The sequence below is a fragment of the Staurois parvus genome, unplaced genomic scaffold (assembly GCF_062004578.1).
Source record: "Staurois parvus isolate SC_StPar_1 unplaced genomic scaffold, SC_StPar_1.0 ptg001007l, whole genome shotgun sequence".
NCBI lineage: Eukaryota > Metazoa > Chordata > Amphibia > Anura > Ranidae > Staurois > Staurois parvus.
In genome coordinates this window covers 7,501-295,000 of record NW_028318803.1, presented here as the reverse complement: position 1 = coordinate 295,000, position 287,500 = coordinate 7,501, and the positions used below count along the sequence as shown (strand labels likewise).

At 43.5% G+C, this 287,500-nt stretch overlaps 1 protein-coding gene across 1 annotated transcript; it reads left to right on the top strand.

Moving 5' to 3' along the window:
• Positions 1-49,921: 49,921 nt before the first annotated feature.
• LOC149441298 (protein CLEC16A-like) lies at positions 49,922-267,896 on the top strand. The gene is made up of 7 exons (XM_089657505.1): positions 49,922-50,107; positions 105,258-105,386; positions 147,753-147,886; positions 170,553-170,701; positions 194,859-194,964; positions 263,669-263,792; positions 267,333-267,896. The coding sequence occupies exons 1-7, from the start codon at positions 50,031-50,033 to the stop codon at positions 267,340-267,342; spliced, it is 729 nt and encodes a 242-aa protein (XP_089513631.1). The 5' UTR covers positions 49,922-50,030; the 3' UTR covers positions 267,343-267,896.
• The last annotated feature ends 19,604 nt before the right edge of the window (positions 267,897-287,500 follow it).

The following is a 287,500-nucleotide window of genomic DNA, read 5'->3' as shown; positions in this document are numbered from 1 at the left end:
CGATCATAAATGGGATTGATTCATTGTTCTCCAGACTGGGAGAATATGTTGACAAGTTTTTGCAACCCTTGGTATCTTCCTTTCCCGCTTACCTAAGAGATAGTGGGGATTTGATTAGCTCACTCAAAGCTATTAGTGAACGTGAGTATTGTGTCATGGCCAGTGTAGATGTAAATTCGCTATACACTAATATAAAACATCATGATGCCCTAGCAGCTGTTGAAGGAGCAATGGTAACTAAGTCAGGAGTTGATTCTGACCAAATACAATTTATCATGAAATGTCTAGATCTGGCTATGACACATAATTATTTCTGGCATTCTAAAAGATTTTATAAACAGATTATGGGTGTAGAGATGGGTGCTAAGCATGCACCGTCAGTAGCTAATTTATTCATGAGTGGGTGGGAAAGTAAGGCAATCTTTGAAAATAGGAAGAAAGAACTGCTACTTTATAGGAGTATTAAGGGATAAATTGGAAAGAATGTTCCTGATAAACCGAGGAAATTAACCACGTTTTTTTAAATGCGGAAGGTGTTCAGCATGTAGAATTTTAAAAGGGGATAATAATAAAAAATATTTTGATAGCTTCAAATCTAGCTGTAAGGGTTCATCCTATAAAATTGAGAAGTTTATTTCATGTGACACTAACCATGTTACCTATGTGCTTGAATGTTCTTGCAACCTTCAATATATAGGAAGAACTACTAGAAAATTATCTGTGAGATTAGATGAGCATATCAGAAACATCAAAAAAGGATTTAAATATCACAGTTTATCACATCACTTTAGGGTTTGTCACAATAGAGACCCAACTTGTCTAAAATTCTGTGGTATAGATAGAGTGGAAACGCCATGGAGAGGAGGAGATATGTTGATAGGCATCTCACAAAATGAAACTAAGTGGATTTATAATATGGGGACATTGGCCCCCAAAGGTTTAAATGCAGAGATTGACATTAATTGTTTCTTATCCAATTAGTGAGTGGATTGACTGAGACCATTAATAGTGTAGTTGTGGGTGGTTTCAGACACTCTACTTAGTGGAAAGTTAATGGTTGTATCCAAGAGAGTTTTGTGGTGCTATAGCTTCAAAATATTTCAGAGATTTTTAAGGAATTTTGATTAACATATGTGCATTTGTTTTGTTTGTTTTTGTTTTGTTTTTCTGTCATTTTGTTTTTCTTTTTTCTCTTTTCCTTTTTCTTTTGTTTTTGTTTTTCTTTCCCTTTTTTCTTTTCTTTCATATTTAGTTTTATTTTTTTTTTCATTTTTATTTTATTTTATTTTTAGTATTATTGTTATTTATTATATATAATACATTTTATTTTATTTTTATTTATTTTTTATTTATATTCTCTTTATATTTTTTTCATTTTTTTACTTTTCCTTATATTTTTTTCATTTTTTTACTTTTTTTTTTATTTATTTTTATTATCATTTTATTTAGATTTATTTTTATTATTTCTTATACTTTTAAAAAAATGTTTTTTTAATTATATATTATTATTTTTTATTTAATTTATTTTCATTTTTGTTTTCATGTTTTGTTTATTTTTAGTATATATTTTTTATTTTTATTTAATATTATATTTTATTTTATATATTTTTTATTCATAATACATTTTTATTTTTATTTTTTCATTTTTTTCCAGAGAGTATTAAAGATAATTGGAATATATGGTGATTTGTATTTATATTTATGAGGAATTTTGTTTAATTGTTTTAATTGCGGATCATTGTCTTGTATTTAAGTTGTGAAGGGTTCTCACGCTGAGTATTTAGGGGATGAGGTAATGTCAGAGGGTGGGTACTTTGTATGGTAATTATAATGGTTTAATGATCAGGTGTGGTAGTGGGGGGAGTTTCTATTATTTTGCATAGGAGATGGATGAGAGCTCTCCCTAAGGGGTATAAAAGACGGCTGGAGACTGAAGGTGGTGTCTTGAGAACGCCCTGTGGGTGGGGCGAAACGCGTTGACGCACTTCCGGTCTGCCGTCATCTTGGCCTACGTCACTTCCGGTATTTGGAACGCTCGCTATTAGACAAGTGGTAGAACGGTCTCTACTCTTGATTTGGAAGGAGTAACATAGTTAAAATATCTATTTTACCAAAATGTTTGTATTTGTCTCAAGCATTACCCATCTCTCTGCCCTCCACTTATTTAAAAAAAAGTCCACCCCCTTCTCACTAAATTTATTTGGGCAAATAAGAAGCCTCGCCTCAGCCGCTGCCTGCTGACTTTCCTTAAACAATTTGTGGTCTGACGATCCCAGACCTTCATAAATACTTTCAGGCAAATCTCTTTGGCTGCCTCATTAATTGAGGTCGTCATGTGGAAGTTAAACTTTGGCTACGTCTAGAATATGCTCAAAGCCATTCACTGCTCTGCTGCTTGCAGTGGTTCTATAGAGACCTTCTTCCTGCTCATGAGATGCACACATTGATGGGAATCACCGCACGTATCTGTTTTCATGTGTTTATGACAACTGACCCATCCTCTGTGCATTCTCTGTTATTCCCCATCCTGGGTAACCCAGCCTTTGTGCCAGGCCAACAAGAGAGCACTTTCAGATTGTTGTCCTCTACCGGCCGATTCCAGGCCTCTCACTTTTTAGTGACTTGAGAATGGCCTTCTATTTCATGTCTAGCAGATCTCAGGGGATCTTTCCGCTTGGACTTCTGGAGGGCAGGTCAGTTGCGCCACTTTTTATGTTCCTTACCTCCACCATTCATCTTTAAATGCGACATAACTCCTTTTGAAGACATATGCATTGCACAGGGTTCTTTACCTCATACTCTTTCTAAAACGTATGATGTCCTGATAACACCTACTGCAGACTATCACCCAACCTTTCTTGGCAAAGGGTAAGTACACCTCGTACTACCTTTTAGTGAAACTCAGAGGACTAACATAATACGTTTTACCTTGAAATCTTCAGTCTGCACAAAATTTCAGGAAACTAATTTTAAGATTCTCAGTAGATGGTATTACAACTTTGTCCTTTTAAACCTTTGGATTAAACCAGGTTTTTTTCCATTCTTATAACCCCCCCCCTTTTTTTTTTCTTTTTCCATTTTTCTCCACTCCTATATCTCTTCGTCACATCCATCTGACGTGTTTCATCATCATCATTATTATTATTATTTTTATACAGGATTTATATAGCGCCAACAGTTTGCTCAGCGCTTTACAATATAACGGGAGACAATACAGTTCAATACAAGAGGGATAGGAGGGCCCTGCTCCTTCGAGCTTACAATCTAGGATTATGCATGGTTCAAATCACACTGCATCCGTACCAAAAATGTGCAGGACCCTTTTTTGGATCTGCACTAGAATTGGATCGCATGGGTATTCACACCTATGCGATCCAATTCTGCACATTGCACCATGTTTTGCGGACCAATTTCGGGGTGTTGTTAACTTAACACACACCCACCCACAGCGATTTGCATGAACGGGGTGCGATTCTGATGCAGTGAGGAATTCGCACAGAAAACACTGCAAGTTCCAGACCGCATCAGTGTGAACCCAGGCTAAAAAGTTCAGTTGCTTTTAGTCGGTTTCTAACATCTTAGAAACACCTACTGCTTGTTTACATCAGAGGGCTTGTTCAGTCTGCTATGATTCTGTTCTTTATAGAAAACCACAGTGTCTGCATCAAGAATTTTGGAAATTAATTTCTTCACAATGCTACTAGATAGGGGTGAATGAAAACATGTTTTTAAATTGCTTTTACTACTTGTTCATAATATGTAGGATTCTTCACTATCCATATTTTGGGCACAAATTCACTTTAACCACTTGCCTACCAGGCACTAATACCCCCTTCCTTACCAGGCCAATTTTCAGCTTTCAGCACTGTCACACTTTGAATGACAATTGCGTGGTCATGCAAGATTGTACCCATATGAAATTTTTATCATTTTTCTTCTCATAAATAGAGCTTTCCTTTGGTGGTATTACTCGTCACTGGGTGTTTTACTTTTTGCGCTATAAACAAAAAAAGTGCAAAACATTTGAAAAAAAAGTTTGTTTCTATTATTAACATTAATTGTTCTCCTTCACTGATGTGCGTTGATGAGGCAGCAGTGATGGGTACTGATAGGCGGCACTGATAGGCAGCACTAATGAGGCAGCACTGATAGGTGGCACTGATAGGCGGCACTGATGGTGGGTACTGATAGTCAGCACTGAGTGGCGTCACTGCTGGGCATTGACTGGCGCAACTGCTGGACACTGACTGGCAAAAATGCTGGGCACTGACTGGTCGCACTGACTGGTGGCACTGCTGGGCTGCACTGATGGGCACTGGTGGGTGCCACTGGTGGTCACAGGTGGGTAGCACTGCTGGGCACAGGTAGGTGGCACTGCTGGGCAGAGGTGTGTGGCACAGGTGGGTGGCACTGCTGGGTGGCACAGGTGGGTGGCACTAATGAGCACTGGTGGGTGGCACAGGTGGGTAGCACTGCTGGGCACAGGTAGGTGGCACTGCTGGGCACAGGTGTGTGGCAAATTGATTTCCTCATAGGCATACTGCCTACCTCATGGACATACTCATTGACTTCCTTCCTCATTGAGGAAGTCAATTTGACGACGAAACATGTCAGACGTAACCAGAAGTGCCGCTGTGGTCATTTTTTTACAGCTTGTTTGTACTTCTTTTTCATGTAAGTGCAATTTTATCATTAAATTGATCATTTTACACTACTGCTGCACTATGGGCTTGTATGTTTGCTTCTATATGGTTATTGAGAGTTTATGAAGAGCGGGTGAGAAGAAAACGGAGTGAAGATTACACTGAGTATTGAAAAGCACTTATCGATCTATGTACGGTAAGGTGCATGCCTGAAGGGGAAGGGAACGTGCATGCTGCTCTATTTGCACAATGGAGGTGGATGGAGCATGGTCACACTCTTATTTAAGAAGAAAATTATAGTGATGGAGAGTTGTATGCACATTCTCACCCTGTGAGGTTTTTTGCTTTGGAGATTGGAAGCAGTCGAATAGATGGTCAAGAAGAAAGAGAGAGGAGTGCATATGATACACAATCCATTCTGATTGGGGAGATTCTGGTGAGAATATATGAAGACCTGTGAAGGATAGTTGTGCGCTGTTTGTGTATATATGATTGTTAATGTTACCACTTCTTGAACCAGATCGTAGTACTGAACTCTGCCTTGCTATTTGAAATTCTACATATTGTCTGTAACGGATTGCCTTCTGTTAATAAAAGTAAATTTGCAAAAAAAAAACAAAACCATGCAGTAACCGTCTTTCAGGTATAGCATTATATTGAAGTGATTAAGGAACACTAATATAGAGGACTTTTTAGCAGGACTAATTAGGTGTGAAACTTTGAACCAACAAAAAAATCTCTTGGTGCAAGTTACTATGTTAAAGGCAGAACTCTGATTGTTCATGTGCAAGGGTCCAAATACCATGGGTCCACATCAACTAAGCTTAAACCATAGCCTGTTAGATCCTCTTGCTACAGGAGATCAATATTACATGACAAGCTCATAGAGTGAAGCGACTAAAGTGCAAAACTCCCTTGCTATAAAAGAAGCAAAAATATTAGCTCAGATGAAAGCAAAAGAGGCAGAGACAAAAGGTCAAATGAAATAAAATAGTGAAAAATAATGACAAATATTTTCCAAATAAGAGGAATGGAAAAAGCAGCTGCCCTGGCAACATTTAAAGTAATTGAACAAGCAATGGAGGAAAGTAACAAAGGATTTGTTTCATCACAGCAAAACTAGAAGATCCAGCTGTAAGCACAGTGAATATGTACTGAAGCACAATGGGGACGAATCACTAAAGGTTATCGCATGAATTAAGTCCATACTCAAATCATGGGGACAAATCTCATGATATCGACATATCACATGCGATACTGAAGATGTCAATTCACTATTGCTAGCATGCAGTATTTACCGAAAATAGCAAAGAAAACGCTCAGTAAATATTGCATAAAAAGACCTTAAAGTCAATTCACAGAAGGAAATAAATAATTAATTGCACGTGGTAATTAAGTAGTGGTCCAGGCATGCGGTATGTAATGGTAACTGGCATTAACTGACATGGTTGTTAAGCACTGGGTGGCCGCCATGTCTTTAACAACCTATGAGTCATCAGCTGTCAACCCCGCTGAATGTAAAGAAAAGAATTGCTGGCAATTCAAAATTATGCAAAAAAACGGCATGCCCTTTGGGTCTGGTACGGATTTTGAGGGGAACCTCCAAGCCAAAAAGAAACCCGGCATAGGGTTTCTCCCAAAATCCATACCAGACCCTTATCAGAGCATGCAGCCTGGCAGGTCAGGAAAAGGGGGAGGACGAGCAAGTGCCCCCCGAACTATACCAGGCCACATGCCCTCAACATGGGGGGGGGTGCTTTAGGGCAGGGGGCTCCCCCCCAAAACACCTTGTCCCCATGTTGATGTGGAAAATGGGCTCTTTCTCACAATCCTGGCCAGTGATTGTGGGGGTCTGCGGGCGGGGGGCTTATCGGAATCTGAAAGCCCCATTTAACAAGGGGGCCCCCAGACCCCCATGTGAATGAGTATGGGGTACATGGTACCGCTACTCATTCACAAAAACAATAAGTGTAGTGTAAAAACAGACAGTAGGCAGTCTTTGACTAGTCCTTTATTTAAAAAAAAAAAACTAACCAAAAAAAAAAAAGTCCGTCAAGAGCGGAGCATTTTTTCCTTTTTCGGGTTGGCAGTGGTAGCAAGCATCGTAATTGACAATGGATCTACACATTTTTTTGCTTTTTTTAATAAAGGATTTGTCATGTACCCCATACTCATTCACATGGGGGGGTGGGATCTGGGGACCCCCTTGTTAAAGGGGTTTCTAGATTCCAGTATGCCTCCACCTGCAGACCCCCACAACATGGGGACAAGGTGCTTTAGGGGGTAGCCTGTGGCCTGGCATGGTTTGGGGGAGGGGGGATACTCGCTCATCCTCCCCCCTTTCCTGTCCAGATGGGCTGCATGCTAGGATGTGTCTGGTATGGAATTTTGGGGGGACCCCACGCCTTTTCTTTGGCATGGGAGTTCCCCTTAAAATCCATACTGGACCTGAAGGGCTTGGTGTAGATGGGGGGGGGAACGCTACGCTTTTTTTTTCTTTGCTTTATTTTAATTGCCGACTTTTTTTTTTACATTTAGCTGTCAGTGGTGAACCTCCACTGAAATTTTGGAATCTAGGGTTATACCTGGGACCCTGGCATGCCAGGACAGACTTATAGTTGTCATTTAATCTCAACAGAGAAGTCAGGAGAAGGGGCACATGGGGGAGCGAATATTATGAGCTCAGTTTTAGATAGACTGAGATTGAAGGAAGCGGTGTGACATCCATATTGATACAGGATATTTGTTAGTATAAAAGAACATGCAACACCATATACTATCAACACCTGTTCTCATTGCGTAGAGACCTCTAGTAGAAGAGCTAATGGATTTACTAAAACTGGAGAGTGCAAAATCTGGTGCAACTCTGCATAGAAACCAATCAACTTCCAATTTTTATTTTGTCAAAGCCTAAGTGAACAAACTAACACAAAAAAGTCACTATTGCACTGATCCTCTGCAGAACCCTCAGGCTGGTGTTGTAAGGAATGAAGGGAAAGATATTGCAACTCTCCAATGTCTCCACAGGGTGGCAGAGATGGATCTGGATAACAAAACACACTAGGGCAGTTGTGCACTATCTGTCTTTCTGTTTTGCTACCTAAATGAACAAACTGAAGTTAGCAGCTGATTGGCTACCATGCACAGCTACACCAGATTTTGCACTCTTCAGTTTTAGTAAATCAACCCCAAAGTGAGCCAGCAGTGCAGCAGTTCCGACAACATCCCCTATGCAAACTATCTGAGTCAACTAATTTAAAATGTATGTATTAAGAAATGGACATACCACTCAATTCAAACCATGCCCTCATCATTATGAAGTGAAGGAGAAGCCTATGGACATCTTTCAAATATCCAATGTCTTTCCTATCCTCTGTGGTGACAACTTAGTGTCACGGTTACCCCTAACTCAAGTGGTCAGGCACTATAGCTGGCTTCTGTGTTCTTCGCCTATAACAGCCCCCTTTCCCATAGGGCAGGCAGGCCTACTGGTACTCAGCTGCATGGAGCAGGAGTGCTATACATTCCTGACACTTAGGTAGCACAATGTTTTGTTCTATGCACAATGACACTAAAGTCGCTTTGTCAGTTGAGGACCAAGAATAATGGATGATACCAGCATTTAGGATGCACCCTTACCTCATTGTGTTGCAAGACTCGAGCTCCCACGCAATCATGAGCAGGCTTTGTCCAGATTTGTGTCACTGTAGCAGACACTAAAGAACAAACCTGAAATGAAAGACCATTTTGTTGCCTTTGTGAAAAAGTTGATTGACAATGATCATGCTCAGCCAGCTCCAACTTTATAAGAAGAGTGTAGTTATCTCATTTTCTTTTAATTTTATCACGTATGTAAACTAAAGCAAACCATGGTAATGTTTGACTTCAGCACCAAGTATCAAGGTATATCCCTGAATGACATTCTTTTCACCTAGTCCCAATTTAACCAACAACCTTGCAGTATTTATGAGGGTCAGTTGCCGTTACAGCTGACACTGAACAGACGTTTCATTGCTTTTTTGTACAACATGTACAGCATTGAATCACCCTAGTTTGAGGTTATTGTTACATTCACTATATTATGCATCATGCCCATAGTCTTCTACCATATTCAGAAGCATTCCTTACTTCTGTGTGACCCGTAGTCTCTGACCATATTCTGTAGCATGCCAATCCATATTCTGGACAAAGGTGCTGTTGTATATACAGATATGTAGTCTCTGAGAGCTTTCATTCTTTAACTGTTTTCACAGTATTTCTCAATGGCTGCAGGGATGCATCTGCAAAGAGTGAGAAATTATTGCTTTTATAGCCATAGTGGTTGTAAAAGCAATCACAGTGTACAAACCAAAATCCTGATCCCCCTCTCCCCGAGTAGTACAGTGCCCCTTATAGTGATGGTATGTAAAAAAAAAAAAAAAAAAAATAGTAAAATGAAAATACAATTGTAAAATATATATATATATATATATATATATATATATATATATATATATACAGTGGGGATCGAAAGTTTGGGCACCCCAGCTAAAAATTTGTATTAATGTGCATAAAGAAGCCAAGGAAAGATGGAAAAATCTCCAAAAGGCATCAAATTACAGATTAGACATTCTTATAATATGTCAACAAAAGTTAGATTTTATTTCCATCATTTACACTTTCAAAATAACAGAAAACAAAAAAATGGCGTCTGCAAAAGTTTGGGCACCCTGCAGAGTTAATATCTTGTACTGCCCCCTTTGGCAAGTATCACAGCTTGTAAAAGCTTTTTGTAGCAAGCCAAGAGTCTTTCAATTCTTGTTTGAGGTATCTTTGCCCATTCTTCCTTACAAAAGTCTTCCAGTTCTTTGAGATTTCTGGGCTGTCTGTCACGCACTGCTCTTTTAAGGTCTATCCATAGATTTTCAATTATGTTGAGGTCAGGAGATTGTGAAGGCCATGGCAAAACCTTCAGTTTACGCCTCTTGATGTAATCCCCCGTGGATTTCGAGGTGTGTTTAGGATCATTATCCATTTGTAGAAGCCATCCTCTCTTTAACTTTTTCACAGATAGCATCAAGTTACCATCCAACATTTGCTGAAATTTTATTGAATCCATTTTTCCTTCTACTCGTGAGATGTTCCCTGTGCCACTGGCTGCAACACAACCCCAAAGCATGATTGATCCAACCCCATGCTTAACAGTTGGACAGAGGTTCTTTTCATTAAATTCTGTGCCCCTTCTTCTCCAAACGTACCTTTGCTCATTCCGGCCAAAAAGTTCAATTTTAACCTCATCGGTCCACAGAACTTGTTTCCAAAATGCATCAGACATGTCTATATGTTCATTTGCAAAGTTCAAACGATGATTTTTGTGGTGAGGACGTAGAAGAGGTTTTCTTCTGATGACTCTTCCATGAAGACCATATTTGTACAAGTATCTCTTTATAGTGGAATAGTGTACCACAACTCCAGTGTCTGCCAGATCTTTCTGGAGGGATCGTGCAGTCAAACGTGGGTTTTGAATTGTTTTTCTCACAATCCTGCGAGCTGTTCTGTCTGATATTTTTCTTGGTCTTCCAGATCTTGCTTTAACTTCCACTGTTCCTTATGACTGCCATTTCTTAATTACATTCCGAACAGAGGATATTGACATCTGAAAACGCTTTGCTATCTTCTTATAGCCTTCTCTAGCTTTGTGAGCGTCAACTATTTTCAGTTTCAGTTTTCTAGACAACTGCTTAGAAGAACCCATGGTGCTGATTGTTGGGGCAAGGTCAGATGAGTCTGGGCATTTAAAACCTTTGAGATTGACATCACCTGGTCTTCCCAGTTGATGATTGAGAACAATCCATGACACTGGCAGGTCTCAGCTTGGCAAAGGGGGCAGTACAAGATATTAACATTGCAGGGTGCCCAAACTTTTGCAGACACCATTTTTTTGTTTTCTGTTATTTTGAAAGTGTAAATGATGGAAATAAAATCTAACTTTTGTTGACATATTATAAGAATGTCTAATCTGTAATTTGATGCCTTTTGGAGATTTTTCCATCTTTCCTTGGCTTCTTTATGCACATTAATACAAATTTTTAGCTGGGGTGCCCAAACTTTCGATCCCCACTGTATATATGCACACACATCCCTTTTGAAATGTAATATTTTAATCAATATCTCAATGAACATAAGAACAATTTCCCAAATTTTGACAAAACTGAATATATAGAACGTTTGTTCAGCTCATTACATGAAAGTAAGGTTAATTATTTAATTAAGATTACAAAATCTTCAGTTTTACTCAAATTAGTTGATGCAAATATGAATACACCCCACAAAAAAAACAACTACATCTAGTATTTTGTATGATCTCTATGATTTATTAGAACAGCACCAAGCCTTCTAGGCATGGAATGAACAAGTTGGCGACATATTGCAACATATATCTTTTTCCATTCTTCAAGAACAACCTCTTTTAGAGCCTAGATGCTGAATGGAGAGTGATACTCAACTTGTCTCTTCAGAATTCCCCATAGGTGTTCGATTAGGTTCAGATCAGGAGACATGCTTGGCCGCTGAATCACTTCACCCTGCTTGTCTTCAGAAATGCAACAGTGGCCTTAGATGTGTGTTTTGGATCATTGTCATGTTGGAAAAGTGCACAAAGACCATGGGCATGGAGTGATGGTAGCATCTTCTCTTTCAATATAGAGCAGTACATCTGTGAATTCATGATACCATCAATGAAATGCAGCTCTTTGACACCAGCAGCACTCATGCAGTTCCACAGAAGGACACTGCCACCACAATGTTTCACTGCAGGCATCATGCATTTTTCTTTGTGTTACTCACCTTTGCGACGCCATACAGTTTTGAAGCCATCAGTTCTAAAAACATTTATCTTGGTCTCATCACTCCAGAATACAGAGTCCCAGTAGTCTTCTTTTTCAGCATGGGTGTCAAGGTCCTACCTTTTCCCTGAGGTTATGTTACTCCATGTGCTGGCGTCCATCTTGGATTCTGCTGTGCATGGTGGGAATCCTTTTATGCCTTCAGGTCTCTGAGGTCCACCCCCCAGAGGGGCGTGGCTGATGACATATAAGCCTGTGGCCCGCAAATGCTCTTTGCACTTGTGTCTTGTGTCTTTGTGTTGCTATTACTCTGTTCTGACTCTCGTGACTCTCCTGGTATCTGATTCGGCTTGTGACTTGACTATTCTTTGTATTCTCCTTTGATCTGACCCTCTGTTGCTGAACCCGGCTCGTGACCTGTGATTCTTGTCTGCTGTCCTGTACTGTTTTGTCCTGTTGTTGTTGACCCCGGCCTGTCTGACTACTCTTTTGTCTCTTCCACCAGCTACACGCCATTGGCGGCGGCCATTACCGCAGCTGAGGTGTCTCGGGGGCCGCGACCTGGTTCCTGGCTGCGTCAAGTCTTTCCCCACCATCAGGGGCCCTGGTGAAGGGCAGCCTGGGACTTAGACTCCGCGCCCTGAGGGACTTCGGTCTGTGGGTGGTGGTTGTCGTCAGCCAGTGCGTTACATTGTTAGGCCTGCCTGTCCGTTCCTCCGCTCCTGCCCTGACAATGGGCCTGGCACATTCTCGGCTGACTTTTTTGTGAATGGATTTTAGGAGAAGCTTTCTTCGTGGACTACACCCATGCATGCCATTCCTCTGCAGTGCAGGTCGTATTGTGTCACGGGAAAAAATCACCCCAGTTTGGCTTTCTACTTCTTTAGCTAACTGCAGTGAACTTGCAAGGTGATTTTCTTCAACCCTTCTCATCAGAAGACGCTCCTGCGGAGGTGTCAACTTCTGTGGACGGCCTGGATGTCTCTATGAAATGGTTGTAGTTCCATCTTTGTTAAATTTTTGTATCATTTTTGCTACAGTATTCTGACTGATAAGTAAAGCTTTGCTTCCCTTTTCTCACGTAAAGAAATTATTTTTTTTCTCAGGCCTTGTGACAATTCTCTTCCATGTGGTGCCATTGATGAGAGCATGAAATGGGGAGGGGTCTTCTTTTTTAAGTTGCTCCATTTTATAATCAACTGTCTGCTGGACACCTGTTTAATAAATAATTAGACTTACCTGCAGTTGAATACTTGTTAATTAGCATTTTGTTGTCCAAAATGTACATTTTGCTCCTAAGGCTTTCATTGGGGTGTATTTATTTTAGCAAGACCATGTCTTGAATGAATTTGTTAGTAAAAATACTTTTTTGTGTGTGCAAATTAACAAATCTTGTTTGCAATCAATGGCTTGCATTTGAGGGAGTATTTTGTAGTATAGTGTCCAGTAGAAAACACACACAGTATCTATACACACTGGATATAAAAAAACTACACACTCCTGTGTACAAACAGACAAATCATTTCAGAACTTTTTCCACCTGTAATGTGACTTATAAACTGTACAACTCAATTGAAAAACAAACTGAAATCTTTTGGGGGGGGGGGGGAGTAAGCATAAAATAACTGAAATAATGTGGTTGCATACAGTGAAGGAAATAAGTATTTGATCCCCTGCTGATTTTGAATGTTTGCCCACTCACAAAGAAATGATCAGTCTAAAAATCGAATGGTAGGTATATTGTAACACTGAGAGACAGGATAGCAACAAAAAAATTCAAAAGAAATGCATTTCTAACAAATTATGCACTGATTTCCATGTTCATGAGGGAACTAAGTATTTGATCCCCTATCATTCAGCAACATTTCTGGCTGCCAGGTGTCTTTCATACAGGTAACAAGCTGAGATTAGAAGCAGTCTCTCAAACAGAGTGCTTCTAATCTCATTTTGTTACTTGTATAAAAGCTACCTGTCCAATCAAACAATCAGATTCCAAACTCTCCACCATGGCAAAGCCCAAAGAGCTGTCCTAGGATGTCAGGGACAAGATTGTAGACCTACACAAGGCTGGACTAGGTTACAGAGTCAAATTAAAATGTGCACTCTCACCTTGTGGAGACAGCTGGGACCACAGTCACCAAGAAAACAATTGGTAACACACTATGCCGACAAGGATTGAAATCCTGCAGTGCCCGCAAGGTCCCTCTGCTCAAGAAAGCACATGTCCAGGCCCATCTGAAGTTTGCCACTGAACATCTGAATGATGCAGAGGAGGACTGGTTGAAAGTGTTGTGGTCAGATGAGACCAAAATCCAGCTCTTTGGCATCAACTCAACCCTCCATGTTTGGAGGAGGAGGAATGCTGCCTATGACCCCAAGAACACCATCCCAACTGTCAAACATGGTGGTGGAAATATTCTGCTTTGGGGGTGTTTTTCTGCTAAGGGGACAGGACAACTGCACCGCATCAAAGGGACGATGGACGGGGCAATATACCGTCAAATCTTGAGAGAGAACCTACTTCCCTCAGCCAGGGCATTGAAAATGGGTTGTCAGCATGACAATAACCCAAAACCAAGGCAACAAAGGGAGTGGCTCAAGAAGAAGCACATTAAGGTCCTGGAGTGGCCTAGCCAGTCTCTAGACCTTAATCTGATTGAAAATCTGTGGAGGGAGCTGAAAGTTCGAGTTGCCAAACCTTAATGACTTGGAGAGGATCTGCCAAGAGAAGTGGGCCAAAATCCCTCTTGAGATGTGTGCAAACCTGGTGGCCAACTACAGGAAACATCTGACCTATGTGATTGCCAAGAAGGGATTTGCAACCAAGTACTAAGTCATGTTTTGTGAAGGGGATCAAATACTTCTTTCCCTCATGAACATGCAAATCAGTGCATCATTTGTTAGACATGCATTTCTTTTGAATTTTTTGTTGCTATTCTGTCTCTGTGTTACAATACACCTACCATTCGATTTTTAGACTGATAATTTCTTTGTGAGTGGGCAAACATTCAAAATCAGCAGGGGATCAAATACTTATTTCCTTCACTGTGTTATTTCAGTATAAAAATTACTTATCAGCACCATAGGGTATTTAAAATGTCCAACTTCTGGAAATAAACTGCTCCCCTGTGCAGACCAAAAAATAATTTTGCAAAAACCAGCACTCAATATACAGAGTCAAATTAAAATGTGCACTCTCCCTGGTGCACAGCAGTTTACATGCATTTCAATGGGACTTTCGGTTTAGCAGTATGACGTCACAGGCTCCTCTCAACGCGGTACGTCACCAAATCACGTGACTTCAGCAGGGGCGTCATGATCTGGTGACATAACATGTTGGGAGGAGCCTGTGACACCACTCCACTAAACTGAAAGTACATGGTCTGCCATCTTGGAAAAGGTTAAGTCGCATTGAAATACCATACATGTAAACTGCTGTGCATCAGGGAGAATGCACACTTTAAGTTGAATTGTTTGAAATTTGGCTATTTTTAACAAAGAAATACTAGTGATTATATGGAGAGCACTTATTTCCTTTCCTTTTTTGAGCTTTGTTTGAATAACAATCTAAGGATTGCGGAGGATGGAGATGAATTAAACTGGCATCTGGGCAGTGGAAAGAGTGAACAGCAGCCCTAACCTGGAAGACCCTTTAAAGGTAAAACACATGAGACCTGATAAATATTGGGTCAATACATATGGTGCGAGTTTTGGAGTGTTAGGGAAGGGATACACACTCAAGGTGAAAGAATATCATAGATAGACATTTGTAAGATATGCCATTAGTGGAAGTATCACGTCATAAAATTTTGTTATCTAAATTGGATCAAATTATTTAAGGATCATGAGCACAGTGGACTGTTTTTTTCTTTAATTAGGACTAGCACATTATCAGTAGAGATTGGTTTATTTTAATATATAGATTTAGTTTAAAGGTATGATATTGGTTAATCAATACTGCACGGCACTATTCTGATGTGTATTTCTAAGTATGCTTATGATGTGTGCTAGAAATATCTTATATGACAACTTTTTATACAAAAAAATAAATTTTCATTTTCTTTCTAGCATTTACCAAAAGCTTGTGGAAAAAAATTACATTTCAAAAGACTCACTTGGGTTGATTTACAAAAACTGCAGAGTGCAACATCTGTGTACATAGTAGCCAATCAGCTTCTAAATTCAGCTTGTTCAATTAAACTTTGACAAAAACCTAAAAGCTGATTGGTTTCTATGCAGAGCTGCACCAGATTTTGCACTTTCTAGTTTTAGTAAATCAACCCACTATGCCATTCAGAAAATATCTTGGAGTGCTTTCTTTCCAAAATGTGGTAAATTTGTTGGTGTTTCCATTGATCTGGAGTTCCAGGGCCTCCAAAAATATGATAGGTAGTCAGGAAATTGGGTGCATAATTTATGTCTCTGGAATGAATGAAGGTGCACCTTGGATTGTGGGCCCCTTTATGCATCTAGGTTGAGAAAAAGTCTGACACATTTTCAAATATACGGTATATACTATAGTTTGTGGACTCTATAACTTTCACAAAAACGAAATAATATATACTGATTTGGTTTTTTTTTACCCAAAATGGTAGTAGAATACATTTTTTTCATAAAATGTTTGAATAATAATAATAAACAAGAAAAAATCCACACAAAAATATTTAGGCACTTTACAGCATCTCAATATGCCTAAGGCCAAGGAGGATTCAGATAGTATAATGAGGTTGCATGAAGACAAATTGGTATGTCTAAGAATCAGTTATGAGTGCAAAACTGGAAGCATTAGCAAAGTTTTTTCATTAAAGCGATATAAAAACATTAAATATTAAAAAATCCCAATTAGCCTAGTATAATATAGCCAGTCTTTTCCCAATGTATGTTGTTGTAAAAGAAAAAAACCCCATACACTATTTTAACTGCTGGCCCACAGCCCTATAGTAGAAGTACTGCTGCAGAGCTGTAGTGATGTGCAAAATCACGTATATATGCGTGATTTGCATTTCTGGGTAGGCAACGTGCACGCCGCCCTGCCCGCACTGTCATTGGTGGCTACAGATGTCAATCACCGGGTCCCGGCCGGAGAATCTCTGCTGGCACCCAGAGATCATCGGGGAAAGCTGACAGGAGAGAGACCTAAATGTAAACAACACAGGTCTCTCTCCTGCCAGCAAGGACATGCTGCTTTGTATTCCTCTGCACAGCAAAGAAATACAAAGCAGCATGTCTCCCAAGTAAAACACACACATCACATAATGTAAAACAGCAAAAAGTTAACCCTTTGATTGCCCTAGATAATAATCCCTTCCTGCCCAGTGTCATTAGTACAGTATCAGTGCTTTTTATTAGCACTGATCACTGTATTAGTGTCATTAAGATGTCAGTGGCAGTTAGTCATTTCCCACCCAGTGTCAGAATGCCTGCCACAGTCCCGCTATAAGTTGCCGATCACCGCCATTACAAGTATAACAAAAATTTAAATTCCAGTATATACCATATTTTTTGCTCCTGACCATAAGACGCACCTAGGTTTTAGAGGAGGAAAACAAGAAAAAAAATATTCTGAACCAATGGACTGCAGACATAGTACAGGAGATGAACAGAGACTGTGGACATACTATAGGAGATGACCAGAGACAGTGGACACAGTACAGGAGATGACCAGAGACTGCAGGCAAAGTACAAGAGATGACCAGAGACTGCAGACAGTACAGGAGATGACCAGAGGCTTTGGACACAGTACAGGAGATGACCAGAGACTGCAGACAGTACAGGGGATGACCAGAGACTACAGACAGTACAGGGGATGACCAAAGACTGCAGACAGTACAGGGGATGACCAAGAGACTGTGGACCTTTGAGGAGGGAGGGGGAGTGGATACCTGAATTTGACAGGTACCCTCTCCCACTTCCACTGAGTTTTCCTGTCTTTAGTGTGGGCACCCGGCTGTGACAGCCGGGTGGCCACTGTGCATGCGTGAGAAGCACTGCGCTTTGTGAATGGTCCGGTGTCTTCTGGGACCTGTCATGTGTCCCAGAAGATGCCGGGCCATTCACAAAGCGCAGTGCTTCTCGTGCATGCGCAGTGGGCACCTTGCTGTCACAGCTGAAAGACCACACTAAAGATGCCGGCGCCGAAGGGACCGAGGAACAGGTAAGGTTCTGCTGCAGAGAAGAGCCGAGCGGCCGGCCCGGTATTCTGACACGGCGGCGGAAATACCGGACCAGCTGCTCCATATGACGCACTGACATTTTCCCCCCTTTTTTGGGGGAAGTGTGTCTTATGGAGGGAGAAATACTGCCATTTGTAGACGCTATAACTTTCACATAAACTAATTAATATACACTTATTGGGATTTTTTTTTTGCAAATACATGTAGCCGAATACATTTTGGCCTAAATTTATGAAGAAATTAGATTTTTTACATTTTTTACTGGATATGTTTTATAGCAAAAAGTCAAAAATATATATATTTTTTCAAAACTGTCGGTCTCTTTTTGTTTATAGCGCAAAAAATAAAAACCACAGAGGTGATCAAATACCACCAAAAGAAAACTCTATTTGTGGGGAAAAAAGGACATACATTTAATTTTTGTATAGCATTGCATGACTGTGCAGTTAAAGTAACACAGTGCCATATTGCAAAAATGGCTTGGTCAGGAAGCGGGATAAATCCTCTGGAAGGCAAGTGTTTAAATAGTAAGAGAAGATAGCTAGAAACAAAAAAGTAAAAATAAAACTTTTAAGGGGACAGAGGAGAAAAAAAAAAGGGGGATAAAGAGAAACATCTCAGGTCTAACAGTTCCTGGGGAGAAGACAAGTGAGAACACATCCTTGGAATATGTGCTTTAACCAGCATGCAGCATCCAGCTGTCATTTGGAAGGTCTTCGAGTTCTGCTGAGGGTCCTTCAGGAAATTCAAAACCCTGAGCAGAGAAGAAGAAAGAATATTAGCAAATGGTTTAAATTAGTGAGTGGTGAAACCACCAGGTCCCAGGTTTTCCCCAGTCTCAAATTCTTAATAGTGATCAATATATCAATAGCTCCCCCAAGGATATCAGAGCCTCTAATGATTCAGCATCTGTGCTTTACAAAGTAGGCATCCTGCTCTGAGTCAAATATTCACTAATACTTTGCAAGTGATTCCCTGATAAGTCAGGCAGGTTATGCATTGGGTGGATGTTATAAAGATTGATGTAGTATGGATGGAATACTGCCGTAATATTTTCAGTGCAATGCTCCAAGGTACCCTCAGCAGATTTGATAGAATGTATATTAGAGGATAGGGCTGTCTCCTTTAGCGCTTTAGCCAAAAGTTTACCCTCCTTATCGCCATGTTCATAATATATTCCCTTCCTCAGGAAAGGACTCATTTGGCTTTTAGATCCACTAAGTTTTGAAGATCTTGTTGAGCTTCTAAAACGGCTAAAGATGTTTGCTCGTCTAGGGAAGACTTGTGATGCTCTTCTAACTATGCTATTTTATTTGCTAGTATAGAAATCTGTTTTTCGAATTCACACTTTTGTTGAACCCCTAGTTTGATAAATTCTCCTCAAAGGATGCATTTATGTGCCTCCCATATCGTTAGAGGGGAGAGATCATCTGAGGTATTTTGGCTAAAGTATGTATGCAAACCTTTGTTGCCACTTGAAGCAAAACAGGGTTCATTACTAGAGTAGAATTCAATCGCTACATACATGGCTTAGTTCGGGGTTTGTTTTCAAGGTATGTGAAACAGGGGCATGGTTTGAAAAAGTTTTTATGACAATGTGTGCTTCAATGAAAGCAGGCAAGTCTTTTTGTGTGACAAAGACATAGGCGATTCGGTAATGTTTAGCATGAGGTGTACAATAAAATGTAAAATCCCTTCCTGAAGGGTTTATCAAATGCCATGAATCAACAAGTGTTAGTGAACGCTTTGAAACCTTTCAGAATGGGATATGTCAAGCTAGACTTTCCAGTCGATGTGATTTGAGCAGGATTTAAAGGGACATTAAAGTTGCCACCTAGTATTATACAACCGGAAGCAACACCTTTGAGTTCATCTACAATTCTTTACCAAAAGAAATATGAACTGAATTGGGGAAGTATACATTTGCTAAGGTTACGGGTATAGATCCCCAAGTGCCTTTCAGGAAGAGGAATCTCCTGGATCTGGAAATTGCTGAGTAATCCCAAAGCTGGCAGATTTGCTGAAGTATGGATACACCCTTATTTTAGCTAAAGGAATAGTAGCATGGTAGACCATAGGAAAATGCAGGATATGTCGTGAGTGGAAATGAGTTTCTTGTAAGAACACAAAACAGGTCTGACCTTTTTAAGTTCTCACAGAAGTGATGTTTGTTTTTCAGGAATATTCAATCCCAAAAGATTGTGAAAACTTAAGGTGGGACCCTTGCCCAAAGAAGAGTAAACCATATTTTTAACCAAAACTTAGGATCAATATGACCCTAGGAAGGGAGAGAGAGAGGAAGAAAAAAAAAACTTTTATGACAGAAGGGAAGCAAGATTAAGAAGGTAGGATATCTGCCTCTGATACTAAAGTAAAGAGGCTTTGGAGCAAGTGTGGATTCAGTGTCTAAACCACACTGTAGAGTCCTCTTGGGGGGGGGGGGGGGGCTAGGTAGGAGATAGGCAGTGCCAGTACAATATTATCATCTATTAGCTAAAGTTCTCAATAAACATATAATAAGAGCAACTGGAGACCTGCAACCTTATTGAGATGAATGAAAACATGAACATATGAACATTTATCACTCCCTGCAAGGTAAACAAACCTTTTATAAAAGCAAACAGTAAATTCAAAACAATGGTGCGAAGCAGTGACCCTCTATAGTCCCCATTGTAAAGTACACAGATCTAAATGATGGGAGCTGCAACAATCTACCGGTGTACTTCACAAGGGCTAACATAGAATTCACCCTTAGTCCTATTGGACAACATCCAAGCATTAGACTTGAATATTTGTGAGCACATACAGAATATTATGACAAAAAAAGTATGTACGAAAAGCCTTGTTGCTGCTTGAAGCAAAACAGGGTTCCTTGCTAGAGCAGAATTCAATTGCTGCATACATGGCTTAGTTCGAGGTTCGTTTTCAAGGAATGTGGAACAGGAGCTGTTAAGTTAGACAAACTCCTCCTAGAGTTTACTCTAGGAGGTTGGGAGAGAAAACAAATGTGGGTGTAAATAAGGAAATATAGCAAAGGTTGCTGGACACCTGCTGCTACAAAGTAAGAGCTGTGTAACTTCTCTAGGGAACATTCCAGAAAACGGGTAAACAGTACGATATGAAGGCCAAAAATCAAAACCTAAAAAAAAGGGGGATGAATCACTGAAGGACCCATTATCCTTGTCAGAGTGTATATCACAGATTATGAACCTGGGCACAGGAGTAAAGGCTTCCTCATACAATAGGAATACTCAGATGATAAAGCTAAGCAAACAAATACCCATACAAGTACATTAACCATACTAAAGCAGTTTGGGAAGGCTATTAAGAGAACAATGAGAGATATGCCCTCTTGCATGTGTCCCAATCAAGTCTAAAAGGAAGTTTACACATGATTAGTGATGGGGACTCTGGTACTGACCTGAGGCACATTTTCAAAAAGTACCATTTTTAAAAGGAGCAGTAATTTTTCATTGCATAAGGAATAAAAAAGAAAAGAAAAAAAAAAGAAAAATTCATTTAAATATAATGCTTGAGGGGGTCCCCTAAACTACCTGCAAAGTTGAGCATCTGTAGAATATATAGAACATGCTGCAGCAGGACTGACATTTTTATTTATTTTTAAAATGACATATATATATATAAATATATATATAAAACAACGTGGGGTCCCCCCCCAATCCATACCAGACCCTTTGGCCCTGATTTACTATTGTGCCTGGGCGCATTTACGTGGGCGAACATCTAATTTTTATGAGTGGCCGTCTACTTTTACCCCGCAACGAGATTTACTGTTGAGCAGTGTCCATAAGTAGACGCCCAATCTAATTTACTAACGAGACACACGCCCGGAATCAGACTCACAAAGCAGACTTGCTAATAGACATGTCTAATGCAGGCCATAGATGGGTCGAAAATCGGCCGATTTTTCGGCCGAAAATAAAATCGGCCGATTTTCGGATCGTTAGTGGGCGATTTGGTCGGCCGTTTTTCGGTATTTTGGCCGTTTTTTTTTTTCGGTAAAGTTGGAAAAAAATCGGCCGATTTTGCAGATCGGCCGATTTTCGCGGCAATCAGTGGGCAAATCGGCCGATTTTTTACCGATAAAAAATCTGCGCATGAGCAGTGACCTGCAAGAGGAAGACAAAAAGAAGAAAAAGAAGAAGAGGAAGACGATGAAGAAGAGGATGAAGAAGAAGAAGAAGAGGAAGAAGAAGAAGAGGATGAAGAAGAAGAGGATGAGGATGAAGAAGAAGAAGAGGATGAGGATAAAGAAGAAGAAGAGGATGAGGATGATGATGAAGAAGAGGATGAGGATGATGAAGAAGAGGATGAGGATGAGGAAGAAGAAGAGGATGAAGAAGAAGAAGATGAAGAAGAGGATGAGGATGAAGAAGAAGAGGATGAGGATGATGAAGAAGAAGAAGAAGAGGATGAGGATGAAGAAGAGGATGAGGATGATGAAGAAGAAGAGGATGAGGAAGAAGAAGAAGAAGAAGAAGAGGATGAGGATGATGATGAAGAAGAGGATGAGGAAGAAGAAGAGGATGAGGAAGAAGAAGAGGATGAGGATGAAGAAGAAGAAGATGAAGAAGAGGATGAAGAAGAAGAAGAAGAGGATGAGGATGATGATGATGAAGAAGAAGAGGATGAGGATGAAGATGAGGATGATGATGATGAAGAAGAGGATGAGGATGAAGAAGAAGAAGAAGAGGCGGATGAGGATGATGATGATGAAGAAGAGGATGAGGATGATGATGAAGAAGAAAAAGAAGAAGTAGGATGAAAATAAGAAGAATTCCAGTCCAGCATAAAGTGTCTCTGCAGAGAGCTCTGCTATTTCTGACAGTTCTCTGACAGTTCCTTGACATTTACAGCGGTTGAAACATTGTATCTATTTGTTTCCAAATAAAAACATCTGTATCCTAAATGGAAACAAATAGATACATTGTTGCAACTTCTATAAATGTCAAGGAACTGTCAGAGAACTGTCAAAGAAATAGCAGAGCTCTCTGCAGGGACACTTTTTGCAGGCTCTAGACGGGTAGAAAATCAGCTGATTTTTTTTACCATTGATGGTAACGTCGGCCACTTGAACAACCGATTTTTCGTTTTTTAAAAGAAAAATCTGCAGTTTTTCTCCCCATCTATGGCCTGCATTACACCATGAAAAATCACTGCAGAGACATGTTCACTTTGAAATTTGCTTTGCCAAATATCAGGACTTCACTTTAAACAATATCTGCCATTTCAAAAAAAATTAAGAATGTGTTAAAAATAGTTTTTTTAAAGCAAATCAACACAGTAAAAAACTAGACGCCCGTGCAGTGTCTTTGGCCGATATAAATGCGCATGTGCAGAACTCATTTTTGATGTCCTCTGTGGGTGCTTGCTTTTTAGCCACTGCTCAATAGTAAATCTCAGTGTGGATTCCTCTGACAGCCGACACTCGGTCGCGTCTACTGTGTTTAACAAACAGCACTAGGCATATCTTTATGTATTCTAATTTGATTTCCTTAGTTCTAGTGATTCTATTTTTGTTTCTTATCCTTTATAATTATTTCTGTAATGATTTTACTTATTTCGAAGGTCTAGATAATATTTATTTTGACAGCTGAATGTAAAAATAAAGGTCCGCAATAAAAAAAAAAAAAAAAAAAAAAAACAGCGTGGGTCCCCTTTCTCATCCATACCAAGCCCTTCAGGTCTGGTATGGATATGAAGGGGGAACTCCACGCTGAAATTTAAAAAAAAACACAGCGTGGGTCCCCCTCAATATCCATATCAGACCCTTATCCGAGTATGCAGCCCGGCAGGTCAGGAAAGGGGGGGGGGACGAGCGAGCGCCCCCCCTCCTGAACCATACCAGGCCACATGCCCTCAACATGGGGGGGTGCTTTGGGGCAGGGGGGCTCCCCCCCCAAAGCACCTTGTCCCCATGTCGATGGGGACAAGGGCCTCTTCCCCACAACCCTGGCCGGTGGTTGTGGGGGTCTGCGGGTGGGGGGCTTATCAGAATCTGGAAGCCCCCTTTAACAAGGGGGCCCCCAGATCTCTGCCCCCCCCCCTACGTGAATGAGTCTGCGGTACATGGTCCCGCGACACATTCACAAAAAAAACAAAGTGTGGTGTAAAAAATACACAGTACAGGGTCTTTGACAAGTCCTTTATTAAAACAATGTCCCCCGAAGTAGATCCAACGTCAATCACGGCGGTGGTGGCGGCAACCCGAAAAAAGAAAAAAAAAAGTTCCGCTCCCGTCGGAGGCTTCCAGCCTTGTGAAAAAAAGGCTAGCTGACAGTTCTTAAATAGGTTAGGGGCAGGGCCAGCCGGGGGACATCATCCCCGCCCCTTACCTATTTAAGAACTGTCACCCTGTCTCTCCACTGAGGCTAACTAGCTGAATGCAGGAGACAGTCTGACAGTATATATATATAGGTATGGGGCGGGGCCAGCCGGGGACATCATCCGAGTGACCTCGCCCCATGTCACATGCTTGCTGTTCCTGGCTGCCCCGCCCCTTACCTATATAAGAACTGTCAGACTGTCTCCTGCATTCAGCTAGTTAGCCTCAGTGGAGAGACAGGGAGACAGTTCTTAAATAGGTAAGGGGCGGGGACATCATCCGAGCAACCCCGCCCCATGTGACATCAATGATGTTACATGGGGCGGGGTTTCTCTAATGATGTCCCTGGCTGGCCCCGCCCCTAAGCTATTTAAGAACTGTCAGCTAGCCTTTTTTTCACAAGGCTGGAAGCCTCCAATGGGAGCGGAACTTTTCTTTATTTTTTATTTTTTCGGGTCGCCGCCGCTGCCGCCATGATTGACGTTGGATCTACTTCGGGGGACATAGTCAGAGACCCTCTACTGTGTTTTTTTTACACCACACTTTGTTTTTTTGTGAATGAGTCGCGGGTCCATGTACCGCAGACTCATTCACGTGGGGGGGGCCAGGATCTGGGGACCCCCTTGTTAAAGGGGGCTTCCAGATTCTGATAAGCCCCCCGCCCGCAGACCCCCACAACCACCGGCAGGGTTGTGGGGAAGAGGCCCTTGTCCCCATCGACATGGGGACAAGGTGCTTTGGGGGGGAGCCCCCCCTGCCCCAAGGCACCCCCCCATGTTGAGGGCATGTGGCCTGGTATGGTTCGGGGGGGGCGCTTGCTCACCCCCCCCTTTCCTGACTTGCCGGGCTGCATGCTCGGATAAGGGCTTGGTATGGATGGGAGGGGGGACCCCACGCAGTTTTTTTTATTATTTATTTAATTCACGGAAATAATTTAAAATTCAGAGAAACCCTGATGACAGCTGAAACATTCCTTCTGTCCCTGCAGAGAGCTCTGCTATTATATTTGACATTAAAAAGTATAGACTGCAACATTGTATCTATTTGTATCCATTTCGGATATAGATGTTTTTATTCGGATACATATAGATACAATGTTGCAACCTTTATACTTTTTTTAATGTCAAATATATTAGCGCAGCTCACTGCAGGGACAGAAGTAAATACTTTGCTATTATATTTGCCGGCCGTAGACAGGGCGAAAATCGGACAATTTTTTTTTACCGTTAGTGGTAACGTCGGCCCATTGAACAACCGATTTTTCCTTTTATTTTTTTTAAAAAACGGTCAGTTTTCTTTTTCTTCTTTTTCTTTTTCTTTTTTTATTCTTCTTTTTCTTGCAGGTCATGGCTCATGCGCACATTTTTTTATCTGTATAAAGATCAGCCAATTTGCCGATTATTGCCGCTAAAATCATCCGATCTGCAAAATTGGCCAATTTTTATCCAAATTTACCCATTAAAAAAAGTGGCAAAATCCCAAAAAATGGCAGACCAATTAACCCACTAACAGCCCGAAAATCAGCCGATTTTTTTTCCCGGCCGATTTTAGACCCATCTAAAGCAGGCCATAGATGGGTCTAAAATTGACCGATTTTTCTGCCGAAAAAAAAAAATCAAACGAGCCCCCCCTGCCCCAAAGCACCCCCCATGTTGAGGGCATGTGGCCTGGTATGGTTCAGGAGGGGGGGCGCTCGCTCGTCCCCCCCCTTTCCTGACCTGCCGGGCTGCATGCTCGGATAAGGGTCTGGTATGGGTTTTGGAGGGATCCCCAAGCTGTTTTTTATTTAATTTCAGCGTGGAGTTACCCTTTAATATCCATACCAGACCCGAAGGGCTTGGTGTGGATGGGAGGGGACCCCCCATGCCGTTTTTTTATTTATTATGGTGCTGGTTTTTAAATGTAATTTTCCCTTTTTTTCTTCACTATAGCTCAGAAATTCAACTGTCACTTCCCCCAGCTAAAAGAGAAAGTTTTCTTGGAATTTATATCCCTAAAGGAAACAATGTTTACTTTGAGTTTATTAAAAGATACAAAGTTTTCTGTAACTTTGGGGAAAGTGACTTCTAAGCTTGTGAACTGTAGTGAAGAAAAAAAAAAGTCTGGCATTTGCATTTGAAAATCAGCGCCGACATACACTTTGTATTGCGAAAAAAATTATTAACAATTGTGTAAACCGAGGCATTATTTCCAATGGATTTTCATTTGTAAACCGAAAATTACGTTAACCGAGGCGTTGGTAAACCGAGGTACGCCTGTATTAGTATTGCAATCCTTTGTATTGGGATACATAGAACCAAGATACATCTGAATTGGCAACAAAGCACAACATTTGTGTCACATTTGAGATATCTGGCTAGTTACACTGACCTTGCCCAGGGATTTAGGATTGATTCACACCACAGAAATACAGGCAGAATTAGTGTTCAACAGCTCCGTGGGTTAGTGGTTAGCACTACTGTCTCACAACGCTAGGGTTTTTGGTTTGAATCCCAACCACAGCAATGAATTTGCATGATCTCTGTGTGACTACCCTAACATACATGTGCTGGTGGCAGCATCTTTGCTTTCTTTTTAAATGATCCCTAGAATGTGAATTAGAATGAGGCCTTTTCTGTTCAAACACCTTTAAAGTAGCACTTTATGTGAATGTCAAATAATGGGATGAGATAAGGGCCTGGACTAATGATTGATTGGATAATGCTGGTTTGCACTCCACCTCCTTTTGGGAAAGTATGTCAAACCATGAGAAGAGTGAGCGAAAGAAATGGATAAAAAAAAAATGTAAATAATGGCATGGAGTCCCCCCCCCCCCCCAATCCATAACAGACCCTTATCTGAGCATGCAGATACCGCATGCCTTCAAAGATTTATTTCCTTTGTTGAATTGCCTGCTTGGTTCACACTAGATGTCATTTAAGATTGTGCTTTTTGTTGGCAATTTCACCGTGTTTTCTGTAGATTTACCAATGAGTTATTGCGTTTTCAATTGTGTTTTGCATTGCGATTTCTATTGTAGTCTATATGTGAAATCACTACAAAATGCTGAAAAAGTTAGACAAGAACTACTTTTGAAATTGTGCTGCAGCAAATCACTTGCGTTTAGACACTCACATCCACATTCATTAGATCGGATATTAGGTACAATTTCAATTCCCAAATTGCACCTGAAATCGTGCACCCTGGATGCGACTTGGCATGCGATTTATTAGAGCAGTCACATGGGTGCGTTTCTGACACTGATTTCTAAAGTAGTATATGTACTACTTTTGTGACGATTTGCATAGATATCTGTGTCAGATGTCTTGCAAATCGTAAGGAAATCAGCATCTTCACTGTACGTCGCACAATTTCTAAATCGGCTTTGATGTGACCGGGGTGTAAGGCCTTTTTATGTTTGATTTCCTGAGTGTTTTTCCGATTTATGGGAAATGCCGCATACTAGCAAAAGTGAATTGACATTTTCAGTATTGCATGCGAGATGTGGTCATGTGACTGCCTTAACTCATGCAATAATCTGGAGTGAATTGTGCCCATAGGGCCAAGAAATATTGCCAATAGGGTTCCCTTTCACATCCCTGTTCAATGTTCTGTTGTATGCTGCACAGGTACACGTCACTGTGGCTTTCTTTCTGACTCTGATTTGTGGGGCCTGTATACCAAGGGTTAACGCAGGTGGGAAGAGGATTCATCAGGTGCAAACACTTTCTCTGACCAAATGAATGACAGTGGTGGGTGTGGCCTACCTTATATAAGGAGATGCAGTTGTGGCTGATTTTTGCCTTATACAGGCACATTATTTCTGCATGTCCTTGTCTGTGGTGGTTTGGGGAGGAAGAGATATTGCGGTGAATTGCCCCAGGCCACACTCACGCTGTGTTTTGATGTGGGATGTAAATGTTTTGCATGTTCTTCCTTCTAAGATGTGTTTGTGTGTAATTGTACAATGATTGTGTTTATTATCTTTGCATTGTAATTCTAACACATGTCCATTGCTCTGCTCTTCCAAATTTGCTTTATTTAGAATGAAATGCAGTTTTCAGACAAACATGGTGAGAAATGTCTGTGTGGGGGATTTGGGGAGATGGGAGGTGTTATTTTGGCACGTATGTATTTATATATTGATATTACGATCTGCAGCTTGTTTTGTGAATAAGCCCAAGTGATATTAACCGTTTGTTTCCTGCTGTAACCTGTGAAACCTTGAGGGTTAGGGACTGATGTGAATTTACCACATCTATATGTAAAGCGCTGCATAAATTGACAGCATTATATAAGTATCTGAAATGTACTAGCACCCCTAACACTTATTTTTGCTAGCTATATAATATGCCCAAATCTTCCTTGTTAGAGCGCACATGTGCAAGTATGTCCAAAATAACAAACCAAAAGCCCCCTATTGCACGACAAGACCATGTTCTGTACCAATGAATAGGTCGTGTTCAATGTGCAGCTAGCTATTCTTTTTCTACAATCCTCTTACCAGTAATAAATTGGGCCCCCAATTTATGTTGACTTTGGGCCTTTACTGGCAAATATATATTCGCCAATCTCATATACACAGTATAGCTGCAAGCATACATTCACCAATGCCAAATCTACAATAGAACTGCAAACATATATTTGCGAATGTCATATACACAATGGAGCCACATGTAAAATTGCTATGGTGCACAAATAAATGCCAAGACGGCTGTTGGAGGAGGCGCTAGAGCAGCTGTCATACCGGAAATACGTCATGACGTTTGTGGAAGGACATTTGCACACACCCGGAAGTGGAAGTGGGGAGTGTGAGTGGATGGGAGTGTAGTTAGGAGAGTTTAGTGGTAATTTGCAAGTCTATTTTTTAGTTTTGTGAATTGTTCTCTTGTGGAATTCCAGACCACATCTGGACATGGCGAGATCGCTGTTCTCCACTGAGGAGCTGATCCTCATTTGCTGGGGAAACATTACTAATAATTGTATTTTCAGTTGAAAACATGTCCAATTCCTAGATCCATTGAGGTACATAGCAGAGGTTCAAGGTTCTTCCTAACTATACAGGTGGCACAGACACAAGCATACACCCAGGGCCACTGTTAGATATCATGGGGCCCCGTACAGCATACCTGACAGCCCCCCACCGCCAGAGAAAATTTCCAAATTATATTTATGGTAAAAATACACAAAAAACATTACTAATGGACATAATCCCAACCATATTCCTGTGAAATCTAAATGATAAAACCGTACTGAGTTCATAAATAAAGCTGTGTGTGTAATTGAGGTTTTGGGGCTCATGGGTGCTGTGGCCTGTAGAGTGGGAATCAGTGGTTTGTTTTTGTGGCTATCGCCGTTTGCAGGCAACCTATGTTACACTATGGAATTGCTGCAGGTCATAATTTGACAAGCATATGGGTGCAGGTGTACAGCCCTGAACACAGACAGTGAGCATTCAGGGCCACTTCCCCACGCCTTCACACCTGTCAGATTAAAACCTGTGTTCATTCAGCTGCTGTGTCCCCATAGTGTAAAAGGTGGCTCGAGCCACATAAACAACTCACTCATTCATGCTGTACAGGCCAGAGGACCTGTGTGAATGGGGCATTTTTCACTTTTTTTTTTTCCCAGCTCGTTAATTTCAATGGCCTGCCTAATGTGTGGGAACATGCAAAAATACTGCAGGCATATTATTTTAAAAGTGTGTTGCACCTAACCGTGCACATCTGCAAAGGACATTGCATTTCTTTGCTGTGCTGGAAAATGTGTGTTCTTGCATGCATTTCTGCACCACCAATGGTGTGAACAAGTCCTAAGGGCCAGTTCACACTATAGAAACAGTCTAGATGTGTTCCTGATGCGTTTTTGCATGCCCTTTTGGCATGCATGTTTAGTGTGTTTCAGTACATTTTGGATGCGTTTTGGACACATTGCATTGCATTTTTGTATCCCTTCCAGTTAGTTTTTTCTACTTTCTTTTTATACAATTTATTTAGGGACATGTGCATTTTAGTACATTCAAGGACATTTCAATGTGTTCCAGTACAGTTCTGTGCAGAAACAATGCAGCGTGGTCAACTTTGTTTACAGCACCTGCAATGCACTGAAAATGCAAGCGTGAACTATGACATTGACAACCATATAACCTTCTTTCTGTGCGATGTCGAAAAAGCAACTGAAACACATGTAGTGTGAACTGGTCCTAAAGATTATTAGAGGTAAGGGAACGGGACTGACCAGGGATTGTGAATTCAATCAGACTAGTGGTGATATACAATCAGCAATCGTATAATAATGTGAGATCTGAGCTGTAGCTGATAGAAAATGAGACACATTCACTTGATCAGTAAATAGTTAAAAAGAGTGGGGCGGTGATCCATAGATTTGCATATGGGACAGGTGATGATGGGGTGGGGGAGGGGGTCAAGTTGTATAAGGAGACAGATTTAAAAGCAGAGAAAAAAGTTACAATGAAATATACAAAGCATGAAACTTGCACATTTCCTAATTGGCAGAAGAACAGGACGCAGGTAACATTCATCCACTTTCTAGTCATTAGGCAAAATCATAATTGATTGATCAATATTCCTGGCACTGACACAACCCAGAAAATTGATCTCCATTTTTTTAACGTTCATAAATGTCAAGGAGTTTATAATCTAAGGGCAGAAACTCAGCCATGTAACTAGGTCCAATGAACCTAACAGCATGTCTTTTGCGTGTTGGCAGAAACACATCCATACAGGGAAAGCATGCAAACTGGGATGTAGCCATGACTGGGATTAGAACCCATGACCCAAGCGCTGTAAGTTCTGAGCTCTAACCACTAAACCACTGTGGGAGACACAGTTTGAGATACAATGTAGAATAGTTACATTGTTTAAAAATGATAAAGCTAGCGCTTATCAAATTATATAGACTACTAAAATGGTATTACACAAGATAAATATAACCACGAACAGTAGTGCATGAACTCGTGAAAGGTCATCCACCCTTGTGACAGTGTACTACACTATTAAGCACCTTTCTGGCTCCTGTGGCTGAGCTAATTCCTCCCCAGGACCGTTTGGGCACCCACCGTGATGGATGGATGGCTGGAGCTGGATGACTAACCCATAGCTGCCAGCATACCGCTGCACCCCCAGATGTGTGATGTGTATAACCCATGCGCATTAATACTTTTGTTCTGGTGAGTGTAGACCAGTCCCAAGGGTGGTTTATCTTTCACGAGTTCACGCACTACTGTCCGTCATGGAGAAACCACACGTGCCATTCATAGGCACTCTCTGAGTTGGTACTCTCACACGAAGGACATTCCATTATTCAGGAATGATTATATGAACTTATTTTAGCACCATTTACCATTTTACATCATTTTTGCAATTATTTGCACTTTTTGGATTTACATGCGTTCATTATTGATCACATGCATTTATAGCGCTGCATTTGACTTTAACATAGAATAGTTACATGATTAAAGAGAATGAAGATATATCATTATATTGGGAAACTAAAACTATCCAAATTATTTGAGATTTCATCACCATCAACACACGACACACGGCAAGACGGACGTGTGTCGGCGAGCTCCCGCTCCCGCTGGCCCCAATCCGCGACCATCCGCTACCATCTGGGCGGCAGCGGACCCTGACGGGGGCCCCACGTCTCTCCGGTCCCTGCCCGTCAGCCAGGGAAGGCCACTGACCTTTCTCCTGGAGCTCCGGGACTTGCAGCCTACCCGGCACCCGAAGCCACGGCCTCGTTTTTTTGGCGCGGCCGACCAGGATCGCCGGGCATTAGCCCGGGCTGCTGCCGCTCCGTTCCCCGGTCCCCGACGACCAGCCAGCCTCCCCAGGGTCCCCCTCACCGACCCTGGGTCCATCCCCGACCACCGGGTGCCAGCTCGCCTGGAGCAGCCACCTGATTGCCAGCTCCGGCGCCCCTGCGCCCCATCCGCTGCCATCCGGGCCCCTGAGCCTGCTGCCGAGGTCCCCACCAACACCCACAGACACTCCGTCCCTCCAGTGGTCCGAAGCCGCTTGAGGCCTACCACGGCACCCAAAGCCGCAGTGTTTCCTGCCGGCCGTGGCTGGAATCGCGGCGGGAATTGCGGCCGCGGCGGGACACCTCCGCTCCTCCGGGGAAGCTACCACCACCACCAATGGTCCTTCTAACCTAGGAGGGATCCACCTCCACCCCGACGCTCCAGGACCCAGGACACCAGGTACTCCACCAGGGGCACCCACTACCCATCAGGGAGCCCAACCACCATCCCACCGCCAGCCACCAGGGACACACTCAGGGATCCCACCATCCACCGGAAACCCCTTACCACCAGGGACCCTAAACCACTATCCCTCTAGGGATCGCTACTACCCCACCAGGGATAGCACGGCCACCATCCCACCAGGGATCCCCTGCCCACCACCCCACCTGGGACTACCAGCCAGCCACCCCACCCAGGAACGCTAGCCCACCACCCTGCCTTCCGGCACGCTTTTCCCTCTGGCGAAGCCCCGGCGACTCGTGGCCCACCACGACCCCTGAAGCCACGGTCTCTCCTACCGGCCGCAACAGATCACAGATGAGCACAAACCACATAGGGCCGACGATCGCTACCGCAACACCCCGCTCGACCCTGACAACAACCCTTCAACACCTCCTGACGCTGCGCCCTTCTACACCTTCAGCGCCTCCCGACGCCGAGCCCTCAGCACCCGACGCCGGGCCTCAACAACTCCAGTCGCCGTGCCTACCAACTCCCCCAGTCATCGCACCCTACGACCCCTCCGCTTGCCGAACCACAGGACCCACTGAAGACGTGCCACAGCACCCACGGACGCCAGCTTACTGCACCCACAGACTGTAGCCAACCAGCTGCCGCCCTCCACCCTCACTCTCACTCTCCCCTACAGAAGGACTCTCCCACGGTGATACAGATTCCCCACATCACCTTGCCCTGACCTGTATCCCTGATACCTGACGACGTGCCGCCGCACCCACGGGCACCAACCTACTACGCCCGCAGACTACTACCAACCTGCTGCTGACCCTGCTGCCCTCCACTCTCCCTCTCCCCTCACAGAAGAACGTAATAGACTCCTCCACAGCGCTACAGGCGCTCTGCTTCACCATCCCTGACCTGCACCCCCTCACAGCGTTTCGGACACTCTGCTTCACCATCCCTGACCAGCACCCCCTCACCCACCCCGACCTTTCCAGCACCCCGCTCAGCACCCCGCCCCAGACTGTCGCCTTCGCCCACGCTCCTCCTCCTCGTCCTCCTCTCCTCCATCCCTAAAACCGCCTCCCTCTACCCACCAACCCCCGCTAAGCAGCTCTATATCGCCCCCTCAGTTCTCCCCTCTCCTCACTACGGCACCCACCACCTCCTCCTGCTACTCCACTTCCCCGCTGACCCACTTGCCACCACTTTCAGACCCACGCGCTCCTACACCTCCCGTTCCCACGCCACCTTCCTCACCCTCCTCCTTCTCATATTAGCTGGAGACATCTCCCCGAACCCTGGCCCCTCACCACCTCACCCCCCCCCCCTAGTGACCCCCCTGCTCACACCAGCCGACGCAATCCCCTCAACCTCATACATGTACCCCTCCTCCCCATATCTATCCCCCCTCTCTTGGTTGCACTCCTGAATGCCCGTTCGGTTTGCAATAAGCTTACCGCCATTCATGACCTCTTCATCTCCCGCTCCCTCAACCTCCTAGCAGTCACCGAAACCTGGGTACAGGCCACTGACTCCACTTCCCCTGCGGCACTCACCCATGGAGGTCTCATCTGGACCCATTCACCAAGACTGAGCGATCGCAGAGGTGGTGGTGTCAGCTTGCTCCTTTCACCGCTGAGCACCTTCCAGGTCCTCCCTAACCCACCCTCTCTTTCCTTCCCCTCCTTTGAGGCGCACTGCATCCAACTCTTCTCACCCACCCCCCTAAGGATCGCAGTGATCTACACACCTCCTGGGTCCATACCCCACTTCCTGGACAACTTCGCCGCCTGGCTCCCCTTCTTCCTCTCCTCTGAGCTACCGACCATCATCCTCGGGGACTTCAATATCCCCATCAACGACAACAACCTGGCTACTTCCCAATTCCTCCACCTAACCTCCTCCTTCGTGCTCACACAGCACACTCAATCCTCCACCCACTTCGGAGGGAACACCCTGGACCTCGTCTTCTTCCACCTCTGTACCCTTAACCAGTTCTCTAACACCCCCTTCCCTCTCTCCGACCACCACCTCATCACGTTCTCCATCTCCCCTTCCCCCAACTCCCCCCCCAAAAATGCCAAACCATCACCAGCCGCAACCTCCGCAACCTGTACCCGGCCCCCCTCCACTCGGCCGCCGACTGCCTACACGACAGCATCCTCTCACCGTCATGTCCTGATATAGCCACCACCTTGTACAATGACTCACTGTCAGCTGCCCTAGACTCTCTGGCACCCCTTACCACACGCATCATCAAACCCAGACCGCTTCAACCCTGGCAGACCGACAGCACTAAATGCCTCAAACGTCGCAGTCGCGCACTGGAGAGAAAACCAGGTCCCCTCATACATTCTCCCTCTACAAATCTGCATTTCTCACCTACACCTCCTCCCTCCACGCCGCCAAGCAGGCCTACTTTGTTAACCTGATAAACACCCTCTCCTCCTGCCCCCGCCGACTCTTCTCCACCTTCAACTCCCTGCTCTCTCCCCCCCCTCCTCCACTCAGTACCTCTCTCTCCGCCCACGAGATTGCCACCAATTTCCACAAGAAGATTGACGCTATCCGTAAGGACATCATCAACTTGCAATCTACCTCCCCACCTAGCCTCCCCACCCCCGTCACCCCTTCATCTCCCCCCCTCCTCTGCCCTCACAACCGCACTGGCCCCGACCTCTCCCAAGGCCCCGCCCACCATAACCCCCCCTGCACTGCACTCCCTCAGCCCTGTCACTACTGAAGAAGTCGCCAAAGTCCTCTCAGAAGCCTGCCTCACTACCTGCCCCCTGGACCCTATCCCCTCTCAACTCCTCCGGTCACCCCCCGCCTCCCTCATCCGCTCCCACACCCACATCTTCAATCTCTCCCTCTCTACTGGCACATTCCCCTCCCCCCTAAAGCATGCGCATATCACCCCCATCCTCAAAAAGCCCTCCCTGGATCCCGCGGACCCCAACAACCTCAGACCCATCTCCCTGCTGCCACTCACCTCCAAGCTCCTCGAGCGCATAGTCTACGATCGCCTAAGCTCCCACCTTACAGACAATAACCTCCTTGACCCACTACAGTCCGGCTTCCGTCCCCTACACTCCACTGAAACTGCCCTCCTCAAAATCACTAACGACCTACTAAACACCAAAGCCAAGGGCGACTACTCTGTCCTCCTTCTCCTGGACCTCTCTGCGGCCTTCGACACAGTTGACCACCCCCTCCTCTTTAATATAATAAACTACTCTCCCTTGGCATCAGAGATACCGCTTTCTCTTGGTTCTCATCCTACCTATCCCGACGCTCCTTCAGTGTCACCTACAATGGTGCCACCTCCCCCTCCCTCCCCCTCTCTGTTGGGGTCCCCCAAGGCTCTGTCCTTGGACCCCTTCTCTTCTCCATCTACACCTCCTCCCTGGGCAAACTCATACACTCCCACGGCTTCAACTATCACCTCTACGCTGACGACACCCAAATCTATCTCTCCACCCCTCTCCTCACCCCCACTATCTCCGCCCGCATCACTCACCTCCTAAATGACATCTCAGACTGGATGTCGCTACATTTCCTCAAGCTCAACCTCTCCAAAACCCGAGCTCCTCGTCTTTCCCCCTGCCCACACCCCCCCATCCTATCCATCATCAACAACAACTCCACTATCACTCCCGCCCCGCAAGCCAAAGTCCTTGGCGTCATTCTTGACTCGAACCTCTCCTTCCAACCGCATGTCAAATCACTCACAAACACATGCAGGCTCCATCTCCGCAACATTGCCAAGATACGTACCTTCCTCACCCTTGACACCACCAAACTTCTAGTACACTCCCTCATCATCTCACGCCTTGACTACTGTAATTCTCTTCTCACCGGCCTACCCAAGTGCAGGCTCTCCCCGCTCCAGACCATCCTGAACTCAGCGGCTAGACTCATCCACCTCACCACCCGCTCCACCTCTGCCACCCCCCTCTGCCTCTCCCTCCACTGGCTCCCGATTGCCCAACGCATCAAATTTAAACTTCTAACCCTGACCTACAAAGCCGTTCACAACACTGCCCCTGACTACCTCACCAACCTGATCCCCAAGTACCGCCCTACCCGTACCCTTCGCTCCTCACTGGACCTCCTTCTATCCTGCTCCCTGGTCTCCTCCTCCCATGCACGACTGCAGGACTTCTCCAGGTCCTCCCCCATCCTCTGGAACTCACTGCCCCAATCTATCAGACTGTCGCCTTCCCTCTTCACATTCAGGCGCTCCCTCAAAACCCATCTCTTCAGGGAAGCCTACCCCACCCTTACCTAACGGCCATTCTCCCTCTTTCCTCCCACCCCTCATTCCCCTCTGCCACTTCCTACTGTACCTTTACCCCCTCCCTCCTAGATTGTAAATTCGAAAGAGTAGGGCCCTCTTACCCCTCGTACGCTGTTTGTTATTGTAGTACTGTGCCATGTATTGTCCCCCCCTCTATTGTACAGCGCTGAGCAAACCCTTTGGCGCTATATAAACTCGATGTAATAATAATAATAATATAAGTGTGAAAATGTTTAACATTTGAAAATAGAATGTATGACATTCATTAGTTGTCTGATCATTTTGGAGAAACTGCAAAAAAAAAAAAAAAAATAACAATATAGGTGTACTAATTATGTTACATTCTAAATATTCTCTGCTAAGAGAAAAACGCCAATGCTACAATGCCCGCGCTTGTTTGCCATCTAGCGAAAATATCCGGTATTGCACCTAAAAATGTGCCAGAAGCGATTCCACATTTACTAATAGCAAAGTAGATGTTCGTCAATGAGATTGCTAGACGCCTCTCAGAAGACTGACAGGTCTTGATTGATTTAACTGAGTCTGCCTGAACGTTCAGAGTCTGCTAGTAGACTCACGTCTTAGTAAATCAGGGCCTTTAGGTCTGGTAGGAAGTTTAGGAAGGAGCCCACAGTAAAAAAAAAAAAAGCGCGTGGGGTTCCCCCTAAAAGCCCTACCAGGCCCTTTAGGCTTGGTAGGACTTTTAAGGGGAACCCCACCTCTCAAAACTGGATGGGAACTCTACTGCACGCTGGGTGGACTGCAAGCAAACACCCAGGGAAACATCTCCTACAAGTCTGATTGCCACTCCATGTACCTTTTAATATCCCCCTCTACTCCTCCTTTTCATATTACTATCCTGCGTTCCCAAAATCTCATTGCTTTACCCCTCTGCTCCACCCCAAAGCTTATATATCTCACCCTCACTGCTACCATCTCCCTACTACTGCTTTCATCAGCTCCTGCTGATACTTTACTCACCTGCTAACCCAAACACGAAGACAGGAAGGCATGTGCACTCACATACATCCCGCTCCCACCTTACTTTCCTCACCCTCCTTCTCCTAACCTCTGGGGATAGTCCTCCACTATCTCACCCCCACACAAGGCACCCTCTTTCCTCTGGGAATAGCCGCAATCCGCTCAATTTAATATCAATCCCCATGCTCCTAAAAACCGCCCTCCCTTTTTCATGTCCACTCTGTCTGTAATAAGCTCACCTCTGTCCATGACCTTTTTGTCTCCTGCTCCCTTAACCTACTAGCAATTACAGAAACCTGGCTTCAAGCAGCAGACTCTGCTTCTCCTGCAGCACTTTCTTATGGAGGCCTTCTTTGAACTCACTCACCCAGACCCAGTGGTCAGAAAGGTGGTGGAGTTAGTTTGCTTCTATCCCCACTGAGCATCTTTCAAGTCCTCCACAACCCCCCCCCCCCTATCCTTCTCTTATTTCGAGACTCACTGCATTCGGCTGTTTTCTCCCGTTTCTCTGAAGATTGTAGTGCTCTATCAGCCTCCTGGACCGGTGTCTTGCTTTCTTGATGACTTCCCTGCCTGGCTACCCTACTTTCTCCCCTGTGAAATACCCACTATCATTCTTGGAGATTTTAACATCCCCATTAATGTGAACAACTTAGCTACATCCCAACTCTTCAACCTAACCTCATCTTTTGCCTTAACACAATGGACACAGTCCTCCCCTCACTCTGATGGGAATACATTAGACCTTGCTTTCTTCCATCGTTGCACTCCCTACAACCTCACAAGCGCCCCCTTTCCTCTCTGATTACAATCTCATCACCTTCACAGTGTCCTCGTCTTCAAACACCTATCCCTCCAAGCAGCAAACAATTACCCATAGAAGCCTTTACAGCTTTAACCCTTCTCTTTTCTGCTCTGCAACTGACCACCTCTATGACAGAATTTCTCCTCTGTCCTGCCCTGACCTGGCCACTGCTGTCTACAACAGTTCACTTTCATCCACATTAGACTCACTTGCTCCTCTAACTACCCGAAGCATCAGGCCCCGACTATTACAACCTTGGTAGACTGACGACACCAGAAATCTTAAGTGACATAGTCGTGCGCTGGAGTGATTGTGGCATAAAACCAAATCTCAGCAAGCTTTCACCCTATATAATAAAAGAAGAGAGATATCGGTGCAGCGCTAGGATAAAAGGTTCCGTAAACTAAGTGTTCAATATAAATGCTCTAAGGGTATAGGCCGGGTGTCGGCAACCCGCGGCTCTTTTTCACCTTTCCTGCGGCTCCGGAGCACACTGCCCACCAGATGGCAGGCAATAGGGTCGGCAAGCCGCGGCTCTTTTAATGCAGCTCTTCTGTGTGCCGGGCGCCCGCTGGCAAACATTGGCTGTCAGGATGTAGGCGGGGCAGCGTGACGAACTCCTCTCCTCTCACAGCCCGCCCTGAAGACCAGAACGGCGCGGGAACACTGCAAGAGGAACGCGCGGAGCAAAGGTAAGTGAATTGACACAATATGGGGAATGAATTACTATAGGGGGGATGAATTACTATAGGGGGGATGAATTACTATGGGGGATGAATTACTATATGGGGGATGAATTACTATGGGGAATGAATTACTATGGGGGATGAATTACTATGGGGGATGAATTACTATATGGGGGATGAATTACTATGGGGGATGAATTACTATATGGGGGATGAATTACTATATGGGGGATGAATTACTATGGGGAATGAATTACTATGGGGGATGAATTACTATGGGGGATGAATTACTATATGGGGGATGAATTACTATGGGGGATGAATTACTATATGGGGGATGAATTACTATAGGGGGGATGAATTACTATAGGGGGGATGAAATACTATATGGGGGATAAATTACTATAGGGGGGATGAATTACTATGGGGGATGAATTACTATATGGGGGATGAATTACTATGGGGGATGAATTGCTATATGGGGGATGAATTGCTATATGGGGGATGAATTGCTATATGGGGGATGAATTACTATATGGGGGATGAATTACTATATGGGGGATGAATTACTATGGGGAATGAATTACTATAGGGGGGATGAATTACTATGTGGGGGATGAAATACTATATGGGGGATTAATTACTATATGGGGGATTAATTACTATATGGGGGATGAATTACTATATGGGGGATGAATTACTATGGGGGATGAATTACTATATGGGGGATGAATTACTATGGGGGATTTATTACTATATGGGGGATGTATTTTCAGTTTTAAAAATGTTTCTCTCAAAATAAATTTCAATCGTGGTTTTGGCGAGATTTGGCTCAGTTGAAAAAAAAAGGTTGCCCACCACTGACCTAAGGCTATGATTGTAATTATGACGATACACTGTGGCCCTGATTAACCCTTTGCTTACTGGGCCCTTAAACCCCCTTCATGACCAGAGCGCTTTTTGCAATATATGCAGTGTCGGATTTGTTTTAAATGTTGCAATGGTTTTGCGGCTCCCAGTCTTTTTTTCCCTCTCGGAAACGGGTCCAAGTGGCTCTTTATGTCTTAAAGGTTGCAGACCCCTGGTATAGGCAAATGCAAAAGGAAACAGAAAATGCAAAGTAGAATACAGTCCACTATTCAGTGCACAAAAGTCCAAATTCCCATATCAATTGCTGTGAGGGATATGTTGCAATTCAGAGGTAGGGGTCCTTAAAACAGATAGATTGCGCACTCACCAGAAGTGCGTATAAAATACGCATGTAGAGAGATATATGTTCTTCAAAACATCTCGGTCAATAGGGTTCTGGTCAGATCGCACTCTATATTCTCCTCCGTCTCACCGTGTTCAATAAATCCCAGGGTTCGGTACAGGCGTCAAAAATCCCCTTAGTTCATCCTAACACTGTGGAAGATAGTGCTCTCAAAGAGAGCCCAATAAGGGACGCCACATAGTGTAGTATAGTATGAACAGGTTTATTTCCCAAATCAGATAAAAAAGGATGCTACTGACCATGAATGTAGTTGGCCACAGATGGTGGCTAGATGTCCATGTGCTGTAGCCCCTCTGACGCGTTTCGTGCGATGCACGTTCTCAAAGGGTGTAGGGCTTACAGCAGGACATCTACCCACAGCTACAGTTGTGGCCAAAATTATTCAACCCCCAATGCTGTAAAGGGGTTTAGGGACTATAGTGTACATTTGGAATTGTATTCAGAATCAAATCCTACAAGGACGTTGTAACTACCCAAATGCAACTAAAATGACATCAATTGTTTATGTAATACAGTAGTAAATGGTTCTTATGTGGTTTCTTCATTGCCACAATTATTCAACCCCTTAAAGACTACCACTCTGAAGAACAGAGGTTCATACAGGTGCTTTCCATCAGGTATTGAAAACACCTGTGGATGTCACCGAGCAGCAATCAAGCATAATAAGCACCAATTAGGCAGCTTTAAAATGACTGTGATACTCAGCTCCTTCTAGACATTTACTGGTGTGGTTACAAACATGGTGAAGGCAAGAGAATGGTCCAGGAAGACAAGAGAAGAGGTGATTTCTCTTCACAGGAAGGGCAATGGCTATAAGAAGATTGCAAAGATGTTAAACATACCAAGAGACACCTTAGGAAGCATCATTCGCAAATTCAAGGCAAAGGGCACTGTTGAAACGCTACCTGGTCGTGGCAGAAAGAAGATGCTGACTTCGACTGCTGTGCGCTACCTGAAGCGTAGAGTGGAGAGAAGTCCCCGTGTGACTGCTGAGGAACTGAGAAAAGATTTGTCAGATGTGGGTACAGAAGTTTCAGCCCAGACAATAAGACGCACACTGCGTAATGAAGGCCTCCGTGCCAGAACTCCCAGGCGTACCCCCTTGCTGTCTCCAAAGAATAAGAAGAGTCGACTGCAGTATGCCAAAAGCCATGTGGACAAACCACAAAAGTTGTGGGATAGTGTTCTGTGGACTGATGAAACAAAATTAGAACTGTTTGGGCCCATGGATCAACGCTATGTTTGGAGGAGGAAGAACAAGGCCTATGATGAAAAGAACACCTTGCCTACTGTGAAGCATGGTGGAGGGTCAATCATGCTTTGGGGCTGTTTTGCTTCTGCAGGTACAGGGAAGCTTCAGCGTGTGCAAGGTACCATGAATTCTCTTCAGTACCAGGAGATATTGGATGGAAACGTGATGCAGTCCGTCACACACCTGAGGCTTGGGAGACGTTGGACCTTTCAACAGGACAATGATCCCAAGCATACCTCCAAGTCCACTAGAGCATGGTTGCAGAGGAAAGGCTGGAACATTTTGGAGTGGCCATCGCAGTCACCAGACTTAAATCCGATTGAGAACCTCTGGTGGGACTTAAAGAAAGCAGTTGCAGTGCGCAAGCCTAAGAATGTGACTGAACTGGAGGCCTTTGCCCATGAAGAATGGGCGAAGATACCCGTAGATCGCTGCAAGACACTTGTGTCAAGCTATGCTTCACGTTTAAAAGCTGTTATAACTGTAAAAGGATGCTGTACTAAGTACTAAGATTGAATGTCACTTGGGGGTTGAATAAAACTGATAATGCTGTGAGCACAGAAAAGACATTTGTGGTTATTTCATTATAACTGTTATGTTATATTTGTCTGACCTACAAGTGCCTCTTTAATGTAAATGTAAGCAAGATGACTGAATGATCAAAAGCAATGTCAAACTGGCCAAAACACTCAATTTCAGTGGGGGTTGAATAATTTTGGCCACAACTGTATTTATGCAGAGAAATGGCAATCGCGCTAGTCGCGGCCGCCATTTTGCCGCCGTCGTGCGCATGCGCAGTGTATTGGCGCCATTTTGCCGAGGATCGCTGGAGCTAATGTGTATGTTTCCTCCAGTGTCCATAAAGTGCATATGAAGCGACGCCATGTTATGGGCAGGAGACAAATCTCTATTGCCATGATCCTGATATGCAATCCACAGGATCATGGCTATACTAATTTGCAGGAGATTACTAAAAATGCTTATTTAAGCACTCGTTCTTGCATGTTGGTATAATGACTACAATGAAAGGTCTCTAAGTTATAGAAAATGCAAATTATGATACTGTGTTAATTGAATATATATGCATATATAAATGCATGTAAAGAGACGTACATTATGCCCATAATTAGAAGCTAACAATCTATATACCAACTATAGTTGCCAATGTTAATTTAGGTATTAGTTGACAATATACAGGGCAAACTACCAGACGCTTGAGGGATCGCTTAAAAGAACACGTGAACAATATTAAAAAGGGTTACAAGGATCACTCCATTACAAAACACATCATAATCAAGACCCGTCATTATTAATATTTATGGGCATAGGAATTATAAACGCACATTGGAGAGGACAAAATAAAAAAAGAGCGACTTCACAATTGGAATCCAAGTGGATATATGAACTTGGATCTTTATACCCTAAAGGCCACAATATTGAATTTGACTTAAATTGTTTCATTGATGATAGTTAATGTGCGTTTATATCATCAGCGATTCTACATTTTATATCTCTCTTTTTTAATTGCCGGGTGTTCTATTTATCCATTTACATCTTTCAGATGAGTGATTATGTACAGACATACTTTTTTGCCGTTGAAAGAGACACTTTTTTGAATGGTATGGATTATATGTGGGTTGACATTGTCCCCATATTGCATACTATCATAATTTGTCATTGCGATTCTATTTCAATTTAATTTATTGTATTTTATTTGTACATGATTTTTAGGTTATTTATCATGTGCTATTTTATCTTATTTTATTGTATTCATTTGCATTCATGTATTAGATTTATTTATACATAAGCATTTTTAACTATTGATGATGCATATATGTTTTTGGGTGCTTTCTGACCATATGACACTGTTTGCTTTTGGATATGTTCTACTGACCTATTTTTAATTTATTTTTAATAAATATATCACATTTTAAATTTATATTATATAATTCCATCCTATTGCAGTAGAAATGGCCATCGCATATTGATATAGTATATGTGCTAATCACCATTTATAGCCTATACCAAATATATGTATATATATATATATATATATATATATATATATATCGTTAGTATTGCTATTGTCAACTAATACCTAAATTAACGCTGGCAACTATAGTTGGTATATAGATTGTTAGCTTCTAATTATGGGCATAATGTACGTCTCTTTACATGCATTTTTATATGCATATATATTCAATTACCACAGTATCATAATTTGCATTTTCTATAACTTAGAGACCTTTCATTGTAGTCATTATACCAACATGCAAGAACGAGTGCTTAAATAAGCATTTTTAGTAATCTCCTGCAAATTAGTATAGCCATGATCCTGTGGATTGCATATCAGGATCATGGCAATAGAGATTTGTCTCCTGCCCATAACATGGCGTCGCTTCATATGCACTTTATGGACACTGGAGGAAACATACACATTAGCTCCAGCGATCCTCGGCAAAATGGCGCCGATACACTGCGCATGTGCACGACGCCGGCAAAATGGCGGCCGCGACTAGCGCGATTGCCATTTCTCTGCATAAATAGCTGTGGGTAGATGTCCTGCTGTAAGCCCTACACCCTTTGAGAACGTGCATCACACGAAACACGTCAGAGGGGCTACAGCACATGGACATCTAGCCACCATCTGTGGCCAACTACATTCATGGTCAGTAGCATCCTTTTTTATCTGATTTGGGAAATAAACCTGTTCAAACTACACTACACTATGTGGTGTCCCTTATTGGGCTCTCTTTGAGAGCACCATCTTCCACAGTGCCTGGATGAACTAAGGGGATTTTTGACGCCTGTACCGAACCCTGGGATTTATTGAACACGGTGAGACGGAGGAGAATATAGAGTGCGATCTGACCAGAACCCTATTGACCGAGATGTTTTGAAGAACATATATTTCTCTACATGCGTATTTTATACGCACTTCTGGTGAGTGCGCAATCTATTTGTTTTAAGGACCCCTACCTCTGAATTGCAACATATCCCTCACAGCAATTGATATGGGAATTTGGACTTTTCTGCACTGAATAGTGGACTGTATTCTACTTTGCATTTTCTGTTTCCTTTTGCATTTGCCTATACCCTTAGGGCATTTATATTGAACACTTAGTTTACGGTACCTTTTATCCTAGCACTGCACCGATCTCTCTCTTCTTTTATTATTCATTGAAAGGTTTGTTGGTTACCTTTTTTTGGTGTTCTAGCGGCTCATATAGACATATTTGGGGTAGCGCTCGCTTTACATTTTTTACTTTTCACCCTATATAAATCTGCTTTAACATACAATTCCTCCCTCCATGCTGCCAAACAAGCCTACTTTGTCACTCTCATCAATAGCTTGTCATCCAGTCCTCGTCTCTTCTCTACTTTTAACTCTCTACTTTCTCCACCTCCACCCAGTACCTCACTCACGGCTTACGAGATTGCAAATCATTTCAAAAACAAGACTGATGCAATACGTAGGGGCATCTCCACTGCACAGACATCCATCCCACTTAGCATACCCTTTACTAAACCTCTCTCAACACTTTCCTCTTTTTTTGTTTTTTAATTGAAATATTTATTAATTTTTCATGTTATTACAAATATCCATAAAAGGAGACACAACACATATAAACATTCATAACATTTCTACATTTCCCCTTCTAAAAACTCTTTTCTTTCCCGACCCATTTCCACCCCCCTCCCTCCCCTCTGCAAGCTCTACCCCACTCTTTTCTCTCGAGGCCCAATGACTTTAGGTAATGTCCTAGTTTATAATTTTCTGTATTTCTCTTTCAATCCTGATTTTTCCCATCTCATATAATATACTCCCATCCTATCTTCCTGCATATGGTAAAATTTTTCCATTCTACCAATCTGGTTTACTCTATTGATCCAGTCTTCCTCCTTCGGCACCTCTGTTTTCTGCCAAAACTTGGGTATCAAAGCTTTTGCAGCGTTTAAGTAGTACCATACTCCTGATTCTTTGTATTTGTTTACTGATGTCTCAACATTGTGTAGGAGGCACATCGTTGGGTCTAACCCTATGTCATTTCCAGTTATTATTTCAATCAGTTTAACTATTGTCTTCCAAAAAGCTTGAATTTTCGGACATTCCCACCATATGTGAAACACCGTGCCCATCTCTCCACATCCTCTCCAACACATTTTTGATTTTTCCCCACTCATCTTATACTCAATACTCGGTGTAATATGCCAACGTGTCAAACACTTATAATTAATCTCCACCTCTCTCATACTAACGTTCTCGTGTATCAATCTAAATATCTTTTTCTGTTTATCCTCATCTAACACCACTTCCATATCTCTTTCCCATTTTGTTATAAAAGTTAACTTTGTGCTTGTGTCTAATTCTGTGAGTATTCTATAGATTTTAGCAATACCGTGCTTCCCATCCCTTCGTGTTTCTAACAGCCTTTCAAACATATTCCACTCCTTTTTTAATCTCAGTGGTTTCGGGAGATTTCCAATGAAACATTTTAATTGATGATATTTCCACTCATCTATTCTAGTAAAAATATCTCCCTTCTTCTCTTTTAATTCTTTAAATGGTCTCAATTCCCCCTCTACCAGAACATCTCTCAATTGGATATCTTCCTTTTTAAACCATCTCCCTGATATCTCATCCTTTCCTGGAGGGAAGTACTTAGTGTTTGCAAGAGGCACTAATATAGAGTTGAATTCCCATTTCATGTTTTTGTGTAAATTATCCCATACCCTTAAAAGATTTAAAGTGTAGATACTTGTGCTTTCTTTAATTCCTCTATACTGTGCTGGAACCCATATCATCTTACTCAAACTAATTCCACTAAGTTCATTTTCGATTTTTACCCTACTTTTCCCCTTATGGTTAAATGTCCAATCATAAATTCTTGCTAAAACTACTGCTTTATAGTATCTTTTGACATCTGGCAGTCCCATTCCCCCTTTCTCTTTAGTCCTACTTAATGTTTCATATGATATTCTTGGTTTTTTAGTCCTCCATATATATCTTGTTAACTTTTTTTTATTATCTTAAAGAAAGCCTCTGGGAGTTTGATTGGAACCATTTGAAATCTATACAGTATTTTAGGTATAATTACCATTTTAACTAGGTTTATACTTCCTATCCATGATGGATTTCCTCCTTCTAGTGTTTTTAATTCTTCCCTGATCTCAATTATCAAAGAAATATAGTTTAATCTATATAAATGTTTATATGAGACAGTAAGTTTTATTCCTAGGTATTTTATATCTTTTTCTCTCTTCTAGATTGTAAGCTCGAAAGAGCAGGGCCCTCGACCCCCTCATGTTTTGCATTGTATTGGTATTGTTCTGTCACATGTTCTGTCCCCCTTTGTAATGTACAGCCCTGAGTGAACTATCGGCGCTTTATAAATACTGTATAATAATAATAATAATATAAAGGGGAATTATTTTTGTAGCTTTTCTTTTTCGCACTTTAGTATATTAATGTTCAGAATCTCTGTTTTTGTTGGATTAAATTTTAGGTTTGATAGTTCACCATACTCCTTCAAGATCTTCATTATATTTGGGAGTGTGATTCGGGGGTTCCCCACATAGAACAATAGGTCGTCCGCAAAGGCCGCTACTTTATGTTCTATAGTTTCTGTCTGAATTTCCTTTACCGCTCCACTATTCCTTATTATTGACAACAGGGTTTCCAATGACAAAACATACAACAAAGGGGACAATGGGCAGCCCTGTCTTGTTCCATTAGACATCCCAATGGGTTCCGACCTCTCCCCATTTACCGTAATGATTGCGGTGGGCTCCCTATATAATTTACCTATCCACTCACGCATTCTCTCTCCAATCCCCAGAGCTTCTAAGTTGTCCATCATAAAGCCCCAGTCCACTCTATCAAATGCCTTCTCGGCATCAATTGACAAGAGCACCACCGGGGCTTTCCCTTTTCTACTTTTCTGAATAAGCATCAGAGTTCTCAACCCGTTATCTCTACCTCTCTCCCTGGGACAAAGCCCACCTGATCTCCATGAATCCATTCAGGCATTAGGTCTTTCAACCTATTTGCTAGAACCTTTGCGTACAACTTGGTATCAGTGTTCAGTAATGAAATTGGTCTATAGCTGGAGCACTGAGAAGGATCTTTTCCCTCCTTGTGAATAAGTACTACATGGGCCTGTAGAGATTCTCTCCTCACCTCCATCCCACCTCCCAGAGCGTTCATATAATTCTTCAGCTTAGGTAACAATAGTTCACTATATTTTTTATAGTACTTAACTGTGTAACTATCCGGTCCTGGGCTTTTTCCACCCCATGTACTTCTTAATGCTGCTTTTATTTCTTCCTGGAAAATTTCCACTTCCAAGGAGTTCAATTGTGCTTCACTTAACACTTTCCTCTCTTGACCTTGCTACTACTGAAGAGGTCACTAAGGTTTTCTCAGAAGCCCTTCTCGCTACCTGCCCCCTGGATCCTGTCCCCTCACAACTACTATGGTCACCCTCTTCATCTATCCTATGCTCCCTCACTCATATCGTCAATCTCTCCCTCTATAACGGGGACTTCCCCTCCCCTCTAAAGCATGCACACATCACTCCCAAACTTAAAAAGCCCTCCCTGGACCCCACCAACCTGAACAACTTAAGACCCATCTCCCTGCTCCCGTTAACCTCCAAACTCTTAGAACGCTTAGTCTACAATCCCCTGAGCTCCTACCTCACTGACAACCTTCTTGACCCTTCACAGTCTGGCTTTCGCTCACTCCACTCCACTGAAACTGCCCTACTAAAACTCACTAATGATCTACTAACTGCTGAAACTAATGGCCACTACTCCATACTCTTACTACTTGACCTCTCTGCGGCTTTTGATACAGTTGACCATCCCCTCCTCCTCACAAAACTCCACTCTCTTGGCCTCTGCTCTCTCCTGGTTCTCCTCCTACCTATCACAGTGCTCCTTCAGTGTTATCTATAACTCTGGCTCCTCCTCTCCACTCCCTCTTTCTGTAAGGGTCCCTCAAGGTTCTGTCCTTGGACCCCTTCTCCATCTACACCTCCTCCCTTGGTCACTTGATAAACTCCCATGGCTTTAAGTACCATCTCTATGCTATTGACACACAAATCTGTCTTTCTACTCCTCACCTCACCCCTTCAGTCTCCTCTCGCATTACTAACCTATCAGCATGGATGTCACTCCACTTCCTCAAACTCAATCTTTCCAAAACTGAGCTCTTAGTATTCCCTCCAGCCCGTGCCCCCTCCCCTGAGTTCTCCATCAAGACCAATAATACAACCATCAGTCCCTCCCCTCATGAAAGGGTACTAGGTGTAATCTTAGACTCCCATCTGTCCTTTCACCCCCAAATCCAATCGCTGTCCAAATCATGTAGACTTCACCTCTGCAACATCTCCAAGATACTCCTATTTTTAACCTCGGAAACCACTACGTAACTTATTCACTCCCTTATTATCTCTCGCCTTGACTATTGTAACTCCCTCCTCATTGGCCTATCTCATTGCAGGCTATCCCCTCTTCAGTCTATCATGAATGCTGCTGCCAGACTCATCCACCTTACTAACCGTTCCGTATCTGCCACCCCTCTCTGCCAATCCCTCCACTGGCTTCCCATTGCCCAACGAATAAAATTCAAAACATTAACAATACCATATAAAGCCATTTATAACTCTGCCCCAAGTTACATCAACAAACTTGTCTCCAAATATCACCCAAACTGTACTCTCCGTTCCTCACACGACCTCCTGCTCTCTAGCTCATATCCTCCTCCCATACTCATCTCCAGAGCTTCCCCCATCCTCTGGAACTCTCTACCCCAATTTATCAGACTATTGCCTACTCTGCTCACTTTTAGGCGATCTCTGAAAACCTATCTCTTGAGGGAAGACTAGCCTGCCCTCAGCTAATAATGGAATCATCTACTCCTCCTACCAGTCTAACCCCCACAGTTACTACCTTTTGTACCACTAGCTGCTCCCTCTTAGATTGTAAGTTCCAAGGATCAGGCCCTCCTAACCCTCTTGAACTGTATTGTCTCCCGTTACATTATAAAACACTGAGAAACTGTTGGTGCTATATAAATCCTAAATAATAATAACTGATTTCATAGAACATAAACACACACAAAATGTATAACATCCCTTTGCATAAATCCTGTAAAAAGTAACCAGCCGCCATCTATCATCATATTATGTCTATGGCCACCAATGTCGATTCCTGAATATATGACATCCTCCTGACCAGACTCTATAGCAGACCTACACTAATTGTCGAGCTCAGAAGGAAGTTCTCACTGTCTGACCTTTGGCTATCGCAATGGTACTGCATACGTCATATTTCAGGTCTATATGCATGCCGGGATACGTAGTTCCAGTCAGTGCGGTTCACAGCAATGTGAGTCGGCGCTCAACTACACTTCCCAGCTGTCCCGGAGTCATTGCGCTTCTTAAGTGTTCATAGTGCTTCCCCGGCAGATGGTAGCTGTGGGCGCGTTCAGTGTCTTCGCTCGCAGTTTAGGAGGATGAATTGAGTCGGCCAGCAATGTTCGGGAGGTCCAGAAGCTGGGTGAGCGGCTCTGGCCGCTCCGGATCTAGTGTCCATTCCCTAGACAGACTCAAGTAAGTGTGTGATAGCGGTACAGCTGTGGCACCAGGTCCCTTCTCTGCTCTTCTGAGCCTTCCTGATCCCTTCTGTGACTTAGGACCATTTCATACTGTCCAGTTTTTCAGTTAAAAAGTGGAAGTAAAAAAAAACAAAACATTCCTTTAAATCCTAAGAGTCTTCACAGCGGTCTGTTGCATTTTTAAAGCGATAGTAAAGTCCTTATACTAATGTACAAAAATGGGCTCTCGCAGGTTTAAGTCATAATTTGCTAATATACACTCCCTACTAGTACATTATTACAGACTTGCCTTCAGGCGGAGCCCTCCAGCGATTCCTTGTCGACTTCCAGCTTTACCTGCTCATCCTTCCGGGTTTCATGTCTTTGGCTGTTTGTGTAGGCCGAGGGAGTCGCATCACCATGGCACACAAGAGCTGCCCGTAAATGTGGTCTGCGCTGTGCATGCGCAGCTCAGAGTACAATACCCACAGACAGGCAAGGGGGGCATTTATGACATAAGAGACCTCTAAGTTCTCTTCTGTTTTAAGAACCCTGCCTGTTTGCGTTTTGTTTTCACTTACTGACTTTACTACTACTTTAACTGCTTCCGCGCAACCCTGTAGCAGTATTTCTATAGCAGAAATACTGCTACAGGGCGGGACGGGTGCTTAAAAATCATGCACATGTGCTACCCGCACCATTACTCGCAATTTTGGCTGTCAATCAACAGGTCCAGCTGGTAATTCCACATTGGCACCCGGCAATCTCTGAGTATCACTGACGGGACAGACCTGTGTATAAACAAGACAGATTTCTCCCCTGTCAGCTCCTGCACACTGCTTTGTATAGCTCTGTATAGCAGAGCCATACAAAGCTGTGTGCTTACAGTGTAAAGCACACACACCGCACACAGTTAACCCTTTGATCACCTCACATGTTAACCCCTTCCTGCCCAGTGCCATTAGTACAGTGTCAGTGCTTTTTATTAGCAGTGATCACTGTACTGGTGTCACTGGGGATGTCGGTGACACCAACTCAGTTCCCCCCAGTGTCAGAATGCCCGCCGCAGTCCCGCTATAAGTCGCTGATCGCGGCCATTACTAGTAAAAGAAAAAAAATTAATTCCAGTATATATACTGCCGTTTGTAAACGCTATAACTTTCAAGTAAACCAATTAATTTACACGCATTGGGTTTTTTTCAGCAAAGACATGTAGCAGAATACATTTTGGCCTAAATTTATGACAAAATTAGATTTTTTTTATTTTTTACTGGACATGCAAAAAGTAAAAAAATATAGTTTTTTTTTTCAAACTTGTCGGTATTTTTGTTTATAGCGCATAAAATAACGCACAGGCGATCAAATACCACTGAAAGAAAGCTCCATTTGTGGGGAAGAAAAAGACGTAAATTTAATTTGGGTGCAGCGTTGTGTGACCACGCAATTGTCAGTTAAAATAATGGAGCACCATATTGCAAAAACTGGCCTGGTCCGGAAGGGGGTAAATCCTCTGGAGGGCAGATGGTTAAAAGTCCTGCATTTTTCGGTGCATGTTAAAAAAAAAAAAATCGCACCAAAAACCCTCCTTCCCATTGAAATGAATACAAAATGCATTAAACATTGCGTTTTTGGTGTGTTTTTTGAGTCGCATGTCCATATTTCACAGGTGCATGCTGATATCAAACAAACCAGAAAATTCAAGGGAAATGTGCCAAAAACACATGCATTTTTACAAAGAGCAGTGGAACAGCAGCTTTATCCTACAGACCAGGGAAATATCCATGTTACAGCAAAGCAGAGGTGCCTTTGTCCAGGCTGCTAGAAACTCTGTCTGAAGCTCTCAGGTGAGCTTGTCAAGGTGGCTCTTCTTTTAGTTAAAGCCTTAGTAAACTTCTGTGTGGTGTTGTGTATTTTTTTTTCTTTTTATCTGGTTCCCTGCAGCTTTGTTTGCTAGTGTGCACTGCATACTAGCACATTATGACAGACTTAGCTGTCAAAGGAAGCCCTTCTGCACTGTGCTGTCAGTGTGGGAGTGCTTGCATTTCTCCCGCTCTTTCCTCCGGGTTCACTCCATACAGCCACTTTGATATCACTCCTGTGCATTCTGAAGGCACAGAGCAGGTACCGTAATGTACAGCTCAGTGTACATTACTGCTGACACGCCGGAGGGTCTCTTCTGCCATAAAAATCCTGCTTTTTCCAGCCATCATCAGATCAAATCTCCAGAAAGTCCAGGTATGAGCTTTATTGCCTGTTTATATTGGTCCAGCTTGGTACAATGTAAGTATGCATATCTCATACCTGATGGGCCACTGGGGAAACTAGTAGTAGTTGGTACCACTACCGTGAGCGCCTCAAACTCCTTTGCTGAGCAGCTTCCCCTTTTCCCACTTACCACGAGGGGTTGCTCGTTTGGCACTGCTTGCATTCATATACACTTTTTTTTTTTTTTTTGCTAGCAGTGAATACAGCCATTCTCTGATTGGATGAGGTGGAAAGTTTGACATTGTCGCTGCCCCTCCTCTTTATTTTGTCCAAGCAGAGAACAGCTTATGGTCATTGAAAAAATATACAAGGCACCTTTTTGTTTTTTTTTTGTTTTTTTTTTTTTTGTTTCCCCCTGTGTGGATTGAACTGGATTCACTTGTCTTTTTTTCAACCAGGTTAAATAAGTAACTATGCTCTGTGAATGGCGGCAGTGCTGGGCAAGCAACCCCCTGTGGTCGGGTGTTCAGTGGAGAAGTTGCTTGCTACAGGACCTGGAAGATCGCGGTTAGCGCTGTATTAGCACTGACTACTACAGTGATTCTCTGCTTCCATAGTAGTCCTACAGGTATATGATATGCATACTTACATTGGTCTAAGTATGCAATAAAGATCATACCTGGAGCTTAGCTTTAACCAGTTGCTGACTGTATTATAGTTGAAAGATGGCTACAGCGCTGCTCTCCGGTTTTGAGAGGATGTCCATTGACATCCTCTCATGTGCATGCCTCCTCTGGGGTGCACATCAAGCACTATCTGTGTCCTTTGAACACATCTGATCACAGATTGTAGTAAAGGGCCAATCAGAGTGGTCCTTTATCATGTGATCAGCTGTGTCCAATCACAGCTGATCATAGACTTGCAAGTTATCTGCATTTTCTTTCCTCACATACTGAGCTGATAACCGACCAGTCTGACAGTGCATTGTTTACACTGATAATTTGGGCACTGACCATTAGTGCCCTAATTATCAGTGCATCCCCATCAGTGTCAATCAGTGCAGCCTCATCACTGCCTCCTCATCAGTGCAGCTTATCAATGCTGCCTCATCTGAGCCCATCAATGCAGTTCCATCAGCGCACAATAGTCAATGAGGAGGGAGTGTCCCCGGAGAGCACATCACTAGACCACGATGGGGCTCAGGTAAGTATTGGGGGGGGGGGGTTGCTGCACTTAGAATGCATGAGGTAAAAACCTTGAGCCTTTACAACCACTTTAAATACCACTAAAATAAAGCTCTATTTGTGAAAAATGATACAAATTTCTAATGGGTACCGTGTTGCATGACTGCGCAATTGTCATTCAAAGTGTGACAGTGCTCAATGCTGAAAATTGGGCTGGGCTGAGAAAGTGCCTATTATTAAAGTGGTTAAAGGCTAACTTAACCTTTTTTTTAGGCCTTTGTTTTACAGCACTGGATGAATGCAGATCACCACTAGAACACACAGAAAACAATTGTTTTCTATGTATCTTATTCACACTGCAACTGGTGCAATGAGCTGCAACAAAATGCAGACAGGCTGCATTTTATTGAGCGCACAGGACAGGTTTGCATTTCACTGTACAGTGGTACAATGCCACGCTGCAGTACAGTGTCATAAATTAAATGTTAGCTTTGTTCACTTCAGATAAAGTTGGTACAAAAAAAATTAAACTGTGTGATGTGCTGAAATGTGCATCATACCACCCTCTACTACTGGCTCAGTACACCTGGAATGAACTGCTGCTACACACTAAATTGCTGCGGATTAGTGTGCAGCAGCTGTCCAGGGCAGCATGAAGGGGCTTTTGGTTCAGGGGGTTGTTTTTGCCGGCAACTGTCACTTTGAAATCAGATGGTTGCAGCTTGCCAACCCAGAAGGAAGACCAGATAAAGATGGAAGCCTTGGGGAGGCGTGACATCGCTCTGCTGGAGGGCTTCATTTTCAGGTAAGTCTTTCACAATGTGCTAATGTGTGATGCTAGCTCATTATGCTTTTAACCTGCAGGGAAAAGATTTTTTTTTTTTAGATTTTTTTTTTTTTTTTTTTTTTTTGAGCAGTTTACTACTGCTTTAACATACCTTGTCTAAGAGCACAGTCAACACTTTCTTCTTTTGAACTGGTAACTACTGAAGAGGTTACCGAACTTTTCTTAGATGCCCACCTAACCAACTGTCTTCTGGATCCTGTTGCCTGGCAACTACTACATTCACCCTCTTCTTCTATCCTATGCTCTCTCACTCACATTGTCAATCTCTCCCTATCTACTGGCACCTTTCCCTCCCCCCTAAAGCATGCACAGTTCAATCCCATACCTAAAAAGCCCTCACTGGACTCGACCAACCTCTACAACCGTCTTAGCTCCTACCTCTCGGTAAACAACCTGCTTGACCCCTTACAGTCGAGCTTTTGCTTGCAGCACTCCACAGAAACTGTCTTACTGAAACTCCCCAATGATTTATTAACTGCTAAAACCAATGTCCACTACTCCATACTCTTACTACTAGACCTCTCTGCAGCCTTTGATACTGTTGACCACCCACTCCTCCATAAATTCTACTGCCTTGATTTCCAAGATTCTGCTCTATTCTGTTTCTCCTCCTATCACAGTGCTCCTTCAGTGTTACCTATAACTCTGTCTCCTCCTCTCCACTTCCTCTTTCTTTAGGGCTCCTCCAAGGCTCTGTTCTTGGACCCCTTTTCTTCTCTATCTACACCTCCTCTCTTGGTCACCTGATAACCTCACAATTTCCACTACCATCTCTATACTGATGACACCCAAATCTATTTCTCTACTCCTCACCTAACTCCTTCAGTCTCCTCTTGCATTACCAGCTTACTAAATGTCATATCGGCATGGATGTTGCACCACTTCCTTTAACTAAATCTCTCTAAAACCAAGCTGATAACTCCCCGGTTATGCCCTCCTCCATGACTTCCATGAAGATCAGTAATACAACTATCAGTCCCTCCTCTCAAACCAGGGGACTAGGTGTATTCCTGGACACTGACCTATTCTTTTGGCCCCAAATCCAATTGCTGTCAAAACCTACTAGATTTCACCTTTGTAAAATCTAAAAAATTTGCCCCTGTTTAACTAATGAACCCACCAAGCTACTTATTCACTCCTTTGTTATCTCTCACCTTCACTATTGCAAGTCCCTTCTCATAGTCCTTACATCTCCGTAGGCTATCCCTTCTTCAGTCTATCATAAATGCTGCTGCCAGAATCATCTACCTTGCCACCTGCGTATTATCCGCCACCAGGGGCGGACTGACCATTTGGAAACTTGGGCACTGCCTGAGGGCCCGTGGTCAGTGGGGGCCCCATGAGATGCCCCTGGTACCTTTTTCATAGGCTTCTTTGAGTTTGGGCAAGAACACGGGCCCCATGATCCCCTATTGCCCGGGGGCCCCATGAGTTGTCAGTCCGCCCCTGTCTGCCACCTGTCTCTACCAATCCCTCTGCTGGCTTCCGATTACCCACTGAGTTAAATTTAAAATACTAAACAACATACGAAGCTACTCACAACTTTGCCCCAAGCTACATCACCTATCTTGTCTCCAAATATCACCCAAACCGACCTCTCTGCTCCTCTCATGAACTTTTTCAAGGCATTGTAAACTAATACAAAAAATTGTACAAAAAACAGTAAAAATAAAAGGCTCAAACAAAGCATGGTAGCTCCTGTCACAGTTACAGTAAGTACATAAAGTAGAATAGACCGATAACAATAACTAAGATACAGTACACAGCAACACAATGTGCATATTACACAAATCCCTGAGACCTTGCACATGAGAGGATAGCAATAACAAGATTAACATAAATACCTTTGCAGGAAATTGTATAACACAGGTAGCAAAACTATGTGTACAACCTATCTCAGCTCTTATAATTGTTTGGGCAGCCTCTGTTAACCACTTGCCCTCCTGGGGATTTGCCCTCCAGGGGATTTACCCTCCTTCCTGACCAAGCCATTTTTTGCGATACGGCGCTGAGTTACTTTGGCTGACAATTGCGTGGTCATGCACTGCTGCACCCAAATGATTTTATGTCCTTTTTTTCCCCACAACTATTATACCTTTCTTTCAGTGGTATTTGATCACCTCTGCAATTTTTTATTTTTTGCGCTATAAACAAAAAAAACACTGATAATTTTGAAAAAAAACTCCTGTATTTTTAACTTTTTGCTATAAAACATATCCAGTAAAAAATTAAAAAAAAAATCTAGTTTCTTCATAAATTTAGACCAAAATGTATTCTGCTACAGGTCTTTGCTAAAAAAAAAATAATTCCAATACATGTAAATTAATTGGTTTACGTTTAACTTCTACCGTCTACCTATGGCGGTATATGGATTTGATATATTTTTTTTTCTATACTAGTAATGGCGATCAGCAACTTATAGCTGGACTGCGGCGGACATTCTTACACTGGTGGGGAAATAACTGCCACTGACATCCCAATGACACCAGTACAGTGATCAGTGCTAATAAAAAGCACTGATACTGTACTAATGACACTGGGCAGGAAAGGGCTAACATTTGGGGTGATCAAAAGGTTAACCATTTCAATACCGTGCAATTTTACACCTTCCTGCCCAGGCCATTTTTCACATTTAAGCGCTCTCACACTTTGAATGACAATTGCGCGGTCATACAACATTGTACCCAAACTAAAATTTTATCATTTTATTCACACAACTAGAGCTTTCTTTTGGTGGTATTTAATCACCGCTGGGGTTTTTATTTTTTGCTAAATTAACAAAAAAAGGTCCAAAAATTTTGAAAAAAAGGATGTATTATTTAGTTTGTAGGAAAGTTATAGGGTTCACAAACTATGGTATATATCTGAATATTGATCAGTCCTGAAGTACTGACAGCCAATCTAATTTCTTGAGGTCCAAGAATGTCAGAATAGTACAGATATCCCCAAATGACCCCTTTTTGCAGAGTAGACAGTCCGACGTACTACATAAGAGGCATGGCGAGTTTTTTGAAGTTTTTTTTTTTTTTTGTCATTTTTCGGAAAATGAAAAAATGTAAAAAAAATTTTCACTTTTTTTTTTACATACTGTCACCAGTGCAGTACAGCGTCATCATATAACTGGCATGGCAGTGATCAGGGACACTGACTGGTGACAGTATGAAAAAAAAAAAAATATATATATATATATTTATTTTTTAAGATTTTTTTTTTCATATTTTACTATGACCAAAGTAGTACAATAGATAGTAACATTGTACTACTTTGGGGAAGTGATCAGTATTTTTTTTTTTTTTACACAATTTGCTTATAGCAAATTATTACTTTGCTATAAGCAAGCATTTACCTGAATGAAATCGATTCATTCAGGTGTTTGTTTTTTTTTTTTTTTTTTTGTGCTTAGCTGTGATTTGGTCACAGCTAATCACATGACATGTGCATGTGATTAGCTGTGACCATTCACAGCTAGGCACTAGTATACAATGGATGGCATGAATGAAGCCATCCATTGTATACAACTGTCATGTGACGTCACATGGTACCAGCAAAGGGGGCCGGTACTCAGATCTGTCATCGGCCGTGTCCGAGGTACACGGCCTGTGACAGATCGCGCCGCTGCGCGGCTCTGTATTAGCGCAAACTGCGCATGTGCGGGAGCATGCCAAATGGCGTGCACCCGGAATGCCGAAGCAATTTTGAAGCCGCCAAATGGCCATTGGCTGGGCGGCTAATGGTTAACTGATGTGCTGTGTTTTTTTTTTTTTAACTTTTTTAATAAATGCGCCGTGTGTTCTTTACTAGGGAAACATACTGCTGGGTATTTCTCTGCTGTGCATTTCTCTGCTGAGAGACCTGTGTTGTTTACACACTGGTCTCTCCCATCAGTGATACTCTGCGATCGCCTGGTAATCTCCAGTCTGGACCCAGTGATCGACATCTGTAGCCGCCAGTGGCAACGCGGGTGGGGTGGTGTGCACCGGCAATGCAAAATCGCGTGTGTGTGTATATATACGTGAGTTTGGCAGCCCTGCTGCCCTGTGGAAGTAGTTCTGCTATAGGGCGGTTGGGAAGCGGTTAATATAGATAACTTTCTTATAGGGTAAAGTACTATTAATTTAAGACATTCAAGCTTGTATAGTGGGAGGCACAGCCTGCAATCAACCTCTAGCTATCAACTTCCTGGCTGCAAACAAAGCTTCATGTAGAAATGTTATAGAATGTTTGTTCATATCAGATTCTGGAAAAAAAAGCCCAAAAGGCATTGCCTGGGGGTCTAGTTGCATGTGGTCATGAAGAAATTGAACAACTTTGTTTCCAAAAGCCCTGAATCCGAGGACATTACTAGATGAAGTGACTAAATGTGCTTGGAGCAGTAAGACATTTAGGGCACTATGAGACGGCCAGAATTTGGCTAAGCGTATCAGAGTGAGGTGTGTCCTGTGAATAATGTAAATTGCGTAAGGCGGTCCAATACCTTTGGGGGATACCTGTTTACAGGCCTCCAGTATTTTGCCCCAGCCCTCATCCTCGATAACAACAGTATCTTCTTCCCAATGTGACTTAAGTGGTTATACTAATTGACATGCAGCTGGGGAAAGCAATATATCATAATAGGTAGAGATCTGTTTATGAGGTTCATTGCCATAAATCATTTCTAGTGTCTCCAGCAGGGACAAGGCCAGGAGATTGAGTTTGAAGGGCATGCCAAAGTTGGAGATATTGAAACATGTAATTTTGGTAAATTAAATTCAGCTTTAAATTGATCAAATATTTTAAGTGATCCACCCCTAAATACATGAGATAACATATAATGCCTTTGGAGATCCACACCTGCGGATCAGGGATCTACAATAATTTGTGTAGTCTTTTGTTATACCATAAGGGAGTATCACTCTGATAAACCAAGGATTGAGTTTTGAACATTACGAGGTCCCAAATCCATTTGTGATAAAAAGGAATGCTTTGGTGAGCAACAGCAACATGAGAATCTTATCTCAAGATATCACAAAATGGGTGTGGAAAGCCTGAACATGAAGGGCCACAAACCAAAGAGATACCTTTTGCCTATCTGATTTATCGAAATGATATACAGTTAGGTAGGGATGCACCAAAATGTTGGCCGCTGAAACATATGCACAACAAAAAATAGAAAAAAGCGCCAATCTATATGTGACAAAGAAAAATATGATAAATATAAAAAAACTTGTGTATAAAGCAGCAACACCCCACCAAACATATAAATAATAAATTTTGGCAAATTTAAACAATATATCATATAGGCATGCGCTAAAAATATTCAACACCAAATAATTAAGTGTCCATATTAAACTGTGAAAGTCCAAAAAAATCAATTTAAAATTCCATTGTGCACTGTGAGTAATCCACCACCAAATTAATTAAATAAACTCACCAGAGCTAAATGCTGATCAGATTATAGACCAGCACCAGCGCTTGTGCTCTGGGAGCGATGAAGGCAATGATTTCCAAATATTAGATGAAGTAAATAATCAAATCCTGATGATCAATAATGGCAGTCGGCATAAGGAACAACATATCTCTATCAGAAGCAATACTCTGCAGCCAAAGGTCTTATATTATATCTCTCCTTTCAACTCCATCTTTCCATGATATATAGGGTGCACTCAGGGACAAAAAGAAATATAATGGTGCAATACGTTTTCATAAAAAGTATATATTTAATAGAATCTCCAATACACTCACAAGGAAGGTGTCCAGACAGACACCAGCTTAAACAGCGATACACAGCAACTGAGGAACGAGGATCTCCGCTCACCGCGGATCACCTCCGACACACAATAGGAACAAAACGTCCTGACATCAGCATCGAGTAGGCCACGCCCAATGCGTTTCGTCACCATGACGTCATCAAGGGGCGGTACCTGAAACATATCGGCTGAAATTAGCCCTATCAGCATTTTGCTGATAGGATATATTTAGCTGATATAGGGGACTGTGTGTACTGCGGATGTGAGGGGGGTCAGTGGAGAGGTGGCGGAGAAAGGCATGAGAGGAGCAGTGTATACAGTGACTGGCTGCCTGTATGTCAGTGCCGGTTTTTAAATGTACTTACCGGCTTTTTTTTTTTTCCGGCACTATAGCTCAGAGAATGAGCTGTCTCCTTTCCCAGGAGCTAAAGAAAACTAATGGGGCGGGATCATCCAGTGACTTTACCCAGTGACCCCGCCTCTTAGTTTCCTTTAGGTCTGTGGAAAGTGACAGCTCATTCTCAGCTATAGTGAAGAAAAAAAAAAGCTGGTAATTACATTTAAAAACCGGCAATGATATAGGCCCTGATTTACTAAGAATTGAGTCTACCAGCAGATGCTGAACATTCAGGCAGGCTCAATTCAATCAATTAAGACCTGTCAGTCTTCTGAAAGGTGTCTAGCAAACTCATTGAAAAGCGTCTACTTGTAGACTCTTTCCTGTTAGTAAATGTGGAATCGTGTCTGGCACATTTTTAGGTGCAAATATGTTCGTTAGGTGGCGCACAACCACAGGCTTTGTTGGTGTTTTTCTGTTTGCATATGAGAATACCTATAATTTAAAGTAAAAGTACACCTATATATTTTTTTTTTTGGTTGCTGTTTCTCCAAAATGATCAGACAACTAATGCATTTCCTAATGAATGTCATACATTCTATTTTCAAATGTCAAACATTTTCACACTTATATCTCAAATAATTGGGAATGTCTAGTTCTATTTTCCCAATATAATGATATATCTTCCTTCTCTTTAATCATGTAACTATTCTATGTAAAAGTAATGGTGCAGGGCTATAAATGCATGTTATCAATCATAAACACATATAAAATCAAAAACGTGCAAATAAGTACCACACGTGCCATTCATAGGCACTCTCTGAGTTGGTACTCTGACACAAAGGACATTCCATTATTCAGGAATGATTATATGAACTTTTTTAGCACCATTTACCAGTTTACATAATTATTGCACTTATTTGCACTTTTTTTTATTTTACATGCGTTTATGATTGATAACATGCATTTATAGCGCTACACTATTACTGTAACATATTTCTATTCTGGGACTGTTGCCATTACCCTGAGTGCTAGCTGCTACCTTTGTATCTATACCTAGATTTATATTTATCTTGTGTAATACCATTTTAGTAGTATATATAATTTTACCAGCGCACGCTTTATCATTATTTTTTAAACAATGTAACTATTCTACATTGCAGCTCAAACTCTGTCTCCCTCAGTGGCTTAGTGGTTAGAACTCAGAACTTGCAGCACTTGGGTCATGGGTTCTAATCCCAATCATGACTGCACCTGTCTGCATCCCAGTTTGCATGCTTTCTCTGCGCGGGTGTGTTTCTGCCAACACTCCAAAGACATGCTGTTAGGTTAATTGGGCCTAGTATATGTCTGAGCTTCTGGTCTTAGATGGGTCAAACGAACAAAAAAATCAATCGTTCAATAAAAAAATTGGCCGATTTTCGTCCCTTCTATGGCCAGCACTTTTACTTCTGTTCCTTGCAGAGAGCTCCGCTATTATATTTTACATGAAAAGTCTTGTGGTTGCAACAATGTATCCATTTGTATCCATTTCGGATACAGATGGTTTTTTTCGGATTCAAATAGATACATTGTTGCAACCGCAAGACTTTTCATGTAAAATATAATAGCGGACTGGAATTCTTCTTTTTCTTCTTCTTGCAGGACACGGCTCATGCGCATTTTTTTATCGGTAAAATGATCGGCCGATTTGCCCATGATTGCCGGGAAAATCAGACGATAGTCAAAATCGTCCACGTCCTGTTCTTCTGACAAGTTTGAAACTTTCAGTTTTCCTTCTGTTTATATTTCATTACAACTTTTATCTTCTCTAAGGCTACGTTCACACTAGCTTTGCAGCAGGCGTCAGACAGGCTTTGGGAAGTGTTTTTTACGCTTCTCAAATGCCTATGAAAATTCTGCACATGGCAGCACACAGCGCTGTTCACACTGAAGCGTTGGCAATGAGTCATGGCAAAAATGGCACCTTGTGTGGAGTCAGGAGGAGTTGAAGCTTCCCATTCAAGTCTATGGTGCCACTCCTCAAATGCCTGGCAGACATTTGCGGGTGTGGTTGCAAGGCATTTTCGGAGCGTTAATACCATTTAACTTCATTACAGGCATTTGTGGTGCAGTTTTAACGCTTGGTAAATGCTTATCACATGCCTCAAAACTGCACATAGGGCATTTCGGGAGCATTTGAGGAGCATTAAAAACGCTTCCCAAACACCTGTCAAACACTATAGGGGCATTTGGCAAGAGTTAGAAATAAAATCAAGTGTGAACGAGCGCTTAAACCTCTCTCCTTATACAACTTGACCCCCTCCCCCACCATCACCTGTTCCATCTGCCAATCTATGTATCCCCACCCCACTCTTTTTATTTAACTATTTACTGATCAAGTTAATGTGTCTCATTTCCTATCGCCTCCAGCTCAGATATCGCATTATTATACGATTCCTGATTGTATCTCACCACTAATCTGATTGAATTCACAATTCCTGGTCAGTCCCGTTTCCTGACCTATAATAACCTTTAGGGCCAGTTCACACTACATGTGTTTTCAGTTGCTTTTTTTTGCATCCAAACGCACAGAAAGAACAGTAGTATGGTTGTCAATGTCATAGTTCACATCAGCGCTTGCATTTCCAGTGCGTTGCAGGTGCTGCCAAAAAAGTCAAACAGGCTGCATTGTTTATGCATAGAACTGTACTGGAACGCACATGTCCCTAATTAAATTTAAGAAAAAGAGAGGGGAAAAAAATTAACTGGAATGCATAAAAATGCAGTGGAACACGCTAAACATGCATCAAAAAAGTGCATGCAAAAACATCTGGAACACATCTAGACTGTGTTTCTATAGTGTGAACTGGCCCTTAGGACTTGTTCACATCATTTGTGGTGCAGAAACGCATGTTTTTTTCCAGCACATTAAAGAAATGCAATGCCCTTTGCAGATGTGAGCAGGTACCATGGTGAAAACTTAATTGCACCTCAACATGTCTAGTAAACACAGAGGCATTCACAGCCACCAAAACGCATGGCACCACACTACTGTGCAGTTAGGTGTAACACACTTTTAAAATAATATGCCTGCAGTATTTTTGCATGTTCCCAGACGTTGGGTAGCCCATTGAAATTAATGAGCTGAGGAAAAAAAAAAGTAAAAAATTCCCCATTCACATAAGTCCTCTGGCCTGTACAGCATGAATGAGGGGTTGTTCATGTGGCTGGAGACACCTGTTACACTATGGGGACACAGCAGCTGTATGAACACAGGTTTTAATATGTGACACAATAGAAATGCTGCAGGTCATAATTTGACAAGCATATGGGTGCAGGTGTAGGCGTGGGGAAGTGGCCCTGAATGCTCACTGTCTGTGTTCAGAGCTGTACACCTGCACCCATATGCTTGTCAAATTATGACCTGCAGCACTTCTATTGTGTAACATAGGTTACCTGCAAACATCGATAGCCACAAAAACAAACCACTGTTTCCCACTCTACAGGCCACAGCACCCATGTGAATGAGCCCCAAGACCTCAATTACACCTCAATTACACACACAGCTTTATTTATGAACTCAGTACAGTTTTAGTATTTAGATTTCACAGGAATTTGGTTGGGATTATGTCCATTTAATAATGTTTTTAGTGTATTTTTACCATAAATATAATTTGGATATTTTCTCTGGCGGTGGGGGGCTGTCAGGTATGCTGTACGGGGCCCCATGATATCGAACAGTGGCCCTGGGTGTATGCTTGTGTCTGTGCCACCTGTATAGTTAGGAAGAACCTTGAACCTCTGCTATGTACCTCAATGGATTTAGGAATTGGACATGTTTTCAACTGAAAATACAATTATTAGCAATGTTTCCCCAGCAAATGAGGATCAGCTCCCCGGTGGAGAACGGCGATCTCGCCATGTCCAGATGTGGTCTGGAATTCCACAAAAGAACAATTCACAAAACTAAAAAATAGACTTGCAAATTACCACTAAACTCTCCTAACTACACTTCCATCCACTCACACTCCCCACTTCCGGGTGTGTGCAAATGTCCTTCCGCAAACGTCATAACGTATTTCCGGTATGACAGCTGCTCTAGCGCTTCCTCCAACAGCCATGGTGGCATTTATTTGTGCACCATAGCAATTTTACATGCGGCTCCATTGTGTATATGACATTCGCAAATATATGTTTGCAGTTCTATTGTTGATTTGGCATTGGTGACTGTATGCTTGCAGCTTTACTGTGTATATGTCATTGGCGAATATATATTTGCTGGTAAAGGCCCAAAGTCAACATAAATTGGGGGCCCGATTTATTACTGTTAAGAGGATTGTAGAGAAATAGCTAGATGGACATTGAACACAACCTATTCATTGGTACATAACATGGCCCTATGGTTCCATAGGGGGCTTTTGGTTTGTTAGTTATGTACTTGTATATGTGCGCTCTAACACGGAAGGTTTGGGCATATTATATAGCTAGCAAAAATAAGTGGTAAGGGGTGCTAGTACATTTATTTATGGTACTTATATAGCGCTGTCAATTTACGCAGCGCTTTACATACATATGTTGTAAATTCACATCAGTCCCTAACCCTTAAGGGACGTACAATCTAAAGGTCCCTAACTTACATTCATATATATACTAGGGCCAATTTTGACAGGATCCAATTAATCTACCAGCATGTCTTTAGAGTGTGGGAGGAAACCGGAGTACCCGGAGGAAAACCACACAGGCACAGGAAGAACATGCAAACTCCAGGCAGGAGGTGCTGTGGCTGGGATTTGAACCAACAACCCTAGTACTGCCAGGCGGAAGTACTAACCATTTAGCCACTGTGCTACATTCAACTAGAACATGAAAATTCCCCCCCCCCCAAAAAAAAAATGTCCAAATGTTTATTGATCAAATACACATTCCACATTTATTTGGACAGCAACAAGTAGGTACATTCAATTTCTTGGGGGGGGGAAAAAAAAAGCAGGATTGATGTTGCCAAAATAGAATGGTCCTGCTCATAAGAGCTTACAATCTAAAAGATTATACTTCTAATGAACTGTACTTTCACAGGTTATAGCAGGAAACAAACAGTTAATATAAATCACATATTAGGCTTATCTATCCACAAAGCAAGCTGCAGATCGAAATATCAATATAAAAATATATACATGCCAAAATAAAAACACCTCCCACCTCCCCAAATCCCCCACACATACATTTCTCACCATGTTTGTCTGAAAACTGCATTTCAGTCTAAATAAAGCAAACTTGGAAGAGCAGAGCAATGGACATGTGTTAGGATTACAATGCAAAGGTAATAAACGCAATCATTTGTACAATAACACACAAACACCTTAGAAGCAAGAACATGCAAAACATTTACAGCCCACATCAAAACACAGCGTGAGTGTGGCCTGGGGCAATTCACCGCAATATCTCTTCCTCCCCAAACCACCACAGACAAGGACTTGCAGAAATAATGTGCCTATACCAGGCAAAAATCAGTCACAACTGCATCTCTATATATAAGGTAGGCCACACCCACCACTGTCATTCATTTGGTCAGAGAAAGTGTTTGCACCTGATGAATCCTCTTCCCACCTGTGTTAACCCTTGGTATACAGGCTCCACAAATCAGAGTCAGAAAGAAAGCCACAGTGACGTGTACCTGTGCAGCATACAATAGAACATTGAACAGGAATGTGAAAGGGAACCCTATTGGCCCTATGGGCACAATTCATTCCAGATTATCGCATGAGTTAAGGCAGTCACATGACAACATCTCGCATGCAATACTGAAAATGTCAATTCACTTTTGCTAGTATGCGGCATTTCCCATAAATTGGAAAAACACTCAGGAAATCAAACATAAAAAGGCCTTACACCCCGGCCACATCAAAGCCGATTTAGAAGTTGTGCGACGTACAGTGAAGATGCTGATTTCCTTGTGATTTGCAAGACATCTGACACAGATATCTATGCAAATCACCACAAAAGTAGTACATGTACTACTATAGAAATCAGTGTCGAAAACGCACCCATGTGACTGCTCTAATAGCAGACAATAGGGTGCGACTTGGCATACGATTTGAAAGTCGCATGTCATGCAAATCACATGCCAAGGCGCACTCAATGGGACTTCTATTAGAGCGTTCATATTGGTGTGGTTCAAACTTGGTTAGCGCCGCAACAATTTCTAAAGTAATGAATACACTACTTTTCATGCGTTTTGCAGAGAGATCTGTGTCAGATGTCTTGCAAATCGCGCTTTAAATCAGCATGTCCCCTGACTTTGAAATCATGTGACTTCACTGTAAGTCACATGATGTGACTGTAGTGTAAATAACACCACTTAGAAATCTGCTTTAATGTGACCGGGGTAGCCCCCAGTAACATTGTTTGCGATTTGGTATGCAATCGGCATGACAGGCGACTTGCAAATCGTAGACCAAGTTGCACCCTATTGTCCACTGTAGGCTCTGTTCACATCCAATTGGATTGTGAACTCGTGCAACTTCACTGTAAGTTGGGCAATTGCCGCATCGGATTAGATGTGACAGTGGTGTTAGCCCCCAGTAACATTGTGTGCAATTTGCCATGCAAATGGAAAGTTACTGGCCATGCCAATCGCATGACAAGTCATATCCAGGGTGTGCAATTTCAGGTGTGATTTGTGAATTGGCATCGTACTTGATATCGGATATAATGAATGTGAGTGTATTAACATACGCAATTTGTTTGTTGAACTTACGATTTCAAAGGTAGTTTTTGTCGAACTTTTGGGCCATTTAGTAGCAATTTCACATATAGACTCCAATAGAAATTACAATGCTAAACACAATTGAAATCACAACTAGTTTGAAAATCTCTAGAAAACACGGTGAAATTGGCAACTTAAAGCGCAATTTTCAATTGCATATAGTGTGAACGAAGCAGGTAAATCAACAAAGGAAATAAATCTTTGAAGGCATGGGGTACGTGCCTGCTCGGATAAGGGTCTGCTATGCATTTGGGGGAAAGATCCACGCCAGTATTTGTAACAATTTTGATGTGTGGATGCCCCACCCAAGCCTTTTCTCTCACTCTTCAGTATATATCTCTTGCTCACTCTTCTCTCTCTCAGCTCTTTGCTTGACAAATCCTTCACAACAGGGTGTGGAGTGTAAACCAGCATTATCAAATCTATTAGTAGTCTAGGCCCTTATCTCATCCCATTGTATGACATTCACATTAGGTGCAGCTTTGAAGGTGTTTCAACAGACAAGGCCTCATTCTAGGGATCTATTTGAAGACAGCCACACACGGAGATCATGCTACTTTCTTGCCGTGGTTGGGATTCAAACCGACAACCCTAGAGCTGTGAGGCAGCAGTGCTAACCACTAATCCACAGAGCTGCAATGCAATCTGCCTGTATTTCTGTGCTGTGAATCAACCCTAAGTCCCTGGGCAAGGTCAGTGTAACTAGCCAGATATCTCCAATGTGACACAAATGTGCTATGTTGCCAATTCCGATGTATGTTTGTTCTATGTATCCCAATACAAAGGATTGCAATACTAATACATGGGTACCTTGGTTTACCAGCGCTTCGGGGAACGTCCTATTTGGTGTACAAATGCCGAACCATTAAAATTATTTGGTCGGTTTACAAATGTTCGAATAATTTGGTTCACAATACGAAGTGTATGTCGGTGCTGGTTTTTCAATGCTAATGGAGTGCCTTTTTTTGTCCTTCACTATAGTTCACAAGCTTAGCTGTCACTTTCCCCGAAGTTACAGAACAATTTCTTCATTTTAATTAACTAAAAGTCAACCTTGTTACCTTTAACCGCATGCCGCCCAGCCACTGTACATATAGGGCGGCACTCGCAGGCAAAACCACGTTTTAAGATGTGTGTTTTGTAAACAAATAGGGGGCGCGCCAGGTGCGCGCGCCGCCGCCGCCCTATTTGTCCCGCGGATCGCCGCCGCAGAAGTCAGTCACCGGGTCACAGCCACTCGTTAGCGGCTATGTTCCGGCGATCGGCGGCAAACAGTGACAGACAGCACAGCTGCAGTAGCTGTGCTGTCTGCCTCTTCCCTGTCAGCTAGAGGATGAACTGATCGAGAAAGAAGAGTTTCTCTTTCTCGATCAGCCTTGTCCTGCCCAGTACACACCCCCGCCCTCTAGTAAAACACTCCCCTCACTCCTGTAACCCTTTCCTGCAAAATAAAGTTAACCCCTTCCTCCCCATTGCCATTAGTACAGTCAGTTTTATTTTTTTTGCACTGATCACTGTATTAATGTTTTTGGGGATGTCAGTGACCCCAAGTCAGTACCCTTCCAATGTCAGAATGTCCGCCGCAGTCCCGCCATAAGTCGCTGGTCGCTGCCATAAGTCGCTGATCGCCGCCATTATTAGTATAAAAAAACCCTAAAAATCCCAGTATCTTTCCCGCCATTTGTAAACGCTATAACTTTCACGTAAACCAATTAATTTACATGTATTTTTTTTTTTTAGCAAAGACATGTCGCAGAATGCATTTTGGCAGAAATTTATGACTAAATTTGATTTTTGCATTTTTTTTTTTTACTGGACATGTTTTATAGCAAAAAGTCCAAAATATTGTTTTTTTTTTTTCCTCAAAATTGTCAGCCTTTTTTTTTTTTCTATAGCGCAAAAAATAAAACCTGCACAGGCGATCAAATACCACCAAAAGAAAGCTCAATTTGTGCGGAAAAAAAGGATGTAAATTTCATTTATGTACCGTATTGCATGACCGCGCAATTGTCCGTTAAACTAGTGCAGCGCTGTATAGCAGAAAAATGGCGTAAGTTGCAGTATTTCTACCATAGTTTGTAGACGCTATAACTTCCACACAAAGCAATCAATATACGCTCATTGGAATTTTTTTTACCAAAAACATGTAGCAGAATACATTTTGGCCTAAATTTATAACCAACTTTGAGTTTCCTATATATTTTTTATAGCTGAAAGTAAAAAATATTGTTTTTCTTCAAAATTTTTGCCTTTTTATGTTTATAGCGTGAAAAATAAAAAGCGCACAGATGATCAAATACCACCGAAAGAAAGCTCTATTTGTGTGAAAAAAAGGACGTCAATTTTGTTTGGGTGCAGCATTGCATGACTGCGCAATTATCAGTTGAATTAGTGCAGCGCCGAGTAGCATAAAGAGGCCTGGTCATTAAGGGGGGTAAATCCTCTAGAGCTCAAGTGGTTAAGGAAATAAACTCAAACAAAACTTACTCTTTGAGCCGGGGGAAGTGACAGCTGAATTTCTGAGCCATAGTGAAGACCAAAAAAGCCAGAGTTACATTTAAAAACCAGCACCATAATAAAAAAAAATATTAAAAAAAAAAGCGTGGGGTCCTCCCTCCCATCCATACCAAGCCATTCGGGTCTGGTATGGATATTAAGGGGTAACTCCACGCCGAAATAAAAAAAAAAACAGCATGGGTTTCCCCCCAAATTTCATACCAGACCCTTATCCGAGCATGCAGCCCGGCAGGTCAGGAAAGGGGGGGACGAGCGAGCACCCCCCCAATCCATTCCAGGCCACATGCCCTGAACATGGGGGGGTGCTTTGGGGCATGGGGGGCTTCCCCCCCAAAGCACCTTGTCCCCATGTTGATGGGGACAAGGGCCTCTTTCCCACAACCCTGGCCGGTGGTTGTGGGGGGTCTGCGGGCGGGGGGCTTATCAGAATCTGGATGCCCCCTTTAACAAGGGGGCCTCCAGACCCCCCCCCCCCACATCACCCTGGCTCACTGCATAAGGCTGGTGAGCCTCCGTCAGGAGTGTAACGTTTTTTTTTTTTCTTTTTTCGGTTAACTGGCGCCTGACACTGTGATTAACGTTGGATCTACTTCAGGGACTTTGTTTTATTAAAGGACTTGTCAAAGACCGTGTCCTGTGGTTTTTTTACACTACACTTTGTTTTTTTGTGAATTAGTAGCGGGACCATGTACCGCATACTCATTCAGGTGGGGGGGGGGGCTGGGATCTGGGGTCCCCCCTGCCCCAAAGCACCCCCCCATGTTGGCATGTGGCCTGGTATGGTTCAGGAGGGGAGGGGGGCGCTCGCTCGTCTACCCCCCCCCCCGTTTCCTGACCTGCCGGGCTGCATGCTCGGATAAGGGTCTGGTTTGGATTTTTGGGGGAACCCCACACTGGTTTTTTTTTTTTTTAATTTCGGCGTGGAGTTACCCCTTAATATACATACCAGACCCGAAGGGTTTGGTATGGATGGGAGGAGTGACCCCACACAGGTTTTTTTTTTTTTTGTTTTTGTTTTTTTTTATTGCAGACCTTTTATTTTTAGATTCAGCTGTCAAAATAAATATTATCTAGACCTTCAAAATAAGTAAAATCATTACAGAAATAATTATAAAGGATAAGAAAATAGAATCAATAGAACTAAGGAAATCAAATTAAAATACATAAAGATATCCCTAGTGCTGTTTGTTAAACACAGTAGACTCGATTGAGTGTCATCTGTCAGTGGATTCCACACAGATTTACTATTGAACAGGGTCTAAAAAGAAAGCACCCACAGAAGACGTCTAAAATGTGTTCTGCACATGCTCAGTTATATCCGGCCATAGACACTGCAAAAGAGTCTAGTTCTTCACTGTGACAACTTGTTCTAAAATGTATAAAAAATTGTTTTTTTAAAGCATTTTTTGAAATGTCAGATATTGTTTAAAGTGAAGTCCTGATATTTGGCAAAGCAAATTTCAATGTGAACATGTCTCTGCAGTGATTTTTCATGATGTTAGACATGCTTCTTAGCAAGTCTGCTTTTTGAGTCTGATTTCTGGGCTTTGTCTCGTTAGTAAATTCAATTTGGAGTCTACTTGTTGACGCTTCTCTTTAGTAAATGTCTTTGCAGTGTAAAAGTAGACTGTCGCTATTAAAAAGTATACGTTAACCCACAGAAATGTGTCTAGGCACAATAGTAAATTCGGGCCATAGTGACAGCCAGCGAGGCAGCCTCTCTGTATACACTGCTCGCTCACTGTATACACTGCTCCTCTCCTGCCCCCTCCTTGCACAGACTGCCCCCATTTCCCCCCCCCCTACAAAGATGACCTGTCACTTATATGCTGTCACATAGGGGACTATTTGTCCCCTATGTGATAGCAATAAAATCATAAGTTAAAAACAAATAAAAATATACATTACAGTAGAAAAAAAATGCAAAAATTTGGAGCCTCCCCACCCACACATGCGCAGACATTTTGGTTTGGTTTTTGGCCACATGCATTCTAAATTTTCTGTATCGGTTTCTGCACCAGAATTTTAATTTAGGTGCACCACTACAGTTAGGTCCATATTTTTTTTGGACACAGGCTCAATTTTCATACTTTTGGCTCTGTATGCCACCAGAATAAATTAAAACAAAACTATCCAAATGAATTTGAAGTGCAGACTTTTAGCTTTAATTCAAGGGTTGAACAAATTTTAGGAACTGCAACCATTTTTGTACACAGCCACTCCATTTTCAGGGGCTCAAATGTACCGTATTTTCCGGCGTATAAGACGATTTTTTGACCCTTGAAAATCTTCTCAAAAGTCGGGGGGTCGCCTTGTACGCCGATACACGTCAGGGGGCACTTTTTAGGGGGCGGTGCGGTGCTGCCGCCATCCCCCCCTTCCGACGGAAGGGACACCAAGTACAGGGGTGGGCAGAGGGCTGCAGTCTCTTACCTGGCTCCCACGACGATCCATCCAGGAAGCGCTGCTCCTTCAGTCACTCCGGCCACTCCCTCACTCCTGCCACTCGGCTCCGCCTCCTCACCGGTGATTGGCTGCCAGAACTGTAGCTCAGGAAAGGCACACAGACGGCCAATCACGGGCGAGGAGGCAGAGCCGAGCGGACCCGCGAAAATCGAGTGAGGATAAGTGTGCAGTGCAGAGGTGCTGCTGCAACCACATATGCTGGCTGCAGCAGTACCATACTAGAACAGGAGTCAGCAAGTATCATTTGGTGTCAGTGGGAGGAATAGTGCCCCATCATTGGTGTCACTGATACCAACGATGGGGCGCGATTCCTCCCCCCGCTGGCACCAACGATGGGGCGCGATTCCTCCCCCCGCTGGCACCAACGATGGGGCGCGATTCCTCCCCCCGCTGGCACCAACGATGGGGCGCGATTCCTCCCCCCGCTGGCACCAACGATGGGGCGCGATTCCTCCCCCCGCTGGCACCAACGATGGGGCGCGATTCCTCCCCCCGCTGGCACCAACGATGGGGCGCGATTCCTCCCCCCGCTGGCACCAACGATGGGGCGCGATTCCTCCCCCCGCTGGCACCAACGATGGGGCGCGATTCCTCCCCCCGCTGGCACCAACGATGGGGCGCGATTCCTCCCCCCGCTGGCACCAACGATGGGGCGCGATTCCTCCCCCCGCTGGCACCAACGATGGGGCGCGATTCCTCCCCCCGCTGGCACCAACGATGGGGCGCGATTCCTCCCCCCGCTGGCACCAACGATGGGGCGCCATCATTGGTGTCAGTGGGAGGAAGCGTGCCCCATCATTGGAATACCATATTGAAATCAAATCTGATGTTTTTTAATTTTTGGTGTGCGTTGGAAGAGGGGTAGTCTTATACGGTGAGTATAGCCCAAACCCTATATTTTAACAGGAAAAGTAGGGGGTCGTCTTATACGCCCAGTTGTCTTATACGCCGGCAAATACGGTAATTGGACAAATGAATTTAATCATAAATAAAATGTACATTTTTAATATTTGGTTGAAAATCTTTTTCTGGCAATGACTGCCTAAAGTCTGGAACCCATGGACATTACCGAAAACTGGGTTTCCTCCTTTCTGATGCTTTGCCAGGCTCTAACTGTAGCTCTCTTCAGTTGTTTTTTGTTTGTGGGTCTTTCTGCCTTTAACAGGTTCTCGCCCGGCCTATAGCCAGATGGCGGCCTGCAGCGACGCGATGTGTCACCGGCCTTGTACCTCGCCCTCATGTTAACCCCTTCCTGCTCAGTGCCATCAGTACAGTGTCAGTGCTTTTTTTTTTTTTTTAGTACTGATCACTGTATTGGTGTCACTGGGGATACAGTGACACCAAGTCAGTTCCCCCCCAGTGTCAGAATGTCGGCCGCAGTCCCGCTATAAGTCTCTGATTGCCACCATTATTACGATTTAAAAAAAAGATAAAAGATAAATTCCAGTATCTATAGTGCCATTTGTAAATGCTATAACTTTCATGTAAACCAATTAATTTACACGTATTGAGATTTTTTTTTTTTTCTACCAAAGACGTAGCAGAATAAATTTTGGGCTAAATTTATGACTAAATTTGATTTTTTAAAAATTGTTTTTTTACTGGACATGTTTAACCACTTTCGCGCCGCCCTATAGTAAGAAGTACTGCTTCAGGGCGGCACGGGTGCGCAAAATCACGTGTGTGTGTGTATGTATATATATATATATATATATATATACGTGATTCACGCTCTCGCAGTTTTTGTGCCCCTCCCAGATAGTGTCAGATTGCCCGTCAGTACACCAGTAATCACATTTAACCCCTTGATTGCCAGGAACACGCTCACATACACAATAAACCCCCATTGCTACTATAGTGTCTGAACGGATCAATATCTGTGATCAGATCAGCACTATACCAGCGTTCACATTAGTATAGTGTCGCCGAAAACGCAGTATGAGCGGGATCAGCCCCGACACCTTCCAGCACCTGCGTTTAGCCCCTACACTTACCCCCCATTTCTTCCCCAGCAAGTGCAGTGTCAGTAGATCACTGTCACTTGATACGTTGTACATATGCAGCAGAGTGCCAGTAATAGTGTCACTCTACCTATTGGTGAACTGGCGAACATCAGCGGCCTACTACATCCTGGTGTTACACATACCAGCACTGCAGTATCACTTGGTGGTGTGGCGAGTCCCTTAAGTGCAGTACAAGCTAGTAGTGTCCCGCAGCCGCCAAGAATTTGCATACAGTCCCATAGAGCCCCTAGTATCCTTCCGGATATACTTGCAAATCCCGATTGGTAGCCCACAAATTCTGAGCACCCGTACTTCCCCCATTCCCTGCCCAACCCGGAATTCAAGTGGAAAACGCAATTTTAACTACTCCTTGATTTTTTTGGAGCGGTTTTTCACAGAAGATCTGTATGCATTGTTTGTGGATCAAAGCAATTTATATGCACAACAATTTATTGCCGCCATCCCAAATTCAAACCTTGCCAGACCATTCACATGGAAACCCATTATGGTTTCCAAATGTAAAGTTTTTTGGGGCCTAACCCTCAACATGGGCATTACTTAAAAAAAATGAATTGCGGTTGTATTGGTCCACAGACCCGATTCATCATATGCCCATTTTCTCTGCTGTCATGGCCAGGCATAGCTATGAGAGTATAATGTGTTTTATGCATTTCAATGACAACAAACTCATGAGGTCGTCCTCAGGGTGACCCTGAATTTGACTGACTGCACAAAATTCGGCCCCTCGTAAATCACCTTAACCAAAAATTTGCAGATGTCTATACTCCCCAGCAAAACATCTGCGTTGATGAGTCCCTCATTCATTTTTCTGGACGCCTTGCATTCAAACAATTTCTCCCCAGCAAGCGTGCCAGATATGGGGTCAAAATGTATAAGACCTGTGAGATGGCAACAGGCTATACATATAAGTTTTGGATTTATGAGGGAAAAGATAGTCACGTGGAGCCCCCCGGATGCCCAAACTACATGGGGAGCAGTGGCAAGATAGTTTGGGACTTGGTGTCATCCTTTTTCAATATGGGATGCCACTTATACTTGGACAATTTTTATTCAAGCGTGCCACTATTTAGAAATTGTACAATCTTGGAATTGGCGTATGTGACACCGTGCGACCTAATCACGGGGGCTTCCACCAACGGCTTGTAAATACCTGTCTTAAAAAGGGGGAAAAAGCCTGCTTGAGGATGTCATTCAGCTGCAGCACTTACTTGTTTATTCAGACAACAACAGGGTCTTGCTTTCAGAATATACATAAGTCGGTGTGTGCAGTGCTGTTGGATAAGATTTTTCATCCGCAGTTAAAAAAAAAAAAAAAGAGCATATATGCCGAAGCATGGGTACCTGGCCAGTCGGTGGATAGCCCCTATGATTTGGCATATATATTTTATAGTATTTTTTGGCACATTTCTTGTGTTCCCACCATTAGAAGTGGGTGGATGCAGGGCAGTATATTCTAATGGTGGGCATACCACACACTTTTTTCTGGCAGAGATTTATTCTCTTTTTGTTCATTCAGCCCACAGGTTGCATAGAAAAAAAAAATAGCATATACACCCAACAAGGACCAGTGACGTACTGGTACATCACTGGACTTTGAGCTGCAGGCATCATCCTGGTATTGTTTTTTTCAGCCGGAACAAGCAATATTAGTGGCTAATTATCTGCAGGATTGCTTTTACAAGCTGTGGGAGAAGATGGGCCCCCCCCCCCCCGCTGCCTTCCACGGCCTTCTCAGGCAGTCCCGTGCGATCTGGGGAACCTGAGAATGCAGCCGGTGTTTCTGCCAGCTGACCATAGAGCAGATTGGTGACCGAAATGGTGCAAATCATCTCTATAGTCTAAGAAGTTGGAAGCTACGAGTATTTCATCGCTTCAGTTTCACAGGGTTTAAAGGGCGCCATTTATAAATTCGAAAGCATCTGATCACACTGATCTTACTGTATATGACAATGCCCATTGAAGTTATAGGGGATATTTGCATTCCCTGTGATAGCATTAAAAGTGATAAAAGAAAAAAAAATGAAAGGAACAGTGTAAAAAAATAAAGCACCTTCGCCCACCCCTTGCACACACCTGCGTGCGCGAGCGTTGACCCTGTGCCAGTGTGTAAACAGCGGTTGCACCATGCATGTGAGGTATCGCCATGAACGTCAGATCAAGGGCGATAATTCTAGCACTAGACCTCCTCTGTGAATGGTAGCTTGTAAAGGCTTTTAAAGTGTTGCCTATGGATATTAAAAATGTATGCAGTTTATCACCATTGCACGGGGCATGCACAGTTTTAAGTTTGTCAGGTTTGGTATCTATTACTCGGCATACCATCATCTTTTATACTGTACCAAATAATTGGCCAATATATTGTGTTTTTTTGCATTAAAAGTAAAAAAAGTGTAATTTAAAAAAAAAAAACAAAAAAACAATCCAATAAGCACCATCAGGCTTTTAAAGGGCTTTATTTCCTCATTACACTTCCTGACTACCTATCAGTTTCGGAGGCCCTGAAATGCCAAGATAGCCCCAAACCCCCTTAAATGACCTCTTTTTGGAAAGTAGACACACCAAGGAATTTGATAAGAAGTATGGTGAGTATTTTTGTAGATCTCATTTGTTCCCGCAAGTTTTTGGAAATGGAAGAAAAAAAACAAAAACATTTTTTTCCTTTTCTTTTTTTATGTTTAATAACCTTGTGAGAAAAAAATTAGATCTCTCACATGCCTCTTTTTAAACTCCTTGCGGTATCTGCTTTCCAAAAAGGGGTCATTTGGGGGGGGGGGGGGTTGGTGCTGTCCTGGCATTTCAGGGCCTCCAAAACTGTGATAGGTAGTGAGGAAGTGAAACGAGGAAGATGCGTACCTTCAGGCTTTCAAAGCGGTCATTGCATTATGGGCTCCTATATGTGGCTAGGCTCCCAAAAAGTCTCACATGTGGTATCCCCATACTTGCTAGAAATAGCAGAATGTATGTTTTGGTGTAATTCTACATATAACCATGGCTTGTGTGAACAAGAAATCATTTAAGTGACAACTTTGTTTAAAAAAAAAAAAAAAAAAAAAGTTTCCAAAAACTTGCAGAAAAAAGCTTAGGGTGTCTACTTTCCAAAAGGGGGTCATTTGGGGGTGTTTGTACTGTCCTGGTATTTTAGCACCTCAAGAAATGTGATAGGCAGTCAGAAAGTAAAAGCTGAGAATTCCATTATCTATACCAGTGATGGCGAACCCGTGGCACGCGTGCCACAGCCGGCACGCCGAGCCTTATCTGTGGGCACGCCAGGAGAATACCGTATTTTTCGCTCCATAAGACGCACTTTTTTTCCCCCAAAAAAGGGGGGAAAATGTCAGTGCGTCTTATGGATCGAATATAGAGCGGACGGTCCGGTATTTCCACCGCGGCCGTGTCAGAATACCAGGCCGGCCGCTCAGCTCTGCAGTGGGACCTTACCTGTCCCTCTATCCAGCGGCGCGCTGTCTTCCCGGCTTCTGTAGTGTGCGTGACAGCCGGGTCCCAAGTGCGCATGCGCAAGAAGCAGTGCTCTTTGTGAATGGTAAGGCGGTACCTGGGACACATGACAGATCCCAGAAGCCGCCGGACCAATCACAAAGCGCAGCGCTTCTCGCGCCTGCGCACTGGGCATCCGGCTGTCCGACGAGCGCCAGCACTACAGAAGCCGGGAAGACAACGCGCGGCTGGATAAAGGAACAGGTAAGATAAAAAAAAAACTCTGTGGAAGTAAGAGCGGGTACCTGTCAAATTCAGGTACCCGCTCCCCCTCCCTCCCCAAAGGTCAGCAGTCATCTGTACTGTCCGCAGTCTCTGGTCATCCCTGTACTGTCCGCAGTCTCTGGTCATCCCTGTACTGTCCGCAGTCTCTGGTCATCCCTGTACTGTGTCCGCAGTCTCTGGTCATCCCTGTGCTTTCCGCAGTCTCTGGTCACCTCCTGTACTGTGTCCGCAGTCTCTGGTCATCCCTGTACTGTCCACAGTCTCTGGTCATACCCTGTACTGTGTCTGCAGTCTCTGGTCATACCCTGTACTGTGTCTGCAGTCTCTGGTCATACCCTGTACTGTGTCTGCAGTCTCTGGTCATACCCTGTACTGTGTCTGCAGTCTCTGGTCATCCCTGTACTGTGTCCGCAGTCTCTGGTCATCTCCTGTACTGTGTCCGCAGTCTCCGGTCATCCCTGTACTGTCCGCAGTCTCCGGTCATACCCTGTACTGTGTCCGCAGTCTCTGGTCATCCCTGTACTGTCCGCAGTCTCTGGTCATCCCTGTACTGTCCGTAGTCTCTGGTCATCCCTGTACTGTGTCCGTAGTCTCTGGTCATCCCTGTACTGTGTCCGCAGTCTCTGGTCATCTCCTGTACTGTGTCCGCAGTCTCTGGTCATCCCTGTACTGTGTCCGCAGTCTCTGGTCATCCCTGTACTGTGTCCGCAGTCTCTGGTCATCCCTGTACTGTGTCTGCAGTCTCTGGTCATCCCTGTACTATGTCCGCAGTCTCTGGTCATCTCCTGTACCGTGTCCGCAGTCTCTGGTCATCTCCTGTACTATGTCCGCAGTCTCTGGTCATCTCCTGTACTGTGTCCGCAGCCTCTGGTCATCCCTGTACTGTGTCCGCAGTCTCTGGTCATCCCTGTACTGTGTCTGCAGTCTCTGGTCATCCCTGTACTGTGTCTGCAGTCTCTGGTCATCCCTGTACTGTGTCTGCAGTCTCTGGTCATCCCTGTACTGTGTCTGCAGTCTCTGGTCATCCCTGTACTGTGTCTGCAGTCTCTGGTCATCCCTGTACTGTGTCTGCAGTCTCTGGTCATCCCTGTACTGTGTCTGCAGTCTCTGGTCATCCCTGTACTGTGTCTGCAGTCTCTGGTCATCCCTGTACTGTGTCTGCAGTCTCTGGTCATCCCTGTACTGTGTCTGCAGTCTCTGGTCATCCCTGTACTGTGTCTGCAGTCTCTGGTCATCCCTGTACTGTGTCTGCAGTCTCTGGTCATCCCTGTACTGTGTCTGCAGTCTCTGGTCATCCCTGTACTGTGTCTGCAGTCTCTGGTCATCCCTGTACTGTGTCTGCAGTCTCTGGTCATCCCTGTACTGTGTCTGCAGTCTCTGGTCATCCCTGTACTGTGTCTGCAGTCTCTGGTCATCCCTGTACTGTGTCTGCAGTCTCTGGTCATCCCTGTACTGTGTCTGCAGTCTCTGGTCATCCCTGTACTGTGTCTGCAGTCTCTGGTCATCCCTGTACTGTGTCTGCAGTCTCTGGTCATCCCTGTACTGTGTCTGCAGTCTCTGGTCATCCCTGTACTGTGTCCGCAGTCTCTGGTCATCCCTGTACTGTGTCCGCAGTCTCTGGTCATCTCTGTACTGTCCGCAGTCTCTGGTCATCCCTGTACTGTTAATTAGTTTGCACTACTGTACGAGTTGTTTTTTCTAAACCAAAAGCTCGATATTCAGGTTTCATTGCAGTGTTGGCACTTTGAAAGAAATAAGTTGGTTTTGGGTTGCAGTTTGGGCACTTGGGCTCAAAAAGGTTCGCCATCACTGATCTATACCATAGTTTTTAGATGCTATAACTTTCACACAAAGCAATCAATATACACTTATTGGGATTTTTTACCAAAAACACGTAGCAGAATACATTTTGGCCTAAATTTGTGACTAACTTTAAGTTTTACTATATATTTTTTTATAGCTGAAAGTAAAAAATATTTTTTTCTTCAAAATTTTCGGGTTTTTTCTGTTTATAGCGCAAAAAATAAGCGCACAGGTGATCAAATACCACTGACAGCTCTATTTTTGTGAAAAGGGCATAAATTTTGTTTGGGTACAGCATTGCATGACTGCACAATTACCAGTTGAAATTGTAGAGCGCCGAATAGCAAAAAGAGGCCTGGTCATTAAGGGGGGTAAATCCTCAGGAAGGCAAGTGGTTAAAGTGGCTGTAAACGCAAATATATAAAAAAATTACTTGTCATAAATGAATACATTTTAATGTATACATACAGCTGTGAGTGTACCTCAGAAAAATGCTCTTATCTTGTCTCAGCCCTCCAAAAACTACTGATCTGTGGATGTTGCTTACGACCAGAGAATAGTAGGTGGAGATTTGATGTCACACAATCCCTCAGTTATATACACCCTCCAGCCTTGGCTCAAGAACGTGCACAGCTATCTGACATCTATATGCCTGTGAGCATGTCTCCTGAGTGCATTTTGGGGAATGCACAGGTGCCAGTGACTGTCAGCTCTGCTTACAGCACAGGATTTGTGCTAATCAGAAGAAAGCTGGTAGGAAGGGCTTAATGTTAAAAATCCTAGGAATCCTGCAGCCTAAAGTAGCAATGTGGATCAGGAAACATTCTCATGTATAACTCTGTAAACAGCAATTCACAAGCTAGGTGCTGTGAATAGAGTAGGACAATAATCCGTTGTCAGCAGATTTACCTAGATAACTATAGCAGTACTGAAGTGATGCCGATCTATGTCTTAAATCACTTGTGCTGAGTTCTCGATCCTTTGAAGGCAGAGACCAGCAGGGAGAGGACACCTGCTCCCTCACCCATTTGCAGTGTATTACATGGAGGCTCATGCTTGTCTCATCTTCAGCACAGCCTGTCACTCGCAGGCTATTTTTCTGCTTGTGTCAAATTTGTTCTGTTCAGAAGAGCAGGGAGGATTTTCTGGAGAAGGGGATTGCTTTAAGATACCAAACTAAGCTCATATGCTTAGTAAAGATAAAATCTATTCAACTGTAGGATTAGATTGATCTGTGTTTTTTATATTTACAACCACTTTAAGGCATATAGCCAAAACCATGGCCAATTTTTTTTATATCTGTGGCAAAGAGGCCTTGATTCTGGCTTACCCGGGTCTTTCCCTGGCTTTGGTATAAGAACTACAAGGGCCTCACGCAAAGAATTGGGGAGGGTCTTTGCCTCAAAAATTGCGTGATATAAAGCAAGTAACTTGGGTACGAAGGTGTCAGAAAAATTAGTGTAAATTTCAAGGAGTAGGCCATCCGAGCCTGGAGCCTTAGCAGGAGCAAATTGGGACATGGAGATCTCAATGTCCTCAGCTGAAAAGTTAGCCTCCAACGTTTCCACCTGCGATTCGGACAAAGGTAACTGTTCCAAGGTAATTGGATAGAACTTGAAGTGAGTAGTTTTACACGGGAAGAATAAACATCCTTAAATCAGCAAAGATAGAATCGACTTCGGGTCAGTGATAAGACCATCAGAGGGAGTGTGCATTGTTATAACCACTGGTGGGCGAGAGTCCAAATGGGCTAAGTAGCCTAAAAGCTTACCAGTGCGCTCCCCTTGCTCAAAGATACGTTGTTTACCGAAGAATACTTTTGTGTTTAGCCCTTTTATAAATCAGGTGATCCACCACCCAGGTGTTAAGTTTTAGCAGGGAAATTTTAGAGGGAGAAGGATCATCTGCACATAGCTGCTCAAGGGAGGACAATTGAGGAGTAGCCTGGATAAATGAAGATTTAGACATATCTTTAAACCTGGAAATATATTTGGTTAACAGTAAGCAGGCATGTTTCTAAAAGGGTTCCCAAACTAATAAGGAGGAAGCTGTTCCTTCATTAGACGTAAACAAGAAGGCTAGTCTATCAGTCAAGATGGATAACCAAATTAGGATACAGGTTTGGGGGAAGAGGTGAAGGGTATCGGGGTAATCCAATAAGGAGAATCATCTGAAAGCAGGCGTGGGCAAAATCCAGCAGCCTGTAGTTTAGGTGTCAAGGACAGGGATAATAAAGTCTATACGTGAAAACATAGAATGGGTAGTGAAAAAACAAGAAAAAGTATGTTGTTGAGGATATAGATACCTCCAAGTAGCTATGAGTGTGAAATCTACTAACAGGCGACTGAAGCGGGTTTTGTGGTTTGGCTATGAAGAGGAGAGCCACACCGCCGGGACATTAGGATAACAAGACATATCAAAACCCTCACCCAACACCGTAGAGTTTATATGGTGGACGTACATACCAGACTAGGATCAAAATGGGATTTCCAGAGTTGCAAGCATTTAAAAAGACATACAGCCCCTGCGAATCTGTCACTACTGAATGTAGTGTAATATAGAAAGGAGACTGCATTATATCAGTTTTTATAAAAAATATATTATTGTGAAGTATGGTACAGATTTATAAATGTATCTCTGTGTACACACACGTGTATGTACACCCCCAATTCTATACAAGGTAAGTGGTGAACAAAAGAGAAGAATAGGAATTGGTGATTTGAATTTCCAATTCTTTTAATCCCTTAGGGGTCAGAGTATCCAACGTAAATATCCAAAAGGTTTCCCTATTACATAACCTTTGGAACCCTTTCTGTGAATGTTTGTGTTTGGAATGGATTCAATAACCCAAACTTTTAGACCCCTACTGGACTTACTATGTTTCAGTGTGAAGTGTCTGGGGACATCTTGTTCCGCATCTCCTGATTCAGTAAGTCTCCTATGGGTATCAAATCTTGTTCTAATGATGTGATCTACATGTGAAAGGCCGCAGGGACATGTTAGGCAATATATATTGAACTTTGTAGAGCAACTAAAAATATTTTGGAGTTCATATTTTTTCTGATTTGTAATCTCACAAGGTAGTTTGTGGGTAACAAAAGGAAACGGTTATTCTCAGATGTTAATTCTTTGTATACGTCCATTCATCATTATATAGGTTTGAATGCAATAGAACACTTCCTAATTTTGGATAGTGGAATCGGTCACACACAAGCGCTATTTATTTTGGATGCCATTTGCTTTTGTTTAGAAAACAACTATTTCACTTTTGATGGAATATATTACCTCCAAACCTGTGGCACAGCTCTGGGTGCTAGATTTGCGCCATGTTATGCCAGTTTGACATGGTCTACCGAGAAATCACTTTCCCTTTGAAATTAGGTCTACGGAGACACCACCTCCTCACTGATTCTGAGTGAACTGATCTTAGCAAGTACACTACAAGTGGCTTGTGTTTCTTGTCCTGGCGTGAGCTGTGCTGTGCCCTGTGATTGTAACCTCTACCATGTCTCAAGAGGCTACTTTGGAAGGGGAGAGTGAAACCTCTGTTCCATTCACGTAGGCAGCCACAGCGGAAGTGGGAGAGGGTATCTGTAAAAATCAGGCACCCCTCCAAACATGGGAGAGGAGGGTGGGAGGAGGAAAAAATAAATTACAATAGAAATTTCCCCAGGAGCTGGAATAAGCATCTGAAGTTATTGCCTATTCCTAGAACTACTAATTAAAAATGTTATGTTTATTTAGTGTCCAGCTGTGAGCTCCAAGGCCTTCCCCCTCTGGTCCAACCATGAGTATGTTATACATAGCTACATAGTTAGTCTGGCAGAAAAGAGACAAAAGTCCATTCAGTTGAACCATAAAAAAAAGAAAAAATCCCTTCCTGATCAAGAGACAATCTGATATTCCCTGGATCAACTTCACCTATAAATGTTTGTATCCGGTTATATTATGTGTACCTTGGAAAGATTCCAGGCCTTTTTTAAAGCCATTTACTGAGCTGGCCAGAACCAACTCTTGAGGGAGTCTATTCACAGCAAAAATTTCCATTTGAAGCTCCACATTCCATTGTGCACAGTAAGCAGGTAGAGGTTCAGTCATATGATTCTGGATTGATAAATACATTTGAGATAGGGCACCTTTAGTGGAAGCCGCCCTTAGAAAGTGATTCAAAACCAGAAAAGGTGTGGGGGGAATCCTGTTTACGAATCAAAGGTGCAACAAAATGACGTAAATGCAAGGGGAGGGAGGAATAGCATGACTCTTGAAGCTGTGCAAACGTACGCATACCTCGACCCGTGATTAACAAGTGAACCGTCGTAAAAGCATAAGTTATCCACCAACGAAAGGCCATACTATCAGAGTCCCCTGGGAGTAAAAGCGGACAGTCGAATAATTGCAAAAGAGGTAAATGCAGGGAAAGTAGACCTGCCGAATACTTACGAGTCCCAAATTTTCAAAGAATGAGCCAGGACAGGATTCAACAGTTTAGGCTGCGAGGACAGGAAAGGCAAGGCTGAAGGCAAAAGAGGATATGTCCAAAGTATCTATCAATGCCCACAAGGGAAAGTCTGTGAGAAAAAAGCTGAATAAGGGGAGTAACTTGGCCCGCAATGTAGTAGTGATGAACGTTTGGGAGACCATGGCCACTCCGAATACGTGGGCAACTGTTTAGACAAACAAGGACGTCCCAGAGTATATGGGGTGGAATCTGAACAGGGAGAACCCGAAAGGATAAAGTAGCTTGGGCAGGTAAGTCATTTTGATCGCTTGAGCCCTACCAAACCAGGATAAGGACATGGATTGCCAAGAAGAGAGCAACTGGGAAAGCAGAGGAGGAATGCCTGATACAACAAATCATAAGAAGGTGTAAGTTTAATTCCCAAATAAGGAAATGAGGAGGTCCATTGAAACGGAAATCGGGATTGAAGGTGTGTCACAAGCGGTTGGGGAAGGGAAATGTTCATAGCCACTGATTTAGGATTTACATGTAATCCTGAGAGATGAGCAAAATCAGTCAGAAGCAATAGAGATTGGGCAGAGAAACAAGTGGAGACGAGAGATGCATTAGAATATTGTCTGCAAAAAGGGCAATCTTATGATGCAATCCCAAAACTCAAGACCAGTAATGTCTGGATGAAGTCGAATGCGAACAGCGAGGGGTTCTAGGGCCATGATGAAAAGGAGAGGAGACGGGACAACCCTGACGCGTACCACCCTTAATTGGAAACAGAGGATTCAACCTCATAATGGACCGTAGCGGATGGAATACTATAAAGTCTATAAATCCACTGAAGAAAATCATCTCCCACACCCCATCTCTGCAAGGCCCTCTGTAATTAAGTCCAGGAAAGAGTATCAAAGGCTTTAGTCATATCCAAAGATCACTGGACCGCATTCGAGCGAAATGACTAATTAAAATAGAGCGTCGAATATTACTGGCTGCCTGGCGCCGAGGCATGAAACCCACTTGATCCTTCTCAGTTAAGGTAGGGATTAACACATTCACTCTATTGGCCAGCGTTTTAGTTAGAATTTTCACTTCCACATTTAACAAAGAAATAGGACGGTAATTCGACCACGATTGCTGATCTTTTCCCATCACAATCTGAGCCGTCATCATTTCTAAGGTCAGCTGACTATCCCGCTTAAGCTGATTCAATATCTGGGCCAAAACAGGAACTACAACATTGCTAAATTTTTTTTATAAAAGAGAGCCGTAAAATCATCTGGGCCAGCACGCTTATGCTTTTTCAAAGATTGAATTGTCTGCTGAAGTTTGTCCTGTGTATTATCAGCGCCCAGCATGCCCCTTTGATTGTCTGTTATATGAGGTAAAGGAGTCTCCCGAAGGAATGTATCCATGACATCTGCTGGGGCATCCACTATATGCCTGGGATTAGAGGTTCTCAGACACTTCCAAGTTTTCAGAGTATGATGTCGTCGAAGGGCAAACAATCGTAGCTATCATAGTCCCTATTTTGTTGCCATTCGCATAAAACTTATGACGACACCATCGCAAATAGCGCTCAGCCTTGTGAGTCAGACAAAGATTGATATCTATGCGAAGACTATCGATCCTCCGTCGGAGCTCAGCCATTGGAGACTGCTTAAACAGCACCATAACCCTTTCAAGCTCATGTTCCAAAGCCTGCCGATGATGGTCCTGTTCCTACTGCCGCTTGGAAGCCAATTATATGATATGGCCTCTAATAACCTCTTTGTACGCTTCCCAAAGACTGACAGAGACCTTGCTCAAATTATTCCTAAAGTAATCCAAGTTATGGATCTGAACATCCTCAACTACAGATGAAAAAGAGAGAAGGGAATCATAAGATACCAGGAGGGAGCTCGTGGAGACTGGGAGGGAACTGAACTCTGCGTGATAATGGGTCATGGTCAGACCAAGGAACCGTATGAATCCTTATCGAGTGTAAATGCGGGAGAAAAGAAGAGGCTACATAAATGTCATCAATAGGAGAATGGCTAGAATGAGGGTTGGAGAAAAAGGTATAATTCTTAGAAGTGGGATGTAATTCCTGATAGGTATCGACCAGATTATGGGATCCTGGAATATGCCTGAACTCTACAGAGAACGGAGAGGAAGCCACTGAGCCTTCAGGAGATTTATCTAGTTTAGGATTAAGGACTATATTAGAATCGCCTGACAGCATAAAATGGCCTTTCTGATGAGCTTGAAGAACCGTTTAAAAGTTGTGCAAAAAAAACAGGTTTGTCTCTAGTTAGGTGCATAATACGTACAGATTGTAACCTCCACATCCTGTAGAATCCCTACAACTATCAAGTAACGGCCCTGGGGGTCTGCAACTACTTTGTGCTCTTGGAAAGGCAAGGAATTGCGAAACGCCAAAAGAACCCCCCCCGCTTCTTAACCGGGGCAGAGGCGAAAAAGACCTGGGCATAATGACAATCAAAAAAATGTGGGGTATAAGAGGAGGTCAGGTGAGTCTCCTTCAGGCAAGCTATCTCGACTTTGGAGGAACAAAGCTACTTAAAAATACTTTAGTCCATTTCTGTGGTGAGTTCAAACCTTGAACATTACGTGACAACCAAGTGAGAGTCATTACAACAGACAAAAATCACTCGACCATGGGAGCTCCCCAAAAGAGCATTTCCCCTCCCTAGGTGAACAGAAAAAAGAGAAAAAAAAACTAGAAAAAGGGCTACCACCATGACGGTGGGAACCAGCGAAGGAGAGAGAACTTCATACACTAATGGGAGTGCCTCAAAGGAAATGACGTGCATCCAGTGGATCCCATGGGGCACAAAAAACCATACCCCACATCAGGGAATAAGAGGGTGGCATGTAGCAACCTAGACACCCAAACCCCCCCGCACATATCAAACCATATACAGAACCCTCAAAGGAAGAGGAAGACAGCTACATACAGGGAAACCAGGCACATGAGGTTGAAACAAAAACTCACAATAACAATGGCAACATCTTTTCAAGGGGAGACCTAAAGTAAACATGGGGTCATATAATATCACCCAGTCACAAACATACATGGCAAACAGTGTGCAAATGAATGGGCGAAACAAAATCCCATATCTCAGCAATGATTGGGAGGGGTTGCCCACCCCCATGAGTTGGCCTCACGTAACAGAGACAGAGAACCAACTATATTTCTAGGCTGAGACCGCAAGCTCTCTGTACCATCCAGAGAGGGACACAGTCGGGAGGTCAAAAGTCAACTGACGCATACCCAATTAGGCTCAATGCGACCATCAACTTGTAGGCCCCCCAAACAAACAAACTGATAAAACATCACCCTGTTGCTTGGACTGGACCCGATCTGGAGGAGACATGGCCACCGTTCACTCCCCCACATATTCCGAGACCAGCTGGGACTCGATGGGCTGTAGACTTTACATTACACGTTAGCTGTGTGTGGGGAACTGTGTCAAATGCTTTTGCAAAATCCAAGTATACCACATCAACAGCCACCCCTCTGTCCAAGGTTTTGCTCACCTCATAAAAGAAATTAGATTTGTTTGACAACTGCTGTCTTTCATGTATCCCTGCTGTCTGTTACTTTAAAATATTTCTTTCAGGCAAGAACTCATCCATGTGTTCTTTTTATTAAACTTTCCAGAATCTTCCCAACTATAGAAGTTAAACTAATAGGTCTATTATTACTTGGTAAAGATTTTGATCCCGTTTTAGCTTCAGCCTCATCACGTTCTCCATCAACTAGGTCCTCTTTCACACTCGCTCTGAGATCACTTCTCACATAGAGACAGACACCTTTTCCTTTTTAGCCTGTCTCTCTGAAAGACAACATAGCCAGGAATATTAATGTGAAGAATGAAGCCAAGATTCGGTAATACCAATAAAATCATAGTTCTCTTCATGCACCAAAGCTTCCAACTCGCCTATTTTGCTTGGCAGACTTTTGGCATTGGTGGACAAAAAAATTTAATTCATTGACATCTTTTGCACACGTATGCTGCATGTTTTTTATTTTCGTACAAATGGTACCAATTCCAGGGCTTGTTTTTAACATGGGAACCTCCTTATTACCTGCTATAGCCCTCCCCCCATCTTTCTCCATTCCACCTACGAATAACGACTGACCCCTGTCTGATCTGTCTGCCTCATTATAATCTCATTCTCCCTCCCCCCTCGGTCCTTGTTTAAATACTTATCCAGATGTCCCATATTTCTTTTTTTAAATTTAAATTTTTCCAGATATCTTTAGGCTTGCCTCATGCATGTAGCGTCCTTCTTCAGCTCTCCTTGTGATGGGTGATCCACAATGATGCAGAGTGGTGCTGGCATGATGAGGTCAAGAGAACTCTTTGCTTCATTATGCTGTGAGTGTGCAGGGCTCCTTTGGGATGCCCTCTCAGTGGGAAAGTCAATGACAGCCTGCCCTCACGTTGTGTCTTTAGTCTTCTGGGTAAATGGCACCTGTCTCTGCTACACTATTTAAAACACAAAAAAAATCTGTATTTAAATTTTTTTTCTCCTGTATATTCTATCTTCAGGCTTCAGTGGTGGGCCGTTGTTCCAAAAGAGGTTTTGCGAATTTTTCTTCTCATGGGCAACCTGGCAATCAGGCAATATATGAGCCCTGTGCTTTTCAGGACTATTGTACGCCCTGGCAAATTTGATGCGTCCCCAGGCAACAGGTACATTAATTTCCAGAGCTTCCAGAATTGGATTGGATAACACGAAGAGTGTTTTAATGCACTGTGTAAGACAATCAGTACTGCCCACTGATGCAGCATCGTTTGATATGCCAGGAGGCTTCTGGCTTGTCACACCTCCTAGGATCTTACACAATGACTGACAGGCAAGGAGTCTTCTGTTCAGTCACAACTCTCCACAGAGAGTTTTCAAAAGGGAAGGGGCACAGGCAGAGGCTCACAGGTGGCTGAACAGGCTCAGACAGTCCAATAATTACATAAGTGTCTCTGCCCACATTCATGCCCTCAATCACGCCCATTCACTACAATTCCAGCTGCATGAAGGGAACTGTAGTTTCTTGCAGTGTGAGAAAGTAGGATTTGACTTAATGCCTGGATTTGCACTTTCTCCTGAAGCCAGCTTAAACTGTCCTTTTTGTGAACTGGAGAGGTGATGATGTCACAGATATTGCAGTTTATTTTATTTCCTTAATGGTTAGGTTTTTGACTACTTGCCCTCCAGAGGATTTACCCCCCTTAATGACCAGGCCTCTTTTTGCTACTTGGTGCTGCACTAATTGAACTGATAATTGCACGGTCATGCAATGCTGTATCCAAACAAAATTTGTCCTTTACACAAATAGAGCTTTCCTTTGGTGGTATTCGATCACCTGTGCGCTTTTTATTTTTGGCGCTATAAACAAAAAAATTTTGTTTTGCTAAAATACCAGGATAATACAAACCCCCAAATGACCTCTTTTCAGAAAGTAGACACCCTACGTTATCTACTGAGTTGCATTGAGTCCATGGAAGATTTATTTTGTTTCCACGTTTTTGGAAAATGACAAAAACTTTTTTTTTTTTTTTACACAAAGTTGTCATTTTAAATTATATATTTCTCACACAAGTCATGGTAATATGTGGAATTGCACTCCAAAATACATTCTGCTGCTTCTACCGAGTATGGGGATACCACGTGTGAGACTTTTTGGGAGCCTAGCCACATACAGGAGCCTGAAATCCAATGACCACTTTGAAAGCCTGAAGGTGCGTAACTTCCTCATTTCACTTCCTCACTACCTATCACAGTTTTGGAGGCCCTGAAATGCCAGGATAGCACCAAACCCTCCCAAATCACCCCTTTTTGGAAAGTAGACACCCCAAGGAATTTAAAAAGAGGCACGGTGAGTATTTTGCAGATCTAATTTTTTCTCACAAGGTTTTGAAATATGAAAAAAGAAACAAAAACATTTTTTCTTTTTTTTTTCTTCATTTTCCAAAAACTTGTGGCTACACACGAGATCTGCAAAATACTCACCATGCTTATCAAATTCCTTGGGGTGTCTACTTTCCAAAAAGGTTTTTTTTTTTTTGTGGGGTTAGGTGCTATCCTGGTCATATCGAAGTAATTTTCCAAAAACTTGTGGTAAAAAAAATAAATTCTTCTATTGATTCAACATTCCTTGGGGTGTCTACTTTCCAAAAAGGTCATTTTGGGGTGTGGGGGCATTTTATGCCCAGCATTAGAAGTTTATGCCACACATCACTCACTCTTCTAACCACCTGAAGATCAAGCCTTTTCTGACACTTTTTTTGCTAGGAAATTAATTTAAACCCCCAAACATTATATATTTTTTTTAAAGCAAACAACCTAGTGAATATAATGGTGGGTGCTGCAATTTTTTTATGTTGCATAGAACTCGCGCACCAATTTTTCAAACACAATTTAAAAAAAAATACTTTTTTTTACTTTTGATACACAAAAACAATATATTGGCCAATTATTTGGTAAAATATAAAAGATGGTATGCCGAGTAAATAGATACCAAACATGACACGCTTTAAAACTGCTCATGCCCCTTGCAATGCCCTATATCTTCAATGGGCATTGTCATATATTCTTTTTTGAGAATTTGGATTCTATCAGACTCTAGATATTTTCTCTGCCCTTTCATTATCAAACCAAGATTGGTGTGATCAGATGCTTTCCCAATTTACAAATGGTGCTGTTTATCTCCTGCGAAACTGAAGTGAAGAAATGCTCGTAGCTTCCGATATCTTAGACAATAGAGATGATTGGCACCATTCCGGTTTCCAATCAGCTCTACGGTCAGCTGGCAGAAACACCGGCTGCATTCTCAGGTTCCCCCGATGGCACGGGACTGCCCGAGAAGGCTGTGGAAGGTAGCAGGGGAAGGGGGCATCATCTCCTGTTGCTTGTAAAAGCAATCCTGCAGCTAGCTAATTAGCCACTAGGATTGCTTTTACATGAAAGTCTCTGCCAGAAAAAGTGTGTGGTATGTCGACCGTTAGGATATACCGCCCTGCATCCACCCACTTCTAATGGTGGGCACACATTAGGTCGCATGGTGCCACATGCGCCAATTCCAAAATTGTACAAATGTCTAAATAGTGGCACACTTGAATAAAATTGTCCGTATAAGTGGTACCCCATATGGAAAAAGGATGACACCAAGTCTCAAACCTATCTTGCCAATGCTCCCAATGTAGTCTGGGAATCCAGGGTGCTCCACGTGACTATGTTTTCCCTCGTAAATCCGAAACTTATAAGTATAGCCTGTTGCCCTCTCACAGGTCTTCTACATCTTGACCTGTAGAGTCATCTGGCACGCTTGCAGGGGAGAAATTGTTTGAATGCAAGGCGTCCAAAAAAATTAATGAGGGACTCCTCAATGCAGATGTTTTGCTGGGGAGTATAGACATTTGCAAATTTTTGGTTAAGGTGATTTACGAGGGGCCGAATTTTGGTTAAATTCAGGGTCACCCCGAGAACTACAGTGTATTGTCCTTGAAATGTATAAAACACATTAAACTCTCATATCTATGCCTGGCCATGGCAGCAGAGAGCACAGTCATATGATGAATCAGGTCTGTAGAAAAATACAACCACAATTCATTTTTTTTAGTGATGCCCATGTGGAGGTCCAAAAAAATGTAAATTCAGAAACCGTAATGGGTTTCCATGCGAGTGGTCTGGCAAGGTTTGAATTTGGGTTGGCGGCGATAAATTGTTGTGCATATAAATTGCTTTGATTCACAATGCATACAGATACTCTGTGAAAAACCGCTGCAAAAAAATCAAAGGGAGTAGTTAAATTTGCTGTTTCCACCCGAATTCCGGGTTGGGCAGTGGATGGGGGAAGTACGGGTGCTACAGAATTTGTGGGCTACCAATCGAGATTTGCAAGCACATCTGGAAGGACAGTAGGGGCTCTGTGGGCCTGTGTGCGAATTCTTGGTGGTTGCAGGACAATACTTGTGCTCGCCACCACGTCAGGTTTTACTGCACTTAAGGGACTCGCCACGTCACGAAGTGATACTGCAGTGCTGGTATGTGAAAGACCATGATGTAATAGGTTGCTGGTGCTCACCAGTTCACCAAAAGGTAGCGCGGCACTAGTACTGGCACTCTGCTGCATATGAGAGTAATCAAAATTTACCAGCAAGTGCTAACAGTGATCAGGCCTGATTCTGCGAACACTGCCGTTTTGTGTGCAATGTATCAAGTGACAGTGACCTACTGACACTGCACTTGGTGGGGGAGAAGGGGGGGGGTAATTGTAGTGGCTAAACGCAGGTGCCGGGGAAGCTATTCTAATGTGAATGCTGGTATAGTGCTGATCTGATCAAAGCTATTGATCCATTCAGACACTATACTAACAATGAAAGTTTATTGTGTATGAGCGTGTTCCTGGCAATCAAGAGGTTAAATGTGATGACTAGTGTACTGACGGGCAGACTGACGCTATCTGGGAGGGACCTGTAAACCATGGGAGCGCAAATCATGTATATGTACGTGATTTTGCGCACCCGTGCCACCCTGTAGCAGTATTTCTGCTATAAGGCGGTCAGGAAGCGATTTGTGATACGGCGCTGCGTTACTTTAACTGACAATTGCGCGGTCATGCAAGACTGCACCCAAATGAAATTTTTAAGGTTTTTTTTTTTCCCCCTGCACCAGTTGAGCTTTCTTTCGGTGGTATTTGATCGTCTGTGTGTTTTTGCGCTATAAAAAAGGACTGACAATTTTGAGAAAAAAAAACTATATTTTGGAATTTTTGCTATAAAACATGTCCAGTAAAAAAAATTTAAAAATCAAATTTCGTCATAAATTTATATGTATGTATATATGTGTGTGTGTGTGTGTATATATATATATATAATTTTGTGCAGCGGTGCTGACCTGCCGCAGTAAATGTGCTCTGGCTGGTTGGCAAGTGGTTAAACTAGCTACTAAATATGTATTATTTAATATAGGTCAGTGAACAGATTTGCTCTTTTTGTTTTGCATCCTGGAGTTCTGCTTTTAAAAAGCAGAATATCCTCTTCAAAGCAAGCAAATAATGCTTGCTTTCCCTGCTTAGTGCTGTGAATCCCCAGTAGGGTGAAGAGAGCAGATTGCTGAAAGGTCTTCATCAAGTTTGATGGATGCATCGTCCCCTGCTGCTCTCTGTGGTTCTTTCCACCAGCCCACACTTGCTGAAGATCTTTTTACTGTTTTTTCTTTTACAAAGAATTTTTTTATAGAATAGGAAACAGCAGCGAATCAGTCAAGAACATATGCAATGACCAGCAGGAATATAACATGCAAAAGATTCGATGGATAATACAGAATATGTACTGATGAGAAAACATGAAAATAAACTGCGAACATAAGTGCCGTACAGGAAGAAAAGACAAATTACAAAAAATATAGAGACTAATATAAACTTTCAGGAAAAATTGTTGCAGAATCCGCATACAGAATGCAAGATGAATAGAAGGAGCCTCTCTGAGTACAGAGAGGTACTTAACATGCAGGGCTCTCAAAGGAGTCCAGCACATGGGTGCAGTATTGCTGGTACGGGACTCAAAACAGGAATCGCAATCGGGACAAATAACCTGAAGAAGACAGACTAGACAAGAGGAAAGAAGCAAAGAGAAAAGACAAACCGAAAAAAAAAAAAAAGGTGGCGGGGCTCCAGGGGGACCGAGGCAGAAAGTTTTATATCGACAAGAGGGACTGGTCGAATCTTGACTGTTGAGCTATATCAAAGAACGCCATGTTTGTAAAAATTTTGTATGGGTGTCTAACAGTATAGCTGTCAACTTTTTGTTGACCATTATAAAGTTCATCCCGGTTTTTGACAGCCTCGAAGCTGAAGAGGGGAGTCTTCCAAGTTCTCGCAATCGTCAGCTTGGTGGCCATGAACAAGTGCGATGCCAGCTGCCGTTCAGGATGAAGTAGGCCCACTAATGGTTTAACTAACAGCGCTTCGTTCGGGTTGCGTTTAATGTCTGTGTGGAACATAGTGCGGAGAAGGGCATAAACTCTGATCCACAATCTGCACACCTCAGGGCAAGTCCAATATGGACCATGGTACCTGTCTATTGACAACTTCGAAAGCAACTCGGGGAATATGTGGGAATAAAATGAGCCAGACAAGCAGGCGTGTAATACCATTATTAAAGAACCTTGTAGGCGTTTTCTAGAATAACGTTCCTATTACATTTGGATAATTGTTGGGTCATGATCCGCCAATCCTGCTGATCTAGAGTGCCCCCAAGTTCCGACTGCCAACGCTGATAAGAACGGACTGGAGGAGTTCTATGAGAAATAATGGAAGAGTAGACCAGGGAAATTAAGCCCGGAGCATGGGGTCTATGTCTACATTGACTTTCAAAGGGGGTCAACCTGTAGGGTCCCGAACGTGTCTGTATTAAAGTACTGATAAAGTGGTGGAGTTGAAGGTATCCAAAATGTTCCCGCAATGGGATATTGTAAGAAGAGCGCAGAGTTTCAAAGGCGCGTATCCGAGTGGGAGAGAGCCACCAAGCAAACTGTCCAGGATTGTCACGACCTGGGGGAAATAATGGATTGTGTAGCAACCGTAGTAACGGTAGATAGGCAGAAACGAGGCCAGCAGAATATTTAATGGAGTCCCAAAGACTGAACGTTAGCCTCAACGTCGGACTAAGGGATGAGGGTCGATGAGTAGAAGGAAGCCATGGTAAAGAAGAGAGTGGAATCGGGTGGGAGTCCATCAAGTCTACAGTAGCCCACAAGGGAAAATGGTGAGATGCATGGAGGTGGGCTAAAGGGGCAATATTGGCTGCCAGATAGTAGACTGAAAGTTCGGGACAGATAATCCACCCTCGGTCTTACGATCAAATAAGATTTTACTGATTCTGGGTCGAGAGGAGCTTCAGATGAAAGACAGGAGTTTTCGCTGGTGAATACGCAATATATGTGAAGGAACAGGGACTGGTAAAACTTGAAACACGTATAATAATTTGGGAAGGTAAGTCATGCGGACCGCATTGATTCTACCAAACTACGAAAGCAGATGAGACCAGGAGGACAACAACTCTGTCAAGTCATTAAAAACAGTGGGGAAATTAGCCCGGTAAAGTCCTTCGTAAGTCAGAGTAGGCTTGATTCCTAAATACGGCAAGGCAGAAAGCCATTGAAAAGGGAACAAATGTTTCATAGTCTCCAAAGTGATGGTGAGAGGGTAATCGACATAGCTTTGGACTTGGCAGGGTTAACATGGAGGCCTGAGAGAACTGCAAAGGAATCCAAAACCGCAAGTAAGTTTGGAAAAGTAACCCCCGGGTTCGTAACCGATTAACAATATATTGTCTGCGAACATAGATAACTTGTGTTGGGAACCAGCTACATCTATTCCCTTAATATCAGGATATATCCGAATGGCTTTCGCCAACTGTTCCAAAGCCAAGGTAAATAGTATGGGAGAAAGTGGGCAACCTTGTCTAGTTCCCCTGCCAATCGAAAACGTTGAAGACTCAAAACCATAATATTTGAGTTTTGCTTGAGGGGATGTATATTGCGAGGAAATCTAACGCAAGAACGAGAGACCAATGCCAAAATGATGGAGGACCGACATGAGATAAGGCCAGGACAAATTTTCAAAGGCCTTATGGATGTCTAGAGATAGGAGCATCATATCAATTTTGCGAGTATGGGCCAAATGTTGTAACTGTATAATATGTCTGATGGCATCTCCAGCTTGTCTGTGGGGGACAAAACCCACCTGGTCCTTCTTAATTGAGTGAGAAAGGAAAGAATTCAAACGAGTGGCTAAGATCTTAGTGAGGATTTTCATGTCAATGTTAATAAGAGAAATTGGTCTGTAGTTTGCCCAGGAGGAATGATCCCAATCCGGTTTGGGGATCATAACCAGGTTAGCAGTCAGAGAGTCAGGGGAAAAGTTTGCACCTCTTTTCACCGCATTGAACATAGCGTCAAGGTGAGGGGCAAGCATATCAGCCATTTTTTTGTAATATGAAGCCGTGTATCCATCTGGGCCTGGGCGTTTGCCCGTCTTCAGGTCTGCAATGCATTGCAGAACTTCCGATACTTGAATATCACGGTCCATCAGGTCCTTATGGGTCTGGGTCAAAGTAGGTAAGGACAAATGAGATCGAAAGTCAGAGATAGATTGGGGATCAGTCCGTGTAGGATCCGCATAAAGTCTGGCTAATCAATGCCGGACCTCCTCCAAAACCGCTACAGGATTACTAGTGAGAACATTCTGACGAGTGCGTAGAGAAATCGGTTTAGGATGGTGCGCGAAAGAGCGCAATCTACGTGCTAACATGGAATCTGGTTTATTTGCTTTACTATACCATTTCTGGCGTGTCCATCCCAAAGAGCTCTCAGCCTCGTCAGTCAAACAGAGATCTAGTTCCAGGCGAGCCTGATCTAACAACCTACGGTTCGATGGGGTTGGTACCTGCTTAAATTGAGCCGACGCAGAAGCTAACTTTGATTCCAGCTGACTGTTTGTTTTCTATCCCTCTTCTGCCTCGAAGCTATCTGAATAATATGACCCCGTAGAATAGGCTTGTAAGCTTCCCATAACGTCACAGAAGAAGAGACAGAACCCAAGTTTAGCTGAAAATGTTCTTGGGATTTATGCACTAGTTCCGCCTGAATCTCCTTTAGTGAAAGTAGAGAGTCATTCATGATCCAAGAGGAGTACGATGGCTTACAGAGGAGAGATCGACAAACCACCAAAATGGGGTCATGATCGGACCATGGAACCGTGAGGATAGAGACGGAGCGTACTAAGGGAAGATGTTTACGCAACACAAAAGCATGGTCAATTCTTGAATGAGAATGATGAGGGTGAGAATAGTAAGTATAATCTTTTCCCCGGGGGTGGAATTCACGCCATAGATCTACCAGGTCATGGGTACTTAACGTACGGGTGAAAGATTTGGCTGACGTGGAATAATTAGAGGGTATCTAGGGATGAGTTTAATACTAAATTGGAATCTCCTGCTAGCAGAAGAGTACCCCGTTGATGGACAGGCAGGAGGGAGCAGATATGTGATAGAAAGGGTCCAGGGTTAACATTGGGAGCATAATAGGTCAGTATTGTAACATCGATACCCTGAATCATGCCCTGTAATAAAAGATACCTGCCGCTTAGATCAGCAATACGCTTCACACAAACAAATGGGGTTTTGCCATGAAAAGCAACAAGGACTCCCCTTTGTTTAGTAGGTCCAGTAGCCTGAAAAACCTGAGTAGCGTGCATCAAAATATTTAGGGGCAGAGGTATTTGAAAAGTGAGTTTCCTGCAGACAAGCAATGTCAACATTGACATTAAAAATCTTTACCCATTTTCGTGGAGAGTTCATTCCCTGAACATTCAAGGATAACCAGTTTAGCGACATGGCAATCAGAAGGGAACAAGATCATCTCCGCCACGATCCCCGAGAGCCCTGAAATTTTTTTTATAAAAACACACATGACAAAAAACAAAGAAAAAAAGACAGGAAAGAAGGAAGAAAACAAGAAACCATCTGGTATACGAGCAATATTCATATGAAACCGTAAGATTAGCACAAACATATTAATAATCCACTGTGGGTGAAATACCCACAAAAAGGCTGGATAGCGGGCAGGACACCAATCCAGTCCACTAACCAGCTTGAAGGGGGACACCATAGTCCATCGGAACTACTTGACTGTGTTCTCTTTTCAACCCAGTAAACTTGTGCTCCACAGCCAGATGGGCAGGTAAATATGAATTGATCTGCATGAATTTCGTCTTTTAATTATTTAACCACTTGAACTCCTGGAAGTGTTTCCTCCCTTTATGATCAGAGTATTTTTTTTTCCTATTCTGCACTGCGCTGCTCTAACTGGCATTTGCTCAGTCATGCAACACTGTACGCAAATTAATTTTTATATAACTTTTTTTTTCGCACAAATAGAGCTTTCTTTTGGCATTTGATTATGACTGGGTTAAAACAAAACAAAAAACTATATTTTCTAATTTCTGTTATACAACATATCGGGCTGGATTTGATTTAAATCAAACTGATTTAAATCATGATTTAAATCACGATTTAAATCACTAGTCAGTAAGGCTTGATTTAAATCATTAGTTTTCTACATAGACTAATTCTTGCTGGTATAACTTTAATATGCAAGTAGATGAAGATTTTTAGAATAACTTTTCATATTAGTTTTTTTATCCCCAGTTTAATAGGTTAATCATTCATATTTGGACAACTTTTCTGTTGTACTTAGGAAGGAGAAAAATAATCATTACCTTAATAATAACCATTTAAATAGATTTATTCAACTGAAACAATAACATTACAGCATATGGCATTTGCTTAAACAAACATCCATGTTTGTTAACTAATTTGGCTAAACAAAATATATAATATTTTAAGAAACTTAGACTGTCAGCCCCTTCCTCCTCACACTTAGTTTCACTTTTTTCTTGTGCAGATCTATTCCACTCCAGACAATCAGAAAAATATTGTTTCAATTCTATTCACTGAACTTCTTGAAACTTAGCACTGAAGGGGTTGATTCTGTGTTCATAGGTTTGTAGAAGTTAGGATTAAGGTTTTTTCTTAACTCTGTTCATGTTATAACATTTTTGCAGTGAAGAAGAGGCATGTGATCTCCGCTGAGTCAAATTCAGTTTTGAGAACTGCAAAAGTAAACCAAGCATCTGTGATAATATCTTGTAGGCAGAGAAACTGCCCAATAATCTTACAAAAACCTCTGGAAGAGCATGACATTGTGAATGGATTCATGGAATTTATTTACCAAAAAAATTAAACATAAACAGCCTTATTCTACGTAATTAAAAAACTAATCTTTATTTCATGATGGAATAACCTTTGGATGGTAATATATTTTCCTCAAAGCATTTTTTTCAAAATAATCTGATTTTAAATTAAAAAAAATCCGTTTTTTTTTTTTTTTTTTTTAAATCATTGATTTTTATCCACCCTGCAACATATCCAATTCAATCAAATTTCGACATACACTTAGGCCAAAATGTATACTGCTACATGTCTTTGGTTAAGTGTATTTTATTTGGGTTGTGTGAAAGTTATAGCATCTACAAACTAATGGTGTATGTATACTGGAATTTATGCAGCTTTTACTTTTTGGAAAATAGACACTCCAAGCTATTTGCTGAGAAGCATATTGAGTCCACCACACGTCCACTCACTCTAATAAAATTGGAATACATGTAATGTTGTTTTTTTTCGTGCAGATTGTGGGTTGAATGGAAAAAAAAAAAAAACCCAAACAGATTCTTCCATTCACATGGATTGATGTGGATGAAGAAATCTTTCCCAGGGAAAAAAGTGAAAAAGTATATCCCCAAGCATAGGAGCTACTGCCTGCTGACCACCCCATGCTCCTATTGTTGGGCATACATGTATGGGGAAAAAAAAGGAAGAACCTAACAGATTCCTCTATTCACAACGATCGATGTGGATGACTATATCTCTGCCAGAAAAAGTAGTCTTCTGCGAGACATCCACCCTCTTTTCTAATGTGGGGCATACATGTAATATTGTTTTTCTCCATTCATATTGATTGATGTGGTTGAATAAATCTCCGTCAGGAAAAAAAAGTGAAAATATTATATGCCAAAGCCTAGGAGCGATTCACCGACTGACCACCCTAAGCTTCTTATGTTTGGGCATACATGTTCTTCCCTTTTTTTTTTTTTTTTTTTTTTTTTTTTTAACTTTAATTGTGGATGAGACATCTCCTCATGTGTTGCTAGTACCTACAAATCTTTCTAGCCCTCTGAGAAGTATGTTCCTTCTTGTAAAATAGAGTTAATGCCTGTGGGAAGGCCACAGTCTTCTCTGATTTGTCATGCCAATCTGGTCGGGATCCAGTCCCCTTCCCTCTCTGAGGAGTCTGGAGAGTTCACACAACACACAGCTGCTCTCCCCCTCCCTCCCCTATAGGCAAAAGGTCCTTAACACACAGACCAGCCTTCAGTAATCGCAGCAGCAATTCAGTTACTGTAAGAAGTCACTGAAAGTGCTGTTTTATTATATTTATTCCTGTTCTAATGATAATGCATAAATACTTTTTTAAAAGTAAAATACAACACTAGTTTTTATCAACATACAAACATTGCCCACATGTTACAGTAAAACAAAATACAACTAGAAAATCTACAATTTCTGGGGAAATTGTGTGAAGTGTTCTTTCCTCCACCAGTAGGCTACAACTGGAGTGGGCGGAGTAGCTTTTGTCACTCTGCAGCCTGCTCACACACCTGGGTTCCTATGGCAACTCACTCTACAGCAAGGGCAGAGAAGAGCGGTTAAAAACAAACTGCTCCAACTTGCTCACTTCACTGGCGTTGCCATCTTCAAACAGTTGTAGTTTTAAAATTATAAATCCTAAACCGAAGAGCTTTATATTGATGCATAGTATGTCTCTGAAATATAAAAAATGAAGGCACAGTCGCAGTTTAGAAACTGCCCTTCAAATTTCAGGTGGCTAGAGTGGAGTTTCAGTGAATGTCAATGGGCGGCATGAGTTGCAAACAAATGGTCATATTGTGAAAACTATCAGGACTATGGCTTAGTTGTGGACATTTTTAGTGGCAGTGGGGATGGCTGAACGTTTTGATAAAAGATTTGTATAGGTGGGCTTGAAAATGAGGAAGTGATGGCAGTTTAGAAATAATGTCCTGGTTTTTCATCGCACACTCTAGCTTTTGTCAGCTCCCACTTTAGTTTTGAACATTGCGCCATTCATTCCTAAGGGACTAATTTCACCACACAAACGGCGATATTTCGTGAAGCATTTGGCGAAACGTTCCACAAAGTAATAGCACACCAATCCAGAACAATCTGCACGTTTTGGTATATTACTGTCTATGTAGTGTAAAAACTGTGGGAGGAGTTAGGGTGGTAAATTTGGCTATAATAATATATACAGTAGGGCAAAAAAAGTATTTAGTCAGCCACCAATTGTGCAAGTTCTCCCACTTAAAAAGATGAGAGAGGCCTGTAATTGGCATCATAGGTAGACTTCAACTATGAGAGACAAAATGAGAAAAAAAAATCCAGACAATCACATTGGCTGATTTGGAAAGAATTTATTTGCAAATTATGGTGGAAAATAAGTATTTGGTCACCTACAAACAAGCAAGATTTCTGGCTCTCACAGACCTGTACCTTCTTCCTTAAGAGGCTCCTCTGTCCTGCACTCATTACCTGTATCAATGGCACCTGTTTGAACTTGTTATCAGTATAAAAGACACCTGTCCACAACCTCAAATAGTCACACTCCAAACTCCACTATGGTGAAGACCAAATAGCTGTCGAAGGACACCAGAAACAAAATTGTAGACCTGCACCAGGCTGGGAAGACTGAATTTGCAAACAGGCAAGCAGCTTGGTGTGAACAAATCAACTGTGGGAGCAATAATTAGAAAATGGAAGACATACAAGACCACCGATAATCTCCCTCGATCTGGGGCTCCACGCAAGTTGTCACCCCGTGGGGCAAAATAATCACAAGAACGGTGAGCAAAAATCCCAGGACCACACGGGGGAACCTAGTGAATGACCTGCAGAGAGCCGGGACAAACGTAACAAAGGCTACCATCAGTAACACACTACGCCGCCAGGAACTCAGATCCTGCAGTGCCAGACGTGTCCCCCTGCTTAAGCCAGTACATGTCCAGGCCCATCTGAAGTTTGCTAGAGAGCATTTGGATGATCCAGAAGAGGATTGGGAGATTTTCATATGGTCAGATGAAACCAAAATAGAACTGTTTGGTAGAAACACAACTCGTTGTGTTTGGAGGAGAGAGAATGCTGAGTTGCATCCAAAGAACACCATAACTACTGTGAAGCATGGGGATGGCAACATCATGCTTTGGGGCTGTTTCCCTGCAAAGGGACCAGGACGACTGACCCATGTACAGGACAGAATGAATGGGGCCATGTACCGTGAGATTTTGAGTGCAAACCTCCTTCCATCAGCAAGGGCATTGAAGATGAAACGTGGCTGGGTCTTCCAACATGACAATGATCCCAAACATACTGCCCGGGCAACGAAGGAATGGCTTCGTAAGAAGCATTTCAAGGTCCTGGAGTGGCCTAGCCAGTCTCCAGATCTCAACCCCATAGAAAACCTTTGGAGGGAGTTGAAAGTCCGTGTTGCCCAGCGACAGCCCCAAAACATCACTGCTCTAGAGGAGATCTGCATGGAGGAATGGGCCAACATACCAGCAACAGTGTGTGCCAACCTTGTGAAGACTTACAGGAAACGTTTGACGTCTGTCATTTCCAACAAAGGATATATAAAAAAGTATTGAGATAAACTTTTGATATTGACCAAATACTTATTTTCCACCATAATTTGCAAATACATTCTTTCCAAATGTGATTGTCTGGATTTTTTTTTTCTCATTTTGTCTCTCATAGTTGAGGTCTACCTATGATGCCAATTACAGGCCTCTCTCATCTTTTTAAGTGGGAGAACTTGCATGATTGGTGGCTGACTAAATACTTTTTTGCCCCACTGTATGTGAGATAACAATAAGTGGTCCTACCATGCAAGAACACTTAATAAGAATATATATGTGAGATAACAGTAAGTGGTCTTGCCATGCAAGAACACTTAATAACAACAGAGCTAGTATTGTAAATGGATGATTTAGACTATTCAGATTGTGATCATGGCAATTTAAACCTTCCATTCACATTTTCGCTTTGGCTGGTTTCTCAGTGCTGCGCTGCTGTTTGGCCACAGCGTGGTTGTTTCACAATTTCCCATAGATTTTCTATTAGGTTCTATTAGGTTCTGTGTTTGGCGTATTTTCTGAATGTGCACCAGAGATGCAGCACCTGGACTTTTGGTGCGCTTTTCAGAAATTACCACTGAAAAGCTGTAGCAGAACGGTGGCAGTGGTTAAGCATAGGAACAGTTGATGTGTTATTTAATGTGTGTGACAATGGACATCTTTTAGCTTTGAGCTTGGGAATGTCCTGAAAAGCTCTTGAAAATATGTATTTATTTTTTAATGGTACTTAAAGTGGAGTTCCACTTGCACTGTAAAAAAATTAAAGCAGCTACAAAATCTGTAGCTGCTGACTTTTAAAAAAACAGCCACTCACCTGTCCCATGATCACGCAGTGTTCTCCCTGCAGCCCGTTTCACCGGCCATCTGGTGTTCCAGGCACCGGCATCTTCAGTGTGGGTACCCAGCTGTGACAGCTTGCAGCTTCACAGCCGGGTGCCCACTGCACATGCACGAGTAGCTCAGAGCTTCCTGAATGGCCCTGTAGTCTTCTGGAACCTGTCACGTGTCCCAGAAGACTACGGAGAGAGAGGGTAGGTGGACAATTTCCGCTTCCGATCACCTAAGCGATCGCAGCAGAAGTGGGAGCGGATACCCGCACCCTCCCTGCTCCCCAAAGGTGCCAATGGGGAGCAGGGGACCAGTCTTTAAAGTGGAACTTCCTCTTTTGGGTGGATCTCTGCTTTAATACCTTTTTAGTTTATTTGAATGCTTGTTAAAGTACACTATATTGCCAAATGTATTGGGATGCCTGCTTTACACGCACATGAATTTTAATGGAATTCCAGCCTTAGCCCATAGGGTTCAGTATTGAGATTGGTCCAGCCTTAGCAGCTATAACAGCTTCAGCTCTTTTGGGAAGGCTGTCCACAAGGTTTAGAAGCATGTCTATGGGAATGCTTGGCCATTCTTCCAGAAGCACATTTTTGAGGTCAGGCACTCATGTTGGACGAGAAGTCGTGGCTCTGTCTTTGCTCGAATTCATCTCAAAGGTGTTCTATCAAGTAGAGGTCAGGACTCTGTGCAGGCCAGTCAAGTTCCTCCACCCCAAACTCACTCATGCATGTCTTTATGGACCTTGCTTTGTACATTGGTGCTCAGTCATGTTGGAACAGGAAGGGTCCATCCCCAAACTGTTCCCTCAAAGTTGGCAGTATGAAATTGTCTAAAATGTCTAGGTATACTGAGGCCTTAAGAGTTCCCTTAACTAGAACTAAGGAGCCAAGCCCGACCCCTGAAAAACAACCCCACACCATAATCCCCCTCCACCAAACTTTACACTTGGCACAATGCAGTCAGGCAAGTACCGTTTTCATGGCAACCGCAAAACCCAGACATGTCCACTGGATTTCCAGACATAGAAGTGTGATTCGTCACTCCAGACAACACATCTCCACTGCTCTAGAGTCCAGTGGCTGCATGCTTTACACCACTGCATCCAATGCTTTACATTGCACTTGGTGATGTAAGGCTTGGATGCAGCTACTCTGCCATGGAAACCCATTCCATGAAGCTCTATATGCACTGTTGTACTGATCTGAAGGCCACACAGAGTTTGGAGGTTTTAGCTATTGCTTCTACAGACAGTTGGCAACTTCTGCGCACTGTGCGATTCATCATGTGTTGACCCCTCTGTCATTTTTCGTGGCTGAGTTGCTGCTGTTTCCAGTTGCTTCCATTTTATATTAAAAGCACTAAAAGTTGACCATGGACTATTTAGTAGCAAGGAAATGTGCTGATCTGAAGGCCACATGAAATGTGGAGGTCTTTAGCTATTGACTCTGCAGACAGTTGGCGATTACTGAGCTTCAGTGTGTGCTGATCCCGCTCTGTCATTTTATGTGGCCTACTACTTTGTGGCTGAGTTGCTGTTGTTCCCAGTTTTCTCCACTTTGTTATAATACCACTAACAGTTGACCGTGGAATATTTAGTAGCAAGGAAATTTCATGGATGGACTTATTGCACAGGTGGCAACCTAATAACAGTACCACGCTTGAATTCACTGAGCTCCTGAGAGCGGCCCATTCTTTCACAAATGTTTGTAGAAGCAGTCTGCATGCCTTGGTGCTTGATTTTATACACCTGTGACCATGGAAGTGATCGGAACACCTGAATCTTATGATTTGGAGGGGTGTCCCAATACTGTTGGCAATATAGTGTATATAGGAAAACATTAATTGTCAGTGTTATAGAAGAGATCCCAGTAGCCTGATGAGCACAAAAGCTATGTGTATGAACTATGATTTTATAGTCCTCTGTTTGGTTTGTTTCAGAAATTCTCAACTTGCCTGTTTTTTGCTTTCTAGATACATGTACCATGTTTTAACGAAGAACACCACTGTCACAGATCAAAATCGCAATTTATTAGTGGAGACAATTCGTTCCATCACAGAGATTCTTATCTGGGGGGATCAAAATGACAGCTCTGTTTTTGAGTAAGTGGTATTTAAGACTTACTGGTTTAAAACAAATGCCACTCATGCATTGAATGACATATTCTTTGAGTAAGAGATGTATTGGAATAATACAAATGAAGCTAATGTAATAAATGTTGTTAATTGCATTTCTTTGGGACTTTTATGTTGGCAATTTAAATTTATTTAAATTTAGATAGTGACTAGCAATTGTGTGCTCATTTTGTAATGAAATTTGGGATGAAATTCTGCATTCCTGGAAAAACACTCCCATGATATAAATGTCCTAAAATGTGTACAAGGTGACCTATACAAAGTGCAGCAGTTTGGGGTACGTAGCATTCTGCAGTGTACATCATGTTGTATGGATTGCAGCATTTTTGAGCATGTATTATACGGTGATACACGAAAAATTACAATATCGTGCAAAAGTTAATTTATTTCAGTAATGCAATTTAAAAGGTGAAACTAATATATGAGAGAGACTCATTACATGCAAATCAAGATAGTTCAAGCCGTGAATTGTCATAATTGCGATGATTATGGCTTACAGCTCATGAAAACCCCAAATCCACAATCTCAGAAAATTTAGAATATTACATGCAATCAATAAAAAAAGGATTGTACATAGAACAATATCGGACCTCTGGAAAGTATAAGCATGCATATGTACTCAGTACTTGGTTTGGGCCCTTTTTGCAGCAATTACTGCCTCAATGCGGAGTGGCATGGGAGCTATCAGCCTGTGGCACTGCTGAGGTGTTATGGAAGACCAGGATACTTCAGTAGCGGCCTTCCGCTCTTCTGCATTGTTCGGTCTCATGTCTCTCATCTTTCTCTTGGCAATGCCCAATAGATTCTCTATGGGGTTCAGGTCAGGCGAGTTTGCTGGCCAATCAAGCACAGTAATCCCACGGTCATTGAACCAGGTTTTAATGCTTTTGGCAGTGTGGGCAGGTGCCAAGTCCCGCTGGAAAATGAAGTCAGAATCCCCATAAAGCTTGTCTGCGGAAGGAAGCATGAAGTGCTCCAAAATCTCCTGGTAGACAGCTGCGTTGACCCTGGACTTAATGAAGCACAGTAGACCAACACCAGCAGATGACATGGCTCCCCAAATCAGCACAGACTGTGTAAACTTCACACTGGATTTCAAGCATCTTGCAGTGTGTGCCTCTCCATTCTTCCTCCATACTCTGGGTCCTTGGTTTCCAAATGAGATGCAAAAGTTGCTCTCATCAGAAAAGAGGACTTTGGACCAACAGACCAGGTCTGTTTTTCTTTAGCCCAGGTAAGACGCTGCTGACGTTGTTTGGTGTTCAGGAGCGGCTTGACAAGAGGAATACGACATTTGAAGCCCATGTCCAGGATCCATCTGTGTGTGGTGGCTGTTGATGCACTGACTCCAGCCTCAGTCCACTCCTTGTGAAAGTCCCCAACACTTTTGAATGGCCTTTTCCTGACAATCCTCTCCAGGCTGCGGTGATCCCTGCTGCTTGTGCACCTTTTTCTTCCACAGTTTTCCCTTCCACATAACTTTCTATTAATGTGCTTTGATGCAGCACTTTGGGAATATCCAACTAATTTTGGAATTACCTTTTGAGGCTTTCTCTCCTTATGGAGTGTGTCGATGATTTTCTGCACAACTGTCAGGTCAGCAGTCTTTCCCATGATTGTGATTCCTACTGAACCAGACTGAGAGACCATTTAAAGGCTCAGGAACCCTTTGCAGGTGTTATGGCTTAATTAGCTGATTAGAATGGGACACTTTAAGCCTAGAATATTGCACCTTTTCACAATATTCTAATTTTCTGAGACTGTGGATTTGGGGTTTTCATAAGCTGTAAGCCATAATCATAACAATTATGGCAAATCACGGCTTGAACGATCTTGCTTTGCATGTAGTGAGTCTATCTCATATATTAGTTTCACCTTTTAAGCTGCATTACTGAAATAAATGAACTTTTGCACGATATTCAAATTTTTTTAAGTTTCCCCTGTAATCCAGACCACACTGTGCTGCATATGTAATAATATGAATTTCAGAATGTAGCAAGTTAGGGTATGTATAATGTGGAGCAGTCCTCTAAATAAAAGCCTTTTTACGTTTTTGTTCAGTGTAAATTCCTCAATTATATTAGTAGTCAAAGTAAATACCGTTCCTTATTTTGGCATCCAGTATAAATCCCCCATTTTTGTATTTTTGATTCTTGTTTAATTCCTCTTTATATTGGTGCTGGGTGTGTAAATGGGAAAAATGCTAATAGCAGAACATAAAAAGTACAGATTCAGTTTTATTCAGACACTTTTCACAAATCCAATACCGAGCCAATGAGTTTCGTGAGTTCAAAGGGTCCCTTTGCGTTAGGGCTTTGCACTATTGAACAAAGTGTGTTCTGGAGTGATACAATTGAAGAGATCCTGAAGGGTAATTAGTATGATCTCTCCAGATTCCTTAACTTAACTAGCATCATACTAATTGCTCCTTCAAATCCCTCCAGTTTTAGAAGTCTACCAAGACTCGCTGAAGGGAAGTTATTTTGTTTACGTAAGAGTCTGAATAAAAATGAATCTGGATTGTATATATTTTGCCTTTCTGGTGTTTTCTTCTTTGTACGCCCAGTCCTTTTCTCGAGCAGGACTTTCAGCTGACCTTCAGCAACCATTTCTGGGAGAGCTGCCTAAAGAGAATAATTTCTTTTACACAGCATTGGTGGCCGGTGTGAATGCTCCCCATCCCCCCTACAGTTGCATTGGTGATCAGGGAAAATGTCCTCCTCCCTTTCTTTGATGCTCAATGTAAACCTTGGTCTGTGTAAATGCTGTGGTAATTAACCTCCCTAGCGGTCTGATTATGTCAGTATTTCTGTGCTCAAAGCGGTACATTGTTTTCTATGGAAACATGTTTTTTTTTTTCTTTTTATTGTAGGCCTGTAATTCTTAGGAATAACTCACTGAAATCTGTACGAACAAGAGTCTAGTAAACATCCCGGGTATGATAAAATTTGAAACACGAAATCATAAATTATAATATAATAGTAAAAAAAAATTATTATAATAAATGTAATTCAATAATGTAAGCAAACCAAAAACACTGACATTTGAAATAGAGCGCCAAGTTCGCACATCGCTGATCAAGGTCGCAGAATCGTTTTCAGTGTTTGATTAATTTCTCCACGAATCATTATCACTCAATTCTGCAAGTGGTTCTGATTTTACCATCGCTGTTCTCTAACTGATCTAAAACTTCTTTTGACCTAAAGGGATGCTTTTCGGATACCATGGACATTTCTCAGTTTTCCATGCAGAAAGAACTGTAAAAATGCAGGCAGGGCACAGGACAAAGCACTAGGAACAAATTGTATGTGAAATGGTTTGATACAGTAATGTAATACTATCAGATTTTAGTGTATTGAGCGAATGTCAGATTTAAAACATTTTTAAATTCCTGACGGTTCCGTCCCCCGTACGTCCTGGTGCTCGCAGGGAACGGAACCCGAAAGATGGATGCCGGCATCAGCCAGAGGATGTGGCCGGGAACGCTGCAGGGGGGACATCGTGGGACCGCAGGACAAGGTAAGTGCTCGTAGGATCCCAGAGCAACGCTGCACTGTAATCCTGAGTGTAGCTCGAGGTTACCGCTTTTGATACTGAAAGTTAATCCCGAGCTACACTCGGGAATACCGCCAGGGGGGTTAACCTTAGTGGTGGTTAACTGACTGCTAGGCCTGCAACACTTGCTCTTCCAAATGCTGACTGTGACTGTCATAGTTCAGGTGCAGGCATGCCCTTTTTGATGGACCTGTTGCTCATTGCCATTTTGTTTTTGAGCTCTAGAGACATGTTAACCTCACAGCATTGATCTTTGTTGTCTGAAATGTGGGCCTCTGCATATACTATAGGAAACCTTATTTCTTTACCTGCCAGTGATGCAGCAGTTTAGAAATAGCAGGGATATGACAGCAGGGAGGATGTGCAAGATGTATTGGCAGGGCTATAATAGTGGTCTGGAGAGAAGTGTTGGAGGGGATGACAGGTGCCTTTATACAGTGGGGCAAAAAAGTATTTAGTCAGCCATCAGTTGTGCAAGTTCTCCCACTTTAAAAGAAGAGAGAGGCCTGTAATTGGCATCATAGGTAAACCTCAACTATGAGAGACAAAATGAGAAAAAAAATCCAGACAATCACATTGGCTGATTTGGAAAGAATTTATTTGCAAATTATGGTGGAAAATAAGTATTTGGTCAATATGAAAAGTTCATCTCAATACTTTGTTATATATCCTTTCTTGGCAATGACAGAGGTCAAACGTTTCCTGTAAGTCTTCACAAGGTTGGCACACACTGTTGCTGGTATGTTGGCCCATTCCTCCATGCAGATCTCCTCTAGAGCAGTGATGTTTTGGGGCTGTCGCTGGGCAACATGGACTTTCAACTCCCTCCAAAGGTTTTCTATGGCGTGGAGATCTGGAGACTGGCTAGGCCACTCTAGGACCTTGAAATGCTTCTTACGAGGCCACTCCTCCATTGCCCGGGAGGTATGTTTGGGATCATTGTCATGTTGGAAGACCCAGCCACGTTTCATCTTCAATGCCCTTGCTGATGGAAGGAGGTTTGCACTCAAAATCTCACGATACATGGCCCCATTCATTCTGTCCTGTACATGGATCAGTCGTCCTGGTCCCTTTGCGGAGAAACAGCCCCAAAGCATGATGTAGCCACCCCCATGCTTCACAGTAGGTATGGTGTTCTTTGGATGCAACCCAGCATTCTCTCTCCTCCAAACACGACGAGTTGTGTTTCTACCAAACAGTTCTATTTTGGTTTCATCTGACCATATGACATTCTCCCAATCCTCTTCTGGATCATCCAAATGCTCTCTAGCAAACTTCAGATGGGCCCAGACATGTACTGGGTTAAGCAGGGGGACACGTCTGGCACTGCAGGATCTGAGTCCCTGGCGGCGTAGTGTGTTACTGATGGTAGCCTTTGTTACGTTGGTCCCAGCTCTCTGCAGGTCAGGTCAGGCTCACTAGGTCCCCCCGTGTGGTCCTGGGATTTTTGCTCACGGTTCTTGTGATCATTTTGACCCCACGGGGAGCCCCAGATCGAGGGAGATTATCGGTGGTCTTGTATGTCTTCCATTTTCTAATTATTGCTCCCACAGTTGATTTGTTCACACCAAGCTGCTTGCCTATTGCAGATTCAGTCTTCCCAGCCTGGTGCAGGTCTACAATTTTGTTTCTGGTGTCCTTCGACAGTTCTTTGGTCTTCACCATAGTGGAGTTTGGAGTGTGACTATTTGAGGTTGTGGACAGGTGTCTTTTATACTGATAACAAGTTCAAACAGGTGCCATTGATACAGGTAATGAGTGCAGGACAGAGGAGCCTCTTAAAGAAGAAGGTACAGGTCTGTGAGAGCCAGAAATCTTGCTTGTTTGTAGGTGACCAAATACTTGTTTTCCACCATAATTTGCAAATTCTTTCCAAATCAGCCAATGTGATTGTCTGGATTTTTTTTCTCATTTTATCTCTCATAGTTGAGGTCTACCTATGATGCCAATTACAGGCCTCTCTCATCTTTTTAAGTGGGAGAACTTGCACAATTGGTGGCTGACTAAATACTTTTTTGCCCCACTGTATACAGCGTTCAGCATAAATGAATACACCACAACAGATTTGTCAGAAAACCTTTACTTTCCTTTCAGAATCAAAATTTTGTATGGGACCCTATACTAAAAAATACTCCTACAAATGCAGGCCATTGATTAGAAACAAGAGTTGTTAATTTGCACACACAAGAGTATTTTTCCTAACAAATTTATTCAAGACGGTGTTGCAAAAATGAATACACCTCAATGAAAGTCTTAGGAGTTAGAAGTTAAATTTTAGACAACAAAATCCTAATGAATAAGAATTCAACTACAGGTGAGTTTAATTATTCATTAAACAGGTGTCCAGCAGACAGTTGATTATAAAAGGGCGTTACTTAGCTAAGAAAACCCCTTCCCATCTCATGCTGTCAGCAATGACACCACATGGTGAGAAAGAATAATTTCTTTACACAAGAAAGGTGAAAGCTACAAGAAGATCAGCAGAGCTTTACATATCAGAATACTGTAGCAAAAGTGATATAAAAAAATTAACAAAGATGAAACTGCAACCATGTAACTGAGACATCCAGGCCCGTCCACTGAAGTTAACACCACAACGGGAACGTCTTCTGATGAGGAGGGTTAAAGAAAATTGCCATGCAAGTTCACTGCAGTTAGCTAAAGAAGTAGAAGGCCAAACTGGGGTGACTGTTTCCCGTGACACAACACAACGTACACTGCAGAGGAATGGCATGCATAGGTGTCTTCCACGAAGGAATCTTCTCCTAAAGCCCATGCACAAAAAGGCCACCTAGAACTTGCCAGGGCCCATGCAGAAAAAGACTACTGGCACTCTGTACTGTGTATTGATGAGACCAAGATAAATGTTTTTGGAACGGATAGCTTCAAAACTGTATGGCGTCACAAAGGTGAGCAGTACAAAGAAAATTGCATGGTGACTACAGTGAAACCTGGTGATGGCAGTGTCCTTTTGTGGGACTGCATGACTGCTGTTGGTGTCGTGAAGCTGCATTTCATTGATGGTATAAATTCACAGATGTACTGCTCTATATTGAAAGAGAATATGCAACCATCACTCCGTGCCCTTGGTCGTCGTGTACTTTTCCAACATGACAATGATCCAAAACACACATCTAAGGCCACTGTTGCATTTCTGAAGAAGAACAGGGTGAAAGTGATTCAGTGGCCAAGTATGTCTCCTGATCTGAACCCATTCGAACACCTATGGGGAATTCTGAAGAGACAAGTTGAGCATCGCTCTCCATCCAGCATCCAGGCTCTAAAAGAGGTCGTTCTTGAAGAATGGAAAAAGATAGATGTTGCAATATGTCGCCAATTTGTTCATTCCATGCCTAGAAGACTTGGTGCTCTCCTTACAAATCATGGAGGTCATACAAAATACTAGATGGAATAGTTTTTGTTGTGGGTGTATTCATTTTTGCATCAACTAATTTGAGTAAAACTGAAGCTTTTGTAATCTTAGTTATATTTATTAACCTTACTTTCATGTAATGAGCTAAAAAACTGTTCTATGAAACTCCAGTTTTGTCAAAAGTTTGTAAATTGTTCTTGTGTTCATTGAGATATTGAATAAAATCTTACTTTTAAAAAGGGATGTACTCAGTTGTGCTGAGCACTGTACAAGGAGTGCTGGAGTGTGTGACAGGACTTTGTATGAGCAGGAGGGTATGGCAGTGATGAGTAAGGACGGGAGAGCAGTGTCACAGCTTATATCAGTCACTATGTGCAGGAAAGGTGTGCTGGAGGACATGGCCAAAATCAGTATGTTCAGGAGATATGTTTCAGTGGATTTGACAGGGGCCAGTATGTACAGGAGAGGTGTATGCAGTGTATGACTGTGAGCATCATATGCAGTAAAGGAGCATCTTAAGGTTTAACAGTTGGCAGTGTATGTAGGAGAGCAGTATTGTCAAAGGAGATGACATTTGGCAGAATGAGCAGGGGAGGAATATGGGAGGATGTGATACTTGGCAGTATATGTACAGTGAAGGAAACAAGTATTTGATCCCATTCTGATTTTGAATGTTTGCCCACTCACAAAGAAATGATCAATGTAAAAATTGAATGATAGGTGTATTGTACTGAGAGACAGAATAGCAACAGAAAATTCTAAAGAAATGCATATCTAACAAATTATGCACTGATTTGCATGTTCATGAGTGAAATAAGTATTTGATCCCATTCACAAAGCATGACTTAGTACTTGGTGGCAAATCCCTTGTTGACAATCACAGAGCTCAGACATTTCCTGTAGTTGGCCACCAGGTTTTCACACATCTCAGGAGGTTTGGTGGCTGACATTTGGCAACTCAAACTTTCAGCTGCCTCTGCAGATTTTCAATCGGATTAATGTCTGGAGACTGGCTAGGCCACTCCAGGACCTTAATGTGTTTCTTCTTGAGCCACTTCTTTGTTGCCTTGGCCGTGTGTTTTGGGTCATTGTCATGCTAGAACACCCATCCACGACCCATTTTCGATGCCCAGGCTGAGGGAAGAAGGTTCTCACCCAAGATTTGACGGTACATGGCCCCATCCATCGTCCCTTTTGATGCGGTGCGGTTGTCCGGTCCCCTTAGCAGAAAAACACCCCCAAAGCAGAATGTTTCCACTACCATGTTTGACAGTTGGGATGGTGTTCTTGGGATCCTAGGCAGCATTCCTCCTCCAAACACGGCGAGTTGAGTTGATGCCAAAGAGCTCAGTTTTGGTCTCATCTGACCACAACACTTTTAACCAGTCCTCCTCTGCATCGTTCAGATGTTCAGTGGCAAACTTCAGATGGGCCTGGACATGTGCTTTCTTGAGCAGAGGGACCATGTGGGCAGTGCAGGATTTCAATCCTTGTCGGCATAGTGTCACAAATTGTTTTCTTGGTGACTGTGGTCCCAGGTGCCTGGAGATCATTGACAAGATCCTCATGTGTAGTTCTGGGATGATTCCTCCTGTTCTCATGATCATTGACACGCCACGAGGTCAGATCTTGCATAGTGCACCAGACCTAGGGAGACTGACAGTTGTTTTGTGTTTCTTCCATTTGCGAATGATTGCACCAACTGTTGTCACCTTCTCACCAAGCTGCTTGGCGATAGTTTGGTAGCCCAGTCCAGTCTTGTGTAGGTCTACAATATTGTTCCTGACATCCTTGGACATCTTTGGTCTTTGCCATGGTGAGAGTTTGGAATCTGATTGCTCCTGTGGACAGGTGTCTTTTTATAGAGGTAACAAAATGAAATTAGTAGCACTCCCTTTTAAGACACTGCTTCTAATCTCAGCTTGTTACCTGTATAAAAGACACCTGGTAGCCAGACATCCTGCTGAATGATAAGGGATCAAATACTTATTTCCCACATGAAAATGCAAATCCGTGCATAATTTTAGACTTGCATTTTGTTTGAATTTTTTGTTGCTATTTGGTGTTACAATACACCTACCATTTGATTTTTATACTGATAATTTCTTTGGGAGTGGGCAAACATTCAAAATCAGCAGGGGATCAAATACTTATTTCCTTCACTGTAGGAGAAGGGAGCTGGTGTGTGTGGTGGCTAGTATGTGCAGTGGAGGAGTTGGCGGTGAAATTGTATGGCAGTGGGCAGGATGTGCAGGAAAGGAGTGTGTAGGATATGACCATTTTCAGTATGTGCAGAGGAGAAGACCTTACAATATGGCAATATGCAGGGGAGGAGTACTGGAGGGTAAACTGCAAGCAGTATATGCAGCTGAAAGTGTATGCATGAATGCTGAGATGGAGAGTATGGCAATGGGCAATATTTGCAATAGAGGACTGTGAATGGATGACAGTGGGCAAAAATATACTGTATGTGCTAGAGGTAGTTCAGAAGGTATGGCAGCATTCAGATGACCAATGCCAGACCATGTGAAGCCGGAAGTATACACTGAAGGGGAATGTATGTTGAATGTATATGAATGTATGGTAGGGACACTGTTAAAAGAATGTTCCAGGATGTAGTCACAACTGAGTGAGTTGTGCGTGTGCTTGGGACCTGTCAGCATTACTGAAGGAAAGCACATATACTTTTCTTATGCATTCAATTCTGGTGACTAATTCTCCAGCACTGAAACAGAAAATAACTTTTCCATTTTATAGCAAACAGGAAAGAAATGAAAACCTGTACTTTGATCAACTATCCAGGACTGTGAATCATCTGCTTTGATCAGCTGGTTGGGGCTGATCACATACATTTGGATTTTGTACTATGAATTGAGAACATACAGAAACACTGGCAGAAAAATCTGCTTTTCATAAATAATAGCACAGGATAGGATGAAGAAGTATGACTGACTGCCAGCTTTGAAGCAATACTGTCATTTAAATCTAACAAAAAGTCATAATGTGTGTTGCATTAACTTTTGCGCTGATAACTGAAAAATATCAATATTACATGGACAGTTGTATACACTCACCAACCACTTTATTAGGTACACCTGTTCAACTGATTGGTAACAGGAATTGCTAATCAGCCAATCACATGGCAGCATCTCAATGCATTTAGACATCTAGACGTGAGGAAGATGATTTGCTGAAGTTCAAACTAAACATCGGAATGGAGAAGAGAGGGCATTTAAGTGACTTTAAACGTGGCGTGGTTGTTGGTACCAGATGAACTGGTCTTAGTATTTCAAAAATTGCTGCTCTTCTGGGATTTTCACACACTATCATCTCCAGGGTTTACAGAAAATGGTGTGAAAAAGAGAAAATAACCAGTGAGTGGCAGTTGTGTGGACGAAAATGCCTTGTTGATGTCCAAGGAGAATGGGCAGACTGGTTTAAGATGATAGATGACAGTAGCTCAAATAACCACTCGTTACATCCAAGGTATGCAGAATACCATCTCTAAATGCACAACATGTAGAACCTTGAAGCAAATGGGCTAGAGCAGCAGAAGACCACACCGGGTAGCAAAGTGTCTAATAAAGTGGCCGGTGAGTGTAAATTTCTCTTACATTATCCACTTGCCACCAAGGCCAATTCTAACATTTCACATGTAAAAATCTGCATTTGTTTGCTAAAAAAATGTATCTATAACCCCCCAACATTATATATATTTTTAAGCAGAGGCCCTTTTAAAACAAAATGGCGGGTGTTGCAATTTTTTACGTCAAGTGGTATTTGGGCAGTGGTTTTTCAAATGCAAATTTTGCAAAGGTGATGCTGCGCAGAGTAAATACCAGACAAGTCATGCTTTAAAATTTTGGTTGGGGGGGGGCACGTGTCTGACTGGCTCTGTAGATGGACACTCCTTAACAGAGCCACTCAGCCTCTCCAGCTACTAGAGCGGCATCACTGTGACTTGTGGGACACCGACACCCCAGACAATCGGGTACACTCCCCTGACCACTCTGGTGCAATGCCCCGCCTCCGGAAGTCACTCGGCCAGCCGCAAAAGTGACTTATTTCTATCTGGCCCGGAACTTCAGCAGCCAAGATGGCGCCAGCGGCCTGCAGATCAGTCCTTCCGCTCTCATGGAGGAATGGTCTGCATACACATCGGACCCTAGGCTCTCAGTACCTCTCTGTGATGGAGATCCGGGTGAGTTCTCTCCTCCTTTTTCTCCAACCACATGCAGCCCTGCTAAATCGAGGCCCAGGATAGAGGATGCCACTTACACAGCAATGCATATACCTTCTGTTTCCCACATGCCTGCCTCAGTTACAGTCAGCTATAGAAGCTTTCCCTGCCTCTGATCAGCCAGTATCCTAATTAACTATGAAGAGTATGCTTCTTTTATTAAAACAAACTCTGCACGATTTAACAGTTGTGATCGCTCCGATTTCCAACACTGTACATGAGCATGGCCAATGCCTGCACCATATTGAAACCAAAATGAGCTAAATATTTTCAGCTCATGACATGATAAATGCTCATACATATCATGATAATGAGTTGCAACAATTTTAAAATTCAAAATAGCAGACTTAGAAGACCGCTCTAGAAGACATAACATTACATTTCGTGGCATTCCGGAATCAGTCAACTCTGATACCTTTGTGCAATAGGTACAACAACTAATGAAACATCTCATCCCGTCGATCAATGACATAGAAGCAGCCATTGACAGAGCTCAGTGAATTCCAAAACCATCCTTCTTACCCGTGTCAGTCGCTAGAGATGTACTGGTCTGAATACATTTTTACCATATCAAAGAGAAGCTTATGGCTGCAGGGAGGAACAGCACTCCCTGCATCACACGCGGGTGTTAAATTATATGCTGACCTATCTAAAGCGACATTACTTAACAGAAGGAAGCTGATTTCCATAACTAAAGGCCCTATGTAATAATGGCATTGGATACCAGTGGGGTTTCCCCACTAAACTCAATCAAATGACAGGGCAAGTCTTTCACAATTAGAAATCTAGAAGAGGCCTCGGCTTACTCAAAGAATGGAATATCTTACCTGTGATTGACCATCCTCGCACCCTAAACCATCCTCCTCACATGGAGGGGGATTGGACCTGATCATAGTCTCAACATTCTTCAAGTAATCCTGCTTAATATCTTCCCATTACCTGTAGCTGGAATGCTTCGGCCTAAACAACGTAATTCTGAGACTACAAATTGCGCACCACCATGACAATATGGTTGTTGAACTATCCCCAATTAACAGTAGCTGTTTATGCTACCCATCTATCTGATATTTTTAACAAGAACTTTTTATATTCTTTCTGTTCTCGTGTTTTATGTTGGTACTACCAGTCTCACGTACTCCTATATTTTCTACAAATTTTCTGGCAATCTTTACCACGAAATTCATCCCTGCAAGACCTTATCCTTCCCTCTAAGGCCTTTAACTTTTTATCCCCACCACGAATGCATATCATCGTCAATATTGAAACACCTTCCATGAGCAATGTGGCCGTAACTCCCCATATAAAAGATTGTCACTCTTCAAGTAAGCTCAATCTCTTCAAGCTGATATCATCTTCATCCAGGAAACGCACTTTGCTACGTCAAAGACACTCTATACCTAGCCTCAACTCCAAAAACAGAGTTATGATGGCTATAAAAGATATGGTGAACTTCCATCTAACCTCTGAAGTTGCAGACTCGCAGGGCCTCTTCCGTATCCTGGTATTTGTTATTAACAAAATCTCATACACCTTAGTCAATGTGTATGGACCAAACTCCAACCAAATCCAATTTTGCAGAAAATTATACGCCTTGATTTCATCACACAAGGCCATTTAATTATAGGAGGGGACTTCAATATAGTTGGAAACATCCACTTGGACTCTTAGTCTGGCAAATGACCCTCCAATCACTCTTTGAACCACTTTATACACACCAACAACCTCGACGACATCATCTGGAGATGTCAACATGGGGCAGAATGGGACTATTCATATTACTCCCCCTCCCAAATTTCATACTCCAGGATATATTTTTTTTCCTCACAGATAAATGGACTCTACAGCATATTACAACCTCAAAGATAGGCACAATAATGTGGTCTGACCATGCACCAATAAGCATCACAATAGGTAACCTGAATAAGCCCTCCATTCTTCGCCTCTGAAGACTGAACTCTACTAACGGACTCTAACCATCGAAAAACCATTACGGAAACCCACTCCCTCCTCTTTGAAACAAATAACACATCAGATATTTCCATAAATGTATTATGGGCTACTTACAAAGCATATATGAGAGGGATTCTCATAAAGATGAGCTCTCAGATTACTAGCCAGAGGAGGTGCCAAATTGAAGAGGTCTTAGCTTCTATTAAATTGGAAGAACAAAACAAATGTAGCCCGAATTCTGTCGATTCTGCCTCTTTGCTCGCAGAAGAAAGTAAACTTGGTTCTATACTCCTATTTAAATACAACCTCAACTTAAAAAGATTGAAAGCAAATACTACTCCTTAGGAAACAAAGCCAGTTCCCTTTTAGACAGATCGGTAAAACAACGCCTTAAAACCAAAATAAGTTTGGTCCAGCGTCCACTATCAAATTTTCCTGTAGTAAATCCTCCAGACCAGGAGTCTCAAACTGGTGGCCCTCTAGTTGTTGCGAAACTACAAGTCCCATCATTCTGCTGCCTTTTGGAGTCATGCTTGTAACTGTCAATCTTGCAATGCCTCATGGGTCTTGTAATTTGGCAACAGCTGGAGGACTGCCAGTTTGACACTCTCTATGCTCTAGATCTAGCAAACACCTTTGCTGAGTTTTATCAATCTCTTTACAATCTTAAAGATGACAAGGAGACCGCTCCAGCGTCTCCTACCTCTATAGATCATTTTTTACGATCGGTTAATCTTCCTGCTCTTTCTCCATCCCAAATCCAAGCTATTTCGGAACCATTCTCCTCTACAGAAATCGAATCGACAATCAAAACTCTCCCACTCAACAAATCCCCTGGGGGAGATGGCTATACCAGTAGATACTATAAATATTTTGCTCCTATTCTGTCCCCACATCTAACAAACCTCTTCAACTATGCCGCATCCTCTGGCTCCTTACCTTAAGAGCTGTTGCAATCTATTATAACAACAATTCCTAAACCAAGCAAAGACCCCCAATTTGTACAAAACTACAGACCTATATCCTTTATAAATACAGACGTAAAACTATTCACAAAAATAGCCTGCAGACTGCTTCCATTTCTTACAGCCCTGATTCATCTGGATCAATCGGGCCGCCAGGCCCCAAATGCCGCGAGAAGATTACTCTCTTTAACTATATGCCTGGAATCGCAAAAACCAACTTCTCTGCTCTTTTTTTTAGATGCAGAGAAGGCGTTTGACCGAATACACTGGGGTTTATGCAAGCGGTACTGCAGAAATATGGTATTACAGGTTGGTTACAAACAGCTATTCTGCCTCTATACTCCTCTCCCTCCGCAAGAGTTCTTACTGGTGTACTGTCCAAACCATTTGACATCACAAATGGTACCAGACAAGGCTGCCCTCTTTCCCCTATTGTATTTGCACTACTTATTGAGCCCCTTGCCTCCAGACTTAGGTGTCCGTTTATGACACAGAGAATAGCTGCAATTCAACAGATCTCAGCTATTCTCTGGTCATTCACAGTTTATGACACTCAGGAGATCATGTCAGCCCTTCGCTGGAGATCTGTGTTCTCCCTCTAGATTCTCCAGCCCAGAGCTGGAGAATCAGAGGGACCGAAAACTAAGCAGAGATAATTTACCTCTGTTTAGTAAACTGATCTTTTACTATAATCTCGAGAGATTATAGTAAAATGAGCCGTTTTCCAGAGTTTGTAGACCATTCTCCAGCGTTTGGAGACCGTTCTCCCTTCGTTTGGAGAACTGCTTCATAAACTGCATTCACAGGAGAACTGTGTTCTCCGAGAATGCCGGAGAACTGAGCAGCGATCTATTACCGCTGGTCCATAAACGGACACCTATGAGAAGAATCTTTATTCACTAGCATTGAATATCTTAGTACCGAGCACAAAATTAGTCTATTTGCAAACAATTTCATCTTAATTGTTACCAATCCTCCCCAATCACTTCCCTTAATACGCAAGATCCTTAACTCATATGCAGAAGTTTCCTGCTATAAACTAAAATAAATCTTTGATCCTAAACTTGTACACACCCCCGAAAACCCAACAGCTTCTCACTAAAAATTCCCATTTATATGGGCCAACCACTCATTCCCATATCTAGGGATTAATTTGACTTCCTCAACCACCCGATATTTTGAATCAAACCATAAATTATTCCTTCAATCCCTACCAAAAGAACTTCATTCTCTCTGAACCTTTGGCCTATCTAAATTAGGTCGGATTGCAGCCCTGAAAATGTTTCTTACCCAAATTACTCTATATCTTTTGGACCCTTCCTATACTGATATCCACCAATTTCATCTGCAATGTTCAGAGACAATTGCCTCAATTTCTTTGGGAATCCAAACGTCCAAGATGCGCTACTAATTTTTTAATCCATCCACTTAATAGAGGCAGTGTGGGCCTCCCACACCTGCACTCATGCTATTTAGCCACACTTCTAGACCAAATCTGCTTTTGGTGGCATCCAACTAAGGAAAAAATCTGGTCCACCATGTAATTCCTATTCCACCCGCTTTCACCACAGAATCTACTCATCATACGGTCTATAGATCGTATGCACCCTTCCTTCACTCATCCATGCATCCTTAGAGGCGTGGTCTAATATATGGTCCTAAGCTTTCCCAGAACCCAGATCAATACCGATCTTCATTAATACCTTACATTCTTTGATACCCTATCTTAACCTAACTCCATGGGAAAAATCCAACCAACAAAATAGTCCCCTTCCACTATTCTCTCTATCCTCCTTGGAAGGTTTTTCTCATATGAGGATTGCCCTCTGCATACACTCTAATAACATTCCGTCTAATACTACTCTCCTGACACCCTGTGTTCCAATATTTCAACAACCCTAAATATACAGGCAGAGGGATCTCCCTATTCTACTCCCACTTAATTTAAAATTTATTCTAAGAACAACATCCTTAACCACTTCAATACCGGCACTTTTACCTCATTTTTGCCCAGGCCAATTTTCAGCTTTCAATGTTGTCGCACTTTGAATGACAATTGGGCAGTCATGCAACACTGTACCTATAGGAAATTTTTATCATTTTTTTTTCACACAAATAGAGATTTCTTTTGGTGGTATTTAATCACCACTGAGTTTTTTTATTTTTTGCTAAATAAACAAAAAAACCCTGAAACTTTTGAAAAGAAAACCTCTTTATTCTTCATTTTTGTTTTAAAATTTTGAAAATAACATTTCTTTATAAAAGGAATCAACATAGTGTAAAACCGTAAAGGGTTTAATCAATTTAAACCATAATAAAACCACTCACATATAACTGTCAAAGCCGACACCAGCATCACATTCATAAAAAAAACACTTTGACAGGTGCTGCTCCGATCTAAGCAGATAGCAGCAGCTCACCAATATGTGGTGACGTCACATCCGCAGTTCCGCCCTACACGTTTCGTCATCAGACGTTCTCCAGGAGTGGAAGCTTGTGTCGGCTTTGACACAGTTATGTGAGTGGTTTTAATACGGTTTACATTTAATAAAGCCCTTTACTGTTTTACACTATGTGGATTCCTTTTCTTCTTTCTCCATGTGCAATCCTGGTTATTTGAGGAGCAACTACTATGTGAAGGAGTTACTGATCATATAGAAAGAGCGGGTGGTATCTGAAAAGTGTTTTAAGTCTATAGGAGCCAATTACTCTTTGAAGGATTACTCATCAGCTGATATTTGCTGCTGCAGATTATTGCTCCCAGAGCACAAGCGTATTTAGCCGGTTTATAATCTTACCAGCATGGAGCTCTGGTGAGTGAATTCAATTCATTTGGTGGTGGATATTTTCACATTATATGAGAAAATTTAAGAAGATTTATTGGATCACTCATTAATAATTAAGTGTTCTTGCATAGCAAGGAACACTTATTGTTATCTCACATATATATTCTTATTCTTATTCCGTTTCTTATTATAGCCATATTTGCCACGCTAACTCCCACAGTTTTTACACTACAAAGACAAGTAATATATCAAAACGTGCGGATTGTTCCCGATCGGATTGCTATTACTTTGTGGAACGTTTCGCCGAATCGTTCAAGAAATATCGCGGTTTTTGTGGCGAAATTTTCCCATAGGAATGCATTGAGCAGCAGAGCACAGCTAGAGTGTGCAAAGGAAAAATCAGAACATGATTTGTAAACTGCCATCACTCTGCCATTTTCAAGCCCACCTACACATATCTTATATCAAAACGTTCAGCTAACCCTGCTGTCACTAAAAATGTTCACGGCTAGGACATACTCCTGATAGTTTTCACAATATGACCATTTGTTTGCACATCACCCCTCCCATTGACTTTCATTGAAAATCCACTTTAGACACAAGAAATTTTAAGGGACGTTTTTAAACTGCGACTGTGCCTTCATTTTTTATCTTTCAGAGGCATACTATACATCAAAATTTAGGTCTGTTTCTTGTGATTGTCACAATATAAACCTTTTCACGGTAGCATTTATACTTTTAAAACTACAAGCGTTTGAAGATGGCAATCGCCAGTGAAGATGGCAAGTTTAAAAAGCCTGTTTAGAACAGACATGCTGACATTCCTCTCAGAGTGAGTTGTCATAGCAACCCAGCTGTCTCAGCACAGTGAGCCTACTCCGCCCACTCCAGGTGCAGCAACCAAAGGTCACTCAAGAGGCAGATGAGTCACCAGGCTGGACTGTGAGCTTCAAAATACAAGCTGAAATGCATTTCTCACTATCAGGCTTGCAATGTGCGCTGCTTACATTTCATCAATCATTTGGTAAAGGTTGCGGCAAGAACACTTTACACAATTTCCCCAGAAATTGTAGATTTTCTAGTTCTTATTCCGTTTCTTATTATAGCCATATTTGCCACGCTAACTCCTCCCACAGTTTTTACACTACAAAGACAAGTAATATATCAAAACGTGCGGATTGTTCTCGATCGGATTGCTATTTCTTTGTGGAACGTTTTGCCGAATCGTTCAAGAAATATCGCGGTTTTTGTGGCGAAATTTTCCCATAGGAATGCATTGAGCAGCAGAGCACAGCTAGAGTGTGCAAAGGAAAAATCAGAAAAATCAGAACATGATTTGTAAACTGCCATCACTCTGTCATTTTCAAGCCCACCTACACATATCTTATATCAAAACGTTCAGCTAACCCTGCTGTCACTAAATATGTTCAGGGTAAGGACATAATCCTGATAGTTTTCACAATATGACCATTTGTTTGCACCTCACCCCTCCCATTGACTTTCATTGAAACTCCACTCTAGATACCTGAAATTTTAAGGGACGTTTTTACACTGCGACTGTGCCTTCATTTTTTATCTTTTAGAGACATACTATACATCAAAAGTTAGCCCTGCTTCTTGTGATTATCACAATATAAGGCTCTTTGCTGTAGCATTTATACTTTTAAAACTACAAGTGTTTGAGGATGGCAATCGCCAGTGAATTGGCAAGTTTAAACACTGCTTAGAACAGACATGCTGACATTCCTGAGTGAGTGAGTTGCTACAGCAACCAAACATGACTCACGCAGCTGTGTCATTAAGGCTAACTGTGAACTCCAAAATACAAGCTGAAATCCATTAATCCTTCTGTCAGGCTTGCTATGTGCACTGCTTACATTTCATCAATCATTTGGTAAAGGTTGCGGCAAGAACACTTTACACAATTTCCCCAGAAATTGTAGATTTTCTAGTTTATATATACTTTTTTTTTGTGCACTGTTTAATATGGCACTGATTTATATTTCTTGTTCAAACATTTTTATTGGTTTTGAAACAAAGGGGTAAAGACATTAACAATTGGCATTGGACATTGTATTGACTTGTGAACTATAGGGGAAAATATATACAGTAGAAATGTCTTTGAACAGAGGGGGAGAGAGCGTCAAACAAACAATGCAGCAAAAGCTTATGGTTCTAGGTATACAGAAGATATTTTAGCAAGAGGTAATAATATGCCAAAAAAGATTTGTTCGATGGGGATAGAGACTCTCCAGAGCTATGTGAGGAGTTAGGGAGAGACCGAGGGAGACCAAGAGATAGGGGGTAAGGGAAGGGGGAGGCAGGGATGACTCCATGACTAGTGAGAAGGAATATAAGTAATTTGTGAGACCGGTTAGAAGTGGTATCAGTACTGCGCAAATAATATTTAATTTGTATATGAGGGAAGAAGGAGGGATTCGTCAAAATTTTGTGGAAGGAAACTCTCGACCCAGGGAGTCCAGACATTCAAGAACTTCGGGATTGTATCAAGAATTGTGGCTTCAACCTCTGCGTGTATCATAGCTTGCGTTACTCTAGTTTTAACAGCAGCAATGCTTAAGGAGGGGGTTTTCCAAGATTTTGCTATGACCTGCTTGGCTGCTGTGGTAACTTTCGTGATGAGTTTGAATTGTGACGATGTTACATTGGGAGGGCGCAAATTGAGAAGAGCTGTTGTCGGGGTGGGTTGGAGCGCATTTGCACTAAGTCTGGATATCATAGTGAAAACATCCGTCCAAAAAGTATTGGCTACTGGACAATACCACCAGATGTCATAGTATGTTCCCGGGTCTACACAGCCTTTGAAGCAGTTGGAGTAGTTAGGGGTAAATTGTACGATTCTTGCTGGAACCATGTACCAACGGGTCAGAACTTTATACAGTCAGGTCCATAAATATTGGGACATCGACACAATTCTAACATTTTTGGCTCTATACACCACCACAATGGATTTAAAGATGTGCTTTAACTGCAGACTGTCAGCTTTAATTTGAGGGTATTTACATCCAAATCAGGTGAACGGTGTAGGAATTACAACAGTTTGCATATGTGCCTCCCACTTGTTAAGGGACCAAAAGTAATGGGACAGAATAATAATCATAAATCAAACTTTCACTTTTTAATACTTGGTTGCAAATCCTTTGCAGTCAATTACAGCCTGAAGTCTGGAACGCATAGACATCACCATAATCTGGGTTTCATCCCTGGTGATGCTCTGCCAGGCCTCTACTGCAACTGTGTTCATTTCCTGCTTGTTCTTGGGGCATTTTCCCTTCAGTTTTGTCTTCAGCAAGTGAAATGCATGCTCAATCGGATTCAGGTCAGGTGATTGACTTGGCCATTGCATAACATTCCACTTCTTTCCCTTAAACTCTTTGGTTGCTTTTGCAGTATGCTTCGGGTCATTGCCCATCTGCACTGTGAAGCGGCGTCCAATGAGTTCTGAAGCATTTGGCTGAATATGAGCAGATAATATTGCCGAAAACACTTCAGAATTCCTCCTGCTGCTTTTGTCAGCAGTCACATCATCAATAAATACAAGAGAACCAGTTCCATTGGCAGCCATACATGCCCACGCCATGACACTACCACCACCATGCTTCACTGATGAGGTGGTATGCTTAGGATCATTAGCAGTTCCTTTCCTTCTCCATACTCTTCTCTTCCCATCACTCTGGTACAAGCTGATCTTGGTCTCATCTGTCCATAGGATGTTGTTCAAGAACTGTGAAGGCTTTTTTAGATGTCGTTTGGCAAACTCTAATCTGGCCCTCCTGTTTTTGAGGCTCACCAATGGTTTCCATCTTGTGGTGAACCCTCTGTATTCACTCTGGTGAAGTCTTCTCTTGATTGTTGACTTTGACACACATACACCTACCTCCTGGAGAGTGTTCTTGATCTGGCCAACTGTTGTGAAGGGTGTTTTCTTCACCAGGGAAAGAATTCTTCGGTCATCCACCACAGTTGTTTTCCGTGGTCTTCCGGGTCTTTTTGTGTTGCTGAGCTTACCGGTGCGTTCCTTCTTTTTAAAAATGTTCCAAACAGTTGTTTTGGCCATGCCTAATGTTTTTGCTATCTCTCTGATGGGTTTGTTTTTTTCAGCCTAATGATGGCTTGCTTCACTGATAGTGACAGCTCTTTGGATCTCATCTTGAGAGTTGACAGCAACAGATTCCAAATTCAAATAGCACATTTGAAATGAACTCTGGACCTTTTATCTGCTCATTGTAATTGGGATAATGAGGAAATAACACACACCTGGCCATGGAACAGCTGAGAAGCCAATTGTCCCATTACTTTTGGTCCCTTTAACAAGTGGGAGGCACATATGCAAACTGTTGTAATTCCTACACTGTTCACCTGATTTGGATGTAAATACCCTCAAATTAAAGCTGACAGTCTGCAGTTAAAGCCCATCTTGTTCGTTTCATTCGTTTCAAGTCGGGGGAAAAGCTGGATTCTGGAGATGTGAGAGTAAGGGGTTATGTAATGATTGGAGAAAGTAGCGAGTCTTAAATTTGTCCCATATGATAAAAAGTGAGATGTAATGGGGTTTGTTATCGAACGGCGGTCACTTGGTCTAAGCCAAAGTAAGTTAGTCATGGAAAGGGGGTCACAATCTGTAGATTCAAGAACGCCCCACTGAGGTATTTCATGGGTCGCATGATATTTTCGCAACTGAGCCAAGTGTGCCACCTGATATTTACCGATATTGGGAAGACCAAGACCTTTGTTGAGTTTGGAGTGGAAGAGGGTGGAGCGGGGTACGCGGGGGTGGATAGTGCCCCATACATAAGATGAAATACGACGCTGTAATACGCAAAGATAGTGGGGAGGTACAGGGATTGGGAGAACTCTGAATATATATAACATTTTTGGAAGTATTGATATCTTTGACTGCTGTTTTGCCAAGCCATGCGAGTGGTAAGGAGGACCACTTAGTCATAAGAGCGGTGAGATGTGTTAACATAGGAGTATAGTTAGCTGCATAAAGATCTGATATATTGGGGGTCAGTTTGATTCACAGGAAAGGAATATGATTCCGAGACCAAGGAAATGGAAGTATCTGCTTCAAGTGTGCCAGCTCCATAGGGGGGAGGGAAATGTTCAATGCCGTGGATTTGTGAGGGTTTATTATAAGGCCAGAGTGATCCAAACCTCTCGAGAAGCCGGAGTAGGGGAGGTGAAGTAAAGGGAGAAGTGAGAAAAAGCAGAATGTCATCTGCAAAGAGGCATAATTTATGGTGAGAGTCACCTGTCACGGTCGCCCGATCGCCACCCTCAACATGCGACAATCGCACAACCGCGACCAACAATAATACGTCATGCCCGCGGCGTCCGACCCCAGACCGGCCGATCTAAAACCGTGATGTGATGTGACGTGCGTAACAATGCCACACTCAGCTGCGCCCTGCACAACGATTGTCCAGCTAATGGAACGCAATCAACGCATCGGCAGCCTGAATGCGCTTGTTACTGGGTCGGGTTAATTACGCAACTAACCCTTCACTGCCACCACCCCTTTTTGTACAGAGAAAGGGGAAACTCTCTATATACAATATATACTGTAATGTTTGAAAGGTCGCTTGTCCAATACGGTCACCGTAGGCCGATTGGGCAGAGGATTAAACAAACACAGTAGCGTCTCTTCAAAAGGCAGGAATTTGTGAATTGCAAGTAAGCGCTTAGAAACAGTTTCACTTTCAGAAAGAAAGATTTATTACTAAAAGAGTCAAACAGGTGCAATAAAATATTCACAAAAAAAATGTAACTAGATATATATATTTATATATAAAAACAGCATATCACAGCCAAGAGATAACAGGGAGAAGTTAAAAGGTTAAGTTACTTGCCATAATAAAACAATATAAGTGCAGCGCTACAAACAATATTCAAATGACAAAAAATATAAACGATTGTCAGATATAGGAATGTTGAAGATGATAAACAGTTCAGTGAAGGGGGAATCACAGGGCATATAGGTGTAATCCAATCCCAGGAATAGATAAATTGCCTGCTTACCAGAAGCGCAATTTAAATGCGCATGTACAGATTACATGTAGCCGGAATCCCATGTAGGCGCTGCTTTCTAGTACCCAGATGGTCCGTCGGTGGTGGAACGATGCTGGCCTGGTCGGAACACACTGCACCTTGGATCCACACAGAGAGCCTAAAAATTGCTGGGGCTGAGGTATGGGAACTCAGTACCAGGTGCAAGGAGTAAAAATACTCAGTGTAGTATGTTTTAAAATTATTTATTCAAAACGTAAAGCCATATAAATTTACAAAACGCATGCCTGTAGCCAGTAAATGCAGCTTCAAAAAAAGATGATCCTATACACTGACCAGTAAAAACCATGGATGGGCCGCCGGACCTCCTGACCCGGCGGCGTAACGTCAAGGCGTGCAAAGGCTCCTCCTAGGAGGAGATTTAGGAGGAGCCTTTGCACGCCTTGACGTTACGCCACCGGGTCAGGAGGTCCGGCGGCCCATCCATGGTTTTTACTGGTCAGTGTATAGGATCATCTTTTTTTGAAGCTGCATTTACTGGCTACAGGCTGCAGGCATGCGTTTTGTAAATTTATATGGCTTTACGTTTTGAATAAATAATTTTAAAACATACTACACTATGAGTATTTTTACTCCTTGCACCTGGTACTGAGTTCCCATACCTCAGCCCCAGCAATTTTTAGGCTCTCTGTGTGGATCTAAGGTGCAGTGTGTTCCGACCAGGCCAGCATCGTTCCACCACCGACGGACCATCTGGGTACTAGAAAGCAGCGCCTACATGGGATTCCGGCTACATGTAATCTGTACATGCGCATTTAAATTGCGCTTCTGGTAAGCAGGCAATTTATCTATTCCTGGGATTGGATTACACCTATATGCCCTGTGATTCCCCCTTCACTGAACTGTTTATCATCTTCAACATTCCTATATCTGACAATCGTTTATATTTTTTGTCATTTGAATATTGTTTGTAGCGCTGCACTTATATTGTTTTATTTTGGTTGGAAGGGCTTGTAGTTCCTTTTTTGTGCACTTGTCGCTCACTGGAGTGCGCTCACTTTTTTCCATATTTTATAAAGTTACTTGCCATGTTAAGCCTTGAGGTAGCAGATCCAAGTTGCAGAGCGAAGGGCCTTTGATCTCCTGCTGTTACGATGTTAAAATTAGGACATATCTTTATAATGAGAAAACCCAGGTTAAAAAATGTGGGCTAAAGCTCCAGCAGCTCAGAATGTAGCGTAGATATGGCCATGAAACTGTATCAAATGCCTTCCTGATGTCCAGGGACAGGAAACCGGTAGGGATGTTACGGGATTTAGCAATATGCGCCAGAAGAGTTCCACGTCTGACGTTATCTCCAGCCTGTCGAGTTGGAATGAATCCCACCTGATCATTATGGATTAAGGAACCTATACACATATTAAGGCGCGTAGAAAGGATTTTGGCAAGTAGTTTAATATCAGTATTGAGGAGGGAGATAGCCCTGTAATTGGACCATTGTGTATCATCCGAATTAGGCTTTGGGATCACTGAGATGGTAGCTTGTACTGATTCTGAGTTAAAGGTGTGGCCCGATAGTATGGCATTAAAAGCATTGGTAAGGATGTGCATTAGAAGATGGGCAAATTTTTTGTAATACGTGGCGGAAAAACCATCAGGTCCTGGGCGTTTTTGAAGCTTTAGATTTTTAATTGCATTTAAGGATTTGGTTGGGGCGATGGGTTGTTCTAAAGCTGCTAATTGGTGCTCGGAGAGTGCCGGGAAGGAGATGGTTGCCAGGAGAGCATCGGCCTGGGTGGGGTCGAAGGCTGTGGAGGGAGAGTAGAGTCGTGAAAGGTGCTTGTGGAAGGTTTGTAGGATGCGTTCTGGGTTACTAGTGAGGTTGCCAGAGGAGGTGCGTATTCGAATGGATCTAGTTGTCTGATCAAGCCTACGAAGCGAAAGAGCTAGAAAGGTACTGGGTTTATTTGCTTTTGTATAGTATTTGTGTCGGGATCTACGAAGTGAGAGCTCCGTCTGGTCCGTGAGAAATAGATCAAGAGCTTCACGGTTGGCTGATGTAGGGGTTGCTTGGAAGGCTTGATGGGATTGGTTGTATGTTCTCTCGAGGGAGAGATGTCTTATTCGTTTTGCTTTATTTAAATAGGATGCTTTACTAATACAGAATCCCCGTAAGACCAGTTTATGTGCTTCCCAGAGGAGGAGAGGAGAAATATCGGGTGTTTTGGTTTAGAGATAAATAATCTTTAAGAGCAGCCTCAATTTCTAGGCAGTGTTTTGGATTTGCTAGTAAGTTGTCAATAATGATCCAGGAGGGGTCAGAAGGGGATGGGGCTAGGGAGGCCATGGAGGTGAATACGGCGCTATGGTCTGACCAGGGAATTGGAAGTATTTCAGAAGCCGGGAGGAGGAGCCGGCGGTTATGAAAATGTGATCTATCCTGGAGATGGACTTATGGGGATGTGAATAAAAAGTGTATTGACACTTAGTTGGATTAAGTTCCCTCCAGGTATCTATTATGGAGTGAAGTTGTAACACGGCTTGGAAGGATTGTTTGGGGGTAGGGAGGGGGGAATGTGGGGGAGATTTGTCAAGAAAAAGATATAAAGTGCAGTTAGGGTCTCTGCAGACCAACAAAGTACCTCGTGCATGGTGGTCTATAACCGATAGTAGGTGGGAAAGGAATGGTAAGGGACCTTGATTCGGGGCGTAGTATGTAGCTATGGTAACATCCACGTCTAGGAGTTGTCCTGTTAACAGGAGGTAACGACCCCCAGCATCCTTGACTTCATTACATAATGTAAAGGTGTTGTGCGGTGGAAGGCGATGGGTACTCCTCTGCACTTTGCTGAGGCTGTGTAGACCTGCGGGTAACGGGGGCCAAAAAACGTGGGGGTGGAGTGCATTTCTTGTAGGCAGACTACATGGGCTTTAAGTGACGCAAAATAGTGGAAGGCTTTGTTGCGCTTCTGTGGTGTGTTGAGGCCCTGAATGTTCAGGGTGAGAATATTTAACTGGCCCATAAGGAAGGTGTATGATGCATCAGGTGATAAAGTGTTGCTAGCTATGTGTGAGACTGGTAGCCACTATGTAAGATAGTCTGAATGTATAAGAAACTGGGTGAAGTCATGGAGCCATATGAAGGGAAGAGTAAGGGAATATGAAAAGGGAAAGATACCAGGGAGAGGTGGTGTGGGGCCATGCTAGGCCTAAGAAGCGGTCCCCGGGGCCACCTAAAGTCATGGTGGTTTGGGGAGCTGTGGTAGCCCAAGCGCTATTAGGTAAGAAATAGCGCAGGGACTAAAGGAGAGTGCACAGGTACGCGGACCATGGGGATGACAAAGGTGTGTTTTTTTTTTTTTTTAAATGTATGGTAAGGAGATCCCGGGAAGGAATAAGCAGATCAGTACTCCAACAACTTAAGAGGTCCTGAGCTCAGGCAGCTTCTGGCGTGAAAACTGACCAACAGGAATGAGGAGAAGTAGCATCCTATGCCGCCAGAGCTGAGACCCCCACAAACAATCTAAGACACGACTGAGAAGTAGTGATGTCAACAATAGCATACAATGAGCAACAGGTTCTAAGGGATACATGGGAGATAGAGAGACATATCGACCATCAACATACGAGGAAGGCCCAAATAAGGGTTTTTTTCCAAAAACAAAAGCAAACATCGAGAAGGGAGGAACTAGGGAGCCAAACAAGCCCCGGTGACCAGCATGAGGTTACACAACGCCTCAAAGCGTGAAACGGAAAGTGGGTACCATAGTTAGTAACCTTGCCGCTGATCAAGTGATGGCTAGTTCAAAGTGTGTGGTATGAAAAGAGGTGAAGGATGCGGTTCAGTCCATGGTGTCTTGTGGAGGTGGGCCCGGTGATGAGTTGACCGTCGGCTGAGCGTGGAGGATAGTATTTCCGTGGTGAGCGGGATGTAGATCTGCGTTTAGTACCCTCTGACTGGCTCGAAGGGGAGTGTAGCTGAAGGTTCTGCAGGGTGTCAAGGAGATCTTCGGGGGTTTTGCAAGAGTAGTCCCGGGTCTGATATTGGAAACGTACTGCAAAGGGGAAGCTCCATTTATATGGTATCGCATGATGCTGAAGCACTTGCAAATGGGGTTTCATAGCCCTACGTTTAGCTATGGTTGTTGGGCAAAGATCTTGGAACAATTGGTAGGTGTGGCCTTGGAATTGTAGGGATTCCACGTTGCGGGCTGCCTGCAGGAGTTGTTGTTTAGTGCGAAAAAAGTGGAGCTTGGCTATGATATCACATGGTATGCCATCGGGGTGCCGTGGGGCTAATGCCCTGTGGACCCTGTCCATTTCTAATCGGTCAATTGGAATGGCTGGGGCAAGCTCCTGGAACAGCGCTGTTACAGTAGACTGGACATCGACGATCGACTCTGGAAGGCCACAGATACGCAAGTTTGAGCGCCTTGCCCGATTTTCAAAGTCCTCGAGGCGTGCCAGCAATGTTGCGTTTTCGTCACGCAGGAGATCAAGATCGTCAGCATGTGTCTGAAGTGAGGCGTCAAGATCATCTACTTTTGTTCTAGGTCCGCCGTGCGTTGTCCCAGTTCGCGGATTTCTCTGGACAGCGTAGTAGTGATACGGTCAGAGGTTTGTTTCAGGGCTTTATGCAGCATCTTCTCAAAACGATTGTCACTCGACGGGGAGAGGGAGCTCTAGTTCTCCATGTCCGTCCCGCCGGCCGCGCATGCGCACTGTCGGCACTGATTTATATTTATTGATTGTACAATCAATAAATACAAATCCGTGCCGACAGTGCGCATGCGCGGCCGGCGGGACGGACATGAAGAACTAGAGCTCCGTCTCCCCGTCGGGTGACAATCGTTTTAATCAGGCAAGATGGCGGCGGGAGCGGACGCACATCAGTAAGCTCCTGCGCTCCTAGCCCCAATCCGCTGCCATCTGGGCTGCAACAGACCCTAGCAGGGCACCCTATGACACTCCGGTCCCTGCCTGGCCACCAAGGAAGGCCACCGAACCTTTTCCTGGAGCTCCGGGAATCGCGGCCTACCGCGCACCCGAAGCCGCGGCCTTGATTTTTTTCCGCGGCCGACCCCGGATCGCCAGACATCTGCCCGGACCGCCGCCGCTCCATCCCCTGGCCTGCCTCCCCAGGTCTCTCCCCATCAGCCCTGGGTCCTCGCTGACCACCAGGAACCGACTCAACCCCACGGTGGACTGCTGCTCCACCACCCAGCCCGCCGTCCTGCCCGTCTCCCTGGAACCCTCCCCACTGGCTCTCAGGCCACCAGCATCCAGCCGCTGGCACCCAGCTGCCACCTCGGGAAACCCTGCTACCGACACCCAGCTGCCTGCACTCGGCGGCCCTGCCTGGGGGCTGCTTCGGGCCACCTAGCACCCTGAATCAGCCGGCACCCAGCCCCAGACCAGGGACCTCTCCAGGCCTCTCGAGAATTGATCGATCGCCGCACCTCCGTCACCCGCATCGAGAGGGTAAGCCTCCACTATCAGTTACCTCCCTGCTCCCCTCCGGGTACCCCACGGCCGGGCACCTACCACCGAACAGCCCAAGCCCTGTCAAATCCGGCGGAGTCAAGCCTGCCACGCGACCCTACTGCTCTCACCGACGCTGGGCCCCTAGCACCCTTAGTTGCTGGCCCGCAACATCCACTTGCGCTGCTCACTTCACCCACGGACGCCGAGCCCTACTGCAACTAGCCCACACCACCTCCTGCCGACGGCCCTTCAGCACCTCCCGAGGCCGAGACCTCAGCACCTGGCCCACAACATCCCCCTGCGCTGGCTCACTTCGCCCACGGACGCCGAGCCCTACTACAACTACCAACGCCTAGCCCACTCCACCTCCAGACGTCGATCCACACCACCTACACCTCCTCCCGACGCCGGCCCCTCAGTGCCCCCCGACGCCGGGCCCTCATCGCCTCCCGAAGCCGTGCACTCAACGCCTCCCGACGCCGGGCCTCCAGCACCCATGACGCCGGGCCTACAACACCTCCAATCACCGCGTCCCACGGCTCGTCCAGCCGCTGCACCACTGTGCCCACCGACGCCATGCCACAACACCTGCGGACGCCAGCCCACAGCACCCACAGACTGCAACCAGCCAGCTGCGGCCCCAGCCGCCCACCACTCCCTCTCCCCTCCTACGATTGGACACTGATGAACTCAGACATGGCTTAATGGACTCTCCCCATCCTCACGTCCTGACTGAAACCTCCCTCCTCTCCGACCCGATCAGCATTCTGCCCACCCTAGCATGCCACCTGCACTCCTCCTCCTCGTTCTCCTCTCCTCCATCCCCAAACTTGCCTCCCTCTACCCCCCTACTCCCCCAAAACACCTCTACATCGCACCCTCACTTCTTCCCTCCCCCCTCTACGGCTCTCACCACCTCCTCCTATTACTCCACTCCCCTGCCGACCCACAAGCCACCACCAACCAACCCACGCGCTCCTGCATCTCCCGTTCCCATACCACCTTCCTCACCCTCCTCCTCCTAACTGCCGGTGACATCTCCCTGAACCCTGGCCCTCCATCTACCCACTCCTCCTCCCCCTCCCGGCACCCCCCTACTTACGCCAGCCACCGCAACCCCCTCAATCTCATATCTGTCCCCGTCCTCCCTACATCCACCCCTCCCCTCTTGGTTGCACTCCTGAACGCCCGTTCGGTTTGCAACAAGCTCACCGCCATCCGCGACCTCTTTGTCTCCCACTCCCTCAACCTCCTAGCGGTCACCAAAACCTGGATCCAAGCCACTGACTCCACCTCCCCTGCTGCCCTCTCCAATGGAGGCCTCGTCTGGACCCATTCACCCAGACCGAGCGGACGCAGAGGTGGAGGGGTCGGTATGCTCCTACCACCGCTGAGCACCTTCCAGGTCCTCCCTAACCCCCCCCCTCCCTATCCTTCTCCTCCTTCGAGGCCCACTGCATCCAGCTCTTCTCTCCCACCCCCCTAAGGATTGCGGTAATCTATCGCCTCCTGGTTCCGCATCCCCCTTCCTAGACGACTTTGCCGCCTGGCTTCCCTTCTTCCTCTCCTCCAAGCTACCGACCATCATCCTAGGCAACTTCAATATCCCGATCAACGCCAACAGCCCGGCTACTTCCCAACTCCTCCTTCTAACCTCCTCCTTCATGCTCACCATGCTCACTCAGTCCTCCACCCACTCCAATGGAAACACCCTGGACCTCGTTTTCTCCCACCTCTGCACCCCCCACGACTTCACTAACACCCCCTTCCCCCTCTCTGACCACCACCTCCTCACATTCTCCATCTCCCCCTCCCTCAACTCCCCCCCCCCCCCCCCCCCGAAGGGTCTAACCATCACCCGCAACCTCCGCAATCTGAACCCGACCCATCTCCACCCAGCAGCTGACCGTCTGTATGACAGCATCCTCCCTCTGTCATGCCCTGACTTGGCCACTACTGCATACAACGACTCACTGTCAGCTGTCCTTGACTCCCTGGCACCCCTAACCACACATAGCATTAGACCCCGACCGCTTCAACCCTGGCAAAACGACCACACGAAATGCCTCAAACGACGCAGTCGCACGCTGGAGCGCTTATGGCGCAAAACCAGATCCCCTCCCGCGTTCTCCCTCTATAAAGCCGCCTACCTCGCCTACACCACCTCCCTCCACGCCGCCAAGCAAGCCTATTTCATAACCCTTATCAACACCCTCTCCACCTGTCCTCGTCGGCTCTTCTCCACTTTAAAATCCCTGCTCTCTCCCCCCCCCCCCCACCCAGCACCTCACTCACCGCCCATGAGATTGCCATTCACTTCCAAAACAAGATTGATGCAATCCGTAAGGTAATTGTCAACTCACAAACCACCTCTCCACCCAGCCTCCCGCCCTCCTTCAACCCCTCACCCCTCCTCTGACCTCATAGCCGCACTACCCCCCACTGTACCTAATGCCCCGCGCATCATCACCTCCCCAACACTCCGCTCCTTCAGCCCAACTACCGCCGAGGAGGTCTCTAAGGAATTCACTGAAGCCCGCCTCACCACCTGCCCCCTGGACCCTATCCCCTCACAGCTCCTCCAGTCACCCCCCCCTCTATCATTTGCTCCCTCACCCACATCTTCAATCTCTCCCTCTCCACCGGCACCTTCCCCTCCCCTCTAAAGCACGCACACATCACCCCCATACTCAAAAAACCCTCCCTTGACCCCACTAACCTTAACAACCTTAGACCCATTTCCTTGTTGCCCCTCACTTCCAAGCTCCGTGAGCGTTTGGTCTACAATCGCCTAAGCGCCCACCTCACTGATAACAACCTCCTTGACCCCCTACAGTCTGGCTTCCGTCCCCTGCACTCCACCGAAACCGCCCTACTTAAAATCGCCAACGACCTTCTAACCAAAGCCAATGGCCACCATTCTATCCTCCTGCTTCTCGACCTCTTTGCGGCCTTCGACACTGTTGACCACCCTCTCCTCCTTGCCAAACTGCACTCCCTTGGCATCAAGGACGCTGCTCTCTCCTGGTTCTCCTACTACCTTTCCCAATGCTCCTTCAGCGTCACCTACAACACTGCCACCTCCCCCTCCCTCCCCCTCTCTGTCGGGGTCCCCCAAGGCTCTGTCCTCGGGCCCCTCCTCTTCTCCATCCATACCTCCTCCCTTGGCAAACTTATTCACTCCCATGGCTTCAATTACCACCTCTATGCTGACGACACCCAAATTTACCTCTCCACCCCCCACCTCACCCCCTCACTCTGCCCGCATCGCCCACCTCCTAAACGACATATCAGACTGGATGTCGCTCCATTTCCTCAAACTTAACCTATCCAAAACCGAGCTCCTGGTCTCTTCCCCCCCCCCCCACCCCGTGCCCCCCCCATCCTCTCCATCACTACTAACAACGCCACCATCTCTCCCACCCCACACGCCACAGTCCTGGGTGTCACCCTGGACTCCCACCTCTCCTTCCTACCCCACATCCAACTGCTATCTATATCTTGCAGGCTCCACCTCCGCAACATCTCCATTCCTCACCCCAGACACCACCAAACAACTCGTACACTCCCTCATCATCTCACACCTGGACTATTGCAATTCCTTTCTCACTGGCCTACCCAAACGAACGCTATCCCCACTCCAGTCGATCCTCAGCAGCTAGACTCATCCACCTCACCAAGCGCTCCACATCTGCCAATCCCTTCATTGGCTCCCGATTGCCCAACGCATCAAATTCAAACTGCTAACTCTGACCTACAAAGCCATTCACAATGCCGCCCTGAACTACATAACTGACCTGATACCCAAATACTACCCTACCCGTGCCCTCTGCTCCTCACAGGACCTCTTACTCTCTAGCTCCGTGGTCTCCTCCTCCCACGCCCGATTGCAGGACTTCTCTAGGACTTCCCCATCCTCTGGAATTCTCTTCCCCAATTTATCAGACTGTCACCTACCCTCCTCACCTTCAGGCGCACCCTGAAAACCCTCCTCTTCAGGGAAGCCTACCCCAACCTCACCTAACCTCACCTAACAACTAACCTCCACTCCTTCCACCACTCCATCCCCCACACTCCCACCCCTCCATCCCCCACAGCCATTTCCTCCTGTATCACCTTACATCACCATCTATAGCTATGATGATTAGTGATCTGAACTTGCAATGTGAAATGGAATGGAGATTTGCCCTCAACAACATTTCCTATACCAAATTTACCCATTCCTGGTCTCTATGGTCATGAAATCCAAAATGTACAGTAAAATTCTGATAGCTCACCCAATATGGAGTATACAGTGTTATTTCTATTATTTTATTTCTCCTAGATTGTAAGCTCGAAAGAGCAGGGCCCTCATACCCCTCGTGTATTGTTTTGTTACTGTATTGTCTCATGTACTGTCCCCCACTATAATGTACAGCGCTGAGCAAACCTTTTGGCGCTATATAAATACTGTATAATAATAATAATTTTGGCTGGTATAATGTTTCATTTAGTTAGTCCCTACAGTTTTTCCTGTCCTTTCTATCCCCATTATTTCCCCCCCCCCAATCCTTTCCCCATGTTCTTAGTTGTATTGGAACTTGAAGGCAATGGTTGTCACATAACATAACTAAAATTTTGTAAACTTTACCCCCATATTATGTTGGAATTGTCAAGCAATTTATCAATCATTTGCACAACTGTGAACTTGCTCACTCCTTGTTACTTCACTTGTAACTGTATTTGTTAAAATCTTAATAAAAATGATTTGAATATAAAATTGTGTGCCCATGGATTGGAGAAAAATTACGGTTAAAGTATCCAAAGGCAATGCTTTAAAAGCCTTTACAGGTTACCGATTTAGAGTTACACAGGAGATATGGCACTGGAATGATTTCTCTCACTCTGACATTCTCAGTGATACCTCACGTGTGGTGCGATCACCATTTTACATACAGTTGCAAGAAAACGTATGTGAACCCCTTGGGATTACGTGGAGTTTTGCATGAATTGGGCATAAAATGTGCTCTGAATGTCATCTAAGTCACAACAATAGAAGAACACAGTCTGCTGAACATAATACTACACAAACATTAGATGTTGCCACGGTTTAATTGCACATAACATGTAAACATTCACAGTGCAGGGAGGAAAAAGTATGTGAGACCCTAGCTTAATGACTTCTCCCAGAGCTAATTGGAGCCAGGAGTGAGCCAACCTTGACTCCAATCAGTGTGATGATATTGGATGTGTTGCTGACAGCTGTCCTGCCCTTAAAAAAACACACACCTGTTTTGGGTTTACTGGTTTCAAAAAGCACTGTCTGATGTGAACCATGCCTCGCAGAAAAGAGCTCTCAGAAGACCTGCGATCAAGAATTGTTGACTTGCATGAAGCTGGAAAGGGTTACAAAAGTATCTCCATAAGCCTTGATGTTCATGTGTCCACGGCAAGACAGACTGTCTACAAATGGAGAAAGTTTAGCACTGTTGCTACTCTCCCTAGGCATGGTCGTCCTGTAAAAATGACTGCAAGAGCACAACGCAGAAAGCTGCATCAGGTAAAGAATCCCAGAGTGTCAGCTAAAGACCTACAGAAATCTCTGGCACATGCTAACATTTTTGTTGACACATCTACAATACGGAAAACATTAGACAAGAATGGAGTACATGGGAGGACACCACGGAGGAAGCCATTGCTGTCCAAAAAGAATATTGCAGCACGTTTGAAGTTTGCAAAAGAGCACCTGGATGTTCCACAGCACTACTGGCAAAATATTCTGTTGACAGATGAAACCAAGATTGAGTTGTTTGGGAAGAACACACAACACTATGTGTGGAGAAAAAAAGGCACAGCACACCAACATCAAAACCTCATCCCCACTGTAAAACATGGCGGAGGGAGCATCATGGTTTGGGGCTGCTTTGCTGCCTCAGGACCTGGACGGATTGTTGTCATTGATGGGAAAATGAATTCCAGAGTTTATCAAGACATTTTGCAGGAAAATGTACGACCATCTGTCCGCCAACTGAAGCTCCGCAGAGGATGGGTGATGCAACAGGACAATGACCCAAAGCATACAAGTAATTCAACAAAACAATGGCTGCAACAGCACAGAATACGCCTTCTGGAGTGGCCCTGGAGTGGCCCAGTCAGAGTCCTGACCTCAACCCGATTGAAATGCTGTGGCATGACCTTAAGAGAGCGATTCACACCAGACATCCCAAGAATATTGCTACACTGAAACAGTTTTGTGAAGAGGAGTGGTCCAAAATTTCTCCAGATCGCTTTGCAGGTCTGATCTGCAACTACAGGAAACGTTTGGTTGAGGTTATTGCTGCCAAAGGAGGGTCAACCGGTTATTAAGTCCAAAGGTTCACATACTTTTTCCTCCCTGCACTGTGAATGTTTACATGTTATGTGCAATTAAATCATGGCAACATCTAATGTTTGTGTAGTATTATGTTCAGCAGACTGTGTTCTTCTATTGTTGTGACTTAGATGACGTTCAGAGCACATTTTATGCCCAATTCATGCAAAACTCCACATAATCCTAAGGGGTTCACATACTTTTTCTTGCAACTGTATGCATGCCGGACTTGCATGTGTCTTCGCATTTGCTTGTGGGGACAGAGGCGCTTTAAATATTTTTATTTATTATTTTTAATATTTTTTTATTTACTATAATCTATTTATTTTTTCAACGCTATATCTTTTACATTTTTTTTGTCAACTTTATTGCTATCACAAGGGATACACCATATGTGCTGTGAAAAGCCCCTCTATGGAGAGAGATGATCTAATGCAGGGCTCGACAAATCCCAGGTGCTAGGTTGCCATGGTGACTAGGAATTGCATCTTAGCACCTGAGCTTTTGTCAGCCCCAGGGGTGGACTGACTATCCAGGCAATCGGGCATTGTCTGGGGGCCCCATCAGGGTTGGCAACCGTCCCTGTTGTTACAAGGGTGCAAAACTATTAATTAAAATAGGGAGACTGGTTTCCACATGTAGGCTGTATGGCGGTGGACTGCCTGTTTAGCTCTTTTCCAAGTCCTGATGCTGCTGCCCACCTGTTAGGCCTGCCTGGCATCCTTGCAACCAATAGTCCTATCTACTGTAGGGAGGCCCTGGAATTCAGAGGAGGAGGATTTGACTTCCTCCTTTAGCTGCTCCACCTTCCAGCGTTGCACTCCCTAGGTTTCCTTCCACCTGAGGGTTCCTGCTAGCTGGCTTGGGAGTACGGAACACTTAGTGACTGATGATTATGTGAGTGAGGGTACTGGGGGAGGGAAGTGAGCGGAGGAGTCCATGCTGGGGTCATTCAGTTTAGGCGCAGAGGAGAGGGCACAGGTACTCTGTCAGTGAGGTGTATCTGCACACAGCGATACCTAACCTGTTCTGCTCACAGAAGAGGGAGGGGACAGGGATCACACTGAACAGGCTACTGACTGTGTGTGTACTGATCACCAGAGTCCCCCTCACACCACCACCAGCACATACAAGTTCCTAGCATTCCCCCTTACCTCAGAGTTGTCCTTTACATCAGTATCTGAAGGGTCCCCCCTTACAGTTCAAGGGTGATGTAAAAGGATATTCTTCAGACCATGATGTAAACCTTTTACATCATGGTCCACAGTATTGCTCTTTACATCAGAGTTCCCGTTTACATCATGGTTTCCTTGGACCCTTTCCAAAAACGCAGTAGCTCAAAAAAGCATATATATGGACATGTCTCATAGGAAACCATGTTAAATGGACTGTAGTGCATTTCTGCAAAAAGCCCGTGTGAACCTGGCCTCAATATGGAGGTGTTGTGTTTTTTTTTTTTTTTTTTTTTTTTTTTCCCATTTGCCAAATCTGCACCAAAAATGCAGCAAGGGGGGTTTTTAAAACTGCAAGGGAAGTGCAACGGACCATTGTGAACACATACATTGAATTTAAAGGGATACATTTTTCTTGAGCTTTTTTTTTTTTTTTTGTTTACGTAAAAGCGCTGCAAAAACTGCTGAGTGTGAAAACCTATTGGCCGAAAAGGTGCTGAAACTAAATTCATATTCTTTTACATTCATGATTTTAATTAAAAAGTTGAATATAATCTATATAAAAAATAAAAAAAACTGTGCATTTCGGTTTTCGGACAAATACATTGTGAAGTTTCAGTCCAGGAATTTTCATTTTGGTGCAACAAGTTTCTTCCTTCCGCTTAGCAGTACTAGGGTCATTTGTTCGAATCACAACACCATTCTACCTGCCTAGAGTCTGCATGTTCTCCCTGTGCCTGTGTGGGTTTCCTCCAAATACTCCAGTTTCCTCCCACACTCCAAAGACATGCTGGTAGGTTAATTTAGCTGCTGTCTACATTGATCACGCTTGGTTCGCGTCTCTCTCTCTGATTGGTGGCTACATCTCGATCTCATCAGTTTTTATGGTCTGTCCAGGCACCTGCTTCCAAGAAACAACTTGAAAGAGCCCCCCCCCCCGGATGATACAGTAGCAGAGTCATATGTGGCACCGTTCCAGAGGAGGGAGCTGTTCCATTACTGGCTGACAAGCGTCCACCCATCCATTAAGGAGGCCTCTGGTTGGATTCTATTTGCACCCACCAAGGGAGACATCTCTGTATCTGCATACCACCCAGAGGGAGGAGAGTCCGTTAAACGGCACAACCCATCCATCCCATCCTGAGAGGGGGACCTCTAGTTATATCATTTTACATGCGTATTTAAAGATATGCATCTGATGAGTGTGTATTTTTACTATAATTTATTGGCACACCACTGAAGTTTGAAGTCACCATCAACTCCTGTATCAAACACCTTACCATGAACTGTCACTATTTTACAATTTTATATTGTTATAATTTATTCATTTGAGATAAATTGTTTAAGCGCTGCACTTTTATGAGTTATTAGTCTTATGAGGTTTTTACTTGGTTACCTTTATGTGCTATAGCTGCTAGACCATTAAGCGCTCACTGACTATATATTTTTTGCATTCTGTCTACATTGACCTTAGAATGTGTATGTGTGAAAGTTAAAGACCTTAGATTGTACGCTCCTTGGGGTTAGGAACTGATGTTAATGCACAATATATGTGTAAAGTGCTGCGTAAATTGACAGCGCTATATAAGTATCTGTAATAAATAAGTTATTATTATTATACAGTATTTATAAAGCGCCAATAGTTCACTCAGCGCTGTACATTACAAAGGGGGACAGAACATGTGACAGAACAATACCAATACAATGCAAAATATGAGGGGATCGAGGGCCCTGCTCTTTCGAGCTTACAATCCTAACTTATTAAAGTTTTTTTATGTAGCTCTATTGGGAAAGTGTATCCTAGGCCCCCAGTAAAGTCTTGATCTGAATCCTATAACCATTGTTTCTGGGGAAGTGCTTATGATAAAGTCCTCAAGTTACCATGCAACTGCAGAGATAACTAATTTACAGATATACAGACTTGAATATAATCCATAGTTGACTGAAATCCACCTATAATGTTTCCCGAAGGAGAATTTATTAATAGTACAAAACTGTATATATATTCCATAATGTACAGTTTTATATAGCACTTCCAGCTGCTGCATCCCTTAATGAAGGGAATCGTTTGGTCCAAACAAACTACTTAAACTTCATTAAAAGCTGGGGACTATAAATATGATAGTAAATATGTCATCTTTGTTATGAATTAGTGCAGGGTTTGTCAACCTTTTTGCCAAAGGTTCCTCCAAGGTTCAAAGTTTGAGACGTCGGGGAACCCCTGAAATCATTTTCTGATCTACAGCTCTTGGTACGTTTGTGTGATCAGCGTGCTACAACTCCGCCACAAAGTGGTAGGCCACGTAACATGACAGAGCAGAGAGGGGTCAGCGCATGATGAAGCGCACATTGCGCAGAAGTTGCCTACTGTCTGCAGACTGAATAGCTAAAGACTTCAAAAATTCGTGTGGCCTTCAGATTAGCACAACAAAAATACATAGCTTCATGGAATAGGTTTCTATGGCCGAGCAGCTACATCCAGGCCTTACATCACCAAGTGCAATGTAAAGCGTCAGATGCAGTGGTTTAAAGCTCGCCACCACTGGACTGTAGAGCAGTGGAGACGTGTTCTCTGGAGTGACAAATCATTCTTCTCTGTTTGGCAATCCGATGAACGTTTCTGGGTTTGGTGGTTGCCAGGAGAATGGTACTTGCCTGACTGCTTTGTGCCAAGTGTAAAGTTTGGTGGAGGAGGGATTGGGGTGTGGGGTTGTTTTTCAGGGGTCGGGCTTGGCCCCTTAGTTCCAGTGAAGGGAACTCTTAAAGCGGCAGCATACCAAGACATTTTGGGCAATTTCATGCTCTCAAATTTTTGGGTACAGTTTGAGGATGACCCCTTCCTGTTCCAACATGACTGTGCACCAGTGCACAAAGCAAGTTCCATGAAGACATGTACAGCGAAGGAAATAAGTATTTGCTCGTTTCTTTGTGAGTGGGCAAACATTCAAAATCAGCAGGGGATCAGTCTAAAAATCAAATGGTAGGTGTATTGTAACATTGAGAGACAGAATAGCAACAAAAATTCAAAAGAAATGCACGTCTAACAAATTATGCACAGATTTGCATGTTCATGAGGGAAATAAGTATTTGATCCCCTATCATTCAGCAGGATTTCTTGCTACCAGGTGTCTTTCATACAGGTAACAAGCTGAGATTAGAAGCCGTGTCTTAAAGGGAATGCTAACCTCATGTTACCTTTTATAAAAGACACCTGTCCACAGGTGCAATTAAACAATCAAAATGCAAACTCTCCACCATGGCAAAGACCAAAGAGCTGTCCAATGATGTCAGGGACAAGATTGTAGACCTACACAAGGCTGGACTGGGCTATCAAACTATCGCCAAGCAGCTTGGTGAGAAGGTGACAACTGTTGGTGCAATCATTCCCAAATGGAAGAAACACAAAATAACTGTCCGTCTCCCTAGGTCTAGTGCACGATGCAAGATCTGAGCTCGTGGCGTGTCAATGATCATGAGAACAGTGAGGAATCATCCCAGAACTACACGTGAGGATCTTGTCAATGATCTCCAGGCAGCTGGGACTATAGTCACCAAGAGAACAATTGGTAACACACTACGCCGACAAGGATTGAAATCCTGCAGTGCCCGCAAGGTCCCTCTGCTCAAGAAAGCTCGTCTAGGCCCGTCTGAAGTCTGTCACTGAACATCTGAATGATGCAGAGGAGGACTGGTTGAAAGTGTTGTGGTCAGATGAGACCAAAATTGAGCTCTTTGGCATCAACTCAACTCACCGTGTTTGGAGGAGGAATGCCGCCTATGACCTCAATAACACCATTCTTACTGAAGCTGGAGCTATGGCCTTGTGATGCTGTCAATCACAGTCAGTGAGCCAATGAGGAGAGAGAGGAGGTGGGGCTGAGCCACAACACTCTGACACGCAGAGAAGTGAATCAGGAGCAAGCCTACTTGAGTGCTTGGCAGGAGGGAGGGACCAGGGGCTCCTGCGGGAGACCTGCTCTGACAATACCATAACATGTTTGAGATCAATCTAGATAGATAGATCAATATATACATACATACATACATACATACCTTTTTTTTTTTCTTAAATGGCTTCTAATACTACTTTACGTTTGCATTCACTTTGGCGCACAAACACATACAGAAGATCATGTTTAACCACCCAGGAGGCACATGTGGCCTGTGCAGTCAGCCTATTTAAATCAAATACAGGCTAATGGTTGCATGGATCTTCAAGCACATCCTTGCCTGTATTTCTGCTAAAGACAGTTGCATGGTGCAAAACACAGACAAACACAGGTCCTGCACAGATGTACACTGGAATTTGTGTGAAGATTCCAGCAGCAGTCAGACTGTCATTTGCACAAGCTGGCTGCATGAACCATCTGAGTGTGGCAGGAAAACACGGCCCTCTGAAAAGTGTACCGATTGGTGCGCCCATGTGAATGAGTCCAAAATAGAACAGGACCTAGTACATAGCATTGTGGCACACCACTAATGACTGTTCTCTGTTCTGAATGAAGCACGTTTAAAACCACAGTCTTTCCTCTTAGCCCAGCCTTTTTCAACCAGGGTCCCTTCAGGGTGTCCTTTGGCAAAATTCCTAAAAATTGCTCAAAAATGTATACAAGTCAGCGTGTGGACCAAGCCAGCCTTTTAGTTCCATGAAGCCACAGGTTTTTATTGTGCATCATTAATACCTTCTAGCTGTTCGGATACTAACAACCAGTGATGTCAATGGTTGATGAGGAGGATGTTGGATGCCTGTACATCATCCTTGTTTGTCCCCTCCCCTGCCCCTCTCCATCAACACTGGGTCACATTAGCTGACTGAGTGAAAAAAAACCGAGGGAGAAGAGAAACATTGAAATACTGACCAGTACTAGTGTGGACAAATAAATGTATGTTGGGTGTCCTACGTGTGTGGATGTTGCTGTGTTATGTAAGTTTTTTTAGTTTTTTTACATTTTAGAATGGGGTACCTTGAGATTGTGAAGCATTTTAACTACTTGCCAACCACGCTATAGCCGAATGACGGCTACAGTGCGGTTGTCCAGTTCTGGGAGGGTGTCATATGACATCCTCCCAGAACGCGCCCTACTGCGCGCCCCCAGTGGTGTGCACCCGGCAATCTCCGTGATCGTGTGTCCTACAGACACAGCTGATCATGTGATGTGGTAAAAGGCCAATCACAGCGGCCTTTTACCACGTGATCAGTTGTGTCCAATGACACAGCAGATCACCGGGTAAATGCAGTTGCCAGTTATCGGCTGCAGTTTCCTCACACTGTCCCAGCTTGATTAAAGTACTGCCGATAACCGGCAATTGTCAGAAAACAGATCGGCACTGATCATAAGGGCACTGATGATCAGTGCCCAGCAGTGCCACCCACAAGTGCCAAGGAGTTCCATGCATCAGTGCCTAGCAGTGCCACCCAAATATGCCCAGCAGTGGCACCCAGCAGTGCTGCCAATCAGTGCCCATCAGTGCTGCATAACAGTGCCAGCTCATCAGTGCTGCCTATTCGTGCCACTTCATTAGTGCCGCTAATCAGTGCCCATCATTGCTGCCTGTCAGTGCAGCCTCATCAATGCACATCAGTGAAGGAGAAAAATTACCTGTTTGCAAAATTGTATCATAGAAACAAAGAAAAACTTTTTTTTCAGATTTTTTTTTTTTATAGCACATAAATTAAAAACCCCAGGGGTGATTAAATACCACCAAAAGAAAGCTCTATTTGTGTGAAAAAAAATTACAAAAATGTCATATGGGTACATTGTTGCGTGACCACGCAATTGTCATTCAAATTGTGACAGTGCTGAAAATTGGTCTGGGCAAGAAGGGGGTATAAGTGCTCAGTAGGCAAGTAGTTAATGAGGACCTTGACTGGAAAAATGGTTGAGAAACTGCATAGCCACTGATCCACCCAATGGTTAAGTCCTAGCTTGTACAAAATGTATTTTGAGATTACTATGTGGTATCTTGTTAAATGCTTTGCTGATATCAATCTAGACTGTCATTAGCACCATCCTGGTCCAATACATGTGTGATATAGTCAACAAATTCAGTCACATTAGGCTAGGGAAGTATTCACTCTGTGGTGTGTTTCCTGGCATCTACTCTGCATTGTGTCGTGCTGTGTGGTATCATGCAGTGTCATCCAGTGTGGTGTAGAAATATGCAGACATGCTGCTTTTGTGTACGCATTGCAACACACCACATTTCACACCAGCATTGTGATGTGAATGGGGCATAGAGAAAGTAGTTGTCTTGTGTATGCCCAGCGGTAAACTACATTTATCCCGGGCAGAAAATTGCAGGTTACCGCCCATAATCTGAGTGAGCCCTTTAGTCTGACATTGTGTTCCCTCAGTAAACCATGCTGCTTTGAATATTGGAGAGTAACAGTTTGATCTTTTGAATTTGCTTGTCATCTCTGCTTTACAGCTTCTTTCTGGAAAAGAATATGTTTGTGTTCTTTCTTAACATCTTACGGCAGAAGTCCGGTCGCTATGTTTGTGGGCAGCTTCTTCAGACACTGAATATGCTGTTTGAGAATATAAATCATGAGACATCTCTTTGTAAGTACAAATGAAAGCTGACTTTGATAAAAACCGAAATGGTGAATTATGTGCAATGTAAAAAGTAAAGAATATTTCCTTTTTCCTGTCAGAAGCACTATACGGTTCTTGCATTTAGCTTAACACCCTTGCAAAGCATGTTTCAGATCTATTCCTTTATACGGTTGGCTTTGCAACTCAGGACATCTGTCTGTTCTCCTCAGGCCTTTCAAGAGTAATGCAGGCCATACATGGGTTACATTCCAAAAGAATTTTTTTTCAAGAGTCCATAACAAAGAATTTTCGTTCAAATTTTGCACCATTAGTGGGCTGCAGCATTGGCTGATTTTCTTGCGGCCATCTTTGAGTGATCACGCATGTTGGAAGTTTTCTGAAAAATGAACAAAATTCTAATCAATGATGGAAGAATCATGAGAAATCTAATCAAAAGAGAAATGAGCATGGGCTGTGGCCTGGAAAGAAAAGAAGATTCCCAGTCACAAACATTCTTTTTTGTAGCAATATGAGGTGAACTTGAAGGCTTGGATGGTGGAGTTTCGGGATCAATGGTGGCACCATCATATTGCAAAATGCACAAAATTTCTCATTTTCTAAAGAAAAATCATTCAGAATTTTGACCCATTTATGATCTGCATAATTCCTCATTTGTTGAGAAAAAACATTCCCTTCTGGGTGATCTATGTGCAAGGATCTTAACAAACTTTGTTGCAGATTCCTACTTTTTTTTTTTTTTTTTTCTGAAGAAATGCGTTTTGTTTGTATCCATATGCAGAGTAAATCTGTATGGGATGATTTCATAATTATCAATCAGCTACTGCACTTGCAGGGCTCCTATGAGGAAAGTGGCAAGGCCTGCATCCATTTGACCCAATTTGACCCAATTTCTCTTTGGGAGTATTTCACTTGCAGAGGATGCCCAAAATTTGACTTCTGAGAAAATCAATAAGCCAACCACACAAGCATGAAATTTCTTTTTTTTTTTTTTTGGGCGGGGGGCGCGTTTTGTCCACAGTCTGTGTACAGAACTAAATGTGTAATCTCTGCACAGCCTGTGTAGTCTTTGCTTCAATTACCTTCAAATTATTTTAATGTTGCTGCAAAGCACCAAATGTGTCCCTGCATTAAATAAACCTTAAGAGTACTGCTCTACATTAACAGACCTATCATATCTCAAAATATCAAGCAATGTTGCAAATATCTGATAGTATTGTGACCAAACTGATTCAACATATGTTAATTCACCAATGTAGACAATATAAAAACCATATAAACTCAAGAAGTAAAAAATGTCAATGTTGGGGGTCCACCGCCACTGTGATGTTGCAAATACAGGTATGTTAAATATCTCCAAAATGCAAAGCTTCCAAATTATATTGTATCCCACAAAAAAACAAAATTAAATATGTGCAACCACTGAAGGGTTGCACCACCACTGCGGTATTATCCACTTCAATACTGGGCACTTTTACCCCCTTCCTGCCCAGGCCAATTTTCAGTTTTAAGCACTGTCACACTTTGAATAACAATTGCTCAGTCATGCAAATCTGTACCCATATGTAATTTTTATAATTTTTTTGAGACCAAGCTTTCTTTTGGTGGTATTTAACCACCACCGAGCTGTCACAACGTGAGGAGAGTACTGCCAGTAATCGGCAACTGTCAAAGCTGACATCTGCACTGATAGTCAGTGCCGGCTATCAGTTGCCATCATTGCTGCATATCGGTGCCTACCAGTGCTGCCTCATCAGTGTCGCCTATCCGTGCCCATGAATGCACATCAGTGAAGGAGAAAAACTACCTGTTTGCACAATTTTATAATAGAAACAAAGAAGCCCCTTTTTTTTTTCTTTTTTTTTTTAATGTTTGCTCTTTTTTTTCGCTTTTAGTACAAAAAATAAAACAACCAGTGGTGGTGATACCACCAAAATAAAGCTCTATTTGTGTGAAAAAAATTGATAAAAATTTCATATGGGTATAGTGTTGTGCGGTTGTCATTCAAAGTGTGACAGCTCTGAAAGCTGAAAATTGGCCTGGGTGGGCGGCAGCGAGGGGCTGGGTTTTTTAGGCACCTGTATTGGTGCTTTTTTTCATATCGGCCAACGGGCGAAAGGGGTGTTTTCGGCCACCGAAATTTCGGTGCATCCCTAATCATAATTGAGCAATTAAATAGGCCTATAAGAGGCACATTGAGACCGGTCCTTGCTGGGTTTAGGCAATAGAATGATATGGGCCTGATACATTGAAGGGGACAGTGTCAATTGTGATCTACACTCGAAGAAGCCTAGGTGCCAGTGTAGCAGCATACATCCTATACCATTCCCCTAATATACTGTCTTAACCAGGAGTCTTGATACCTGGTAAAGATCGTATAGCTGACTCAATTTCTTCAACCATAAAGTCTTTGTCAAGCTGTGCAGCCGCCTCCTGCAAACGTCGAGGGAGATCCAGAGCAGACAAATAATCAAAGTTCTGATCCAACCACACTAGAACCGGTACCATACAGACCACCATAATAATTAGTGAATTCCTGTAAGATGCAGTCAGGGTCAGAAGTCATAGTGCCACCTGCACAGGTAATAGTGGAGATAACCGTATGAGCCCTAGAATCTGCCGCCAGATTAGCTAGCAATTTGCCATTCTTGTCCCCAGACTCAAAGACCCTAGCTGCCAGGGACCTGAGATCCAAATGTGTAGCAGAGTTTAGGTGAAGGGAGAAGTTGCTTTTCATCTGAGCAAGTAAATTAAAATTATCTGAGGTCGGAGAGGCAGAAAAATTTGCTGCCGCCAATGATTCACTGTCTTCCAACTTTTGTAACTCCAAGGACAGATCCCGTCTAACCATCTTGATGGCCGAGATCTATTCCCCTCGGAAATGCGCTTTAAACGCATCCCATACCATTGGAGCTGGAGCAGAGTTATCATTCAGTTCCCAATAAAGGGACATTGCAGGGGAGATAACCTCCCCAACTTGTGGGTCCTGTATCCATCGATGTGTTAGATGCCAACAGTCAGAATGGCGGGCAGTTGATAGGGTAACTCTGAGCTTTATAGGGGCATGATCTGACAGACCCGTGGGTAGATAGGAGACTCCTTGCACCGATGACAAGGCTCAAGTATTTCCAAAAATAAGGTCTAAGTGGAAGGCTGATTAATGCGTGGATGAGAAACAAAAGTGGGCTCTAGTAGAGGGGTGTTTCCATCTCCAGATTTCAGTAAACTCAAAAGCCTGAGCCCAATGACGTAAGTCAGGGCTATACGCTCTGAGAGGGTTAGAGGAATCTAAGCGTGCATCAAGAGTCGAGTTGAAATCACCTGCAATATACAATTGGGAAAACTGGAGAGGAGCATGTCTGTCATATATGGTATACAGGACCTGCTGGTTAAAGGGAGGAGGAACCTACTGTATACATTGACTACAGCTAACACAACAGCTCTTATTTCCAGTAACAATATAATGTGCCCAGAGGGTCAGTAATTAGGTGCACTGTCTTATATGCTAAGGATTTATTTAGGAGAATGGCAACTCCCCGAGCATAACGAATAAGTGGAGTGAAAGGAGTGTTGGGTCCAAGATCTGCGTAAAGCTAATATTCCCCATAAGGTGGGTTTCTTGCAGGAGCAAGATATGAGGCTTGTGATGATTCAAATATTTAAACATGAGTGCTCTTTTAAATTTGTCCATTGATACCCCTAACATTCTACAATATTAATTTCAACTCCATATACTAAAGAGAACAGGGAAAATCACAACTGGATAACCCCAAGGTGGAAACCAAAATTCCTCATGTAGCCCTGGAGAATGCCAAAACCCAAATATCATAAAGGAGATAGGCAGTGTTTTGTATAGAGCAGCACAGAACCATAAGAGAAATTTAGTGTACAGTTGAAAAACCGTAATGAACTCCCTACTGACCATAATACCCCAACAGACAATTTAGGTCAGTTTAATTCCCTAAACTGGAAGTGGAACTTCCTCAGTGACGAAGTCCAAACTGGTAGTAGAAGGAGGGTTCACCTACATACAATCACCGAAGATAGTCGGGTGGGGAATAGCTAGATTACTCCGTAAATAAGCAGAAAAGCATCTCAGTGTGGAGTACTCCTGAACAACAGATGTCCATAAGGGAAAGGTAGTGTAAGCTGGTAAAGGTGGAGAATAACCACTATGACGATTTAACATTGTACTCCAGCATGACAGAAAAACAGGTTTCCCCAGGCACAGCAGAAATAAAGAGGTAACATCAACCCCTGCAGGCCCAGATATACGGTCCTCCACCACATCTGCAAGTGAAAATGGCCATGGTCCTCCCATAGAGCGATAAGAGAATGTGATGGATATGGAGGAGTCTGTCCCAAAGACAGCATCCCAGAAGTGGTGGTATGTCATGACAGGTGCAAACCAGAAGGAAACATTTCCTCAAGCTTAACATCTCCAAAACCGAACTCCTCGTCTTTCCCCCTGCCCACACCCCCCCCCCCCCCCAGCCTATCCATCACCACCACCAACACCACTATCATTCCCGCCCCGCAAGCCAAAGTCCTTGGCGTCATTCTTGACTCGAACCTCTTCTTCATCCCTCATGTCAAATCACTTGCAAACACATGCAGGCTCCATCTCCGCACTATTGCCAAGATACGTGCCTTCCTCACCCCAGACACCATCAAACTTCTTGTACACTCCATCTCACGCCTTGACTACTGCAACTCTCTTCTCATTGGCCTACTCAAGTGCATACTCTCCCCGCTCCAGACCATCCTGAATCAGCGGCCAGACTCATCCACCTCACCACCCACTCCACCTCTGCCACTCCCCTCTGCCTCTCCCTCCACTGGCTCCCGATTGCCCAACGCATCAAATTTAAACTTCTAATCCTGACCTACAAAGCCGTTCATAACACTGCCCCTGACTACCTCACCAACCTGATCCCCAAGTACCACCCTACCCGTACCCTTCGCTCCTCACAGGACCTCCTTCTATCCTGCTCCCTGGTCTCCTCCTCCCATGCACGACTGCAGGACTTCTCCAGGTCCTCCCCTATCCTCTGGAACTCACTGCCCCAATCCATCCGACTGTCGCCTTCCCTCCCCACATTCAGGTGCTCCCTCAAAACCCATCTCTTCAGGGAAGCCTACCCCACCCTCACCTAACGGCCATCCTCCCTCATTCCTCCTACCACTTCATCCCCCTCAGCCACTGCATTCCCCTCAGCCACTTCCTATTGTTCCACTACCCCCTCCCTCCTAGATTGTAAGCTTGAAAGAGTAGGGCCCTCTTACCCCTCGTACGCTGTCTGTTTTTGTTGTACTGTGCCATGTATTGTCCCCCCTATTGTACAGCGCTGAGCAAACCCTTTGGCGCTATATAAACTCGATGTAATAAATAATAACATGGATAGGTCTTGCCGCAGCATTTCCAGCCAGGAGTCCACCTCACCTGGGGTATCAAAAAATTTAGTTGTCATGTTGTACTCGTAGACGACTCTGATCAAGCAAGCGATATTTGATGTTACGATTTTGTAAACGATGACGTTCTTCGTTAAAGGTCTTGCGCTTCTTTTGTAGCTCTTTCACAGTCGACACCCTGGCTTCAGATTCAGAAAGGTGGCCTCTGATCTTATCTAGGTCGGATCATAAAGGATTACATTCTTCCCCTAGTTGGTCAATCCCGACCGGTAGCAACGTCTTTCTGCGCTCTATGGCCACCATAGGCGGTGGTGTCTGTCCCTATGTGAGAAAAAGATTATAATGGGGCAGACAGATCAGACAGGGGTCAGTCGTTATTGGTAGGTGGAATGGGGAAAGATGGGGGGAGGGCTATAGCAGGTGATAAGGAGGTTCCCATGTTATAAACAACCACTGGAATTGGTACCATTTGTACGAAAATAAAAAACATGCAGCATACGTGTGCAAAAGGTGTCAATGAATTTAAATTTTTGCTCACCAATGCCAGAAGTCTGCCAAGGAAATTAGGTGAGTTGGAAGCTTTGGTGCATGAAGGGAACTATGATTTTATTGGTATTGCTGAATCTTGGCTTCCTTCGTCACATTAATATTCCTGGCTATGTTCACTTTCTGAGAGACAGGGTAAAAAGGAAAGATGATGGTGTCTGTCTCTGTGAGAAGTGATCTTAAAGCGAGTGTGAGAGGATCTAGCTAACGGAAAGTGTGATGTGGCTGAAACATTATGGGTTAGAACACATATGGGTGTGCATACTACAAAGTTAACTATTGGAGTTTGTTATAGGCCCCCCAGTGGTAATGAAGAGGTGAAGATTCAGCTCCTTGCACAGATAGAAAAGGACTGGAAGGGCTAGCAAAGTGATAATGGATGATTTTAACTAACCTGAAATTGACTGTAGTAATGGCACTGTTGGAACCGTTAAATAGCAAAAATGTATAAACCTACTACAGGACATTTTTATGGTACAGTTCATAGGGGCCCCAACAAGAAATGATCCTCTGCTAGAACTGGTAATCTTTAACCATGCAGAGCTTATGACTAATGTTCATGTAAAAGAACATCTGGAAGCAGTGACCATAACATGTTTTCATTTAATGTTCGCTGTAGACAACAAACAAATATGGAAAATATAAACACTTAACTTTAGAGGAGAAAACTTACTAAAGCTGAGGGCTGCTCTCCAAGACTTAGAATGGAAGGGAATATTGGCATCGATGAACACAGAACCGAAATGGTAATTCTTCAAAACAACTGTATGCAAACACACTGCAATAAGTTTAAAAGGCTAAAAATAAAACCTATGTGGCTCACCGCCAAAGTTAATATCGCTATAAATAATAAGAAAAGAGCTTTTACAAAATATTAAAATGAAGGAACACCATCATTGTTATAAATGTTACAAGGAATATAACAGAATATGTAAAAAGGAAATTAAGGCTGTGAAAACTTAAAACGAACTACAGATTGCAAAAGAGAGTAAGACAAACCCCTAAAAATTCTTCAAATATATTAATAGTAAAAAGGTCAGGTCTCAGCATGTAAGCCCTTTACAAAATGATCTGGAGTGGGTGACTGGGGATGAAGAGAAGGCAAATCTATTAAATACCTTATTCAGCTCTGCATGGCGATGGAGCACATGTCTATAATGAGGATGATATTGACTTAGCCCCAAATGAACCATTGTGGCTCAAATTTCATATGGTCCAGAAATACTTAGACAGAATAAAGGTGCATGGACCAAATGGTGTACATCTGCCAGTCCTAGAAGAATTGAACTGTCATTTCAAAACCATTATTTTTAATTTTTAGAGAATCTTTAATGACTGCATAGTGCCACTGGATTTGTGTAAGGTATTGTGGTGCCTATATTTAAAAAGGGGTCAAAGTTAACCCCTTCATGCCTAAGGGTAAAACGAATCTACAGTTGTGTCCAAAATTATTCAACCCCCACTGAAATTGAGTGTTTTGGCCAGTTTGACATTGCTTTTGATCATTCAGTCATCTTGCTTACATTTACATTAAAGAGGCACTTGTAGGTCAGACAAATATAACATAACAGTTATAATGAAATAACCACAAATGTCTTTTCTGTGCTCACAGCATTATCAGTTTTATTCAACCCCCAAGTGACATTCAATCTTAGTACTTAGTACAGCATCCTTTTACAGTTATAACAGCTTTTAAACGTGAAGCATAGCTTGACACAAGTGTCTTGCAGCGATCTACGGGTATCTTCGCCCATTCTTCATGGGCAAAGGCCTCCAGTTCAGTCACATTCTTAGGCTTGCGCACTGCAACTGCTTTCTTTAAGTCCCACCAGAGGTTCTCAATCGGATTTAAGTCTGGTGACTGCGATGGCCACTCCAAAATGTTCCAGCCTTTCCTCTGCAACCATGCTCTAGTGGACTTGGAGGTATGCTTGGGATCATTGTCCTGTTGAAAGGTCCAACGTCTCCCAAGCCTCAGGTGTGTGACGGACTGCATCACGTTTCCATCCAATATCTCCTGGTACTGAAGAGAATTCATGGTACCTTGCACACGCTGAAGCTTCCCTGTACCTGCAGAAGCAAAACAGCCCCAAAGCATGATTGACCCTCCACCATGCTTCACAGTAGGCAAGGTGTTCTTTTCATCATAGGCCTTGTTCTTCCTCCTCCAAACATAGCGTTGATCCATGGGCCCAAACAGTTCTAATTTTGTTTCATCAGTCCACAGAACACTATCCCACAACTTTTGTGGTTTGTCCACATGGCTTTTGGCATACTGCAGTCGACTCTTCTTATTCTTTGGAGACAGCAAGGGGGTACGCCTGGGAGTTCTGGCACGGAGGCCTTCATTACGCAGTGTGCGTCTTATTGTCTGGGCTGAAACTTCTGTACCCACATCTGACAAATCTTTTCTCAGTTCCTCAGCAGTCACACGGGGACTTCTCTCCACTCTACGCTTCAGGTAGCGCACAGCAGTCGAAGTCAGCATCTTCTTTCTGCCACGACCAGGTAGCGTTTCAACAGTGCCCTTTGCCTTGAATTTGCGAATGATGCTTCCTAAGGTGTCTCTTGGTATGTTTAACATCTTTGCAATCTTCTTATAGCCATTGCCCTTCCTGTGAAGAGAAATCACCTCTTCTCTTGTCTTCCTGGACCATTCTCTTGCCTTCACCATGTTTGTAACCACACCAGTAAATGTCTAGAAGGAGCTGAGTATCACAGTCATTTTAAAGCTGCCTAATTGGTGCTTATTATGCTTGATTGCTGCTCGGTGACATCCACAGGTGTTTTCAATACCTGATGGAAAGCACCTGTATGAACCTCTGTTCTTCAGAGTGGTAGTCTTTAAGGGGTTGAATAATTGTGGCAATGAAGAAACCACATAAGAACCATTTACTACTGTATTACATAAACAATTGATGTCATTTTAGTTGCATTTGGGTAGTTACAACGTCCTTGTAGGATTTGATTCTGAATACAATTCCAAATGTACACTATAGTCCCTAAACCCCTTTACAGCATTGGGGGTTGAATAATTTTGGACACAACTGTAGGTGTGATCTTCTTCAGTCTTATCTTAAAAAGAGAAAAAACATTCTTTTGTCTTCCAAATCACAGGATGGGAGGGGGTCTGTTCCTGTGAGCAAATATTTCTTAAGGATTTCTTAAAGTACCACAAAGCCCAGCAGGCAGAAAATATTCACACAGCATATATATTCATGCTAAACATTTATAAATATATGGAAAGAAATAGTATTAAAGTATAAAAGTAAATATGTAAAAAGATGTATATATATATATTCAATTTGAAATGAAATAGGCATTTTACCAAATCCATCACAGTGGCAGTGTGAAGGGGTTAATTGTGTAATTAACCTGACCCAGTAGCAATAGCGTACAGGCTGCAGGTACATAGATTGTAGTCCATTAGCTGGAAAATCTTTGTGCAGGGTGCAGCTGGGCGTGGTATTGTTACGCATGTCACATAGCGGTTTTAGATCGGCCAGTCCTTCGGTCACGAGTTTGGTGAGAAGGTCTGGGGTCTGACGCCGCGATCGTGACACATGTCTTTGGTGAAAATAACCCAAATTAGGATGTATTATTTAATTTGTAGGAAAGTTATAGAGTTCACAAACTATGGTATATATGGAATATTGATCAATCCTAAAGTACTGACGGCTAATCTAATTTCTTGAGGTCCAAGAATGTCAGAACAGTACAGATATCCCCCAAATGACCCCTTTTTGCAAAGTAGACAGTCCGACGTATTTCCTAAGAGGCATGGCGAGTTTTTTGAAGTTGTAATTTTTTTGTCATTTTTTGGAAAATGAAAAAAAATATTTTCACTTTTTTTTTTTTTTTTACATAGTGTCACCAGTGCAGTACAGCGCCATCATATAACTGGCATGGCGGTAATCAGGGACACTGACTGGTGACAGTATGAAAAAAAAAAATATTTTTTTTAAGTATTTTTTTTGTTTTAATTTTTTATTACATTTTTTTTTCTCTTTTTAAGATTTATTTTCATATTTCAGCTGTCAGTGGAGAACCCCGCGTCATATAGGCAAGGGTTGACTATATGCCATTAAAAGAGTCTTCAAGCAGTGAAATAAGGCCAGGGGACCCTCAGGAGTATGACCGGTATGCTTAAAAGACATCTTGCAAAAGGGATGGGTGGAAGTACGATGAAGAGACGAGATCCAGTGTCGCAATTGCAGATAATGGAAGTGTTCCTGCCATGGGATCTCATGCATCTCCCAGATTGCCTCCCACGACAGAAACGAGTGCATGGTTAAGAAGTGATGCATCCCCATAAAGCCACGAGAGGTCCACCAGGTGAAGGAACGAGGTTGTTCTAACCTCGGCAGAAAGAGTTATTAATAATCGGTAAAAGAAGCATGAAAGGGGACATAAAGTTTCCCGACTATTGAAAAGATATGAAGCGCAAAAGGGCTTCGTGTCAGAACTTAATTTGTGAGAAAGCAACACCTTCAAAGAAGTCGGGTGCAATTGGGTAATTCCAAGAGCACCCACAATGGGATGACAGAGGTGTCCTGTAACATAGATAATTGAGAAATCTGGGCTGCCAGATAATATTTGGCTATCTTAGGGGTTCCCAGGTCTGGGGCATTTGTGCACAGATGAATTGAAGGATTCTGTTCTGCAAACAACGTAAGAGGAGGGGACGTGTATAGGCAAGGTCCAGAAAAAATAGAGGACTTTGGGCAGGATTGTCATTTTGACTTCATCGATCCTGCCTATCCCAAGAGTGGGAGGGGAATTGTCAGGAATGGAGAAAAGAGGTCAGGGAGTGCAGCAAGTGGTAGTAATTAGTCGAGAACAAGGTGGAGCAAGAGGAAGTGAGTTTAGTTTAGTCCCCAAGTAATCTATGGTACCCAGCAATAAGGGAATTGTGTCTGTAGATGCATGACCAGGGCATCAGGTAGAGTGATGTTCAGCGCTGCACGGAGTCCCGAAATAACTGAGAAGTAATCCAATGTCGCCTGTAAATTGGGAAGGGTATGAATAAGAGAATTGGTGAGGAACAGGAGAGTATCATCCGCAAAAAAATGTGCCTTTATAGTGGTTGCCCACATAAGCAAAGCCAGACATGTCGGGGTTGTCTCAGAGAGCTATGGCTAATGGCTCCAAAGTGAAAAAAAAATGCAGGCGATTAAAGGATAACCCTTTCTTGTACCCTAAAAAACTAGGGAAAGGCAAGAGGAAAAAAACCTTAACAGAAGCTGTGGGGACAACTAAAGGGTTTTAATCCAGACTTGTATCTTTTTTCAACCAAATAAACTATGTACAGTGCCTTGAAAAAGTATTCATACTCCTTTTAAATTTTCCACATTTTGTCATGTTACAACCAAAAATGTAAATGTATTTTATTGGGATTTTATGTGATAGACTTACACAAAGTGGTACATAATTGTGAAGTGGAAGGAAAATGATAAATGGTTTTCAACATTGTTTACAAATATCTGAAAAGTGTGGCGTGCATTTGTATTCAGACCCCCCCCAGTCAATACTTTGTAGAACCACCTTTCGCTGCAATTACAGCTGCAAGTCTTTTTGGGTATGTCTCTACCAGCTTTGCACATCTTAAGAGTGAAATTTTTGCCCGTTCTTTTTTGCAAAATAGCTCAAGCTGTCAGATTGGACGCAGAGCGTCTGTGAACAGCAGTTTTCAGGTCTTGTCACAGATTAATTGTATTTAGGTCTGGACTGTGGGCCATTCTAACACATGAATATGCTTTGCTCTAAACCAGTGGTCTCCAAACTGTGGCCTGAGGGCCAGATGCGGCCCTTTGCTTGCTTTTATCTGGCCCTTGGGGCACTACTGGGTATCCACTGATACCAACAATGGGGCATAATTCCCCCACTTGCACCAATGATGGGGCACAATTCCTCCCAATGACACCAACAATGGGGCCCACCGACACAAGGGTGGGGCATAATTCCCCCTACTGACACAAATGTTGGAACGCTATTCCTCCATATGACAACAATTATGGGGCACAATTCCTCCCAATGATGCTAAAAATGGGTCACAACTTCTCACAATGACACCAACTATGGGGCCCAATGACACCGCTGATGAGGCACAATTCCTCTCACTGACACCAAAGATGGGGCATTGTTTTTGCTCCACTGGGACCTTTTCTACTCTCAAATGTTAGTCTGGCTCTCCTAAAGTATGAATTACAGTAAACTGGCCCTTAGTGTAGAAAGTTTTCAGACCCCTGCTCTAAACTATTCCACTGTAGCTCTGGCTGTAGGTTTAGGGTCGTTGTCCTGCTGGAAGGTCTACCTCTGCTCCAGTCTGAAGTCTTTTGCAGAAGGTTTTCTTCTAAGATTGCCCTGCATTCTGCTCCATCCATCTTCCCTTCAACGCAGACCAGCTTCCCTGTCCCTGCTGATAAAAGCATCCCCACAACATAATGCTGCCACCACCATGTTTCACAGTGGGGTTGGTGTGTTCTGGGTGATGTGCAGTGTTAGTTTTTTGCCACACACAGCGTTTTTCTTTTAGGTCCAAAAATTTAAGTTTGGTCTCATCTGACCAGAGCACCTTTTTCAATATTTGCTGTATCCACCACATGACTTCTCACAAACTGCAAAAGCGACTTCTTATGGTTTTCTTTCAACAAGGGCCACTTCCTGCCACTCTTCCATAAAAGCTAGATTTGTGGAGTGCACAGCTAATAGTTGTCCTTTAGTTAGCTTGTCCCACCTGAGCTGTGGATTTCTGCAGCTGCTCCAGCGTTGCCATAGCCTCTAGGTTGCTTCTATGATTAATGCTCTCCTTGCCCGGCCTGCCAGTTTAGGTGTCTTGGTAGGTTTGCAGTTGTGCTATATTCTTTCCATTTTCGGATGATGGATTGAACAGTGCTCTGTAGATTTTCAAAGCTTGGGTTGTTTCTTTACAACCTAACCCTACTTTAAACTTCTCCACAACTTTATCCTTGACTTGTCTGGTGTGTTTCTTGGCCTTCATGATGCTGTTTGTTCACTAATGTTCTCTATCAAAATCTGAGGGCTTCACAGAACAGCTGTGTTTATTCTGAACATACATTACACACAGTTGGACTCTATTTACTAATTAGGTGACTTCTGAAGGCAATTGGTTCCAGTAGATTTTAGGGGCTGCATACAAATGCACGCCACACTTTCCAGATATTTGTTTGTAAAAAATGTTGAGAAACCATTTATCATTTTCCTTCCATTTCACAGTTACAGTCAGGTCCATAAATATTGGGACATCGACACAATTCTAACATTTTTGGCTCTATACACCACCACAATGGATTTGAAATGAAACGAACAAAATGTGCTTTAACTGCAGACTGTCAGCTTTAATTTGAGGGCATTTACATCCAAATCAGGTGAACGGTGTTGGAATTACAACAGTTCGCATATGTGCCTCCCACTTGTTAAGGGACCAAAAGTAATGGGACAGAATAATAATCATAAATCAAACTTTCACTTTTTAATACTTGGTTGCAAATCCTTTTCAGTCAATTACAGCCTGAAGTCTGGAATGCATAGACATCACCAGATGCTGGGTTTCTTCCCTGGTGATGCTCTGCCAGGCCTCTACTGCAACTGTCTTCAGTTCCTGCTGTTCTTGGGGCATTTTCCCTTCAGTTTTTTCTTCAGCAAGTGAAATGAATGCTCAACTGGATTCTGGTCAGGTGATTGACTTGCCCATTGCATAACATTCCACTTCTTTCCCTTAAAGAAACTCTGGTTGCTTTTGCAGTATGCTTTGGGTCATTGAGTTCTGAAGCATTTGGCTGAATATGAGCAGATAATATTCCTGAAACACTTCAGAATTCATCCTGCTGCTTTTGTCAGCAGTCACATCATCAATAAATACAAGAGAAGCAGTTCCATTGGCAGCCATACATGCCCACGCCATGACACTACCACCACCATGCTTCACTGATGAGGTGGTATGCTTAGGATCATGAGCAGTTCCTTTCCTTCTCCATACTCTTCTCTTCCCATCACTCTGGTACAAGTTGATCTTGGTCTCATCTGTCCATAGGATGTTGTTCCAGAACTGTGAAGGCTTTTTTAGATGTCGTTTGGCAAACTCTAATCTGGCCTTCCTGATTTTGATGCTCACCAATGGTTTACATCTTGAGGTGAACCCTCTGTATTCACTCTGGTGAAGTCTTCTCTTGATTGTTGACTTTGACACACATACACCTACCTCCTGGAGAGTGTTCTTGATCTGGCCAACTGTTGTGAAGGGTGTTTTCTTCACCAGGGAAAGAATTCTTCGGTCATCCACCACAGTTGTTTTCCGTGGTCTTCCGGGTCTTTTGGTGCTGCTGAGCTCACCATTGCGTTCCTTCTTTTTAAGAATGTTCCAAACAGTTGTTTTGGCCACGCCTAATGTTTTTGCTATCTCTCTGATGGGTTTGTTTTATTTTTTCAGCCTAATGATGGTTTGCTTGACTGATAGTGACAGCTCTTTGGATCTCATCTTGAGAGTTGACAGGAACAGATTCCAAATGCAAATAGCACACTTGAAATGAACTCTGGACCTTTTATCTGCTCATTGTAATTGGGATAATGAGGGAATAACACACACCTGGCCATGAAATAGCTGAGAAGCCAATCGTCCCATTACTTTTGGTCCTTTAACAAGTGGGAGGCACATATGCAAACGGTTGTAATTCCTACACCATTCACCTGATTTGGATGCAAATACCCTCAAATTAAAGCTGACAGTCTGCAGTTAAAGCACATCTTGTTAGTTTCATTTCAAATCCATTGTGGTGGTGTATAGAGCCAAAAGTGTTAGAATTGTGTCGATGTCCCAATATTTATGGACCTGACTGTATGTGCCACTTTGCATTGGTCTATCACAGTGGTCGGCAAGCCGCGGCTCGCGAGCCACATGCGGCTCTTTACCCAGTCTAATGCGGCTCTTCTGTGTGCCGGGCGCCTGCTCCCCTCCCTCCTCTCGGTCGGCCGCTCCCCTGCCTCCTCTCGGTTGGCAGCCCCAAAAGTCCGCGCGGACCTTTTAATCCGGCTTGCGGATGTGGCTGTCAGGATGTGTGTAGGCGGGGCAGCGTGCCGAACGTGAGGGGAGGGGAGCTAGGCTCCTCTCACAGTCCGCCCTGAAGACCCGAACGGCGCAGGAAGACAGCGAGAGGAACGCAAAAGGTAAGTGAATTGACACGGGGGACTTGGCTTACTAGAAGGGGGGGGGGGGAATAGTACTGTGGGGGATGAAATACTATATGAGGGATGAATTACTTTATGAGGGATGAAATACTATATGGGGGGATGAAATACTATATAGGGGGATGAAATACTATATGAGGGATGAATTACTATATCAGGGATGAATTACTATATGAGGGATGAAATACTATATGGGGGGATGAAATACTATATGGGGGGATGAAATACTATATGGGGGGATGAATTACTATATGAGGGATGAAATACTATATGGGGGATGAATTACTATATGAGGGATGAATTACTGTATGAGGGATGAAATACTATATGGGGGGATGAAATACTATATGAGGGGATGAAATACTATATGGGGGGATGAAATACTATATGGGGGATGAAATACTATATGAGGGATGAAATACTATATGAGGGATGAATTACTATATGGGGGGATGAAATACTATATGGGGGGATGAAATACTATATGGGGGGATGAAATACTATATGAGGGATGAATTACTATATGAGGGATGAAATACTATATGGGGGGATGAAATACTATATGGGGGGATGAAATACTATATGAGGGATGAATTACTATATGGGGGGATGAAATACTATATGAGGGATGAATTACTATATGAGGGATGAAATACTATATGAGGGATGAAATACTATATGGGGGGATGAAATACTATATGAGGGATGAAATACTATATGGGGGGATGAAATACTATATGAGGGATGAAATACTATATGAGGGATGAATTACTATATGGGGGATGAAATACTATATGAGGGATGAAATACTATATGGGGGATGAAATACTATATGGGGGATGAAATACTATACGGGGGATGAAATACTATACGGGGGATGAATTGCTATGGGGGATGAATTACTATATGGGGGATGAATTACTATGGGGGATGAATTACTATATGGAGGATGAATTACTATATGGGGGATGAATTACTATATGGGGGATGAATTACTATGGGGGATGAATTACACTATGGGGGATGAATTACACTATGGGGGATGAATTACACTATGGGGGATGAATTACTATATGGGGGATGAATTACTATGGGGGATGAATTACTATATGGGAGATGTATTTTCAGTTTTAAAAATGTGGCTCTCAAAATAAATTTCAATCATGGTTTTGGCGAGATTTGGCTCAGTTGAAAAAAAAGGTTGCCCACCACTGGTCTATCACATAAAATCCCAATAAAATACATTTACATTTTTGGTTGTAACATGACAAAATGTGGAAAATTTCAAGGGCCATGAATACTTTTTCAAGGCACTGTAAATACAGTATGTAAAGACTTCAGCCCTCTGCCTATTCTGACACTTTTCTCCTACAGGTAAATTACTTAGAACCCTCAAATATTCTATATTTTTTAAGCAAAGGCTCTAGAGACACGGATTTTTCAGGCAGACCCGATCAGCACCTCCATTCTCCTCTATGGAGAGGTGGGTGTAAATGGACATGTGTCCGTTTACACCCGCCAACATCAGATCTGATCTGCCAAAAAGGGATGGATGGGGATCCAATTCCCCTTTCGCCCGTCGGATCAGGTCGGATGAAAACGGACAGGCGGTCCGTTTTTATCCAACCGCCCAGTGAGCAGCTCTGTATCTGCTCTGTGGCAGCAGAGCGTACACAGAACTATCATACGCTTGCTCAGCGGGGACCAGCGGCGAGATCCCCCGCTAAGCAAGCGGATCCGCTAAACGAGTCCGCCACGTGTGATAGGACCCTAAATTGGTAGGTGTTTTGAAGCTTAATGCACAATAGAATACCCAATTCTTTGGTAAGACATGAAATATGATGTTACGCAGAGTAAATGGATGCCTTCCTTGTCACACTTTCATAATTTAACAATCTAAATGCAGCACACCGCACTGTAGTGTGGTATTCCATCCACTGATATGTAAACAGCCTCCAGTAAAGAATTGAAGTGAAAAGTAATTTATTAAAAAGGTGTAATTTAAAAGCAGTGGTGCAATAGAGCATAGCAATGATAATGCACTTGACTGCAAACAAAAAGTCCTTGGTCCCATGTAATCCTCACAGCAACAACCGGTCAAAAAGTGCAGGGCAAAGAGTGGAACACATACCCATCCAAACTGGCATGGTGTTGCAGGGAAAACTACCAACTGACCAGAGGAGGAAAGCCGTCCCAGGTCACCACATCCAAAGAGAATTACACCATCCAACAAGATCGTATGTGAGTATAACCTGTGCAGAGGACTGATCAATTAGACTGGCTGCTGTTAGCAAAATCACAAATGTGTACTGATGAACAATGACTGTGACTGCAAACATAAAAATTGCTGCGCTGCCTCTCCCAAAAACTACTTTAAATAATTTATTAATTACTATTTTACTAATTAAATAATTAATTTAAATAAATTAATGAACTCCATACTACACAAAGGGTCCCCACAAATGTGCATGTGCTATAATGCCCTGTGGGCTGGCAATCATATCCCTCCTCCCCCGTGATTATATCCCAAACAAACCAATAAAGTAAATACAAGGTGCTTAAAGGACAATAGTGCTAAACATAGCACATATACAATGCCATGGAACTCTGTATACAGTGAAATTGTATAAAAACACACACATATATATATATATATATATATATATATATATATATATATATATATATATATATATATATATATACACTGTGTGTGTATGTATGTATATATATGTGTATGTATGTGTGTGTATATATATGTGTATGTATGTGTATATATATAGTTCCAAAAAACCCCAAAGAAATCTGCATCCGGTGTGAATATAAAGTGATACAGCAGTACGCATTCTTATCCATGGCAATTCTCTGTGCGTAGTGTTCCAATTACTGCTCCCCCTCCAGAGCCCCACTCCCCACAGATAATTGACCACTAGGAATGGTAAGTCGAATATCGAATAAGATGTTGCAGGGCTTTCCTGCAGGAAAGTTGGCCGTCTGTGTGGTTTTGACACCTCTATATGCTGATGACAGTCTCTATAGTGGAAACACCTCTAGATCAATCATTTGCGACAAAACTCCTCCAGAACCTCCACAGTACCAGCACCACAAAAACATCAAAGGGACACTTCCATAGCGTAACACTGTATTTATTAGGTAAAAAAACATTTAAAATTGCACTTACATAAAGACTCATTAGGAGCATGTCCAGATGTCAGGCATGCATACAAGCATGTGGGGGGTCATTCAAACTACTGAGTACCGTTTTTGAGTTGCTGCAATGAAATTTCAGCAAAATGGACTAGCCTGCTGCATCGTTTTTTCACTTCGATTTTCGGAGTGTCTTTGAATTCAGTCCTCTATAGGTTGATAATTTTCATTTCCATCAAATAGGGCATCCTTACTTTCCTAACACATTACCCAGTCCATATTGGTATAGATTTACAGCATATTTTTCCCAATTGAGATCTGATGCGTTTTCAAAGTGTTCCTTTAATTTTTCCCTTCCCTGGGATATATAGAGGGTAAGGGGGTGGGGGAGGGAAGAAAAAAGGGGGAGAAAAGAGAAACAAAACCAGCATATTGGTTACCAATTTCACTTATACCACTGTCTATTTCAGTATCCTCATTCAGGCCATGTGGACTGAGAATGTTCAGTTTGTGAATCCAGTAAGAAACATTTTCATTATTAGTAAGGTGGTTAAGCATAAACTTGATAGCAAACACCCCTAATACGGAAAAGTTCTTATGATATTGGGAGAAATGACGTGGGACACTATGCTTGGGGGAACCTTTAGCAATAAATCTACATCTAGTGTGTTTAGTATGCCCCATGTCGAGTAATCCACATGGGCATTGTAGACAGTATATAACATATTCACGCAAAGAAGTGATAAATTGGTTGATGGAAAAACTCTTGTTGTATGGGAACCCAACTGCATGTGGGGTGTCACTCAGTGTCAGTGCTTTATATACATGAATACCACACGAGGTGAGACTTAGGGCCTTACTATATTTCCTGATGAAAGCAAATACTATGCATTATAAACAGCCAGGATTTCTTTTGAATTATACAAGTTTTATTCTTGAGCATAACTGTTTTTCTCATGGATTCCTTCTACCTACAAACCCACGGAACAGCCATGGGTGCCAGTTAGGGATGCATCAGTTATCAGTGTTGGTGCTGATACTGAGTATTTTTAATGAATACAGATGAAAATACTCCAGATACCTTGGCTGATACTTTGCGGTGTGGTTTGTGTTAATGGACGCAAATTGCACCCCAAAGATTCGCATGCGATTTGAACAGGAATGCAATTTTTGTCCAAATTGCATGCGGTTTCCCTACTGCTCCTGTGTGAGGCGTGTCATTGCCCGAGGTCACACAGGAGCAGTGCGGGAAACCTCCCTGCAGGCATCCCATGCTGAGTGTTGGTGGTATGGGAGGAGAGAAAGTGGTGAGGATTTGAAATCCCTGACACTTTGTTCTCTCTCCCTGCAGCGATGACTGTTTGGGCTACACAACATCAGATGGCTTAGCAACTATTTGTGTCTCTCCCCACCCCTCTTTTTTTTTTTTCTTTTTTTTCCTCTTCCCTGCCTGCGTGCCTGAGCTAAGGGCAGATGGATTCCAGGAAGTAAATGCTACATGAATCATTGCGCTTAATCAAGATTGCCACAGCCAGAAATGTTAGGGGAATGTTTTGTAAAGCATGGACACATGGATAGATGGGTGAGTTTGCTTTAAATGTTAAAAATTATTTTAGTTTTATGGTGCTCGGATGCAGTTTAGTTCCGTTCAATTCCTAAGAAGGTCCTTGGTTTTTTTTTTTTTTTAATTTTCCCTCCTCCTATGGCCAGCCTAAAGTGTTACTAAACCCAAAACTGTAAAATCAGTCCGTATATGCAGTAAAGCATGCTTGTTATACTCGCAGTGGAACTTAAGGGGTTAATCCTCTGCATTGTGTAAAAAGGATGTTTGATCCTGTCTTCTCTGATCCTCCCCTTCCACATTTCCCATTTCATCTGATAGAATAGAGCATCAGGGACGCTCTGCACACGTTCAGGTTTTTTTTTTTTTTTCTTTTTCTTGGGAGGGCATGAGATCAGCACAGGACCAATCAGCACTGTCCAGACAGAGGGTCAGGGGTCCTTCAGCCTCATAAGACAGGTAGAGGAGAATAAAAACTCCTACATGCTTTAACCAGTGCTTTGCTGGGCACTGAGAAGTAACAAGACTTATCTAAATGCTGATGAGAAAAGGTATTTAGCAGTATATATTTAGTAAAATAATTGCATTTTAGTATTCTGTGTACTGTGGGAGACCAGATATAGTGAATGCAGGGTCCTTGGTTTAGTGACACTTGAAGGCCCCTTTGAAAACAGTTGGTTGATTGTCTGTCTGTTTTTTCAGGCAGATCTGCTTGGGCCCACCATTCTCGTTTATGGAGGTGCAGATGTAAACTCTGTTTACACCTGTCTACCTCCAATCCGTGAAACACCAATGGAAGGGGATCCATTTCCCTCCATTTGGCTGGGTTGGACGGCATTCAGGTGCAAATGGACAGCCAGTTTGATTACATCCGACTGCCTATAGAGCAAAGTGGGTTGTGCAATTATGCTGTGCATACGGAACTATCATCTGGCTGCTTCGTTCAGCTCAGCTGGGGATCGGTGTAAAAATCCCTTGCTGAGAAAAACAAATCTGGCCTGTGTTAAAGAGGCCTAAGATTGTACAAAATTTCAGAGCCAGATATTTTTAAAAGCTGACAAAATGAACGAGAAAACAAATTTGACACTGACACTTTTTTTTTTTTTTAATTACCTCTCTTTAGCATATAACATTATTGGTGCCTGGTAAAGCACTACTGCAATCTCTCCAAGAGTGAAATATTTTTTTTTTTCCTCTCAACAATATTTAAATAGAACAGCAAACTGTGATTACTTAGCATTACTGTCTTATTCTGATCAATTCTCAATAATAGGATATATTCACATACATTCTCTATACTGCACTTCTCTAAATGTTACTGTCCTATCCGGACCACTGAGTTCCCCCCATTTAGGAACCGGCTTTTCCCCCAAGCCTCGGCTGCTGTCATTCTCAGTAGAGTGAGGAGCAGGAGGCTGTACAGTTCTGAACAGCGGGTGGTGGCAGGAGCTGTCCTCTCCTTCACATTACCCCCCTCCCACAACGGTGTCCTCTCCCCTTCACATTTCTGCCCCACTGCAGTGTCCTCTGTCCTCCCCTTTACATTACTGCCCCCACAGTAGTGTCCTCTGTCCTCCCCTTCAAATTACCCCCCTTCCACAGCAGTCTCCTCTGCCCCTATACTCTTCTACTTACATGGGAAAGCAGGGGGCTATACAGTTCTGAACAGTAAGCAGGAGCCTGCTTTTCCCCCAAAGCCTCAGCTGTTGCCATTCTCTGCTGAGTGAAGAGCGGGAAGCTGTACAGTTCTGAACAGCGAGTGGGGGTGGTGGGTCAACTTTTCTAATTAACAAGCTGATAATGGTTGCTAAGACAGAGGGTGGTCCTAGCTACCAATTTACCTGCTGGTTAACTACTGCAGCTCCTGCTGTTTAGAACTGTACAGCCTCTCGCTCATCACTCTACTGAGAATGACAGCAGCCAAGGCTTGGGGGAAAAGCCGGTTCCTACCCTACACCCCCTGTGTAGTAAGATATTATTTTTTTTTTTTTTTTGTGGTGTCCCACAGATCATGCTACGGTCTTGCAATCTCCAACCATAAACCATCTTTCTTCACTAGATAAGGACTCATGAATCAAACCAACACACTTCTGTACTAGGCTGATTATTAGCTCGTTGTCCTGAGCTTTACATATGCATCTGGATGCCATTTCTGCTACACTACTCACACTGTGATGACATATAACAGTGTGATGTCCAGTCTGGCCATGTGGTTGGGCTATGTCAAATAATGGGTGGTGACAATAGGTTACTTGGAAGGAGAATTCAACAGCAGGGATGGCCAGGTACAGAGGCATACAGCAAATATAGGGTTAAAAAAGGCATGACATGAAAACTACAGAAGGAATGTGCTAGGAAATTTCTGCTGAGTCAGGCTGATGAAGACATAGGGTGACCTTGCACGCCTTTTTCAATTCATTTTTTTTTTCATTGCAGTCTGTGTGGGTTGTGCCACACAGGAATTGCCCAGAAATAGTGCAAGAAGTGTGCGTTTTTTTTTTTTCTTTTTTTGTCACAGCGACTCAACAATTGAAACACCCATCAAAATCTCTGTTTCCACTTGGAATGCAACTGTACATGCTACCAGAATGTCGCAAGTTGCTGGAAAATCGTGCTAGTGTGAACCAGGGCTTACCGTCAGAATGTGAAAAATGTGTTTGTTTGCAGTAAAGGGTACCTGCAGTTATCCTTGCAGTACAGGTTTTTTAGTTCCACGTAAGGGGGCATCAGATTAGTTCAAAAACACCTTTGTGATGCCAAAAAACAGATGAAAAGGTGAAATTGAAATGTCCTTTCCTCCAACAGATTATTTGCTGTCGAACAATCATGTGAATTCCATAATTGTCCACAAATTTGACTTCTCTGATGAGGAAATTATGGGTTACTATATTTGCTTCCTAAAAACCCTTTCTGTAAAGCTGAACAGTCACACAGTCCATTTCTTCTACAATGAGGTAAGTGTTAAATTGATATCTTACTCAGACTTTTATTTTCAGTCAAACTTTTAAACTGAGTTATTGAGTAAACATAGAAAAACAAAACTACGTGTGTGTGTGTGTGTGGTTTTTTTTTTTTTTTTATTGAATTACATTATTTCTTTAACAAAGGATGGGTATACAAGTGATGTAAAAAAAGACTAATGTAACAACCGATCACTATTTATAAAGGTCTTTCAAGTGGAATTCAGTTCTGTTTATATGGTTGTGGGGGTAATCATTCCTGCAAGAATTAAGGCAGTAGCAAGGTCGCAAATCTGCCAAGGGCTGGGGTTGTTGATGCTACTATTTTCAGTCTGAGAATGAATATCTTTAGTCATTGCATTATGTGGCAGTATGAGGCCCTGGCACGGTTTAAAAAGGCAGTCTGGGCCAGGTTTTTTAGAAAACTGGCACACTGTTGGTGCAGGTTTGTGCTGGGTTCTTAGGGTAAACCAAATTAGTGTTCTGGTCTTCCCCCTTCCGAAGAGTCCATGTGGTTGCAAGGGAGCAGCCAGAAAGGTGTGCATGTCTGCACAATTCTCTCTGGGACAGGACAGACAAAGGCCTGAGCCTGAGACATAGAGCAGCAGAGAGCTGCAGAAAAAAGACAGCGGACCGAGGTACAGTGTTTGTGCAGGAGCACTTGGATGTTGTGTTAGATGGTCAGAAGGATCAAGGCACTAAGTCTAAACAGCAGGACTGCAAAGGAGAGCCAGGAGGCTGAATATTGTAAATTTTGTACTGCTGGTGGAATCCCCCTGCAAGGGAAGCTGATTCCTGGGTATGGTTTCTTTCTTTTTTAAATAAAAGTGGGCTTACAAGCTCTGAAAAGACATATATGATGTGTACTGAATTCACTGGTGAGCGCTACATGTGAGCTAAACAACCCCAAATTATCACATTTATTACAATTAAGTACTCATTTTAGATGTAAGACCGAGCTTTTAGTGTAAAATAAAATGAAGAAGAAAGAGAAAAAGATAAAAGGGATAGAACATAGAGACAAGACAGAGGGTTGGAAGTTAGCCAGAGCAGGTCCCTGCATATAGACCCCACCTTAGTGAATTGCGAGTAGTTAAATTGATCATGCAAGTTATCAATATTCAGCAAGTTCACCAAGTAATTGGTTATCCAAGGGTTCCAAATGTCACTTTAATTTTTTCAGTTTGTAGTGTAAAATAGATGCCAGTTTTTCATTTGGGTACTGTAGCGGATGGAAGAAGAAAGGAGGGAATAAAAAAGATAGATATACTCTCCGGCCACTTTATTAGGTACATCTATTCAATTGCTTGGTAACACAAGTTGCTAATCAGCCAATTGCATGGCAGCAACTCAGTGCATTTAGGCATGTAGACGTGGTGAAGATGACTTTCTTAAGTTCAAACCGACCATCAGAGTGGGGAAGAAAGGTGATTTAAGTGACTTTGAATGTGGCATGGTTGTTTGTGCTAGATGGACTGAATCTGAAACGTGCTGATCTACTGGGATTTTCACACACAACCATCTCTAGGGAAATCGAGACCCACCAGAGCAGAATTGTAGCCTCTGTTTTCTGTTAGCTGACAGGAGTGGCACCCGGTGGGGTCTTCTTCTGCTGTAGCTCATCTTCTTTAAGGCACGACGTGTTGTGCATTCAGAGATTAGTAATTTACATATCTTGGTTGTAACGAGTGGTTATTTGAGTTACTGTTAATTTTTTTTATCATCTCAAACCAGTCTGACATCAACAAGTCATTTTTGTCCACACAACTTCCACTCACTGGATATTTTATTTTTTTTTGGACCATTCTCTGTAAACCCCAGAGATGGTTGTGCGTGAGAATCCCAGTAGATCAGCAGTTTTTGAAATATTCAGACTAGCCTGTCTGGCACCAACAACAACGGGGAAGAAAGGACATTTAGGTGACTTCGAACGTGGGATGGTTATCCCACGTTCAAAGTCACCTAAATGCCCATTCTTCCCCATTCTGATGCTCAGTGTGAACTTCAGCAAGCAGTTTTCACCACGTCTAGATGCCTAAATGCATTAAGTTGCTGCCATGTGACTGGTTGACTAGCAATCTGAGTTACCAATCAATTGAACAGGTGTACCTAATAAAGTGGCCTGTGTGTATTCTATCTATCTACTGTGTTTCCCCGAAAATAAGACCTACCCCGAAAGTAAGCCCTAGCGGTACTTTTTGACGTCCCTCTAATATAAGCCCTCCCCCGAAAATAAGACCTACCTCCACCGGGGGAGAACTGACCATTCGGGCACTGCCCGAGGACCCGGGGTCACTGCCCGAGGACCCGGGGTCACTGCAGGGTCCCATGAGAGGCTCAGTCCATCCCTGTATGTGCCACTTCTGAAATAAACAGGCATTGAGGGGACGGACAGTGAGACAGGCACTGCTGACACCTCTCCTCCTCGGAGTTTCAGCAGAGGGGTGGGTCCACATCCCGACCACGGTGCTGAAGACAGAGTGCTTGCTTTAAAACGTACCTTTTTGTGGAGCTGGTGGAGAGATCAGTTAGGTTGAAAGCGGACGATCCCCGCAGGATGGATTGGATCTGCGGATTGGGGAGGATAATGGATCAGACTGTGATCCATTATGCTCAATCCGCAGATCCGATCCATCCTGTGGGGTTCCTCAGAGGGGGTGTCAATAAAAATAAGACCTACCCGAAAATAAGCCCTAGTGCATTTTTTTAACCTAAAATTAATATAAGACAGTGTCTTATTTTTGGGGAAACACGGTATCTCTCTCTCTCTCGCTCTCAGGGCTCAGAATTTCAAGGCCTGAGCTACTAGCCAGGCCTTAAGAATTACTCGCCACCATTTTCCCCAGCCAACCCCTACCCTGCCTAAACACAGCCTCGTAAATTATCTCATTAAATAACACTGGTAAATGTTTTAGGCAGAATAAAGTTACAAAAATAAATTAACTTTACCAATATTAACATACAGCAATGTAAACATAAAAGGAAAATAAATGCTGTACATCATCAATTCCCAGCAGTACATTATACAGCAATTCAGAATAGCATCAGCTATAGAGGATTACAAATCCTAGCAATACTTAATACAGCAATGCAGGATACCACCAGCTATAGAAGACTACAAATCCGGTGTCCTCATCAGAGTCCTCCTTTTTGTCTGGTGTCTTTATCAGAGTCCTCCTTTTTGTCTGGTGTCTTTATCAGAGTCCTCCTTTTTGTCTGGTGTCTTTATCAGAGTCCTCCTTTTTGTCTGGTGTCTTCATCAGAGTCCTCCTTTTTGTCTGGTGTCTCCATCAGCGTCCCCCTTTTCGGAAGGTGTCCTCATCAGCGTCCCCCCTTTTCGGCAGGTGTCCTCATCAGCGTCCCCCCTTTTCGGCAGGTGTCCTCATCAGCGTCCCCCCTTTTCGGCAGGTGTCCTCATCAGCGTCTCCCCTTTTCGGCAGGTGTCCTCATCAGCGTCCCCCCTTTCGGCAGGTGTCCTCATCAGCGTCCCCCTTTTCGGCAGGTGTCCTCATCAGCGTCCCCCTTTTCGGCAGGTGTCCTCATCAGCGTCCCCCTTTTCGGCAGGTGTCCTCATCAGCGTCCCCCTTTTCGGCAGGTGTCCTCATCAGCGTCCCCCTTTTCGGCAGGTGCCTCCATCAGCGTCCCCCTTTTCGGCAGGTGCCTCCATCAGCGTCCCCCTTTTCGGCAGGTGCCTCCATCAGCGTCCCCCTTTTCGGCAGGTGTCTCCATCAGCGTCTCCCTTTTCTCTGTTGTTCATTTTGTTCTTGACCATAATCGCCAGCTTCAGGAGTAGGAGTAGGCAGAAAAAAAGAACAAGCACGACACGCCTATGGGCAGTCCTAATTGGTAGTAAACCCCACTCTGCCATAGGCAGCTCAGTTTTTTTTTTTCTGCCTAGTCTAGGTGAAAGGACCAGGCTCCCTACTGGGGCCTGTGGTTCTATAGATTTTTTTTTTTTTTCCTTTTCCCTCTTTTTTTGTTTTGCATTCTTGCAGCCATTGAGAAATACTGTGTGAGCTGTGATTGGTCACAGCTTGTCACATGGTACAAGGCTGCAGTGAATAGCCTTGTACCATGTGACCTCTGTGATTATTCACAGATTTCACAAGTAGTAAGCAATGATGTCAGAAGTGACATCTTGCTTAATACTATTCATGTGATCACTGATTGGTCAGTGATCGGAGGAGGACACAGCGGGCACTGGATCGCGGTGCTGTGCATTCCTGGGGAGTGCCCACAGGCGGGGAGCGGAGAGGACGTTTATAAACAGCCACCCACTCCTGCAATGCTCCCGACTGGCATTTTTGGTTATGCCATTCAGAATCCAGTTTAATATTTTTATTGTTGTTCAATCGATCGAGAAATTTTTCAAACTTGCTTCATCGCCTGCCCAGAAAATTATCAAATCATCAATTAATCTTTTGTACAAAAGGATTTCCTCAGGGGGATTTTAATAAACCATCAAATTTTCCCATTATACCATAAAAAAATTGGCTACACTGGGTTCAAACTTTGCCCCATAGCAATTTCCCTTATTTTTTATAATTATCATTATACCAATAATAGTTGTGTTGTAAATTGTATTCCAAACATTGTAGCACAAATTGTTTCTGAATATTTCCTAGATCACTCAAATGATCAATGGCCCAATGTGTAGCTTCAATTGCCTCAGTATCATTAATATTATACAGTGGTGATACATCTGCTGTGGCAAGCAACACATTCTCCTGTTCCAACGGCTTCTTATTCAAGAGTTGTTTAACCACTTGAGCTCCAGAGGATTTACCCCCCTTAATGACCAGGCCTCTTTTTGCTACTCGGCGCTGCACTAATTCAACTGATAATTGCGCGGTCATGCAATTCTGCACCCAAACGAAATTTACGTCCTTTTTTTCACACAAATAGAGCTTTCTTTTGGTGGTATTTGTTCATCTGTGCGCTTTTTATTTTTCACGCTATAAACAAAAAAAGGCCAAAAATTTTGAAGAAAAACAATTTTTTACTTTCAGCTATAAAAAATATATAGTAAACTCAAAGTTGGTTATAAATTTAGGCCAAAATGTATTCTGCTACATGTTTTTGGTAAAAAAAAATCCCAATAAGTGTATATTGATTGCTTTGTGTGGAAGTTATAGCGTCTACAAACTATGGTATAAATACTGCAACTTACACCATTTTTCTGATATACAGCGCTGCGCTAGTTTAACAGACAATTGCGCGGTCCTGCAATGCGGTACATAAAGGGAATTTACATCCTTTTTTTTCCCCACAAATTGAGCTTTCTTTTGGTGGTATTTGATCGCCTGTGCGGGTTTTATTTTTTGCGCTATAAAAAAAAAAGGCTGACAGTTTTGAGGAAAAAAAAACAATATTTTGGACTTTTTGCTATAAAACATGTCCAGTAAAAAAAAAAATGCAAAAATCAAATTTAGTCATAAATTTCTGCCAAAATGCATTCTGCGACATGTCTTTGTTAAAAAAAAAAAAAAAAAAAAAATACATGTAAATTAATTGGTTTACGTGAAAGTTATAGCGTTTACAAATGGCAGGAAAGATACTGGGATTTTTAGGTTTTTTTTATACTAATAATGGCGGCGATCAGTGAATTATGGCGGCGATCAGTGACTTATGGCAGCGACCAGCGACTTATGGCGGGACTGTGGGACTGCGGCGGACGTTCTGACATTGGGGGGTACTGACTTGGGGTCACTGACATCCCCAAAAACACTAATACAGTGATCAGTGCAAAAATAAAAACACTGACACTGTACTAATGGCACTGGGGAGGAAGGGGTTAACTTTATTTTGCAGGGAAGGGTTATCTGAGTGAGGGGGTGTGTGCAGCACAGGGCACAGCTGATCGAGAGAGAGCAACTCTTCTGTCTTGATCAGCTCGTCCTCGAGCTGACAAGGAAGTGACAGACAGCACAGCTACTGCAGCTGTGCTCTCTGTCACTGTTTACCGCCGATCGGCGGGAAACAGCCGCTAAGAACCGGCTGTGACCCGGCGACTGACATCCGCGGCGGTGATCGGCGGCACAGATAGGGCGGTGGCGCGCCTCGCGCGCGCCCCCTATTTGTTTACAAAACACGTGTTTTAAACCGTGGTTTTGCCTGCCAGTGCCGCCCTGCCGCTTTATTTATACAGTGGCAGGGCGGCAAGTGGTTAAGATGTTTTGTATCTTTCAAATAGGCTGTGGTTTTCTGGACCATTGGTTGTGGAAATTGGTCAATGTATTCTCCTAATCTTGCATTTACCGATTGAGGTAACCTGGAGTTTTTCCTGTTTTTTTTGTGAATTTTAGGTAGTAAATAAATGACAGGTATTCTACAAGTGTCAGGAATTAAATATCTCCCTTTAACATTAAGGATTTTTTTCTTCGTACCCTTCTTAATTAATGCATCTAATTCTTTTTTTTATATTTTTACGAGTGTGAGCCTTTTCACTTCCCGAGACTTGACATCGGGGACATGTACTATCAGTTTGTGGCATTACCCCCCTTTCCGTCAGGTGTCCCCATCAGAGGCCCCCCTTTCCGTCAGGTGTCCCCATCAGAGGCCCCCCTTTCCGTCAGTTGTCCCTATCAGAGGCCCCCCTTTCCGTCAGGTCCCCATCAAAGATGCATGCGGCTTCTCCTTCTCTCCCTCCTATGGAAGGACACTCTGCTTACACTGCTTAGTGCCGGCTGTCTGTTGCCCCCTGCTGGCTGGAGGGAGGAGACAGTCTAATCCTCCCTTCAGTGAGCTCCTTGTGATAGGAGGGAAATCACAATTACTGCGGTCACTAAGGAGCTGCCACAGCAGTGTCGTCCCCCCCCCCCCCCCCCCTCAACACAGCGCCTGCATCCCCCCCCTTCTCCCGATGTGGCACCAAGGAAACACTCATCCACTTGCCAAATGTGAGCAGGCAAGTGGAGATTTTAAGCCGTGCGGGTGTGTTTATATATGTATGTGTGTGTGTGTGTATATGAAATGATTAGTCTACAAATCGAATGGTAGGTGTTTTGTAACACTGAGAGGCGGAATAGCAACAAAAAGTTCAAAAGAAATGCATGTCTAAAAAATTATGCACTGATTTGCATGTTCATGAGGGAAAGAAGTATTTGATCACCTTCACAAAACATGACTTAGTACTTGGTGGCAAATCCCTCGCAGGCAATCACAGAAGTCAGATGTTTCTTGTAGTTGGCCACCAGGTTTGCACACATCTCAGGAAGGATTTTGCCCACTCCTCTTGGCAGATCCTCTCCAAGTCATTAAGGTTTGGTTGCTGACGTTTGACAACTCGAACTTTCAGCTCCACAGATTTTCAATCGGATTAAGGTCTGGAGACTGGCTAGGCCACTCCAGGACCTTAACGTGCTTCTTCTTGAGCCACTCCTTTGTTGCCTTGGCCGCGTGTTTGGGGTCATGGTCAAGCTGGAACAACCATACACGACCCATTTTCAATGCCCTGGCTGAGGGAAGAAGGTTCTCACCCTAGATTTGACAGTACATTGCCCCGTCCATCGTCCCTTTGAAGCGGTGCAGTTGTCCTGTCCCCTTAACAGAAAAACACCCCCAAAGCAGAATGTTTCCACCACCATCTTTGATAGTTGGGATGGTGTTCTTGAGGTCATAGGCAGCATTCCGCCTCCTCCAAACATGGCGAGTTGATGCCAAAGAGCTCGATTTTGGTCTCATCTGACCACATCACTTTCAACCAGTCGTCCTCTGCATCATTCAGATGTTCAGTGGCATACTTCAGACAGGCCTGGACATGTGCCTGGAAATAATTGACAAGATCCTCAAGTGTAGTTTTGCTGATTCTTCACTGTTCTCATGATCATTGACACTCCACGAGGTGAGATCTTGTATGGTGCACAAGACCTAGGGAGACTGACAGTTGTTTTGTGTTTCTTCCATTTGCGAATGATTGCACTAACTGTTGCCACTTTCTCACCAAGCTGCTTGACGATAGTTTGGTAGCCCAGTCCAGCCTTGTGTAGGTCTACAATCTTGTCCCTGACATCCTTGGACAGCTCTTTGGTCTTTGCCATGGTGGGGAGTTTGGAATCTGATTGTTTGGATTGGACAGGTGTCTTTTATACAGGTAACAAAATTAGATTAGAAGCACTCCCTTTAAGAGACTGCTTCTAATCTCAGCTTGTTACCTGTATGAAAGACACCTGGTAGCCAGAAATCCTGTTGCATGATAGGGGATCAAATACATATTTCCCTCATGAACATGGATATCAGTGCACAATTTGTTAGACAAGTATTACAATACACCTACCATTCGATTTTTAGACTGATCATTTCTTTGTGAGTGGACAAACATTCAAAATCAGCAGGGGATCAAATACGTATTTCCGTGTGTGTGTTGTCAACCAAGTCTAACAGTGTGTAAAGCAGTAAGCTTATCTACATAATTGATCTATGAATTTCTGCAGGGTGGATTTGATTTAATTCACTAGTGAAATGGCTCAATTTAAATAATAATTTTTAAAGTGCAACTGTCATCTCTTACCTGCTGTTGACTTCACTTTAATGGGATGGCAGGTGATGTGACAGTGACACAACAAGGTGAGGGACGTGGCGGCAGCAGGTGAGGGGATGCCCGCTATCAGGCACTGCCATGATGGATCTAAAATGACAGGTGCTCTTTAAGTGTAAGGAATCCGACTCATTCTTGCTGTTAGAATCTCTAATATTTGCAAATCAAGGTTTCCTTTTTAGATTAATAACCTGTCAGGTTAGTATCAGAACCAATTTTAGGTTACAAGGTTAATCACACATAGCTGGAGAACTACTCAAATTCTTTTATTTCATGTTTTTTTCTCATGGTTACTGTAAGATTGTGTGAATGCATCAATGCAGTGCATGTTATCTCAACTTGCAGAACAGCATCATGCTACATAACTAAGCTCCATTTCATGCTGAATACATTCAATTATTAATGTACAGTGAGGATCGAAAGTTTGGGCACCCTGCAGAATTAATATCTTGTATTGCCCCCTTTGGCAAGTATCACAGCTTGTAAACGCTTTTTGTTGCCAGCCAAGAGTCTTTCAATTCTTGTTTGAGGTATCTTTGCCCATTCTTCCTTACAAAAGTCTTCCAGTTCTTTGAGATTTCTGGGCTGTCTGTCACGCACTGCTCTTTTAAGGTCTATCCATAGATTTACAATTATGTTGATGTCAGGAGATTGTGAAGGCCATGGCAAAACCTTCAGTTTACGCCTCTTGATGTAATCCCCCGTGGATTTCGAGGTGTGTTTAGGGTCATAATCCATTTGTAGAAGCCATCCTCTCTTTAACTTCAGCTTCAGCTTTTTCACAGATGGCATCAAGTTACCATCCAAAATTTGCTGAAATTTTATTGAATCCATTTTTCCTTCTACTCGTGAGATGTTCCCTGTGCCACTGGCTGCAACACAACCCCAAAGCATGATTGATCCAACCCCATGCTTAACAGTTGGACAGAGGTTCTTTTCATTAAATTCTGTGCCCCTTCTTCTCCAAACGTACCTTTGCTCATTCCGGCCAAAAAGTTCAATTTTAACCTCATCGGTCCACAGATGCATCAGGCTTGTCTATATGTTCCTTTGCAAAGTTCAAACGATGATTTTTGTGGTGAGGACGTAGAAGAGGTTTTCTTCTGATGACTCTTCCATGAAGACCATATTTGTACAACTATCTCTTTATAGTGGAATAGTGTACCACAACTCCAGTGTGTGCCAGATCTTTCTGGAGGGATCGTGCAGTCAAACGTGGGTTTTGAATTGTTTTTCTCACAATCCTGCGAGCTGTTCTGTCTGATATTTTTCTTGGTCTTCCAGATCTTGCTTTAACTTCCACTGTTCCTGATGACTGCCATTTCTTAATTACATTCCGAGCAGAGGATATTGACATCTGAAAATGCTTTGCTATCTTCTTATAGCCTTCTCCAGCTTTGTGAGCGTCAACTATTTTCAGTTTCAGTTTTCTAGACAACTGCTTAGAAGAACCCATGGTGCCGATTGTTGGGGCAAGGTCAGATGAGTCTGGGCATTTAAAACCTTTGAGATTGACATCACCTGGTCTTCCCAGACGATGATTGAGAACAATCTATGACACTGGCAGGTCTCAGCTTGGCAAAGGGGGCAGTGCATGCTATAAATTCTGCAGGGTGCCCAAACTTTTGCAGACGCCATTTTTTTTGTTTAATGTTATTTTGAAAGTGTAAATGATGGAAATAAAATCTAACTTTTGTTGACATATTATAAGAATGTCTAATGTGTAATTTGATGCCTTTTGGAGATTTTTCCATCTTTCCTTGGCTTCTTTGTGCACATTAATACAAATTTTTAGCTGGGGTGCCCAAACTTTTGATCCCTACTGTATCTTAAATAGATTTTTACTCCAAAAGCATTTTATTAAAATAAATTTGATAAAAATAAAAAAGTTAAAAGAAATCTGATTTAAAAAAGAGAAAAACAATTATCGATTTTTATCCACCCTGAATTCTTGTAAGAGATGAGGCTAAGATCAGTAGGTAGCGCAGACAGCATTGTTTCCTGTACCCAGATTCCTCAGTTCTGGCTATTTGATGCTTAGGTCTTGGCTGAATTCAAAGTGTTTTGGCGGTTTTCCTACCCACACTTATTTACTTGATTCTATACAGATTATAAACGTAATAAGTGATTATAACCCTTTGTCTATATTTGAATTTAGCCAATAGTGTTAATATTAAAAGATAACCACTGTGCAAAAAATAAAGATCTAATTTATTTATACAGAAGACAAATAGTTACTAATATAGTCAATCAATTGATGTTACATGGAATAAAATATTAGATGTTACAGTATAGAGAGATGACTATAAGAAAGGAAGTTATCGAAAATAAAAGATAGAGCATGGCTTACACATTACAGACACCCAGATGTTGTTAGGTCTGGCTCCTGGAAGGCACACACGATAAAGAGAGAGCTTATCCTTTGTCTAAGGTGTTTTATGCACATTACAAAAGACCATCCCAAGAACCACCCACCCAAGTTATCTTCCAATGGGTGGGCTTCAGAGCAAGGTACACTAAGAAGCAGTTGCCTTCCATCCCCCTCAGCTCCATTGAGTCTTTTGCAGTGTAATCCCCCTCCCCCCCACAGTCACAGTAACATACATGGAGGTGTGTTGAGGTGATACAACAGATGGTAAATATGTTGAAAATTATTATAGGCCCAAAATAGCCACCACATCTCCCCCTCAAGTTCATTCGAGAACTTATGCCCTCCCTCAATGATTTTGTACCCACCCATGACCACCCAGAAGGCCCAACCCCCCCACCACCACTGCGGCCTCCTCTTCTTTCTTGATCACGAAGGAACTCCTAGTCCTGGTGCCTCCGAGACCTCACATTCGCACCATGAATGCCTGTGCTGCGAGGTTTCCTCACCCCTCTGCCTTGGAAGGATGGAACTCCAACATCGATGGCGGGATCCTGGTATCTTTAGTCCCGTATCTTGGGAACACTGTGCAATGTTTGCAAAGATTGGATCAGACCGCAAAATGGCACTATTCAGCATGGTGAAAGATGGTTGAGGAAGGTCTAGCTTTTGCACCCTTGTCTCAAGAGATGACGTGGTGGTTGTTGTTTCTTCAGGTGGTGGTAGGGCAGGCCTCCAGACAATCATACATGGATACAAAAAAAGAGAAGGAGAATGTTATTGGGGGGGAAATCAAGCATGAAGCAGCTGTTTGGCCTTTAAGGTTGTTAAGCATAGGGGGTCCTAATGTGGGCAAGTAAAGTGGGATCCCCACAGGATGCAGAGTCTGAGCAACAGCCGGTATTTACCAGAGCCCCTGAAGGTGGGGATGGCCAATGCTGCATGCTATTGTCAGGTCTCAGTTCCTGGGTTCTCCCCACCCACTCACAGAGCTCGGGGTGGAAACTATAAACAGATTGAGGGATGTCTGCAGGAAGCAATTCTAAGCCTGTGGTTCCCCATCGGACTCTTGAAACTGAACCGGGCACAAATGCCACAGCCTTATAATTCAGGCTAAAAAAATTACATGAAACAAGGAAAAAGAGAGAGAGGAAAAAGTAATAAAGGCAAAAGCATAAACAAAACGATATAAAGATAAAAAGGGTACAGATTTAATGCTCCTCCAACTACGACTTTTACTTTAGGATGGTGAAGAGCAATGAATCTGTATTCATACAAAAAAATTAAAAATGAGAAAAGGTGAAAAAAAAATAATATATATTGTGGATATATATAGTCGCCTAGGAAAACTGCATTAAAACACAAAAACATTGCAGAAATTGCAGCAGTTACTAGACAATAGACAAGTCCTCCGCCATACTATAATCAACAGTATATTTGCAGGTCAGGTACACAAAAACGGGGAGAGTAAAAAAATTTGATTGAAAAAAACTTTTAGAATTTAGATAAACCTGACTGCATTTTATTGCTCCAATTTAGAGGCTTCTCCCTAAAACAAACCAAACCAAAAAAAACAATAAAAAAGGGGAAAAAAGAAACAAAGAACATCAAGAGTTTCCTTTTCCTTTATGTTGTTTTAGGGTCCTCTCTTGAATGTGCAAATTTCTTTTGTGTGTATCGGATCAGGTTCTTTAGAGAGCAGTTAATGGCCTCTCGGTTTCTCAATAGGAGATACCTCATTGAGGTACACCTTCTTATAAGTTTGGTGATCATTTTCCTGCTAGTGATGCACATTATTAATTGCATCAGGAAGAGCAACAGGGTTACACAAATCAGGTGAAGAGGGTGGAGTAAGATGTTTAAGAAAGCTGTGGCTTTAGGACTGTACCTGAAGAAACTCATCAGCATACCTTAGCATCTCTCTAATGTGTGTGTTACTTGGATTAATCGACTTTGATCCAAAGGTAACACCTAAATTGACCACTCCACTCCTCCTAAGACATCCTGATCTCCAGCTCCCCTGTTACCTTCTCCCCTGCTCATCATCAGGACTGCTCCAGAACCTCTGGAACTCCCCTCCCCAGTATGTCCAGCCAACGCCTACCCTGTTCACCACTAGGTGATCCCAGAAAATTAATTTATTTAGGGTAACCTCATCTGCCTCCACCTAAAAACTATACCTCAGCCAGCTCCATCACACCATTCTCCTGCAGCTATTACTTTTTGTACCACCCCCTCCCTTTAGATTATAAGCCCCTTGAGCTGGGCCCTCCTATTAATGCACTGCACAAATTGTTGGCGCTATCTAAAACTCAAACTTTTAACTCTGGCCCAAATCCCAAAGGAAGTTTCTGTAGGTGTATGGGGGTGTCAGGTTTGAGACCAAGCATTTTCCCTGAGGTAATAGGGGTATATCCCTGTGTCTCTGCTATTCTTTGTGCCAGCATTGCTGTCTCCTGTAAAGCCCCAAGCATAACATAACACCCACCTTTCTCCAGCACCCATCAGTATCAATCATCTGAGGATGTCCGGACTCATAAACCATCAAAACATGATGGACTCGGGGGTATAACGCAGTAAAATCCGATAGGATAGTACCCAAATTGACTGCGGTATATGCACATTGTTCAGTCCCTGCAACGGGACACAGGAATGAGTCAGCGTAAGTCAGACATTGATAGCCATGGAACTGAGCCATCCACCAATCCTTACGACTCATAACAAACGTGGATACTACCCTACCTGGGTCTCTGCAAAGTGGAAATTATCCCACTGAGAAAAAAAACAATCATTCCTCCGAGGTCCTGGGACACCTCTGATTGTACCTGGGTACCGGACAGAGCAAGTTGGGTTTCCTGACCCCTTTACCAACATGTACCAGACCTCCCAATTTGGTTCTGAGTATCTCCAGATCCGTATTGTAATATTAATTGAGGTACACTAGGAGTCTAGGACAGGAAGGGCACCTATGGGTACTATGTGAGGAGACTACAGCATACCCGAATGTATCACAAGGTGAAGGGCTCTTGGAAGAGCCGAGGCACAGTGTTCAAGGATCTGCTGCTATTGGGAACAATTGGACAATAAACAAATAAGAATCTCTTGCAGCGCCGAGGTGCTGGGATCACTAAACAGGGGGTAAAATTCAATTTGACAGGTGTGCATAGAGACATAGATACTGGGGACAAATACACAAAAAAAAACATAAAAACAGCCATGCAAACAAACAATCTGAATTCTCTAGAAGACAGGTAGAGGTACACTGTGACACTGGACAGGAAACAGGCTTAAAATACAATTGGGTACACAAAGGCAGGCTGCTAGGAACACAAAGGTGACAAGCCTATGGTAATTAGGTAAGCTTGAAAAGAGAGAGCCTGGCTGGGGGGTGGGGGTGTAGCTAACTGAATTAACAGCAGGAGGTTAACCAGTCTACAACACAAGTTTTGTGAAACAACAAGGATCAGCCAAGCCTTACAAGTTAAAGCCATGGCACTAAATATAACATCATACCTACTGATCCTTAGGAATATCTTCACAAAACACAAACACAATAGATGTAGTAACACTTTTTAGCCTTATAGCATTGTCTTAATCAGATTTCCAACTGAAAACTGGCTTTACCTAGTCACCAATCAGTGGAGCAAAGAAACTCGTTCATACCAGAGCTCCATACATGGCAGATTAGGACATACAAGTGTACAATCCAAACGCACACATTCCTGCATTACAAATGGCGGTGTGTATAAGTGGGTGCTGCAGCAACCATCTGATGGAACCGAACAGAATCCGCAAGGGAGATTGTCACCAGCACACTGAGGATCACCAATATGGGGCCAAAAGTTTTAATGAACGATCACATGGTTACAACAAAGCAATTAGAACATACAACACACGCCTAGACCTGAACAGTAAGACACAACCTGACTGACAAACGCAAACAAGCACCATCTAACTAATGGGGGGTGAAACTCATAAACATGGACACGTGAAAACAGACAATACAGGAGAAAGATAATTTTGGAACGAGATGATCGCCTTCTGTTCGGAAAGCCCTGAAAGCCAATGACAAAACCTGTGAGGTAAAACACCAATAAAATTTAGAAATAAAACATTACATTTCCACCTAAAAAATAAACAACCAATGGTTAGGGCTTTACAACAGCAACACAGCTTACAGTGAATATTAAAAAAAAAAACCATTTTCTCAGATATTTAGAGTGCACTTTTTGTATTACAAAAAAAAATTGTTGACGTCAACTAATTATTACCACGTGGATTTAGCTTATGGTATACCATTAATATCCCAAAAAAACATTGTTCGCCATGGTTAAAATAAAAATGAGCAGCTCAAAACAAACATTTTAGTGTTACCATTCATTTACAAAATGTTGTACTTCACCAAAGAAATTCTTCAAAACTTGTCCTTCTAGAAAAAACAAACACATTATAGTGAATACAGCTCAGTACATTTGCATATGAATAGTCATTTCCACTCACAGACCTGGCTATACAGGAAGGGGGGGGGGACGACGACAGTTGTTGGTGGGCTGTCAGCAATGGAGACATTAGATTTTTGAAGCCTAAACAAATATTACGTTCACCTTCAGACAAGACAACATAGATTCCATAAACACACTCTTACAATTTGTTATCTCAAAGACAAACTCTAGATACCACTAATGCCAGCATGTCTTCTCCAATAACCTGGACTTTTCTTTTTACTTTTATAAAATCCATTTTGGAAGTTTGAGATTCCTTTAATGATTCCTCCCTTTTCAGTTGCTTATTCTCAGCCTGTGTAGATGCATTCTCTACCTTCATCTGCTGGAATGGGACCCATGATCTCGGTCGTTCATACTTATTACACCTCGGCCAAGTACCAAAGCGTGCTGAATAAACTTCCACATCACGTCTCCTTGTCCTGTATGGATTTTGTTTCACTACCTTTCCAGCAGAAGAGGATCGACAAAATCGTGCAATGTGGCCAAATAATCCACATGCATAACATTTGATCTTTTCTAAGGTGGTCCGGCATCTATTAACTAAAGGCTGTGTTTTAGACTGAGAATATTCAGTGACTGACACCTGATTAGCAACTTTTTCTGGCTGCTTACAAGATGAAGGGGCAGCTATACAATCGCTCCCACCATCCAGAGATTTACAGATTTTCACACAGACACTAGGAGAGGATGATTTTTCACTGACTTCACAAATACTTAAATCAGTCTTTTTATCATCTACTTTAATGGGAAAATGAGCAAGCTGCTTCTGGCAGTCAACAGAAAATTGATTCAATTCACTTTCTGTGTTCTTCAATTTTTCTACTAACTGATCAATTTCCTCCTGTAATCTTTTGTTATCTCTTGTTAGCTGTTGGTGGCTAGCATCAGAATTAGTTACAGAAATTCTTAAACTACTCAGGTCGCTTTTGGATACTTCAAGAGCTTCCTGTAGTGATTCGTTTTGCACCTTCAGATGCTCATATTCCTTAGCCATCCAACAGGCAGCAAAGATCAGTGGAGTTTTTCCCGCACGCTTACTATAACTTTTCCCGCTAGGTTTTGATTTTGTATCTTCTTCTAACTCCAGTCTGGCCTTTCCCTGACTAACTTCTCTGTTTTCCTCGTTCTGTTCCTGTTCCTCACAGTCTTTTGGCCTTACCTTGTGGCTCTCCCTTTTCATCAACTGCTGATAACAGTCCATATCAGTTCTTGAGAATTCCACTGGCAAGGACTGGATAACTGCATAAGGCCCCAGTCCTGAAGATTGCTCATTGTCCCCCTGTTCATCATTGCCACAATTCTGGGGTTTAGACTTATGTGACTGTTCCTTCATACATCTACTTTCAAGTGTTGTTTTGAATGAGTTCTCATGGAATGATTCCATATTAAAAACATTCCTTGCCTCCCTACTCATTGACTCTAACAGCCATATACTCCAAGCATCTCTTTCATTTGGGCTTGTCATCTTTTTACGATGATCATACTAGAGGTCTTCCCAGGTCTTAGGTTTAAAAGTACCTCTTTTAGATTACTTCATTCCAGTCCAGCGCTCCCAATCATGTATATATTCTACCACCCAGGGTCCATATTTACCGATCATCTCTTCCCTTGGGGTCAGTTGGCAGGGTTTGCCACACTTAGACGCCCTCCTTGAGTTGATGCTGTTACCCATCCTTACGGATACCGGACCCTGGAATAATTCCCAACCTTAAGCGGTTGCCCCAACCTTAAGCGGTTGCCCCCAGAGGTAGCTAATCTCTGGCCAATGATTGGGTTGACAGGTACCGCCCCTGTCACCGTTGCTGCTTTTCACTACTTGTAATATAGTCCTTCAAGCAGCCTGGGGATCACCTGAACGTGATAGTTCAATCCCCCCCGTGGACGTTTCTGAAGTATTCTGACAGATATTTTCCTAAATTGCTCCTATTATCCCAAGAAGGATTAGAGCAAACTTAAATAATCAAGATTTGAGTGCTTGGAGTGCATCAGGCAGTTAATTGAGGCACAGCTACTTGCAGTATGGTGTGTAGTAGTTACAATAGAGCTGGTTCTCACAGATCTAACTACACGCTTACAATCTACAGTTACTAAATTACAAAGAGGACAGATTCATACACAACAAGATCATTCAATGTGATTTAGGCCGACAGGTACGTTTCAATCGCAAAGATTGGGAAGCATCTTGACCAAAAAATCTCATTCAAGAGTCAACTGAAAACCTTTAGGCAGAATGGCACAGATCCTACGGTTTATTTCACTGCCTCTTAAGTTCAGTCAGATCTCTTTCATTCATACTCACACCCCGCTGCAATAGGTGCAACCCAGCAGTTATGATGTTTCCTTATACACTCTCAGTACAATTTTAATTCAATTATACTGTTCATAATCAGTCTCATCAAAATATTAGTAAAGACAAAAGGTAGAAATGACATTCGACAAAGCTTACTAGTCTAGGTATTTTAGACAGAAATGGAAGATAGACATGAAAACAAAGAAAGATGTAAATAATTATCTATTCCACACAATAAGTAACATTTACCTAAACATTCAGACTTCCTCACTAAAGGGGCACCATTTGTTTTGGCGGTTTTCCTACCCACACTTATTTACTTGATTCTATACAGATTATAAACGTAATAAGTGATTATAACCCTTTGTCTATACCTGAATTTAGCCAATAGTGTTAATATTAAAAGATAACCACTGTGCAAAAAATAAAGATCTAATTTATTTATACAGAAGACAAATAGTTACTAATATAGTCAATCAATTGATGTTACATGGAATAAAATATTAGATGTTACAGTATAGAGAGATGACTATAAGAAAGGAAGTTATAGAAAATAAAAGATAGAGCATGGCTTATACATTACAGACACCCAGATGTTGTTAGGTCTGGCTCCTGGAAGGCACACACGATAAAGAGAGAGCTTATCCTTTGTCCAAGGTGTTTTATGCACATTACAAAAGACCATCCCAAGAACCACCCACCCAAGTTATCTTCCAATGGGTGGGCTTCAGAGCAAGGTACACTAAGAAGCAGTTGCCTTCCATCCCCCTCAGCTCCATTGAGTCTTTTGCAGTGTAATCCCCCTCCCCCACACAGTCACAGTAACATACATGGAGGTGTGTTGAGGTGATACAACAGATGGTAAATATGTTGAAAATTATTATAGGCCCAAAATAGCCACCACAAAAGTACCATATAATATCCCTATACTGGCAGTAAAGGGTCATTTTCTTCTGAGTTTACTGTGATTAACACTGGAGGAACTGATGGCTGCATGTCATGTCTCACTACAAGGTGGTATGAAGATGCAAAGAACTGCTTAGACAGTTCCACATGAGCTGTGCTATGCATTATGGACTTCTGAGACTTGTAGCTCCCTATTGTCCGTGCAGCTTCCTGGACACTGGAACTCAGCTTACATTTTTGCTCTTCCCACAACTACTGTCTGGGTGGTCCTGACATTGCAGCCAGGGCACACAACGCTCTGAGTGATGTGCTCATGAAGGACCTCTTTATTCCAGACCTACTTCCCTGCCACGCTGCCTGCACTTCCTCAGCTGCAGCCACTGTTGGCTGGAGAGTCTGTTGACCCCTGCTGTGCCTACTTTGGTGTATCCTTGCTCGGTGTCTGTATTGCTGCCCCAGGTCCTGTTACCCTTGTGGTGTTTCATATCCTGTTCCACATATTAACCCTGGCTGTGCCTACTTAGGATCCCTGCCCCTTGCCGTGCCTATTGCCCTGTGGACTGTTTTCCTTTTTCTATGCCATGCATCCTGTCAGTGGACATTTAATCCCTGCAGTGGCAAACCCTGCTCTGCCCGCATCTCTGCTTTGTCTGCCGAATCTAACCTTTTGCTGTGCTTCTGTTCACCCCGTGGACTATCTTCCCATTGTTCTCTTATATGGCCATTCTGAGGATTGTTCTCCCTTAATGTGTCCTCTGATGACCCTGTGATCTGTTTCCCTCTTTCTGTGCCCTTTATCATTGCTGGTGATACATTGTTGCCCCATGGACTATTTCTTTGTGTTGTGTCCTACTGCCACCCTTCCTGTAAACTCGAGTTCCCCCATAAACGCCTGCACGCCGGGTTCCTTGTGATTCGCCTCTGTGTGCTCTCTCTGCGCTCCTAGTTTGTCACAGGTACCAAGAAATCTTTTGCTTCATCTGAGCAATAGTTTGTATTACAGATTCCCTTGCCTCCGTCAGGGTCTGTCTGGCAGTGATAAAGATAAAGGATGCCAATTTAAATAGATTGGAGTAGGGATGCACTGATACCCTTTTTGGATCGGCGAATACGAGTAGCGATACTTTCGGTCAAGTACTCACCGATACCAATACTTTGCAGTGCGATTTGTGTCCAATACAGAATGTATGGACACAAATTGCACTGAAAAGAATAGCATTCAATTCCTGTCCAAATTGCATGCGGTTTCCCCACTGCTTCTGTGTGCGCCCAGGCTTGGTATAATCTGAGTTCACACAGGAGTGGTGCGGGAAAACTCCCTGCACTGATCCTGTACTGTCACAGAAAGAAAAGCTGGGGATTTGAAATCTCCGCGGCTTTCTCTCCTCTCAGTGCAGGGACTACAGTACAGGCTAGACTGTTCAGTGGCTGTGCTGTCCAATCAAAAGCCGTCTAGCCCGTACTGACATCCCTGCAAGGAAAAAAAAGAAAGCAGCTTCACAGGTCTGGGGATTTGAAATCCGCACGACCTTTTCTCTTTTCCTTGCAGGGGTGACAGTATAGGCTAGATGGCTTCTGATTGGTCAGCACAGTGGCGGTTGCCATGGTTACTAGAAATTGCATCCTGGCCCCTGGGTTCACCCACTGCCTCCCATAGACTTCAGTGGGAAGCCGGCGCCCCCTAGTCTTCAGTAGGAAGTTAACACTTCACTCCGCATGTCACTCTACTCTATCACTTGCAAGTCTGGAACTCGCTCAGGACACATTACCTAATGGCTCTCAAAATACAATGTGCGTGGATCGCATCTGTGTGAACCACCTCAATAGGAACACATAATATCTAGCCTGTTATGTGAATCTGTCAGTTTCAAAATGAATACAGAATCACATGTGTGTGAACCAGGGCAGCTCCCTTCACATATGGGCATTTGATCGCAAAACGCAGGTTCAAGTGCAATTATTTTCAATTATTGGCGCCTAAAACGTGATGTGGTTTTGCCGTGATTGTTGCATGGCAAATACCATCGCTTGAAGTCCCAGGGTGTCTACTTTCCAAAAAGGGGTATTTGGGGGGGGGGGGGGGGGGGGTTGTACTACCTTGGCATTTTAGAGCTTCCGAAACTGTGATGGGTAGTAAGGAAGTGACCTGGGGAAATATGCCCTTTGAAAGCATGAAGGTGGTCATTGGATTTTGGGGGCCTGTATGTGCTTAAGCTGCCAAATATCTCTCACATGGAATCCCATAGAAGTAGCAGAATGTGTTTTGGGGTGTTATTCTACATATACCCATGGCATGTGTGAGCAATATATTATTCAAGTGGGAACTTTGTGTAAAATTAAAAAAAAAAAATGTTTAGGCGTTTTCCAAAAATGTTTGGCAAAGAAAATCTTCTATGGACTCAATAAGCCTCTCCGCAAATTCCTTGGGGTACCAAATTTCTAATAAGGGGTCATTTGGGGGGTTTATGTACTGCCCTGGCATTTTAGCACCTCAAGAAATGTGATAGAGAATAAAATCCACTATACAACGGGTAAAAAGTATTGAACAAGTCACCATTCTTCTAGGTAAATCTATTTCTAAAAGTTCTATTGACATGAAATTTTCACCACATGTCAGTAACAACCCATGCAATCCATACACACAAAGAGACCAAAACAAATAAGTTCAGAAATTAAGTTATGTGTAATTAAGTGGAATGACACAGGGAAAAAGTATTGAACACATGAAGAAAGGGAGGTGCAAAAAGGCATAGAAAGCCAAGACACCAGCTGCAATCTATTAATTAGAAAGCAATCCTGTCCCTTGTCAGTGCAAATTAAAGTGTTACTAAACAGAGGACCCTGCATTCACTAAAACTGGTTTCCCACAGTACACAGAACATGGAAGTGCAATTATTTTAGTAAATATAAACTGCTAAATACCTTTTCTCATCAGCTGTTAAAGCAGGCTTGCGACTTTTACCAGTGTCCAACTGAGCACTGGTTAAAGCTTGTAGGAGTAGTTTTCATTCTGCTCTAGGAAGATGCAGAACCCCTGACCCCCTTCTGGACATTGCTGATTGGCCCTGTGCTGATCACATGCACTCGTCTAAGAAAAAAAAAACCCCTGTAGTATTACACACTAAACTTAGCATGTGCAGAATGACTCCACACGATATGTCTTATCAGGAGACAAGAGGGGGACACTGGAAGAAGGGGAGGATCAGAGAAGTTGGAATCAAACAGTTTTTACACAAGGCAGAGGTTAACCCAAGGGTATTGCACAGAGAGTATAACAAGCATGCTTTACTGCATATACAGCCTGATTTACTGTTGTGGTTTTAGTAACACTTTAACATCAGCTGGTTCAGTCTTAACTGATGGCCTATAAAAAGGTGTTTCATTACCATTGTGTCACACAAAAAACATATCATGATGGGTAAAAGCAAAGAGCTTTCTCAAGACCTTTGCAACTTTATTGTTGCAAAACATTCTGATAGCATTGGTTACAGAAGGATTTCTGAACTTCTGAATGTTCCAGTGAGTGCTGATGGGGCCTTTGTATGTATGGATTGCATGGGTTGTTCCTGATGTGAACATTTCAGATCAATAGAACCTTTAGAAATATACTGTATTTAACTGGACAAATGGAGACTTGTTTAATACTTTTTTTCCTTCTGTATATGTAGTTTGTAAACACTATAACTTTCACACAAGCCAATTTGTATGCATATATTTGGATTTTTTTTGTTATTAAGAAAGGCATGTAGCAGAATACATTTTTTTTTCATACACTGAGCTTTCTTTTGGTGGTATTTGACCACTGGAATTTTGTATTTTTTTTGTGATAAACAGTACCTTGAAAGTATTCATACTTGAAATTTTCCACATTGTCATATTGCAACCAAAAAACGTAAATTTATTTTATTGGGATTTTATGTGATAGACCAACACAAAGTGGCACATAATTGTGACGTGGAAGGAAAATGATAAATGGTTTTCACATTTTTTTTTTACAAATATTTGAAAAGTGTGGCCTGCATTTGTATTCATCCCCCCTGAGTCAATGCTTTTGTAGAACCACCTTTTGCTCCAATTACAGCTGCAAGTCTTTTTGGGTATGTTTCTACTGGCTTTTCACATCTAAAGAGTGACATTTTTGACCATTCTTCTTTGCAAAATAGCTCAAGCTCTATCAGATTGGATGGAGAACGTCTGTGAACAGCAATTTTCAAGTCTTGCCACAGATTCTCAATTGGATTTAGGTCTGGACTTTGACTGGGCCTTTCTAACACTTGAATAAGCTTTGATATAAACCATTCCATTGTAGCTCTGGCTATATGTTTAGGGTCGTTGTCCTGCTGGAAGGTGAACCTCCGCCCCAGTCTCAAGTCTTTTGCAGACTCTTAACAGGTTTTCTTCTAAGATTGTCCTGTATTTTGGCTCCATCCATCTTCCCATCAACTCTGACCAGCTTCCCTGTCCCTGCTGAAGAAAAGCATCCCCACAACATGGTGCTGCCACCATCATGTTTCATGGTGGGGATGGTGTGTTCAGAGTGATGTACAGTGTTAGTTTTGTGCCACACATAGCGTTTTGCTTTTAGGCCACAAAGTTGAATTTTGGTCACATCTGACCAGAGCACCTTCTTCCACATGTTTGCTGTGTCCTCCACATGGCTTCATGCAAACTGCAAACGGAACTTCTTATGGCTTTCTTTCAACAATGGCTTTCTTCTTGCCACTTTTCCATAATAGCCAGATTTGTGGAGTGCATGACTAAGAGTTGTCCTGTGGACAGATTCTGCCACCTGAGATGTGGATCTCTGCTGTTCCTCCAGAGTTACCATGGCCTCTTGGCTGCTTTTCTGATTAATGCTCTTCTTTCCTGGCCTGTTTGTTTAGGTGGGCGGCCATGTCTTGGTAGGTTTGCAGTTATGCCATACTCTTTCCATATACGAATGATGGATTGAACAGTCCTCTGTGAGATGTTCAAAGCTTGGGATATTTTTTTATAATTTAACCCTGCTTTAAGCTGATCAACTTTATCTCTGACCTGTCTGATGTGTTCCTTGACCATCATGATGCTGCTTGTTTACAAATGTTCTCTATCAAACCTCTGAGGGCTTCACAGAACAGCTGTATTCATATTGAGATTAAATTACACACAGATGGACTCTATTTGCTAATTAGTTGACTTCTGAAGGCAATTGGTTCCAGTAGATTTTAGTTGGGGATATCAGAGTAAGGGGTGCAGAATACAAATGCAGGCGGCATTTTTCAGATATTTATTCCTTCCACTTCACAATTATGTGTCACTTTGTGCTGGTCTATCATTTAAAATCCCAGTAAAATACATTTACCGTCTTTGGTTGTAACATGACAAAATGTGGAAAATTTCAAGGGATATGATTACTTTTTCAAAGCACTGTAAAGGACATACAATTTGTTTGGGTACTGCATTGCATTTACTGCATTTATCTGTTCTTAATGGTGGCTTTAGAGATTGATATATGGTAATTCATTTTATTTTTGCTTTAACAAAACGTTTTGTTTTTATTTTCCCAGCACACCAATGATTTTGCATTGTACACAGAGGCGATCAAATTTTTCAATCATCCGGAACACATGGTTAGGGTTGCAGTTCGTAACATCACTTTGAATATTTATAAAGGTAAGAACAATGTTTTTTCATTAGACCTTATATTTAAGATGGCAGCTTTCAGCTAAACTTTATTTTTTACAAGGGTGGAACTGTATCTCCAAAATAAGTTAAATAATTCTGAGCAATCTGGCAGCTGATATATTTTTTTTTTTTCAACACCATTAAAAACACCTTTGCCAGGTATCTGAATGCAGCGACCCAATTCTTTGGCCTACCAGCCTAGGGATATATACCTTTTATTCCTCTGGCTCTTGCATTGAGACCTGTACTTTACCCACCATGGGGACACTTTACACAGCCATACATGTGGAAACAGTAGCATATTCTAGTCTGCTCACTGGCTTTACACTATCCTGGAACCACTACGCTATGGTCACCGCAGTTAGCACACACTAAGGAACTCCGGGTCATGTAAGCGAGTATGCTTGGATTGTTATACGTAATTTACTTGGCTATTATTGCCACCGACTGCCACTGACTTGACATCACTGTATACAAGCAAGTACACTTGGAATGCTATATGTGGTGTCGTACTGCTACTGACTGTCCTTTATTGCACAGCAATTTTAATTAATTTTATTAAATGGACTTTTTGGACTCCTAAGATTTGCATCCAGTCTAAGAATTGTTTGCACCAATCCACATATACACTATTAATATTCATTATATGAACTCAAGCATCCTTTAAGTACTCTTGGTTTAGTATTTTGGATTATGGCATATATTTCTCCACCACTCCAGGTGGTCTAATTAACAGCAGCTGGAGTTTACACCCTACTGTGGACACCTTTTACAGTTTACATTTTTTTATACAGTGGACTTACTGCGACAACATATAGCATTAGATGTTATTTTCTTTTTGTTATAAATTCTTAACTACTTGCCGACCAGCCACAGAACATTTACTGCGGCAGGTCAGCACTGCTGCGCAAAATCACGTGTGTGTATGTGTAATATATATAATGTGTGTGTGTGTGTGTGTGTATATATGTATGTATGTATGTGTATATTTACACCCAAGTAAATTCAAACCTCAAATGGGTGGGCTTCAGAGAAATGGTCAGTTTAATTAAAAGAAAGAACAGGAAATTCCAGTTGCCTTCCATCTCCCTCAGCTCCATTGAGTCTTTTGCAGTGTAACCCCCAACAGTAAAAATAATCTTCATGAAGATGTAGGCCCAAAATTGTCATTACAATTTTTAGGAGCAATTTGCTGGCGAAAAAATTACACTGATTGCTCCTAAACACTGCTAACTGCTGCTTAGAGCCATTTTTCCTGCGTTTTTTTTTTTTTTTTTTTCTCTTAGCGGCAGCCTTCGGCATCCTTAACCAGTGAATAGCAGGTTCTCAAGAAGCAGGCCGGGTTCAGATGACAGCTGAATGCAAACAAAAGAATTGCCTATAATGGAAATTTGATAAAAAAACAGTGTGAGCTCCCATAATCCATACCAGGCCCTTTGGGAACCCCACATCAATATTAAGAAAAAAAATGGCACTGGGTCCCCCCAAAATCCATACAATGTCCTTTTCCGAGCATGCACCCAACACTGGCTCCTGTTGCTAAATGAAGGTGCTGAGCGACACCCGATATCACCGGGTGACCTGTCCCTCCTTCCCCTTCCACATGTTTAGGGCATGTGGCCTAGTATAATACAGAAAGAGGGGGAATGTTCACAGGCTGTATGCTTGGATAAGTGTCTGGTATGGAATTTGGGAGGACCCCCCTCACGCAATTTTTTTTCTTGCTTGTTAATTTTTGAGTGGTGTTCCCCTCAAAATCCATGCCAGACTTTAGGACCTGATAAGGATTGGGGGGAGACCCCCACACTGCCCCCCCCCCTCAAATTTTAATTGCCTGCAATTCTTTTGTTTATATTCGACTGTCAGCTTGGAAGACTGCTGATGAGTTAGTGGTTGTTAAGGACAAGGGCGTCCAGTTTGCCACCCACTCCTTAACCAGCCAAACATTGCTAAACTCTGGCACAGAAATGGAAAACCGCTCATATAAGCGCTTTTTTATCCTGCGTTTTTCAGGCTTTTTTTTTTTCACCTCCTAGCATGCGCCTTATCCTTTCAAGGTTTTTGACTTGAGTAAAAGATTCAGTAATTTTTTTTTCTCAAGAAGTAATTTTAAATAATTTTAAACAGCCCTTTAATTTAATGCTGTCAAGGCAAATGATACAACTTTTATGAAATACAAATAACTGAAAATTGCTTAAGTTATTTTTAAATTGCACAGTTTGAGATTATTTTCAGTCATTTTTTAAAATTAAATACTCATTAAAGTGGTAATAAATTCCCTGAAGAATAATTATTATTATACAGTATTTATAAAGCGCCAACAGTTTGCTCAGCGCTGTACATTACAATGGGATACAGAACATGTGACAGTACAATAACAATACAATGCAATACACGAGAGGTTCGAGGGCCCTGCTCCTTGGAGCTTACAATCTAGGAGGGAGGGGATAGTGGTAGAGGAGGAAATAGCTGTGGCGGATGGAGTGGTAGGTAGGGTGGAGGAGGTCGGGAATTAGCAGGGGGTGGGGTAGGCTTCCCTGAAGAAGTGGGTTTTCAGGGTTCGCCTAAAGGAGAGGAGAGTAGGTGATAGTCTGATGAATTGGGGTAGGGAGTTCCAGAGTATAGGTGACGTCCTGGAGGCGGGCATGGGAGGAGGAGACTAGGGAACTAGAGAGAAGGAGGTCTTGTGAGGAGCGGAGAGTGCGTGTAGGGTGGTACTTGGATATTAGGTCGGTGATGTAGTTTGGGGCAGTATGATGGACAGCTTTGCACGTCAGTGTTTGGATTCTGAATTTGATCCGTTGGGCAGTCGGAAGGCAGTGGAGGGATTGGCAGAGGGGGGTGGCAGAAATGGAGGGGTTGGTAAGGTGGATGAGTCTGGCTGCCGTATTCAGGATCGACTGAAGCGGGGATAGCCTGTGGCGAGGCAGGCCATTGAATAATGAAATAAATGGTCCCCCTGCAGGTTAAAATCATAATGTACTAGTATGCACTGCATACTAATAGATTGAGAGACTTAACTACAAACTGGGCCCTCCAGTGCTTTGTTGTGACGGCTTCCTTTTTCCCCGGCAGCGCCATGTTAACCCGGGCTTCCTTCCGAACCTTCGGCTGCATGATTGGCAGGACTGCAGTGATGTCACTTCTGCGTATGTGCATGGGAGTCACTTCGCCACGGCATGTGTGCCGTAAATGCGGTCTGAGCTGCACATGCGCAGCTCAGATTGCATTACCACTGTCAGCCAGGGGGGACTTTTATGACGAGAGACCTCTAAGGTCACTTCTGATATAATAACCCTTCCTGCCAGTGGATTTTGGCATGTGAAGGTTTACTACTACTTTTAAGATGAAATTTTAAATCAAGCTGACAGTAGGAAATATATTAGTGGTGACTGGAAATACTCTTAGCTGGCCCTATTGTGACAGGACAATTCCTCTTTAAAAACAAATCCACCCCATTTATTATTTTTCAGCTGTGTCTATTTCTGATCTGATGTACTTTACGGTATAGTAGTCAATTAAAAAATGTACTATTAACCTTGAGACTAGAGATGAGCGAATTATTCAAAAATTCGATTAGACTGATTCGGCGAATTCGTGAAAAAATTTTGATTCGAGTCGAATATATTCGCTGCGAATTTAACTTATAAAAGGGTGTTTCTAGGCTTCAGAGAGCCTTTATATTAGTGCAGAACACTGTACCTTTAATTTAAATGCCCTTGGAGTCTGCTGGGGAAGAGAAATAATACTGACAGTCAGTATGACATGCAGATGAGTGCCGTCGATCTTAGAATCACCGCACACTTCACTCATTTGGGCAGTCACGGGGCCAAAACCAGAGTGTGGAGCCACAGTGTGGCGGTGGAGGCAGCAGCAATGGGAGGCCATACAGCACCCTATGACAAAAATGGAAACCACCAGCAGTGTGAGGAGACCTGAAAGTGGCACATGGCAGAGTGTGGCGATGGAGACAGCAGCAATGGGAGGCCGTACAGGGACCCATGACACACTCTGGACCTGGCAGCAGCATGAGGAGGCGGTACAGGGGCCCATGACAGATTACGGGCCTGGCAGCAGCATGAGGAGTCGGTACGGGGGCCCATGGCAGATTACGGGCCTGGCAGCAGCAATGGGAGGCCGTACAGGGACCCATGACACACTCTGGACCTGGCAGCAGCATGAGGAGTCGGTACAGGGGCCCATGACACACTCTGGACCTGGCAGCAGCATGAGGAGGCGGTACAGGGGCGCATGACAGATTACGAGCCTGGCAGCAGCAACTTGGACAGGAGGACGTTCAGCTTCTGCACCGTCGGGTGCGTGCTCGCAAACTGTTGTCTCTTGGAAACGGATTCCAAGAAAGACTGCTGACGGAATCCGTGAAGAGGAGTAGCAGGAGAAGGAGCATCTGAACAAGCGGAATATGCCAACAAGCGACAACAGGGGCCCATGACAGATTACGGGCCTGGCAGCAGCATGAGGAGTCGGTACGGGGGCCCATGGCAGATTACGGGCCTGGCAGCAGCAATGGGAGGCCCGTAATCTGCCAGCACCCTATGACAAAATGGAACCCTGGGCTGGGGCAGGCAGAACCGCCGTATCTTTATCACGGTTTTCCCAGGCCACCTAATGGCGACGCTGCATATGCTGACGCAACGCTGTAGTCCCAACATGGGCCCCCTGGCCACGCTTGACTTTCTGGCCACATAGTCGACATACGGCTACGTTTACTTCCTCGGGCGGCTTGACGAAAAATTGCCACACCGCCGAGTAGGAAACTTTGCCCCCGCTACTCCTCACTGGCTGACTGCTACTTCCTCCGTGCACACCGGCACCACTACTGGCCGTGGTGGTAGGCTGCAGTGGAGCTGGTGCTCTACTCCGTGGCCGTTTGCCTCCACTGACACTGCTGCGACCCTGCTGCCTCCTGGCAGCAGCAATGGGAGGCCGTACAGGGACCCATGACACACTCTGGACCTGGCAGCAGCATGAAGAGGCGGTACAGGGGCCCATGGCAGATTAGGGGCCTGGCAGCAGCAATGGGAGGCCCGTAATCTGCCAGCACCCTATGACAAAAAATGGAACACAACAGCAGTGTGAGGAGACCTGAAAGTGGCACATGGCATGAGACACTGTGGACCTGGCAGCAGCATGAGGAGGCGGTATAGGGGCCCATGGCAGATTAGGGGCCTGGCAGCAGCTATGGGAGGCCCGTAATCTGCCAGCACCCTATGACAAAAAATGGAACACACCAGCAGTGTGTGAGGAGACCTGAAAGTGGCACATGGCATGAGACACTGTGGACCTGGCAGCAGCATGAGGAGGCGGTACAGGGGCCCATGGCAGATTACGGGCCTGGCAGCAGCAATGGGAGGCCCGTAATCTGCCAGCACCCTATGACAAAAAATGGAACACACCAGCAGTGTGAGGAGACCTGAAAGTGGCACATGGCATGAGACACTGTGGACCTGGCAGCAGCATGAGGAGGCGGTACAGGGGCCCATGGCAGATTAGGGGCCTGGCAGCAGCTATGGGAGGCCCGTAATCTGCCAGCACCCTATGACAAAAAATGGAACACACCAGCAGTGTGTGAGGAGACCTGAAAGTGGCACATGGCATGAGACACTGTGGACCTGGCAGCAGCATGAAGAGGCGGTACAGGGGCCCATGGCAGATTACGGGCCTGGCAGCAGCAATGGGAGGCCCGTAATCTGCCAGCACCCTATGACAAAAAATGGAACACAACAGCAGTGTGAGGAGACCTGAAAGTGGCACATGGCATGAGACACTGTGGACCTGGCAGCAGCATGAGGAGGCGGTACAGGGGCCCATGGCAGATTAGGGGCCTGGCAGCAGCTATGGGAGGCCCGTAATCTGCCAGCACCCTATGACAAAAAATGGAACACACCAGCAGTGTGTGAGGAGACCTGAAAGTGGCACATGGCATGAGACACTGTGGACCTGGCAGCAGCATGAGGAGGCGGTACAGGGGCCCATGGCAGATTACGGGCCTGGCAGCAGCAATGGGAGCCCGTAATCTGCCAGCACCCTATGACAAAAAATGGAACACACCAGCAGTGTGAGGAGACCTGAAAGTGGCACATGTTTGGGGCATGATTCATGGCGGATTTAGTCAGTTGTGTCAGGAACTGGTGGTTTGAAATCCAGACTAATCCACGCCTGATTCATTTTCACAAACGTGAGTCTCTCCACACTTTGGGTGGACAGTCGTGTCCTCCGCGGAGTTACAATACCTCCTGCCGCACTAAACACGCGCTCCGATGCCACGCTACTGGCCGGGCATGACAGCCTTTCAAGGGCAAATTCAGCTAGTTGGGGCCAAAGGTCAAGTTTCGTTGCCCAGTAGTCAAGGGGATTGTCTACCTCGGTTGGCAGGGTGCTGTCCAAGTAGGCCTAAGCCTGTTGTTTGAGGTCCTGCTCCAGGTCCACCTGATGCTTCTGCTGCTGCGGCTGGTTAGTAGTTTCCTCACTGCGCTGGTGAAGAAAGCTACTCATCATCGACTGCAGACTGAGGCAGCCGCTGCTGGTGGAGCTGCCACTGCTCCTACCACCCCACCCCTCCCCTGCTGCCATGGCAGCGGAACGCGAGCGCACAGGGCCCACAGTGTCTGAGGATGGACGTTGGCGCAGAAAGGCAGAGACCAGCTGACTACATAGGTGGTTTTTATAGTACGTTATTTTAGCCTCCCTCTCAGCAGGTGTGAAAAAGGCCACCATTTTTGAACGGTAGCGAGGGTCCATCAAGGTAGACAGCCAAAAGTCATCCCTCTGTCTGATGGTTATTATTCGGCTGTCGCTACGCAAGCAAGCGAGCATGCTATGGGCCATTTGTGCCAAGGAATGTGAGGGACTCCCTGCCTCCATCTCCACAGCATACTGCCACGGTGCGTCTGGGTCCTCTGTCTCCTCCTCCTCCTCCTCTACCAGATGCTCCTGCTCCTCCACTCCTGTCCGCTGAGTGGAAAAACCACACATTTCACTCAATAATTCCTGAGCACCAATGTCCTCCTCTACCTCCTCCTCTTCTTCCTGTCCTGCCCCCACAGGGGTCATGTGGCATTGAGATCTGTGCGCCACGTCTACCGCACCCTGACCAGCCATTGTTAACAGCATTTGTTCCAGGACGTGTAACAGAGGAATGACGTTGTTCATCCCATAGTCCTGCCGACTCACGAATAGCGTGGCCTCCTCAAAGGGCCTGAGCAAGCGCAGGTGTCACGCATGAGCTGCCAATGGCTCACATCTAACTTACACAGGGAGTACCTTTATCCGCTTGTAACATCAGGAAATCTGTGATGGCCTTTCGCTGTTCGTAAAGGCGGTCTAACATATGTAGGGTTGAATTCCACCTTGTTGCAACGTCACAGCATGAGGAGTCGGTACGGGGGCCCATGGCAGATTACGGGCCTGGCAGCAGCAATGGGAGGCCCGTAATCTGCCAGCACCCTATGACAAAAAATGTAACACACCAGCAGTGTGAGGAGATCTGAAAGTGGCACATGGCAGAGTGTGGCGATGGAGACAGCAGCAATGGGAGGCCGTACAGGGACCCATGAGCGACTCTGGACCTGGCAGCAGCATGAGGAGGCGGTATAGGGGCCCATGGCAGATTAGGGGCCTGGCAGCAGCTATGGGAGGCCCATAATCTGCCAGCACCCTATGACAAAAAATGGAACACACCAGCAGTGTGAGGAGACCTGAAAGTGGCACATGGCAGAGTGTGGCGATGGAGACAGCAGCAATGGGAGGCCGTACAGGGACCCATGAGAGACTCTGGACCTGGCAGCAGCATGAGGAGGCGGTATAGGGGCCCATGGCAGATTAGGGGCCTGGCAGCAGCTATGGGAGGCCCGTAATCTGCCAGCACCCTATGACAAAAAATGGAACACACCAGCAGTGTGAGGAGACCTGAAAGTGGCACATGGCATGAGACACTGTGGACCTGGCAGCAGCATGAGGAGGCGGTACAGGGGCCCATGGCAGATTAGGGGCCTGGCAGCAGCTATGGGAGGCCCGTAATCTGCCAGCACCCTATGACAAAAAATGTAACACACCAGCAGTGTGAGGAGACCTGAAAGTGGCACATGGCAGAGTGTGGCGATGGAGACAGCAGCAATGGGAGGCTGTACAGGGACCCATGAGAGACTCTGGACTGGGCAGCAGCATGAGGAGGCGGTATAGGGGCCCATGGCAGATTAGGGGCCTGGCAGCAGCTATAGGAGGCCCGTAATCTGCCAGCACCCTATGACAAAAAATGGAACACACCAGCAGTGTGAGGAGACCTGAAAGTGGCACATGGCATGAGACACTGTGGACCTGGCAGCAGCATGAGGAGGCGGTACAGGGGCCCATGGCAGATTAGGGGCCTGGCAGCAGCTATGGGAGGCCCGTAATCTGCCAGCACCCTATGACAAAAAATGGAACACACCAGCAGTGTGAGGAGACCTGAAAGTGGCACATGGCAGAGTGTGGCGATGGAGACAGCAGCAATGGGAGGCCGTACAGGGACCCATGAGAGACTCTGCACCTGGCAGCAGCATGAGGAGGCGGTATAGGGGCCCATGGCAGATTAGGGGCCTGGCAGCAGCTATGGGAGGCCCGTAATCTGCCAGCACCCTATGACAAAAAATGGAACACACCAGCAGTGTGAGGAGACCTGAAAGTGGCACATGGCAGAGTGTGGCGATGGAGACAGCAGCAATGGGAGGCCGTACAGGGACCCATGAGAGACTCTGGACCTGGCAGCAGCATGAGGAGGCGGTATAGGGGCCCATGGCAGATTAGGGGCCTGGCAGCAGCTATGGGAGGCCCGTAATCTGCCAGCACCCTATGACAAAAAATGGAACACACCAGCAGTGTGAGGAGACCTGAAAGTGGCACATGTTTGGGGCATGATTCATGGCGGATTTAGTCAGTTGTGTCAGGAACTGGTGGTTTGAAATCCAGACTAATCCACGCCTGATTCATTTTCACAAACGTGAGTCTCTCCACACTTTGGGTGGACAGTCGTGTCCTCCGCGGAGTTACAATACCTCCTGCCGCACTAAACACGCGCCCCGATGCCACGCTACTGGCCGGGCATGACAGCCTTTCAAGGGCAAATTCAGCTAGTTGGGGCCAAAGGTCAAGTTTCGTTGCCCAGTAGTCAAGGGGATTGTCTACCTCGGTTGGCAGGGTGCTGTCCAAGTAGGCCCAAGCCTGTTGTTTGAGGTCCTGCTCCAGGTCCACCTGATGCTGCTGCTGCTGCTGCTGCTGCGGCTGGTTAGTAGTTTCCTCACTGCGCTGGTGAAGAAAGCTACTCATCATCGACTGCAGACTGAGGCAGCCGCTGCTGGTGGAGCTGCCACTGCTCCTACCACCCCACCCCTCCCCTGCTGCCATGGCAGCGGAACGCGAGCGCACAGGGCCCACAGTGTCTGAGGATGGACGTTGGCGCAGAAAGGCAGAGACCAACTGACTACTTAGGTGGTTTTTATAGTACGTTATTTTGGCCTCCCTCTCAGCAGGTGTGAAAAAGGCCACCATTTTTGAACGGTAGCGAGGGTCCAACAAGGTGGACAGCCAAAAGTCATCCCTCTGTCTGATGGTTATTATTCGGCTGTCGCTACGCAAGCAACCGAGCATGCTATGGGCCATTTGTGCCAAGGAATGCGAGGGACTCCCTGCCTCCATCTCCACAGCATACTGCCACGGTGCGTCTGGGTCCTCTGTCTCCTCCTCTTCTTCCTGTCCTGCCCCCACAGGGGTCATGTGGCGTTGAGATCTGTGCGCCACGTCTACCGCACCCTGACCAGCCATTGTTAACAGCATTTGTTCCAGGACGTGCAACAGAGGAATGACGTCGTTCATCCCATAGGCCTGCCGACTCACGAATAGCGTGGCCTCCTCAAAGGGCCTGAGCAAGCGGCAGGTGTCACGCATGAGCTGCCATTGGCTGACATCGAAGTTACACAGGGGAGTACCTTTATCCGCTTGTAACATCAGGAAATCGGTGATGGCCTTTCGCTGTTCGTAAAGGCGGTCTAACATGTGTAGGGTTGAATTCCACCTTGTTGCAACGTCGCAGATCAGGCGATGCTGTGGAATTCCGTTCTGCCGCTGCAGCTCAAGGAGGGTGTGCTTTGCGGTGTAGGAATGGCTGAAATGCATGCAAAGTTTACGTGACATTTTAAGGATGTCTTGCAGTGGGATGGTGGATTTTAGGAACCGCTTGACAACCAGATTGAACACGTGAGCCATGCATGGCGCATGGCACAACCTTCCTTGACGCAGAGCAGACACCATGTTCTTTCCGTTGTCGGTCAACATGGTTCCGATTTTCAGTTTGCGCGGAGACAGCCATCTGTCGATTTCTCTGTTCATTACACTGAGAAGTTCCTCCCCTGTGTGACTACGTTCGCCAAGGCATACCAAGTGCAGCACAGCGTGACACCGTTGCGCCTGCACATGTGATATGCCGGTCGGGTAATGGGACTTGGCACGGGGGTGGCGGCTGAGGACACGGCGGAAGAAGAGGTGGTAGAGGCGGACATCTTTGCCGGACCAAGGATGTGCAAACGTGGAGGCAAAAGCGGCGTGACCTGTCCAAGTTGCTGGTGCGGCTGTGACGGCACCACGTTCACCCAGTGGGCCGTAAATGACATGTACTGTCCCTGACCGTAGTTACAGCTCCACACGTCGGCGCTGCCGTGCACTTTGGCAGAGACCGACATGCTCAAAGACTGGCCCACCATCTCTTCTACATGTGAATGCAGGGCTGGCACTGCCTTTTTGGCGAAGAAATGACGGCTTGGCACTCTCCACCGCGGCGCGGAGCAAGCCATAATTTCTCGGAAAGGTGCTGAGTCCACCACTTGGAAAGGGAGGGACTGCAGCACCAGCAACTTGGACAGGAGGACGTTCAGCTTTTGCACCGTCGGGTGCGTGCTTGCAAACTGTTGTCTCTTGGAAACGGATTCCAAGAAAGACTGCTGACGGAATCCGTGAAGAGGAGTAGCAGGAGAAGGAGCATCAGAACGAGCGGAAGATGCCAACGAGCGACAACTCCCCTCAGCAGAGGTGTTGGAGCCTTGACTGGCTGATAGAGGGCGATTGACGTCGGGTGACGGAGCAAGTAACGGAGCGGGTGATGGAGCGGGGGCTGGGGCGGGCAGAACCGCCGTATCTTTATCACGATTTTCCCAGGCACCAAATGGCGACGCTGCATATGCTGCCGCAACGCTGTAGTCCCAACATGGGCCCCCTGGCCACGCTTGACTTTCTGGCCACATAGTCGACATACAGCTACGTTTACTTCCTCGGGCGGCTTGACAAAAAATTACCACACCGCCGAGTAGGAAACTTTGCCCCCGATACTCCTCACTGGCTGACTGCTACTTCCTCCGTGCACACCGACACCACTACTGGCCGTGGTGGTAGGCTGCAGTGGAGCTGGTGCTCTACTCCGTGGCCGTTTGCCTCCACTGACACTGCTGCGACCCTGCTGCCTCCTGGGCAACCCACCGACTGTTTTGCTCGCTGCCAAGCTGCCACCCTCTTCTCCTGATGATGCGGAAGCAATAGCCTGATGACGACGAGGCTGCCAAGTGCGATCAGCCTCATCATCATCAATTAGGGTCTCCGCCTCACTACTAGCCCCCTCGGCTGCGTGTGGGTCAGGAGACAGACCTGTCTCTAGACCGGCTACCGAGCCACTCTCCTCGCCACTACTTCTTCGCCTGGCTGCTGAAGAGGCGGATGTCTCCCCCGTTCCTGACCGCCCTCTGTTAGCTCTTCCTCACTGTACAGTGGGGCTGAGCCCACAGCATACGATACTTCGCTTGGTGAGGGAACACCAAAGGACAGGGGCAGGTCGAGGACACGTGATTTCAGTGGGCTTGCTCCCGGGCCATGCCAACTAACGGTTGTGTCTGACGTACCCACCGACCGTTGGCTGTAGGTGTCAGAGGTGACCTGGGAAGAGGAAGACAACCGAGCCAACCAATCGATGATGGCAGGGTTGTCGGTGGAGACACGACCGCTGGATGACACCGGGAGCACTGGCCTCTGGTTGCGACTAGTGCTGCCTCGACCCCTTCCTCTGCTGCTACGTCTGCTCGCTCCTAAAACATTGCCTCCTCTGCCACTCCTATGCATGTTGTCTGACATACTCTTTAATTAAACGATTCTGTGTCCCTGAGTAACAATTCTGTGTCTGTCCCTGAGTAACAATTCTGTGTCCCTCAGTAACAATTCTGTGTCCCTCAGTAACAATTCTGTGTCCCTCAGTAACAATTCTGTGTCCCTCAGTAACAATTCTGTGTCCCTCAGTAACAATTCTGTGTCTGTCCCTGAGTAACAATTCTGTGTCCCTGAGTAACAATTCTGTGTCCCTGAGTAACAATTCTGTGTCCCTCAGTAACAATTCTGTGTCCCTCAGTAACAATTCTGTGTCCCTCAGTAACAATTCTGTGTCCCTCAGTAACAATTCTGTGTCCCTCAGTAACAATTCTGTGTCCCTCAGTAACAATTCTGTGTCTGTCGCTGAGTAACAATTCTGTGTCCCTCAGTAACAATTCTGTGTCTGTCGCTGAGTAACAATTCTGTGTCTGTCCCTGAGTAACAATTCTGTTTCCCTCAGTAACAATTCTGTGTCCCTGAGTAACGTTTCTGTGTCCCTAACTTTCTCCCTGAATACAGCCAGGTCTGCCTCTGTTGAATGACTGGAGGCAAATGGAGAATTCTAAAATGGCCGCCATTTATAGCTCGACCATTACACAGTGCTGGCTGGCTGCTGATTGGCTAATGCGATCACATGTCATGAATGAATGCATTATGGGTCAGCGCGCCTTGTCTGCGCGCCTTCCCAGACATCCCCGCTCCGTCGCCGCACATGTCGCCTTCATTTTAGGAAAAATTTCGATTCGCGCATCCGAAGTCTGCTTATTTTTCTAATATTCGAAGCGAATTCCACTTCGCCTACTTCGATTCGCTCATCTCTACTTGAGACGTATTATAAAGCACTAAACCTTCATAGACTTTCAATTATTACATCTGTTATTTTCAAATGCACGTAAACAGGGAAAGAAAAACCTGGTGTGTATCAATTTTGTGCTAGTTCAAGGGGGGCATAATAGTAGGGTGTGTCCTTTGCTTTGTTGCCAGATGCAGGTTTTTTTTTCATGCCGGTTTAGATATGTGTAGGCAAAGAATAATCATGCCTAAGGCTGCATTCACGCTTGAGTGTTTTGTAGCTCGAAGTTCCAAAAATGCTCAAACTTCTATAATCAATTGTTCTTTATGGTGCCTGTTTGTGTGATCAGGTGTGAACAGGCACCATAGAGAGCAACTGATTTTTTTACGTTTGAGCTTTTTTTTGTGTTTCAAGATTCATGCACAAAACGCTCAAGTGTGAATGCAGCCTTACTTTCCAGGCATTGTGGCCTTTTAAAAGGAGGATATTGCCAAAAGCTGTAAATGGTAGTGGTAAAAGAAAAGATTTAGCATGCACATTCACTATTTCAACTGATTATGAAATAACAATCAGCATTTTTATGCTTGCACCCACAAAATGATCTGTATTTTAGAATACAGTAGTTGGCATGCTGTCCTAATCTGTAAAACACTGCTTATACTATGAGCCATTGCAAAATTAATTCCCTTATTGCTGCCAGAAGTAATCAGAGGTTGTACAGTATTTGTTGGATATGATATCTTTTATCTACCATGTGAGACAAATACAAGCATAAGTGTTCCACTTTATTTCATCAGTGATTGCTGTGCAAGAAAGTCTCATTATTCAGGTTCTGATCATATTATCTCTTCTTTTTTTTTTTTTTTTTTTTTGCCGTTTCTTCAATGCTGATTCCTGTGTACCCTGATACAGTATCATGTAAGTTTTAATGGACATTTACATTTGATCTTTGTGCATGCCTTTTGATTTCCATCAGGTTTGATTGTGCATGCATTGAATGAATTGAATGCAAGAATCTAGCAAAACATTTCACTGGAGGATGCGTTCATACATCTGTGTTTACGATCATGCAGTGTCCTTTCTTAATCAGCCTTAAAGGTTTGCCAGTCAATGTTGGATAAGCAATTTTCCTTTCCGTATGTCTATGAAGACTTTTGTGATACACAATTCAAATGTTGCGCAGGGTCATTGAATATATGAATAGTAATATAAGTATGTGTGTGATTTATGTATGTGTTTGTGTGTGTGTGTGTATATATATATATATATATGTGTGTGTGTATGTATGTATGTATATGTGTGTGTGTGTGTGTATATATATATATATATATATATATATATATGGTAAACCGAAATGAACAATTTTTAAAAATTAATATATATTTTTTGGAACAAAAATACACTTTAATGATTGAAAAAGCAAAAACACAATAAATACCCAAATTTTTTTGTAAACTATAGAAGATATGTCGAGTAAATACCCAACATGTCATGCTTTAAGATTGCGCACGCTCGTGAAATGGCAGCAAACTACGGTATTTAAAAATCTTCATGTGTGACTCTTTAAAAATTTCTACAGGTTACCAGTGTAACGTTACAGAGGAGGTCTAGTGCTAGAATCATGGCTCTTGTTCGTGGCGATACCTCACATGTGTGGTTTGAACACCGTTTACATATGTGGGCATGGCCTACATATGTTTTCACCACTACGTGTGAGCACGGGGGGATGGAGGCAATTTAACCTTTTTTTAAAAAAAAATATTAATTTTTTTTTCTTTTTCGCTGTCCTTTAACCTCCCTGGCGGTATTCCCGAGTGTAGCTCGGGGTAACATTTCAGTACCAAAAGCGGTAACCCCGAGCTACACTCGGGAATACCATGCGGCACTGCTCCGGCATGTGTTCTTCACTTACCTTACCCTGCGCTCCCACGATGTGTCCCCTGCAGCGTCCCCGGCCATCTCCTCCGGCCGATGCCGATTCTGTGTCCTGTCCCTGTGACGTCGGGACGTACGGGCGCCGCCGCCGGCGGCGGCGGGTAATTTAAAAATTTTAAAAAATGTCTTTTTTTTTTTTTCATTTTACACAGTAAAACATTGCTGTTTCAACCTATTTCACATACATATTGTCCCTAGTGCTTTGTCCTGCGCCCTGCCTGCATTTTGTCTGTTCTTTCTGCCTGGAAACTGAGAAATGTCCATGGCGTCCAAAAAGTGTCCCTTTAGGTCAAAAGCGGTTTAGATCAGCAGAATTGAGTGATAATGATTCGTGGGGGAAATTCGTCATCAGAAACTGAAAACGATTTTGCGACTGAGCTCAGCAATGTGCGAACTTGGCGCTCTATTTCACATTTCAGTGTTTTTGGTTTGATTATATTATTGAATTAAATTTTTTATTATTTTTATATTATTTTTATTTTTATTTATTAAATTATAATTTATGATTTTGTGTTTCAAATTTTATCATATGTTTACTAGACTCTTGTTCGGACAGATTTCAGTGAGTTTTTCCTAAAAATTACAGCCTACAATAAAAAAAATACATATTTCCATGCAAAAAAATGGTACCGCTTTCAGCACCAAAAATCTGAAATAATCATACCGCCAGGGAGGTTAAAAAGAAATTTGGATTACTTTTATTCCTATCACAAAAAATGCAGTGGCAGATCCTCTTTATGGAGAGATATGGGGTCAACCACAATGTAAAGCATTAGATCAAAAAAAGCATTGATCTAGTGCTTAAAAAAAAAAAAAAAAAAAAAAGAAAGAAAGGGGGCTTGTTTACAAGGCGCCGGAACCAGAAGTGACATCGTTCCAGTCCTCCAAGGGCATAGAGATGAGTGGAGGCCATCTTTCCTTCACTCATCTCTATGCCCAGTGCCAGGATCGTTCGGTGGTGTCTCAGGTAAAGCTGAGAACCACCGAGTGGCGAGGTGGCAGGGTTATTTTCGGCACCTTTATCGGTGCTTATTTTCATATCGGCCAATGGCAGAAATGTTTTCAGCCGAAATATATATATAAGGGAGGCACCGAAATTCCAGTGGCTGAAACGTTTCAGCCGAAAACACCCCTTTCGGCTGTTGGCCGAAATGAAAAAAAGCACCAGTACAGGTGCTGAAAACCCCCCTCACCGCGGTCCGTCCGTCTGCCTTTGCATGGCCACTGCTCGATAGTTCAGTCTTTACTGAGAAACCATCTATCCAGGCGCTGGGCATAGAGATGAGTGAAGGAAAGATGGCCGCCACACATCTTTATGCCCTTAGAGGACCAGAGCGATGTCACTTCCGGTTCTGGACATTTTGTTTTCTTAAAGCATTAGATCGGGGGTCCTCAAACTACGGCCCGCCGGGGCCATTTATCCGGCCCGCTGGCAGGGGCGTATTTTCCACGAGGAAGGGACACTAAGTACAGGGGTGGGCAGTAGGCTGCTGTACCTTACCTAGCTCCGGTCCCAGTCCCACGACGATCCCGTCCAGGAAACGCTTCTCCTTCATTCACTCCGGCCACTCCCTTACTCCTGCCGCTCGGCTCCGCCTCCTCACCGGTGATTGGGCACCAGAACTGTAGCTCAGGAAAGGCACACAGACAGCCAATCACCTGCAAGGAGGCGGAGCCGAGCAGCCCTGCGAACATCAAGTGAGGGGGAGGCCAGAGTGAAGGACAGCTGACAGGTAAGTGTGCCATGCTTATGGTGCTGCTGCAACCAGGTATGCTGGCTGCAGCAGCACCATGCTAGAGCAGGGTTCAGCAAGTTAAGTGTCATTGGTGTCAGTGGGAGGAATAGTGCCCCATCATTGATGTCACTGATACTAATGATGGGGCATTTTTCCTCCCACTGACACCAGTGATGGGGCACTTTCCTCCCCCCACTGACATCAACAATGGGGCACTATTCCTCCCCCCACTGACACCAATGATGGGGCACTATTCCTCCCACTGACACCAATGATGGGGCACTATTCCTCCCACTGACACCAATGATGGGGCACTATTCCTCCCACTGACACCAATGATGGGGCACTATTCCTCCCACTGACACCAATGATGGAGCACTATTCCTCCCACTGACACCAATGATGGGGCACAATTCTCCCCACTGACACCAATGATGGGACACAATTCTTCCCACTGACACCAATGATGGGACACTATTCCTCCCACTGACACCAATGATGGGACACTATTCCTCCCACTGACACCAATGTTGGGGCACTATTCCTCCCACTAACACCAATGATGAGGCACTATTCCTCCCACTGACACCAATGACGGGGCACGTTTCTTCCCACTGACACCAATGACGGGGCACGTTTCTTCCCACTGACACCAATGACTGGGCACGTTTCTTCCCACTGACACCAATGACGGGGCACGTTTCTTCCCACTGACACCAATGACAGGGCACGTTTCTTCCCACTGACACCAATGACGGGGCACGTTTCTTCCCACTGACACCAATGATGGGGCACGTTTCTTCCCACTGACACCAATGATGGGGCACGTTTCTTCCCACTGACACCAATGATGGGGCACGTTTCTTCCCACTGACACCAATGATGGGGCACGTTTCTTCCCACTGACACCAATGATGGGGCACGTTTCTTCCCACTGACACCAATGATGGGGCACGTTTCTTCCCACTGACACCAATGATGGGGCACGTTTCTTCCCACTGACACTAATGATGGGGCACTATTCCTCCCACTGACAATAATGATGGGGCACTATTCTTTCCACTGACACCAATGATGGGGCACTATTCTTTCCACTGACACCAATGATGGGGCACTATTCCTCCCACTGACACCAATGATGGGGCACTATTTTGCTCCACAAGACACACTTAGGGGGAAATGTCTGTGCTTCTTATGGAGCGGCTGGCCCAGTATTCCCGCCGCCGTTGTATGTCCGCAGTCTCTGGTCATCTCCTGTACTGTGTCCGCAGTTGTTCATAGTTGTTTTTTTTTTTTTTTAAACTATAGTCCGGCCCTCCAACGGTCTGAGGGACAGTGAACTGGCCCCCTGTTTAAAAAGTTTCAGGACCCCTGCATTAGATCAATGTTTTTTATTGATCTAATGCTTTACATTGCAGAGGAGAGATGTGGGGTCTTATTGACCCCATATCTCTCCATAAAGAGGACCTTTCAATAATTATTTATATCACAAGGGATGCATGCATTTCTTGTGATAAGAATAAAAGTGATTACAATTTTTTTGAAAAGGAACAGTGCAAAAAAAAAAACAACATTATATACATTCTTTTTAAAAAAGTTTAAAGTTTCCACGTGCTCGCACATAGTGGTGAACGCATACATAGGCCATGCCCACATAATTCTCGCACTAGACTTCCTCTGTAACTTTACACTGCTAACCTGTAGAAATTTTTAAAGCATCACCCATGGAGATTTTTAAGTACTGCAGTTTCATGCCATTCCATGAGCGTGCACAATTTTAAAGCATGACATGCTGGGTATCTACTCGCCGCAACATCCTCTTTCATGTTTTACAAAACAATTGGGGTATATATTGGTTTTGTTTGTTTTTGTAATCAAAGTTTTTTTTTCCAAAAAATATATATTCATTTTTAAAAACTGCACATTTCGGTTTTCATCCAAGTGCATTTTGAATTCTCGGTTTCGTCACCAGAATTTTCCTTTCGGTGCACCACAAATATATATATATATATATATATATATATATATATATATATACATACACACACACTAATAAAGTGTTGCATGCAATATACAAGTTTCCAAATAAATATTAAGTTTATATAATCGTGATCCAATAATATGTGATATCTGTGAAAAATAAGTGTATCTATGTGTATATGTATGTATCTATCTATAATCCGTGTAGCTTAATGTTGACAATGAAGCGCTCTTCTACTACCAAAATGTCCACCCCTGGAGGATGAAACGCCTAGGGCGGGGCCTGGATGTGACATCGCAACGTATGGTAGGGTTTGTGCTTGTGGCTTGGAGATAGCAGCCGGAGACAACCTGGCTTTGATGACTATGCCTGTATACCTCAGTGGCGACATGTAAATGTTAATTTGGCAAATTGTTTATGCAATAAAGATTTTAAATGGTTTTATGCTGTGGGAGGTTCCCTTTTTCTTCCTCACTTATGTGATTATTTGAGCTGAAGTGAATACCTATTCTGCGGGATCTCTTGCAAGGTGGATCTGTGAAGCTGCAGATCGCTGCTTCCAGAGTTCATATGCTATCAGCTGGTTTACATTACCAACCAGGAGCACTGGTGAGTTTATTTAATACATTTGGAGGTGGAAGAGCACTTCATGGTGAACATTAAAGAGATACACGTATTAATTGATTTTTATGGTGGACATTATTAATGGAATATTTTTGATGTGTATGTTGAATATTATATGCACGGGGAATAGTGGTGCACCGAAATGAAAATTTTGATGCCGAACCCAAAAAATCAAAATGCACTTGGCCAAATACCAAAGCCGAAATTTGCAGTTTTTAAAAATGGATATATATTTTTTGGAAAAAAATAAACTTTGATTAAGAAAAAAAAAACAATATATACCCCAATTTGTTTGTAAAATATGAAAGAGGATGTTACGGCGAGTAAAGAGATACCCAGTTTGTCAACCTTTAAAATTACGCATGCTCGTGGAATTGTGTGAAACTGTGGTACTTCAAAATCTCCATGGGTGATGCTTTAAAAATATCTACAGGTTAGCAGTGTAAAGTTACAGAGGAGGCCTAGTGCTAGAATTTATTGCTTTTGCTCTGACGTTCGTGGCAATACCTCACGTGTGTGGTTTGAACATCATTTACATATGTGGGCATGGCCTACGTATGCATTCACCACTATGTGCGAGCACGGGGGGACGGGGGCACTTTAAACTTATTTAATGGGTTTTTTTTTTTTGCACTGTCCTTTTTAAATGCATGCATGGTGATAGAAATAATTAGTGACAGGTCCTCTTTATGGAGAGATATGGGGTCAATAAGACACCACATCTCTACTCTACAATGTAAAGCATTGGATCAAAAAAAAAGCATTGATCTAATTCCTAAACCCCTCCTCCAATTTGGATGTACAAATTAAACCTGAGAGTGTGCACTTTTAGCCCATATCCATTATATAACTATAACTAATACCTGAAAAAAAAAAAACTAAAATTGTGGCTGTGTCCAGTTATATTTGGACCTAACTGTGTATATACTGGAATTTATGCAGCTTTTACTTTCTGCCTATAATATTTCTTGAGGTTACAAAATGCCAGGGCAGTGCAAACACCCCCCGAATGACCCCTTTTTGGAAAATAGACACTCCAACTACATGCTGAGAGGCATGTTGAGTCCACAGAAGTTTTTCTTTTTTGCCACGTTTTTGGAAAATGGCTTTTTTTTTTTTTTTTATATATACACAAAGTTGTCATTTTAATGAGACATTTCTCACACGTGCAATGGGTATATGTGGAATTCGCCCCAAAACACATTTGGCTACTTCTACTGAGTATGGGGATACCACATGTGTGAAACTTTTTGGCAGCCTAGCATCGTATGTATGGTATCTTGAAACCAATGGCCATCTTCAGGCTTTTTTAAAATGACCACCTTCAGGCTGTTAGCGCCATCTGCAGTTTGCTGTAGGGCAGTGTTTCTCAACTCCAGTCCTCATGGACCCCCAACAGGTCATGTTTTCAGGATTTCCATTATTTTGCACAGGTGATTTGATCAGTTTCACTGCCTTAGTACAGCTGTTTCATCTGAGGGAAATCCTGAAAACATGACCTGTTGGGGGTCCATGAGGACTGGAGTTGAGAAACACTGCTGTAGGGCAACAGCATTTTCAGTTTGGGACTCTGCCCCTTAGTCTTTCCACAACATGGGTATTTACTAATGTGTTGGCCCTGGTGTTGGCTCTCCTTTGAGCTCAGGGGACCCCCATTTCTTGGGTTTGTGGATTATTTGCTTGTGCAGGAGCAGTTGGCAGACAGGGCAGGCTAACAATTTGTGTACTGTCCACAGTCTTGAAACACATTTTGCTTCCCCAGGAAGCTTTGGACCATCCGATCTAAGATGCAGGACCTATGGTCCTTGTCTCACTTTTCAACTTGCTTCTGCATGAAGGTACTGGGATTGATGGTGGCTTTCTTTGGAGGCAGTCCCATATGCCCAGACTGTTTCAATTCAATACTCTGACAGTCTGAGACTAACAGGTCCAGTCCCCATTGCCTACTCTCCTTCTGCTTGCTCTACCTGCTTACCAAATGGTTACATATGAACTTTCCTCAGCATGAAATCACTAACTCTCTCTCCTTAATGTGTCAACCAATTGGTGAGCAGTTGGGCTGGGCAAGGAGAGTAAGAACAGTCAGCAGTTTTGTCTGCTGCCTTGAAGATGTAGTTTTCCATTTAAGAGTAAACCAATCGTGAGAAATATGGGAGCTGCTATAATGTTTTTTCAAAAGAGTTTTGTTTAGTTTTGCAGGGAATGTCTAAAATCCCAACTATTTATTTTGTTCTGTTTGTCTCATTGAAGAGATTTCCCTTTACTTCATGTCTCACAGACACAATGGGAAATGAGAGGAAATCCCTCAACATGTGGATAATGCTCTTCTTAGTTGTCATCGGAATAGTTATAACCTCTAGAAGTTGACCCCTCACTATCCGTTTTGGTGATAACTATAAGCTACGGGGTTTCCCATTAATATCATTATCCATGACAATGGTCACCAGGACAAATAAAGAGGGCGAATCACTCCAGAAGTGACAGACAACAAGAAATATCTGATCTTTCCCTATTCTATACAAAATTCTAACTATATATACATAGTAACTGCATCAGATCTCCTACTCTGCCAGGGACTCTGAGACGTTATCCGTATCTATACAGCAATCCTACAACAGTCTCCAAGAACAATATGACTGACACAAGGTTGTGTCCTACCCTATAGGCCAGTGGTGGTTAACCTAAAAATTCTAGAGGGCCTGAAATGCGGCCACAGATACTTCCAGAGGGCCACAAAATAGCAGTGCACTTTTGCACTCCCAACACCCAAAAATTTGGGTTCTACTGCACTTTTTGCAGCTTGTTGCAGTAATCCCCATCATTGTTATTAGTGAGTGCAATAACAAGTCCCAACACTGATGCAAGTGAACACAGCATTAATGTCAGTGATGCAATAAAACCCACCCATCATTGCTGTCAGTGGTCATAGTAATAACCCCAGCATTGGTGTCAGTGGACACAATAACCCCCAACAATGGTGACAGTGGACACCTTTAATACAATAATAGCCCCACAGCACTGGTGTCAGTACAAATACTGGCCTCCCCCCCCCCCCCCACATTGGTGGTCACTGAAATTTCCCTCCGCTTTGGGGGTTACTGGCAATGAAGGATAACGCCCCCACCCACCCCCATATTGGTGGTCACTGGAAACCCCCAATGCTGGTCATGGAAGTGAAAGCTAATCCCCAATAATGCCTACCATTGCTGGTCATGTTAGTCATAGCAGTGAATGTTAACCTCCCCCAATAACCACCTTCATCGCTGGCCATGGCAGTGAAAGTTAGTGGTATTAAACCCAAAAATGTGTTTTTGCTTTTTCCCTCTGTTTTCACCTGGTGATCTGGCCAGTAACACACGTCCTGTTTTAGCAAGACACAACTCTGGAGCAATGAGTAACGGGGGCACAGCAGACAGCACCATTTTCAGTCTGGGAGGAGGGTAGTGTTAAATGTATTAGCAGATTTAGAACCACTAACAAATTGAAGCCAAACTCCAGCTCACACTTTATATACACTGCTCAAAAAAATTAATGGAACTCTTTGAAATCACATCAGATCTCAATAGGGAAATATATCATGCTGGATAGCTATTCTGATATGGACTGGGTAATGTGTTAGGAATGTACGGATGCCACATTGTTTGATGGAAATTAAAATTATTAACCAACAGCGGACTAAATTAAAAAACACTGTGAAAATCAAAGTGAAAAAATGATGCAGCAGGCTAGTCTAGTTTTACTGAAATTTAATTGCAGCAACTAAAAATGGTACTCAGTAGTTTGTATGGCCCCCACATGCTTGTATGCTTGCCTGACAATGTCGGGGCATGCTCCTAATGAGACAACGGATGGTACTCTGGGGTATTTCCTTCCAGATCTGGACCAGGGCGTCACTGAGCTCCTGGACAGTCAGATGGACCGAAACATGATATCCCAGGAGTGTTCTTTTGGTTTTAGGTCATTCGAGCATGGGGCCATTCAATGGTATCAATTTCTTCATCCTTTCAGGAACTGCCTGCATACTCTCACCACACTAGGCCGGGCGTTTTCGTGCACCAGGAGGAACTCAGGACCCACTGCACCGGCATTAGTTAGGGTCTGACAATGGGTCCAAGGATTTCATCCCGATACCTAATGGCAGTCAGGGTGCCGTTTGTCTCGCCTGAAGAGGTCTGTGCGTCCCTCCATGGATATGCCTCCCCAGACCATCATTAACCCACCACCAAAACGGTCATGCTGAACGATGTTACAGGCAACATAACATTTCTCCACAGCTTCTCCAGACCCTTTCATGTCTGTCACGTGTTCAGGGTGAACCTGCTCTCATCTGTGAAAAGCACAGGGCACCAGTGTCTGACCTTCCAATTCTGGTCTTCAATGGCAACTGCCATTCGAGCTCTATGGTGCCAGTCAGTGAGCACAGTGCCCATTAGAGGACATCGGGCCCTCAGGCCATCTTCATGAAGTCTGTTTCTGATTGTTTGGTCAGAGACATTCACACCAGTGGCCTGCCTGAGGTCAATTTGTAGGGCTCTGGCAGTGCTCATTCTCTTCCTCCTTGCACAAAGGAGCAGATACCGGTCCTGCTGATAGGTTAAGGATCTACTATAGCCCTGGCCAGGTCTCCTAGAATATCTACCTATCTTCTGGAATCTCCTCCATGCTCTTGAGACACCGCAAACCTTCTGGCAATGGCACGTATTGATGTGCCATCCTTAAGGAGTTGGACTGCCTGTGCAACCTCTGTAATGTCCAGGTATCACCTCATTCTACCAGTAGTGACACTGACCCTAGCCAAATGCAAAACTAGTGAAAAACAGTCAGAAAAGATGAGTAGGGAACAAAATGTCAGTGGCTTCCACCTATAAAACCATTCCTGTTTTGGGGGTCATCTCATTGTTGTCCATCTAGTGCACCTGTTGTTAACACCTTCCCACCCGGCCTATAGCAGATTGACGGCCGGGCGGGATACTCCTCATTGTGACTGGGTGTTATATGACTCTGTGGGGCGCAATCTAACATCGGCTGTGTCCGTGGAACACAGCCAATGACATATCCCTACACTGGCCTGTTGCCAGTGTCATATGACTGCTGTGGCCAATCACAGTAGATCATGTGTCAATTGTATACAATGGATGTGTCAGGGGTCGGGTGTTCTGCCGTGATACGCCGGGTGGCGCATGCGCAGAACACAGACATGCTCTAGCCAGCGGGCAGCGGGACCTGGGCCATCGCGGCAACGGCCGCGCATGCGCACTCGCGATCGCGGACATGGGCCTGGCACCAATGACAGCGCAGGGCGCACTATTTGGACAGGAGGTTGGTTCAATTGCCTTTTTGTCTTATTGTCCTGTTCCTGTGATCTGATTTGTGAAGTTTCCTGTTGCTGACCTCTGCTTGATCCTGACCCTGCTGATTGTCTAAAGCTTGACCCCTGGCTTGACCTGACCACTCTCCTGCCTGATCCTCTGGTACCTCGCTGCCTGTTAGTTGCCGAACCCAGCTCGTGACCCTGACCATTCTCTGCCTGCTTCTCTGGTACCTCCCTGCCCGCACGTTGCTGACCCATCCTGTCTGACTACGCCTTACGTTACGCTGACTGTCCATCCATCCCGCACGGATCAATCCCTGCTGCCAGGCCTACCAGCCTCTTCACGTCAGGCTCTATTCCCGGAACACCTCTGACGGTACTCTCTACCACTGCCGAACGTACTCTGGGGTCGCGACCTGGTCTGAGTCTGCTCGAAGTCCATCCCCACCATCAGGGGCCCTGGTGAATAAGCAGATTGGGACTTAGAGCCCGCACCCTGAGGAACCCCTCACTGTGGGTTGCTAGAGATACCGCCAGGCGGTGTCTGACAGGATGGCTTACTGTCATGCCATCCATTGTATACAATTATGCTGCTAGCTGTGACTGGTCAATGCAGTCACATGATACAGACAGGGTCAATCACAGCCCATCTGTATCCCATCTGTGATCACAGCTAATCACAACAAAAGTCTGAATGAATCACTTTCATTCAGTAACAATGATTGCAAATATCAATGAATTACATTGGTAGTGAGAGCTCTGCCACTGCCTTGGTTGTAGCCTGCATTCTGGGGCCAGCTCGCCACGATTTTTCAACTCCAATCTTCTTATCACCCCTGGGAGAGCCTGGTATATGCCATCAATCCAGAAAAAGAGCAAGGGGACCGCTCAAAAGTATCTTACAAACTACCTGCTGTGGACCCAGAAGCCGTGCTGCATGGCTCAAGATGGCGCTGGCAGCTCTTCCCCTTCACACTTCTCAAAGGACACTGCAGCCATAACTCCTACACGGAACAGTGAGTATACTTCATAACTTACAAAGAGAGATTTAGACAAAAGCCTGGATTCTATGTACACTAAATTGGCAGCAAAGTTCCAGTCCGAGCTTCACAATAGCACTAATGTCCTATCCCAGGAAATTGCTGTGCTGCGGGCCCGCACTGACCGTTTGGAAACTAAGCATGATGAACTTGGATTGACCTATGGCGAGCTTTCCAGGGATCATGATCTCTTGTCTATGGCCTTTAATCAGTTGCGGGCACAGGTGGAGGATTTGGACAAACATAACCGCAGAAGCAACCTACATATTTGCTGTGTTCCCAAAACTTTTTCCAGTTATTCTTAAACTATTTAAGTCCCTGCTTCCAGATAAGGACCCACAAGTTTTTGCCTGTGATCGTATCCATTGGGATTTGCATCCCAAACCACCTGCTGATAAATCCTCTCGGGATATGGTCGTGAAAGATTTCCTGGTCAAGGAAGAGATTCTTAGATTGGTTCGTAACACCCCAATGATATCCCTTGATGGTTCACCGCTGCAGATATTCCCAGATGTATCTCAAGCCACCCTAGAGAAGAGATGTAAAATGAAGGAGGTTACTGCTGCCCTCTCCTCTGCTTGTATCAGATATAAATGAGGATTCCCTTTTAAATTGATCGTTCCACATAATGGGACCACTTATATGGTTACCACTCCTTTGGAAGGTCAGGAGATCCTGGTGAAGTTGGGCCTAGCAGAGGCGGTTGTGCCCTAACGCCCCCTTCCACTCTACCATTTGGAACACTTCATTTCCTTGTCGTGATAGAAGATGTGTCAAGCTTGAACCAGGGTGATGGTGAACTTATATACATGAGGTTCCAGTCCCCACGTCGTATTTTTCATATACAACACCCTGTTGATATTTTGAGTGGAGTTTCTCTTATGTAAGAGGCACTGTTTATGCCCTGATGTGCATGTTCTAATTGAGATATTATTCTGTCTCTAACTTTCTTATTGCCTGCAGGCTGGGTCCATTTAGGCCGATGCAATTCTACCCCACACCCATTGCTATTCATGGTCAGATGCACATCTCACCCCTTGCTGAGCTGTTTTTTCGTATCCCCATGTCTTTCAGCGGCGGGTTTTGGGGCATTTTGGCCCATCTTTTCAGGTTTGTCAAATAGGCTTCCTGATCCATGGTTAATTTTCTGTGTTGTTAAACTTGTGGCTTCTCAAGCCCCACTATTATTTTTACCTGTCTGTTTTTTTTTTTTCATTGGTTGCAATTTGCCTGAAGCATGATTTCTCTGGTCTTATCCAGTAGTTGTACTATTTACTGAGTATGCACCGGTCATAGCTATCTTTATTGATGCCTGGGCTATTTTTTTACATTTGCCGGGAGGAATTTTTGATTCCTCTAAATATTTCCATGATATGGTGATCATATGCCCTTCTCTGAATGTTATGAAATGGTGATTTGTTGCATTTCTCATAATGTCCAGGGCTTTAATTCACCGAATAAACGTAACAAAGCTTTTCTCCATTATAGGTGGCTAGGGGCTAAGATTATTCTGTTGCAGGAGACCCACTTTGCAGCAGATAAACAGCCCACCTTTTTTCACAAGACGTATAAACAGGTTTATTAATCACTGCACTCCTCTAAGAGTAGGGGGACAGCTATTTTTCTCCACAATTCCTTCCCGATGGAGGTAACACAGATCTTTAGGGACCTGGAGAGTAGGTTTATTGTTATTGACCACTTCAATACCAGGCATACCCCTTCCTGCCCAGGACAATTTTAAGGTTTCAATGCTCTCACACTTTGACAATTGCGTGGTCATGCAACTACACCACTACCCAAACTTAAATGTTATTTTGTACACACAACTAGAGCTTTCTTTTGGTGGTATTTAATCACTGTTGGGGCTTTTATTTTTTGCTAAATTAACAAAAAAAGACTGAAAAGTTTAAAAATAAAACATTTTTTTCTTTGTTTCTGTTATAAAGGTTTGCAAGCAAATAATTGTTCTTCATAAATTTATGCCCATTTCTTTGGTGAAATAGCTCAAATCAGTATTTATTATTCTGTTGGAAAGTTAGAGAGTTCACAAACAATGGGATATATATGAAAATTGATCAGTCCTGAAGTACTGACAGCCAATCTTATTTCTTGAGGCCCAAAAATGTCAGAACAGTACAGATATTCACCAAATGACCCCTTTTTGCAAAGTAGACAGTCTCATGTATTTTATAAGAGGCATGGCGAGTTTTTTTAAGTTGTAATTTTTTTTGTCATTTTGCAGAAAATTAAGACATTAAAAAAAAAAATTTTTTTTTTTACATACTGTCACCAGTGCAGTACAGCATCATCATTTAACTGGTGTGGCGGTGATCAGGGACACTGACTGGTGACAGTACGGAAAAAAAAGATAATTTTTTAAAACTTTTTTTTAATTGTTTTTTTTTTTTATATCTTAAATGGGAAAAATATAATAAAATAAATTTTTCTCTTTTTTGAGATTTTGTTTTTTTTTCATATTGCACTATGATCAAAGTAGTATAATGTTACCATAGTAACATTGTACTGCGTTGGGGAAGTTATCAGTATTTTTTTTTTTTTTCACACAATTTGATTATAGCAAAGAATTTCTTTGCTATAAGCAAGCATTTAACTGAATGAAATCGATTCATTCAGTTTTTTTGCTGTTATTAGTTGTTATTGGCCACAGCTAATCACATGACACAGATTGGTTTGTTATTGTCCAGCCTTTGCATGTTTTCGCTGTGACCATTCGCAGCTAGACACACTTGTATACAATTGATGGCATGAAAGGAAGCCATCAATTGTATACAACTGTCATGTGACCTGCTGTTATTGGTCACAGCAGGTCACATGGTACTGGCAACGGGCCCTGTACACAGATCTGTCACCGGCCGTGTCCAAGGTACACGACCGGTGATAGATCTCGCCACAGCACGGCCCTGTGGGCATGTGCAATGTGTGTTCCAGGAAGGACGCCCTATGGTGTTCTCCCGGAGGGAAGAAGTGTTAGCCTGGCCGCCATTTGGCCATAGGCTGGGCAGCAACTGGTTAAAGGTACTCTCCTAGGGCGGGAAATTACTGCAGCTAATATTTATGCACCAAATTCAGCTCAAGCTACTTTTCTTTCTAAGTTTTTTGGTGTTCTTGAAAAATGTTCCTCATCCCATATGTATGTGGGCGGAGACTTCAACCTTGTGGCCAATCCGATGATAGAGAGGAGTACTCTTACCTCTGCAATACCAAAATCTCTTATGAAACTCCTGTATTCTTTTCAATTAACGGACTGTTGGAGGGCGCATAACACTAGGGCAAAGGACTTTACTTTTTATTCCCATCCCCATGATTCCTATGCCAGATTAGATTATCTCTACTGAACCCTGATTATTTTGGTTAACTCCACAGATGCCAGGATCCATTTGTGTCCCTGGTCAGACCATAATATTGCATCTTTGTCCACTTCCTTTATAGGCCTAACAACCACCCCTTATTCCTGGCGATTGAATGCTTCTTTACTCACAGATCCTACCTCTTGTCAGGAAGTAGCTACATCCATTCAGGAATACTTTCAGCTAAATATCAATCCCAGTACTTCTTCCGCCATGTTGTGGGTCGTACACAAGGCGGTTCTCCAAGGCCGCTTGATATGTATGGCAACTACCAAAAATAAAGAACGTTGGAGACAGATTCAGGCACTTGCTAAGGAATTAGAATCCCACTATAGGAGTCATATCGGTAATCCGTCTCTATTAAATAGACAATTGATTGCCCAAAAATGCCTAGAGCTGAATACACTATTGTCCCACAAAATTGAAAAAGCACTTTGGTGGTCAAAGGCTAACTTTTTATTACATAGTAACTCAGCCTCCACTGTGTTTGCTCGCAAGCTCAATCAGTCGTTATGTCCTTCTCGTGTATAAATTACGTAATGTCAGAGGAAATATCTCTTCATTACCCCATGAGGTTTTGGATATATTTAAGAATTTTATTTTTATTATTTCTGTTATTAAATACATATTTTATTGATTTTACCATTCTCAATTCATACATTCACTTGAAAAAAACACGTTTACATGATTAATACATAATATTTTAACCTATACCAATTCTAATTTACATTTTCCACATCCCTTCCCCAAATCTCCCCCCCACCCCCGCATCCTCCCCTTCCCTCTTCCCCTCATCTTTCTCCCCGTTCCGCTCTCTATTTTCTTCTTTCCTGGGGTCTTTCACAATATTATTCTACTTTTGACTTATTTTCTAGTTTTTTTTCCTCTCATCTTTCTATTTAAGGATACTACAGGTGAAACTCGAAAAATTAGAATATCGTGCAAAAGTTAATTTATTTCAGTATTGCAACTTAAAAAGTGAAACTAATATATGAGATAGACTTATTACATGCAAAGCAAGATAGTTCAAGCCATGATTTGTCATAATTGTGATGATTATGGCTTACAGCTCATGAAAACCCCAAATCCACAATCTCAGAAAATTAGAATATTGTGAAAAGGTGCAATATTCTCCGCTCAAAGTGTCCCTCTCTAATCAGCTAATTAAGCCATAACACCTGCAAAGGGTTACTGAGCCTTTAAATGGTCTCTCAGTCTGGTTCAGTAGGAATCACAATCATGGGAAAGACTGCTGACCTGACAGTTGTGCAGAAAACCATCATTGACACCCTCCATAAGGAGGGAAAGTCTCAAAAGGTAATTGCAAAAGAAGTTGGATGTTCCCAAAGTGCTGTATCAAAGCACATTAATAGAAAGTTATGTGAAAGGGAAAAGTGTGGAAGAAAAAGGTGCACAAGTAGCAGGGATGACCGCAGCCTGGAGAGGATTGTCGTGAAAGTCCCCAACACTTTTCAATGGCCTTTTCCTAAGGAGTGGACTGAGGCTGGAGTCAGTGCATCAAGAGCCACCACACAGACGGATCCTGGACATGGGCTTCAAATGTCGTATTCCTCTTGTCAAGCCGCTCCTGAACAACAACGTCAGATGTCTTACCTGGGTTAAAGAAAAACAGACCTGGTCTGTTGCTCAGTGGTCTAAAGTCCTCTTTTCTGATGAGAGCAACTTTTGCATCTCATTTGGAAACCAAGGACCCAGAGTATGGAGGAAGAATGGAGAGGCACACGCTGCAAGATGCTTGAAGTCCATTGTGAAGTTTCCACAGTCTGTGCTGATTTGGGGAGCCATGTCATCTGCTAGTGTTGGTCCACTGTGCTTCATTAAGTCCAGGGTCAACACAGCCGTCTACCAGGAGATTTTGGAGCACTTCATGCTTCCTTCCGCAGACGAGCTTTATGGGGATGCTGACTTCATTTTCTAGCAGGACTTGGCACCTGCCCACACTGCCAAAAGCACCAAAACCTGGTTCAATGACTGTGGGATTACTGTGCTTGATTAGCCAGCAAACTCGCCTGACCTGAACCCCATAGAGAATCTATGGGGCATTGCCAAGAGAAAGATGAGAGACATGAGATCGAACAATGCAGAAGAGCTGAAGGCCCCTATTGAAGCATCCTGGTCTTCCATAACACCTCAGCAGTGCCACAGGCTGATAGCTTCCATGCCACGCCTCATTGAGGCAGTAATTGCTGCAAAAGGGGCCCAAACCAAGTACTGAGTACATATGCATGCTTCTACTTTTCAGAGGTCCGATATTGTTCTATGTACAATCCTTGTTTTATTGATTGCATGTAATATTCTAATTTTCTGAGATTGTGGATTTGTCGTTTTCATGAGCTGTAAGCCATAATCATCACATTTATGACAAATCACAGCTTGAACTATCTTGCTTTGTATGTAATGAGTCTATCTCATATATTAGCTTCCCCTTTTAAGTTGCATTACTGAAATAAATGAACTTTTGCACGATATTCTAATTTTTCGCGTTTCACCTGTATATATTGATTTGATCTTCTACAATCTTCCCATTTTTCCCATCTCTTCCAGAAGATCTCCATTCTATCCTCATCTATATGGTAAAGATGATATATATCACACACACACGTACACACGTACACACGTATACAGTCAGGTCCATGAATATTGGGACAGCAACACAATTCTAACATTTTTGGCTCTATACACCACCACAATGGATTTGAAATGAAACAAACAAGATGTGCTTTAACTGCAGACTGTCAGCTTTAATTTGAGGGTCTTTACAGCCAAATCAGGTGAACGGTGTAGGAATTACAACAGTTTGCATATGTGCCTCCCACTTGTTAAGGGACCAAAAGTAATGGGACAATTGCCTTCTCAGCTGTTCCATGGCTAGGTGTGTGTTATTCCCTCATTATCCCAATTACAATGAGCAGATAAAAGGTCCAGAGTTCATTTCAAGTGTGCTATTTGCATTTGAAATCTGTTGCTGTCAACTCTCAAGATGAGATCCAAAGAGCTGTCACTATCAGTGAAGTAAGCCATCATTAGGCGGAAAAAACAAAACAAACCCGTCAGAGAGATAGCAAAAACATTAGGCGTGGCCAAAACAACTGTTTGGAACATTCTTAAAAAGAAGGAACGCACCGGTGAGCTCAGCAACACCAAAAGACCCGGAAGACCACGGAAAACAACTGTGGTGGATGACCAAAGAATTCTTTCCCTGGTGAAGAAAACACCCTTCACAACAGTTGGCTAGATCAAGAACACTCTCCAGGAGGTAGGTGTATGTGTGTCAAAGTCAACAATCAAGAGAAGACTTCACCAGAGTGAATACAGAGGGTTCACCACAAGATGTAAACCATTGGTGAGCCTCAAAAACAGGAAGGCCAGATTAGAGTTTGCCAAACGACATCTAAAAAAGCCTTCACAGTTCTGGAACAACATCCTATGGACAGATGAGACCGAGATCAACTTGTACCAGAGTGATGGGAAGAGAAGAATATGGAGAAGGAAAGGAACTGCTCATGATCCTAAGCATACCACCTCATCAGTGAAGCATGGTGGTGGTAGTGTCATGGCGTGGGCATGTATGGCTGCCAATGGAACTGGTTCACTTGTATTTATTGATGATGTGACTGCTGACAAAAGCAGCAGGATGAATTCTGAAGTGTTTCGGGCAATATTATCTGCTCATATTCAGCCAAATGCTTCAGAACTCATTGGACGCCGCTTCACAGTGCAGATGGACAATGACCCAAAGCATACTGCAAAAGCAACCAAAGAGTTTTTTAAGGGAAAGAAGTGGAATATTATGCAATGGCCAAGTCAATCACCAGACCTGAATCCGATTGAGCATGCATTTAACTTGCTGAAGAAAAAATGCCCCAAGAACAAGCAGGAACTGAAGACAGTTGCAGTAGAGGCCTGGCAGAGCATCACCTGGGATGAAACCCAGCGTCTGGTGATGTCTATGTGTTCCAGACTTCAGGCTGTAATTGACTACAAAGGATTTGCAACCAAATATTAAAAAGTGAAAGTTTGATTTATGATTATTATTCTGTCCCATTACTTTTGGTCCCTTAACAAGTGGGAGGCACATATGCAAACTGTTGTAATTCCTACACCGTTCACCTGATTTGGATGTAAATACCCTCAAATTAAAGCTGACAGTCTGCAGTTAAAGCATATCTTGTTCGTTTCATTTCAAATCCATTGTGGTGGTGTATAGAGCCAAAAATTTTAGAATTGTGTCGATGTCCCAATATTTATGGACCTGACTGTATATATTACACACACACACACGTATATATATTACACATACACATGTATATATATTACACACACACACACACACACATATACACACACACACACACACACACACATATATATGAAGATATAAAAGTAAGAGAGAGGGAGGAAGAAGAAGGGAAGGAGAGGAAAGGAAGAGAAAAAGAACAAACAGAGAGAGAAAAAAATATAGATGGAGGAGAAAAGGGGAGACCCAAGGAAGATGGAAGAGATACAGTTTATAACATTTAATGTAAACGGGTTGAACTGTCCTGGGAAAAGATTTAGATTATTTAAAGAACTACATCATAGGGCAGCCTCAGTGATATTCTTACAGGAGACACATTTTGAGATAAAATCAAATGTTAAGTTAAAATCTAGATACCATCCAACATAGTATTATGCAGACTCACCGGTTAAAAGAGCAAAAGGTGTAGCAATATGGTTGGCAAAGAATATTAGGTTTGAGTTGGAAGATAGAAAAACAGACCCAGAGGGGAGATTTTTGTTTTTAAAGGGCAAGCTACAGGAGATGGAGTGTACACTGGCTAATATCTATTGTCCTAATATAAGGCCGGAGGCGTATTTGAAAAGTGTTGAGGAAGCTGATGGATTTTAAAAAAGGACGTCTGATTCTGGCAGAAGATCTTAACTTTTGTATGGACCCACAAAAAGATGCCACTTCCCATACACAGAGAGAAGGATGTAGGGCCCTGAAACTATTGAAAAAAGAATTACATGTAAGTCAACTGGTAGATGCCTGGAGAATCACACATATGCAAAATAGGGACTACGCCTTTTTCTCAAAAATGCATAAGAGGTACTCAAGATTAGATCATATATTAATAGAACATCAATTAATTGAACATCTGATTCAGGTAGGGATAGAGACAACGTCTCTATCAGACCACGCCCCAGTTATTATGAAAATGGAATGGGGAAGGAAGATAATAGGAGGGCTGGGATGGAAATTGAACGAGACACTCTTATTTGAAAAGGATATTGCTCAGAAAATAGGTGAGGAGATCGAACGCTTTTTTAAGGAGAATGAGACAGGTGAGGTATCAACGGCCACAGAGTGGGAATCTCATAAGGCATATATAAGAGGAGTATTGATAGCGATTGGGGCAAAAAAGAAAGAAGAGAAAAAATAAGTGGGCTCTTAGAAGAAATAAGTAAATTAGAACAAATACATAAGAACAGAATAACAAAAGAAATAGAGTTGAAGATTAAAAAAAAAGAAAGAAGAACTGGAAGGGGTGATGGAAGAGGAGAGGAGAAGAGTATATAATAGAGTTTTGAGTGAGAGATACAGATGGGGAGAAAGACCTGGAAAGTATCTCATGAGAGCCCTGAGGAAAAAGAAAAATAGAAATTATATAGAAAAAATAAATGTTAAGTGGGATCTGGTACATTCAAATAAAGAAATCACCAAAGCTTTCATGGAATATTATAGGAAATTGTATAATATAAGCCCCCTGGAAGGATTAGAAAATATAGAAAGTGAGAAGAATCAAAAAAGAAATATTTGGAGATGGCTGGGTTATTAAAATTAAGAGGAACAACTGAACTCCCTAGATGCAGAAATCTCACAGGAAGAAATAAAAATAGCATTAAAAAATACAGCATCAGGCAAAAGTCCAGGACCAGACGGCTATACAGTGAGATACTATAAAAATTACAGTTAAATATTAGTACCAAAACTTAGAAACTATATGAATGCTCTAGGTGGAGAGATGGAAGTAAGAAGAGAATCGCTACAAGCTCATGTGGTGCTCAATCAAAAAGAGGGAAAGGTCGCCTCCCAGTGTTCGAGCTATAGACCTATCTCATTATTGACCCTAAGCTATACGCAAAGGTCTTAGCAAATTGATTGAAAACTAATGCCTGAATGGATACATGAGGACCAAGTGGGCTTTGTCCCAGGGAGGGAGGGCAAAGATAATGGGTTACGATCACTGATGTTAGTCCAAAAAAGTAAAAAGGGAAAAGAAGCGGTAGTGCTACTCTCGATCGATGCTGAGAAAGCGTTTGACAGAGTGGACTCGAGATTCATGATGGATACCCTTGAAGCTCTGGGAATTGGGCCTAGAATGAGAGAGTGTATAGGAATGTTGTACAGATACCCCTCTGCGGTTATTGTGGTAAATGGGGAGAGGTCAGAACCCATTGAGATGTCAAATGGAACAAGACAGGGATGCCCATTGTCCCCATTGCTGTATGTTATATCATTAGAACCACTGTTGTCAACATTAGGGCTGAACAGAGATGTAGAGGGAATCCAGATAGGGGACACAGAACATAAAGTTGCTGCCTTTGCGGATGACTTGTTGTTCTATGTAGGAAATCCCAGGATAACACTTCCAAACTTATTGAAGCTATTAAAGGAATATGGGGAATTGTCAAATTTAAAGATCAATCCAACAAAAATGGAGATTCTAAATATAAATATTTTAAAAAATTAAAGAAAAGATACAAAAGGAATTTCCCTTTAAATGGAAATATAGAGATATAAAATACTTAGGAGTAAAACTCACAGCTTCATATAAACATCTATATAAACTAAACTATATTTCATTGATAAACGAGATTAGAGAGGAATTAAAAATATTGGAAGGAGGAGGCCCGACATGGAAAGGGCGTATAAATCTGGTAAAAATGGTAATAGCACCAAAAATTCTGTATAGATCTCAGATGATCCCAATTAAACTCCCAGAAACCTTTTTTAAAGTAATTAAGAAATTGATAAGGTACATATGGAGGAATAAAAAGCCAAGAGTATCATATGAGTTGCTGAGTAGAAGGAAAGAGAGAGGTGGATTAGGGCTCCCAGACTTCGAAAGATATTACAAAGCAGTAATACTAGCAAGAACTATAGATTGGGTGTATAACCATAAGAAAAGCAGGGTGAGAATTGAGAACAAACTCAGTGGAACAAACTTAGGTAGAGTGATATGGGTGCCAACACACAACACAGTATAGGGGTTTAAATGACAATGTAAATACATACACTTTTATGTAAATTATCCCAAGTCTTTAAAACATTCAAAGTATGAAATGGGCTTTTAACTCAACATTGATGCCACAGAGTTCTTTCCCCCAGGTAGAGAAGAAATAGGAGGTAGGTGGTTTAAAAAAGATGAGGTCCAATTAAGAGATATTTTGGTGGAGGGTAAACTAGGATCATTGAAGGAATTGGAAAAAAAAAAGGGAGAGATTTTCACTAAATTAGACGAGTGGCGGTATTTTCAATTGAGGTGTTTTGTTGGAAGTCTTCCAAAACCTTTAAGGACAAGAGATAATTGGAACTTGTTTGAAAAGGTATTGGGGACACAAGGTGATGGGAAACATGGGATTGCTAGAGTTTATAAAATACTCACTGAATTAGACACAAACACAAAGCCAACATATATAGCGAAATGGGAAACTGATATGGGAGTTGTGATAGATGAGGAAAAACAGAGGAGAATATACAGATTAACTCACGAAAACATTTCTATGAGAGAAGTAGAAATGAACTATAAGTGTTTGAAAAGATGGCACATTACACCAAATGTAGAAAATAGGATGTGTGGAGAGAATTCACCGCTGTGTTGGAGGGGATGTGGAGAAATGGGTACGGTATACCATATATGGTGGGGATGCCCACAAATCCAGGTATTTTGGAAGACAATAACCCATTTGATAGGAAAGATAACTGAAATAGACCTAGGGCTAGACCCAGAAGTATGTATCTTGCATAATATGGATATAACCGTGAATAAATATAAAAAATCAGGGATATGGTATCTAAACGCTGCAAAAGGTCTGATACCCAAATTCTGGTGGAGAATGGAGGTGCCGAAGGAAGAGGACTGGATAGAAAGAGTGGAGCAGATTAGAAAGATGGAAAAACTCTGTCATATTCAAAAAGATAAGCTGGAGGCCTACTATAGGAAATGGGAGAATTGGGAAAAAGCCATATTATACATGAAGTGTAGGAAAGAATAAAGAGAACGATAGGAAAACTTTACTTGCTATTATAAGAAGATGCAGAGAAAATGCAGGGAAGGGAGATGGGGAGAGGGTGGGGGGAGGAGGTGGGAGGGATAGAGAAATAATTCTGGAAAGAGCAAATAAAGTAGAAAAGTTGGATATTATATTGTATTTTTATATATATAATGTGATGATGAAATGTATTTAAAATTGGAAAAATTAATAAATATTTAAATTATAGAAAAAAAAAATACGAGCAGATAATATTGCCCGAAACGCTTCAGAATTCATCCTGCTGCTTTTGTCAGCAGTCATATCATCAATAAATACAAGAGAACCAGTTCCATTGGCAGCCATACATGCCCTCGCCATGACACTACCACCACCATGCTTCATTGATGAGGGGGTATGCTTAGGATCATGAGCAGTTCCTTTCCTTCTCCATATTCTTCTCTTCCCATCACTCTGGTACAAGTTGATCTTGGTCTCATCTGTCCATAGGATGTTGTTCCAGAACTGTGAAGGCTTTTTTAGATGTCGTTTGACAAACTCTAATCTGGCCTTCCTGTTTTTGAGGCTCACCAATGGTTTACATCTTGTGGTGAACCCTCTGTATTCACTCTGGTGAAGTCTTCTCTTGATTGTTGACTTTGACACACATACACCTACCTCCTGGAGAGTGTTCTTGATCTAGCCAACTGTTGTGAAGGGTGTTTTCTTCACCAGGGAAAGAATTCTTCGGTCATCCACCACAGTTGTTTTCCGTGGTCTTCCGGGTCTTTTGATGTTGCTGAGCTCACCGGTGCGTTCCTTCTTTTTAAGAATGTTCCAAACAGTTGTTTTGGCCACTCCTAATGATTTTGCGATCTCTCTGATGGGTTTGTTTTGTTTTTTCAGCCTAATGATGGCTTGCTTCACTGATAGTGACAGCTCTTTGGATCTCATCTTGAGAGTTGACAGCAACAGATTCCAAATGCAAACAGCACACTTGAAATGAACTCTGGACCTTTTATCTGCTCATTGTAATTGGGATAATGAGGGAATAACACACACCTGGCCATGGAACAGCGGAGAATCCAATTGTCCCATTACTTTTGGTCCCTTAACAAGTGGGAGGCACATATGCAAACTGTTGTAATTCCTTCACCATTCACCTTATTTGGATGTAAATACCCTCAAATTAAAGCTGACAGTCTGCAGTTAAAGCACATCTTGTTCGTTTCATTTCAAATCCATTGTGGTGGTGTATAGAGCCAAAAATGTTAGCATTGTGTCGATGTCCCAATAAAAATGTGTATTAATGTGCATAAAGAAGCCAAGGAAAGATGGAAAAATCTCCAAAAGGAATCAAATTACAGATTAGATATTCTTATAATATGTCAACAAAAGTTAGATTTTATTTCCATCATTTACACTTTCAAAATAACAGAAAACAAAAAAATGGCGTCTGCAAAAGTTTGGGCACCCTGTAGAATTTATAGCATGCACTGCCCCCTTTGCAAAGCTGAGACCTGCCAGTGTCATGGATTGTTCTCAATCATCGTCTGGGAAGACCAGGTGATGTCAATCTCAAAGGTTTTAAATGCCCATACTCATCTGACCTTGCCCCAACAATCAGCACAATTCTTCTAATCAGCCGTGACAAACTCCATTCTGGACCTGGGTGGCCAGTGATTTAATTGTCCCGCAGGGATCAGGCACCTGACGTCTGTGTCAGTGTCACTATGGCCGACATCCCCCCCTACCTCCGTGGGAGGCGAATCTGTCTTGGGTGAGTTACCCGCAATTCCTGCTGGATAGGTAAGCCTCCCCTTCCCTTCCAGGACACAGTGCTGGACGCAGTTACCCCTGGGGCTGTCGATTCTATGGGATCTCATCCTCCCCTCTAGCGCTCGGCTCATTTGGCAGCTCTTTGCTCCCCCGGCTGGCTTACCCTTTGCCCTATCCCTGCCAGGTTTCTTGCCAGACCTTCCCTCTCGGCAAGGTCTCCTGCTCTGTCATTACCCAATCCTACCACCAGTCTTCCTGGTAGCGGGGCTGCTTTCTGCTTGGTGGGACAGATCTCTGATGTCCTTGGACAACCAGATCCTCATGGGATACTTGACCAAGGCCACTCTTCTCTGGTGGCTATGGTCTCCAGCTTTTTGGGTCGGGAAGTCGTTTCTTCCACTCCATTGGAAGGTGATCAAGACGGACACCAGCCTGACTGGCTGGGGAAGTGTTACCAATCAAAGTTCTGAAGCTACGTGCGATCAGACAGAGCTGCTACACAGGCGTTCAGTCAGGATCCACTTGGACAATGTAACAGCGGTGGCCTGTGTCAATCACCAGGGTGGTACAAAGAGTTGTGCAGCTGCGCAAGAAATGTATGACATTCTTCGGTGGGCAGAACTTCATGTTCCAGTTTTCTCCACCATCTACATTCCAGGTATAGAAAACTGACAAGTGGACTACCTCAGCTGCCAGATGCTAGATCAGAGAGAGGGCTTCCTGTGTTCATCACATCTGTCTGTGGTGGGACACCCTGGATGAGAATCTTCTGGCCTCCCGTCTCAATCAGGTGCCGAGATTTGTGGCAAGAGCGAGGCGGATCCTTTGGCGGATGCGTTGGATGCTCTGGTGGCACTGTGAAGTCATTATTGCCTCATTTTATGCTTTTTTCCTCCTCAAGGCTTTTCCTCGTCTATTACGCAAGATAGAGGCTGAGGGAATACCAGTTATACTCATACACTCTCACGGCTTCAACTACCACCTCTATGCCGACGACACACAAATCTATCTCTCAACCCCCCATCTCACCCCCTCGGTCTCCGCCCGAATCACACACCTACTGAGCGACATATCAGACTGAATGACGCTCCACTTCCTTAAACTGAACCTCTCCAAAACCGAGTTTCTTGTGTTCCCCCCAGCCCGGACACCCCCCCCCCCCCATTGACTTCTCCATCACATCCAACAACGCCACCATCAAACCCGCCCTGCAGGCCAGAGTACTTGGTATAATTCTGGACTCCAACCTATCCTTCCAGCCCCAAGTCCAATCTTTACCAAACTCGTGCAGACTCCACCTCTGCAACATCGCCAAAATACACGCGTTCCTAACTCCAGAAACCACTAAACAGCTCATCCACTCCCTCATCATATCACGACTCAACTACTGCAACTCCCTCCTCACTGGCCTGCCTCGCCGCTGGCTATCCCCGCTTCAGTCGATCCTGAATACGGCTGCCAGACTCATTCACCTTTTCAACCTCTCTGTTTCCGCCACCCCCCTCTGCCAATCCCTCCACTGGCTTCCGATTGCGCAACGGATCAAATTCAAAATCCTAACGCTGATGTACAAAGCTGTCGACCATACTGCCCCGAACTACGTCACTGACCTAATATCCAAATACCGCCCAGCACGCACACTCCGCTCCTCACAAGACCTCCTTCTCTCTAGTTCCCTGGTCTCCTCCTCTCATGCCCGCCTCCAGGACTTCTCCAGGGTGTCACCCATCCTCTGGAACTCCCTGCCCCAACCCATCAGATTATCACCTACTCTCCTCTCCTTTAGGCGCACCCTGAAAACCCATCTCTTCAGGGAAGTCTACCCCACCCCCTGCTAACTTGCCGACCTCCTCCACTCTTCCTACCACCCCATCCCCCACAGCTATCTCCTCCTGTGCCACCATCCCCCCCCTCCTAAATTGTAAGCTCGAAAGAGCAGGGCCCTCGATCCCCTCATGTTTTGCATTGTATTGATATTTTTCTGTGACATGTTCTGTCCCCCCTTGTAATGTACAGCGCTGAGCGAACTATTGGCGCTTTATAAATACTGTATAATAATAATAATAATTCTAATAGCTCCTGATTGGCCTCAGCGACCCTGATACACCGACGTGGTGAGGCTAGTCATGAGCGTACCCTGGTGACTGATGTTGCGCTGGGATCTCCTGTCTCAATATTCCACCCTGCTTTACCATCTCTGGCGGCTTGACTATTGAAAGCCAGGTGCTGAGGGACAGGAGGCTGCCAGCTTCTGTGATTCTTACTATGTTGAAGGTATGTAAATTCACTTTCCAGAGGATCTTTGATCGGAACTGGAAGGCTTACATTTCCTGTTGCGAGGACTGTGGGTTGGCATCTATGCTTCTTTTCCATATTCGGGATCCTCACTTTTCTACAATGGGGTGTTGATCAGAAATTAACCTAATTTTTGGCTTTATGACTACACACTCTTTAATTGGTACCTTTTAGTCAGGGGGTTCAGCATGTTCCCCCTGTGCACATCTGTCATGGGACCTAAACCTAGTTCTCTCGGTCCTGCAAAGGCCACCTTTTGAGAACATTTGTGATCTCCCCTTGCTCAAGCTCTCTCAGGCGCCTTTCTGGTCGCTATCACTTCCGCTCGTCGGGTGTCTGAGCTTATGGCCTTGTCTTGTAAGTCTCCCTATATGGTTCTCCACTAGGATAAGGTGGTTCTCCATCTGCTTCCCTCTTTCTTCCAAAGGTAGTGTCTGCCTTTCACGTAAATGATCACATCGTTCTCCCTTCCTTGTGTCCTCGGCCATCTTCTCCCAAGGAGGTTGCCCGGCACTCAGTGGATGTGGTCCGGGCCATCCTTGTGTACCTCTTGGCTACAGCCCCCTTTCGAAGGTCGGATTCGCTCTTTGCGATTGTGGATGGTCCTCTTAGGCCACTATTTCTCGTTCGATCAGGCAGACGATTGTCCAGGCGTATGCCAATACGGATCGGACGCCTCTCTTCCCTGTTACGGCGCACTCTACTGTATCGATTAGTGCTCCTTGGGTGTTCTGACATCAAGTGTCCGTGCCTCAAGTTTGTAAGGCAGCTACCTGGTCGTTTGTGCACGCTTTTACCAAGTTTTACAAAGGTAATGTTCTAGCATCTTTGGATGCATGTTTTGGCAGCAAAGTTTTGCAGGCGGTTGAGGTTTCTGGGGCATCTTTCGGGGGTTTCTTTAGGTTCTTACCCCTCGCGGCACTGCTTTGGGATGTTACGCCGCTTAACCAGAGAGTTAAGACCCTGGGCATTGTGAGAAAGAACCCTTAGTAAAGGGGGTTTAGAAGAAGCCATGGTGTACATTCAGAGGGGGCAAGAGAAAAAGCATAGCCACGTTGCTGCTTACCATCCATCAACTCTGTAGGGTCCAAATTCTCAGAAGGAGCAATCCAGTTATAGTTTTTCAAGGAAACAGGAGAAAGGAGGACAAAGACAAAGATTAGGAAAAGAGAAAACAAATGATAAAGAACAAATGGTACAGTGCAGGATATCCTCATCAAAAAAATAATTAAAAGAAGGGCAGGTGAATTGCTTTTTAATATATGGCTGCTTCGTCCATAAAACCGTACTAAAGAAGAACAAAAACCTCCCTTGGGACTTTAATGCAGCCAAGAAGAATGACTATAAGGAGTATGAGTATAAAAATTAAAATATTATACAATATACCGTATTTTCCGGCGTATAAGACGACTGGGTGTATAAGACGACCCCCTACTTTTCCTGTTAAAATATAGGGTTTGAGCTATACTCGCCGTATAAGACTACCCCTCTTCCAACTCACACCAAATAAAAATGAAAAAACATCAGATTTGATTTCAATATGGTATGGTATTTCAGTATGGTATTCCAATGATGGGGTGCTATTCCTCCCACTGACACCAATGATGAGGCACTACTCCTCCTCCTGACACCAATGATGGGGCACTATTTCTTCCACTGACACCAATGATGGGGCACTATTTCTTCCACTGACACCAATGATGGGGCACTATTTCTTCCACTGACACCAATGATGGGGCACTATTCCTCCCACTGACACCAATGATGGGACACTATTCCTCCCACTGACACCAATGATGGTGCCCCATCATTAGTGTCAGTGTGTGAGGAATAGTGCCCCATCATTAGTCAGTGGGAGGAATAGTGCCCCATCATTGGTCAATGGGAGGAATAGTGCCCCATCATTGGTGTCAGTGGGAGGAATAGTATCCCATCATTGGTGTCAGTGGGAGGAATAGTGCTCCATCATTGGTGTCAGTGGGAGGAATAGCGGCCCATCATTGGTATCAGTGGGAGGAATAGCACCCCATCATTGGTGTCAGTGGGAGGAATAGCACCCCATCATTGGTGTCAGTGGGAGGAATAGCACCCCATCATTGGTGTCAGTGGGAGGAATAGCGGCCCATCATTGGTATCAGTGGGAGGAATAGCACCCCATCATTGGTATCAGTGGGAGGAATAGCACCCCATCATTGGTATCAGTTGGAGGAATAGCACCCCATCATTGGTATCAGTTGGAGGAATAGCACCCCATCATTGGTATCAGTGGGAGGAATAGCACCCCATCATTGGTATCAGTGGGAGGAATAGCACCCCATCATTGGTATCAGTGGGAGGAATAGCACCCCATCATTGGTATCAGTGGGAGGAATAGCACCCCATCATTGGTGTCAGTGGGAGGAATAGCACCCCATCATTGGTGTCAGTGGGAGGAATAGCGCCCCATCATTGGTGTCAGTGGGGAGAATAGTGCCCCATCGTTGGTGTCAGTGGGGAGAATAGTGCCCCATCGTTGGTGTCAGTGGGGAGAATAGTGCCCCATCGTTGGTGTCAGTGGGGAGAATAGTGCCCCATCGTTGGTGTCAGTGGGGAGGAGGAATAGTGCCCCATCATTGGTATCAGTGGGGAGAACAGTGCCTCATCGTTGGTGTCAGTGGGGGAGGAACAGTGCCTAATCGTTGGTGTCAGTGGGGGAGGAACAGTGCCTCATCGTTGGTGTCAGTGGAGGAGGAATAGTGCCTCATCGTTGGTGTCAGTGGGGGAGAGGAGCGGCTGCTCCTTCTTCCAGTGCGGCCACTCGATTTTTGCGGGGCCGCTCGGCTCCGCCTCCTCGCCGGTGATTGGTCGCCTGTGTGCCTTTCCAGTGCTGGCGCCCAATCACCGGTGAGGAGGCGGAGCCGAGTGGCTGCGTGACCATCGAGCAGCCGATCTGAAAGAAGGAGCAGCCGCGCTTCCTGGACCGGATCGTCGTGGAACCGGAGCCAGGTAAGGTACAGCAGCCCCTCTGTCCACCCCTGTACTTAGTGTCCGTTGGAGGAGGAGGGGAGGCGGCGCCGCGCCGCCCTGACACCGGCTCGCACCGGCGTATAAGACGACCCCCGACTTTTCAGAAGATTTTCAGGGGTTGAAAAGTCGTCTTATACGCCGGAAAATACGGTATACAAGATTTGATTTAAAATAGAGAGCTCCGGTCTCTGAATATTCAGATTTTTAGCACTTTCCAGTGTATGCATCAAATAGTTATTGTACATTATACAAGATTACAATAACCCACAAAATTCCGATTGTGTGTTGACTACCAAAGAGTCTTCATCAGGGAAAAGTGGAAGAATGCTTGAGTAGATAGACAAAAAAGATGTATGCAAATATATAGCAAAAGAATATTTGTATAATAAGGCAAAAACTGAAGATCAGAGTTTCAAAAAACACTTACATTCATTACCATAGTAGTACAATTTATTAAAATAATCCTGCCTTGGGAAACCTTCATCTCAACAGTGGCATCTCTATAAATGAACTCACTTCAATGGCGCTGCGCTAGGGGGTTGGAAAACAGACTGAGAGTCTGAGGCCTTTAAATGTACGGGCCATCAAACATTCTCTGGAGACTGGGGTCTCCCTAGGGGGTAGGGGGGCATTGGCTGGGGGAGAAGGCACTGCACACCTGCTCAGGAAGGGCTCACCATCTCCTTCAGTAGCTGGGATGATCCTGTTTGGAGTGTTGCCTATTATTTATTTATAGAGTATTACTCTGGGTCTTTCTTGAGGAAACCCAATTTTTGGTTCCAGCACCCGTATTGATGTAGTTAACCCCATATGCACTGATGTGATTTGGGTGTGCATTAGCTTACTTTGTGTTTTACTACCCCAATAATACTTTGCATTGCTGGCTATGGCAGTGAACATTTAACACCAATTCCCTTACCTGATCACAGGCTCCTGCGCTGCTCTCTCTCTTCACAGGCTGGAACTTTACTTGTATGGTTGATGGTGCACTCTTTCAGTGACAGGTGCTGGAACACAAAGTGTTCCAAGGCCCAGCACCCCCTGCCACTTTGCTTATTATATGGTGCCATACAGCCTGTGGCAAAGGGTGTTGGGACTGGGATATCAAGCACTGGAAAGACTGGCAGTAATATATTTCAACAAATTTAGGACAAGGTGAATACAGTTGTGCTCAAAAGTTTGCATACTCTGGCAGAAATCTTGAAATGTTGGCATTTGTATTGAAAATATGACTGATCTTGCCAAAATATGGTATTTTATTTAAGGATAGTGATCATTTGAAGCCATTTGTTATCACGTAGTTTTTTGGCTCATTTTTAAATCCTACTGATCATAGAAATCACCCAAATTGCCTTGATCAAGTGTTTACATACCCTGGAACAGCCTTTCTCAATCAGGGTGCCCAGGCACTTTGGGGTGCCTTGAGGTTTCTTCAGGGGTGCCCTGACAAAATGTCTAGAAATTGCCCAAAACTTTTATACAAGCCAGTGGGTGGAACAAGCCTGCCTTTTAATTACACAAAGCCACAGGTCTTCATTGTGCACCATTATGACCTTCTATCCTCTGACCTCCTGACAACCAATGACATCATCCGTTGATAAGGAGGATGTCGGTTGCCTGCACAGCATCCTTGTTTGACCTTTTTCTGCCCCTCTGCATCAGTGCTGGGTTTGCATTAGCTCAGTGATGGAGAAAAACTGAGGGCAAAGAGAAACGCTGGAATACTAGTCAGTACCCGTGTGCAAAAGTGTATTTGCTTTAAAAGAATAAATTGCTTCTATTGTTGGGTGTTTTACATGTGTAGTTGATCCTGCATTATTTACAACTTTTCAAAGAGGTTTTTACATTTTAGAATGGGGTGCCTCAAGACGGTCCATAATTTTAAAGGGTACCTCAGGATTGTCCATAATTTTAGAGGGTGCCTTGAAATTGTCCATAATTTTAAAGGTTGCCTTGAAATTGTCCATAATTTTAAAGGGTGCCTTGAAATTGTCCATAATTTTAAAGGGTGCCTTGACTGAAAAAAGGTTGAGAAACACTGCCCTGGAATGTTTGGCCTTTGTACAGCCACACAAGATAACACACAAGTTAAAATTGCAATTAAACATCTGTGACTTTTTAAATTGCAATTAGTGTCTGTGTTTAAATAGTCAATGAGTTTGTTAGCTCTCGAGTGGATGTACTGAGCAGGTTAGATACTGAGCCATGGAGAACAGAAAAGAACCGTTAAAATACCTGTTTGTCAAGGAAATGGAACTTCTATAAGGATGGAAAATGGTCTAAAAAGATATCCAAAGACTTGAATATGCCAGTCAGTACCGTTCAATCACATATTAAGTGGAAAATTCGGGAATCAATTGATTTGGGAATCAATTACAGGTAGACAAAGAGAGATTGCAGCCACAACTGCCAGATGAAATGTTCGGGATACAAAGAAAAACCCACAGGTAACCTCAGGAAAAATACAGGCTGCTTTGGAAAAAGATGGTGTGGTTGTTTCAAGGAGCACAATGCGATGATACTTGAACAAAGATAAGCTGCATGGTCGAGTTGCCAGAAAGAAGCCTTTACTGCACCAATGCCATAAAAAAGCCTGGTTACAATATGTCCGGCAACATCTTGGCACACCTCACAGTTTCTGGCGCACTGTAATCTGGAGTGACGAGACCAAAATAGAGCTTTATGGTTAGTGCCATAATCTCTGTGTTTGGAGAGGGGTTGACAAGGTCTATAGCGACAAGAATACCATTCCCACTGTGAAAGCATGGTGGTGGCTCACTGATAAGTAAAGTGAAACAAAAAACAAGAAGAGCACCAACCTTGCGCATTACCTCAGTAACAGAATTTATTAATAAAAGATAGGTACTCGCAAACAGCGAATAAAATCAGGCATGTAGTCCTCAAAGGGACTTCAAAGATAAGAAGCCAGCGCGAATCCCATCATGGGGGTAGACACTCAGTATTCCTGACGCGTTTCGAAGGCTATGCTTTCTTCCTCAGGCATAGCCTTCGAAACACGTCAACTATACTGAGTGTCTACCCCCATGATGGGATTCGTGCTGGCTTCTTATCTTTGAAGTCCCTTTGAGGACTACATGCCTGATTTTATTCGCTGTTTGCGAGTACCTATCTTTTATTAATAAATTCTGTTACTGAGGTAATGCGCAAGGTTGGTGCTCTTCTTGTTTTTTGTTTCACTTTGCAGTATCGATCGGGCTTCCCCAGCCCTGTTTTGGAGCTGCACAACCTTGAAATATACTGGTGGTTGCTTGCTCTGGTGTTGGTTCCATCTATTTGCCACTGGTCTGGGCCCTAGAGCGCAGGAGAAATCGCAGCTGGTCTGGTGGCTCACTGATGTTCTGGGGGAAGGGGGGGTGAGCTCTAAAGGCATGGGGGGATCTTGTGAAAATTTGATTGCAGGATGAATACAGCATGTTATCAGAAAATGCTGGCAAACAATTTTGCATTCTTCTGCATGAAAGATGCGCATGGGACACTCTTGGACTTTCCAGCACAACAGTGACTCTAAGCACAAGGCCAAGTTGACCTTCATTGGTTACATCAGAAAAAGGTAAAGGTTCTGGAGTGGCCATCAAAGTCTTCTAACCTTAATATCATTGAACCACTCTCAGGAAATCTCAAACGTGGTTCATGCAAGACGACCAAAGACTTTGCATGAGCTGGAGGCATTTTGCTAAGACGAATGGGCAGCTATACCACCTGCAAGAATTTGGAGCTTCAGAGACCACTATTACAAAAAACTGCACACTGACATTAATGCTAAAGGGGGCAATACACAATATTAAGAACTACTGCAGACCATACATGGGTCAAATTCTGAACAAGTTTTTGTTAGAAAATCGCACATTTTGTGCGTTTTGTAATTCAATGGTGTCATCATTGATTTCAATATTCAACCAACCAAGCCATCAATTTCACCTCATCTTGCTACAGAAAAGAATTTTCATGGCTGACAATTTTCTGTTCTTTCCAGGTCACAGCTCATGCTAATTTCTTTTTTCAATTACATTTCTCGCACGATTCTCCCATTATTGATTAGAAATTTGTTTGTTTTTCAAAAAATTTCCTATGTGCCCAATCACTCGGATTTGATGGTCGCTTGAACATCGGCTGTTGCTGTGGCCCACTAATGGTACAAAACTTAAACGAAAATTCTTAGAGATTTTCTAAAGAAAATGATTTCAGAATTTAACCCATCTATGGCTGGCTTAAGGGTAAGCAGACTTTTGAACGGGGGTAATTTCATTTGTTTACTTGTTGCCATGTTTTGTTTACTCCAGTAACCCTCTGATGATCTGTGAAACGAAACATGGCAAGGTGGGGCCATCATGCTGGCAAGGTCCAGTGGCATGATGTTTACATGCTTTTAATGCTCTTGTATTTTGTATTCAATTAAATGGATCCAATTTTACTACAGTATGGGGTAACTTTCTCTCCTTTCTTTTGGCTGAATGACATATGCTGAGCACTGGAAGCACAGAAGAGTTTGTTTTTTCTTGATAGTCATCCTTTGCATGAGAATGGATGCCTTCCAAATGCAGCAGGGTTTCTTGAGTTGCCGTCCTGGAGGATCTAATTGATTTGTGTGATTTGATCTCTCTAATGCGGGGTCTGTTGCTCTGGTGAGAGCATTGTGATGGTGGAGGGTATTCACTGGTTGGTGAAGGCATGTGAAATTTTATGCACGATTGGATTTATTATTCACAAATTGATATATGCACCATTATTATTTATTAATGGACTTTTGATTCATTGTTATATTGGACTTTTGTAATGGGTATGCAATAGCGCAATACAGTCAAAAGGAGGCATATAATTGTATGTACCAAGGTATTGATGTATTTGTGAGTGCTTATGTGTAGTAGAATCCAGTGCCTAGACTACATATACAATTTATAATTCCCTTCCACAGTCACATAAAATCTTCCATGCTGGTAATTTCATTCAGTTCTTCTTATACTCTCACCAGATAATAAAGTTGGTCAAGCCCTACAATCTTTATGTGAGTGTGAATCCCTCCTTCCTCTTCTCCTTAGATAACATCTCTGTGTGTCTCTCACCATGTGAAAACACATATAAAAATTGAATATAGTGCATTATCTCCTTAAATTTCAATTCAAATGTGTATTACACTCACATGAAGTAAGCAAAAAAATTGTGCCACCACATAACACTCCAATGTCCGACCCCCTTACTCTTGCCATCTAATCAAAATTGTCTCACATCTATGTAAATCAGCCTTGCATTACTCTACCTTTTTCTTGCTTCCAAATCAACTGTCCAAAAAGAAAACTCTCACATAGTGTAATATTGTTTTTACACCGTGAAAAAAGATTTCAAGTTTATGTACTCACACTCTTTCCAGCAATCTAATCACCCCAAGCATGTATCCCATCCACCAAGTGCATCTCACACCTCCTTTTAAATCATGCACCTTACTGGACTCCCCTGTACGCAGAGCATGAAAAGTCCCACAGACCACTACTTCTATGTCTCCCTCTGTCGCTAGCTCTCCAACCATCAATCATCCCTATGGAGCCAAAATTGACCATAGTGTAGTAGAATTAAAACAGAGTTCTGTATTTAATAAAATAAACAGTGTATTAAAATGGCAGCATATACAACACCTAGTCCAAGGCCTTATCCAATATGGCCTATGCTAAACTTTCAGTCAACTTCTGATGTCATTTGCTGCCACGTTTCATCATTACACTCTCTCAAAGGATGTGCATGTGAGACCAGCGGGTTGGCCATTTTATAACTCACTTTTGCCCTTATTGGGCTGTCCATCGGCCATCTTTGAATGGGATAATTTATTTTGTTCTCCAAATGTGTACGCTATTTATCATGAATGTCTATACAACATTAGGAAAAGTAAAATTAAATATGACTCCTACACCCGGATCAGTTACGTTATAACCTACTTCCGCCCACACATGGACGGCCGTCAGTCATTTTTTAAAAATTAACTAAAATACTTTTACAGTTCATATTGGATAAAATGTAAACATCCTAAATACAACACATCATTATATCATATCCTTTTTGTACTGCTAATATTTCCAGGAGAAATATTCCAAAAATAAAATATCCCAAATTGTGGCTCCCTCAATGGTAGAAATTGTATAACAGTCTCCCTTTTTGTACTCATGTATTGCAAACAACCCCCTAGGCTAAATATATTGTCTATTCCCTACATAAACCCCTTTTCCATATTTAACCCTTTGTTATAAAGAGAGTAATCTCTGTACTGAATATCTTATTAGATGTTACAACAAAGGGTTATATATGGAAGGGGGGGATTATGTAGGGAATAGATAATATATTTAGCCTTGGGGGTTGTTTGCAATACAACTACAATTGGGGATATTTTATTTTTGGAATAGAAGTCTCCTTCTGGAGATAATAGCACTATAAAAAGTTAGGATATAATGATGCGTTGTATTTAGGATGTTTTAGTTTTATCCAATATTAACTGTAAAAGTGTACTTTACTTACTTTTAAAAAAAATTACAGACGGCTGTCCGTGTGTGGACGGAAGTAGGTTATAAAGTAACCGGATGTAGGAGTGTAGGATAGTCATATTCTAACTTACTTTATTTATTTTTCCTAAATTCATTCTAATGTATAGAAATTCATGATAAATAGTGTACACATTTTGGAGAATTGATAAATTATTCCATTCAAAGATGGCCGATGGACGTCCTAAATAGAGCGAAAGTGGGTTATAAAATGGTCAACCCCCTGGTTTGACGTGCACATCCTGTGAGAGAGTCATAATGACAAAACACGTCAGAGACATCAGAAGTCAACTGTAAGTTTAGCGGGGGCCCTATTGGATAAGGTCTTGGACTAGGTGTTGTATGCTGTCATTTTAATACATTGTTAGTGTTTAGCAAATAAAGCGCTCTGTTTTAATTTTACTACACTGTGGTCAACTTTGTTTGGTTCCACATGGATGATTGATGGTTGGAGAGCTAGTGGTGGAGGGAGACCTAGAAGTGGAAGTAGCGGTCTGTGGGACTTTACATGATCTGTGTAAATGGGAGTCTGGTAAGGTGCATGATTTAAAGGGTGGTGTGAGACGCACTTGGTGGGTGGGATACACGCTTGGGGTGATTAGATTGATGGAAAAAATGTGAGTACATAAACTTGAAACCTTTTTTCACTGTGTATTACAATATTGCACTATGAGTGTTTTCTTTTTGGGGAGTTGATTTGGAAGCAAGAAAAAGGAAGAGCAATGCAAGGCTGATTTACATAGATGTGAGACAATTTTGATTGGATGGTAAGAGTAAGGGTGTCGGACATTGGAGTGTTGTCATGTGGTGGATAAGATTGGCACAATTTTTTTGATTACTTCATGTTCGTGTAATACTCATTTGAATTGAAATTTAAGGAGATAATGTACTATATGCAATTTTTACATGTGTTTTCTCCTTGGATAACTTCTCTGTCTCTCTCTCACCATGTGAAGAGGAGGGAGTGTTTCACATATTCATGTGTAGATTGAAGGGCTTGATCAACTTTGTCTGGTGAGAGCATAACAAGAACTGCATGAAATTACTAGCATGGAAGATTTTGTGTGACTGTGGAAGGGAACTATAAATGGTATATGTAGTCTAGGCGCCAGACTTTACTACACATAAACTTTGCCTTCCTGGGGGTGGAAAATGGAAGTGCTGTTGTTTTAGTATATACAGGTGAAACTCAAAAAATTAGTATATCGTGCAAAAGTTCATTTATTTCAGTAATGCAACTTAAAAGATGAAACTAATATATGAGATAGACTCATTACATGCAAAGCAAGATAGTTCAAGCCGTGTTTTGTCATAATTGTGATGATTATGGCTTACGGCTCATGAAAAAAAAAGCCTCAAAAGGTAATTGCAAAAGAAGTTGGATGTTCCCAAAGTGCTGTATCAAAGCACATTAATAGAAAGTTATGTGAAAGGGTAAAGTGTGGAAGAAAAAGGTGCACAAGTAGCAGGGATGACTGCAGCCTGGAGAGGATTGTTGTGAAAGTCCCCAACACTTTTCAATGGCCTTTTCCTAAGGAGTGGACTGAGGCTGGAGTCAGTGCATCAAGAGCCACCACACACAGACGGATCCTGGACATGGGCTTCAAATGTCGTATTCCTCTTGTCAAGCCGCTCCTGAACAACAAACGTCAGAAGCGTCTTACCTGGGCTAAAGAAAAACAGACCTGGTCTGTTGGTCCAAAGTCCTCTTTTCTGATGAGAGCAACTTTTGCATCTCATTTGGAAACCAAGGACCCAGAGTATGGAGGAAGAATGGAGAGGCACACGCTGCAAGATGCTTGAAGTCCAGTGTGAAGTTTCCCCAGTCTGTGTTAATTTGGGGAGCCATGTCATCTGCTGGTGTTGGTCCACTGTGCTTCATTAAGTCCAGGGTCAACGCAGTCGTTTACCAGGGGATTGTGGAGCACTTCATGCTTCCTTCCGCAGATGAGCTTTATGGGGATGCTGACTTCATTTTCCAACAGGACTTGGCACCTGCCCACACTGCCAAAAGCACCAAAACCTGGTTCAATGACCGTGGGATTACTGTGCTTGTTTGGCCAGCAAACTCGCCTGACCTGAACCCCATAGAGAATCTATGGGGCATTGCCAAGAGAAAGATGAGACATGAGACTGAACAATGCAGAAGAGCTGAAGGCCGCTATTGAAGCATCCTGGTCTTCCATAACACCTCAGCAGTGCCACAGGCTGATAGCTTCCATGCCACGCCTCATTGAGGCAGTAAATGCTGCAAAAGGGGCCCAAACCTACATATGCATGCATATAAGTTTCAGAGGTCCGATATTGTTCTATGTACAATCCTTGTTTTATTGATTGCATGTAATATTCTAATTTTCTGAGATTGTGGATTTGGGGTTTTCATGAGCTGTAAGCCATAATCATCACAATTATGACAAATTACGGCTTGAACTATCTTGCTTTGCATGTAATGAGTCTCTCTCATATATTAGTTTCACCTTTTAAGTTGCATTACTGAAACAAATGAACTTTTGCATGATATTCTAATTTTTCGAGTTTCACCTGTATAAACTGCTGAATACCTTTTCTCATCAGCATTTAGAGCAGTCATATGACTTCTATCTGTGTCCAGCAGATCACTGGTTAAAGGTTGTAGGTGGAGGTTTTTTTCTGCTGTAGGAGGATGCAAAACCCTTGACCTCTGTTTTAATATTGCTGATTGGCACTGTGCTGATCACATGCACTCTTCCAAGAAAAAAATTAAACCTCTCTAGCAATACACACTAAAGTGAGCATGTGCAGAATGGCTATGATTCAGTCTGTCTTATCAGGAGATAAGACATTGACAATTGAACAAGAGGAGGAGCAGAGAAGTCAAGATCAAACGGCCTTTTTACACATTGTGGAGGAATAACCCATTAGGTTCCACAGTGAGTATAACAAGCATGCTTTACTGCATATACAGACTGGTTTTACTGTTGTGGGTTAAGTAACACTTTAACTATTTGATAGTGATATTGGCTGCATGTGACTCTCAGGTGCTGATTTAATATATTATCATATAATCTCACCAAGATCGCTGTGATCAGATGCTTTCCCAATTTACAAATGGCACTTTTTATATCCTGCAAAACTGAAGTTATGAAATCTTCATAGCTTCTGATTTCTTAGACTATAGAGATGATTGGCGCCATTCCGGTCTCCAATCAGCTCTCTGGTCAGCTGGCAGAAACAACGGCTGCATTCTCAGGTTCCCCCGATGGCACAAGACTGCCCGAGAAGGCAGTGGAAGACAGCGGGGGGCATCCTCTCCCGCTGCTTGTAAAAGCAATCCTGCAGCTAATTAGCTGCTAGGATTGTTTTTATATGAAAACTGATCGCCGGCTGAAAAAAACAATACCAGGATGATGCCTGCAGCTGTAGGCATCATCCTGGTATAACCATTCAAAGTCCAGTGATTTACCAGTACATCACTGGTCCTTGTTTGGTATATACAGTATGCTATGGGTTTTTTTTTTGGTATGCAGCTTGTGGGTTAAATGAAAAAAAAGCAGAAGAAATCTCTGCCAGAAAAAGTGTGTGGTATACCCACCATTAGAATATACTTCCCTGCATCCACCCACTTCTAATGGTGGGCACACATTAGGTTGCACAGTGCCACATGCGGGGGGAGAAGGGGGAAGAGGTTAAGCGTAGGGGCTATACGCAGGTTCTGGCAGGTGTTGGGGCTGATCCCGCTAACACTGTGTTTTTGGGGACACTATACTAATGTGAACGCTGGTATAGTGCTGATCTGATCAAAGATATTGATCCATTCAGACACTATACTAGCAGTGGAGATTTATTGTGTATGAGCGTGTTCCTGGCAATCAAGGGGTTAAATGTGATTACTGGTGTGCTGATGGGCTATCTGATGCTATCTGGGAGGGTGTGAAAACCACGGGAGCATGAATCACGTATATGTACTTGATTTTGCGCACACCCGTGCCACCCTGTAGCAGTATTTCTGTCAGGAAGCAGTTACAGAAGCGGTTTACATTACGGTGCTTACGTCCCTTTTTCCCCAAAAATGGTTTTCTTTCGTGGTATTTAATTGCCTGTGCGGTTTTTATTTTTTGCACTATGAAAAAAAAAACGGCCAACAATTTTGAGAAAAAAACTATTTTTGACTTTTTACTATAAAACGTCCAGTAAAAAATGTAGAAATCAAATGTCGTCATAAATTTAGGCTAAAATGTATTCTGCATCATGTCTTTGCTAAAAAAAAATCCCAATATGTGTAAATGAATTGGTTTACGTGAAAGTTATAGCGTTTACAAATGGCGGTATAGATACTGGAATTTTTTTTTTAATACTAATAATGGCGGCAATCCGTGACATATGGCGGCAATCAGCGACTTATGGCGGGACTGCAGCAAACATTCTGACACTGGGGAGGGTTAACTGTGTGATGGGAGTGTTTTACTAGGGGGCGTGGGGTGTTTGCTTCACTGTAAGCACACTGATCTGGATGGCTGTGCTCATCCATCCCGATCAGTGTGCCCAAACTGACAGGGCAGACAGCTGCATTGTAAACAATTCAGCCATCCTCCCTGTCAGTGAAAGGCTGTAATCACTGTGCTCCAGCAGGTAATCACTGGCCGGTACTGGGTGATTGACACCCAGGGCCGTTATCAGCGGCGCGGATAGGGCGGTCATGCTCCTTGCGCGCGCACCCTTCCCGGAGATGCAGGATCACGTTTATATACGTGATCCTATGCATGGGCCGCCTTGCCACAGTATATGTACTGTGGTAGTTCCCCTAGTGGTTAATTCAGTACTCCATGCAAACATTTATTTGCATGTCCTTGTTGCTGATTATCTACCTTCAGTGAATATGTCATCTATCTTCTGGTTCACTCAGTAGTTGCTCTGAAATAGCCTATTCATTTTCAAATCAAACCATGAATTCTTTGGTCTCCTGTGGCTGCTATTCCTTCTATTCCCCCAGCCACTGGTCTTGGCACACCCTTTCTGTAGTTCTTTCCTCAGGAAGCAGTGATATAATTGAGCCCCACTTGCTGTGGTGGGCGGACCAAGACTCTCAGACACATTGAACATGTACAAGCCTAATGCACCCACACACATTTACTACATTTGCCTGTGGTTGATAGGAACTATAGTTTATTTTTACTGCGCAGAGAGAGAGATACTGTGTAATCCCTGCTGTAACACCTTCTCCTTGGTGGAGCAGTTGTTATCTTTTGAATTACAGAGATGAGGTCATGAAAATTAAAGTTAGATTTTTCTCCAAAATGGTAAGGATTTTCAAAATGTTAACTGTTTATTGTTTTTGTGTAGGGGTTGTGTAATAACAGGTGTTTTTTTTTTTCCCCTAAGGGATGCTTCAATAAATCGGCAGCCGGAACATGTTAGTTGAAAATAGTGTTTTTGGCCCTTTGCCGATTGGAAAAAAGGTGCAGACACATGCAAAGTTGTGTCTTTTAGACTTTCATGCAAAATTGTGTCTCACAGACTTTCATGCAAAGTCGCGTCTCAGACTTTCATGCCAAAACACCCTTTAGTGATTTCAATGCAAAGTTGTGTTTCATAGACTTTAATGCAAAATTGCCCTCTACTCACTTAATTGCAAAATTGCCAGCCACATTAATTACATAAATTTAAAAACTGTCTGTTTTCAGTTTTGGTTTTTGGCCAAGTGCATCCTGAATTTTCTGTTTCGACACCAGAATTTTCATTTCAGTGCTCCACTAATTTTTTTGCCTATCCTGGAGTTCTTTTTTTAATGATAAAATGCAATTTTTATAATGGTAGAAAAGGCATGTATTGTTTTTCTTTAATTATATTGTTTATTACCACAACACAATTACAGTTTAACCCCTTCCTGCCCGTAGGACATACAAGCACATCCTCTGGTTGAAGTGGTTATATTGGGGCCATAGCTGCAGTCATGACTCTGGTATTTTTCGTCTTTCAGGCCAGCACCTTGAGAGACCTCGGCTCCTCCGCCTCTGAGGAAACACCTCCACCCTAAAATAAAAGCGCTCCCCTCCGCAGTTCAGGTGTTTCCTCCGGTGGGGAGACACGAGGAGGCGCAAGGTGCTGTCGCACAGACGGCAGGGGAGCCGAGGGCTGGATAGCCAACTGAGAGGCTCGACGCAGCCGGGAGTGAAGGCCGGAGTGTCCGGCTGCATATCCTCCCTGGGCAGGCTGCGGTGCAGTGTGTGCGCGTGACGGGGGTAGGCACGTACCTGCTCTTCGCCTCCCGACCCCCTCCGGCGAGTTGGGGCGTCAGGGTGGCTGTGGTGAGATCTGGGGAGGATCGGGGTGGAGTCTCGCTCCTTCCCATGCTGGCGGTCAGGTGACTTTGCCGGGCCGGATGTCGGGAGACGGCGATTTCCGGCAGAAGGGGCGGGGCTTCGCCCAGGGCTGCGACTTCCGCTTCCGGTCGCGGTCCTCACACCACGGCGGCGTGAGATTTAAAAGGCGGTGCGGTGCACAGCTGCCTGGGGGACAGGCTAGCACCAGACGACCACCCTCCTGAGCGGGATGTCGGAGGCACCGGGACCAGGAGATGCCGGCACCAGCCAGACACAGGTAAGGTGCCTCAGTGGAGGCCTCCCCTACCTGTTGACCCCTAGCTCAAGGGGTATTCCCGGGCCCTTGGGTGGTGAGGGTGTGTTAGGGGGTCTGAGGTGGGAGCAGGCTCTGCCGGGAAGGAGAAGGGGGTGGCTTGGTGAGGTTAGGTTTGTCAGGCTTCCCTCCTGCCCCTTCTTTGTGTCTTTCAGGGCAAGGCTCGGGCTAAGCTCAAGCACCAGGAGCCTAGACGGAGATGCCATCCTGCAAGGACCTTTTAAGACACCTGGAAGAAGGTTCTTTGTGGCCCTTGTATAGAGGGGTTAGTGAGGGAGGAGAGGCCGGAACAGGGGGACTTAGCCAGGTCGGTGAAGGACTTGGCTAGCACCTTCGACTCCTTCAAATCCCTCATGGAATGGTTTGCCCTTCCCCAGCCTGCACCTCCCCCCCCAATAGCCTCGGTAGGTAGGAGCAGGGAACCCCTCGTGACTGGAGAGGAGGAAGGGCCATTGGGGGATTCCCAGTCTGAAAGAGGAATCTGCAGGGGAAGGTCCCTCGGAGGAAGGCAGGGGTCCCTCCCGGTACAAATTGACCCTAGAGGAGGTGGATGAGCTCCTGGGGGCTATATACGAGACCCTGGACATTAAGGAGGAGGTTAAGACCTTATCTCTCCATGACCAAATGTATCAGGGATTGGAGGAGCAAAAGCACAGAATATTTCCTGTGCATGACATTTTGGTGGAGACTATTAGGAAGGAGTGGCAGGATCCGGAAAGGAAGCCGTTCTTCTCTAAGGCGTTAAGAAGGAGGTTTCCGTTTAGTGAGGACCCAGAGGCGGTGTGGAACAAGAACCCTAAACTAGATGCGGCCTTTTCCCAAATGACTAGGAGGACTGATCTGGCGTTTGAAGACATAGGGGTCTTACCGGATCTATTAGACAGGAGGGCAGAATCTCTCCTTAGGAAGGCCTGGGATTCGACCCTTTACAACCTGAAGCCGGCCATGGCCACGACGGTGGTAGCAAGAAACTTAGAATACTGGCTTACGCAATTGCAGGCCCATATTGTGGCAGACTCTCCCAGGGAAAAATCTTGGCCTCCTTTGAGACCCTTTTGCAAGGGGTCGGATATATCGCGGACGCTTCTGCTGAGTCAGTGAGGTTGGGGGCTAGGTCAGCTGTCCTGACCAATTCGGCTAGAAGGGCGCTGTGGTTAAAAACGTGGCAGGGGGACATCACTTCAAAAGTTAGATTGTGCGGCATCCCCCTCACAGGAGACTGTCTCTTCGGCCCAGGGTTGGAGGAATTGTTGGACCGGACAGCTGACAGGAAGAAGTCCTTCCCCCTCAAAAGGAAGTTGCAGGAGGGAGGGACACGTAAGGCCCACCCGGCGAAGAGACTGAGCCTGAGGCCAGTAGGTCAGCGTAGTTCTGCAGGGCAGAGAGGCAGGGAGGGGCGATTTTTTTCGCCCTCCTGATCAGCCCCAGAAACCGCGGTGACTCGTTCCTCCTGTGGAAGGAAGACTGGCGGCCTTCCTCCCGCAGTGGGATGCCGTGGTCGCCAGCCCCTTCATTTTGGATATCATCAGAAGAGGTTATCGGTTGGAGTTTGCAGGACCGCCACCCGAGAAGTTCCTTGTGACGACCCGTCCAAAGGATCCGGCGAAGGCCGCTGCCCTGGTGGACGCCTTGGAGGATCTAGAGGACCGAAGAGTCATCACCAGGGTCCCGATAAGGGAGCAAGGGAAGGGGGTTTATTCCCATGTGTTCTTGGTTCAAAAGCAGTCTGGGGCGTTCAGGCTGATTTTGAACCTGAAACCCCTGAACAGGTCAGTACGCTACCGGAGATTCCGCATGGACTCCATCTTTACAGTCAGGTCCCTAATCCCGCCAGGTGCTTTCATGGCGTCCGTAGATTTGAAGGAGCCTATCTGCACGTGCCCGTTGCGGAACCTTCTCAGCGGTTCCTCAGGTTGGCAGTAGGGGGAGAGGGAGGAGTTTGACATTAGCAGTTCAGGGCTCTTCCATTCGGGCTTTTCTCCTCGCCAAGAATTTTTACCAAGGTTCTGACGGAGGCACTGATTCCTATTCGCATGAAGGGGATTTCGGTGATAGCCTATCTGGACGACTTGCTGCTCTTCGCAGATTCAGAGGCTCACCTTCGGCAGAATCTGGTTGTATTGAGGGGCCATCTAGAAAACCTGGGGTGGATTTTGAATCTAGAGAAGTCCTGTCTGGTGCCTTCTCGGAGAGTGGTTTACTTAGGTTACACTCTGGATTTGGTAAGTCAGAAGACCAGTCTGACTTCAGAGAAGGTTACCAAATTGGAGGCAGGGATCAGATTGGTGCAGGGGAGCAGGTCGATATCCATAAGGCAGGCCATGTCAGTACTGGGATTACTAACTGCTTCTATTCCAGCAGTACAGTGGGCAAGTTTGCATATGCGTCCCCTCTAGCTGTGGGTCCTGAGAGTTTGGGACAGGAGGGCTCACTCCTTAGAGGACCGGGTCCTTGTTCCCCCCAGTGTGAAGAGGTCTCTGTGGTGGTAGAGGAGATCGTCCAGCATAGCCCAGGGGCTGTTGTGGTGCTTTCCGGTGTCCAGGGAGGTCACGACGGATGCCAGCTCCTGGGGGTGGGGAGCCCACCTGGGAGGCTTAGTGGCTCAGGGGGAATGGTCCTTAGCGCAGAAGGGCGAATCCTCAAATTGGAGGGAGTTGAGGGCAGTGGGGGAGGCTCTGCACGCCTTCCAATTGAGGGTCACGGGCCAGCATGTGCGAGTCCTAACGGGCCATGCCACGGCGGTGGCTTATATAAACCGGCAGGGTGGAACGAGGAGCAAGGCCCTCGGAGCGTTAGCGGCTATTCTGTTGTCCTGGGCAGAGGTGAACTTGGCGTCCCTGTCTGCTGTACACTTAAGAGGGGATCTAAACCAGACAGCAGATTTCCTGAGCAGGACACGGCTCAGGGAGGCGGAATGGGCCTTGAACCCCGAGGTCTTTCAGGAGATTGTGCAGAGATGGGGATCCCTGGACGTGGATCTTTTTGCCTCGGGAAGAAACAACAAGGTCCCGAACTTCTTCTCCCTATCCCGCAGGGACGGGTCAAGAGCGGTGGACGCGTTAAGTCAGAGGTGGGATTACCAGCTGTGTTACGCTTTCCCCCCGGTTCCCTTGTTTCCCCTAGTTCTAAGGAAGTTCAGAACAGGGGACCTCGTTAATCCTCATAGCTCTCTTCTGGCCGCGGTGGGCGTGGTTCGCGACCCTAAGAAGGTTAGCCTCTCGTCCACCCTGGGGGCTGCCACCGAGGGAAGATTTGTTAACGCAGGGGCCGGTCCTTTGCCCCAGCGTGGGAAGATTGAGGTTGACGGCCTGGTTTCTGAGCGGCAGCTTCTCTTAGAGAAAGGTTTCTCGCCCAGGGTAGTGGCAACATTACTGGCCAGTAGGAAGGAGGAGACCCAGGCCATTTATGGTAGGGTCTGGAGTCGCTTTACAGCCTGGTGTCACCGGGCGTCAGTAGCAACCCATAGTTTAGTTTCAGTGTTGGAATTCCTCCAGGCGGGGGCAGACAAGGGGTTGTCAGCACGCTTAAGGGCCAGGTCTCGGCCCTCAGCGTGTTCCTAGAGACGCCCTTGGCCAGGGAGGCGTTGGTGGCTAGATTTTTTAAAGCTCTGGTGAGACAGAGGCCTCCGAGGACCAGACCGTTTCTGATGTGGGATTTGGCCAAGGTGCTCGGGGTGATGACTAGGGCTCCGTTCGAGCCCCTGGAGTCCTGCCCGATTGGTGAGCTCACCATTAAGACAGCATTTTTGGTGGCGATTACCACGGCGAGGAGGGTATGTGAACTAGAGGCCCTATCGATCAGAACACCTTATCTCCGTGTTTTTCAGACAGGATAGTTTTCAGGACGGACCCATCCTTCATTCTGAAGGTGGCCCAGACATTCCAGAGGGAACAGGACATAGTCCTTCCCTCGTTTTTTCCTGACCCGGTTGGTGTAGATCAGGAAAAATTTAATTTTTTGGATGTAAGAAGGTTCGTACTCCAGTATCTAGAGAGGACTAGGGAGTTTAGGAGCACCAAATCCTTTTTTGTTTTTTTCAAGGGGGCTAGGAGAGGCAAGAAGGCGTCTAAAAGGACGCTGGCCAGTTGGTTGCGACTGGCAGTTGCAGGAGCGTACCGGGCTGAGGGCCTGGAGGCCCCAGAAGGTATCAGGGCGCATTCCACCCGAGCGGTGGCAGCTACCCAGGCAGAGCTAGCAGGGGCTTCCCCAGGGCAGATCTGCAGAGCGGCGACATGGTCCAACTATGACACGTTTGCCAAGCATTACAGACTGGACCTGGTCCTGGTGCAGGAGCAGGCCTTTGGTCGTAAAGTCTTGCAAGCAGTTAGCCCGCCCGAGGGGTGAGTACTCGCTTATCCTCTCAAGGTGCTGGCCTGAAAGACGATAGGGGAAAAATCAAGTTACACTTACGGTAACGTCTTTTCCAGGAGTCTTTCAGGCCAGCACTGGTTTCCCACCCAGTTTTGATATAGGTTATCTGAGGATGGCTTATTTCGATTATGTTGTCTCACGTTGTGTCTCCCCAGGTGACCGGAGGATGCTTGGAGAACTGAGGTCGGAGGGGAGTGGAGCTCTTTTATTTTAGGGTGGAGGTGTTTCCTTAGAGGGGGAGGAGCCGAGGTCTCTCAAGGTGCTGGCCTGAAAGACTCCTGGAAAAGACGTTACCGTAACTGTAACTTGATTTTTTTTTTTTTTTGTCTATCCGGTGATGCTGAATAATATAAATGTGATCATAGTGGCTAAAAACCGCTCGCTTTTACATGCGGCGGCAGGGGGAACCCCTCTCCCACTGCCTTCCGACATCTTCCCAGGGTCTCCTGTTCCACCTGGAAGCTCGGGACTGAAACTGACATTTCTGCCGGCTTATCATAGAGATCAAGTTCCCCGATCATCTGTGGTTTAAGAAACCGGTAATGATGAGAATTTTGTCATTTTGGTTTCACTCAGATGTAACAAGCCATTACTAGGTTTTAAAAGCATCGGATCAAACAGATCTCGATTTGATCAGATGCTTTTAACGGCAGAAGATAGACCTCAGATGTCTCAGTAAAGAGGACCTGTCACTGCCCATGCTATCACAAGGGGGGATGTTCATCACTTGTGATAGCAATAAAAGTGATACAAATTTTAAGAAACAGTGTAAAAAATGTTTAAATAAAATTATTAAAAGTGATTTTTAAAGCGCCCCTCACTGTGCTTGTGCACAAGGCGGCAGGTTACTGGTTTGTGAGCTTGGGTTGTCCCGCCCTCTGTTCGGGTGCTGGGTGGCAGAGTCGCGGACTGTCATTTGGTTCGGGTTTGGACTGCGGTCAGCCATATAGTGACATCTGCTTTACATTGCCACTGAACTAATGACACTGGCTGGGAAGGGGTTAATATCTCAGGGTAATCAGGGGTTAAGTGTGTGCCTATTTAGTGTTAATGTGTGCTTTTTTTTTTTTACTAAAAATATTTATTGATTCTCCCTGCATTGAAACAAAGAGATAATTCCCTTTATACAGAGCCCTGTTTTCATTGTCAACATAGGGCTCTGGGCTGCAATTGGAAACAGCCAATCAGCAGGTCCCGGCTGCTGATAAACACCTGCTGTGTCTAATCGCAGGGGGGGGGGGGATGTGCCCGTATAGGCCAGCAATGTACAGGTATGTCTCTGTGCCTCTATGGGCTGCCTGTCCCCAGTACATTGTTGGTGGATGGTCATTAAGATTCTAAAACTCTCTTCCTCACGCTTCTATAATTTCTCTTGGTTCGCTTCCAAAACCATATCCTTCGTTTTCTAGAATTTGCCTTTTTCTATAAAAATGACAAATCATCATATTATCATAATCTGAATCTAGATTACAATTTCTTCTCCTTCATGTGAATTTTCCCTTTGGGATAATGCCAATTTACCGTCGGGGTAAAACTGTTGCATTCTGTCTCATTGATGGATGTCTTGAAGAACACCTTACCCTCCTTTTTTTTTTTTTTTTTGAATGAGTGATCTAAATAGTTAACTTGATTTTCATTCTAAGTACTAGTAAAGGTCAAGCCATACTTATTATTAATCACCTTGAAAAACGTTACCAAACTGTTAGCAGTGCCTTCCAACACAATGACAATGTCATCAATATACCTCTTGTATAGTTTCAGTTCTGACAATCTAGCCTTAAATCTCTTCCTTTTTCCATTTTACCGTTATAATATTTGCAATGCTGTGAGCGTACTTGCTCTCATCGTGCATTCCAACAATTCCAAAATAAATTGTCTGTTTCCTCTTAAATTTATTAAAAAAATTATTCTCCAAAGCCCATCTTGCTGGCTATAAGGCATCTTTTTGCTGTATGCTTGTATATAGGGAAGTGATGTCAGCTGTTGCCAGCAGACACCCTTCCGGTACAACTACATCCTTTAGGATATTAATTTCCCTCTATCTTTCAAATAAGCCCTTTTTTTGTGACCACTTCTTATAGGGGAAAAAAAAATCAATATAATTACATGTTCTAGAAAACAGGGAGTCTGTCTCACTGACAATGGGTCTGCCTGGAGGTTGCAAATTATTTTTTTGTATTTTTGGAAAATATTACACTGTGGGTACTTTTGGGGCTCTTGTTATAAGGTGCTAGGGTAGATCAAAGTTCTCCTTTTGGGTGAAGTTCTGCTTTTAAAGTGATTGCAAAGTTACATAAAAAAAATATATACATACCTGCTCTGTGCAATAGTTTTGCATAGAGCAGCCCTGATTCTCTTCTTCTGGGGCCCTCTGCCAGTAGCATTCTGGGCATTTCCTCTTCTCCATATGCCACCATACAAAATTGCTTGGTGGCTCACATGTGTGCTTGATCTCGGCCCACCCCCTTATTACCATTACTTTCTCATATTGGGAATCTGCCAAATGATTCTAATTCTTTTCAGGTTTGTGATCAAGGTACACTGGTACAGCCTAGCCATGTCCAGAAGGATTGTGAATGGCCTTACAGTAGGCAGGATGTACAGGTGGGAAGTATGAAAGCTTCACTCCTCCTGCTTAGTATACTGCATTGTGCCCTAGGGCAGTGGTGGGCAACCTTTTTTTTCAACTGAGCCAAATCTCGCCAAAACCACGATTGAAATTTATTTTGAGAGCCACATTTTTAAAACTGAAAATACATCCCCCATATAGTAATTCATCCCCCATATAGTAATTCATCCCCCATAGTAATTCATCCCCCATAGTAATTCATCCCTCATATAGTAATTCATCCCCCATATAGTAATTCATCCCCCATAGTAATTCATCCCCCATAGTAATTCATCCCCCATATAGTAATTCATCCCCCATATAGTAATTCATCCCCCATATAGTAATTCATCCCCCATATAGTAATTCATCCCCCATAGTAATTCATCCCCCATAGTAATTCATCCCCCATATAGTAATTCATCCCCCATAGTACCGTATTTTTCGCTCCATAAGACGCACTTTTTCCCCCCCCAAAAAAGGGGGGAAAATGTCAGTGCGTCTTAAGGAGCGAATATGGAGCGGCCGGTCCGGTATTTCCACTGCCGCCGTGTCAGAATACCGGGCTGGCCGCTCAGCTCTACAGCGGGACCTTATAGAGATGACTGCTGACCTTTGGGGAGGGAGGGGGAGCGGGTACCTGAATTTGACAGGTACCCGCTCCCACTTCCGCGGAGTTGTTCTTTCATCTTACCTGTTCCTCTATCCAGCGGCGCGGTCTTCCCAGCTTCTGTAGTGTGGGCATGACAGCCGGGTGCCAAGTGCGCATGCGCAAGAAGGGGTGCTTTTTGTGAATGGTAAGGCGGCACCTGGGACACATGACAGATCCCAGAAGCCGCCGGACCAATCACAAAGCGCAAGTGCTTCTCGCTCATGCGCACTGGGCACCCGGCTGTCATGCCGAGCGCCATTTCAGAAGCCGGGAAGACAGCGCGCGGCTGGATAGAGGAACAGGTAAGATGAAAGAACAACTCCGCGGAAGTGGGTGCGGGTACCTGTCAAATTCAGGTACCCGCTCCCCCCCCTCCCCAAAGGTCAGCAGTCATCCTCTGTACTATCCACAGTCTCTGGTCATCCCTGTACTGTCCGCAGTCTCTTGTCATCCCTGTGCTGTCCGCAGTCTCTGGTCATCCCTGTACTGTGTCTGCAGTCTCTGGTCATCCCTGTACTGTGTCCGCAGTCTCTGGTCATCCCTGTACTGTGTCCGCAGTCTCTGGTCATCCCTGTACTGTGTCCGCAGTCTCTGGTCATCCCTGTACTGTGTCCGCAGTCTCTGGTCATCTCCTGTACTGTGTCCGCAGTCTCTGGTCATCTCCTGTACTGTGTCCGCAGTCTCTGGTCATCTCCTGTACTGTGTCCGCAGTCTCTGGTCATCTCCTGTACTGTGTCCGCAGTCTCTGGTCATCTCCTGTACTGTGTCCGCAGTCTCTGGTCATCTCCTGTACTGTGTCCGCAGTCTCTGGTCATCTCCTGTACTGTGTCCGCAGTCTCTGGTCATCTCCTGTACTGTGTCCGCAGTCTCTGGTCATCTCCTGTACTGTGTCCGCAGTCTCTGGTCATCTCCTGTACTGTGTCCGCAGTCTCTGGTCATCTCCTGTACTGTGTCCGCAGTCTCTGGTCATCTCCTGTACTGTGTCCGCAGTCTCTGGTCATCTCCTGTACTGTGTCGGCAGTCTCTGGTCATCTCCTGTACTGTGTCGGCAGTCTCTGGTCATCTCCTGTACTGTGTCCGCAGTCTCTGGTCATCTCCTGTACTGTGTCCGCAGTCTCTGGTCATCTCCTGTACTGTGTCCGCAGTCTCTGGTCATCTCCTGTACTGTGTCCGCAGTCTCTGGTCATCTCCTGTACTGTGTCCGCAGTCTCTGGTCATCTCCTGTACTGTGTCCGCAGTCTCTGGTCATCTCCTGTACTGTGTCCGCAGTCTCTGGTCATCTCCTGTACTGTGTCCGCAGTCTCTGGTCATCTCCTGTACTGTGTCCGCAGTCCATTAGTTCAGAATTTTTTTTTCCTGTTTTCTGCCTCTAAAACCTAGGTGCGTCTTATGGTCAGGTGCGTCTTATGGAGCGAAAAATACGGTAATTCATCCCCCATAGTAATTCATCCCCCATATAGTAATTCATCCCCCATATAGTAATTCATCCCCCATATTGTGTCAATTCACTTACCTTTGCTCCGCGCGTTCTTCTCGCCGTGTTCCCGCGCCGTTCTGGTCTTCAGGGCGGACTGTGAGAGGAGAGGAGTTCGTCACGCTGCCCCGCCTACATCCTGGCTGCCCCGCCTACATCCTGACAGCTGCAGAGTCCTGACTTTTGGGACGGCCGCCCGAGAGGAGGGAGGGGGGCGGCCGCCCGAGAGGAGGGAGGGGAGCTGGCGCCCGGCACACAGAAGAGCCGCATTTAAGTTTGTAAAGAGCCGCATGTGGCTCGCGAGCTGCGGCTTGCCGACCACTGCCCTAGGGCTTTGTCCTTGTTAATGGCAAAATTCTGAGAAGCTCAGCAGCTGGAAAGAAACTTGCCAATCCTGTTTTGTTCTGGGTGCTTGTGGAATGGAGCTTTGGGGACATAGCAGGATCTCTTCCTGCCAGAGATGGAAAGCTGCCATAAACTTTTCAGCAGATACTCAAGGGACAGTGCTGGAGAGAAGGTTAGATTATATTATCTTGGGATGGAGCTGTTGGAGCAAGGGGGCATTTAAAGAGTAGGGCTGGAGGGGGCGGGGGTATGTCCCTAAGAGGGTGAAGTGTGGAGATGTTTGAGCAGGGTAAGGAGTGTAGAACGTTTCTGGTGGGGAGGGGGCATTTGTGGCAGAGATTTGGAACTTGGAGGGATATGAAGGTGGAAAGTTAGAGTATGTAAACCCAACATTTCATATTCATGCTATACGTCTGCTGTACTATTTACTTGTATGAAAAAGTATTGGTTTCTCTTTATATTGCTTCCTTTTGTGTGAAATCCGTGGTGTTCTTACCATTCCCTCCACTTTTCTATTAAAAACTGACCACACTAGGCAGGAGAGCAAACCGTGTCCAGTTTTTAGCTATGTTGGGAACTCGTGCTCTCATCCAATGATCAGACTTGTCCTAACGCCCCCCTTTCCACACCCCTCCCCACAGCTTTTCACTGGGAAGATCAGTGTTTCTGCTCCGTTCAGCTCTTGTGCAGCTGAAAACAGAGGGAATATGATCTCTTATAAGAAAGACAGCAAAAAAAAATTTTTTTTTGTTATATCTATTCACAAGTGTGCTCTCAGCACAGGTTTGTTTACATTTGGGTATGGATATATGTGGCCTCTCTGCATCAAGGCCCACTCACCAAGAAGTATACTCTTGGTGCGTGAAGAGGTTAAACCAAATTGATTTTTTACAAGGAGAGGGTTTACATACTGTATAATTTAGGCTTGCAATGTTGGGCTTTGTAGTTGAAGTGGTGGGGAGTGTAAGAGCATTTGAGAGACCGACTAAAGAATCTTTTACTGGAGGCAGAATATTTCAGTGTACAACAAAAGTAGGACATGAAGATACACCTGCAGTGAATGTCACATTTGTTGCTATATAAATATTTGTTTTGTGTGCCATATACTGTATATAATGTTTATTGTATTTTAAAGGAGACATGTGGAAAACAAAATAATAAACATACATGCTCATCTTTCTGCTGCAGCATCGGTGTGATGCTACAGCTGTCTCCCGCTGGCTGTAAGCACGAGAACTGAGACATCACGTGACCAATGATCATTCTTCTCAGTTCCCAGTCTGCTTGAAGCAGAGAGTGGTGACTCTGTCATTGCTCTCTGCTCTGTCTCTCCAATACTCACTGGAGTGCTGTGCTGGGGAGGGAGAAGGAGCAGCTGGCTCCGATTCTGTGCGGCTTGCAGAGAGGCTGAACTAGTTGCCAATCAGGCAGTTGTTGGGATCCTTCCAGAGCCTGGACTGACTCTATGATGTCAGCTGACAGCGAGCTTTATCCCACTGCCAGCTGATTCTGGGTCACAGGAGAGCACAAGTAAGTGCACTCCTGTGACCCAGAAGAGAAGTATGGCAAAAAAAATGTTGGCCGCATTTCTCTTTTAAGGAAGCAAAAAAAAAAAAGCAAAAAAAAACGGCTCTGCTGTTCTGAACGGTTTTTAAGCGTGCCATAACAGTCACAAAGTTGAGGAAATGAGTAGCCATTTGATAGCTATCAGTTTACTGCATATATCTGACTATTGAATCTTTATAATAACTGTGTTTTTTTTTTTTCCCCCTGTTTATTTTCAGTTAACAACCAACCAATGCTGCACTATATTAGAGATAAAACTGCTGTTCCATACTTTTCTAATTTGGTTTGGTTTATTGGAATCCATGTTATTGAACTTGATAAGTGTGTCCAGACAGATGAAGAGTAAGTATACATAAATAATTATTCTGTGGAACAAATAATTTTATTTCTCTCTCTCTATCTCTATCTATCTATCTATATATCTATATACTGTATATCTGTGATTTTTTTTTTTAAATAACTGTAAAACATGACACATGATTTTGGTGATTTATTTTTTTTCTATTTTTTAAATTTATTTTAGAACCTGAAAAATGTAGTTGCTTTTAACTTCTCTCTAGTGTTAGTTTGCCTTCCTTCCTTTTCAAGATAAGGGGATCTTCTTGATAAAATTACAGCCCACCTGGGAATTTTGGATGTTCCCACTGACCTTTGTGTGTGTTCCATGACCTACGATTTCATATGAAGCAAACATTTCCCAGCATTTATTTGGTGACACAGCTCTGGGTATACTACTTATCTATAGTAGTTGGGTGCTAGACTGACCATGGCATAGCTTCTCCTTCACACGCTGAGTAATCCCATTTTGGTCTTTAGGGCTTTAGTGCCTTTAAGAGGTAGGATATCTATTCTACAGTATCATCTGGCATCAGCTGTTGGCAGTGTCATATCGGACCCCCCCCAGATCCTGGATATCTACTCCAGCAGCCAATATGCAACTGTACCATCAGATTATGCAGTGGTCATTCAGCTCATTGTGTCATACTGGATCCCTAGATATGGACGTTCACCGAAGTGTCCTTTCTCCAACTCAGGTTCAAACTGAATCTTCAGATTTGGATATTCACTGATACTTTTCTTTCCCTTGGTGAGTTGGCTGTCTACAGAGGGATATGCTGTGTTACATTGGGCAGTGCCATGGTGTTCCTAACTTTAAAACTTTTTTTTTTTCACTCTTTAGAGGTGTTCTATTACCACCTCAATCCTGGGCAAGCTGCGCCCTGCCTGTATGGATCCCCGAAGATGCATACAGAAGCAGTCTCACTTTGATTAGTTGTTCTTTAATTCCCTTCACCCTCCTGAATGCAACCCACCTGGTAACATACTTCTTCCCCAATCCAGCGATGTTTATTGTGCGGTTCTTTCTGGTTTTGCACAGACTTTTCAAGGAAAGTCTCTGGTTGGATTTTATTTATACTGTGCATGAGTGCCATGGTCCTATTAATTTTCATGATATAACCATACAGCACAGGACCACTGGAAGCACCCATGAATACGGCCTTCCCGTAGCAATGAACAGGGCTGTGAGGCATGTGCAGGTTGAAGAGTAGCCAGACAGTGGTTTACTTTACAGACGGGGTTACACAGAATATAGCTAGATCAGGGTAAAGGTGTGTACATTAACCAGTGGGTTGCTTTCTGAGGATGAGAGAAACATCAATTGCTGACTTTCTTTTTGTGCTTTTTGTTTGTCCAAAGTACAAGTTTACAGATAAGAAAGTTCGGAATTGCTGCAATTTTTATATTGTGATATTGACTCAAAGTACAGCCCTGGCCAAAAGTTTTGATATTGACAAAAATATTAATTTACTTGCAAGAAAACCTGTGCAGTCATCATAGCTTTTTACAAAAAGGGATTCACAGGCAAGGATATTGCTGCTACTAACATTGCACCTAAATCAACCACCTTTCGGATTATCAAGAACTTCAAGGAGAGAGGTTCAGTTGTGAAGAAGGCTTCAGGGCACCCAAGAAAGTCCAGCAAGCTCCAGGACAGGAGTTGATTCAGCTGTGGGATCTGGGCACCTCCACTGCAGAGCTTGCTCAGGAATGGCAGCAGGCAGGTGTGAGTGACTTTTGGAGGATGGCCTGGTGTCAAGAAGTGCAGCAAAGAAGCCACATCTCTCTAGGAAAAACATCAGGTACAGGCTGATATTCTGCAAAAGGTACAGGGATTAGACTGCTGAGGACTGAGGGAAAGTCATTTTATCTGATGAATCCCTGTTCCGATTGTTTGGGGAATCCAGAAAAAACCTTGTCTGGAGAAGAAAAGCTGAGCTCTACCATCAGTCCTGTGTCATGCCAGCAGTAAAGCATTCTGAGACCATTCATGTGTGGGGTTGAATCTCAACCGAGGGAGTGGGCTCACTCACAATTTTGCCGAAGAACACAGCCAAGAATAAAGAATGGTGCAAAAACATCCTCCGAGAGCAACTTCTCCCAACCATCCAAGAACGGTTTGGTGATGAACAATGCCTTTTCCAGCATAATGGATCACTTGCCATAAGGCAAAAGTGATTGTGGCTTGGGGAACAAAACATTGAAATTTTGGGTCCATGGTCAGGAAACTCCCCAGACCTTTAATCCCATTGAGAACTTGTGGGTGAACAAAACCCCACAAATTCTGACAAACTCAAAGCATTGATTATGCAAGAATGGGCTGCCATCAGTCAGGATGTGGCCCAGAAGTTGATTAACAGCATGCCAGGGTGAATTGCAGAGGTCTTGAAAAGAAGGGTCAACACTGCAAATATTGACTCTGCATAAAGTTAAAGTAATTGTCAGTAAAAGCCTTTGGCACTTATGAAATGCTTGTAATTATAATTCAATAAACCATAGTAACATCTGACAAAAAGATCTAAAAAAAACTGAAACTGCAGACTTTGTGAAAATATTTGTGTCATTCTCAAAACTTTTGGCCAGGGCTGTATTTGTCAGGATCAACATAACACCCAGACACTTAAAGCGGCATTGAACCCAAAAAAGCAAGCATTTATTCTATTATAGTTTACCAATTCTTTGATGTGGTTGCTGCATTAGGTTTCTTTTCAAGGCTTTCTTACCTTTATTTTCATCTGATCATCCAGTTAGTCTATTATTTTATAACAGAATGACCGGCTCTTCAAATATATCAGTTATAGTAGGGGTCTGGATATGGCCTACCAAAGCCATTTATCTAGCCATGTATCTGAACCTGATCCTGTTGTCTGCCTTCCTGATCCCTCTGCCTGACATTGATTGAATTCTGCCTGCACTGACCCCGGCTATTCCTGATTGACTGATTAATTGATTCAAAGGAAAGCAAAGTCTTCAAACATTTTTCAGTTTATATAGTGAATGTTTGAGTTTGTAAATGTTTGGAATACAAACACTGCAATTTTTTTGAACAGTCTCAGGCTACGTTCACACTAGCCTTGTTTTCAAGTGGCAGAAAGGCGTTTGGGAGGTGTTTTTACCGCTTCCCAAACGCCTCGGACAATTCTGCCCATTGCAGCACATGGTGCCGTTCTAACGAGAGCGGTAGCAGCACGTTGCGGTGCGGCAAAACGGATGCCTCTGGTCGAGTCAGGAGGCGTTGAAGCCACCTATTCTAGTCTATGGTGCCGCTCTGCAAATGCCTGGCCGGCGTTTGCGACGCGGTTGCGGTGCGTTTGCGGAGCGGTAACACCATCCAAACTTCATTATAGGCGTTTGTGGGGCGTTTCTAACGCTCGGCAAATGCCTAGCAACCGCAGCTGAACCGCGCACGCGGCATTTGCGGAGCATTAAAAAAACGCTCCGCAAACGCCGGACCGCTTGCCAACCGCTATAGGGGTGTTTGGCAAGAGTTGGTAAAACAGTCAAGTGTGAATGAGCTCTAATATTCACTTTTCTTTTTTTTAGAGGAACATAAATTTGATATACAGTTGCAAGAAAAAGTATGTGAACCCCTTGGGATTACGTGGAGTTTTGCATGAATTGGGCATAAAATGTGCTCTGAACGTCATCTAAGTCACGACAATAGAAGAACACAGTCTGCTGAACATAATACTACACAAACATTAGATGTTACCATGGTTTAATTGCACATAACATGTAAACATTCACAGTGCAGGGAGGAAAAAGTATGTGAACCTTTGGACTTAATAACTGGTTGACCCTCCTTTGGCAGCAATAACCTCAACCAAAAGTTTCCTGTAGTTGCAGATCAGACCTGCAAAACGATCTGGAGTAATTTTGGACCACTCCTCTTAACAAAACTGTTTCAGTGTAGCAATATTCTTGGGATGTCTGGTGTAAATCGCTCTCTTAAGGTCATGCCACAGCATTTCAATCGGGTTGAGGTCAGGACTCTGACTGGGCCACTCCAGAAGGTGTATTCTGTGCTGTTGCAGCCATTGCTTTGTTGAATTACTTGTAGTGTTCTCAATGCATTTGTGTGTATGGAAATAAAAGCTATTAGAAGGATTTTGAGCTTTCTTCACTTTTTTCAACACACTGCTATTATTTTGAACACAACTGTGTGTGTATATATATGTGTGTGTGTGTGTGAGAGATTTTGTGCACGTGTGCTGCCCTGTAGCAGTATTTCTGCTATAGGGCTGTCAGGAAGCAGTTACATAAGCGGTTTATGTTACGCCACTGCGTTACTTTGACAATTGCGTGGCCATGCAACGCTGCACCAAAATTTAATTTACATCCTTTTCCCCCCATTAATTGGGCTTTCTTTTGGTGGTATTTGATTGCCTGTGCGTTTTTTTTAAATTTTTTTGCGCTATAAAAAAAAAGACCTACAATTTTGAGAAAAAAAAATATTTTGGACTTTTTGCTATAAAACATGTCCAATAAAAATGTAAAAATCAAATTTCGTCATACATTTCTGCCAAAATGTATTTTGCGACATGTCTTTGCTGAAAAAAAAATCCCAATACGTGTAAATTAATTGGTTTACATGAAAGTTATAGCGCTTACAAATGCCTGTATAGATACTGGATTTCTTTTTTTTTTTTTATACTAATAGTGGCGATCAGCGACTTATGGTGGGACTGCGGCGGACATTCTGTCACTGGGGGGGAACTGACTTGGGGTCACTGACATCCCCAGTGACACCAATACAGTGATCAGTTAAAAAAAAACCCAAAACACTGACACTGTATAATGGCACTGGGGAGGAAGGGGTTAACTTTTGGAGACAAAGGGTTAACTGTGTGAGGGTAGTGTTTTACTAGGGGGTGGGGTCTGTGTACCTATCTGTTATACACTGTTCCGGAATGCTGTGTCCAGCGATCCCTGAACAGTGTGCTGAAAGCTGACGGAGGAGAGCTCCATTGAAAACAATGCAGCCTTCCTCTCTGTCAGTGATTGCCGGCAATCGCCAGGCTCTGCCGAAGAAGTCGACCTGAAGAAGGAACCTATTGAGCATGCTCCAAAATGCATTACCGCCCCCTTCACCTCCTACAACTGACTCTGCTCTCCTAGCTTCATTTTGATGCACAGGCACATCCTGGACTCTACTTTCTGATCCTATAGGCAGAGTTTGCTGCTGGACGGCTGGATGTCCCACCTGGATCTAATTACCACATGAACTATTTATCTTCTAAGTGCAATTTATCCATTGTTTACTAAATAAATTGTCAATACTGCACTTAGAGGCGCCTTCCTCTCTTTTTCTTCAGACGACAGAGAAGAGGTCCCTGCTAAGATCAGGTGTACCCAACCCCATTTCTAGGTTGCTGAGGTGATACAAACGCATGATGACTCTCATATGCAGCAGAGTGCCAGGACTAGTGCCGCGCTACCTTTTGGTGAACTGGCGAGCACCAGTGGCCTAGTACATCCTGGTCGTATACATACCAGTACTGCAGTATCACTTGGTGACATGGCGAGTCCCATCAGTGCAGTACAAGCTGGTGCGGTGGCGAGCACAAGTAGTGTCCCGCCACCAAGAATTTGCACACCGGCCCATATAGCCCCTAGTATCCTTTCAAATGTGCTTGCATCCCCAAAAACGCACCTGCCAGCACCTGCATTTAGCCCCTATGCTTACTCCCCCCTCCCCTTCTCTCCCAGCAAGTGCAATGTCAGTAGGTCACTGTCACTTGATACATTGCACACAAAACCGCAGTGTTCACACAATCAGGCCTGATCTCTGTTGGCCCGTAGAGCCCCTAGTATCCTTCTGGATGTGCTTGCAAATCCTGATTGGCAGCCCACAAATTCTGCAGCACTCGTACTTCCCCCATTCACTGCCTAACTCGGAATTCAGGTGGAAACAGCAAATATAAATATTCCTCTTGATTTTTTGGAGCTGTTTTTCACAGATGATCTTTATGTATTGATTGTGGATCAAAGCAATTTATATGTACTACAATTTATCGCCGTCAACCCAGATTCAAACCTTGCCAAACCATTTGTATGGAAACCCATTACGGTTTCCGAATTTTAATTTTTTTTTGGCTTAACCCTCAACATGGCATTACTAAAAAAAAATGAATTGCGGTTGTATTGGTCCACAGACCCGATTCAACATATGCCCATGTTCTCTGCTGCCATGGCCAGGCATAGATATGAGACGATATTGCGTTTTATGCACTTCAACGACAATACACTCAGCCATCCTCGGGTTGACCCTGAATTTGACCGGCTCCACAAAATACGGCCCCTCATAAATCACTTTAACCAAAAATTTGCAAATGTGTATACTCCCCAGTAAAACATCTACGTTGATGAGTCCCTCAGTAATTTTTCTGGCCACCTTGCAATCAAACAATTTTTCTCCCCAGCAAGCATGCCAGATATGGGGTCAAGATGTAAAAGACCTGTGAGAGGGCAACAGGCTATACATATAAGTTTCGGATTTACGAGGGAAAAGATAGTCATGTAGAGCCCCCCGGATGCCCAGACTACATGGGGAGCAGTGGCAAGATAGTTTGGGACTTGGCATCATCCTTTATCCATATGGGGTACCACTTATATGTGGACAATTTTTATTCAAGTGTGCCACTATTTAGACATTTGTACAGTTGTGGAATTGGCGCATGTGGCACTTTGTGACCTAATCACTGGGGCTTCCCCTAACGGCTTGCAAATACCCATCTTAGAAAGGGGGAAAAAGCCTGCTTGAGAAACGAAGAAGTGGAAGGACAAATGGGATGTTTTATTCCTGTCTTCTATTCACGCAGATACGACCATCCAAATTACCACGGCAGCTGGTGTTGAGAAGCCCCTCTGTGTCCACGATTATAACCTTAACATGGGAGGAATGGACTTCAATGACCAGATGATGAAGCCGTACTTAGTTTCCCCGAAAAGCCAGACACTAGTACAAAAAAGTGTCTGTCTTTTTCTTTTAATTGGCTTTATATAACACTTTTGTTCTTTACAAAGCAACTGGACATAGTGCATCCTTCCTAAAATTCCAGGAAGATATCATCACAGCCCTTTTGTATCCAGAAGGTGCTATGACCCCAACCCAGATGCAGTTAGCTGGCTGCATGAGAGGCATTTTCCTAATGCTATTCCTGGTACCCCAACGCAAAGGAACCCCCAGAAAAGATGCTGTGTCTGTAGCAGACATGAAATTGGGCGTGACAGACGCTTTTTTTTGTCCCTCCTGTCCTGGCCAACCTGGCCTCTGCATCAAGGACTGCTTCTGTTGCTACCATACACTAGTGGAGTATTAGTATATGGTACAGCACAGTTCAGGGCACATTTACAAAGGGTCTCGAAAGATGTTAGGTAGTCAGGAAACTGGCTATCGCATTTGGAGAGACCCTACCATCTGTTTTTTGAGTTAAATATAAAAAGTACAAATCCCAAAAAATTTTAAATTTTAAAAACCAAAAATAGTTTTTTTTTGTCATTCTACTTTTACTGTTTTATTGTTAACCATTGCTGTTTTCTTTGCAGGAATGCTTTCAGCTGCAGCACTGACTTGTTTATTCTGACAGCAACAGAAACTTGCTCTCAGAATATACATAAATCCATGTGGGCAGCGCTCTTGGATGAGATTTTTCATCGGTAGTTTAAAAAAAAAAGAATATATGCCTGGGGTGGCCAGTAGGTGGATGGCCCCTATGCTTCGGAATTTATATTTTATAATATTTGTTTGCACATTTCATATGTGCCCACCATTAGAAGTGGGTGGATGCAGGGAGGTATTCTAATAGTGGGCATACCACCACACTTTTTCTGGCAAAGATTTCTTCTCTTTATTTCCATTCAGCCAACAGGCTGCTTAAAAAAAAAAAAAAGAACATAGCATATACACCCAACAAGGACCAGCGACGTACTGGTACATCACTGGACTTTGAATGGTTATACCAGGGTGATGCCTGGTATGTTTTTTTTTTTCAGCCAGCGATGGGCTTTCATGTAAAAGCAATCCTAGTGGCTAATTAATTGCAAGATTGCTTTTACAAGCAGCAGGAGAAAATGCTCCCCCTCCCCCGCTGCCTTCCACGGCCTTCTTGGGCAGTCCCGTGCCATTGGAGATACCTGAGAATGCATCCGGTGTGCCTGCCAGCTGACCATAGAGCTGATTGGGGACCAGAAAGGTGCCTATCATCTCTATAGTCCAAGAAATCAGAATCTACAAGCATTTCATCACTTCAGTTTCGCAGGATATAAACAGCGCCATTTGTAAATTGGGAAAGCATCTGATCACACCGATCTTGGTGAGATTAGATAATGTAAGGGCAGAGGAGATATCTAGGGTATGATAGACCCCAGATTTCTCAAAAAAGAATATATGACAATGCCCGTTGAAGTTTTAGGGATATTTGAATTCCCTGAGATAGCATTAAAAGTGAAAAAAAAATGAAAGGGACGGTGTAAAAATAATTAAATAACTCAAAATAACTTAGGGAAAAAAAAAAGGACACCTGCGTTCATGAGCATTGACCCTGTGTCAGTATGGAAACAGTGGTTGCACCATGCATGTGAGGTATTGCCATGAACGTCAGATCAAGGGCAGTAATTCTAGCACTAGACCTCCTCTGTAAATCTAAAATGGTAGCTTGTAAAGGCTTTTCAAGCGTTGCCTATAGATATTAAAAATGTATGCAGTTTGTCACCATTGAACGGGGCATGTAATGTTTGGTATCTATTTACTCGGCATTGCATCTTCTTTTATATCTTACCAAATAATTGGCCAATATATTGTGTTAAAATTGTAAAAAGTGTATTTTTTTACAAAAAATTACTTTTGAAAAATTGCTGCGCAAGTACTATGTGAGAAAAAAAAATTGCAGCACCACCATTTTATTCACTAGGGTGTCTGCTTTAAAAATATATATAATGTTTGGGGGTTCAAATTAATTTCTTTGCAAAAATACCTATTTTTTTTTTTTTTTTTTTTCATGTGAAAAAAGTGTCAGAAAGCTTGGTCTTCAGGTGGTTAGAAGAGTGAGTGATGTGTGGCATAAACTTCTAATGCTGGGCATAAAATGCCCCCACCCCCCAAAACGACCCCTTTTTGGAAAGTAGACACCCCACACTATTTGCTGAGAGGCATGTTGAATCAATAGAAGAATTTATTTTTTTACCACAAGTTTTTGGAAAATCCCCCCCCAAAAAATAAAATTGTTACAAAAAATTGTCATTTAAATAACTTATTGCTCACACATGCCATAGGTATATATGGAATTACTCCCCAAAATGCATTCTGCTCCTTCCCCAGATTATGGGGGTACCACATGTGAGAGACTTTTTGGCAGCCTAGCCAATACTGGACCCCCAAATCCAAAAAGCACCCTCAGACTTTTAAAGGGCTTTATTTCCTCATTACACTTCCTGATTACCTATAACCATTTTGGAGGCCCTGAAATGCCAGGATAGCACCAAACCCACCCCCAAATTACCCTTTTTCTGGAAAGTAGACACCCCAAAGAATTTGATAAGAAGCATGGTGAGTATTTTTAAGATCTCATTTGTTGCCACAAGTTTTTGGAAAATGACGAAAAAAAACAAAAACATTTTTTCTTTTCTCTTTTTATATTTCAAAACCTTGTGAGAAAAAAATAGATCTGCAGAATACTTTCCAAAAAGGGGTCATTTGGGGGGTTTTGGTTCTATCCTGGTATTTCAGGGCCTCCGAAACTGTGATAGGTAGTGAGGAAGTGAAATGAAAGTTACGTGCCTTCAGGCTTTCAAAGTGGTCATTGGATTTCAGGCTCCTGTATGTGGTTAGGCTGCCAAACGTCTCACATGTGGTATCCCCATACTCGCTAAAAGTAGCAGAATGTATTTTGGGGTGTAATTCCACATATATCCATGTCTTTTGTGAGCAATATATCATTTAAGTGACAACTTTGTGTAAAAAAAAAACAAACCAAAAAAACCAAAAAAAATGTTTTTGTCACTTTTCAAAAACTTGTGGGAAAAAAATAAATCTTCCATGGACTCCTTATGCCTCTCAGCAGATAGCTTAGAGTTTCTACTTTCCAAAAAGGGAAGTTAGCACCTCAAGAAATGTGATAGGCAGAAAGAAAGTAACAGCTGTGTAAATTTCGAATTATCTATACCATAATTTGTAGATGCTATAACTTTAACACAAAGCAATCAATATACACTTATTGGGATTTTTTTTTTACCAAAAACATGTAGCAGAATACCTTTTGGCCTAAATTTATGATGAAATTTTAGTTTTTTGGATATTTTTTATGACCGAAATGAGAAAATATTGTTTTTTTCAAAATTTTCATGTTTTTTTGTTCATAGCACCAGAAATAAAAAGCGCACAGGTGATCTCTGATTATATGACTGCTTCTTAACCACCTCCCGTCTGGCCGTTGTATATAAACGGCCGGACTGTGGCTGTGTAGGGTCGGGTGGCCGCTTATAAACGGCTTCCTCGTCCCCTGCTTGTGCGAGCTCCCTGGGAGAGCGCAGCACCGTGATCTGGTGTCCGCTTTGTCCTCCGTACACAGTGGAACACTGATCACCGTACGGAACCTCCCAGTGGTGAATAAATACCACCAAAATAAAGCTTATCTGTCTCAAAAAATACTAAAATATTCATATGTGTACAGTGTTGCATGACCACACAATTGTCATTCAAAGTGTGATCGCACTGCAAGCTGAAAATTGGCCTGGACAGGAAGGGGTTAAAAGTGTCCAGACTTGAAGTGGTTAATTGGATTTCATTAATCACAGCTTGCTTTGGGTCATAGCTCCTGTAGGTGCCTCCACATGTAGGCTTGATGTGCTTTAGTGACTGAAGGGGTGGTGAAAACCTAATCCAGAAACAATCCAATCCATTAAAGTGATTTTTGATGCAATTATATATGTATACTCTGTGCACTCTGTGCAATTGTAATAATTGTTACAATTTTTAACCCAAATTCAAAACTGAATGGAAACAGGTTGTCAAACTGTTTAGAAAATTAAATGTTATTTTCATCTTTGTTAGGGTTGGTCAGTAGAAACATGTTTATTTCTTTATTAACTCATACATGCCTGAAATGTGTTTTTTTTTTTTTTTTTTTAAATATTCGCACGCTGTACATTAACTTGTGGCTGCAGTTTGAAAAGGGTTCCCTAGCTCTGTATGTGCCATCGCACCCGATAATGAGCTTGTAACTTTGTATACAGACAATACGCTGCAATGAAGTAGTGTGTATATGAAGGGCCTGCTGTTTCATCTGACAGCTTTGTTTTATATTCTTATAAAAGGGAACTGTGGTCTTAGTTTAATGTTTTTTTAGATATGCAGTACATTACAAGAGATCAGCTGAATGTAAATTTTATTGGTGTGGATATTATTGTATATAAAACTTTGTTAGTTTAGTTAATGTATAGATTTTTTTTCCGACCTTCATCTGCTTAGGCTCTAATGAGAAATTATTCGTTAATACTAAAATTTAGTTAAATGTGTTTTCTGGGTATACAGAACCATGGATATAACTTACCTCTAATGTAGTGTTATCCTATATCCTGCTGACTGCTGGTTACTGTAAAAATCCTCCCTTTGTGATGTCATATTCTCCTTACAGTGGGGAAGGGGAACTTCTAGTGCTGCATGACTTAACTACCTAGGCTGTAAAAGGACCACGCTTGTTCTCCCAGACTGTCCTCCACCCCTTCAATTCATAAAACTATTATTTTCACATTAAGCAGCGTTTTTTGCGATTGGAGGAGGGGCGTATGAATGACAGGGCATCCCTCCTCCAATCACAGAACAACTGGCATTCTGTGAAAATAATACAAGGAGTTTTGTGAGTGGAAGAAGGGAGCAGAAAGAGAGTGTGAGCGGAGCTATCTATAATGGTTAGAGCCAAGGTAGTTAACCTGTGCAGCACTGGCAGTTTACCACTGTGAGGTGGATGCAGCATCACTGAAGGGAGGATTTTTACAGTAACCAGCAGGACTTAGGATACAGATAATTAGAGCTACGTTTATGTTCCTGGTGCTGTATACCCAAAAAAACCTTTTTAATTTTTTTTCCTTACGTTCAATGACAGATACAGCTCACTTTCCTGACCATTAGGTTCATAGCGCCACCTAGAGGAGTAAGAGAATAGGCAGAAAAAGAACACAGATCGCCTATGGGCAACCTCCTCTCTACTGTAGGCAATTCAGTTCTTTCTGCTTAGTGTAGGAGTAAGAACCTAGTTCCCTGCTGGGACCCTTTTGGTTCCATAGCTTTTACCCTCCCCCCCCCCCCCCCTTTGTTTTTGGGATTTTTTTTTCCTGTGGAGTTATTCACTCAATAGCCAGGCTGGGCTATGGACTGGATAATATAGATTCTATGGTCACCCCAGTCTGGCCCACCCTTCTCTTTACTTATGGGAAGTTGCTTTGGTTTGCATTTGTTGCTGCTGGTGCACCCAGTGCTAGCTTGCATGACTTACTAACCCTGTGGAGGGAGATTGTGGCTGCTGTTTGGCTTTATGGTGTTCTATTTGTCTATTCTGCCCCCTCTGCTGTGGCTCCATGGAGTACTTTTGTGGTCACTCCAACATATGGGGAGAGCCTACACTGCAATACTGCACGGCTGTGTCCGGTTAGAGGGGCTATTTACAACGGTATACAGAGGTATGCTAATGTTGTTTGGGGTGACCTGTGTTGAGATGGGCGGGCATGGCCTGGGGCATCACACTTGGCATTTTGGTGATCCTGACTCGCAGTTCAGCTTTCAATGGAGGGCCCCACGTTGTACCTCCTCTACATCACTGTGGTCTCTGACTGCTGTTAAGGGCTGCTACTGCGAGAGAGGATGAGGCCTCTGCTTAAGTTACCCCCCGCAACAACTGGTGTTGGTGACTACACTGTTTCTCTCTGTGCGGGGAACTTTGAAGAGTGAAGATTCCTCAGGTGCTGACAGTAAAATAGTGGTGCACTTAAACTGCCTAGGTGGTTGTGGTTTGTTTTCTTTTTCTGCCTGCTGACAGATCTGTTTACAAGTACAGGAACATCCGGAGCACCCCTTTGTGGTGTTAAAACGCTCTGGTATGTTTCCCTTTTGTGGGGCCTATATGGAGTAGTGGACCCCACCCCCCACTTCTAGGTTGCCTAAGGCAACATGATACCGATGGGGTGCATTATATTTACCCTTGCAATTAGGTGTTGGCAACAGACCTGGTGTCTCAGATGCTTTTTTGGCATGGGCAGTACAGGTTTCTACTGTCTGCGTGGGCTTGGTAGTCCTTTTAGTCCTTCAGTATATACATGATACAGCCCTGCTGGTCTCAAAGCTATTCAGTTCAGCAGAGGTGCTTCAGTGAGTCCTTTTGGTTTCAGTATTGATCCACTGACTGGATGTATTACACAGACCGGGAGGCCTTATCCTTCCTAGTTCCTCCTGCACGGGCCCCGAGCACTTCAAGGCAACCGATGGTGGCTATTCATGGACCAAAGACCATGAAGATGTCCTGGTCAGCATGCAGGTTTGGTATCACTTGTTTTCCATTTGGTGTGTGTGTGTGGGGGGGGGGGGGGGGGTTTGAAGGCCTTTTGGGCCTCCCTTATCTGCAACAATTTGACCCATGAGTTGAAGGTGTTTGGCTTAAACATTGATTTTTTTTCTTTGGTATCCTCAGAAGAAATTCTTCCTGTCCAATTTTCGCCTTCCCTCATCTCACCTGCAGGCTCTGTACAGGGCAGGATTCACCACTCCAGATAGTATGTGTGTCGATCCCAGAGCCGAAGAGATTTCCTCTAAGCTGGTTACAGTTCCAAAAGTGGACCAGATTTGTCCGATCAAACTAGACTCCATCTATTCTGTGGTGACTTACCTTCATTGTGGTGATTTCTGGCCTCCATGGCCATTAGGAAAGTGCACCTGCTCATCTCCACCTATGCTAGTTAGTAATGCTACTTAAGTTTTGCAGAGGGGACACAGATTATCAATGTTGGTGTGGCCTGACCAGCAATCCTTGGATTTTTGGCCATGGTGCTAGCCACGGTATACTGAGACGGTGGGTAATGCTGGAATGGCTTTCTGGATGACTCCCTCTGCAAGCAGAGACTACTTCTGCACTGCCAGACTGCCTCGTCGACTTGCCGCGGGCTGAAAGGTTTCTCCCGATGGACTATCTTTAGACTGCAGTTCTGCTTCTCCTTTCTAGCAGACGGTCTTCTCTGTGGCTTGCGTGCAGGTCCTGGGTCATATGGCATTCTCTTCCGAGGCGGTTCCATATGCGTGTTCCATGAGATTGTTTTGGAGAGCGAAATCCTGGCTCATGGGACCTATCTCCTGCTTTCCTGGTAAACCGGATTAGTCATGGTCCCTCTCCTCGGGGTGATTTTGGCCTTTCCCCTCATAGTCGGAGAAGTCCTTTTTTCCCCATCCGCTGGATGGTAGCCACATCAGGCGCTAGTCTGCCTTACTGGGGAGGGTTTTTGGGGTCAGGATCGGCTCGGTCACTGGACGCCGGAGGAGGATCAGCCAGCTGCCCATTTAGGTTCTGGAGCTATAAGCAATCAGGCTGTGTGTGGATCAACAGATGGACCTTCCCTGAGGGCACCTGGTTAGGATTCAATCTGACATCGCCACCATGGTGTCCTGTGTCATCTCCAGGGTAGTAAGAGTAGGATGCACCTTCCCAAATCGTCTTATCTGTGTGTTCTTTCCAGGCATTGGGAACTGGTTGACAGATTATCTCAGTCATCAGATGCTGGATTAGGGAGAGTGGCCCGTATACTGTAAGGTTTGCTTCTGCCGGGGCTCCTTGGATATGGATCTTCTGGGGCCTCAACTCAGCTGGAAGGTGTTGTGGTTTGTGGCAAGAACTGTGTACCCTTGTCAGATATACTGGACTTGCTGATGGTACTGTAGGGTCAGTACATTTTACATGCTTTCTCCTCTCCTGCTCCTTCTTTGTCAGCTGTGTATTGTGGAGGCCGAAGGGATTCCAGCCCTTCTGGTGCATGGTTTGGTCATGATCACAGATGCTGCCTAGCGGTGACCCCTTCAGGAGGATTTTGTTTTGTACTGTGGATCGGTTTTCCATCTCACCTTCTGTCTCTGCTAGCCTCATTCTCTTTGCCCGGGAGTTTTCAGGTTTGGACATTCTCATTTTCTTGGGTAACGTTAACGGCCGATATTCTGCTGTTGTGCTCTCCTTCTACGACCCTTGGACGCATACTCCTTGGTACTTTCATCCAAGGGGTTCGCCTTGTGGCACCTCCTGTGCATTCCCTGTTGTCGTTATGGGTCCTGCACTTGGTTCTTTCCGTCCTTAAGACTCCTCCCTTTTGTGGGAATTCATGATATTTTCCTATTTATACTGTCTGAGGGTTACATTTGCGGTCTCCATCATATCCATGCGGCGTGTGTCGCTGCTGGTGATCTTATCCTATAAGTTTTCCTCTTGATCCTTTTCAGTGATATGGGGATTCATTTTTAATATTCAAAACAAACTCCCCCATCCATTCATGTCCCCATGCTTTATTTTGCTGTGAAATCATTTAGAAAAACACACCCTTGCAATTCTGGCCGTGTCCAACTTAAAGGGCAGATAATTAATGTAGCATTTACTTCCTGGAATCCATCTGGCTTTAGCTCACCCATAGGTTGAGCTGAGAAACCTCCCTCCCCTCCTGAAGACTGCTGGGATATATGACATTATTTTCCTAGGTATGGAGACCAGGAAGCAACTGAAGAAATTAGATAAAAAAGTTTAAAACAAGTAAATGTTTCGAATCTCTTTACCAATGCTAGCAGCATAAGGATTTAAAGTTGTCTGTGTTGATTGAGAGAATGAAGTTCCGCTTTAAAAAAAAAAAAAAAGAAAAAAAGACGTCTCCAATACACACACAAATTGTTTGTGCACTACATGAGAATTGGTCCAATCCTGAGGTCTGGAAGAAGCATAGCAAGTGTGAAACGTGTTACCTGTCTGTCTCTCCCCAAAGGAGTGCACCTATCCAGAGTTTTCATTGTTAATTGCTGGCTGTTTTGTTATGGTTTTGGGGTTGTTTTCAATATGTTCAAAGCGTGATAACGCAAATAATTCTAAGTATAACATTTAATCAAAGTAATGGCAGATGCAGATAACAATATTAGAAAAATATAACAAGAATATTTACCTAAAGATGCTGTTTTCGCCACGGGTTCCTCCTTGGCATGGCTGATGATGAGAACAGATCTGTAACACAGTTCTGAGACGAGACTGAACGTTGTAAGCTACAACTGTAGTATATAGCCTAAGGACAGCCCCCAGTCAACTCCCCTTGTACACAACAATATGGCCTTTTAAGGACTTGGTCAATTTGTGATCACCCATTCCTGAAAGCAGAGTAGTGGGCGGGCTTGTCCATATGGTCAGTTTACAATGAAATTCCTATGGCCTGAAGTCATTTAAGGTTATTAGATATTTGTGAGGCCAACATTAGTAAGGAAATATGTAATATGCAATTTCCCATCATTTGCTTACCTTGAGCAGCAGTAATATCTGATGTGGTCATTCAGAGTTTATCCATTGGAAAAAGAATTAAAAAAAAAAAAAAAAAAAAAGTTGTGGCATTCATATCAAGACTGTTGATTTTTTTAAAGGATTTTGTTGCTGGCATATGCAGGTCCAAACCGGTAGCGGTCTATTGCTGCCACATCTATTTTTCAGACTATTGACAAGACAAATGAAAAAAGACCAGTAATCAGCCTTTGAGGATCCTGCCATCTTAGAACAATTACAACTGATACAGTCAGCCTTATTGTTTTTCTGTTGATGCACTAGAGACTGATTAGTCAAGTCTCTAGAATTGTTATAGCTCTACACATGTGCACAGGAGTTTGTGGCTAAAAGCTTGGTCTGCTAGACTTGCTTTTAAGAAGCATCTTCTAAGTAAACCTATGTCTCCTACTCCTACAGCTATTACTTCAACTCTGAAAAAGGTCTTTTCACTCTCCCCAGCACCACCAGGTTTGGTGGGTGGCTATGTACACTTTTTGCAATGTATTATTGTTTATTTAATTTCAATGTCAGGTACTACACCTGCCTGACTTTACTTTTTTTTTTTTTATTCACTTTATTTCTTTTTCACGTGGACTGGCTGGGTCACCTCTTTGCATGTGGAAAGGTGCATTATTTAATGATCCATTCTTTTTCACTATGCTATTTTAAATATATGGACTGTGTTCTTCACACCCACATAAATTATGTAAAAATATATAAAAGTGCCTTAAACAACATAAACGAAGTGCAAAATAAATCAAGAATTCATACACTTCTATGCATAAATTTGAGACAAAGTGCCTGAATACAACATAAACTCTCAACTGTGATCGTGATATCTTAAATGGATTCTTGATTTCCCGGTAATCCACCATACACATGTACAATTGGATCACATCATGTATAGGCAATATTCCTGTACCTTCAAGAGACTCTGTAAAATCTCCCTCGTAGAGGGAAAGAGAGGAACCTCTCATAGTATAATACGTTTAATTTATTTAAAAAAATGCCTAAAGTTGCACTTACATAATTAAAATCAATCAGGCATATAGTATCTCATGAAATGGAGACCAGAAACGCAGGTTTGCGTTCCACCTTCATTCCACCGCCCGGAAGTTACGTATCATGGAAAGTATGCCCAACGTGTTTTGTCTGCAACGTCTGAAGTCATCAAGGGACCAATTCTTTAATAATTTTCATATGAGTTAAGAGTGCAGTCTAATTTACAATTTTACTTATTTTAAATATACATTGCTACCTATTCGTTACACCAGGTTGGCTCAACCTGGTGTAACGAACTAATTGTTTGTGTCTCCACTTTGGTAGCTTCCCTTTCTACAGTTCCTGGACAAGACAGATCTGATTGTGCCTCTCTATTATGCTCTCTGTCTGACTAGAGATGGTCCTGTTTTTTTTTATTTGAATTTTGTTTTGATTGGTGTGTAAGTATAATCGCTCATTGAGTTATTGGGAAGTGAGCTCTATATCCATGTATACTTTCGAGCTCCTTTTCCGGGTACATGTTTTTCTAGTATTATATATTAATGCCATGTTTTCTTTACAAATGTCTTTACCAATATGAATTTCATTATCCCCTGAAGTAGGGAACATTGTTTCAGAAATGTGTAGATTATCTAACCACGTCTGTTCGTCTTTGTGCTTATGCTATGTATACAGTGTTTTTTTATATGAAACCTACACCAGTGTATAATTTTTTAGTGTTTGGTTATTTGTATTTTGTATCCTTCTGTTTTTACCTTTGATATGGAATATGTTAATAAAATGATTAATTTTTTAAATACAAGTTGGTATTGATTTAATGGCGTAACTCTCATAAAGTCCCAGGGATGTTATTTCTACTTTTGAGAAACTATATTTGATTCAGGGACTGAGTTGCGCCTACATCCATGCACTCTGGCTTTTTATATTTTGTGACCAAAAAAATGACAACTTCAAAAAACTTGTCATACCTCTTACTAAATACCTTGGACTGTCTACTTTCTAAAAAGGGGTCATTTTGGGGGTATTTGTACTGTCCTGACATATTGGGGCCTCAAGAAATGAGGCCGTCAGTGCATCAGGATTAATCAATTTTCAGATATAAATATATATGTATACATGTATGTATATTGGTCAGATAAAAAAATAAAATCACATGATTGGCAGGGTGAAAGTGACAACATGTTTTGCGTTGTTACACGCTTTTGCTTCCGCTGTGTGATGAGACACCTAGCTAACAGGCAGGAAAGCCTCACTTTTGTCATTCAGTGCGTGCGCTGTTAGTAATACGAAGACGTGTTAGAGGTACAGAATCAAAGGTTATGACAACACATATACAGTTTCTAGGAAAACGTTGTCTTATAAGCATTAGAGAGACAAAAGGGCATTGCAAAGGATTGTGACCCGGAATAAGAAAACTGCTGCAAACGTGACTGCAGAGCTCAATCTCAGTCTTCACGGGGGTGATTAAATACCACCAAAAAGTCCTATTTTTGTGTAAAAAAATAAGAAATTCATTTGCGTTCAGTGCTGCATGACTGAGCAGTTGTCATTCAAAGTGAGACAGTGCTGAATGCTGAACATTGGCCTGGGCAGGAAAGGGTCTGGTACTGAAGTGCTTAAAAATTAGGAATAATGTTCTTGTTATAACATGGTTAAGTTCTCTGAGAACTTTTGCGTATAAGCCATCTGGCCCTGGTGATCTGTTCATATTAAGTTTTCCTGTCAGCCACAAGAGTACATTATTACTGTAATTAGCATTACTGTCTTGTTTATCCACTTGCTCACTTCCCACAGTAATTGTACTGCGGGCAGGCGGCATACGCAGGCACAATTACGAACACATACGTGATTGTGCCTGCTCCAGTTTAGGAGCATGCTGTACCCCCCCCCCCCGCAACAGCTGTGTTCACCGGACACAGCGGATTGTGGCACCCTTTACCTTTCGCTATGATCACAATTTTAACTAAGCTGTTACAAGTGAATCTTATTCATAGCATCTCTGCTTCCTTTACCAGTGAGTTGTGATTGGTCCACAGCTATCACATGGTACATGGGTCAATCACAGCACCCTGTACCATGTGGTTAGCTGTAGCCAATCACAGATCACTTGTAACCACATTTGTTATGCATTAGATTGTAAGCTCCATGAGCAGGGCCCTCATTCCTTCTGTTCTAAAATGTATTGTAATTGTACTGTCTCCAGTTATATTGTAAAGCACTGTGCAAACTGTTGGCGTTCTATAAATACTGTATTATAATAATGACAATTCAAAGCATTGCTCATCACTGTAACAGCAGTCAGTGTACAAACCCCCCCCCCCCCCGCTTTTCCCCGAGTAGTACAGTGTTCCTTTGGTGACACTGAACTACTCTGATGAAAGTATGTAAAAAAAAAAAAAAGTTAAAAGATTTAATAAAAATGGTTTAAATATTTTTTGTTTTTTTTAACATACTGTCACCAGTCTGTCTCCCTGATCAACACCACACCAGTCATATGTTGACACTGTACTGCACCAGTGACCAGTATGTTAAAAAAAAAAAAAAAAAAAATCAAAAAAGTCATAATATTCCAAAAAATTGTGACAAAAAAATGACAACTGCAAAAAAAGTCTCTTACTAAATACCTCAGACGGTCTACTTAACAAAAAGGGGTAATTTGGGGTGTACATGTACTGTCATTTTAAGGGCCTCAAGAACTAGTACTAATATTTTTTTATTAAAAATCTATTTGAATCCTAAAGTGAATTTCCCAAATTGGGTCATACAAGCAAAAACTCAACAGCCCTTTAACCACTTGCCTACTAGGCACTTATTCCCCCTTCCTGCCCAGGCCAATTTTCAGCTTTCTGCGCTGTCACACTTTGAATGACAACTGCACGGTCACGCAACACTGTACCCATATGAAATTTTTATCACTACTGGGCACAGGTGGGCAGCACAGGTAGGTGGCACAGGTGGGCTGCACTGCTGGGCACTGATCATCAGTCGCAATCTCTTCTCTGACAATAACCGGTTATCAGCATGAGGAAAGTGCAGCTGATAACCGGCAACTGTATTTACCCGGTGATCTGCTGTGTTTTTGGACACAGATGATCACGTGGTAAAAAGGCCACTGTTATTGGCCGTTTACTGTATCACATGATCAGCTGTCCTTGCAGGACACTGCGATCACCAGCAGCGTCCGGTACGCACCGCTAGGGACATGTTCTGCGATGATGGCCCTCCCAGAACTAGACAACCGCGCTGTAGCCGTCTTTCGGCTATAGCGCGGTAGGGAAGAGGATAAGACTGTTCACTTTATACAAGCTTCTCACAGTCAGTTTTCAAATCAGACCTTCTATGAAAATGGCAGTATAAAGTGAAACATTTTGTCTTGGTATATTTTCCGCCCATTAACCATATCATAATTAAAGAATAAAAAGGTAATTTTTTATAGAAACACATTTGAATTTGGCAAGCTTTTCCCACAATTTGGGGTTTCCTTAATCTTGGAGGGTAGCTAGCTCAAGCAGAATACTATGGTTTGTTGATTTTCTGAGATTCCACAGCAAATAAGCCTCACTCATCATTTTAGCAGCAAATCAGTATTTCTGGTGTGTGACTTTTAACCATTAGCCGCCCGGCCAATGGCCGTTTGGCGGCTTCAAAGGTGTCTGCACTCCGTGTGCACGCCATTTGGCGTGCTCCCGCACATGCGCAGTTTGCGCTAATGCAGAGCGGCGCAGCAGTGCGATCTGTCACCGGCCGTGCACCTCGGACACGGCCGATGACAGATCCGAGTACCGGCTCCCGTTGCTGGTACCATGTGACCTGCTGTGACCAATCACAGCAGGTCACATGACAGTTGTATACAATGGATGGCTTCATTCATGATGCCATCCTTTGTATACTAGTGCCTAGCTGTGAATGGTCACAGCTAATCACATGCACATGTCATGTGATTAGCTGTGACCAAATCACAGCTAAGCACAAAAAAAAAAAAAAAAAAAAAACTGAATGAATCGATTTCATTCAGGTAAATGCTTGCTTATAGCAAAGTAATTCTTTGCTATAAGCAAATTGTGTAAAAAAAAAAAAAAAAAAAAAAAAATACTGATCCACTTCCCCAAAGTAGTACAATGTTACTATGGTAACATTGTACTACTTTGGTCATAGTAAAATATGAAAAAAAAATCTTAAAAAAAATAAAAATAAAAACAAATGTAATAAAAAATTAAATATAATTTAAAAAAAAAATATATATATATATATTTTTTTCCTACTGTCACCAGTCAGTGTCCCTGTTCACCGCCATGCCAGTTATATGATGACGATGTACTGCACTGGTGACAGTATGTAAAAAAAAAATAGTGAAAATAATTTTTTTAATTTTTTAATTTTCCGAAAAATTATGACAAAAATATACAACTTCAAAAAACTCGCCATGCCTCTTATGAAGTACGTCGGACTGTCTACTCTGCAAAAAGGGGTCATTTGGGAATATCTGTACTATTCTGACATTCTTGGACCTCAAGAAATTAGATTGGCTGTCAGTACTTCAGGATTGATCAATATTCAGATCTATACCATAGTTTGTGAACTCTATAACTTTCCTACAAACTAAAAAATACATCCTAATTTGGGTTATTTTCACCATGTAGCAGAATACATCTCGGCCTAAATTTATGAAGAACAATTATTTATTTGTAAACTTTTATAACAGAAACAAAGAAAAATGTGTTTTTTTTCAAAATTTTTGGTCTTTTTTTGTTAATTTAGCAAAAAATAAAAACCCCAGCGGTGATTAAATACCACCAAAAGAAAGTTCTAGTTGTGTGAAGAAAATGATACAATTTTAGTTTGGGTACAGTGTTGTATGACCACGCAATTGTCATTCAAAGTGTGAGCGCTGAAACCTGAAAAATGGCCTGGACAGGGAGGTGTAAAATTGCACGGTATTGAAACTGTTAAAGTTGTTGAAGGCATCATCCTGTAGGTCCAAGGTGGATGAATTAAAGGCATGATACTGTTGTTTCTTACACCTCACAACCTATTTTGCTTAAAGGAGTTCTATAGTCACAGCATACACTTTTTTATTTTATAAGGTCTGCATTGTAATAGCAATACAAACAATATTTTGGATTGACAATATAAGCTTACTGGAAAAATCTCCTTTCATGTTGTAAATGCCTGTCTGATGGCCAACTCTTTCCCGACTTTCTGGATTAGCTGCATATTTTGAAGCTTCTCTTCTGCTGCTACTTTCTAAGGACTATATATTCCATGTTACTTTGCTCCCTGCAAGCAGTGATTCCTGTACTGACTGTGCCTTCGGAAACTCCTCCTCTATGTAGTTCAGAAGGCAGGCTCTGTGTAATGTGTGAGATGGCAGTGACTACTCACAGGGCATAGTGAATAAATGTCACAGAATTGAAGTAAATGTGTGGGTACAAATTTAGTTTATAAACATCAAGTGTGTTCAGATTATTGGAATAATTGAAATTCAGGTGAAAATTAATATATAACTTTAAATTTTAACCATGGATACTTCTTGAATAGAAAGTACCGAGTAGTACTTGTGCCCTCCTTTGCACTGGCTGAGACAAAAATGTCAGTTGTAAACATAAATGTTAGTTTAATCAAGCAATAAACCACACCCTGTCAAAACACACATCCCTAAGATGCTGGGTGAGAGTTACAAAGTTTACACATACAAGTCTGTATACATGATGTTTTTAAAAGCCATAACTTGTAGCTCTTATGAGAACAGGACCCCTTGGCATAAATAGATCTTTTAAACTATGGAGATCAAAACACGGAAAACTTCTTGAAACAGCTGGTGTGATTTAAGTTCTTAGACTATTTCTGTATTACCTGTATATACGCTTTTTTTTGCCTGAGTTCCCTACTGCTTGATGGTATGATCAGTCTTCTAACGTTACTTTCATTGCTTTGCAGACACAAGAACCGGGGAACACTCAGTAATTTAGTGTCGCAACATTTGGATCACCTGAACTATCTCAATGATATTCTGATTATTAATTGCGAATTCCTAAATGATGTCCTGACAGATCACTTGTTGAACAGATTGCTGCTCCCGCTATATGTCTACTCACTGGTTACTCAAGACCAGGTAATAAGAACACTATAGGTTGTACTAGAAGAGACAAAGAAAGTTAAAGTAGTCTTGACAGA

Excerpts from the sequence above, each read along its gene's own strand:
- LOC149441298 (XM_089657505.1), top strand. The coding sequence starts at position 50,031 with ATGTTCGGGAGGTCCAGAAGCTGGGTGAGCGGCTCTGGCCGCTCCGGA. Across the intron at positions 147,887-170,552 it reads AAATCATGAGACATCTCTTT|ATTATTTGCTGTCGAACAAT; the intron begins GTAAGTACAAAT and ends TTCCTCCAACAG. Across the intron at positions 170,702-194,858 it reads TCCATTTCTTCTACAATGAG|CACACCAATGATTTTGCATT; the intron begins GTAAGTGTTAAA and ends TTATTTTCCCAG.